We start from the raw sequence: 268,923 nt of genomic DNA on the forward strand, positions 1-268,923 counted from the left end.
GGGGCACCGGGGTTGCTCAGTGATTGAGCATCTGCCTTTGGTCAGGTGGTGATCCCGGAGCCCTAGGATGGAGTCCCGCATTGGGATCCCTGCAGGGAGTCCGCTTCTCCCTCTGCCCGTGTCTCTGCCTCTCTCTCTCTGTGTCTCTCATGAATAAATAAATAAAATCTTAAAAAAAATATATCAAGTTTTGACCAAAATCCTATCCCAGGAGATTCAGTGACATCTTTAACCCTTCCCCCATTACTAAGTGTGTCACCCGAAGAAGTAGTGGAATCCTCACTTTGGGGCTCCCTGAGAAGTGAAAAGAAGGCTACTAAGGCCAGAGAATCTGATGGAAGTCCCTGAAGCATACTGACGGCCCCCAATAGATAGTAAATCAAAACCTATACTTTATCTCTGGGACAAATGCAGAGATAAGTTTTTTCATCAAAGATGTAAGGGGTTGTATAGTATATAAATCAGCCAGGGTCCATATTTGTTGCTTCTGACTAAAGATGCTCATCGATGAAGGAATTAAAACCAGAACTGAGGGATCCCTGGGTGGCTCAGTGGTTTGGCGCCTGCCTTTGGCCCAGGGCGCGATCCTGGAGTCCCCGGATCGAGTCCCGCGTCGGGCTCCCTGCATGGACCCTGCTTCTCCCTCTGCCTGTGTCTCTGCCTCTGTGTGTGTGTGTGTGTGTGTGTGTGTTTATCATAAATAAATAAATCTTAAAAAAAGAAAATGAAACCAGAACTGGTTAGAGGCAACAGACTTTATGCAGAGGATAGATGGGTTTTGGAGAATGAATGACAGTGGATTATCATGCGGTTAATAAGATGGTTGTTTTAATTGGCACTGCTCTTCCAGATGAGGTCTCTCTACTGAAATAAATCAATACAGTCCCTGGTACTTTCGATGCTGGCACTGCCTTTAAAAAGTGCATATTTTTGGGACACCTGGGTGACTCAGTGGTTGAACGTTTGCCTTTGGCCCAGGTCATGATCCTGGGGTCCTGGGATCAAGTCCCACATCTGGCTCCCCACAGGGAGCCTGCTTCTCCCTCTGCATGTGTCTCTGCCTCTCTCTGTGTTTCTCATAAATAAATAAATGAAATATTTTTAAAAAATAAATGAAAATAAAAAACGTGTACTTTTTTCCTCCGCCGCAACAAGTAGAGAACATTCAGAAGTTTGCTTGTGCCTGATTGGGCAGCAGTATCTCGTACTTCCTCATCACCTTGCTTCAGGGCTGTGCCAACGGATCCCTGGTCATCTCTCTTTCCCAAAAGACATCACCCTGATCTACTGCATCGATCACATCATAATAACAAAACTTGGAGAGCAGAAAACAGCAGGTGCCAAGGATGTCTTGGTAAGATACATGTAAGCCAAAGTAGCCAATATACCCCACGAAAATAAAGGCCACATCAGTAAAGTCTCTGGGAGGTCCATGGGGGCATGAAGGGATACCTTCTCAAAACTGAAGAACTAATCATCGCACTTTACAGCCCCTAAGAAAGAAGCACAGTGCTTTGTGAGCTTCTTTGGCATTTGGAGGCAACATATGTGACATTTGGTAGTGTTGCTTCCCTGCAGACAGGTAACTTGAAAGGCTACTCGTTGTAAGTAGGGGCCAGCTTGTCTCCATCTAGCTGGTCTGCCACAGTGACAGCCCTTCCACTTGAGCCTCATGACAGCAGATCCAGTGGTTCCAAAGTGTCCACCACAGATGACGATGCTACATGAAACCTCTGCTGGACTCCTTGTAAAATCACAGCAGGGAATTCCAGGTTTTAGAAGCAAAACCACAACTCCTTGGCAAGCATTATTTCTCTTTTGAGAAACAGGCCTTGCTACTGGACTGTGATGGATGTTGAAACTCTAAGCGTAGAACACCAGCTAAACCAGAACTGCACATCATAAAGTGGGTTTAATCTCATCCTCCTGGCCATAATTCAGCCATTCCCAGAAGCACCCATCATTCAGGCTGAACAGATCCTGAAGGCACAAGAAAATTGTACGAGCAGATGGCTCACACGCCCAGGCTGCATCGTCCTATTATGTTATGACCCTTCCCTAACCCACACCTGGGCCTGGTGGAGAGTTCTGATCAGTTGGCTGGAAGTGGAAAAAATCGATGTGTGCATGTATGGTTTTGCACTATATGCTGGTGCCAGCCGGAAATAGGCTGCTGAAGAGTTACCTCCAACACAGGGGTGGCCTTGAAAGCCAGTTAAGAAAAGAAATCTTCCCAATCAATATAACCTTGGCTGTTTTTCATTCTCTGTCTTACCTCAAAGGAGAGAGGCGCTGAGGTCTGTCTGTATAGGTAGTGGTTAATTGTTTGGCTATATGGTAAGGAAATAGTAAAGCGTAAGATTTATGGGTTGATGACCAGATTAGGGAAAGACTATGGATCGGTCTCCAAGAATAAGCATGGAGTGTACCAAGCAAATATGCACCAAAAGCCCCTCGTGGTGGAGGAGGCTTTTGTTAATAAGGGTGACATGATTTATTTTCTGAATATCAGCCAACCACTATCCCCAGCAACCTAGTGTTCACTCAATAGGTTCATGAAGTGAGTGGCCACAGAGGGTGGAAGGGAAGCTGGACATGAGCTCACAAACATGGGCATGTCTTCAGCTGGCCGAGTATCCAAGTTTCCTGCAGGAGTGATGTACCCTAAGTGTCAATATGGTGCCATGCCCAGGAGGAATGGGTGGCCTCCTTGTAGCTGGTTCATCACCCTGGATTCTTTCTGTAATTGAAGAGGTGGTAATCCATCCTCCCTGGAATTAACACTTATTCTGGATTCGGATTACATTTGCTTTCTTTCCTACTGTGCTTCTTCCTTCATGACCCACACAGTGTTATTATTAATCATCATGGAGTCTCCCATTCACATTAAGTTACTTTTCCGCAAAGCACACACTTGTAATGGAAAGAAGACAAGCAATGGTCCACAAGATTCACCAATCTAACCATGCAGCCCATTTCTGAGAAGCAGATGCCCTTACAGGACAGCAGAATAGCCTGCCGAAGGCCCCATTCTAGCAACGGTAAAGGTAGAAAGAATAAACCTCACTCTTAAATGGAAAAAAATGACACTGCAAATATGTAACAATTTTTGACCTGTGGAAATGATGGGTTCATGCCATTCAACCTCATGGTTTGGGGTACACAGAATGTGCTGAACTAGCAATAGTATGTGGTTGGTGTTCTTTCACGTGTGAATAGGGCAGACATGAGAATCGTATGACCTCATGATCACTTGCAACCATTTTGTTTTCTGCTCCCTGGCCTTTGTGTGGACGTCTTAATAAGCAAGGAAAGAATGCTTCCTCCAGGTGAGGTAGTAATGGTCCCATTGTATTTGAAGCTGAGACTCACATCTGCACTTTTCATGACTCTCCTGCCATTGGGTAAATAGGTAAAAAACCCAAGTGTGTGTGCGTGTGTATGTTGATGGGGGTGTGATGGATTCTGAAGTAACTGATCAGCTTATAAAGAAGCAATGGAGTTGCTGCCCTACAATGGGATGGAGAGGAGTCTGGTGGGGACCAAGAAGTCCCCTGTGGTGCATCATAGGACTGCAATGTTCTCGGAACCTGGAGTCCTGAGTCTCAATATGTTTTCTTTTATGAGCCAAAATCAATTGCTCTAAACTGCAACTAAGAACTCTGCCACATTGGGCTGCACCTCAGGTCCATAGCTATAGAATGGAAGTAAAAAAAATTGGCCCTCTGTAGGGTAATGATTAAGGATACAGACCTACATGTGAGAAAGTTATTTTTTTTTTTAAGATTTTATTTACTTATTAGAGAAAGCATGAGCAGGGGAGGAGAGAGGCAGGGGAAGAGGGAGAAGCAGACTCCCCACCAAACAGGGAGCCCACACAGGGCTCAATCCCAAGACCCTGGGATCATGCCCAGAGCCAAAGGCACATGCTTAACTGACTGAACCACTATTGCATTCCAAGAGAGAGTTCTTTTTTAAAAAATTTTATTTATTTATTCATGAGAGACACAGAGAGAGAGGCAGAGACATAGGCAGAGGGAGCCTGATGCAGGACTCCATCCCAGGACCTGGGGATCATGACCTGAGCCGAAGGCAGACACTTAACCACTAAACCACCCAGGTGCCCCCAGGGTAGAGTTCTTTTTTTTTTTTTTTAAGATTTTATTTATTTATTCATGATCGTCACACAGAGAGAGAGAGAGAGGGGCAGAGACATAGGCAGAGGGAGAAGCAGGCTCCATGCAGGGAGCCCGACGTGGGATTCGATCCCAAGTCTCCAGGATCGTGCCCTGGGCCAAAGGCAGGCGCTAAACCACTGCACCACCCAGGGATCCCCTCAAGGTAGAGTTCTTAATTTAAGTCCTGGCTCTGCCACTGTTTACATGTGGCACCTTGGGGAGGTTACTTGACATTTCTGATCTCTTTCCTCATCTATGAAATAGAAATGACAATAATAACACCCATATCAGGGCTTTTATGGTAATTAAATGAGATAGTCCACATAACATGCATATAGCGAGGATCAATGATGTCAGCTATCATTACCTATGCTTTTCTGAATTGATGTGAGTCGTAAGGAAGATATCTAGAATTATACAGTGTTAGTTATCATTTAGGATTTGTCTTCCCCTTCCTTTATTTGATGATTACTTCCACTGGATTTCACCCGTGTAAAAGTGGGAAGAGAGACCTTTGTGTGCTGGTCGAAGGAGTATGGGTAAGAGTTAGTGCACCGGGGTGTCAGTACCTGCTTCTCGCTGTGTGGCCCAGGGATGGTCAGTTTCCTCATCTGTGATTTCAGTGGGTTAGACTTGGCTTCCCCCACTTTTTTCCAGGTCCAACATGTTCAGGGTGCAGAAAGATGAACTACAGGCTGCACTCCTCCTAGACCCTCATATCTCTGGGGTTCATCCTGTAATGGAGTAGCTGATAGGCATTGGATAAGATAGAAATTTATTCAGATCTCGATTTTTCCCAGTGTGAGACTTAATGACGGTTCCCCTCAAATATTTCAGTGAAAAGAATCAGAACTTTCAAATGAGCTAAGACATAGCCAATGCTTAGAACAACTTTGGGACAATAGGCAAGTATAAACCATGACACCATACTCTTCCTAGGTATGTGGAGCCCACAGGATGTTCCAAGGTATTTGTTCTCTTTAAAAAATAGGATGTGAAACTGACTTGGAAAAAAATGAGCCAGTCTTTATAGAATAGGCTAGATTTGAATAGCTTACTGACTATATTACACAAATAACTTGAGGAGAAAAGAAAAGATTGAGTAATCCCCAGAATGTTGAAAGAGGAATAATTGCTGGGGACATGATACCATTACTGTAAATGTTTTGTCCTTAGTTCTGAAAGTTCTCTGAATTTTTTTCCATCTCATTATGTTTCTTAACTAAATTTCAAAGTGTTGACTAAATAAAAGATTCTAAAGAGAAAGGCCTAGTAAGGAGTGTATTTTTAATAATTTTAAGTAATTGCATCTTTGCAGATTAAAACTATTCTTGTCTTTCTCTCAGGCATTCTGACATAACAGTAAGAGAGTATCAAGTGTATTGCAAATGTTAAAAAAAAAAAGCAGAGATGTCTTGAATGAGGGACTCCCTAATTTAGACAATGAAACTTTTGTAGGACTATGGGGGAAAATGTTTTCTAGAGCAATAAACTGGCATTGTTTACAGGTGATATGATCACCTATGGGGCAGGGGTATAGAACAAGAAAGCATTAGGATTAATTGAGAGTTTAGTAAGGTCATTTGTGTGATCAACCTACTAAAGTAGCAGTTTTTGCCAAATAACCAACTAGAAATTTTAATGAAAAATTGAATAAAATCTTTTGTTCATAATAGCAACAAAACCTAGGAATTGTTTACAGATTAACTAAAAATCCTGAAGTCTTTTGTGAAGAAATCTGAAATTGATGAAGAGCATAGGCGATGATCTAAAAAGTGGGAAGGCAGGGATGCCTGAGTGGCTCAGTGGTTGAGTGCCTGCCTTTGGTTCAGGGCCTGATCCTGGGGTCTTGGGATCGAGTCCCGCATCGGGCTCCCTGCATGGAGCTTGCTTCTCCTCCCTCTGCCTAGGTCTCTGCCTCTCTGTGTCTCTCATAAATAAATGAAATATTTTAAAAAATAAAAATAAAAAATAAATAAGAAGTGAGAAGACAGTCCCTGCTCTTAGATGGACAACTTAAGAGGTGAAATGTGTCAGTGTTTTTAAATTAACCCATGAATGGATGCAGTCATAATCATGATTAGACATTGAATTTTTGAGGGACTTAGACTTACATCAACATGCATATGGAAGAATAAAACATCTAAATCCATCTTGAAAATACTAGAGAAAGGATTTTCCACACTAGACAATAAAATATACCATAAAGCCACAGGGGGGAAAAAGTGTGATATTGGTATAAGAAGAAGCTAATGGAGCTTAGTATTTGTTGGCAATGGAACTACAAACCAATGGGAAAAGGAGAGATATTTAGCAGCTAGTATTGGGGACACTGGTTCACCTTGAAGAAAAATAACATTGCATTTTTGCACAATAGCACTTACAAAGGTGACATCCAGATGGATAAATACCAAATGTGAAAGCTAAAAACTACGAAGTCAAGAAAACCTAGGATAACACCTTTCTGATACAGGCTTGAAGGCAGACTTTCTAAATAAAATAAAATTAACCAGAAAAATAGAGAAAGAAGAAAAGGAGCTGAACCAGTTTCATTTGCAAAATGAAACCAAAAAGGCTAATAAAAACATGAAGACAAGCTCAAACTCATTGGTAGAAATGCAAATAAAATCAAGGGCAGAAATTTACACCTGGTGACAATTAGAAAGACAATGGCAAATGTTGGTGATGACTGGAGACAGAGGGACATTCATTCATGGTTGGTGGAGGCTGGACTGGTACAGGCTTTCTCAGGAGCAACCAGTCGCTGCTCAGCCATAGTAAGTGTATACATGCACCAGTGCCCCTGAAGTCTCATTCCTGGGACAAATCTTACGGAAATGTGTATACGAGTCCATAAGAAGACATAAATAAGGATGTTCTTTGCAACAGTCCTTGTAGTGGGGGGAGGGGGGAACCCATCTGGTGTCCATCACTGGGAAAGTGTGTACCTAAAATGTGGTGGATTCAAGTGTCATGTGGACAACGCAAATATGTCCTTGTCCTAATCCCTGCAACCTGTGACTGTTACTTTATATGTCATACAGGACTTTGCAGATGTGATAAAGTTAAGGATCTTGAAATGGGGAGATTATCCTGAATTATCTGGGTGGGCTCGGTGTGATCACAACAGTCTTTATAAAAGGGAAGCAAGGGAGTCAGAGTGAGAGGGACATGGGATGACAAAACCAAAGCTGGAGTGATAGGCTTTGAAAATGAGGAAGGGCCACAGCCAAAGAATACAAGCAGCCACCAGAAACTGAAAAAGGAAGAAAATAGATTCTTCCCTCAGAGCTTCCAGAAGGAACCAGTCTGCCTGACACTCTGACTTTAGCCCAGTGGTCAAATTCTGACCTCCGGGGCACTAAGAGAGCACATTTGTGTTGTTGTAAGCGTGTAGAATTGTTCCAGTGCTAATAGGAAACCAATACACACTGACATTATGCCAGAGTTAGAAGCAATGCAGTAAATACACAACAACATAAATTCATCCTAAACTTAACATTAAAACTTAAAAATATTAAGAGAAAAAAATTTTTACACAAATATCATGTTCAAGGGATTAGAAAACTCAATATCATGAAGATGTCATTCTGCTCAAACTGGTGTATAGATTCAATGCGATCCCAATCAAATTCCTAGTAGGGATTTTTGTAGAAATTGGCAAGTTGATTCTAAAATTTATATGGAAATACAAAGGAACTAGAAGATCTAAAACAAGTTGGAAAAGGAAGGATAAATTTGGAGAACTATATTACTTGGCTTCAAGATTTATTTTAGAGCCCCAGGAATCAGGACAGTCTGGTTCTGGCATCAAGACAGACTTATAGATCAATGGACGAGAACGTAAAGTCCACAAGCAATGCCAAAAGTATGACCCGTAAGAAGCAAATTGATAAATCGAACTTCATCAAAACTAAAAACTTCTGCTATTCAAAAGACTCTAGTAAGAGAGTGGAAAAAGGGCCATAGTCTAGGAAAGAATATTTATGAATTATATATCTGACAAAGCACTTGTATCCAGATTATAAAAGTAACTCAAACTCAATGCAAGAAAACAAACACCCTCCTCCACAAGTGGGCAGAAGATTTGAACAGGCACCTCACCAAAGAAGATATACAGATGGTGAATAAGCATATAAAAAGGAGGCTCAACTTCATTAGTTATTGGGGAAATGCACATTAAAGCCGTAATGAGATACCACTGTTAGAACGTCTACAATGGAAAGGACCATCTACACCAAGTGGTGGTGAGTGTGTGAAGGAACTGCAGACACTTCTGGAAAGTAAAATAATGCAACTATTTTGGAAGTACATTTGGCAGCTTCGTAAAAAGTAAAACATATACATTCCATATAATGTAGAGGTTCCATTCCTATGCATTTACCCAAAAGAAATAAAAACATGGGGCGCCTGGGTGGCTCAGTGGTTGAGCATCTGCCTTCGGCTCAGGTCCTGATCCCGGGGTCCTGGGGTCGAGTCCTGCATTGGGCTTCCCTGAGGGAGCCTGCTTCTCCCTCTGCCTGTGTCTCTGCCTCTCTCTCTCTTTGTGTCTCTCATTAATAAATAAATAAAATTTTTAAGAAAAAGAAAAAGAAACAAAAACATATGTCTATTTATTTATTTATTTATTTATTTATTTTTTTAAATTTTTATTTATTTATTATAGTCACACACACAGAGAGAGAGAGGCAGAGACATAGGCAGAGGGAGAAGCAGGCTCCATGCACCGGGAGCCCGATGTGGGATTCGATCCCGGGTCTCCAGGATCGCGCCCTGGGCCAAAGGCAGGTGCTAAACCGCTGCGCCACCCAGGGATCCCCATATGTCTATTTAAAAAGTAGTACCTGGCTATTTGTAGCAGTTTTATTTCTACACTTGATCTTAGCCAAAAGGCCGAGAAGTGATGTTTTATTTCTAAGAGCCAGAAACTGAAAAGAACCCAAATGTCCACCAGCAGGTGACTAGGCAAATAGTTTGGTATATCAAAAAAAAAAAAAAAAAGACCCCCCAAAAAAACAAAAAAACAAAAACTATCGATACACACAATGTAAATGAATCTGAAAAAGTTTGCTGTGTGAAAAAAGTCAGACCAAAAAAAGAATACATGCTCTCTAATTCCACTTATATAAAATTCTGGAAAATGCAAACTAATCTATAGCAATAGAAAGCAGATCACCTGTCGCCTGGAGGTGAGGCAATGGCAAAGGGTGAGAGGAGAGGTTACAAAGAAGCCAGAGGAGGGCTGCCCCGGTGGCTCAGCGGTTTAGCACCGCCTTCAGCCCAGGCCCTGATCCTGGAGATGGGGGATCGGGTCCCACATCGGGCTCCCTGCATGGAGCCTGCTGCTCCATCTGCCTGTGTCTCTGCCTCTCTCTCTCTCTCTCTCAATCTCTAATAAATAAATAAAATCTTAAAAAAGAAGAAGCCAGAGAAAACCTTCAGGGGGTGGATGGATATGTTCACTGAGTGCGGTAGAGTACGGTTCACAGGTGTCCACACTGACTCAACATATTCAGTATAATGCAGGTCAATGAGACTTCAGTAAAACTCTTAAAAATAAGATAAACTCACAAAAGGAAAAAAAAAAGCAGAACAGGATACATAACAAAATGCCACGTACCTCATGAAAGATGCACACAAGACAACACTCACTTCGAAAGAATGGTAAGCAACAATAAATACATCTATTTATACCATACCCACGTTAGACAGCTGACCTCTAGGTGGGAGGGAGCCCAGGGATCAGAAGGGGGTAAAAGAGAAAGAAGAAAGAAGAGAGAGACTTATACAGACCAACGAAGACAAGCGAGGAACACAATGAACTCAATCCTCTGCATAAAGGATAGTTATTTTCTCTTCATTGAATATTTTTTAAAAAGTTCCTTGGGACAAGGGAAATTTTTATCTCAGTTCAGAAAAGGAGTATTTCTGAGACCTAGGACATGGATACAGTAATTCGTAGCCTTTTTTAAAAAAGATTTTACTTATTTATTTGAGAGAGAGAGAGCACGAACAGGGTAGGGGTAGGGAGAGGGAGAAGCAGACCCCCCGCTGAGCAGGGAGCCTAACTCGGGGCTCAATCCCAGGACCCTGGGATCCTGACCTGAGCTGCTTAACCCACTGAGTCACCCAGGGTCCTCTCCTTTGTATCCTTTGCCTTCAAAGGGTTACATCTTAGCATTTTGGGAGGTAGAACTGAGGCTTGTATATGCCACAGCTCCGAGAAGCCTGCTAGAAATCCTGCTAGCAGGGAAATGCTGCCATTCTCGAGAAGGGCATAATTACCTCGATGTTCATAAAACTCCATCATACCCTACATGCAGGCCCATTGCACAGATGTTTAAGTACCTTCAAACTGTGTTTTCATATGTACAGCTAATAACTCCTAGCTGTGGTTCCCTTTAAATAAAGCCAACAGTAACCAGGAGATATGCTTGGCAGAGGAGTTCCCCTGCGTAAAACATCATTTATTTTTAGTTTATTGCAGAGAAATGGGGGGGGGGCACTTGGAAAATAATTAAAAGTGTGTGCCTCCTTATAACAGCTATCTCTACTAACTGAACTTCTAACCTGACATAAATACATTGCATACTGTAACCTGTTTCTCCTGATTATTAACCTTGAGTGTGGCAACCTATAAATCATCCCCGAAACAGCTGGCGCTCAGCATTGCCCCAAAGGTATATGATTACGATCGTTTTATATATATCTTGGTATGCAGACATGAAAAATTCATTGAAGAGGTTGGTATTGTAAGACTCATTGTAATGAATTTTCTCAAAAACATAGATCATGCTTAAAATAGGTGTCTGCTTATTATAATGCAGCCATTTATATCTTCTTGAATTACCTTGCCCATAGCTCAGCCATTTTCTTAAAGTCAAACACGATGATACCTAAACAGATTTACGGCAGTCACTTTGCACTGCTTAAAAGTAGAAGTTTGCTTTCTCCCCCTTTTGGTGTTAATGCCTACAGAATCCAAGGGTACAGTATGTGTGTGTGTGCGTGTGCGTGTGTGTGCGCGCGTGTGTATGTAAGAGAATCACTTGGAAGGTCATTCCTTAAGGGCATCCCCATTTACTTGGGTCTGTCAACCATGGACACATAGAGCACAGGAACCCCAGACAGTGTTATGCTTCTCACAACTTATCAAGATGTTCCACTACTCTCTACAGAATGGTTCATATCAACATTTATTAGAATAATAAAATCTTAGAGCTGAAAAAGTCCTCAAATGTCACTGAGGTCTTCACTGTGCAAACGAAGCAAACCCAGGGAGGTAGTGAAGTCCTCAAGGTCACATACCTGGAAAGGAGGAGGTTCCAGATTTGAGCTCACGTCTCGGGTTCATAATAACAACACAATAATCACTTGCATGGTGTTTTCCAGGTGCAGGGACAGTGCTAAGTGCTTGACACATGTTATCCCATTGAATTCTCACTGCAGGCTTCTGAAGTGGGCCCTGTCACCACCACCACCACCACCACCACCAGCATGATCCCTCCTTTACATCTAGGAAAACAGGTCCAGAGAGGTGGCACAACTTGTCCTGGGGCACACAGCTTATAATCAGCTCGGTAGGATTTAGTCAGTTTGACTCTGGTCTGAATCCCTATTTCTAACTATGACATTTTACTCTGTTTTACTTCTGTGAGATCGTCGCTTACTTTTTCCTTTGGGATGTGGTTGGCCAGACTTGTAAACTGTTACTTTCTGAATTCATAAAAAACAAAAATAAAACAAAACCCCCAAACACAGGGTGTTAGTTGGCTAACACTGCTGTAACAAAGTACCACAGATGGAGTGGCTTAAACTAATGTATTCTCTCACCGTTCTAAAGGCTAGAGGTCCAAGACCAAGGTGGCGTCAGGGTGGGCTCCTTCTGAGGCCTCCCCTTGGCTTGTAGAAGGTCATCTTCTCCTTGTGTCTTCACATGGTCTTCCCTCTGTACCTGCCTGTGCCCTAATCTCCCCTCCTTTTTAAAAAAGATTGTATTTATTTATGAGAGACAGTGAGAGGCAGAGACACGGGCAGAGGGAGAAACAGGCTCTGCGTGGGGATCCTTGGACTCCAGGATCACGACCTGAGCCAAAGGCAGATGCTCAACCACTGAGACACCCAGGTGACCTCTAATCTCCCCTTCTTTTTAAAAAAGATTTTATTTATTCATCACACACACACAGAGAGAGAGAGAGAGAGAGAGAGAGAGAGAGAGAGAGAGAGAGAGAGAGAGAAAGGCAGAGACACAGGCAGAGGGAGAAGCAGGCCCCATGCAGGGAGCCTGATGTGGGACTCGATCTTTGGACTCCAGGATCACGCCCTGGGCTGAAGTCAGGCGCTCAACTGCTGAGCCACCCACGTGTCCCTAATCTCCCCTTCTTATAAGGACAGCAGTCATACCAGATTAGGATCGCCCACATGACCTTGCCCTAACCCACCTTTCTAAAGACCCTATTTTAACTATAGCCATATTCTGAGCTGCTGAAGGTTAGGGCTTCAATATATGAAGGGGATCAGGACACAGTTCAGCCTCTACCACACAGTGTTATAAAAAACACCCAATTAAAAATGAACGGGTTCAATACTTACAGGTGTATAAATCTTCATTCTTTACCAGGTATGAGCTGTTAAAATCAGCAAAACCTTTGTCTCTGTGTCCTTTTAAACTAATCTTTGTGGGGCTCCTGGGTGGCTCAGCCTGTTAAGCGTCTGCTCTCAGGTCATGATCCTGGGGTCCTGGGATCAAGCACTGCATGGGGCTCCCTGCTCAGTGGGGAGCCTGCTTCTCCATTCCCCTCTGCCTCCACCTTCCACCCCACTTGTTCTGTCTCTATCATGCTCTCTCTCCTTCTCAAATAAATAGAATCTAAATAAACTAATCTTCAGAAAATAAGAGCTGGTTTTGGCAGAGGATCTGTCCGCTTGCTCTTCTCTCCTTCCTTGGAGTCCAGGACCTGGTGCCATAGTTGAAGGGAATCCAGCACAGCCTAAATCTGCTACATCCACTCATGGTGCCACTGTCGGAGGGTCCTCACACGCGAGACTGAGCAGCGTGGTGGATGTTAATAAGGTGGCCAAAATTTGGACTCCCCAAAAGGCAAGCAACTTAATGCAAAGAGGCCTTTTTCCTTTGACCTTAGCTTCTTCCTCATAAGGATGGAAAACTGAGGGCAACCCTCCTGGGCCTTTAGGTTTTGTTGGGTTTGATTTGTTTTTTAAATTTTATTTTATTTATTCATGACAGACACACAGAGAGAGAGAGAGAGGCAGAGACACAGGCAGAGGGAGAAGCAGGCTCCACGCAGGGACCCTGACGTGGGACTCGATCCCGGGTCTCCAGGATCATATCCCAGGCTGAAGGTGGCACCAAACCGCTGAGCCATCAGGGCTGCCCTGTTGGGTTTGATTTTTATCCCCAAGGGCAGATGGGACAGGGGTGGGTGTCCTGAGCTTACCTGGGCCAAGGCGGCCCAGGAAGCTGGCGTAGCTTGGCAAGGAGGACCTAGGACCGGCCTCCAGAAGCCAGACAGCAATACAAGGACTCATTTCTGTCTTCTGGCTTTGTGCGAGGACGGAGGGGAGAGGCCTAAAGGTATCTTAGATTGCCCTGAATTTCTTCTTCTTCTTTTTTTTAAAGTAAGCTCTCAAAAAAAAAAATAAAAAAAATAAATAAATAAAGTAAGCTCTCTGCCCAGAGTGCGGCTTACACTCGTGACCCCAAGATCAGGAGTCGTATGCTCTACTGACTGAGCCAGCCTGGCGCCCCCGATCGTCCTGAATTTCTATCGGCCCCCATGCTTATGGAAGAGGGAAAGAATTCATTCCACTCAAACAAACACACAACTCACACAAGAACCGGGCGGCTACAATGGACAACTCCTCTTACCACGCAGGGACAGCACAATAGTTGACATTGTGAAGTGTTTACTTAGTGCCAGCTCTGCCCAGCACTCCGCGCATGATCTCATCCGGTCTCCAAAGCAGGCCTACACGGTGCTGTTACCATCCCCGCGGCCACGGGAGGCGGCCACAGCTGCGGGCCTTACTCGACGGAGACAGGAGGGCCCGTCCAGGCCGTGTGTGGAGGGGCACTCTGCTTAAAAGCAAGCCCCAATCGACTCGAATGGAATTTTCAGCCTCTTTCTCTCAAAGAGGGAGTCACAGGGGCGCTTGGGTGGCTCAGTTGGTTAAGCATCTGACTCGATTTTGGCTCGGGTCGTGGTCTCAGGGTCAGGAGCTCGAGCCCCAGGTTGGGCTCTGCGCTCACCTAGGAGTCTGCTGGAGATTCTCTCTCTCCCTCTCCCTCTGTCTCTCCTTGCTCCTTTCTCTCTCTCTCTCTAAAAAAAAAAAAAAAAAAAAAAAAAAGGGAGTCACAGGTGCTTTGAGGACCACGAGACTGAGGGACAGTCTTTCCAGAAAAATATACACATACAATTGTGCATCAACGTCAGGAAATTAGAGGTCACTTTGGCCTCCCTGCCACAAAGCTCATCCAGGTGTCCAGATTCAGAATTCTTATTTTTTAAATTTTTATTACTTTTTCTTATTCATGAGAGACACGGAGAGAGAGAGGCAGAGACATAGGCAGAGGGAGAGGCAGGCTCCCTACAGGGAGCCCGATGCAGGACTTGATCCAGGGAGCCTGGGATCACACCCTGAGCCCAAGGCAGAGATGCTTAACCACTGAGCCACCTGGGTGCCCCACAAATTCTTGTTTAAAGCAGAATTTTTCAAGAAGCAGGCCCTCACCTTTTAATTGAATCATAAAATCAATTTAGACAGGCACAAGCATTTATTTTTGACTGAAATCAAATACAACAAATGATTTGAGTATATGAGAGGGAGTAAGCCTATGCTGTGACTTGTGGCCTTTGGGGAAAAAATCGGTATCCAAATGTAAATATGCACAAGGCCCCAGTGTGCATCCTATTTGTCTTCAGAGTTTGAGAGCCAGAGTCATACCCAGCCTGACCCCCTCTCCAGCCTCCTCACTGCTCTTGGGGAAGCCACCATCATCCTCATCTTTGCAGATGTTCCTTACTGGCCAGATCACCCCAGCCACTTTGTCAGTGCTTTTATTTTTTATTATTTTTTTAAAGATTTATTTACTTATTTTACGATAGACAGAGAGAGAGAGAGAGAGAGAGAGAGAGAGAGAGAGGCAGAGACAGAGGAGGAGGGAGAAACAGGCTCCATGCAGGGAGCCTGACGCGGTCTCGATCCCGGGACTCCAGGATCGTGCCCTGGGCCAAAGGCAGGTGCCAAACTGCTGAACCACCCAGGGATCCCCTTCGTCAGTGCTTTTGGATGGCACTCTCCGAAGCCACTTTCTTTTGGAACTCATTAGATGAGCATGGTTTTAGGGTCAACCTTTATGGAGGGTCACTTCAGCGCCACACACTGAGGACGTTGCATATGCACTATTTGTCATCCTCACAGCAGCCTACAAGGAAGGCATGATCATGGTTGATGTTACCAGTATTATTCCAAATATACAAATGAAGGTGGGGGCCCAGGGAGGGGTCCAAGCTCTCGCTGTGCGGGACTGCCAGTCTGCATTGGGCACGGGTGGCCTGTTTGGTGCGTAGTGTGGCAGAGAGACCTGAGTTTAGGTCCAAAGACCTGCGCATAAGATCCATCTAAGCCACCTGCTGACCTTGGATTGCTGAGATTTAGTATCTTTGGTCTCTGAAGTCACAACTCACGTGCGATTGATTTCAAAGTTGTATCAGTTGAGATAATGCATGCATGTTTTGCAATCTGTAAGTTGCAGCCAGGCCTGTGTTATTTTTATAAACTACGTCAGTCAGAGACCTGCGAAGGCCCTCGAGAGCGAGGACCCTGACTACATTCTTTGTCTCCTACCCCCCCTCCAGCTGCACATTAAATATTTGCCAATTGATTGCTGCATAAGGACAAGAATGATGCCTATTATTCCCTTTCTCTAGCAGGCTTTAAAAAAAAGAAAGTGTCCCTAATACACAAAAAGACTCCCTGACATTTGTCCTTGAGAGAGAGGAGGCTTCGAACAAGAAGCACAAAATGGCTGCCTTGAATCCATCAGGCAAGATGTCCGAGCCTCAGAGGAAGTCAGCTTGTGGACGCTGGCAGCAAGGATGCTCTCGACCACTGCTGAAGCCATTTTTGGATCGTCGTTGGGGGCACTTTCAGGAGACGCGGCGTCAGGACCAGCCATGTGCATGCAGGAGAGGCTGGGGTGCAAGTCGTTTAACCTAAGTTTCTAAATTCTGTGGCCTTTTGTCCTGGCAGCAATTCAGAAACCTAGATGGCCCGCCTCCAAGTAAAATAAGATTGGTTTAAGCTGTCCGTGCTCTGGGTGAGGTTGCCAGGTGCAGGCAGCTAACCTGGCCTGGAGCTGAGGACAGCCCATCGTGTCACCTGCTTCCCCCAGGCTGTATGGGCACGCGGTGTCCGTAACTATTCAACGCATTTAGCCACAACCGACGGTCAACTGGCTGGGATCATTGGTAGCTGTAGCAGCCATTAAAACTGGAATCTAGGGACGCCCGGTGGCTCAGCGGTTGAGCGTCTGCCTTCGGCCCAGGGCGTGATCCCGGGGTCCTGGGATCGAGTCCCGCATCGGTCCCCCCGCAGGGAGCCTGCTTCTCCCTCTGCCTGGGTCTCTGCTTCTCCCTCTCTGTATAAATAAATAAATAAATAAATAAATAAATAAATAAATAAATAAATAAATAAAATCTTAAAAAAAAAAAAGAAAAAGGAAACTTGAGTCTGCCTAAGCCCTTGAGTTAAGGTGGTCATGCCAGTGTCCCCTTGAGGGCAGGGACAGGCATCACGTTCCTAGCACCCAAGGGGATAAGTGTGCCACATCCATTGCGTGTGGGTCCTTTGGGCACGTGGCCCTTCGGGGGCTGCTTTGGCGAGGCTCTTGCATACACAGGAGCGGAGGGCTGTTTGGGACATGACAGGTGTCCGAAACTCAACTGGAGATGAGTTTTGGTCACTTGGGCTCCGCAGACGCAGAGAAACAACAAGTGAGGGCGGGGCTGCCTTTCTATGGCTCGCCAGTATCTCACACGCTGGTCCCCGGGATCCTTCCCACCCTTCACAGGCCAGCGGTGTTTCGTCCCTTTGGCCCGCTCCCAAACCACATTAAAAACTGACAGAAATACAAAAGGCTTTTATTTCCCTGCCATCAGAAACGGTATTGGGGTTATTGCCGGGACTGTCCCCAAGCAGAGGGGATTGGTGGTACAACTGATACTTGTCCCTCCCGCTCACTGGACCGCTCTCCGGTTGCAACGTAAAGGGCCATTCTGGGCTTGAATTGTGTGCTGATGGCCAGGGGAGTGCTTTGCTCAAGAGGGGCCTGCTGGGGGGAGGGGCGGCTAGGCCCACTCTTGGGTCCTGACTCTTGGGTCCTGGGATCGCTCTTGGGCCGTAGGTGGAGCCTCCAGTCGGCTCATGCTCAATGCAGAGGCTGCTTGAGTTTCTCTCTCTCTCCCCCTGCCCCCAGCATGTGTTTTTTTCTATCAAATAAATAGATCTAGGGGGATCCCTGGGTGGCTCAGTGGTTTAGTGCCTGTCTTTGGCCCGGGGTGTGATCCTGGAGACCTGGATCGAGTCCCATGCTGGGCTCCCTGCTTGGAGCCTGCTTCTCCCTCCTCCTGTGTCTCTGCCTCTCTCTCTCTCTCTCTCTCTCTCTCTCTCTCTCTCGTCTCTCATGAATAAATAAAATCTTAAAAAAACAAAACAAAACAAATAAATAGATCTAAAAAAACTTACCTGTCTCTAAATATTAAAAACAAAAGGGGGGGTGCCGGGGGTGGAGGGCCCGGCGGAGCAGGTCGTCGTCCAGTTGCTGTTTTTGTTTTCCCTCTCAGAACACGCGGTTCTGTACAAAAATGGGGCTCTTGGGGGTGTGTGTGTGTGTGTGTGGCTTGTCTGTAACTTCATTTTGGAGGGCGAAGGCGGAAGGGAGATTTTTAGATGGTTTTCACCTAACCCTGCAGGCTATGCCCAGGCCGCCCAGCTGCTCCCCAGAAGCTGGCGGGGGCTGCAGAGGCAGCCGGCGAGGAGCTGAGAAACAGGCCAGCTTCGTCTCCGAGGAACAATGCCTCCCCAGCCAGACACAAGGGCGGCCTCTCATTTTCCAGGGACTCTTACAATGAGATGGAAAGGATCCTGGCTGTCGCCTCGCAGGGCCCCAGCTCCGGAGAGAACATTAGCTCGGCAGCTACAGATATGCAAATCTGCGGAGCGCTCCAGCGGAGGCCTGGGGGCCTGCGAGGCTGGGGAAGCAGCACTCCCTTCTGCCGGGCCACCTCCCAGCCTTGCGGGGGGCCGGAGGGCCGGTCTGCCTTCTAGGGCCAGGTCCCAGAGCCCCTATCCAAAGACCTAGAAGACAAGCTTCAGAAATGCGGCAAAAGCATGTGGACTATCAAATCGGTTCCATAGGTTATATCCTAAAATCAACATGGATGTAAAGTCTGCTCTTGATTAAACATTTTGAAGATTTTATTTATTCATGAGACACACACACACACACAGAGACACAGACACACAGGCAGAGGGAGAAGCAGGCTCCATGTAGGAAGCCCGATGTGGGACTCGATCCTGGGACTGCCCTGAGCCAAAGCTCCACCACTGAGCCACCCAGGTGTCCCAAACAGGTTTTTTTAACTTAAGTATCTTTCAGTCATCCTTTTCTAGGACTTTGGTCTTGTAGCATGAGACACCGGAACTTCTAGTCATAAGATTAGTTGTTATTGAGGGAGTGTATAGCTTAATTAATTATATTTTATTTAAATTCCTTTTGCTGGTAGCTTATTTTATTTTAGGTATGGGTTTTTTTTTTTTAATATTGTAGACCTAAGTTTACACAAATGGCAGGTTTTTACTTAAGACAGTCCACCACTACATACAGCGTATACTGGAGAAGCCTTCATTCTAGTTCCCTCCACTGCAGTTGTCTATCCACTTGGCCTTGGGCAGCGACCCCACCTAACCAGCTAAATAGGGGAGGCGGCAAGAACATTGGCCTACCTCTCCTGGGTGTGCGGTGGGTTAGCTCACAAGTGCCCTTTGACAACCACAAATGCTGAATTCTAAAGCGCTAAGAGCTCCTTGGCTCCTAAGGAAACATGGTGGAACATGTCATACAGGACAAATTTTCTCTCCTCAAATGGTGTACTCTCCCGACTATGAAATTCACAGCCTGCTTATGGTTTCAGTCATCCAGCCAACGTCCAGGTTGAAGTCTCTTGAACTGGGGCTGACAAGGATGAGGTGGTTTGGGGCTGCAAAGGGTGTGAAGCCAGGGCAGTACCTGGATCTTGTCACAAGAGCATGAGGTTTCTCTCTTTTGTAATTTTGAAATTGAGCTTTAAGATCAAAACACAAGCGTGGGCAATGGACAATGGAAGGAGCCACCCAAAGTAGGGTACTAAGTGATTGCTAAACAATATTTTGACCTGGTGTTTCTCTTTATCATACATTAGAAATCTATTATGCTGTCCTTTAGCTATCACTCAAAAAATTCCCAATGACACTCAACTTGGAGCCCGGAAAGACCTCGTGAACATGAAAGGTTCATGGGAAAGAACCTGGTGGGGAGACATTGATACACTTAAATGACCATCTGTCAGCATCTGCAGGTGGGTTCTTCTGTGTTTGTTCAGTTGATGAAAATTTCAGTCAGCTTAGGAGCTAAACAAATTATACAAGTAAATGCTTCTGAAGATAAAGATGTCCGATGAAAGAAGACTGTATTTGAAGTTTTTGTTGTCATTACCCTCGTCTTTGACTTCATTTAAGTTACATGGTAAACATCCATTCACTAAGGAAACGGAAATTAAAATTCAATTCTACATTCGTAGATCCAAAGTAAGATCTACAGATCAACAGACCATCGATTAGAGCTACATTGCCAACACATATACACAAGGAGTTGTTCTAGTTTGGGTTTAGAGACTCAAGAATAAGAATGGGAGCAAGAGAAAGTTAAGGAGAAACCTTAAAACATACACATGACTTAAATAGTCCAAAAATACTCTGTAAATCATCATCATAACCCCCACCAGAAAAATTGCCAAGTTGGGCGACTCTCCCCACAAAAAATTCAATGATGAAATGCTTTTCACTGAAGGAGTCTTACACTAAATATTTCAGAAGGTAATTTACTCATCTATTTTGCCAAATGTAGTTTACTTTCCTATAAATTGTCTATAAAACTGTGGTAGATCTTATCTGTGCTAAAAAATACATAAAATTGCTCATTAGAGAGCCCAGTTGAATATGATATATTCTAACTCTTAAGTGCTTGTTAGAAGTCATTTACATTGTTTTGCTTCCTAATTTAAATTTATTGATGGCTCCAGAGGCACAGCAATGTTTGCTGCACACACACGTCACTTCAACAATGCACATATGTTCTTACTGCCCCTACCTGTTAGAAATAGTCTTAGAACTCTTCCCAAAGATAATTAACAGTTTTCAATGAACTGAAGAATTTTGTAACAGAACATGGAAGGAAACTTTTCTGTTCCCAGTATCTTTTCTTGTAACATTTATCATTCAATTCCTTAAAAGAAAGAAAGAAAGAAAGAAAGAAAGAAAGAAAGAAAGAAAGAAAGAAAGAAAGAAAAGCAAATATTGGATGTATTTCAGGAGTAATCCTGAAGTTAATTCAAATTATTCACATAATTCCAAGGCTGCTATAGCAGTCTCCTGACTAGAATTCCCAGCTCCTCTTTACAAGCCTTTTTTTTTTTTTCCCACATTGTGGCCACCGCGATTATTTATTTTAAAAATACAAATTTGGTCATACTGCCTTCCTGCATAAAACCTCCCAAGCATTTTCTACAGCACCTAAAAGGAAATCCGAAGCCTCCAACAGGGCATCCCTGCCTCCCTCTTCTTCTGGGTAGATGGGCTGCCCTAGAAGCCCTTTCTTCCAAGCTCACTCTCAAACTCAGGGTCTTTGCTCTGCACTCTTCCCTTTGCCCAGAACATCCTTCAACCAGATCTTCATCTGGCTCCTGCTTCTCATCACTCAGGCAAGTAAGCAGAGCTGCCCCTTCACAGTGCTCCTCCCTGTCTGCCCCATTACATTATTTAATGGTCTTCCTTGATCTATAAAAGTTTTATGTATGATCTGCTTATCACCTGTCTCCTTGCTCCTCAAATGTAAAATCTGACAGCAGGGGACTAGTCTGTTTTCGTTGTAAGGCTCCTGCCTCCGAAACCCCCTCTAGCACATGGAACCCCACAAATGTTTGCTGATGAACATTAATTACACTGGCTCATCAGTTAAGTGTCTGGGCTTTGGAGTTGATCGATCTGGGTTCAAATACCAGGTTTGCGATTTATTAACTCGGAAGCCTGAGTAAGCTTATCTTTTCCAAAGACTTGATTTCTTTATAAAATGGAAGTATTCACGGGGCAGGATAAACCCAAATTTAAAGGAGGTAACTGGGACTCAAGTTTCCATAGTTAAGAGCTCACACTGTTCCACTTGACACAGGCTTTCTCTTAATCCAAGTATGAAACTTAAGATGCTTATGGATGGGTCGGTGGAGAGGTAAAAACATAGAAGCCCCAAACACTCCAAATCATCATTTTATAATAATTTTCTTTCAGAGACCTAAGAGAGCCGTATTTTGGGATAATGTAAGTAGGCTCTGATGTCAGACTGCCTGGGTTCCAATCCAGCTCCTATATTTACCACTGGCCAACTCCTAAGTCTCTGAAAGGCTCAGTTTCCCGCTGGAAGGAAAGTACTTCCCTCTCAGAGAAGGGAGATGAGCAGCAATGCCATGGAAAGCAGGTAGCAAGGACTTAATTGACATTGAAGCACACAAGGAACCCTAGTTATTAAGGATCAGATTGAATTTAAAGTATTTCTTACTTAGGTAAATTCAAGGACTAACATCAAGAATTAATTCCATTAGAAGAAAAAAAAACTCCATATTTTCCAACATGGAAATCTAAATGACTTTAACAAAATAAATCCCAGCTAACACAGAGCCAGCTGGTGACCCATCTCTCAACTCAGGGTTCCTTCTGGCCACAGCAACCAATGCCTTTGCTCTTGGCATTTCCTTCCCTAACAGTCCCACTGCATGTTCTATTTACACAAGGTCATAGGAAAACATCCAGTACTATAAAGTATTTTAGAAAAAGACCCTTTTAGGACGCACTTTATTAAACACACTCTTCTTACCTAATGTCTTACTTTGAGGCTTAAAAAAATCTTTGTTTTAAATATTTAAACTCCCTGTACTTTGTGCAGATCTAGTCTTTTTTTTTTTTTTTTCCATGTTCAAAGAATTCCATTTCGGAAGATATTCTCAGATTAAAGGCACTTTTTACTCCAGTGCACACTACCCGTTTGTTAATTTCCAAGACACAATAGTAACTATGGTGGATAAAAAGCAACCAGAGGGTCTCTAGCATGGGGGCTTCAAGTTGTCCTTTTTCCAGAATCACACGGGCAGATTTTCACTTTGGGATAAAAATGAACCGAGTCTTAGTGTCTACAAGGACTTTAGACAATCTGTCTTGTGACACATCCAGTGGGGGATGGACTACTTGAGTGTAGACAGGGTGTGGAAGGAGGCAACGTACACAGAACTCCAACCACATCCCTTCTTCTCCGTTTCTAGCTGCATGGAAATACAGCTTTGTGTTCAGTCAGGTGACATGAAAGGTGAAAAGAGTAGCTCTCAAATTATATTTAACCTCGAATATCAAAGGTCATGAAGGGGTGCACAGATGGGCAGCTCCCGAGCCCGCGCATGCGCATGCGGTTGCTTAAGTGGGCCCCTTTTAATTCCACATGGGTTTTCCACACAGTTTCTGGCATCAAGCACCGGTCCGCAGGACACCAGAGCGCCTTTGTGTCCCTTGCTGACACTCTGGCATTGTGTTTTTCTACCCATTAACCAAGGATAAATGACCTAGATATTCTGCCTATTAAAGCCTCATTTTTCTTTTGCCCTTTTGTTCTTTAGTGTACCACATTATCAGACGCTGCACACATTTTAAAGTATTCTCAGTCTCAGATGCCCTTTTGAGGGAGTAATAGGAGGTTTTTGTGTGTGGTTCTGTGGAGATATCTGGAGTGGAATTATGTGAAGGTAATTTAAGGTTTTTCTTCCTGTCTAGTCTGAAGACAATCAGTTTAGTGAATTACTAACAGCTAATCTAGCATAAGAGGATATATCAAGAAACCGTACAAAGGCCAGAATGCTGTATTTGCATCTATTGCGAATACAAAAAATAGAGTGAACACCAGTTCCCCTACATACTACATTCTATAATTACATCTCTGCATATCATGGGTCACTTTTATTAAAAGCATCATTACTACAGTTGGCAGCAATTTACATTTTATCTTACATGATAGCAGTTTTCAAAGAAAAAATAAAAGGACATCACAACAAAGAAAAACAATACATTTACAAAGTCATGTCTGTAAACTTCAAGGCTAGTTTAGAGCTGAGGTAATGCTGTTTTAGCTTTGTGGCTAAAGTAACAAAGTCCTTTAATTTAAAAAAGGTACCTGATTCTCTCTTCTCTCACTCTTTATTTATTCATTTATTTATTTTGTTTATACCAGTGCATTACAAGACCACGAGACAATGGAACTGTAGTTCTGTCTGGCAAGAACCCTCCCAGTAGGTTAATTTCCAAAGGGACCCTTCACATTCAACAGCTGCCTTATTATTGCTGCGCCTCGGGACAGAGACGTTCACACTAACGTGGAGATTGTCAGAGTGTATGGATGTGTGTGGATGCGCAAGTGTGGGAACCCCCATACAGTCAAAAGGGAAACAAATGAGCAAGTATGATATGTATGGTAAATTTCATCTTGACCTTCACAGCAAAAAAATTAAAATTAAAAAATTAAATATATAACTTCATACTTCCTTTGAGTAGCACTTCCTTCCATTAGTGCCACTCAGTTACAAATTGCTCTTTATTATAATACCAATGGTACCAAAAGAAAAAAAAAGAAAAAAAAAGCAGAGCATTATGTAAGTTTCCTTAAAAAAGACATGATCACCTCTCAAATTTCATCTCTCCTAGGGATAATAAATAATGCACTGCACAATACTTAATGACCAAGATACCTTTTGACACACCTGTATAACATGACTTGGACTTTTTTTTTTCCTTTTTTTTTTTTTTGCTACACTATGTTACAGAACAGCTTATAAAACTAGGTATGAACATTAACTGTGAGTGTAAACAGTAGGACTACCACTTGTCAAAAGTTTTAAACACTTTAACTGGAACTGGTACTGGTTATTCATCATTTTCATTGTTTTCTAGTTCGTCCCCCCCATCAAGGGAGTCCAGCTCTTCACCCTGTGCTATTTCATCTTCGAAGATGGAGGACTCCGCAGTCTTGTCCAGGTTCTCCTCGGCATCGCTGCCTTCCAGGTTCTCCTCTTCCTGGAAGGCGCCCCCCTCGGCCTTGTCGGGGGCCTTTTCCTCGCCGGAGCCCACGGCGTTCTGGAGTCCTGCTAAGGCGGGGAACCCGGGCAGTGTCAATCCCCCCAGTCCTGGAGGTAGAAACATGGATGGGTAGAAGAGGCCCGGCGCCATGGTGGACAGGAGGAAGGGGTTGAAGGCGAGCGGGTTGGAGGGCAGTCCGGCCGGGGCAGTAGCAGCACCAACAGATCCATTCGCAGAGTCAGTAGCCGAAACAGCATCTGTGCTTTTCTCGGAGTCTTTGTTCTCTTCCTCGTTCTCGTTGCCCTTCTCTTCCCCTTTCGAAGTGCCGTCGTCCGGGTCTCCTTGGCCCGAAGCAGTAGTGGCGTTGCCAGCAGCAGCGGAGAGCGGGCTGTTCAGCAGCCCGCCCAGGCCGAACACGTTGGGCAGGCCCGCCATGCCCGGCAGCATGAGGGGCAGCACGGCCGCGGGGTTCTTTGTGTCACCGCCGGCGGCCGCGGCCGTCGCCAGTCCCGGGGGGAAGCCCATGAGCCCCGCCAGCTGGAGCGACTGCAGGTTCTGGAGGTTCTGAAGGCTCGTCAGGTCCATTCCCGCGAACAGACTGTTCACCAGCAGAGGGTTGATCCCCGACGTGGAGGCCGCCGCGGCCGCCGCAGCCGCCCGGGCGATCTCGCTCTTAGGCCTTCGACCTCTTCTGCTCGCTCCTTCCCCCCGCACCACGGGGCCGGTGAGAAGGCGGTCAAACATCGACTCGGGAACAAAACCCTGAGGCAAAGGGACAGGCAGACAGCAGCTGTAAACGGCTGGCGAAAGCCTAAGTTCACTGGGGGCCCTTGGGCGGTGCTGAAAATGCTCATTCTGAATGGAGACACGGAAGCCATGATTCCATCCAAACAGCCCGCTGGTAAAACCTCGAAAGCAGACACTCTACCTTTTGGCCCTTACGTTAAACTCACTGAATTGTGTGTGGAGTTGCAGAAAAATTGCTAAAGGCCACTCTACTGGCGAGGTCAACAGCCAGTTATCAGCATATCCGTAACTACCTCGAGAAATTACGTATTGCGAGGAAGTTGAAAAGTATGGACACTGACCAAAATCACATTTTAGTATCTACCCTGGAGAACCAAAAACTATGTTCACCCCCAAACAAATATTTACAGCAGCTGTCCTCATATTTGCCCAAGTCTAGAAACCACCCACATGTCCTTCTACAGGTGATGGGTAAGCGCACACACGGGCATATGCATGCGTTGGAGGGATGCTTAGCGATGAGAAGGATGCTCAGCGATGAGTTGCACAAACTTCTGACATGAGCAACCATGTGGATAAATCTCAATTATGATGTCATCTTAAAAAGGTTAGACAATTTATGCTTCTGCTAATAGGACATCCCAAAAAGACAAAACTTGGGACAGGGAACAGATCAGCAGATGCCTGAGCTGGGAAGGGTAGGGAGGGGCAAGTAATACAAGGGAACTTGGGGTCGCACGGTCTATATTTTGGTTGCAGTGGTGGTTCAAGAAATTACACGTTATGACTGACAGAACCATACACCAAAAGAAAAATGAGAAATTTTACTGTATAAACAACCAGAGAAATCAAGACAGCAACAAATTCATCTTGAAGAGTAAAGTGGAAAAAAATTTTAGACAAAACTGTTGTATTCTTTATTTGAAAATTAAAAATATATATATATTGATGAATCTTAATGATCTCAACCACCACGAATTCCACTCCACAGGTAGACTGTTAACCAGGTTTACCTGGGACATTCCACCCTGTAGTAAGTCTACCTCCAAGACTGTGAACATGTATTTCTATACAATCCTTTAAAATCAGAGCTGTCAAATGAATCCGCTTTGAGCTAATGATGTATGGCTATAAGAAATGAGGATGTATTATGTCAATTCTTTTCAGAATCAGTTATCACTGAATCATTCATGGTCAACAGAAAAGAAAGAAAAGCTCAGGAGACCACACTTTTGTATCAATACCTCTCCAGACAGAAGCACAGTGTACTTACAGACTGCTTCACTATCTCAGTCCAGTCTGGAGCAACTGCAAACTCAGGGTTCTCTTCCAGCCACCTGGGCAGGTCCTTCATTGGAGGCGCCATAGCTCCACCCATCTGGGGAGAGGCATTTGGAAAATGATCTAAAAGCACCTGCATTCCCCCCTTCCTCTGTCTCTCTCACACACACACACTCACTCACACACACACACACACACACACGTATCATATACAGATATTCTGGAAGAAACATGATTTTTCTTCCTTAAAAAGATGTCAGGATAAAAAGCATCCTTCTGTGAGCTCAATTTCCTTTCCCAAATGTTCACCTTCTTTCCATTTCGTTTATTGACAACAGGCACCCTTTCTTCTCCTGTCAAAGTGTTTATATCCAATTTATTAGGGTTTCGACATCTATGTCGTTTCTGTTTCGGTTTCTGAAATGAGGAAAACAGCACATCCGCATTCTTCTGCAAAAAAATCCCAAATACATATTTAGCAAGATTGTATTTAGTAATTACCTTTTCCTATAAAAATGACAGAATATAATCCAGCCATTTGTTTTCTGCTCCAAGTAATCTCTAAACCCAATGTGGGGCTCAAACTTACAACCCGGAGATCAAGAGTACACACTCTACCAACTCAGCCAGCCAGGCACCCTCAGTCAAGCCATTTTTAATTATTAGGGAAGTTACAAGAATCATTTTAAGTTATTAGAAACCATACTTTTCTTTAAAAGGAAAAAAACTCCTATTTTTTTCTCTGTACATTAAGGAACTAAATAATCATGTAAGCTGAGAATTTGCTTTTCCTTTTATCAATAACTGCACTTCAAGTCTTTTCTTCAAATGTTTAACCAAATCACAGTATTTTTTAAAATCTTTTTTTTAACTAAGACATGGTATTTAAAAAATATATATTTTATCTATTTGAGAGAGGGGGGCGGAGGGGAAGAGGGAGAGGGAGAAGCAGACTGCCAGTTGAGCAGGGAGCCTAATGCAGGGCTTGATCCTAGAACCCCAGGACCACGACCTGAGCCAAAGGCAGACGATCAACAGACTGAGCCACCCAGGCACCTCCAAGTCATGGTATCTTTAAAGGAAACTTCTTCAAGTACTTTTGCTAATTTCTATTTAGTGATTTGGATGAATACAGAGATGACATCAGGTCTACAACACAGACTATATATGAGAAGCAACCCAAGGGATGAAAGGACCCATGCAGGAGGGGGCGTTCTGAGTGGCAAGGACTCAACTTAAGATGAACTCAACAAGATAAAATGTGAAATTCTCTACTTAAGTTTTTTATTTTTAAAGATTTTTAAAAATTTTATTTGACAGAGAGAGTGCCAGCAAGAGGGGGATGGCCAGAGGGAGATGGAAAAGCAGACTCCCCCCTGAGCAGGGAACCTGACCCGGGGCTCTATCACAGGACTCTGGGATGGTGACCTGAGCCTAAGGCAGCCACTTAACCAAATGAGCCACCCAGGCACTCCCTACACTTAAGTTTTAAAAAATCCAGTTACTAAGTACATAGGGAGTAAAAGATATGCATTGCCAGCTAGCAAGCAGTTTATGAGATAAATCATCTGGAGATATTGTTTAATGTTTAATGTAACACGTAGTGTTAGTTGTTAAAAAAAAAAAATCTTGGGCTGTATTAGCTAGTCAAATTTCTGCAAGTAACAGTAACAGCTTCATACTATTCTGTGCTGGTCAGACTTGGTCTGGAGACCAATTAAGGTACATTCATGAATGTCATCCCCATAATGAGACCACCTGAAAACCAGGCCATGTGAAGTGAAGAAATCATGTCTATTTGGTGAGAGGCGAAAGTAAGGAAGTGCGTAACAAGTGTCTTCAAATACCTACGAGGTTGTCCTTCAGACCCAAAGCTACCTTTTAATGACAGAAACTGGGAAATGTCTGAGATGAGGAGACATTCAAGCAAAAGGCAGAGAGATGGAGGATCTCTACACTGTACAGGAGAATTGCGAGGGCTATCCTCACAGGCCTCCTCCGGACTAAACTCTGTAGTACTTACTGGTACATAACTTGGCATATCAACAGTATAAGTAGGATGCAGCTTCAGCCATTCAACTAAATCCTTGTTTTTAGGAGCATCCTCCCCCACCAGCCTAGTCCCATCTTCAAGATTTATCACGGGGATCCGCGTGTCTGGGTCCAGCTGTCCAGGAGAAGGAATGTTTCTTGTAGGTGGGGTCTCTATATCTTCTTCAAAAGCTTTGGTCACCTCAGCATCCTCCTGCAGAAAGTTGACAGGGGTTGAATTCTCATAGGAAGAGAGATTCCAAAAATGTCTTATCTCAAGAAAATGCTATACTAGCATAATGGATCTCTGACCAAAAACGGAAAAAAGTTACTTGAAACAATGTCAGTTTGGGAATAGCCATTAAATTAGAAGATAAAACTTAAATCTCATTCTTCACACTGTAGAATTAGTAATTAGGAAATTCACAGTCCATCAATGTTCCATGTTTGAGATCTTAAGCAAGCAGCTAGGGCATGGGCAGTGTAGTCTGAGCTTGACTTGCAGGAAAGGTAGCCTCTCAATCTCTCTTGGGGATCTCAGGATAACATCATTAAAGAAATTATAATTAAAAGAATGTTCCAACAGTCAACCTGTACACGGCACTCTCTGAGCCACACAATTTTATTGGCAGTACAACAACCTGGAGTAGGTATGTGTGGCAACACTGAAAATACCGTGTCTATCTCAAGTCTAGCCTCTACCATGGTCCAGCCGGTGGTCCTCAAACTTACACCAAACTCCAGATACCTTTTATGGCAGCCCATTTGTCTATTCCTACTGCTGTTCCTACTTTGGTTCAGGTCTTCATCGCTCCCCCACCCCACATTACAATATTCCTAAATGATCTCCCTGAGTCTAGTTCCACCCTTCATTATTCTGACATCCCTACTGCTATATCAGAGTCCATTTTTTTCAAGTGCACTCTTCCTAAGTCAAAACAACCTGAAGTATTTAAACTATTTTGATAATTGAATCCCCATCACCTTCAGGATAAAATCCAAGTTCTTTAGATGGCAATCGAGGCCCTCCCTGATCTGTATCCTACCTTGTATCCAAGCTCACATTTGCTGAACCTTGCCCTCCTTATCACATTCCCCTGCTACCAATGACTTTCAGTTCATCCAACATGGAAGGTTCTCTGGCCTCAGCCCCTTTTGCACACTGCTCTTCCTGCAACCTCTTTTCAAATGGTCAACTCCTATACAGTCTTCAGAACTTAACCAAAGTATGACCATGCCTAAGGAGACTTCATCTGTTTCTCCCCATATTCTCTTCCTGCCATTCCCCTTCTTCCTTTGTGGAATATTCACAAAGTATCCCAGGCATGCCTCACAGCTATGATACATTATTATTCATCTGTCACTCATTTTCAGTACTGAGTTCCTCAGTACAAGCACTTGTTAGGCCCTTATTCTTCACCTCCCAATACTTGGGGGTGGGGGAGCCAGCACACAAAGGGATGATTTCCACCATGTTGCTGAATGTATGATGACTGCATCCTTACTTTTCAGGGCAACACAAAACAGTCTCCGGTTTGAGTATCGACATAACAAAAGATTTCAAGATTTCAGCAAGTAACTTTGCTGACCTTTATACCTCTTCACTATTCCATTTATTTATAGATCACCATTCTCCTTGTATTTTATCTGTATGCACATAATACCACAATACCAAATAAGTAATCCCTAGATTAAAACATCTGACAACAAAACGAACAAAAATCTAAAAAATACATCCTTTAACATCTATTAGGAGTTTGGGGCTGGGTCACTTATGTGACTTTAGAAAAACACCACTAAGTTCTTCAGGATGACTTCAAATGTGTGAAATGAAGAAAGTCAGCCTGAAGTTTAATATAGGATATATAATTACAATAGGAAAATAGTACCTGGCTCACATCATTAATTCCTGATGCCTGAACTACAGACAAATATGTGCTGTGACTCAAATACTAAACACAAGAATAAACAAATAAAGGAGTGAGATGCAGAAACTCACTAACTTGTTGATGCTTATGGAGAAAAGGATTTCAGGGAACAAAAATCCATCAAAGTGTTAGGATGGTTTCAAGTGTGAAGGCTAATCACTAGTGATACAACCTTGAGGACCACACATCTAGAAATGACATTTTAACTTACAGAATAACCAGTCACAGCTGATCCATCATGAGGTATATTTTTATAAGAATCTAAGAGTAATCACATGCTCAACAAAAATGCCCATTATTATGATTCGTGCATGGTAATGAATTTTGAAAATTAACTTTTAATCACCCAGATGCTTCTGTTTCAATCAGACCCCACCAGAGGGCAAATTCCAGTGAATGCTATTTTGTCATTTCTAAACTTTTCACTCAACCACGACTTTTACTACCCTTTTACAGTTACTGAGCTTTCTGGAGGTTTCAAGAAATAGAAAATAAGCAATAAGAACAGGGATGATAAAAGTAAAAGATATTGAAACAAGCATCTCCCTCCTTTCAGTTTCAAATTTCACCATTTCCCAAACTGTGATCCACAGGGAAAGGGCACATCACGGTTCCTGGAGCACCAGCTCCTCGTGCACAAACCAATTCCAGCACCATTATGTTGATTCAGGTTCCAAATCGATAAGGATTAAGATACCTAGTACTAATTTGTCCTTTAAAAAGGGATCACATGTAATCAAGTTCTTTGGGGGTAAAACCCTCATCATTTCATAGCAGCACATTTTTAGGTGGCATGGTTGAAGATTAGGGAAGAGAGCTGTTTTGATTACACTGCACTCAAGTCCTCTGAATTGAAAAAGAAAATGTCAAAATACATTGGCACATACATTTCATACGAACCTAAACTAGCACAGACCTTTATTCAGTTGAGACTTTAAAAGCAGCTACAATTATAGAGGTAGAAGAATTAGCAATCACTAGCTTTGTATATGAACACAAATCTTAAGTCTGGAATAAAACATTTATACTAATCTAATAAACGCCAGGGCCCAAACAACATTATTTTTAAGAGCAGAAGCTTTTTCCGCCTCAGGAATTCAGAGATAACAATTATAGGCTCAGAAGAACATGTTTTTGTTTTGGGCTAGTCTTCCGAGAGTAATCAATATATCAGGATCTTGGGAGGAATAAATCCTCAAGCTACATTTGGTTCAGGCCGAGTGATCTGTATCAATGCTCAACACAATTTTTCAGCTCAGAACCGTGACTGTTCATTGTGATCCTATTTCTTTAGTGGAAGAAGCCAGCTTTAATACCACATCACTGAGAGGAGCACAGGCCAGCGTCGTCAGAATGGCAGGACTCTGGCTGCCACTGTGGGCACACACAATGGAAGTGAGCTCCTGAACTTACTGCACTCAATGACGTCCGTTTGTGGCTCATGAAAAGCAGATCAAGACCCTCCACGTTTTTCCTCCTTCCCCGCCTCCTCTTCATGGGAGGCTCTCCATCCACTAGGGAGCCATTAAGCAGATGCCTCGTGGGTGTGCGTGACAGGCCTGCCTGGAGCAGCTCCATTTGAGTCTTAAAGGCATCGGACACCGGTGTCGAGACATTAGGCAAGATAAACTTTGAAGTAAGAGATGAAAAATTTGAGGTAGAGCTTGCTGCCTCTCTTGAGGCCTTTGATAAATCTACAACTTTTTCTTGTCCATTTTCTGAGACCACCTGAGACTCCCGCAGCTGGGCAACCATTTCCATGAGGTTCCGCCGCTTGGCAGCTCTTTCGGCCTCGATTTCAATTTTTCTCCTCCTCCTCCTCCGCTGGCGAGGGACAGAGAGGTTTAGGGCGTCTTCCTATTGAAAAATTCCAACAGAATAATGAGCCTAAACTGTATCTGCTACACGGGCTGGATTTCAGAAAGAAAGAACATGAAGCTTCAGGAATTACACATTCATAACCGCTGAAAATGGCTGAGGAAATGGCAGCCATCTTTAACTCTTGGGAGGACCAGGGAGCTGCGAGCTCCCAAACCGAGTGATGATTTAGGGCACTTGCCTGTAAACAGCAAAACAAACTTACCTTCGACAACTGAGGAGAAGTTGTGAGGTCCTCGCTCCCACTGATGCTAGCCTGGCCGACCATGGAGAGCTCGGCAAAGCTCCTCTTCTGCAGGGGGCTGTCCATGGTGGGTGGTGTGTAACCAGGGATGAGGCCCTGGAAATCAAACATCTGGCGCCTGTTTACCGGCCATTTGCCTTTCAGCACTGCTTCACAGATGTTGTCTAATCGGTTTATCATTACTCGGTCCTGGAGGGAGAAGAAAAGTCACACAAAATTGTAATAAAGACATGGTGAAAATTACCAGATAAATATTTCCACCAAGATGCTAAAGAGCCTAAGAGGTTTAAAAGTCAATCCATGGGCAAAAAGTAAAACAAAGAACAAGCAAATAAATAAACAAAACCTGCCAAAACTGCTCTGCTCTGCTGGAAGGTGCTAAAGGTTGCTCCAACAGAGAAAACTTAATATTTTTTTAATTTGAACACTGGATCACATAAATTAGAAAACATTACATAGCCACTTCTATTTCAAAAGTAACTTTTCTTCAAGTTAAAGAACTGTTGGTGAACACCAGCAGAAAACAATGGAACCCTGCATTTAGCTTCTGGACGCTCTGGAGCTTCAGATCCACTGGCCGGATCGCAGTCTGTCCCAGGAAGTGGGACATCATTAGCGTCACTATTAATAAAGTTCAGCATTACGAAATGGGCACCAACCTAGGAACACCTAATGAATGTCAATTTGCATTCCCCACCTATTATCACTTCGAATTTCATTGAAGCGTGTACATTAAAAATTTCTAATTACAGCTCTTAGGCCCAGTTTCCATAGATTAAAAGTGTCTGCTACGATAGACCTCTAACTGATCTGGGAACCTCCCTTCTCGCCTCAATAAGGGGGATCAGCATAACAGGGTATAGGGAGGAAAAAATGTCTTTGAGAGGACACTCCTTCAGCTAAAAATTTCACATTGTCTCTTGTACAACTAATACTATGGAAGTTCAGCCTGGGGATGAGTTAACTGAAGCTGTTTTTGTGGTTGTTTGTTTTAAACCAGATAGCCCTGTAATGGTGATTAGGGTGATTATGTCCCCACCCTGAAAAGCAGATCCAGATTACATACGGATTTATTATAAAATTATGCTAGTTAGCCAAAAAAGTAATTTCCATTTTGCTTTTGGTTATAGATAACTACATTTGGAATTATCTCATGATGTATTGGAGCAAATGGGTCAACAGCCCACCCTCTCTGGAGTTAAGATGACTATGGGTTTCCAAACCTACAAAGATGTCTTAAATCTGGAAGTTCTGTTTTAGATTTAAAAAAATTAAAGCACACATATAAAAAAGTCCACGAATTTTCTCTTGTGCACTGTTGGTAGGACTGTAAATGGTGTGTAACTGCTACAGAAAACAGTCTGGAGGGTCCTCAAAAAATTAAAAATAGAATGACATGTGACACATCCATCCCACTTCTGGGTGTATATCCAAAAGAACTGAAAGCAGGATCTCAAAGAGATACTAGTACCCTCCTGTCCACAGTAGCACTATTATAAACCAGGGCATGGAAGAAACACAAATGTCCCAAGGACAGATGAATGGATAAAGAAAATGTGATATATATACACACATGGAATATTATTCAGCCTTAAAAAAGGAAGGAGATCCTGTCACATGCTACCATATGGATAAATGTTGAGGATAAGGTGAAAATAAGTGAAATAAATGTGCCCCCAAAGGGCAAGTATTGCAAGATTCCACTTATATGATGAAGCATCTATAGTAGTCAAATTCACAGAAACAGAAAGTAGAGTAGTGGCTGCCAGAGGCTGAGGGGAGAGGAGAGGGGGTTGTCCAATGTGTATAAAGTTTCAATCCCACAAGACAAAGAGAGTTCTGGAGATCTGTTTTATAGCAATATGAATGTACTTAGAACTACTGAACCATACGCTTAAAACTGGTTAAGATCATAAATTTCATGTTACATGGTTTTTACCACCATACAAAAAAATTTAAAAAGAAAAAGAAAAAAGAGCAACATTTTATGCTGCTAAGGGCAAGTCTGTGGAAATAACAACCCATAGACTTTACTGCACAATGTGACTACTAACCTAAAACACCTCAAGGAACCAAAAATCCAGTCAAGATTCTTATCTTTCCTTCATGTCACCTTTCCTGTCCTATTACAAAAGGACTGCACAGACTTTAAAACATGAGAAAAATCTACAGTCTTCATACACTGTCAGAGTCTACCTTAAAATTCTCTGAAAAATCAAACCAGAATGATTTCCTATATTCCACTCTTTTTTGGCCCACAAAACAAAATAATAATAGTAATAGTAATGATAATAATAATAATAATAATAAAACAACCCACCCACCTTAGGCCAAAATGAGAAAGCAAAAGTTCTTTCGTGAAGGAGCTGAGCTACTGAGGGATCGCCATCCTCCATGTAGAACCCATCTCGGGTTTCATCCCTAGCAGTGCTCATGGAGGCATTGCTCTCTTCATCAAAATTCTTCCCTCTAGAGACAGCTCCTGCTGAGAAATGAATTCATGTGCATTACTCACAAAACCAAAGTGTCAGTGGAAAAGAAGTTTAGAGAGGACATGGTAAAAAAAAAATTGAATACCAATCAGCTCCATTTTATTGAGTACCTACTATATGGCTAGGATGGCATTAGGTATCTTACAGTCTTGTTGTTTCAAGCTGGTGATGGCCCCTTCATGCAGATGGTGCTACTCTCATTTTACAGATGAAGACGCAGGCATGGTTAGGTAGGTGACATCACTAGTTATCTGATGCTCAGAGGAGGTGAAATGACAACCAAGTCTGACTCAGAGCCTCTCCACACAATGTCCCTCCACACAGGAGAGAGGACTAACAACCAGCGGGAGTACCAAGCCCCAGCTCCCCAGAACAGTACAATAGAAGGCTTAATTTTTACTCTGTGTTGGGAATAGCAACCTGACTGCAACTTACAAAGAAAACTGGTTATTTTCAGATTCTGCATCTACCCTTTACTTCTGACTTAAATCTAAAATTAAGCATCATTTGTTTCAAAATAATTACCAGTATTTATTCAGTGAATTCTCCTTCACATTTAATTGTCCAAATTAAAATCATGTGGAATTCTTAATACACTGCTACTACAAAGTTAACTCATTTTTTTTTTTTAGATTTTATTTGCTTATTCATGAGAGAGAGGCAAAGACATAGATAGAGGGAGAAGCAGGCTCCCTGTGGGGAGCCCGATGCGGAACTCAGTCCTAGGACCCCGGGATCATAATCTGAGCCAAAGGCAGATGCTCAACCACTGAGCCACCCAGGTGACCCATTAACCCCAATTCTTAATCCGGAAATTGTTACAGGTCTTCTGAGCGATTAAGTAGTTCAAAATTCATACACATAAGCATACATGTAAGCATAACTCGAAAGCACCTATTCACAGAAGTAACTGTACACTAATTACCCTTGAAATAAATAAGAGCCCTTGCCATGTGCTGGGGAAGGATGGTCCTAGCATAGCTGCCATAGTGGAGAGAGAGGGGAGAGAGGCCCAAGCAGCCCAGCATTACCTTCAAGCTGGGAAGACTCCTCTGACTTATCGTCATCCTCCAGCTTTTCTTCTTCATCCTCTTCAGAGCCTTTTTCTGAAATGGACTTGGGTCCTGTGTCTGCAGTGACCTCCATTCCTTTCAGCTCGCTTCTCACGGAGCCGGCCTCAGCCTCACACCCCTGCTTACTGTCCTTCTCCCCGCCATCCACCTCTTCATCGTCCTCCTTCCCCTCAGTTTTTTCTTGGGTGGCCACACTGCCTGACTCCTCCCCTTTGCCTTCACTTTGTCCTGTAGCCTTCTCCTCCTGGACATGAGCAGATGAGAGGACGGCAGGAGTCTGGCCAAACCCGACGGCCAGTGGGCCCAGGGAGGACATGTTACCGGCCCCTCTGTTCTGAGCAAAGTTTTTGTGTGCGTCCAAGAACGACAACTCGGGGTCGTTGAGGATGTGATAATCCGTCCGACTGACCCCATGTTTAGCAGCACCGACCAGCAAGTCTCGGTCATGCCTCCCACATTCCCACCACTCTGGCAAATCCAAACTCGGCTGGCAGAGCTTCAGCCTCTCCCCCAGCTGAGGGTGATGGAGCACCTGCTCGCGGATTTTCCGTAGCAGCTCAATGCGGTAGAGTGTTCTGGAGGCACGCTCTTCTGTGATTGGCTCAATCATGGAGGAGAGGTCAGGTGGTTCTGTTAACATGAAAACAACTGTATTCACTTGAAAGAACCCTAAGTATTGCTTTAAACTGCTCACCCTCTATTTCTCACTTTATTTGGCCTTTTACTTTAGAACTTGTGTTACGAAAAGCACTTACCATCATCTGGCTTAGTGGGCATTCGACACACTCGCCTACACATGGCTACAAAACAACTGAAGTACTTCTCCAAACTCTCATCGGACTTCTTGTCGAGTCTGGCAAAGGCTCGAAATTGGTTCCAGTCAAACTGCTGTTTCATGGGGTCGAAAATAACTCCAAAAGTAGAAACCACACGGTAAAAGTCAGCCTCTTCTCTTCTTGTCCACCTAGGAGCAAGGAGACATTAGCTTCAACTGCACTTGAGCAAACAGGCTTAATGCTCATTCATTCTTCTTCTCTTTTCCCCTAAACTTAACACATGGGATGTATTCTGGGGGCGAGAGACAGGCTGCTTTGATGTCCTGAGACTTCCCCTGATCAGCGTCTGGGACGTGATTCCTGTCTCTGGCTGGTCGAGAAGGGCAGAGAAGAGAGGCCCATCCCAGGAGCGGAGTAAAACCCCGAGGACACTCACTTTTGCCGTTTCTCAGATATTATAGCTTCCCTTTCTGCTTCTAGTGCTCTCACTTCCTCCCGGGGCCGTCGCCTCCGCCGGTCAGTCTTCATTAGGGCCTCTTGCCTCATTTGTTGCCTTTTATAGCTGCGCTGATAGGCAGTAATGAGCCGGCGCAGACGGGTAGTCAGGGTCGAGGTGTTGGGCCAGTAGAGTTGGCCTAACTCAGCAGTACTCTCACTGGGCTTGCCTGGGGAAGTGGAAAAAAAGATTTCTGAAATGTGTAGCTGCAATCTTGCAATACACAGGATTTTCCATCAAAACAAGATGACTCATTAACATTCAGATGACAGTGTGGGAAAGGTTATCTCAGTGTTCATTTGAAAAATATAAATAAAGGATAATATTAGTATGAAACTTACACCCTTTTTATTTTATTTTTTTTACTCCTTAGGGGGTTCTCGAGAAGCAAGTTTACATCGCCGTTTTATGTAAGGAAACATACTTTATGCCATGAACTATACTATAACTATGCTCTCCCGTAACATACTTAGAATAATAATCTTGAACATAAAACATAATCACATAATTGATAGCTATTCATCTGACATTAGGGAAGAGGTCAGCATTCCAAAAACTTGCAGTGTTTTAGATACCTAGCAAATGTCCTACTCCCAAGAGATATATTTCTAAAGATGCTTAAACTTTTCCACAAACTGGTATATAAATATATACAAAGTATCTCAGTCCAAAAAAGTAGTAATTTCATCAGAGAAATTCAGGGTAATGCATAACCCACAATAAACAAGAATTAAAACTGTTCACAAAAGGGACAAGTCAGTATAGAAGGAATAACATTTTAAGATACCATCGTCATAAAGAAGCAGAAGAGCAGGTATGTGAATTATGCCTGCACGGCACACATTTGCTCCGCTCTGTGGGCTTTTACAGAGCCTTACCTGTCGTGCGTATTTCCATGGCTTCCTCTTTATCTTCTGGAGGAGAATTTGCAAATTCCTTGAAGGGAAAGCAAGAAACAGAATTTTTATAATTTGGGGTTTGATTTTGCTTTATCTTATTAAGAAATGGCCATTATCTATAAAGTTTAACAAGTCTTATATGGGCAGATGATATTTTAATGGTGCTGTAAAAGTCAATATACTCTAGTTCTTACATCTATTTCATCCTTGAATGGTGTCCTGGTTGGTTTATATTCTGGGTCTTCATCTTCTCTATCAAATTCTCCCCTATATTGAAATTGTTAAAAAAAAAAAAAGTGTAAATTGTACAGATAAACAAGAGATTGGGTGGGGGGAGGGCAGCTTGGGAAAGACTATCCTCCACCTGATGCTACTTTTAATTCTGAGTTAGACATCAAAGGCAACCTGATCAGTATTTAAATCATACAGCCATGGACGGGGGAAGGGTCTGGGTTAGGGGCGGGGTAACGGGGGGGAGGGGGAGAGAATGTGTCATTACTTGGAAAAAACAATTTTCAGACTATCTAGATAATATATCGTGTTTAAATAATCATTATCGTATAGAAACCGACTGGACTGGTAAACACTGAAGTTCCAATCGGATACAATGCAGTGTGTGGTGCAGTGTAAGAACTGAACCCTGCTGATAGAGATGACACTGACATAAAGTTTATTACAATTTTTACATGTCCTTCTTACCCGTCACCACCATCTGCTAACATGTCTGTTCCTCTTTGCTCGGCAGCTATGGCCTTGGCATCGGGCATGCCAACTCGTTCCAGGAAGCACAGTGCAGGGTCAGCTCGCATGGAATTGTACTTCTCGTAGCCTGTGCCATCCCCACCAGCCCACACAGGACATGTACAGAAACAGCAAAAAGGGCCATCACTGACAAAATCATAGCACTGCCATGATACACCAAGTTTGGCTCTCAAATGAGATGATCATTTATGAACCTTGTTTTAGTCAAGTATTCCACAGAATGCTCACTACAGGGCACGTTTTTTTTTGGGGGGAACCACGTGACATTTCAGAGAGGTTTTATCCAAATGACCGCAAACATTAATGGAAACACAGGTTCAAAATAACTGCAAGATGCCTAGGAAGATTTTTGACCCTATTTTCCCCAAGATCTAATTCTGCTTGACATTTAAAAGGCTTCCTCACGCTCCTTTACGACCTCTGTAGGGTACTCTGTGTCTACTCCATCCTCCTGTGGATGGCTTCCGTCCTGAGGAACTCACACCACTGGCTGAAAATCCCTGTCTACGTAAGGCCAGCGAACCTGTCTTATTAGGTTTAGGATGATGCATGTCAGTAAGATGACACTGTTCTCTCTATGGTTTTCAAACTGCAATTTGCTTTTTGACTGCCCAAGCTGACTAGATGTAAAATGGCAGATCCCAACAGTGCACTGCGGGAAAATGATTTTTAGGCTGAGCTCACAAAACGCGGCTGCAGTACGTAGGCAGAACAGCACAATTCAATTAGGATGTGTACTACAACACACCGCTCCTAACTGCTGTAGCGCCGCAAGCCAAACTGTAATCATGAAAGGTTTTATAAGCCATCATTCTCCCCTTTAGTCAGGCTGGGCTGCTGAGAATACCTCCGCGACCTCCAGAGAATTGGGATTATAATCAGGAATCGCTCACTGTATATATCATGCCAGTTCTGCATCCCCAGCCTTTCAAAGTTAACAAGGCTGCATCCCACTCAGGGGAGCCGTGAGTTCTCAGCACTGACATTTGTGAAATATTGCTTGGAACAAAGCCCAGGAGGCACTTGTACAGATTAATAGCAGAGGTTAAGCCCACCGTCCACTTTGACACGGGTTGGCAGAGCTAGCAAGGGGAGCCGTGCTGGAAGCAAAGTTTAGGGAGAGCTATAGGACAACTTGGCTATTATTAAAACAAATATGGTTTTGGTTTTATTTACAGCCAAGAAAGAAATGTTTTCTTCTCAAATACTCAACAAACATTCAAAAACAGCATCTGATATTTACAGTTCATATTAGATTTTTAGTACAGGAAAATGGTAGAAGCCAAGAGTCCTTTGGAACTATCCTCATTAATATTATGACTTTGGAAAAGGGTATGCAAAGAGCTCTAACAACAAAGCCACATAGTCAAGATGTGGTCACATGAAACATCACTTACCGTGTTTGAACACTCCAATTAGGAGGGACTTATCTGCTTCCTTATCCCACCAATCTGTGGGGACTTCAGCATGGAAGGGTTCAGGTATCCACACATCAGCTTCACTATAAAGACACCGTTCATGTCATATTTAAAATACACGATATTAGAAAAGAATTCTAAGTAGCAACAAACATGATACACCAGCCCACATGTCCCCTTCCTGCAACATGCATCTGAGTATCATGAAGAGCAATGAGCAAAGGCTACAAGAAAAGGTGTAAGCCAGTTGCTTCCTACCATGGCCTGAGATGGACTTCATAGCAGTGTCCCCTTTTAAAGGTCACCTCAGAACACCAGTAATGTGGTTTACACCTTTTTATCTGTACCACGTACATGGGAACGAGCTTTTCCTGATTCCCACTGCATCCCCACGCTCACAGGGTAGAAATTGCATTCCAGGTGCAAAAAAGGAGATGCGCTACTCATGGTTTATGGTCGTTCCGAAACACAATCGGCCGTGTTTTCCGACCACTCGGATTATTACCCGGAGGTATGGGACGGTATGCGCTTGCACTAACCTTGAGTCAGCACCCTCTAAAATCTTATCTGCCTGGTCTCCTATAACTTCTTGTCTTAGGTAGTACAGCATGCGGACACGCAGCAGGACCCTGGAGAGGAAGACAGAGGGGGGAAAAAGTTCTTAACTTCAGGACTGTTTGCCAACAGTGGCTTTTGGCAGCTGCTGCTGTTCATCCATCATCCTGCCAAGGCTGATTAGCCATGCTGTATGGTAGGCTTGAAGCGTGACAGATGGTGGCACATAATCACCTCTGTGTGGTGCTTTCTGCTGGCTTCCAACAGGCCTGCCTGGCAACCACTCACGCTGCACAGAGAGGGACCGAGCTCAGCCCAGCCTGGGCGCACTTCATTTAGTTTTACCTAGTGCAGCTTGTGAAGTTTAGACACGTACCCTACCATTGCCTCTGAAGTATTGAAGCAAGTTTGTAAACAACTGAGCAGATGGCTTTCAGTAACTGTTCTGCTTCATTATCTCATAAAATTTCCTCAGCTGCTGCCTTAATACCATTTTTGGAAGCACATCAGAAGTTGTAGGAATAAACGAGATATAAAATCTGGTTTTACTACCTTACAATAAACCCTCAATATGGAATGTCAGGTTTTTTAGATTATACAACTTTGCTTCCGAGAAAGGAAGATGGTGATGGGGGTGGGGTAGGGGAGGTGGATCCTCACTCTTCTCTCTTAAGGAATATTAAATATTATTTATTCCTTCTAGTTCATATTACCTGGAAGCCTAGGTTGTAGCTTTAAAAATAATAAAAGGATACAAAGGAGGTTAAAATGTGTCCAATTCATTGATGTTCTTAGTCATTTTCAAGGAATCAGCTTCTAAAAACCCATGGAATTCTAGGAACCAGATTTCCATTCTCACTTGGATTCCCTCAATGGCTTAAACTTAATTCTTTCAGTAAAGCCCACCTGGTAAATCCCAAAGGCCCTTGTCTACTCTGAGTCTAGCTAGCATCTCCTGCTGGACAGCTCCTGATGTGCATTCGGGACTGATATTTGAAGACTTACCTCCTTGACTGTGAGTAAATGGTAATACTGAATGCTATTTTCCCTATCTGGGTATGATCCTATCATACACTTACAGGATGTTTTATAGCTGACGCATCACATTTGTGTATACTAGCTCATCTGATCTTCACAATAATCCTACAATGAAGTGGGGCATGCTACTACTTTACAAACATGAAAATTGAGGATAACAGAAAAGCAGTGACGTATCCAAGGTCACAGAGTCACCTTCAAGCATGGGCCACCTGGGATTAGGCCTTCTGACTCCACCTCACAGTGTCTCAGGACATGGCAAGTGCCCTTGAAAATGTCAAAATGATAACTAGGGGCAGCTTCATCAAAATAGACTACTTTTGCATACATAAATAGGTACTCCATGATATGCCTTCCTCTCTGACCGGTATCTGCTTTTGAGCAACACTTGTTCAAGATGGACAAAGTGTGAGGCTATAAACATCTGAATAAGCTCCAATGTATATAGTCATTTTGGGTATTTCATTTTAATTTAAAAAAAATTTCTTTTGATAAGATTAAAAATTGGCTGTGCCACACTGAACTGGCAAAAGAAAACAGTATGGGGCTTCCACGGCTGGTACGTTTTTTCTTCTCTGGCTAGAGAAGGATTTATAGGCCAGATCTCCTGACAGAGGATGCCCAGAAAGGGTAGTTCCAAAGGAAGTACCCTCCACCTTTGGCTGGATTATCTCTATTTTTTTTTTTTTTAAACTAAAACTCAGCACAGTGGCAATGATCTGAATGGTTTCTCTCCCTTTTGATAGAAGACAAAGTTTTCTTCTTTGGGAGGAATTTAGTTACACGGAGACCTTTAGGAGTTAAGTCTGAATATTACCTTACTTCTAGAGGAAAAAATTCAAACCAGTGCAACTGGCAACTCAGTGGTACCAGCAGGATAACAAAGTAGACAGGAGGTGGGCTCTGACCCTAAGGAGTTCACACTTGGTAAGCCCGACAGACCAGACTACTAACGAGTCCCCAAACCTCATTCACATTTGATGGGCAATCCCACTAGTGACTATTTCTGGACCTGCATCTGGTTCAAGACCACACATAGTGGTTTCTCTGTCTCTTGAAGCTTTTGAAGAGAACTAGCCAGTTATTTTCTAGGAGGTCCCTCGATTTGGGTTTCATTTTCTCTTACCAGTCATCTACATTTCCCCACTTTAGATCCTAGGAAGTCGTAGGGCATGACCTTCTAGGAAAACTGGACCACTTGCTTGTCCCAGAGAGGAAACAGCCAGCCTTGCTAGGCTTTCCCTAAGACTGGGCAAAGAGCACACTAGCTACATCTCACACACTAATGAGGGAGGGTACTCTATGAAAGTGTGCTACTGATGTTAGAATGGGAAATTTAAAACTACCACCTCCATCACTCTGGGATCCAGGCACAGGAGCCATTTTTCCCATACCAAACCACTTCACTTCCGGTTTGTATGAATCCAGAACTCAGAAGGTTATTGACCCAAAGTTCACATAAACCACAGGAAACAGAAGTTTTCTAAGAGCTGTAAGTGGGGCAGGATTTTAGGGAGAACTATTATTCCACCGCAGTAACAACAGTTTCTAAGGTACCAAAATGGTTTCAGATAATGGTTTTAAAGACTCAAAAAGGGAAAAATTTGTCAGTCAAAATATAGCAATAGCGATCAAAAGTAGGCCCTGAAAGCACTCTCATATTTAAAAAAGGATTAGAACCATTAATCACTGCAAGCCAGGAGTTATATTCCATGAAAGGCTTGGGATGACCCTGTGGAGAAGGCAGGCTTCTGAGGTGGGCGGCACTGCCCTCATCTATTCTGGAAGTCCAATCTGGCTCTGCCCCTTAACAAGCTGAGACTAGTTACCAGAGTCTCCAATTGCTTGTCAGGCAAATGGGGAGAAAGAGCACTACTTACCTTAGACAAGTCACACAGATAATGCATGTGAAGTATTTGGCACACTGCCAGTTATTATGTGCTCTGACTTTTGTCGCTACTTTTTAGAGAAATACACATGTATTTATACTCTGGCTGTATCTAGTTGAGATCTTGTTGTAGAGCTCTGTGTGGTTAACAAGGAAAATGAGTCTTAAAGAGGCTATGGAATTTGCCAAAGGCCTCACAAAGCTACAAGTGGTGGAGCTGTTCAGTGCTGGCTAGTGTACTGATTCTCAAAAATACATGTTCACAGCAAGGGAAGAAGAGTCGCCACATGCAGATGTTAGTTTAATACAAAGATAGTTAACAAAGCTCCAAGCAACAAAATAAATACAGATCTAATATAACACCTCTTGGTTACAACTTAGTTATCTGCAACATTTACAGCAGCATTGCTCACAATAGCCAAAAGGTGTCCATCAACTACAGTACCCATCGACGGACGAATGGATAAACAAAATGTGGTCTACATGTACAATGGAGTATTATTCGGCCACAAAAAAGGAAAAAAGTACTGGTACAGCTACAACATGGATGAATCTCAGAAACATTATGCTAGGTGAAGTCAGCCAGACCTATATAGACATATATATAGTCTGTGATTCCACTTACAAGGTGCCTAGAATAGGCAAATTTGTAGAGGCAGAAAGAATGGTATTTGCCAGGGTCTTGGGCAGGGAGGGCGGCGAAGGAGGTGGGGGCAAGCTGCTGTCTAATAGGTGCAAAATTTACACTGGGGTCAGTGAAATGGTTTGGGGTAACAAGAGTGCTGATGGGTACACTGCATTTTGAATATAATTAATACCAATGAGTCACATACTTACAAATGGTTAAAATGGGCAGACTGCACTATGTATCTACTATTATTTTAAAAAAAAAAAGAATCTGTCATCTAAAGGTATGCCATCACGTGAGCTGGCATCATGTTTCAAGGAAAACACTAAAGCTGTACAAAACCAGGAACTACAGTTTAATGGTCAACTGTATACATCCTTTCAAGACGTACTTATTACAGTGGTGCTTTAGGTGTTTCTTGTAGCTGTCCTCCTGGAACAAGGCGTCCGGGTTGCAGCCAGCCAGCCAGTCGGCATCCTGCACCACTGGATGTGTGCTCTGGGCTTTTACCTTCTTTCCTTTCCTTCCCCGTGGCACTGGGGCTGATAAACCTAGAATCAGAGTTATAATAACAATAACAATAATAATAGAAGTTTTTTATAACCCCAATTACAGACAGCAGGAAGCAGACCTACCAGAGTGATTGACCAAGGCTCGCGTCTGGCCATCAGCCGTGGGAGTGATCAAATCCCAGATGAAGCTTTTGATATTCTCATCCCCCTTGTAGTGATTGAGACAGTACACAAGGATGGTCCTGCAGATGGTTTCCACGTCTTGCTCAGTGAGCTGACGCTTGTAGCGCCCATGGGAAAGGATATCTGTCCACCGTCCCCAACTGCAAAGCAAATATTCAGCATGTAAGAGGGTGCCTTTCAGTTCAGATTTGGGGCTTCATTCTGAGTCAGGTAGCAGAGTTAGGGAATCTTGGGTCAAACTGGTAGCACTTAAAACAAAACTGCCCATAATTGATAGCTGGTGATGGGAAAGTACTTCAGGACACTCGAGTCAAACACACTGGTGGCAGAGCAGGGCCCTAGCTGGTTGCCTGGAGCAGAGCATCACCGAAGTCCCGCCCATGGGGCTACCACAGGCTCTCCCGGGAGATTTGGGTGGCAGCCACAACCCTGGGTGAGGAGAACGAGCCAGGCCCCGGACACTGTCCACTCGGCCTCATGCTGCCACTAGGCTGGTGTGCTCCAATGTGAACCAGCTATTTGCCATGTGTGGCGACCCAAGTCTAGGACATGATGCTGAGGGGGAATGGTTAGTTTCACTCTACCTCACAGGGATACCGTGATAACCAGCGAAAGACTGAACTGGCTTGAGTTTCCTTTCTGAAACAGGGAGCGCTGGTTCCCAAGTACAAGAGCATTCATGGACAGCACGTTTAGCCAACTCTCAGGCCCTTGTGTTAAATGGACAGGAGGAAGGACTGCACACAGAATGAAATAGAGAGCACAGCACTGAACCCTAATAGTCTACTTGGGGTTATAATACCGGGCAGAAACAGCGCTGTGCTCTTTGATCCAGGTGCCGTGGCGTGAGAGCACACAACAGATGGGCAGATGCTGTCTGCACTGTGTCTCCTCCAGGCCACATCTCAGGATGGAAGCCAGCCTCTCTCCTACTTCCTCAGGGGCCCAGGGCTGTGCACGGCGAGGGCCACCTCGGCTGTGGTCCCAGCCCTGGCCGGGTCCTCTCTGGCCTCTATGAATTCTCAGTTCCTCACCTTGCAGGGCCAGTCCTCAACTTCAGGCCTTTCGACACAATGTTCTCTCTCCCTGGAACTCTCTCCTCCCTGCCCAGCACCCAACTCTCTCTCCTACATGGACTAACCCACAATGTCCACCTATCAAGTCACATCGCTGTCTGTGGAATTCCTTCTTGTATTCCCCGAAGGTCAAAAGTGGGGGGATGATACCAGAGCTGTGTCTTAAAGGAGCGGCATGCTTTTCCCCTCCATCTGCACAGTCTTCCTGGCCATGGCACCATCACGGTTTCCCGCCAATTTTGTTTGTTCACCTGCCTTGAGGCAGGGGCCGTGACTGTCCTACTCCCAGGTTTCTTGAGTATCCTAGCACAGTGCCCCGCCTCCAATAGGAGTTTCCTACAGAGTAATGCCCAGGGGAGGAGGGAAAGACATATGTGCTTTATGTATACTTCTTAGCTTTAGGAATTATTGATGTGTTCCATTCCTAAAGTAACCAGCAAAATTCTCAACTGTGATCGTTGGCTTGAAACATCCAAGCTGGTGCAAATTAGCAAAAGGCTCAGGTGTCTGTCCACCACATAAGAACAGACAGGAAAGAATTGTCTAGATTCTTATAGATAATCAGCTGAGATACAGAATGGGCTTCAGTTGAACTTCATTTATTCCATAAAAAAAATCACTGATCTGGCACTCAATGTATCTGCTGGCATTGCACTCTTCCCTAAGGACATAGAGAAAAGAGTCCTGGGCTTCCTGGAGCTCTAACTGGGGCTCCAGCAGGAGAGCCTGCTACTCTTAGTCATAAGACAATGTGATGAAAAAAAAAAAAACAACAACAACAACGTGATGAGTGTGATGGAACGTGCAAGCCAGACTCTCTGGTAGAGTGCCGAGAAGATGCCTGTGCTGGATGTCAACGACAGGAGCTGTTGGGCAGATCAAGTCTGTGCGATGGGGGGGGGGGGGGGGTGGGGGGGGGAGTGGGGTGCTGCTCTAGGCAGTGGAAGAACTTGTAGAATGACAGAGATAAGACCTGAGGCAGAGCATGGCACACTGAAGGAAATGAAGTGGGCTGTCCCAACAGAGGCCTGGGCCACCCACAGAAAGGACCAACAGGACAGATGAGAGCCAGATCAGAGCTCTGTGTCCCATGTTAACGGAACGTATGTATTTACTCTGAAACTACTGATAATCAATCCACTGCAAGAAATAATCAAAAGCAGGATATCATCAGATCTACAGAAATGGCATTTTGGTGGAAGTTTTTTTATTTGAATAGAGCTTGCCTGCAGTCCCATAAAATGCCAGAGAATTCTTATTTGCAGATTCAGATATTTTAGTGAGCACCTTGCCATCATTCAAAGCATCATTCAAAGCAAAGACTCAGAGATGAATTAGATATGTATCCTGCCTTTCAGAAACATGTTGTCCAGCAGAAGTACAACTCAGAGTTGAAATAACCATCCATTTATGTTTCAGATGAGTTAGAAGAGCCTTATAACTGAGATGATTGCCTTTAACAACTCTTTATAGCAGAGAAATACTAAAAGACCACCACAGTTGAAAATTTTATGCGAAGAAGCTAAAGTAGGAAAAGGTTTTGTAATTTTGAGACTTTGTTCTGAGTTATTAGTCACCAACAAGTGAATTTGGATCTGACATAATTCTTTAAGGGACAAATTCGTGCTCCCTCAAATCCACGAGGATATGAATGACTTGTGACCACTTTGACCGATCAGCCCTGGGCCCTATCAAAGTTGCTGCAAAGTCATTTGCTTGACTGCACTATAGGGAATCACAGAAATCCAAACACAAACACGATTTTTTCTATGCTGATTAGAGTTCTAGTATTTAAAATAAAATTCTGTTTTTCATGTGAGCCTGACTTACCCATAGACGAGCAGATTCTTCTCAACTCTAAAGCACTCACTCCTCGCGTAGCCCTGGGATCTGTCCTGGGGCCGCCTCGGCTTTGTGCAAGGCTTCTCTTCAGAATCACTTTCCAAGTCTGAAAATTCCATCAGCTCGTCTTCCTTCACTGCACTGTATAGCCTGGTTTGCTTCCTCACTCTTGGAGTGTCAATAACCAGGTTGTTCTAAAAAAGATAGCAGATAAATCTGAAACTTCTAAAAAAGCATCCCTTGGGTTAGATTAGATAGGGCTTTGAATGGGAACCTCTCACTCACCCTCCCATTTAAGGCATCAATATCCAATTCAGCCTTCTTAGCCCACTTTTGCCAGAAATTTGGATCATCCAAGGAAATATCTGTTCTATTTCCAGATGCAACAAAACTGGCCTAAAGGAGAAAAAATATGCATTACTTTGAGCTGCTTTTCTCGGAGGCAAAATGCAAAGTAGCTTTCATTTACTCATTCAGCCAAACACGTATGCATTCCTGCACTGTGTGCCAGATGCTGCAGTTGGTGGGCTAGGATGAGAGAGCTACCGTCCCTCAGGTAGCTCTCTGTCCAGGGGTTTAAATAGATCAGGAAGTGAAAGATGACAGTACAGCATATTCGGTGACGGGTGACAATGATACATATAGGTATGACAGTTATCCATGGGAGGGGCCAGGTTCATGAGGGGATGCAGCAACGGCATTGCTGGGAAGAAAGAAGAGGCTCCCCAGAATATAATTCCTGGGCCAGGCTAGAACAGGAAAGTATGTGGAAATGTTTGTGACAGAGCATGTGCAAAGGCTCAGAAGAAAAGAAATGCAATTGTGTCATGTGGCTGGTGATAAGAGTAGTCAGGGGAGAGCAGCTAAAGGTCAAGCTGGCGAGGCAGACGGAAACCAGGTCATGCAGGGCCTTGCATGTCCTGTTAATGAGGCCGGAACTCTATCCTGAGATAGCAGTGGACTCTTTCAAAATGGAAATCATCTCAAGATGGACACAATCACATCCAAAGCCACCTGTTTAAGAGCTCATACTGATGTCCTGGGACATGGGAGGCTACTGCAGTGGTTTACAGAGGAAGCAGCTCTATAGACTGAAAATGGCTCCACAGAAGTGGAGAAAAGGAGACAGTCCAGAAATGTTTACTCTTTAAAAAGTAAAATGAAAGCAGTTAGAATCTGGGTGGATGTGAAGCATATAAAATAGGTGGAGGAGGTGGGGGGATTGGGGTGGTGGTGGGAGGCGGTAGTGGCCAAGAAAAACCTCTGTAGCCAACTTGGCATATGAACAGCATTAGTCAGGCGAAGTAACCAGGGGTGTGAGTTGAAAATGCACACACACAGAGGGTGGAAAGACAGGCGTGAGGAATCTGCTTTTGCACAAACTGAATCTGAAGTACCTGTGAGGACAGAGAACAGAACCGGGAAAGAGGCTGAAAGACATGAGAGAGAAGGTCTGGCACAGAGCCCAGAAGAGGGAACCTTCCAAGACTGGAGTAGCTGGGACAACTGGATGTCCATAAGCAAAGGGAAGGAGACGGGCCCCTATCTCACACCACAGGCAAAAGTTCACTCAAAAGAGATCACAGACCTAAATGTAAGGGCGAAAACTATAAAACTCGCAGATGGAAAGAGCAAATCATTGTGAAGTTAGGTTAGACGACATATCAAAAGTGTGAACAATAAAAGAAAAAATGGGTAAAACTGGACTTCATTGAAACTAAAAACCATTAAGAAAAGACTGGGAGAAAATACCTGGGAGAAAATATACTTGCAAATCGTATGGCCTAATGAGAAACTTCTATCCAGAATTTTTAAGAATTCTTAATATTCAATAATAAAAGCCAAGTAACTCAAAAGGTGAATAAAAGACCTGTACAGACATTTTACCAAAAATGATATACAAATTGGTCAACAAGCACATGAAAAGATGCTCAATAGCATCAGAGAAGGCAGATCAAACTAGAGTGGGTGATCACTTCACACTAATATGGCTATAATCAGAAAATAAAAAGTGTTGGTGAGGATATGGAGAAACTGGAACCCTAAATCACTGTTGGTGTAAAGAGAAAATGGTACAGTCACCAGAAAACAGTCTGTCAGTTCCTCAAAGTGTTAAACCTGGAGTTAACATATGACCCAGCAATTCTATTTATAGTAAATACATGAGAGAAATGAAAAGACACTTCCACATAAAAACCTGTTCATAAATTTTTGAAACAATGTTATTCACAGTAACTCCAAAATAGAGACAACCCAAATTTCATTACCAGCTAGAGAATGGATAAACAACCCCAATGCCCATTATCAACTGCTAACAGAGGTACATCTATATAACAGAACGATGTTCAGCAGAACAAGGGAACTGACACATGCTACAACACAGATGAATCTCAAAAACACTATGCTGAGTGAAGGAAGCCAGACACAAAAGACCACATGTTATATGATTCTGTTTTGTAAAATGTCCAGAGTAGGCAAATCTAGAGAAAGGAGATTAGTGGTTGCCAAGGACTTGGCAGGGGAGGGGCAAGGGGAGAGGGGAGGGGAGGAGGGAGAGGCTGGTTGCTAATGGGCAAGAGGTTCTGGGGCGATTGAAACACTCTAGATTTAGATGTGGTAATGGCTGCACAAGTCTGCAAATTTGGTAAAGGCACTGAATCATACATTTAAAATCGGTGAATTTTATGCCAAGTGAATTACATTTCAATAAAGCTGTTAAAAATAAAGGTGTAAAGGGGGCCTGGGTGTGGATAGGTGGAACTATGCACAGGGGAAGCCTCAGAAGGTGCTCTCAGTCAAGCAGTGGGAAGGAAGGCTGGGTGATGACCTTCACCAGAGCTGGTCTAATGACAGGGTGGGGGAGGGGTGCAAGCTGGAAGTTGAAAAATTAGCAGAAAGGCAGGTGGTGGGGATAGCTAGTACAAATAACATTCATGTGGATTTTAGCTATGAAAGAAGGGTTATAGAGCTGTAGCTGGAGGGCAACATGAGATGAGAGACTTTTTTGATAGGAGTGACTCAACTGTTCTTATAGGATATGTCAGGATCTCAGGAAACAAAATTATGTCAGAGCAGGAGCTTCAGAAGTGGAGAGGGTGGGATCAAGGACAGAGGAAGCAGATATGAGGTCAAGGTGAGGGTGACTACCAGGGCCATATACAGAGAAGGGAACCCAAAATGCACACAAAGAATCTTCTATGCATCAGCAGCTCCACAGAGATGTCAAAATTACCCTCTTAATTCTTAATTAAAGAGCAAATGTTACATATGCACCTTAGGGGCACTTTATAAGATCCTGCTTTAGGTGAACTCTATTATGATTCTACAGAAAGCCTGTCTCTTCAGATCAATTCGCACCTTAGCAAATGTGGAGCCTTTCCCTTCAGACTCAATGGTGATAGTGTGGGTTCGCCGCAGGAGAATCTGATCAATATCTTCTTCACAGAATTTAGACCCTTCATCCTCCTCATCCATGAGTGCACCATAGGCCCCTTTCCGTAGCAGATCTTCTATTTCTTTCTTAGAAAGTTGTTGTACCTGTTTTAGAGAGATATTTTAAATAATTCAGAACTGAAATGTTTGTAGATGACACAAATGCTTCATTGGACTCAAGGAGGATAAACCTGACTCATAAAAAAAAAATGTGACAAAATAGGCTGAAAATATTGAGGTTGAAAAGTAATTCAATGCTGGACAATTTCTTACTATTAGCTAAATAAAGTTAAGGCGCCAGAATAAACAAATGGTCTAGGCAAGTGTGGATTACCCCATTGGTAGCGTTTTCTCTCCCACTCATGGACTGCAGCACAGCTTTATCCAGGCCAAGCTTCAAACTAGCCTTGTCGAACATTTCCCTTTCATAAGAATTTCTTGTAATCAGCCTGTAGATTTTCACAGATTTGCTCTGTCCTATTCTATGACATCTAGCCTGAGCCTGGAAGAAAAAGGAAATGAATGGTTACCAAAGAAAGAAAAGACTCAAGTGTCAGTTATAAGAGCACCCGTTCCAATAAGCAGAGGTGCAGTACAGAAGGTTAACACACTAAGAAATTACTTTTACGTTACTAGTAAATTGATTACCACTTGGTTCATTTGCCCAATCATGGGATGCTATCCGAGTGACTACACAACTTTAATTTATTGGTTTTGACTGGGGATTCTTCATCATAGTAGAATAACTTTAAAAAAAAAAAAAAGGCATCAGGACGATTTTTGTGTATCTTTACCTGGAGATCATTTTGGGGATTCCAGTCGGAATCAAAGATGATGCAGGTATCAGCAGCAGTAAGATTAATGCCTAAACCTCCTGCCCTTGTACACAGGAGGAAAACAAACCGATCAGAATCAGGTTTGGAGAATCTGTCGATAGCTGCCTGGCGGAGATTTCCTCTCACTCTGCCGTCGATCCTTTCGTATGGGTACCTAGAAAATGTCAGGATTAACAAGAAGGCCTGCCGCATGGCTACAGCACGCTTGTTTCTTTTTGTAAAGAATATTACAACATGGGATATATACCATCTGAATATTATTTATCAGAAATAATTTCAGAGCAAACAGGTTTCATTGTAGTTTGGGATATAATTGGTTGAATGCTCAAAAATCAAATTTTACTTTATGTCCTCCCTAGTTAAATAACTTAAGTCTAAAAATTACTGACCCCTCTTACAGTCAAATAACAAACAATTTTAATTTTAGGTAAGAACCATTTCCCCCTAGTCAAATCAAAGAAAGGGAAACAAAACTGCCATTAAAAGTATGCAGAGTCCTACTGTAGTCACCACATAGAATAACAGCTATGTACATCGACAGTTTTGAAAAAGAGATGTGACACATTTTTCCCCACCCCATCCCCTCTATTATGAATGTCACTCTGAGGTGAGCCACTTGGAGCCCCATGAAAGGTCATTTTTTATTTCCTTTTTATTCTTATGGTGCGGTGGCCTCACCGTCTTTGAATGAGGTAGTCTTCCAGTATGTCCAAGCAGCGCACCATCTGGGAAAAGATAAGCACCCTGTGGCCACCAGCCTTCAGTTTTGGCAGCAGCTTGTCAATCAGCACTAGCTTGCCAGCAGCCTGGATCATCGCCTGGAGCTGAAAATCTGGAGAGTCTGCATTGTGTGTTTCTTTAAACTCTTCCAAAATTTTCTCTTCAGCACCTGCAGAGATTGGACAGCATAACGTGAATACTGTAAAAGGTTTTTATTACTAAAAACAATGAACTTGCTTTCAAAACCCACTGCTAACTATAGGAACCAGGATGCCATACTCATGTTAATGAATATGAATCCATCCGCTCACTAAAAGTCAGGTCTAACACAAAACCATGAAAGTATAAAAGGGATCAAAGTTTTAAGCACAACACATTTAAACATTTGGGGGGGAAAAAAACCACATTTTCCAACAAACAAATGTTTGCTGTCTGTAGAAACTGAATTTCAACAACAGACTGTCAAGCCAGAAGTGGCAGAAACAAGCCAAGGGCCAGATACCTACAGAAAATTTGGAACCTAAATTGCTAAAGAAATGAAGAACTGTTTACTAGCTGAATATAAACACAAACAACAAAATCTGTTCTGAAGCTAAGAAACAAGGGAATAGAGTTCTAATAATTACAGTGTCAGGGCAGTAGTTTTTGTATATAACTATATGTAAATATAGCCAAAAGGAGGGCAACAAAAAGCAATTCCTTTTCGAGGATAATTTTTAGGGATTTTTTTTAGGGGTTCTGAAGATACTTCTTCTATTGCAATTTCTAAACCACCTTCCATGTCCATTCTCATCTGAGAGTTTCATGAAGTACCAAAATTCTATCCTGAAGTGGCAAAAGCTTTAAGTGTTTAAAAAACAACAGCAGCAAATGACCTTGTTTCACGTAAGGCTTCTATGCCTATGTACATCACCCTCTTTTTCTCATTAGCCTCATGCAGATGATTTCTGCTTGTTCAAAGACTTGGGTGCATCAGAGAAGCCTCAAGAGAATGACATTGTCAGAAGAGCAGTGCTTACATAACTGCCCCCAACCCCAAACACACACAGGCTAAGCTTCCTTCAACTACTTAGGTGGCTTAGCTAGAATTAGACGGCACCAGTCTGGCCACCTCCCATCCCTGGAGTTAATCGGCCAGGGCTGCTGTGCTCAGCGCCTCTCCCTAAGGATGGGGGGTAGGGTCACCTATTCTTTGGAAAATACAAACAAATCCACCTAATGGGATTGGTTCCCAGCCTTCGACTCTCCCAGAAAGTGTAAACTACTCTTCTTAGCACGGGGTTTAAACGTGTGAACTAACAATACATGTGATGAGTATGATAAATCTCAAAGGGGGCTTAAAAGTTAGGTGAGTTAGACCCTCATGGCCTCTAGGACAGAACTTCCACAAGCAGCAGTGTAAGTAAGAAAAGTGCCATCCTATTTCCACTCTAACAGCACTTGCGCAAATTAAGTTATGGCATGGTCATATGCAGAAATACAGCTTGTTAATTATTACAACAGAGAATCTTACTGAGATCAGATTAAAGTTGCTTTATGCCCTTACCCAGGCACTAAGGCCTCAGCAAAGCACACTGTCACTTGTGAAGAAGGGGGCTTGGCTGAAAATGCCACCTGGGTCAGAATGGTTAGTCCCTCACTACCTTTTCCACATGAATCAGAAGCTCTTCTCTAAGTGGGGGAAAAAGGGGGAAAGGTTTTATAAAAACCTTTTTTGGGATCCCTGGGTGGCGCAGCGGTTTGGCGCCTGCCTTTGGCCCAGGGCGCGATCCTGGAGACCCGGGATCGGGTCCCACGTCGGGCTCCCGGTGCATGGAGCCTGCTTCTCCCTCTGCCTGTGTCTCTGCCTCTCTGTCTCCGTGACTATCATAAATTAAAATAAAAATAAAAATTAAAAAAAAAATCTTTTTACATTTTGTAAAAACAAAATGTTGTTGAAGCGCATCAGCAGGAATGTCCCTGATGACAGAATGTTCTTGAATAAAGTTGAATAATATTTTTCAAAACATAAAATTTAGAAATCTAGGTCCTGGATGCAGGACAAGACAGCCATCAGGAAACAAGAGAAATAGATTTAATCTGTGTCTTACATTAGGTCTTTTTTAAAAGTTTGTTCTTGTGCAATATAGTATAAGCTCTTTACAATTCAGAAATAGATTTAGCTCCTGGTATTCGGCTATTTTTTTTTGTCTATATGAAAATTATAACTCAGAATCAAAATATAGTATATTGGTTTAAAACAAGCTAAGAAAAAAAATAAATAAAACAAGCTAAGGACCAATGAATATTTTTCACAAATGAAATAATCATTTTGACAAGATAAGTAAAAGACAATTGAATAATTATTAAAAAACTGAAAATACAAATAATTTCTCAAATTAGCAGAGAATTTTTTTCACTTTAACTTTATTCAGAGATGAGAAAATAACTTTCTTGCTTTTTGATTGCTACTAATGATTTCTCATCTTATAAAGAATAGTCAAAATTAAAATACATTTGTTACTACCTGACAAAAGCTACAGCTGAATTTATCAATCCAGCTCTTTGTTATGAATTCAAGGTGTTTTGTTTTTTTTTTAAAGATTTTATTTATTTATTCATGAGAGATACAGAGAGAGAGAGAGAGGCAGAGACACAGGCAGAGGGAGAAGCAGGCTCCATGCAGGGAGCCCAATGTGGGACTCGATCCCGAGTCTCCAGGATCACGCCCTGGGCCGAAGGCAGGCGCTAAACCACTGAGCCACCCAGGCTGCCCTGAATTCAAGGTTCTTAAAGTGCAGGCAGTTTTAAAAATATTAGCAAACATATTTCCTATATGATTCCTGTAGCACTATATTTATTATAGCCAGAATGTAGGAAAGAAGGGTGGTGAACGTATTGAGAAGAAAGCAATTTCTACCTTCCAACATCACAGCCGAACTGCCCAATTTACCATTTATCTTGATGCTAGATTTGCAAATATCAATCTGAAAATTAGCTGGAAATAGGTTATGATAAGCCAAAATACTTTGTTGACACTGCCCTAAATTAAAGTACTATTCATGCTACATTTCAAAATGTGTGTGTGTCTCAAAGACAAATTGAAACGAGTGTGTACTCACTTGAAGCGAGTGTGGAAATCTGACTTAAACAGATGGCCACTATGAAAACAGTACCTGCGATGGTAGCTAGCTATAACAAGAAATTATTATCTGGCCAACGTCATCCAGCCACAAACAAGAAATAATTTTCTTTCAAAGATTACCAAAATAAAAGTTAGGATTATTTATCTGAAATTCATCCCATCATGCAAGCTTCAGCTTATTTTCTTTCTGCCTATTCTTTTTTTTTTTTTAAAGATTTTATTTATGTATTCATGAGAGACACAGAGAGAGAGGCAGAGACATAGGCAGAGGGAGAAGCAGGCTCCATGCAGGGAGCCTGATGTGGGACTCGATCCTGGGACTCCAGGATCACGTCCTAGGCCAAAGGCAAGCGTTCAACTGCTGCCACCCAGGGATCCCTTTCTGCCTATTCTTCTCTGTGCTGCTCAGATCCCCAACAACGACAACAAATGACCCTGATGTCACTCCTAACCATTAGGGGACCTTGACCAAGTTTTCAACATTATTTGTACTCTCATATAGGGAACCTAAAACTGGACGTTCCACTGTCTTGAGGCTGGGGCCAGTAACTGTAACTGCATTTATGTTTCCCAGTTACCTGCTACTCTGATCTAATAAAGCAACAAGTAGTAGCAATTAGCCAGTACTCACAGTGCACCCCCAAACACTGCGCTAAGCACTTAAGATATCAACCCACATTTAAAATATTACTCAGTTTGTGTTCTACCATCCTTTCTAATTTTCTTCCTTCTGCTTTACTTATATTACACCATATGTCACCAACTTATGCATATAGTTGCTTCTACTTTCCACAATTACCAAAATGTTATGCTTTCCTGAATTGAACTTTAGCTTGATGGGGGCTGCTTGACTCTGCCACCACCAATAGGAATTTCGATTTAAACTTCAACACTGAAAACTTCCTTGAATCAGCTCAGTTACATGTGTAGAGGTGGCAGCCCATCAGTATACCTTCTACTCCAGATTGTGGATGAAAATGGGAGGTACTGGCCATAGAGCAACCTCAGTGAAACCCAACATCCACATGAGTTACCCAGGCAGTTGTAACGCCTACTGTGTGTGTATATACTTTCAGCTTTTCAGCATAGAGGTATATAAAGACGCACTGCTTAACAGATTCTTCATAACCTGTAGGCACAGAACACTGACCCCAAGGTGTGACCAACTAGGACAACTGCCACAGACCCAAATTTTAGAAATCCTAAAAAACTCATGGTCAACAATGAATTATATAAGATGACCCTGAAGAGCAATCAGCCAAGGAAGAGACGACTCCTCCCCTGAATGTTCAATGCATGTAATGAGCACGTAAGCAGACCAGGTAAACTTGAGAGAGCTGCAAGCGGGTATCTAACAACTATCACTGAGGTCAACCCTTTCACACACATCCTGCTGGCAGCATTTAAGCTCTTTTGTGAGTGTCCTCCTGTGCCCCTTGGAGGCTACTATTCCTCATTTTCTTTTCACCAGATATTAAATGCAAAAGTGTGCATCTGTCACACACGTACTGTGCTTTACTCACACCATCAGTCACCCTAAGCCCCAACTCCACCTCCTCACCTCAGGAATAGACAGGTCAACACTCACAATAATGGCCTTATAGGCTCTTAAACACCCAGTGATTAGTAGGCTGGCAGCATTAAACATATAATTATCACACACGATACTCTCTTTAGAAGACAAAGCTAAAAGCACAAAGTCTGAAAAGGAAATTCATCGATGTCACACCACAACAATGAGCTCAGGTGCTACGCTGAGACAGTCTTGCAGGTGTGGACCATTCTGTCATTTAATAACAGGAACATGGGGGTCTGAGATGCCTGACAGGTGTGTATGTCACGAATGGGGGCGGGGAGTGGAGGTCAGGAATTCTTTAAATTAGTTGCCTCTGAACTTCATGGATTGTGATAAAGACAAAACTAAGCTTTGTTCCTACTCACCTAGAAAGGAACCTAATGGCGTTGCCGGCCATTTGCAATCACACACAAACACCCCAACTCAGCTGGCCATCACCTTTCTTTAACCCATATTAACTCCGGCCAGCAGGGCAGGCAGCAAGAGCCTTCTAGCAGGTCTTTCCCCGCTCCCTCCCATCTGTTTTATATGATGTTGCCAGATCAATCATCCTGAATCATTTCTCAGCTCAAACACTAGCCATGGTTCTCCACTGTCTGCAGACAAAAGCCAAATTCCATGACCTAGCCTCGAAGCCTTTCCATAGCTGGGGCCACTGTGTGCCTCAGGTTCCCTGTCCCACTGCTTCTTACATGGGCTTTATACTTTGGGCAAGTTCCCCCTTTGTTTTCCTGCTTCTTTGTCTTTGCTCATGTTATTACATCAGCCTAAATGCCCTTCTCTTTTCTGCCCTTGACTGGCAAACCCCTTCCCACCCCCACAGGCTTGTCTCAATTGCTTTCTCTGTGGCTTCTCTAATTCCCATCCCTGACAAACCTGAAGGCTCTCATATCCTCCAATGTCCCACATATCACATGTATGCCATATTTATCCCTTTAATGATTTTCGGAAGTACATAATACAGGTTTTTACTCAAATCAGTTACAGGACACTATCAATTTAGTTAAGAAAACAGGAAGACTGTAAAGTATTCATCAGTAACAGAAACAAACTGTTAGCAAAGTTTTTGAATGATCTCTCATTCTTAGGGAATAGGTCCTAAAGGTCTCTAGACTGAAATTTCCTGCAGACAGCTGCCAGCTGCCTTCTCGCACCAGTTCCTCTTTAACTTCTCTGATTTACACACACACACACACACACACACACACACACACACACACAGCACGAAAGTCTCTGCTGAGGCTAATCTCTCTTTAACTATGAGCACTGTTGGTGATTTTTAGGTATGAGCACCCACACCTCCTTCCAAGGGGTAAGACACAGAGTCAGGGAAGTAGGAGAACAGCGAGCTGAGGTCCTGCTGCTGCAGGGATCAGCAGGTGCAATGGTCCCTTGCCTGTAGCCACCACAGAAGCAGGCATCACGAAGAACAGGAAGCTGGTGAAACCCACGTTGAGATGACAGGATCCAGTAATGACCACAAACCATCAAGTCCCCTGTCTGGAGGACAAACAGGACTTCTGGAGCTCTGTCATTTAAACACATTCGCTGGTGCATAGGCTTACCGTTAATAAGGTATGGATGATTGCAGCACTTCCGTAACTCCATCATAGTGTTTAAAAGGTTAGGTACATTAGCTTGACCACCACCTTTGGAAAGAAATGTGAAATTCTTCTCAAGGATGGCTCGGTAATATTTCTTCTGAATGTTTGTTAGCTCAACTTCAATAATAGTTTCTTCTTTGGGGGCCAAGTTCTTTTCTACATCCTCCTTGAGACGTCGCAACATCATTGGCTTTAGAATAGCCTGGAGTTTTTGCACCTAAAAAAGGACCTTAAGTAAATACTGGAATCATGATTCGCTTGCATGCTGAAACATATTCTAATGTAAAAAATCATGATTATGCTATTCATTTACCATTGGTTTTCACTTGTCAAAGCCCAGTAAGGGTATGAAGGCACTAATCTCTCAGCTTTCATGACAGAAGAGTATGAAGGTTGAATGAGTCCAGGTTAAATGGCCTATTTCAGCTACCTGAGAGCCTGAAAAGCCAAAGGCCTGACAAGCACACAGCAGAAAAGAACCCAATTTATTCACTGAGCTTCCCTTCTGTTTGTCTTAAGCCACAGGGATGATGAGGGAGAAGGAAGAGGTGATGTCATGGAGTGTTATGCCTCAGTTCCCTTCCCTTCTAGAAAAAGCTAAGAGAACGAGTAGGCCAGGTGTTACCTACTCCCTCCACCAATAGGAAGGCAGAGAGGTCTCTCTGGTTCTCGTTTCTGTTGATTGGCATTTGGATATACAGCACACAAGACAGTTTTTATTTTAGGAAAAGCAAAACCAAAACAAAACAGAGTTCACTCAACTAAACTAAGAGGCTTTAGACAATAAATTATGGAGGGGTGAAGGGGAGGACATAAAGACTAAGATTGCAAGTGTATCTCCATCTCTGTTTCAAATACAGTATAACAATAAATACCACAGAACTCTTAGGATGTATAAAATAATTAACTGCTTTTCATATACAATACCTCACTTCTCACAGAAATCCTGTAGGGGTAGTTTATTTTTTTATTTTTTATTTTTTTAAAGATTTATTTATTCTATGATAGACATAGAGAGAGAGAGAGAGAGGCAGAGACACAGGAGGAGGGAGAAGCAGGCTCCATGCCAGGAGCCCGACGTGGGATTCAATCCCAGGACTCCAGGATCGCGCCCTGGGCCAAAGGCAGGCGCTGAACTGCTGAGCCACCCAGGGATCCCTGTGGGGGTAGTTTAAATGAAAACATGTAGACTCAGAAAAGTAAGCAATATGACCAAGTATACATAGCCAAGAAATAAGACTAGAATTTCAAAACTCTATGAGGCAAATAACTATAATTTCCATGGCTTCTAACACTGTGGTCAAAAGTATACACAGCAAAATCATTTACCCGAATAGCATGGCAGTCTATGAGAATTACATGAACAGGTAAGTAACCTCTCCCAACAGATCTCAACAGCCCCTCATGAGGGTAAACAGACAACAAAACAAGAAAACCTTCCATAACAAAGACCCAGAATGTCCAAGGAGAGGAGATATAAAGCTCACTTAACTAAGTAGGTGAGAAAAAGCTCTTATAATTTATATTCTTAAAAAGCTAAATAGCAATGCTTTGTCATTTATCTCATGGGTTAATCTTAAAATTATATGACTAAAGTACAAAGTAGATGTGATAAGTACCTGTTCTTCTGTTTTCAGATCACCAAATTCTTGCATAAAGGTGGTTTCTGAAGGGAAGCGACTTGGTTCCAAGAAATGAAGCAAGCTGAAGAGCTCTTCCACAGTGTTCTGTAGTGGGGTCCCTGTCAGCAGCACTTTGTGTTCCTATAGGAACACAAGGAAAGCAACTGATCAAATCCTAACAAAAACAGTTTATTAAAATGAAAGCCTCGCTCTCCTGGGGCATCTGGGTGGCTCAGTGGGTTGAGTGTCCAACTCTTGGTTTTGGCTCAGGTCATAATCTCAGGGTTGTGGGATTGGGCCCCCAGATGGGCTCTGTGCTTAGCTCAGAGTCTGATTGAGATTCTTACCCTCTGTCCCACATGCCCTCCCCTCCCCATCTGCCTTGCACATGCTCTCTCAAGTAAATAAAATCTTAAAAAACAAAAAACAAAAAAGCCTCTCTCTAGATATCCATTTTCCTACTTCTCGTTCATGCCAACTCAGCATCCACCATACGTAAACTGCGGGTAGCGGAAACAAAGGCAGAACAAAACAAAAACACGGACCCTGCTTCAGACAGATCTGTGGTGTGGGTCCTCTAGAATGCTGCAGACCTTGCAAACATGTCTTGCCATTTCATTTCTTTCCAGGGTTATTAGGTCAACATTTTAGTGCCATGGCTTTGCAAGTCTCCCAAGTCCCAATGCTTTTTTTCTCCACGAAAGTTTTTTTCCCAAAATCCCTAGACTCAGAGAAAGCTCACATGCTTCTTTCTGTTCTCTACATCATCGGGGCTCTTCTCCCCATCTGCTTCCTGCATGACTCACTTCAGACACAAAAGAAGTTCTTCTACATGCAAAAGCATATGAAAAACTATTTTGTTCTGCAAAAATTTCAAACTAGCAAAGAGGTCAGCTTGGTTTTAAATACCACAATCACTTTTTTTTTCTTAAAGCAGGAGCTATTTCTAACTTTGTTTCTTTGAACCAATTAGGTATTTCTTTAAAATAATTCTTCCTGTTTACGAGCTGTTTCTCCAGTTTTCCTTATGCATCTATCTGTACCCTTGTCTTTGTATTTTATATATCCAACATAGTGGGGCTATTTCTCAGTGACCAATTTTAATGATATGAGTTTTTTAATCTTAAGGGTCTTATTATTTAATTTTTTGTTTGGTACATAGTCCAGCAAATAAAACTATTTCAGAAAGTGATCCTACCTTCTAGTAGGTTCAAAAGCAATTATTCTGACCTAACGTGAAATCTGACACAAACTTGGCTGCCAAGCAGAGTATATGCTCAGTAAATACTAGATAAATGATGTAACTAGGGACGTGCTAATTTTCATCATATCTACCATGTCTTATATGTCAATGAACTTCTTTTTTTTTAAAGATTTATTTATTTATTTATGATAGACATAGAGAGAGAGAGAGAGAGAGAGAGAGAGAGAGAGAGAGAGAGAGAGACAGGCAGAGACATAGGCAGAGGGAGAAGCAGGCTCCATGCCAGGAGCCCGACGCGGGACTCGATCCCGGGACTCCAGGATCGCGCCCTGGGCCAAAGGCAGGCGCTAAACCACTGAGCCACCCAGGGATCCCCTCAATGAAGTTCTTTGAAAGTGAAGTAAAGCAGTTCAGTTTGTTTTTATTCTCCTTTTCTCCCTTTTGAATAAAGATGTCTCTCAGGAAGATACACAGACCACCATCATCTTGGGATTTATTTATTAAATTCATAATGTGAAAGGAGTTGGGAAATCAGTTCAAGATTTTCTAATATAGGGGCAGCACCTGGTTGGCTCAGTTAAGGGTCCGACTCTTGATTTCAGCTCAGGTCATGATCTCAGGGTAGTGAGATTGAGGCCCATGTTGGGTTCCACGCTGGGGCATGGTGTCTGTTTGATATTCCTCTCTCTCTCCTGATCCTTCAACCCCTCTCCTCTCCCTTCTTCCTCTCTTAAAAAAAAAAAAAAAAAAAAAAAAAAGGTTTGCTAATATCTAACCATATGGGTGGGTAACATGGGCTACAGTCCCTGATATGCTTAAGTTCTGAATTACTTTATCCAAGAATTTTTTAAGCTGTCACAGACTCATGAAAGAGCTATACTGATACTAAAGATTGTCTCCTAGTTTTCTCATATCCCTAATGATTGAGCTAAATCCTAACCTTTAAACAAATACCATAGAAAAAGCCTTTTAACTTATTCATTTCAAAGTAAATGTATCCTTTTTTTTTTTTTTAAGTTCAACATGGGGCTTGAACTCACAATTCTGAGATCAAGAGTCAAACACTTAGCCAACTGAGCTACTCAGGAGCCCTGGAAGGGACTCCTTTTTTATTCTACATTCCCTCAAGGACTGTTTAAAGCCAGTTATGCCAAATGGTTACACACGTGACACTTTTATAAGGTTACATACGAGTAGTCTAGCCGGATAAAACCAGGTTTCCACTTGAAAGTAACTGTGAAAGACCAACTGATTAATACACACAGTATCACAAAACATCATATAAGAGACTTGGGCCAGTAAGCTTATCATCTCCAAGCTCATATTTGCTATGCCAGCAAATATGCTTTTGGCTTGAAAACATTACCATTCTTTTTAGCTCTGATGGAGTGATGAGCATTTAATTTCATTTCAGCAGACTCTTTAATTTGTGTGAGGCTTGACAATGAAAGACAAGATGACAGAATCAATGAAGAACTTTTACCCCCTCCAGAGAATCCCCTCCTTGTCAATGAGGGGCAAGGAGATGGCTTGGTTTTCCAGAGTTCTGTGGAGGATGGTGAAGACCATAAATGACCCTCTACAAATCATTTTCGTGAGCATTTCCTTTTGTGATGGGAGAGCTAAAGACACTCAGTGGTCTTCGCTTTCTGAGAATGCACTTGGAACACAATCCTCATCAAGTATACCTTTGTACTGAGTCTAGTGCAGGAAACAGCAGTTCCCTCTGACCTGCTACATAGCTGGATAAACTTACTGCTCGTTATTTTCACTGTGATTTATTCTAAGAAACAAGAATAAAAAGTGGCCACTGTGTAAGTCATCATCATAAGGTTTACTGTAAATAAGAATTTAAAGGCCAACCTTTAGTTGTTCAGAACTAGACAAATACAAATGCATTCTAATTCTGAACAATGGTGCTGTATTCCATCTAGAAAACCTCTTTCAAGAAAGATTCTTGATCATCAGAAAAACAATTATTGTGTTTCATTTGCTTATCAGAGATTCCTAGTGAGTGAACCAAGAATGAGTAACAGGTATGTGAGTCCTTGAGATGACCAGGAGGGCTGAGAGTCAGGATCCCAGGGCTGGTCCATTATAGCAGTGGGCAGCATTCTCAGCTTTGTCCCACTATGACATGGCGTAATGGTGTATCTAGAATATTATGACTTTCTATATGGGCTGTTACGTGAAAAATAATTAGGGAACATTGCAATATGTAACAGAAAAATTATCTGGCTAAGAGATTCTAATCCATTAATGAAGTGTTACTATAAACAACAGAAAATCCTTTCAAGTCTCCCGATTACAATTACATTGTAGGATGTTGACAGCATTTAACTAATCTGTATGCACCAGTGGAGGACAGTTTTGCAGTTAGAATCAACTGCTTGGTAGCACATAAACTAATAATAGGAAACAACTCAGATAAACTCAGGTGACTATTTAAGCCTTCAGAAAGTGGTACTCTAGCTGTCTTTTACGTGGACCACTGTGAAGATGGGTCCCTACTTGGAAAATGTAGGTAGGTAGGTACTTCATGAACACTCGCATTTGCCTGCAAATACCAGTTTACTTCAATGTAATGCTAAAGTATTGCATGGAGAGAGCAAATACAGTCTCAGTTTCTCTTTTCCATGTGCTTACCTAGGTCTTCAAGACTATTCATTATTTCTAAGTATTTTAATTTCTTTTTTGGATTGGTCACCAAATAATATAAACTGGTTATGAGAAACGTCTTAGGATGGAAATTCCATACTTAATATAAAGATTGTACTTATTTATTTGAGAGAGAGTGCACAAGTGAACACCAAGTAAGGGGGAGGGGCAGAGAGGGAGAAGCAGGTTCCCCACTGAGCAGGGAGCCTGACTTGGGGCTCGATCTCAGGACCCTGGGATCATGACCTGAGCTGAAGGCAATCGCTTAACCAACTGAGCCACCCAGGTTCCCCGGAAATCCCATACTTAATAGAATAATTCAGTCAAACTTATTCCATTAAACAAAACTGGATTTTGTTTGCTTTTAATTAAAAGAACTGCTGGCTAATGAATAAAAGAAATTGCTTCAAAGAAGCAGCTGCAACAGAAAGCTTTTAAGTGTTCTTTTTGGTAGTACCACTCTTCAGTAAATAAATTTATAGTCATGAACGTATAGAATGTTCTTCCCAAGTCAAACTCTCAATTAACAAGAGATCATATTAATCTACAAAAGGCAACATCAAAGAGATTTTTTAAATCTTTTGCACTTTTTAAAAACTCAGCAAAACATCCAAGACATACTGAATGACAATAACATAGGTTTTAAAATGTACATTAAAAATGAAAACAAGTGATCAAAACCCACTTTGCAAACTACAGAGAACAAAGAAGTCTGAGGATGACTGAAGTCATGTAATAATTTCTGCTAGGAAACCATATACACAGAAGCATGGAACAGAAAATCAATAAAATCCTACCACCTCTATAATACATTATCCCATAACACCCCCACTGAAAAAAATGTAGAAAAATCTATTCAGAAAAACCTGACCAAAAAAAAAAAAAAAAAAAGAAAAAAGAAAAAAGAAAAACCTGACCACCTCTTAGGAAGCAGAGAGAGTATGAGAGTATGGAGGAGGTATGGTCTACAACTCCAGATCAAATCCAAGGTCTTGTAAATGCCCCCCAAACTTCTAAGTGTCTGTGTGAACTTGACCAATTCCAGGTATTAATCCATATGAAGAACTTGACTCTACAAGTCCTACTGGATTCAATGTGCCAAAACTGTTGAGCCCTGGAATATAACTTCATTATCATCACTGGGCCAAAGCCTGGCCCACAGTTTATGAAATGGCAGTATTTATAAACAAAAGGGAAAATCAAATACTCATAATCCATCTCAGCGAAAATATCCTGACTATACCTTACTGTAATACAATTGTGCAAAGACACCAGCCAACAATGTCAGAATCAAGAACAGCCATAACTTCGGAGAAACTGAAAGCTCAGGAGGACATATCATGGTATTTGACAGACTTTGGAAACACCCTACACAGGTATCAGTCAAATTCAGAGCAGTGAGAATACTGAGTCGGTAACGATTCTGTGCGGGTTCAATGGAATCATCAATATGATCACTGACCAAGTCCATCATCTTGAGCCCCTCCAGCAGCTTGCAGTTCCTATTCTTCAGCCTATGGGCTTCATCAATGACGACACAGCGCCATGGAATATTCCGCAGCTCAGGACAATCCGTCAAAATCATCTCAAATGTAGTGATGATGGCATGAAACTTATAGGACCCCTTTATCACTCGACCCTACAAGAATGGTTCTAAATTATTATTTAGCATTAGAGATTACATGAACTTTGATTAAAAAGTAGCATAAAATGGATATATTTATCTTTTGGGGACATCTTTTATTTTAGTAACAAGTTGCATTTTTGTTTTCAAGGTTATTTTGCAGGGGAGCTTTAAAAACCTTTCTTTTTTCAAGGAAGTTTGAAAATCATTAGTAAAGTTTCCGATCCAATTTCTCCACAGATCATATGTAGTAAAGTGCCACTAAGTGTGGCCATTCTAATTATATCCTAGAGACCCCAAAAAGGTGAAAAGCTGAAAGATTATATACTATAGTATATAAAAATTTGTTTACTGTTTAAAATCTTTTACTTTTTTTTTTTAACTTTTGTAACATTTCTTTTGAAGTGCTAAAATGAAAAAACATTCACCTAGGATAGAACTTTTAACAATCTCTCAAATCTAGAGTTAAACACCAAAATAGATTTCGATATTTTTCTCCTTGAAGTATTTAATCATAGGTCAGATTTTATATTCAAAGCAAACATATAACAAAACTCTGTCCTATTTCCAGTTATAGGATTTTTACTTACCACCTGTAGCTTACAATTATTTTAGCACATACTCTTCTTCCTTCTCATTTATGATGTTTCACTGTCAGTATCATAGAATAACTGTATACAGCTAACAAAAGTCAAAAATCATCCCAAGTGCTACAAAGAGTCAAAGGAGAAGTTCTTCCCTTTGGGTGTGTTTCACACAAACACTGCATGTCCAATAAATTTTTACTTCTAGTAATATAATAGTTTAACAAAATAATTTTTCCACTTACATTTAAGAACACCATTTTTTATTTAGCTTTTCCTTAGGTTTGCAAAATAAAACCAATTAGTGTATCAGCACATTAAATGATTTTCCATAGTCACCCAAGGTAAAAATATTTCATTCATTCTTATCAAATAATCAGAATGACCAAAGGTTGTAAAAAAAATTAGCTGTATTTATAAGATAGGAAAATATAACACAATTGGGTAAGAAATCTGAAGCAATTTCTCAATTTTGTAAAATCTAGACCTTCTCCCCAAACATGTGAGTCCATTTTAATACCTAATAACTTGAAATGTACATGATAGGTACAGAGCATACCACTCAAGATGCTTTACCTGGGGATCTTTGAAGTACATTTCATACGACTGAATGGTCCGACGACTAGCTTGACTCCCATGATACACAACCACGTTCAACTCTGTCCAGGTACGGAATTCCCTTTCCCAGTTGGGGATTGTGGACAATGGGGCAATTACTAAGAAAGGGCCATGGATTCCTTTCAAATATATCTCATAGAGAAATGTAATGGACTGGATAGTCTTTCCCAAACCCATTTCATCTGCTAAAATGCAGTTTCGCCTTTGGGAAGGAAGTGAAACAAAAGTTTAGTAAGTACAGATGTTAGATATTTTGCTCTCTTTTCACAAAATATATACATGATAGTCACAAATGCATATCTCAAATGTTCTTTTTCTTTTTTAAGATTTTATTTATTTATTCATGAGAGACACAGAGAGAGAGAGGCAGAGACACAGGCAGAGGGAGAAGCAGACTCCATGCGGGGAACCTGACATGGGACTCAATCCTGGGTCACCAGGATCACACCCTGGGCTGAAGGCGGTGCTAAACCGCTGAGCCACCCGGGCTGCCCTCAAATGTTCTTTTAGAGTCAACAAAATACATTTCTTTTTCAACAAAATACATATTCAAACAAAGTGCTCTAGGACATAAAAATTATTTAAGCATACTTCCATTATTATCTATCCATTAATGTTTGTGGGATGAAAATTAATCATATTTCCATTCCTGGCTGTTTCTCATAATTCTGGTTAGAGATTAAAGTGTGACATTATTTGATTAGTATTTTCAATGACTACACAGGAAGCTATAGGTCTTCTTAAAAGTGAAGAAAAACATGCTTTACGTACATGTTGTACCAATTGAAAAGTAGCCAGTTTACTCCCTCCAACTGGTATTCCCTGAGTTTGTTATTGTTTTTGTACTCCCTGGAACTCTCCGATTTCTTCCAATCATCAGCAGGAGGTCGCTCCTGTTTCAAATATAGTAAATCCCATTAGTGGTTTCTCCAAGACCACACCACTATGCTATTTTCAAATTAAATCCTTCACCATTAGCCAAGTCTTACCACACGCTCTGTTTCTGGCTCCCTGGACATTAGTTTCTCAAATTCTTCAATCTTCGCTTGATCTATGTCCTGCCTTAGCTCCCACGTGCTGTCTTCATAAGGCAGGGAGCACCACTTCACCAGGTAGTGAGTCACAGGCTGGGCCAGGTTTAAATAAATTAGAATTGGATTCATTTGATCGAAATGTATCTATATACACATATACATTACTTATTGATAGACACTACACCTCAGCAACAGTAAGAACTGAGTTGGTAGAAGTTTATTTAAAACTATAATTGTTACACAGTCATCCCAGTTAATAGTATCAAGTGTAAACTAGAAATAATATTACTGGGTATCATCATAATAAGCTAACTTTTACTTAAATTCATTGCTATGCTCAAAAGCCAAAAATATAAAGAAATCGTTAGTAACACAGCCGAATTTAAGCCTTATTCCTATCTGTGCAAATCATTTAATAGATGACTGATTCAGACTTATATGGTAAATCATTATAATACATTTATATAATTAGTTTCTTAAAGAATAAGAAACAAGTCTGTATTAGTATCTCTGCCTTTTTCTTAAAGAGAGGTATTATTTGTATCTAATCGCTTTAAAATAAAGTGTGTGAGGGGCACCTGGCTGGCTCAGTCGGAAGAGCATGCGACTCTTGATCTCAACGTTGTAAGTCTGAGCCCCACGCCGGGTGTACAGATTACATACATACATACATACATAAAGTGTTTGAGCTCTAGTATATCAGAGAAAAAATATTTTGGGTAATGCAGATCAACAGGATTTCCCTTATCTTTCCTCTAAAAAATACTTGAGTCTGTCAATCTTCACTTCAAGACTAAAGCACACTGACCTTGCTGTGATATTAAAAACATTCACTGTACTGTGTAAGTATGCAATAAAACAATCTTCTTTTAAGTACAGCTAAGTAAAACTAGAAAAGTAAATATCACATTATAGATACAGAAGCATCATAGACTTCATGATAACAGTCTGGAAAACATGGGAGTTCACTGCAGATCTCACTAGATAAGTAAGTTCCAAACATTTTTATATAAAACTTCATTTACACAAGGAAGCCAGGAATGACAGAACTCATAGTGGGTGCATATATATCATTAGCAAGACAATATGGTCAGGAAGGCACTAGACTGGTCTTGACTCTTCCTGCCCCAATCAACCATCCTTTACAACCTCACAGGGCTTTGCAAAGCAACATGAAAATGCCAAGAACTCACAAAGAGAATTATTTTACATTATCCTCTGTGCACCACACTCAATGAGGTTCATCAACTTCACTATGGATGTACAATGTTAAATAACATTTAATTCCATTCTTCTACAAGAGCACTCTTAATTACGTATGGGAAATTTGTGCTTCATAATATGTTTATATCAAACTGTACTGAATTCTTAATTGATCATATTCTGAAATTGTGTAAAGTGCCAATGTATTTGTTTCGTATTGAAAATTGATTTCTTTTAAAAAGCTCTCAAACTAAGCATTAGGTCATAAAACTAATAGTAAGTTTCAGTTAAATTTAGACCAAGTGTGTCACAATCCAACACTCTGAACCAGGACCAGATCTAGGATTCCATAATCATTCTCTGTAAACACACATAAGCTGTCTGAGTCACTGCCCCCTAATACAAATGATCTTCTGTTACCTCTCCCCGTTCATCTGTGCTACGTGCAAAGTCCATTATCCGGTCAACCTCCACATAATCTGGATTAAAAAGCTCATCTTCAATCTGCACCAAAGGAAAAAAAAGTTAAAATGTGCATTTAATTCCTAAGAGTAAACGTTATTCCACTTTTTACCAGGCAATAATATTTTGGGGGCCACAGAAAAATAAAAATTTATATTTGGCAAATTCTATTATATTAATTGAAATGCTACAATTTAACAAAATCATTCCCCATGAGGAAATCAGACTTCTCAGACTTTGTTAACCGGGTCTTTTAATTACTGTGTGAAACCTTTTTACTGTGAGAGAATGTTTAAGAATATTTTAAATGAAGTGTGAAATTACAATTCACTAATGAGCAATCCAAAAGGCTTATGGCATGCAATGCATTTCGCATTCTCGAAACTACAGCTTGCAATAAAGTCTCAGAGCCATGCAAAGTTAAGTGCTACTGGAGTCTCATAACTACTGGAGTTGTCTGAGGCCTTATAGCATCATTTACAGAATGCTATTCAAAGCTAAAAAATACTGAAACCAGTGAGCTTCCTATTTTTAGTGTGAACGGTTTAGGGTGTCTGGTTGTCTTTGCCAATCAATCTGGACCCTCATCTGAATATAGTCTTATCGTTAATCTAAGTGTTCTAATGATTTATTTGTACTGAATATAGAGCATCTGGCTAAAAGTATAAAGAATAAAGAAATGAGGCTTAAATAATTGGGTTATTAACAATCTTTACAGAAGTAAAGTAATACTAACTTGCTTGCAAGGTCATCTCTTTATAAAAGAACAGAATATGGCTCCAAGAGAAATTACAGACTATGCCATACTTTAAAGAAGTCAGAGTTAGGCAAATTAGAAAACAGAAGATAACATTATTATGTGTGCCTAGAGGTGAATTTATCAGTAACATAACTGCATTAAAAAGCTTCTGCAAGGGCAGCCCGGGTGCCATCAGCTCCGGGTGTGATCCTGGAGACCCGGGATCGAGTCCCACATCAGGCTCCCTGCATGGAGCCCGCTTCTCCCTCTTCTCATGAATAAATAAATAAAATCTTAAAAAAAAAAAAAAGCCTCTGCAAGACATAGTAGAAGTCACTTCAACACTGTTCATATCTTCTAAAATGCAGGTTAAAAAGATAAGCTGTTTGGCCACAAGGATAGCAAACATTCTCTGGGCTACTGTGTCCATTTAAAACATCTGGTGTGGGGGCATCTGAGTGCCTCAGTGGTTGAGTGTCTGCCTTTGGCTCAGGTTGTGATCCTGGGGTCCTGGGATCGAGTTCTACATCAGGCTCCCACTAGGGAGCCTGCTTCTCCCTCTGCCTATGTCTCTGCCTTTCTCTGTGTCTCTCATGAATAAATAAAATCTTAAAAAAAAACAAAAACAAAACAAAAAAAAGTGTCGTTTAGGTCCTTGGAACACAAAATTATGAAGAAGAAATGAGAAATGCCTTTGAACAGTGCAAAAAATCCATCAAAATGTTCATCTAAAATGTTAGTGTATTAATGCACTGGCTTCGTCAAAAGCATCTAGGTTTAGGTACACAATATGTATGCATTGTTCATATACAGTATGAACACTAAAACTTTCCACTAAAACTTTGATGATAAAAGTTCCTTTTAAGACACCTTGTTTCTTAAATGGCAGCTTTCACTGATGAATTAAAATCCTTAACCTTACTCCTGAACATGTCCATTCTCCCAGAGAGTAATCTGGGCCATCATGCATGGGATGCAATTTCCACTTTGAACAGAGATTTAAGTACAGCGGACTTAAAAGGATGCCTAAGGTGAAACAAAGAATGCAAAAGCAGTCATAATTAAAAATCCCAAAGCAGCAGCACCATGGAACACCTGAAACCAAGGCGTGTGTGTCCGTGTGTGTGTCTGAGTGTGCATGTGTCTGTGTGTAAAAGAGAAAGAGAGGAAGGGAGTTGCTATCTTTTTTGTGCTTGCCCTCAGATCATCTTTTCAGACTGGAGTTTAGCTACTTCCACTCAGGACAAAACTTAAGATTACTAGTTGCCAAGTTACCACTCAAGATAATATATTTCAACCGTAGCAATAGGTTATTCACACAGGTAGACCCAAATAGATAAGGCTACATAGGTAGGACCAGGCACAAATCCCTGACCTGCAGCTGACACCAGCAAACAAAGTCCAAATAAATTTCATAAACAGAACCAGGACTTAAAGATGGCGGGGGTGGGGGAAGCTACCACTGCCCTCTTTCCTTCTCCCTACATTGATCCATAAAGAAAAGGTCAGAAGAACATATGGTGTCTTTTTAAAAGAAAGCTAATGATTTCAACTTGCCTAATTGTCACCAACACTTAACTTCAGTTTCATTAAGAAGGTCACAAAAAAAAAAATAGAATCTTAAGTATTTTCTTAAAATCTGCCCTTTAAAAAAAATCATTTAAATATTCTCTAAGAGGTGAAAGAGTCACATGTGAATAGCTCCAATCCACCTCAGTGTTAATTACTGCACTGCAAGGAAGCTGAATACTCGGATCAGAAAAGGTGGTGATGCAGACATATGTCCAATAAAACCACTGCCACCCAATCACCCATCTAATACAAACTTTACAATCTGCCTGTTGGGAGCATGGAAATCAGACTTCAGGAGAACACAGACTTGTCATCTGAGATTATAAGGATTTTATGACAGAAAAGTACTGAACACTCTTCCATCCCCACCCCTCATGTCCAAAAAGGGGTGGGGGTGCGAAGTAGGTTGTTAAACAGGCATTATTTTGCATCAAATTTCACACTTCTTTGCAGTTTACATTCTGTTAACTCCTTTATGGAGAGGGAAACTAATAAATCAGCAAGTTTAATCTTTCAATGTGAAGGTTTCTCTTTTATCTTTTTGAGGCTGTAAGTGAAACCAAATTGGTGAGCAAAAGTCCAGAGACCCCAGTAAGCAGTCTGCAAAAGCATTTTTAATGCAATCAAGTTATGTTGGAGGGGAAATCTGGCACTTCTTTTAAAAAATGCAGATTTCCTTCCCTGCCCTAGGTATGGTTACCTTTTTCATCATCGATAGTTTAGGATAAAGGGAGACAGGCAAAGACATTATACCAACTTCTAATACCACATGGCACACATCATTAGTAAAGATGAGTTTAGTGATCGGGTATTAACTTGAGCAAAAGAAATCTGCCACATACTTTCCTTAGTAGAAGTAACTGACATTCTAGAAACTGTATTTAATACTTACTATAGAGTCTTCAACTCACTAAATCTTAATAGAACTTTTATCCACTGACTTTTTACACCATCTGCTAACTATACTTTCATTACAAGATTTTAATGATACCATCATATTTCCACATAATATAAGGACCAGTATCTTCTAGACTAAGCAACAGGAAGAATGAGAAATTTCCTGTTTACAAATTTTTTTTTAGCAATAACCAGTTACCAGTATGTAAGTAACAGCACCAAATGAGGCAAACTATTTTTTTTCTTAGCCATTTGCTAAACTAAAATTCAAAAGTCAAACACTTTAAGAAAGTTACTACTTAAAAAAATTAACTGGGTATTTCATACCTCTGAAAGGAATTTGTTCTGGCCCTGCTTTGCCTTAAATCGTTTGATCTTTTGCTGAATTCTCTTATCTTTTTCCAGATCTTCTACAGATGCCCATTGACAATGAAGATAAGAGCTAAAAGAATAAAATAATATACTTGAAACATGTAGAAAATAATTTTATTATTCCCCCCCAAAATCAACTAAATAATTAACAAAATAAGCTGTTTACCTACTTATTGAGACTGCTGATCAACATTCAATACAATAATTCATGTTTGAGAATAAGAAAAAAAAATCAGTAAAAAAAAATCAGTAATAGTGCCTGAATTTCCATCCTAAGCCTCCAGTTCTCTTATTTATCTCCCATTAAAAAGAGAAAAGGACCTACTAACAAGCTGTTTCCATAAGTGAATGGATTACACTTCAATACAAAACAATTAGCACTACAGGGTGGCCCTAATTATGAATTTACATTTTGAGCCTTTTATCATTAATTGAGAAATAAAAGGTTTCCATCAAGTTAAGAGAATTCAAATTTAAAACAGCACTGGTAAACCTAACCTAGTCCTTCTAGAGCAATCAGAGAGAAAAGAACCATCACTTGCTCTCTGAACACCCACACCCCAACCAGCCCCTGCTCAATTTCTGCCCTCCCAGCTTCATTCTTCCAGGAGCTTTGAAATGATGTTTCTTGGACCCCTGTGAATTTTTCCCTCTCTACTGTCTACCTAGTCCTCGCACTGGGCAAGTCCTCTCCTCTTCACACTCACCACGGCCTGCTCCAAGCACAGGTGTTCTCTCTAACCTCAACTTGAACACTCTCACCCTCCCTTTGACATAGGTATATAGTTAACATTTTATGATACCTTTGACATTCTTTGGTTTGTTATTTCAATATTCTTTTGTATCATCATTCTCTCCCTGCCCCAGATAGCCTGTCTCCTATTCCTCTTTCTGGTGATGACATTAAAAATAAATAAGGTGCTGAATATGTGCCTATTTCAAAATCAAGGTACTACTACTCTTAGAAATTATGCAGCCATTCTAAAATCTGTCAAAAATGATCAATGACATGGAAAAGGCTTATGATATTAAGCATTATATCGTTTATATTTATGTAAAGTATAATATGCAAAAGTAAGGACTAATTTAGTCCTTCTACAATTGACTGAGGGAGATAAGTACTTTAAATACATATACCTTGTAGGATATGAATTGATATAAACCCTGTACACACATGCACACAGAGAAAAGAGCCTAGATGAAAATGCATCAAAATGTTAATAATGATCATTTCTGGGTGGTAAGATTCCAAGTATTTTATTTTCTACTTTCAAGTACTTTCTCAATTTCCAATAAATAATGTGCAACCTGCTACTGCATATTATCAGAAACAAATACTATAAAAATAACCTAGTCTAGTCTAATTATTGGATAGAAAAAGACATTTGTGTAAGTCAACACCCTTGTCTTTCCTGAGGTGCAGCACATGCCTTTAAAAGCACCACTGGTGTGGCTGTGAGGTGGACATAGGCACTCTCTCATTTGTAAACTGGGCTGTAATTTTTTGGATAGTGATTCTGCTTTACTAAATGGAAAAAAACCACAGCTCTCACTAAGAACAGAAAGAAGGCAAGGATACTCACCACCCCCACTATTATTCAATATTGTACTTGAGGCACTAGCCAATGCTCTTAGACAAGAGAAAACAAGGGGGGCAATAATTGGAAAGAAGTAAAACTCCCCCTATTTACAGACTGTATGACTGCATAGCTGGGAAACCCTAGATAATCCATTAGAATACTAATTCAAATAATAAAATGAAATAATTTAGCAATGTAGCAGGATATAAAATTAACATACAGAAGTCAATAGCTTCCATTTACACAAACAATAATCAAAAGATACAACAGTAGAGAAAACCACTTATGTTATCAACAAACATTAAATGCTTAGCAATGTATTTAATTTACAAATGTATGAAATGTATAAGGAAATATTCAAAACCCTTCTAAAAGACACAAAAATAGAGTTGAATGGACTAGAAAGACAACCTTATTTTTAGAGAGCATGACTCACCATCATAAATCATAAATTCGTAAATGTAATACAATATAAATATAAATAAAATATAAAGAAGCATTTTTATGGTGTTAGGTGAGTTAATACTGACATATATACAAATAAACATGCAAGAACATCCAGAAAAAAACTAAAAAGGGAACATTTTTAGGGGAAATTAGATATACTAGACATTAAAATATACCATAAGCCTTTATAAGTAAAACAGCATGCTACTGGCTCATGAATAGAAAGGCAGACCAAGGGATTAAAATATGGTGCAGGGGCACCTGGGCTGAGTGCCTGACTCTTAATTTCAGCTCAGGTCAAGAGCTTAAGGTCATGAGATCGAGCCCAGTGCAGAGCCTGCTTGAGATTCTCTCTCTCCCCCTCTGCCCTTCCCCTGCTCTCTCTCTTTAAAAAAAAAAAAAAGAAAAGAAAAAAAAAAGGTACATATATAGTTCCAAATAAACATATAAATTTAGGACATGATAAGGAACATATCTCAAATTGCCAGGATGAAGATGGACTTTTTAATAATGGTGCTAAAACAACAATATTTGGAAAAGTATAAAATTGGAACCAAATATTACTATACTTTATGCCATACCCCAAAATAAAGACCAAGTAGATCAAGCACCTACACACAGAAAATGAAACCATGCAGGTACTAGAGGAAAACATGACAAGTTCCTCTTTAATCTGGGGGTAGGGAAAAGCTTTCTAGCTATGGCTCAAATGCCATATCCAATAAGAGAAAATATTAATAAATCTAAATACATAAAAAATTTCTTTAATTTACAATGCAATAAAAATATAAAGTCAAAGGACAATAGAAACTAAGAAAACATAGTTGCAACAGATCACACAGAAAAATGGGCAGAGGACATGATGACACAACTCAGAAAAGAAGATATAAAAATGGCCATTAAACTAATGAAAAGATGTTCTTGTTCACAAATTAAGAAAAAAAAAAAACTAAAGCAAAATACAATTTCTCACAAAAAATGAAACTACCATACTACACTGAAAGGTTGTAGGGAAATAGATGGTCTCTTATATTGTTGGTAGGAAGGCAAAGGGCCACACCCTTATGGAAGGGAATGTGGCAATACCTAATAGAACTACATATATATTTGCCTTTGAATACAGCAATCCCATTCCTAGGATTTCACCCTCAAACTGTGCCCAAAACAATCTCAAAATATATAGGCATGAGAATATATACTGTAGCATTATCTATAACTATAAAATATCAAAAGCAATTTACATGCACAGGATGTGTTTGGATGAGTGATGACACAGCCATGAAATGGAGTACTACACAGCAGTAACAAAGAGTGAAGAAGACCTTATGGCTTGGTATTGAATAATTGCCAAAATACAGTATTATTAAAAAGCAAAGTGAAAATGTGTACTGATAGTTGCTATTTTTTGTAAGAAAATAGGGGAAAATAATACTTTTATTATATGTAAAATATTTTATGTATATATATTTACACACACACACACATATATGTTATCTGTGTGTTCATACCAAAAATTACAGAAAGGATAAATCTGGGATTGATGAGAAGGTAAGTAGGAATGAGGTGGAAGGAAAGGGAAAAGGATGTGTCTTTGAGTATCCTTATGTGGAAGTTCTGACTTTTGAACCATGTGATTATTTCATGAACTTGAAAAAAAGAAAATAAATAAGATCAACAAGAATGATGGGGAGCTGGGGCACCTGGGTGGCTCAGTTGGTTAAGGGTCTGACTCTGGCTTAGGTCATGATCCCAGGGTCCTGGAATGGAGCCCATGTTGTGCTCCTTGCTCAGCAAGGAGTCTGCTTCTCCCTCTCCCTCTGGCCTTCCCCCTGCTCATGCTTTCTCTCTCTCTCAAATAAACATACAAATACTGAATGAACTTTATAGTTGGTAGGCTTCTTTTTCACAAAAATATGGTCTAGTAATTTGGAAAACACTTCCTGTATATTCTAAGACTGACAAATAAGCAAATATATTAGAGATAATGAGAGCCAGGTTTCTCATGGTTGAAGAAGGGAGTCATTACATTAGAAGGGGAAAGGACAGAATGAACCCTGCAGTGCTGTTGAAATAAAGCCAGAACAATTGTTATAAAGGTCCTCCCCCTTTATAGGCATTGTTTTTCATCATTGTTAGGTAAGTAGATAGGTAGGTACACAGAGATGTGTATATATAATAAACACATGCATGTACATGTAACATGTATGTGCATGTCACACATACTTACACACATGTGTGTACATGCATGTACACGAGGTGGCCCACCTAGCTCTATCTACTGACAGGCCCCTGAAGTGCTGACTTCCCTGCAGCAATGCGCACACCTAGTACTAAAACGGTGGTTTCTAAATGCCATTCTTCAAGAGAAACAACCAAGTCTCTTTGGATAAATAACCTATTCCAGGACTTAAACAGGACAATTTACAAGATGAGATTAGAATATCTTCTGCTGTCAGAAAGTAAGGAAGTGCTCAAAGAAGGATGGGGACAAGGCAAAAGGAAACAGGATCCAGCCTGAAGGGGCTCCCAGTGGCCAAATCTGGGATGTGAGCAAAGTAAATAATGATAGGATAATAAAGAATTATGGGCCACTGAATAAAAATAAGACATTGCAAGTCTACACAGCTACAAAGAAGCAGATTTAGGCCAAATTCTCCCTTACAGTGGAAACCCAACTAATACATATAGAATGGGTGATAGAATTAGTAAATCACCACTTGGTAACCATTATCACATTTAAGAATCTCAAAAATCTTTCCAGAAGATACTTTTACAATTACAAAAAGGAAAACAAGAATTCTTTATACCAGTTCTGTAATTTTTCTGTAAATTTAAAATTATGTCAAATAAAAGGTTGACAGGAACTGTTAATTTTATGGAAATTTTAATTTCTCTTAGAACTCAATAATATCAGACAGAAAAGCTCTTCTTCTTTATAACTACATTTGCCTCATCTCGCATGACCGATGAAGGATGACTGGTCTCTCCTGGACTGGCAGTGGGACCTAGTCACAAATGAATCAAGTACCTCAAGCCCTCACTTCCACATCCTGATTTGAATGGATGCTGATCTAGTGGTGCCACTTTGTGGGAATCAATACTTAAATTTCTTGCTTCGTGTGTGATTTGATAAATCTACCAGAGAACTCTCTCTGGCTTACTTATATCTCCTCCTTACCTATGCTGACGCTTCCCTTATATGGCTATATATGAAATCATGTCATATGTATAATTTCCACATGTATACAGTCATAATCCTCTAAGTACAAAATGATGACAACATCCATCTAATACAAACCGAGCATTTTTTTATTGCTGTATTCTGTATATCACTGAACTCCCACAATAATACTGACAAGAGACTTCTTCACCTTTTCACTCAATAAAGGTCTTATGAGCAAAACTTTAAACTACATTAGTTTATTAACACTGTGGCAGTTGCAACAAGGGAGAATGATGGAGACCATGGGCCCAGTGCTTTCATTTTCTAAGAGTACGGTAAATGTTCTTAGGCTTTTCTGACAGCAACTCCCAAAAGCCTCTCTTTAAACTCTAGAACTTATTAATATGGGGTTTGAGTTCCTTGCTTTGACATTTTTAAACTTAATTTTTATGTTATCCATGAAGATTTTTGTCCTTGTTCTGTGACTACTGCTTAAACTAGAAAAAGGCCGCCGATGGGATGACTTTAGCGGGATGACTACTGATCCTCACAACTACTTGGCCTCATCAAGATGTGTCTGGTCCTATATCTACAATAAAGAATAACAACTCACTGAGTTCTTCAGTTTTTAAAACTTTTGCAATTCAAATCTACTAAACAGAAACAAACAAAATCACAGCTCACTGCATTTCAAAATGTGAATGATGTCATAATTTTCTAGAGCCTTCGCCTGATAGGAGATCTCATCTCAAGTGCCTGGCATCCTATGCACAGCCAGAGGAGGGAGAGTGGCCTCACAGAGTAAAATTCATTCTCAAAGGACAGGCAAAAATGATTTTACTCACTTTTCTATTATTGTATGAGGCTGTATTCCTTCTAAAAAGAATTTCTTGGTTATACAGAAAGCTAGTCAACTTTTCTACCAATTACACATTTTTCAGAAAAATGAAATTTATGAAATTCCAAGGATACAAAAGTTAGTTGGCAATGGCCTCCAAAGCATGAAATAAACCATACCCAAATCTCCCAATTCCCAATTATTTTTTCATTTTTCCAATTATTTCTTACATCCTTATTTAGGACTTTGACAATATATCCCCCAATTAAAAGAGAAAAAAAAATCACAGTTTACTTACAAGTTTTTGTATTTCACATAGAATTCCTCAACTTCTACCTCTTCTCCAGAGTCCTTCTGCAGCAAAAGAAAATTTCAGACACATACTTAACACCAACTACTAGAATATTCCAAAAGTAGTGATTTACTCCCACAGGAATACGAAACAGGAACGAGAAAGGCAGTGCTTGATGTTCTTGTAAGGATGAGCACATTGCGAGCAGTAGGAGGCCAGTGAGATGAAGACTAACACGCTTAGGCCCATGCAAGCTACTCAATGTGCTATAGCTTCTAAGACATGAATCATTTTAACTCCTCCCTAACCACATGCAGCTTCATTCACAACAACCTGACCCCAAATTTGGCTCTCTGCCAAACCCACAGTGTTAAGTAGACGCCAAGTGTACCATTTTCTCAGGCAGCAGCCAATTAGCAACTGCTCTCCTGAATGCCATATGTATTATTTTTGGCTGCCTCATGGCAACTTTACATTGTGGGTTTTGTAATGTTTTAAAATATTTAAAAGACATTTATTCCTCCATATAGTTAATAACTCTAAACAAGAAACCATATAAAACTAAACCTTGTTCTTACACTGTAATATCAGTGCATCACAATTCACAGTTTTAGTTTTACTCAGTGGTACAATTAAAATCTCTCAGACAAGATGTCTCACACACATAGCAGCCAAATAAAATTAACACTCCAACTACTACATTTAGGTTAAGGTTAAAATCGTGATATGCATCAGCCAAATCAAGAGTTCGGTGGTGAGATTATCTACACCATCTCCCCTGATCCCACCTACTGCAGTGTGTGCAGCAGAAGATACCACTCATATGATATTTTAGGTATCTCTTTCAATATTTTTTCCCCTTCTGGTTTTAGGCTATTAAACAAGTCATAGTATGTAATTTTCTTCTGGAACATTTGATCAGATAAATCAGGGACGTAGAACATAAACACCACTTACAGATGTTTAGGGATTGCTTTTACACTCTTACAAGAGCACCCAAGCCTGCCTCGAGGGTCACACTTGGCTAAGCCGCCTCAGAGATGCTGCGGAGAAAATTAAGGCAAGTAGGAACATGGTAAAGGACGAAACAAAAGAGCAAAGACTTCTATACTGGATGACAGGCTAGCACAGGCTCTGCTCTGAGAGGCTACAATTTCCTCAATCCCTAATCTTCAAACTACTATCAAAGACTGTGTGAATGTAAACTTTTCTCTGAAACTCTCACATGTATCTCCTCAATCAAATTTTAAACTGCTTTTCCACCTGCGTAGCCCTCAGCAATTAGAAGGCAGGATATTTTTGAGCATAGTCAAAGCCCATTAATATCTGGTTCTGATCTAATGATATATAAATGGTCATAACCATAAATAGCTTTTTAAACAATATATACAGGACACCATCACTATCCCAAACATTTAGTTGTCAAAAATAGAAAAAAAGAATTTTTGCTGGGTACCATCAAGAGCCAGCAACATAAGCCTGGAATTAATTGATTTAATTTAGAGAGAAATTCTTGTCAATTCAAGTGACAACCTAACTAGCCCCCACCTTACTTTTTTCGAACCCAATGTTACCTCTTCCACTCACACGTTTCAGCAGTCATTTTGAAATACATTAGCTCTGCATAGAACTGGAGATTCTGGTAGAAAGGCCATGACAAGACAGAAGACAACCAGGGTAAAGGGAAAGCCAGGATGAGCCTAGACCTTTTGACACTTGTCATAGCATTACCGTGAAATCCAATCCTAGGATGGAATTCAAGTGTCTCGTCTACCGTTTCTACTCTTTTAATGCTAGTTATATTTCTTTAGAAAGTGTTTCAAAATTACGTATCTTTGAGGTAGTAAAAAAACAAAAAACAAAAAAAAACCAAGCTTTATCATTTCTATTCTCTTTTATTTCCTGATTTCCTTCTTCCCAATCTTTCCTCCTATACTGGCTTTTCCATCATATTCTAAATAAATAGTCTTACCAGCCCCTAATTTCTAAGCAGACACCAAAGCACATAGGATCTACTCTGGAACACCATGGATAGTTTGCATCCTATCTCAGTCCTGTGGTCAGAAAGTTCTGACTCACAGCCATCAACTGTCTGTCTCTTGACTGTCATCAATACCCACTTTCTTGTCATGATCAGCTATTCTTCTAGGAACCCGCCATGGAAATGTCTACCAAGAGGGTCGAGAGCTGTCTGAGAGGAAGCAACTGGGTTCCAAGGCTTCATGTAGTACCACCTGGAGCTGGTATAGAATTCTACCAAGGCCTGTTTCTTCTGGATGTCCCAAATTATAAGCCCGTTCTTTGATGAAATGACCACACATACTGGATCACCTTCTTGCCCCTAGAACTGTGAGTAGAGCTGCTTTATACCTTTTGTTTCATATACATATGATCTTGCTGACCTCTACCTTACTAATAGCAAAACAATTAACAAAAGTATGTGCATTCATTAGCCCTCGGGAACACCATTTTAATTATTCATTAAATGGCACTTTGGGGACACCTGGGTGGCTCAGCGGATGAGTGTCTGCCTTCGGCTCAGGGAGTGATCGTGGCATCCGGGATCGAGTCCCACATTGGGCTCCTTGCATGGAGCCTGCTTCTCCCTCTGCCTGTGTCTCTGTCTCTCTCTCATTGTCTCTCATGAATAAATAAATAAAATCTTAAATAAATAAATAAATGAATGAATGAATGAATGAATGAATGAATGGCAGTTTGACCAGCCTCTGGTAATATCTGGAAACAGACCCAACAATTATCCATCCTCATGTCCCAACTTTCAGACACTATTCTATAATGAGCATAATCAATGAATAACTGACTCCAAGCACTAGAGTTCTGGACATGAATGCAAGTGTGCTTGCACATACACAAAAAACCAGCAAATTTATTTTCTGGACAACTACTATTAAATTTGAAAGCCCTCTACAGTAATTTTATGTGTTCAATAGAATATTTTTGAGAAATGTGTATATCTTTTCATTAGACTCCAAGGCTAGTCTATGAAAATCCTTATTATTCATATGAAATTTAAAGTTCCAAATATATTAAGCCATACTTGTTCCCATCGTTCACAGGAACCAGACAATAAATCGACTCCTTTGGCCACCAGGATTCTACCTGTAAATGGCAATCCTGAAGCCAAAAATAATGGATGACCTTCCCTAAGCATTCTATTACTAAATTAAGCAGCCACACTGGAGAAACAAAGCTAAACTATAGTTTCCCCAAAAGGGAAAGTGTTAGAAAATTTAAACAGAAAGAGAAAGCGCCTTGATAAAGACATCAATAAAGCAAAGGTATGAATCACTTCCTACTTCTGACCCAACCCTACTTTATTCTCTACCAGAGATACCAAATCACAGTTCACTTATGGAGAAAGTAGGACATAATAAATGTGATGAAGACTTCTGCCCACTTTACATACTATTTGTTGTTGTTATTAGTGGGTTCGGCTAAAGAAGATTAAAACAAATACCCTGGAATTTAAATAAGCTCTTAAGAAAATATATCATGGGATAACCTAAAAAAAAAAAAAAAAAAGAAAGAAAGAAAAAGAAAAAGAATTCCAGGGAATATAGCCAGAATTTACCTTTTTTTTAAATTTTTTTTTATTTATTTATGATAGTCACACACACAGAGAGAGAGAGAGAGAGACAGAGAGAGAGAGAGAGAGAGAGAGAGAGAGAGAGAGGCAGAGACAGAAGCAGGCTCCATGCACTGGGAGCCCGATGTGGGATTCGATCCTGGGTCTCCAGGATCGCGCCCTGGGCCAAAGGCAGGCGCCAAACCACTGCGCCACCCAGGGATCCCCCAGAATTTACTTTTAAAACTACTTTTGACCTTCCAATACAAAAAGGATTTGAATTATTATTCTCCAAGGACAGATGGCTCCAAGCGGAAAGGGCTACATGATGGACTAAATGCAGAAAACAAAAGAATGAACAATTGTACAATCCAAAAGTCCATTCTTAAATTTACCTAAAAATTCAAATACGAGTATCATCTACATCCCTTTCCCTGGAACTCACACACTTGAACGTGAGTTTAGAACAACATACAGGCCTGAGCCAGCCCTATTTAACAGGAGGTGCTGCATTACGGAGGCCCTGCCAGATGAGCTCTGTGTCCGCATGACTCCATAACAATGAGAAAGGCTTCTCAGGCTACAGTGATGAGGTCAACTGACTCGAAACCATTATCTGAGTCCCTACTATGTGTCAGCACCGTGTAGGGTAGGCTCTGAGAGCCCACAGCAGTTACTGTAGTGCTGCCAGGGGGAGATAAAGGCACCTTCTCACAGCTACTTCTTCAATTATTCATGGTAATAGGACACAGACCAGCAGGCATAGCTAGAATCCACAGGAAAATCTCAAATTTCCTTTTGTTTCTATTTGCCACACTCTCCTTCAATGTTAATAGAGCTGATAACTAAAGTAACTATTTCAAGAACGTTACCAATTGGAAAAGTGAGTACCTGCTAATGTTTACAATGTTCTGATGACTTTTTATTGCGCTTTATGAAAACCAGAAATGTAAAAGCCCTTCAATGAGCTATACATCTCATCCTTACTTTAAATCACACCTCAAGGCATACCTCCCTGCCCAGACCAATTCTTCCGTTCATCTTCATCCTAAAATTCACCAACTCCACAAATACTCCACTGTCATATAATTAAAGTGATTTTTAATCTCCTAGGATTAAATAACCTCGGTTGTCTGTAAATAACAACAATACCTATTCCTAACCGTGGGTACCTATCATCTTTTAAAGCTAATGAGAAAAGAAAAAAGAGCTGTAAAGTGGGCAAAGCAGAAAGGAAAAGCAACGTCCCATGTAATGCATAGTCTAAGTAGCTCTGAATAATAGAGCTAATTATAATTTGCAACCCCAAACCTGCTGAGTATGCCTGCTGAAGCACTATCAACTGAATGAAAATTAATACATCCTATCCAAACCACATGCTATTTACTCCAACAAGTCACTTCAATTCTGTGAAGGGGATTATTCTTTAAAGCATGTCAAGTATTTAAATTTTACCATATATTGACAATTCACAAATTAACAGTTCTAAAGTCATTAGCAGGACAAAAATGCAACCTTTCTAATGAGTTAAATAGTGCTCATTTCTGCTTAAACAGGTGGGAAATTTGGTGGAAATTTTATCATTGAATTCATCAGAGAGGAAATTGTCATGTTCAAAGGGTCAACAGATAGCCACTCCATATAACTCCCATCCCCTACGCTCAATTTCAAAATATCTTGACATGCCATTCTTGATTATTTTCCTGTGAACTAGAGTTGTAGAGTCTGATAAAAAAAAATCCACACTCCGAATAACACAATAGAAAAGCAAACAGTACTGCAACAAAGGTAAAGAGAAATGCCCTGCTGGTGTAATACCATTTTCAAGGGTCTCTCGACAATTGCATCTGAAGAGCAAAGGTTCCCTATTTGATAAATCTGGGGTCTCACTGATTCCTCCATGCCTCATCTCTTTCAATGGGAAGTCACATTTTGCATACATCTCACTTTAAAACAAACAAAAAAAAGAAGCAGCTTATTTTACATAACAGAACAATGAGGTTGTACTTCCACCTACCTGGAAAGCAAATAAGAATTGCATTTGACAATGATTCAAGCTGAAAGACAGGCATCCTATATCCATAGGACACCACTTCTAGGGACACTGGAAACTGTATGCTAGAATATAGAGGTGCAGCTCAAGGTCTATGTAATTCTTCGAACAAAATAAAACATTTTCTCCAACTGGCAAAAGAGAGATGGTTGGGATGAAACAGGGACTCTCCATCAGTACTAGACTGCTTTTTATGTGTTCTTCAGTGACAAAGCTATCAGACTAGTAGTAACAGGTACTTAGAGTTCACCTCAGATCAACTTAAATTTTGACTAATTTTGAAGAATAAGTCATATTATCTTCAAAAAATACACTGAAGGGGCACCTGGCTGGCTCAGTCAGTGAAGCATGTGACTCTTGATCTCAGGGTTGTGAGTTCAAGCCCCATGTTGGGTATAGAGATTACTTTAAAAAAACTGAATCTTAAAAAAAGAAAAGAAATTACACTGAAAATAGTTCTGTAGTTCACCTTTGCATTGACAAAAAAAGATATTAATAAATATTTTAATTGGATATGAAGAAATGTTATGGAAAGTATGAGAAAACACCTACTCACTAAAATGATAAACCTCCATCCTGGGGTGGGGGCAGGGACAGGGGCAGGCAGGGAACTTTCCTAAGGGAGAGGAGAGGTAAATTCACATTTATGATTTTTTATGAATAGTATTTATGAAAGAGGCAGCGTATAACTCTAAAAGGCTTATATATTTCTTTGGCGATTTTTGAGTTCCTTGTCTACTCTAAATGGTGTCATAAAGCACTGATTGTTTGATATATTTCAATTTCATTTGGGGCTAAATAGCTCATAGTTTTATATTTGGCTAATAAATCAGACAGGATGAGAAATATCACCAGGAGTTTTGTTTTACAATAGTGAATTTTTAATGGAAATTATAAGGCAAAAAATAACTTAAGAGTCATACATATACCATAGGTTCATGATCACTCCAAGTGGTGCTTACCTGTTTTTTTACTGAACGACTGCTCATGATTTTTTCTACCACTGGACCTTCTGCATCAACAGATTCCTAAAAAAACCAAAACCAAAGTAGAATCAATCAACCCAAATGGAAACCATCCCATTCCATGGTATAAAAATAAGAAATCATTCCCTTTACGTCTACCTTCCTCCCCTTTAAATTCATACCCTTTAAATCACTGGGTAGAAAGTCACCAGTGGGAAATTATGACTGAAAAGAACAAGACTCTCACTCTCTAGAAAGGCAAAGGAAGATCTGTGTTTATTACTTCATGATTATGTGGTTTAATTATGTGGACTAGCATGGGTCCCTAAAGCCAGAGAACATTCAGAAACTCCAGCTGCCAAGAGAAAATAATCTCTGCATGATAGCAGTCAAAAATATAACTTTTGCTCATCTATACCCATGGGGTAAATATACTCATCATTCTGTTATTGTAGGCAGCTTTTATCTATGTTGGTCACATAAAATGTTATATAACAACTTAACATAGCACAAATTACCAAATAAAGTAAAAAATGGCATTTAATATACTTTTCAATGGGTTACCAGTTTGTTAACTAAAGTACAGTAATGGTAACAAAAGAGCATTAAAAAAAAGATCTTTACAATAATCAATCCAACATTACTAGCCATATTTTATACAAACTATTTTATCCATCATTTACATTGCACAGAGAATAAAGTATGCCCTGCTGGGTACTACAAGGCAGTAATTTCATAAAGGGGTTCTGACGGTGCCTAACAGCAGGAGACAAGCTTGAGTGGTTTATTAAAGTCCCAGAAGCTACAGTCCTGAATTCTTCAGAGGTAAATTCAGCCTCCTTGCATCCTAGCTCTGACTATTCCTCAACATAGGCCATTAATTCTCCAAAACTGTGTCAAATTATGTATCAGAGGCTCATATAAAAATAAATTTCAGCAAACAGGGCTTTCTAAAAGCTACTGCTAAACATTTAACATCCCACAGTACATTAGCCAATAGTAGATGAATGTTCTCCGACTCAGAGTCCAAGGCTTCCAGCTATTCGAGCTCTAGTCCACCTTGTGCAAGACACGTGAGAACCACACAGAAGGGCTGCTGACCTGCTGCTCTGACTGAGAGGTGTTGGAGGGGGAGTCTCTCCCAGCAGTGTCTGCATCATCTGCCTCCTCATCAGAAATCTTGAACTCCAAGTCTTCTGTGTATCGCTTTCTCTTCACCTGCCTGCTGGAACGTCTCTTCTAAAACAAAAACAAACAAATCCAACAAAGCAAGTTTAAGAAGCCATCACTGATGCTCTTTATAACTTTTCAGGATGGCAATATGTATGTATATATATATTTTTTTTACATTAACCTCAGCGAAAAGCTGATAATTTTAACCCTGTAAATCACATAAGAAACCACAGTGGCAGTGAACATAATGGAAATGGGGTGGAATCTGGAGTCAGGTGTCTGGAACTTCCAAGGCTCCGTCACTCCCGGTTACCAGATCTTCAGCTGGGGAATGGAAGTAATGACACAACTGATTCTTTAGTCAGGCGGTGCACCGCTCAGAAGTGAAAGCTATATAGAAGCTGGATGACAGGTAAACAGCAGTGTATACTATTCTACTTTTGTATGTTTTAAGTTTTTCCTATAATAATAAAATATCCAAAAAAGTGAAGGCGTTAGAAGATAATCTGTAAATTACAAAGTTCTATATAAATACTGATATAGTACTTCAGAGGGCCATTTAAATAAAAGGTTTGCATTTTAATCTTGGCAATAGTCTTAAAATTTTTGAGGAGATGAAAGACTGAATGGCAGAATTTATAGTGAATGACTGTGAAAACTAATTTTAATTTTTTTAGTTAAATTTTTTACCACACTGATTAAAATGTAAAGTTCTGGTAATAGCTGGTATTAGTAAGATTATTAGCAAAATGGTCTCCTCCCACCCCAACGTCAAAAGACTGGGTTAATCCACCTTGCAGGACAGTATGGTCATTGTCTATCAAAAGTTTAAAAATGCCCACCCTTTGACCTAGCGATTGCACTTCTAGTAAGGTACATATCTTGAGAATATCTGCAAGATATCTCAATTGTTTTTTAGACCCAAACTTTTATATCTTCAGAATGATCTGCAAGATAAATTGTAAAATAAAAAGCAAGTCACATAATAATAAGCAGCTTATAATTCTATTTAGGATAACAGAAATGCTTGTGCATCTCTTTGTATGTATGACTCATCAATACATAAACTCAAAACAAGGACATTGAATGTCTCGTTTACTTCTCTAAGACTACAGGAATATTTGCTAAGAAATGGTATATGTATACACTTTCAATAACAACAACAACAGAAACCTGAAAAGACACACAACAAATTGTTAATAACTATTAATTCTAGGGAGTGAAGTGAATGGAGCAGGAGGAGATTTACACACTTTTTGCTCAAAACAGTTCTGTATTGTTAGACCTTTTTGATGAAGATTAGTTCTGTCAATTAAAAACAAGAGGAAATCACCTTTCGTTAATATGTGTATTTGATAAAATCTAACACAACTCTAAAATGACATGGGTAAATTTTAAATCACTGATAAATATAAGATTACAACTTATAGAGGAGTTCACGAAGCACTCAAAATGAATCAAAATACTGAGAAAGTAACACTTATGAACTTTTTTCTAAGAATTATGAAATAAAACATTTTAAAGAGACTCTGAATTTTAAAGTTCGTTAGTAAAAACAAAGAGGCAAGTCACCCCACCATGCAGAACAGAGGGGGAGCAAGCAAGGATATTCGCAGCTTAAGCCAGGACCACGGAAACCCAGCACGGAAGCCCAGCCCACCTTGCCTCGGAGGATAAGATGGATTGAGTTTTGTTTTATCGCACTTCTGCTCTCTCTGCTCTCAGGAGGGGCTGGGAGGCAGCTTACAACACAAACTTGCTACAGTATGACCATCAAATGAGTTGTTTTAGACTATGAGCTCTGATCTTACACAGTCGGGACTGTAGAGGTGCAAAGCACCTTTCTGGCTCAAGGTATGTGGGGTAACCTCTTATTAATAAACTTGTAGTGGCTTAGACCCACAGGGTAGCACATGGACCAGAGTAGAGGCTCCTCCTCTGATCCTCCTAGTCAGCCCTGCCCCAGAACCAATTCTAGGTCAGCAGGGGTTCTGCTATCTGTGACCTCCCCCCACACCACTGGAGGCAATTTGACCTTGGGGGCCCTGGAGGTGAGTGCTGAGTCTCTGAATTGGCCCAGGTTCTCACTATGTGACTTTGGACATACTGTTTTGTGGACCTCAGTCTCCTAATCTGCAGGATGGGGTTCATGATAGTTAACTACCTCATAAGTATATTGTGAAGATCCCATTAGGGAATTAGATCACATAACACAATTCATTTAAAGCATTTAGAACAGTGCATGGTCCATACTAATGCCAAGTGAAATTAGTAGGTTTAAAGTCATCATTAATTAGCTCCACCTTTCCAAAATAATAATAATAATAATAATAAAAATAATAAAAATAATAATAATAATAAATAATCACAAAGTACTGATGCTACAAGGCCAGGATACCCTGCACAGCTTCCCTTCTCTCTTCCCAAAGCTGATCTAGAATAACTCCTGCTCCTGTGCCCATTTAACCATTCCTCATTTCTCAATTGTCAATTTCCTTAAGATATAAATGGTTATCAGTAACGGTATTTTAATTGGTAAGATTTAGCAAATCTGTATTTCATTTAATCTATCAATTTAACTAAATTGAAATGGGCTAATCTATATTTTCATCTTGTTGTCATTACTATAAGGAGGAAGTGCTATCAGTGATGCATCTGGATGTTTTATCAGGTTTCCCTGGTTGGGGCCATGTCACAGTATGCTTCCAGCCTAAGTAACTAGACACCCTCAGATACAGTCTAACACAAATCCACTATACACTAAATCTCCCTACTGAAGAAATGTTCCAGTACAATAAAACAGTAAGCTTTTCTTTTTTTAAACAGAAACTTTATGATTGGTGGATAGAACTTTTTTAATTCTGGAAGTTTGTTCTCACATCAACTGTGGGTTATCAATCTATGCAACAGTGATGGGGTTTGTTAGTAGTGGATACACGGTCATACTGTCATATGACCGTGTATCCACTTCATAAGAGCAAAAACACCAAAAATACAATTAGAACTAAATTTTTCCTGAAAATTGTACATGTTGTTATGGCTTTCTGCCTTTTAAACAATAGTGATCTTAAGTTCATTTATTTTAGGTAATGAGATTCCTTTTACCATTTCCCAACATAAAATCAATTCATTACATAATACACTTCTATTATGGTCTGTTAAACTATTATTATTTGAAAGATTTTTTAAAATCAAAACAAAGTGTAAGCATTCCATTTAAACCATAACTCAAGAGGTGCCTGGCTGGCTCAGTAGGTTGGGCATCTGCCTTTGGCATATACAAATACTTTTGTGTAAACCTAAAACTACTTTTTTAAAAAAAAGCTTATTGGGGCCCCTGGGTGGCTCAGTCGGTTAAGCATCTGCCTTTGGCTCAGGTCATGACCCCAGGGTCCTGGAATGGAGCCCAGCATCAGGTTCCCCGCTCAGTGGGGAGCCTGTTTCTCAGTCTCCCACTGCCCTTCCCCTTGCTCATTTTCTCTCTCTCAAATAAATAAATAAAAACTTTTTTTAGGACAGCCTGGGTGGCTCAGCAGTTTAGCACCACCTTCAGCCAAGGGCACGATCCTGGAGGCCCTGGAGACCCTGGAGGCCCAGGATCAAGTCCCACATCAGGCTCCCTACATGGAACCTGCTTCTCCCTCTGCCTGTATCTCTGCCTCTCTCTCTGCATCTCTCTGTGTCTCTCATGAATAAATAAATAAAATCTTAAAAAAAAATTAAATTAAATTAAAAAATAAAAACTTTTTTAAAAAAGAAAATAAACCATAAATCAAAACTTCTGGGGATCCCTGGGTGGCGCAGCGGTTTGGCGCCTGCCTTTGGCCCAGGGCGCGATCCTGGAGACCCGGGATCAAATCCCACGTTGGGCTCCCGGTGCATGGAGCCTGCTTCTCCCTCTGCCTGTGTCTCTGCCTCTCTCTCTCTCTCTCTCTCTCTCTGTGTGACTATTATAAATAAATAAAAATTAAAAAAAAAACAACTTCTGAACTGAGACTAAAATAATAGGTCAATTTGATAAACTTACATTATTTTAGAAAAGTTACACATAGTTAGCACAGTTATACCAAAGGGAAGATTTAAATGTGTTTCCATGGTCTCTCTGTTGTAGTACTTTGAGATACAATTTTGAGTTTACATTATACGGAATTTAATAGTTTAAACAAATCAATCACAGAACATAAGAACTGTAAGCCCTTCATGCATATGCTACAGGAAGAAACAACAAACAACAGTCAGCATCACTTCCTGTGTCAGGAACACAGAAAGACTTGCCTTCAAAGTCAGATCTTCTTGTGTGGTTGCTTATATTAGCTACTGAACCCATAACAGTTATGCACTAGCTAATTAGAAAGGATGCACTGATGTTTATTTGAATAGACTAGCCTTTTTCTATAAGTGAAATGCAGGAGGGGGAAAAAATCAGTATTTCATAAAGTCCAACTGAGCCTCCATTAATACAAATACTTTTAAGAAACAGCAGCATTATTTGAGAGGGAAAAATGGAATTTTCTTGACCAGTGTGGATAAATCTATTTAATGTCCAAATACTATTGTCATAAAGGCCCTGGTTTAAGCAAACACGATTCAGAAGAAAACACCCCTGTGCATAAAAATAAACTTTAAGATCATTCAAATATTTTAGTCTAAAATTCCCAAAGCCATTAAAAAAAAAAAAAAAAGAGAGAGGTTTACTTACCTTTCCTATCTTTACAGTGATGTGTAAAAGGAAATTACAAAATTCACCCAAACGGCCAGCGGCATCACAAGTTAGTTACAGAACCTAACCAAACCACATTCATTCACGCATACTTTCTTTTTCCTCTCCCTTTCGGGCCCTCTTAGCTTAAGCCATTCCGTGACATTATAGACATCAAGGAGTTCTACTAAAAAACAAACAAACAGGGGCACCTGGCTGGCTCAGCTGGAAGAGCCAGTGACTCTTGATCTCAGGATTGTGGGGTTGGGCCCCACGCTGGGTGTAGAGATTACTTAAAACTAAAACCTTTAAAACAAACAAAACAAAAAAACCCAAACCTATCTGAAATTCTTTAAAATAGAGCTGCAACTGTACTTTTTTTTCTGACTTTTAAGCGACTTGGTAGAGGTATGGGTAGCAAAGTACTCAGTGTGGACTGAACAGTCCGAAAAAGACAAGCAGGTTGTTAGGGGCTGACTTGCGATTCTAACAGGACTCCTCGGTAACTGCTCCTTGATAACTTAGATGTCATTCACTGAAGTGACATTCCTAGCCATCCCAGTGGAACATACTGGCACACTTCCAGAGACTGTAACAAGGAAGTAATTTTTAACGGTCACGTGTAAGGGCCTCTTACCTTATAGTCTAATCAGTGAAGGCAGGATGCTTTACACACAAGAATCTACATTCCTAATGTTTATTTCAGTTTTTCAACTTCTTCCTACAAAATTCTCCAAAAGTCAGGAGAATCTAACACTGAAAAGTTCTGCACTGTTACCATCCAGAAAGTCACTAACTTGTTCACAAAAACTTTATTTATTAAATGACTATACATCCCAACTCTGGCCATCAGATGTCAGAAACCTTAAGATTAGCTACAGATTACATGTTGGTTTTTTTATTCTGTAAAATAAAAGAACTGACAAGCAACCAAACTTCAGAGAAAATCAGAAATATGAAAGCAGCTTTAAATGAACCAATACATCAACAACATGTTAACACAAATATATACATATATATATATCAACATCGAAGGATACATTTACAGAAATAAATGAAGATTCTCAGTTTTATTTATTGTGAGGTCAAAGATGACAAAACCAAGAAGTCAGGGGTTTAACTTCGTGTCAGCCCCCAGCTCTCACCATTGTGGATATAATGTTCCAGACAACAATAAAGCCACCTTTAAAGCAACTCTATAACAAAGACAGAGGAGGTCTAGTGTACTTGATATGCGGCTAAAGTTACCCATGCTAAATAACCAAGGCTCGGGATCAGAATAATGGTATTACCTGAACACCTGGGTCCTCATCTTCTTCAGGAGGAGGAGATGGTGGGGGCGTTTTGTCTAAGTCTGAATTTTCAGAACCTTCTGTTTTTCCCTTGTTGACCTTTTTCTTCAAAGCACTTGCTTCTGAATCAGGTTTCTTATTACTAGAATTCAAAGTGGATCACTTAGTGTTCACTTTTTAATGAGGTTTTCCACATGCCCCATGCCTTATATTTCCCACATTAATATCCCAAAAGTATCAATGACAACTGATAAATCGATGCATGTTGGCCGTTTATAGTCAAATGGCACTCTCAATTAAGTTTTTATAGCCAAACCCCATACTGATGACCTTTGGCAAATATCTGACCTAATTAAAAAGAAATCTCATGCAAAAACTCCTAACACCACACGGAGTACATTTCCTCATCTAGACAATGCAAAATCCCTGCCAACACACCAAGCCATAATGAAAAATCAGATTAAGAAGCAGTTTTTTATCAAGTTTTTAAGGTGCAGAATGTTATGGGTTTTTTTTTTTTAATTTTAATGTCAAGGGAAACTAGACTATAATGATCATTTCTTTGTGTCTCTTGCAGCTTTAAATACTCCTATTTAAGTCCTTTTTATAACTAACACTACTAGGTGTCCTCTATTATGTCATCCAGCTACATCATTATCCAATGAAGCCTTTTAAAATATAACAAAATATATGGCAATTTCCTGTTCTATATAATTTTACTCAATGCTGTCTTCTTAATTTAACATAAGCTTTATTTTGGTGCTAGGCTTTTTTTTTTTTTTTTGACATAGTCACAATAGCCTCTCTTTCAAAAGCTAGGTCTCTGAAATACAAAAATATAGCAAAGCAACCCCAATAATTAAAGTGCATGTTCCATAGAATGTTTCTGTCAAACGTTAATAGGATTTGAATGTTACGTAAGTCAAAAGACATGAATGAACTCTATGAAAAAAAATTTTTTAATTTAAGTTTACCATCACCTTTAGGACATTTATTTGATATTCTTTTAAAATGTACATTTAGTGCTAACTTCCATTCCAATTTCCAAACCAGCCCCAACATTTCCTAATATTATCATGTTATCCAACAATTAATCTAACCTCGTTAATGATTTACATTTACTATTTCTAGAAAGCCTAAAATTCCAATATATTTGAAAACAAGATGTATTTCAAAAACCTTTAAAAAGTTTATTTACTGAAGTTTATAAATTCCAGAAAAGTATGCTGACAGAAAACAGCATTTTCTTCAGCCTCAGCTACTACAAAAGACGCCAAGACATCTCTATGCTTTTATTTAAATAAAGCACATCATGTAAAACATTTCAAAATTATGTTAGTATAATAAAGTATCCACACACGCCTAAAATGTATTTTTGTCATGAGTAAATAAAATATTTGGTAATCCTAAACTAGTTATTTCTAAATACTCAGAGCTTGTTTTTATTTTGTGAACACTTTAGCATAGTAAATAGCCACATAAGGAAGTAACTTACAAAGAATTCAAGATTATAGTCAACGGCAGTTAGGTTTAAAGAGTTCTTTTTATTTAAATTTTTTTTAAAAGGTGCTGTCCTAAAAACTTTAAGTCCCCAAAAGATCCACTGAAAGAATAATATTTTTTAAATTAAAAAAAAAATCCATACAACAGTTCCTCATCCAACTGTCCTAGTGTTTACGCTACACATGGACAGAAGTCTCCCCTACTATGAGGCTCCATTTCCAGCATTTATTTCCGCTCTAACTGCCACAAATTATACAATACTACAGCTGAACGCTGGGCCCCTTTCCTTTCATCTGCACGCCAAGAGCAATCAGATTACCCTGGTAACCAGCGGTCACATGACCAGCACCTGCTCTTTTGGCTGGATGCCACTGACTAAAGCCATCTGCTTCCCTCAATCAGCTTTCAAACATTCTCAACACCTGCGCTGCAGTGTTTTGTGGTTTCTTTTATCAAATCAGTGCAAAACTGCTTCCAAAACTTTACATATTTCTCAAATTTGTTTAAATCAGAGGTAGGCCTGTCACAGAGTTGAACCACTGCCAGGTAAAGTAAGTCGGCAGCCACTGCTTTTCACGGTGACCTCTCTGCACCAGAGCGAAGTACACAATTTAATTTAGTGGGGTTACTGCACCCTGTGTGAACTATCCTATAGGAGTAAAAAGGCTTACTGTCTTAAAGCCACCAGAGCCCAGGTTTGATGAAATATCAATTTGCTGAAGGAGAGAAGTGCTAATGATTTTCCATCTGCCCTTCCCATGAATGAACTATGTGGAACCTCCAAGGCTGCTAAAAGTCAGACAAGACCTCTCCAAATGCTTGGGGGGGGGGGAGGGGGGGGAAAATCTGTAGCCAAGGGAAGCACTCATCCCAGATCTGATTACTGAAAGATTTCTAAACTCATTAGACCTTGCACTATTAACGTTGCTCAGAGACAGCTAAGCATTTCCATGCTGACATCTTCTCAGGACATCAATATACAAATCAAAAACATGCCAAGAAGTCAGAAAAGCTACAAAATCCTCAGTGTCCACCCAAAGACATAACAATCAAGGACAAGATAAAGTTACTTTAATCACTAAATTGCCTTCATTACTGTTTTGCAGTAATCTCATTTGGATGTTCAACTATGTGTTATATTAAAACCACTCTGTCCCAAAAAAGCCAAAGTCATGATTTTTCTTTTAACAAATGAGGTATAATATAGGATGGTGGGTTAGAGCACTGATATGGGTCAGACACACCTTAGTTCAAGTTCTGACGCTGTCACTCAGAACCTTATCTGTGTGGGACCCTGGACAAGCCACACCATTTCCCTGAGCCTCCACTCCTCATCTGTAAAATGAGGTAATTCTATCTTCCTCCAAGATTCGTTAGGAGGTTTAAATTAGATAGTGGATGAAGACTTTGGCAACGTCTGACACAAATGGCCAGGATGCATACACATCTAGAAGGCATTCTGGAACGTCTGGGAGCCAAACCTCTGGCTTGGTTCAGACCCACTCAGGCCAAATCAACTGCAGACTCAGAGACAGAATCCCCAAGCAACACAAGGAGAAGGAAAGCCTTTTATCCACAGTCCTCAACACAAGTTGGAAGAACAAAGCAGCAGACGGTCTCCAATGCCGCTCCTCTCCATGCCCATGACCAGTGTTCTAGTTCAGGCAGGTATCATCTGACACCTTGCCTGTCACAACTGCCTCCCCACCGCCTCGTCACCCGCAGGACCCACGGGTAGGGAGACCTACCACCAGACTGCCGGGGAAAAGGCACACAGTCTACCTCCACAGTTATGATTGAAACCTCTAAGGTTCAAAGCTCACCTTTTATAATGTCAGAGCCAAAACACAGCCATACATTCCTCTCCCAAACTGTAATTTGGAAAGCTGGAAGGCACAAACAGTGCAGCTCTTCCCATTGGGGGTAAGAAAACATTACGAATAAGAAACGTCCCTTAAGCTGACACTACAATGTTGAGAATGAGGCCACTGAGTGGCTTAGCAGAGAGACAGACCCTCAAACAGCTAACAGGACAGCCACTCACTCACGGGTGTAGCCGACACTGGCCTACCAGTGGGGATCACAAGAAAGACCAGGGGTGGGCAGGGAATGCTTTCACCTTCTGGCCCTAAATGGTCTCCATCCTGGAGAAATCATATCTGCTCCCACTCTTCTCCCAAACCTGCTCTGCCTCCCACACTTCTTAGTTCAGGGACATGGCACGCCACCAAAACAAAAACAAAACCAAACCCACCCTCCGCACATCACCACAGTGACCAGCAAAAATGTAAACCTGATTGCATCATTCTGCTTCAAGTCCAATTCCATATGTAATAACATCGGAGTCTGCATTGGCAATATAAGGCCTTCTGCAATTTTTGCAACTGGCAACCATATTATTTTTCTACTTACCTCACACCCACCCTTTATGCTGCAGACACACAGAACTACTCCCTAAGGGGTACACCTATCTCTTCCACATCCACTCCCCTCCCAACTCCATCTACTGCTGTGCAAGACTCAACCAGGCCATCACTCATTCAGGGAAGCCTTTTCTGGCCAAAACAGACTAGATGACTCCACCTACATGTCATAAGGTGTACCCCATACAAGGGATATTTAAAATACACAGAATATGCTGGTAGTAATGGTGGTTCACTGCAATGAACCAAGACCAAAACCGTGTGTGTGTGTACACATGAGTGCATGTGTGACCGTCTTTCTCCAAATCTCCCTTACGCTCAGAAAGAGGAAGAGTGTGTCCTATTTATCTTTGCTTTCCTAGTGCCTGGTCAGGTATGTTCCTTACCAACTTTAGCAGATCAATTTAACTAAAGAGCGCAAGTAGCAACAACAACAACAACAACATACACACACACACACACACACACACACACACACACAGCCCTTATGATATGCCAGGCGCTATTCTAAAGTGCTTTTCTCATTAACTCATTTCAGAAAACCCCACAGAGATTCTATCTTTATGATGAAAGAACTATGAAGCTCAGTAAAATGGGACTAACATGCTACCAAAATAGAGTGAGACTTCACGAGTTTTCAAAACCAGTACATCTATATACTTCCCCTCCCTCTTCACCAAGTTCTTTCATTTCCTCAGACTTATCTCCCATCGCTGCTGGTAAGACCGAGATACAGAGCCACCCACTCCTGAAGCCCTTCCAACCCTGGAAGCAGCACATTATTCTGGGGAGGGTGCTAGCAGTTTGAAGGGCACTGTCCCTCCACCAGCTCTATTTTCATTTCACATTTTATCATGAGAGCAGTCACACTGGTGGACAGCTGGATGAGCTCAGCGTCCATAGCTTAGTGACATTTAAGTCACCACTGCTAGACCAGGCTCTAATGTGCTTTAATTGTCTCCTGTGTGATCAAAGCACAGACCATCTTCATGAGAACCCAGGAACACAAACTCTGTATTTGGAGAATACATGTTATATGGAGGGAAGTGCTAAGGACATTCCGTACCCTGAAGGGTTCGTATTCAGCCTTCTGACCGTAAGAGTCTGCAATGAAGGCCTAAGTGGAAGTACCTAAAATGGGGTGGCATGAACTCATTCCACTGAAGACATGGCACAGAGATAACAATTTTTTTTTTTTTTTTTTTTGGTGAGAATGAGTACAAGCTTTTAAACAGGCCAAGGGCCAGAACTTACTAGATATCTAGCTAGCTGCCCTGATTTATTGCAAAACAGAATGCAGTTAAACATTGATCAGCATCAGCCTACGGATCTAAGTCCTCAAAAGAAACCACATGTGATGAGAAAATGGTTAGTAAAGGTCTGGACACTGGGAGGGAGTTCTCAGACAGACACTTCAGATGGGGTAAGTTAGTGAAGATTCTCATCACACTGGGAAAAATCAACCTTGAGGCGTGGGTCATGAAGATTAATCAGATTTGCCTTCAGGGACTCAAGCCAAAATGTCATACTATAATCTTTTAGAAGAAGAGTAAAAGGTATGGAAAGATATCCTTATATTTTATATACTCAAAAGGTTTTTTAATGAAGAATCAAAACTAATGGATGGGAAGTGAGAGAGATGTTCCTGGCATGGGATGTTTGCGGTGCGCTGTAATTCTAAAAGATCCAGGCTGCCAGAATAAAAACTGTAATAAGCTGTTAGAGTCAAGGGCCCAATGGTGGTAGAAAGAAAAGCATCAAGTCTTTCAACTTGAGAATTTTTTTTTTTTACAGATTTTATTTATTTATTCATGAGAGACACAGAAAGAGAGAGAGAGGCAGAGACACAGACAGGGAGAAGCAGGCTCCATGCAGGGAGCTCAACGCGGGACTTGATTGATCCTGGGTCTCCAGGATCACGTCCTGGGCTGAAGGCGGCGCTAAACCGCTGAGCCACCCAGGCTGCGCCATGAGTAGAGGATTTTCCTCTAAGTTTTTAAACCTCAAAAAAGAAACGCAAAAGAAAAAGAGACAAAGTACTAAAAGCTTAAAAGTGTCAATTAAACTAAAAATAAAATATGAAATCATCATGTAAACTTAACCCAACAAAACAAAAATAAAATGTTTAAAGAAAGTCCTTAGACTTAAATTTATTTAATGGCTAAATTCGAATATAATAAAATGCAGGTGACAGAATAAACTAATGATGAAAGAGACAAACTGCGCAACACACAATAAACACACAGGCCAACTCCTTCCCACGAAGGCAATCAGAGCTTGCCAGGTGAAGGCCTGGGTGTGCTCGGGAGACTGCCCACCCCCTGGGATGCTCCACAGGGCAACCCTGGGCAGATAGCAGCCGGGTGGGAATGGCGGGGTGTGACCAAGACCCTTGACCTGCACACTTATGCCCTCTGGCTCCCAGCAACTCTGCCAGCCTGGTGCCACATGGTTCCCTCCAAGTGGGTACCTTGCCCCCTCAGCTCCTAAACTCTATCCATAAATTCCTCACCCCACTTCTGAAGATGGTTGAGAAAGAGAAAGAGGAAGAGCAGAGAAGAGAAAAGGAGAGAGAAGGGGAGGGAATTCTATTTTATTTCTGAACAACAAACATAAGATTTCACTGACAAATTAATAGGCTTTTTTTTTTTTTTAAGTTCTCTGAATGTCACTGGCTGGAACACCTCTAAGACATTTAATGTAATCTAAATTGTTACCTTAAAATAGCTCTTCGAGCACCAAGTACTCCTTAAGAACATTAACTATGCTAAATTTTTAGAAAAGATACAGAAACCTAACTTGCCTTCATTTAAAATGAAAGTATATTTCAACTCAACATGCCTTACCTTTACATTTTACAATCGAACTTTCCAAGGATGAAGAAACTGATGGTCAGACAGGCTACATGCTCAGCCCAAGAAGTGGCATTGCTAGGACTAGAGCTAAACCTGTCTGGTTTCAGGGTCCACGTCTGAGTCCTGGAACTGGTCTGAAGGCATCTAACCTCCTCATAGAGATCTCCATAGAGTCCAGTGTGTGCCTGGCCTTTTAGGGTATCCCTCAGGCCTTTGGAACCTTTGCTGGTGAATGTCTTCTGTTACTTGGGACCATGGGACCATCTCTGGGTAGCCTTCCAGTACCACCAGAACCCTATCTTGATGATAGCTACAGAGTTGCCCCTTATTTAAAAATGAATGAGAAAGAAGGAAGGAAAGAAGGAAAGAAGGAAAGAAGGAAGGAAGGAAAAAAAAGAAAAGAAAAGAAAAGAAAAGAAAGGGAGGGAGGAAGGAAGGGAAGGAGAGGAAAGAAAAAGAGAAAGAAAAGAAGAAAAGAAAGAAAAGAAAAGAAAAGAAAAGAAAAGAAAAGAAAGAAGAAAGAAGGAGGGAGGGAGGAAGGGAAGGAGAGGAAAGAAAGAAAAAAGAAAAGAAAAAAAAAGAAAAGAAAAGAGAAAGAAAAGAAAAGGAAAGAGTGATAGAAAGCCTCCTGAAGGACCCAAATCCATTTTTAATACAATGAATATGCTCCAGATGGGAGGAAAAAAGACTCATCATGCAGTCAAGAATTTTCATGGAAAAACTAAAGGTTGCTGAGTTATGGATTGAATTAAGATCTTCCAGTAGCATGGAAAAGAACACTAGTTAGTTAATACATTATCTCATCACAGAAGCTCAACATAAACATTAGCCACTGTGGCTATATGACACTGCCTGGCACTGTTCTGCAACATAAGAACTGAATAAATCAGACATTACAAAACTGATGCAAAAAGCACTCGTTTACTATAGCATATTCTTCCAAGTGCCAAACAGTAGGGCACAGATGTGGTTCCTTGTGCATGTACTAAAAATGCCACTCTTATTTAGCCACAGCGTTCCCGTGATCCTGGAAGGGGATACTGGTCTAAGTCTGGCAGTTAGAACCCCATTCCCTAGATTCATAATGAGCTTCTCTGATCTGCCAGCATGGCCAATACAACAAATGAGACATTCTGCTCATCCACATTTTAATCAGGTGCTACATATAACTTTCTCTAGTTAACATTTTTATTTTTTTTAATGTTTTTAAAATGTGAGACAGAGAAAGCATGGGGTGGGGGGCAGAGGGAAAGGGAGAAGCATGCTCCCCACTGAGCAGGAAGCCCAACTCAGGACTAAATCCCAGGACCCTGAGATTGTGACCTGAGCCAAAGGCAGATGCTTAACCGACTGAGCCACCCAGGCATTGAGCCACCCAGACAGAGTGGGAACCCACCCAGAGTTCCCCTCTCCTAGATAACATTTTAAAGCTAGGCCACGCAGACTTCTCTGAGAAGCTAAAGGGAAGGCTGGCGTTTTAGATGGCTAATGATGCTCTCAGGGTGGCTTTGCACAGCACCCAGACTCAAAGGGGCCCTTACCTGGGCAGAAGACACCTAGCAGAAAGATCTTTGTATATCAAATGACAAATTTTGCCTTTGTATAGGTCTTCATACTTTTCAAAAGCATTTTCGTATATAGTTTTTAATAATTATTTAAAAATTAAGCCCATGATTTCTTCTGCTCTTTATCTTCCAATTCTAACATCACAACCACATGTTCAATGACAACATATATTTCACCCTAAAATTCCACTTAAGAAAGTCTTCAAGGGGGATCCCTGGGTGGCTCAGCAGTTAAGCGCCTGCCTTCGGCCCAGGGCGTGATCCTGGAGTCGCAGGATCGAGTCCCACATCGGGCTCTCTGCACAGAGCCTGCTTCTCCCTCTGCCTGTGTCTCTGCCTCTCTCTCTGTGTCTCATGAATAAATAAATAAAATCATTAAATAATAATAATTTTTAAAAAAAGAAAGTCTTCAAGGGAATGTATCTCCAGAAAAATCCCCCTTTAACATTCCACTACCACCCTGAGCTCCTTGCCTCTCAACTTTCATCTGATGGGTGCAATGAGAGCTGGAGGTGGAGTCTATGCCACCCTTTTCCACATCCAACCACAGTGGCAGCCAGCCACCACTTTCAAGTCCACTCCAGCTCCCTGGACAGGCAGAAACAAACTTTTGCAGACCAGTGTGGTCCAGTCCTGCATCTAGCACAGGGCAGGAGTTAGCAAGACCTGCTTTTTAAGGGTCCATGTTGTTGGGCATTCTCTTCCCCCAAGGACTATGAACCAAACCACACGTGGCTAATGGTAGTACGGTCTGTACTAAAGAGTGGCTGACAACTACTCCCTCCCTGCTCATTCAGCTGATTTAAAACAAATCAGATAGAGGAAGGATGATAATGTGGTCTATCACTGGCAAGAGAAAGACTGAGACGGTCATCCTAAAGGAAAAAAGGATTTCTAATTAAAAAGACCCAATGGCGAGGTGCCTGAGTCACTCAGTCGGTTAAGGCATCCGACTCTTAACTTCGGCTCAGGTCATGATCTCATGAGCCCCGAGACCAGCTCCATGGTCAACAGGAGTCTGCTTCAGATTCTCTGGCCCCTGCCCCTCCCTCTGCTCACATGCTTTCTTGCTCTCTCAAATAAATGAATCCTAAAAAAAAAAAAAAAAAAGTCCAATCGGCCTCTTTCAAAAAGAAGATAACCTTTGAGACCAGCAGAGAAGAGGGCACCTATCTGGTCCCATCCCTGACCTGCAGCTTGGATTTAATGAACCACAGACCTGGCAGGGCAGGCCAGAGAGCAGAGATGCACAATGCCCACAGGCACCTTCTCTCCCTCGCTCCTCTCCAATACTGAAAGGGCTCAACACTCCACTTTGTGGTCATACATTAAAAAAAATCTGTACCCTCTTCTGCAGGCAGAGTGTCCAAAATACTTAATTCAGTATTTCCAATTATCCAATGCTGTGGGTCAAAATTGAATCATGGAACATAAAAGAAAAAAACAGAAGGAAAGCTGTGGGTTTAATTTATTTTATTACCAAATACCTGAGGGAGAGGTATCTGACTCTCCAGGTTTTGTGTACTTATTAAATAAAACTAGTTTAATGGCTTGCTTTTGTGTCTAATCTCTACAGAGAAATTTTACATGTAGAAGAGCACACTGTAAAATATATATTAGATTACCAAACTACACCGCTGTTGGGCTTGTTGGCAGAATAAAAATATTCTGTGGGTTAAAATGCTTTCTTAGATCATAATTGAGAAAACAACATCTGAAAAGCAAAATTCCTCAGAATAAAGTTACCACATAAATATTAATGATAATGATAGTGTGGTTTGCAAAACAAACAAACAAAAAACCCACTTTACATGGTTTTGGTATTTCGTGTTTTTGAAAAATAAGAGCAGTATGTTGACTGTCCATTTTAAAATAAAATAATTCATCACTCTTAATTGAGAAGGTGCATTTTAGTTTCCTGCTAACTTTAAATGTTGGGGGGGGGGTGGAAAATAGCAAGGAAGCTGCACCAGAAGCAAATCTCCACGGCTTCATTTAACTGGCTTCATTTAACTGGCGCTTCACTAGTCAAGTCACAATCTTTGGCCAAGTTCCCTTCTTTATGTCCATTCAAAGAATCTTTATATAGCTAAATGGACCACTAAATCCTTCAAGAGTCATTCAAAGGAAGCGCTTCCTCCAAATTCTCTCATTTCACAAGGCCCGTGCATACACAACAGAAAACACATTGAAGAGAAGAATGCAAATCCTATTTCAGCTACTTGAATCCTTCCATATGCAAAATGGCACCCCCTCCAGCCCACAAATGTCTTAGCTTTTATTTTCAATATTTACTGCCAATATTTGAAAGCTATAAGGACACCTGGGGAGAGCACTAGGAAAAAAAAATGGGTAGAAAAATATATATTTAACATACAAGGTAAAGAGGAAAGAAAGATACATCTCTAATAGAAAAGTGGAATGAGGCCCATTTTTCTCATTTTTAAGATTTTAAATGTCTTTTCCTGAAATGCTAATTTTTTTTTTCTGTTTCCCTACCATTCTATGTAACAGCTTGTGGATGGATTCTTTTAGTTATCCTGGATAGAAAAGACAAATATAATCATATTTTGGTTGCCAAAAGGGTCAGTTTGCTGGGCATGGCCACAAATTCAATCCACTTTACAGAATGAAGCAGAATGGCAGGTAGTGAGGACATCCTAAAGGCACACAAAATCAGCCCACTGATAACAGCCACCCTTTCTAAATGTCCTTTATTACCAAGAATGTATGAATGATGCAAAACAAGCTCTCTCCCTGCCACAGACATAATGCAGAGCAAGCCAGACCACCAGTGGGTCACTTCCATCACCACTGGCACAGAGGGCAGCACATTTCTTTGTAGAACGTCACCAATTAATGATACAGCATACAGGGATGAACAGGAAAGATGTGTGAGTAGTTCTACACTAAATTTTTCATTTTACTTCTGTTTATTCCCTTCTATTTCAACCCTCTGTAGGAAAATTATTTTCTGTATAAACAAATTCATCAAGTTAACTTATTCAAGGATGGAAATAACTGGTATCACATAACATTTTGCAAAACAAAATTGCCACTGCTGTATTCCAGTGCTTAAAAGCAAACTGCTATGGCAATTCAACCCCAGTGCTAACATAACCCAAACCCCCTATTACCTTCATCACTGCATATTCAATTTACATAATTATTCTGCTATGCTATTCAGAATTTACATGTAGTTGTATGCATTCCACTTATCTGTGCTTCAGGGATGCTATTTCCTTCCTAGACTTAGCAGAACACAAGACCACAACTTGATGTACTCCATTCATCTGGCCAATAGAAACTGGCTCAACAAAACAGTGGGTTGGTTGGTTTGTTAATCTACTGAAAATCTCTGTTCAATTACCATATTCTTGGACAGCCGGCCCCATCTGACCATCGATGACAGGAAAGCCACCCAGGAATGTTCTCACACACTGTTATAAACCAGCAATGGCCTGACGAGTGGTCAAGGCACCAGGGCCAAATATCCCCAGGCCCCCTCAGCATGGCCTGAGTCGTGGCCACGTTATACCATCCCCCATTCTGCATGCACATCTCCACACTCAACAGAAATGTTCTACTCAATTATTTTTATACCACTTGGGGAAAAACAGCTATCACTTATAGGAGGCATTCACTGAGACTGTTCGTCTAAAGCAACACAGAGGGGGAGAGATGTACCAAACACTCTTCTTGGGAGAAAATAATCACATGCCCTTTCTCCTACCAAAGACATGTGACTAATGCAGAGCCATTACTCAGATTCAGCAATGCCAAAAATTTACTCTGCAGAGACCATTCAAACCTCAGGGTGAGCAGCTGGGAGCATGCAGATGAGACCTACACTGGAGCTTTCTCTGGTGGGTAAAGATAGGGCCTCTCTCTGTACCAAGGCAGCACAGGTGCCCAGAACAAGTTCCTAACACTTGCTTACAGTTGTTGGGAAAATTTTAACAACTTTCACTGTTAAATACAGCATTCATTTTAAATATCTGCCCTAACATATCCCACAAGAGACAAGGATAGGCTAAAGTATGTTTTTTATTTTTATTTATTTATTTATTTATTTATTTATTTATTTATTTATTTATTTTTTAAAGTATGTTTTTTAAAGACAAGACTAGGTCAATGTAGACTCAGGACTTGAACATAATATACTTGGAAATTTATGACAAGACCCAAGACACAGTGCAGGTTTTTTCTTCTTTTTTTTTTTTTATCAACGTTTATCATTAGGTGCCAGATTAAAAAAATTAAAGATAACAAACCTAAAGGCAGATAGACTGTGAGGCTAAAGCTAGTCTTGGTGATATATTTTCTGAGTTCTAGGAAGGTTCTTTACAACACAGACTCTTAGGGATGCCTGGGTGGCTCCGCAGTTGAGTGCCAGCCTTCAGCACAAGGCGTGATCCTGGAGTCCCGGGATTGAGTCCCACATCAGGCTCCCTGCATGCAGCCTGCTTTACTTCACTCTCTGCCTATGTCTTTGCTTCTCCCATTAATAAATAAATAAAATCTTTAAAAAAAAAACACACACACACAGACTCTTATATTTCAAGTTTTAAAATAATAATAATAATAATAATTCTTTTACAATTTTGCTGCAATTTCTCCTTGAAAAAAATAAGCACATTTCTACCTAATCAAAACCACAATACTTAGCTTTTAGGGAATTATAGTTCTAAAAAACCCTTGATAAGTCAGACTAAAATTCTAACATCTTTCTTGCTCACAACCTAACACTTAATGCTGTACCTACAAAGAATAAGTACTTAATGAAATATTTAAGCAAATGAAAACAAAATTCATAATGGGTTGTGGGTTTAGAACGGTGTTCATAGGGGAAAAAATAAAGGTTTTCAATTAAGAAACCACATACTGAGGCATCAAAGAATGTTCCTAAGTAAATGCAAGTATTAAGTTATCTATAAGATTGAGTCATTGAATAGAATTCAGTTATTTCGGCACCATAAAAAGTACCGATGACAAAAATTTTTAAATGACTATCATATAAACTTTCAAAACTCAATAAGATAGCCTATTTGGGGTTATATAGATATTTTTAGCAGAAGTTGAAAATCCGACTTCACTCTTCCTTTGCAGGGACATCTCTGTATTCACAGAAATCATCTCTTCTCTGTATCTGCACATAAACACACAGGAAAGACTACAAGACAAAGGTTTACAGGCCAGCGAGCTCAAAAAGTTCAGGTCAAGCATGTCTGTCACAGAACTGAGGATGCATGTGTACACACACGTGTGTGTGTATATGTATGCACATGGGGGTAGGAGGTGGAGTGTGTTTTCTAATGAAGTTTGCAAACAGGTTCAGATTAACCAAGTCTGACCATACTTCCATCTGGAAACTATATTTTCTAACATGAGCCATATTCTGAAAAATAGATTCAGATGTTTGGAATTGGTTCAGAACAGTTGTAAGAAATGTTCAGTACAAATGAAAAAAATTAGTCTTCAATGTCTTCTCCTCTCAGCTTTTCTTACTGAGTAAATATGCCTTCTGGGGGGTCAGAGTTGGTGGGGGAAGTACAGAGGGAAGTATGGAGTGGAGGAGGGTATTTCCTAGAAGCTAAAGCGCATGCTATTCTTGCATGCATATCTAATGGATAACTGCTATTTGATTTCTCCCACGTTGCCCACTAGCATTTCAACCCTGCCCCTGGAAGGCTTACTCCGCCAAGTGGAGAGAATTAATTCTCCTCTTTCAACTTCTGGGAAACAGGGCTGAAACGCTTAGTGAAATATAGTGACCTATCTTGCTTCTGTAATCCTTCTTTCCCTGTTTTGCATTGTCCTTGAAAATGAGGTTGCTGGTCTAGGCTTACAAATAATTAAGCTGGTAATTTGGTTCTGTTTGCTCAGTGACGAATTTTCACAAAAATACACGCAAATGATTTTAAACAAAGACTTTTTACCCAATGAAGTCGAAAATGTACCATCCAAACAAACAGTTTATAGTAATTGATTCCTAAACTTCAGAATGTACAAACAAAACTCTTAACTTTTTAGTTTGGGTATCAGAGAAAGGAACCCCAATGGCAAAAATCAAAGTGCAGCCCCTCTGCCCCACCCCCACCCCCAGCCCCTTTCAAGGGCTGTGACTGAGGTGCTCATTTCTACACTGTTTGGAGGGGGGTGATTTCTACCCACAGCCTACCTTGACTTTTTGCTGGATTTGGGTTTTGGCGTGGCAGTTTTTGCTTTCTTTTCCTTTGGCTCTTTGGGAATCTTAGGGGCTTTCGGGGTCTTGGGTTCCTTGGGCTCTTTTTTCTCCTTGGGTTCTTTCGGCTCCTTCGGATCTTTTTTTACCTTCGGCCTTTTCTTTTTCTTTTTCTCTTCTTGGGACCCATCTAGTGAGTTCCTATTTAGTTCTTGGTTATCAACCCCACCAGGGAAGTCATCTTTACCAAAACTTTTACTGGGATCCTCTGCAACAATGTGGTTGTTTTTCTTTTTCTTCTTCTTCTGCTGTGGCTGCTGTTCTACAGACGGCAGGTAATCATCACTCTTCACTAGCTGAGCGTTCGGTCCACTAACCTGAGTCATATCCGGCACTGGTTTCTCCAGAAAGGGCTCCGATGGAGAATGCTAAGAGACACAAATAGGAATTGAAATTAGTTTATCATTCTTCAGATCGATGAAAGGAACTGAAAGTTAGTAGTTGATGCTTCTGAAACTTTATACTCAAAGTAGCAAATATTTTACCAACTATGTACTTTTAAATCTACCTTTTTCTCTCATCTAAAAAACAAGAAAGCTTTTACATAAATAGTTAAACAACAGCAACAACAACAAAAAAGGAGGGTAACTTAGCAATACAGTAAAAATTTTAGTTCAGGAAGAAAAATAATTCTCATTTAGCTGTCCATTTCTTAGCAGCCCCCTCCGTGTGTAGGTCTTGGTGAATGACAAACAGTGGAAGAAGCTTAACCCAAAGAACGAATTTAAATGGAATTCTTTTATTAAAGATATATAATTAAGCCGCTTTTAACAAGAACAGGTATACAGAGCACTGTACGATTCAGGTACTGTGAAAGTTTGAAATCCAAGTATCACACACAAATCTTCCATGGTACAGGCCATTTCTGATTTAAATGACATGAAAATACCAAATTAAAAATACATATCCAAATTTAGTGACTTCAGATTAATTAAATTTCTTGTACTAATATGAAATGCAGAGGGTGTTTTTCTTAAGTTACTAAAGCTTTACATTTTCACATTTCACTGAAGAACAGAAAATCCAAGTAGTTGAGCTGGTAAGCCTTGCAGGATATTTTTGATATTCACAAGGAATGTATCCAGAGACGGGCTTAAATACAGTAGAGAATACCAACAATCAGGATGGGGTGCTGAGTGGTCAGCTGAGATCAGAGACAGCTCAAACCAGCACAGGGGTAGAGTATCATCTCTACTGTAAATTCGGATATCTAATGAACCTTTGTATTTCAACGAAATACTTTAAAATGTTGTATCTGCAAATGTTACTCAGGTTTTTTTTTTTTCCTTTTTCATCTGTTTCTCCAGATACTTAAGAGTAAATATAACAGAAACAGCAACAATAATGGCAGCTAGTGTTTGCTGAACAATCTTACTATGTGCCAGGCATGTGCTAAGCACTTTACACTCCTGACACCAGCCCCAATTAGGAACTGAGTATGGACGCTGATGCTCTAGTGCTGAGCCCAAGAAGTTACAGGCCCACCCTTCTGACCACATCACCTCCAAAAAGGAGGCAAGAGAGTCCAGGTCCAGGTCTGCAGAAGACTCGAGAGTAACCCAGAAGCTACAGCTTACCATAAACAGGGTACTTTAAATTAGATTCCAGTATAGTACTGAGCATCTATTTCATGCCATGTACTGAGCTGAGTGCTTTCAGGAGTCAGTTCACCTGACTCTCACAACAAAAATGTGGCAATCTGCCCCCATCTTACAGAAAGGAAGTAAAGTTTGAGGAGGCAATGTGATCACTCAAGGTCACACAACAGGAGACAGAGCTGTGATTTGAATTTAGGTTTTCTAAACCAGTGTTCTTTGGACTCTCTGCTTCTCTTGAAATCTTGCATATGGGCATCCTTCTGGGAAAGGCTCCATGGGTTTCATTTGATTTCCAAAGTATTCAGTGACAGACCCCCAAATTTTAAGACATCACTTCCTGAAAAAGCTTACCAGGGTCACTAAAGAAACCCACATAGATGCCTGGGTGGCTCAGTCAGTTAAACTGTCTGCTTTCAGCTCAGGTCATGGTCCCAGGGTCCTGGGATCAAGTCCAGCATCAGGCTCCCTGCTCATCAGGGAGTCTGCCTCTCCCTCTGCCCCTCACCCAGCTCATGTTCAAACCTGCTTTGTCTCAAAAATAAATACATAAAATCTTAACAAAAACATAATAAAGAACCCCACATTCTCCATCTGCACTAGTATATGAGACAGAGCCCAAAATTATGAGATAAGAGACACAAATTCTAGTCTGGGCCCTGCCATCAGCTTTATTACCAGTGGAAAATCATTTCACTCATCCAGCGTTCATTTTCTTCATCTGCAAAGTGAAAGGTTTGGGTTAGATGATTTCCAAAGTCTCTTTCCAAATCCAATGGTATTGGAAAATCTTAAAATACATATTGCTCTTTCCTAGTCACAGCTGAAAGAAGATGAACCTGAAAAAGAGTAAAGCTATACAGAAAGAGAAAGAAGCAAGGGCAGAAGTCTGAGGAAGAGCACAGGGGTGGGAGTCCACATGAGCAGGTTTCCACACAGGAAGAGCACAGCTAGCCAAACACTGAAAAAGTTACCGTGTGCCCCACACTTCTCCCTTACACACACTCTCAATAAACGTCAACCAAGGTGCTGTCCATGTTACCATCACCTGAGAATTCAGAGTGTCTGGTTTAATTGTGTGATTAAACTTCAGTTGCTTAAGTTGTTACATATTATTTCCAAATGTTAAATAAAAAGGAAAAAGCTATATTTTTTAAAAAAGAGATTTAGAGATCAAACTTTTTTGGGACAAACTATTTTTTCAGGAAAGGGAAGAAAAAGTATTTCCTGGAAAGGGAAGGAAAGAGAAAAATCTACCAGTAAACAAAGCTTAAAGCTTAGAATGGTGAATTAATCCCAGGTATATGTACCTTGCTTTAATCTGCATGGCATTAACCCCAGTAACAGAGTGCTAGCTTCTAATGAGAAATACCTGGAACACATTTATGGACTAGAAAAAGCACAGAACATCTATACAAAAAGAGTGAAAATTTATCTACACATTTTAGCGTACAAATGATTTTAGATGCTCCTTTCAGTAATAAATGAAGCCATAAATTAGTATCCCTTAAAATTTTTAATCTTCCGTAAGAAGGAAAAAAACATAAAGATTAAATACAAAAAAAGGGATTAATCCTGTTTGATATGCAGCAGAATTATGTTTTGGTACTATATGAGATAGGGTGAAAAAGGTGCTCAGAAATATTATAGTGTTTACCAGACCCACATCTCCTTAAATCTTTTAGAGAAAAGCTGTTTTTGTAAACATTTAACAAAGAACAGATGGCTTGCCTTAATCATGTGGGGGAAAAAGCCTGGAGCTCACAGTAATACCCTGACAAAGTCTCCCAGGCCCAGCCATGCACCCCCCGCCCCATGCATGGTACAGTCTTCCCTAATGCTATTTAATTTTACAGCGGACATTTTCCCATCAATTCCCACTGCCTGACAGGTAATCAATGCCATTAACATCTGATATTACCATATAGGGCATTGCTAAAACCTCTCATTTATTAGAGCAAACGTGGAGAATGTTAGATACCAAAGATATTTTTAAATACAGACTTTCCACATGTTTTCTATCATAATTGGAATAGTAAGGACTATGCCGTGGACTTTTGGAACTAAAATAGAATGACTGATACTTAAAGTGTAAATAAAGATGATTCAAAGCGTGTTTGTGTCTTGTCCAAAAAATTACCATAAATTAATCACTTTTATCCTTAACTCCATTGTTCAAAATGTATAAACTACACAAACACACAAACAAGTCACCATATGTAAAACAGCAGAACAGATAGGACGCAAAGTTAACCAAAGGAGAGCTGAGATGAAGGAAGGGAGGGCAATCCTTCTCTTACCTTTAAAGCAAATGAAACCTAAAATTCTCAGGAGCTTTCCCAAGGAAAGGAAAAAGTACATAAGAAGAAACTTTTCATTTACCTCAGGTATGCTTTTCATCTAACATTCACCAGCTTTATCTGGCTTAAAAGCTACCTTATTTACTCATGTTTTGCCTTAATTATATTCCTAAAGCCTCAACCTGTTAGCACTGTCAAGTAACAGGAGTGAGCTGCGTGATATTAACACTGTGCAGCATTTCCAACACAATATCGTATCTGCAAACTAACAACATTCTGTAATGTAGGGCACCTACAGACGGATGAAGGTTTTATTCACTGAGTGATACAAACAAGCCTAAAATCAAAATGCTACTTTAGAATAAAGAAAAGATACTTCCAACTGGGCAAGAGCAAGAGGACACTTTTGGGAGACACATCCTTTACCTGCAAGTTAAAGCTAAAGGGAGGTTCTTGTGCTTTTAGAGAAATGGAGATTCTGGTGGAGAAGCTGCAGGCCACGTAAGGCTGAAGGAACAACAAATTCAAGCCTAAAACACACTAAACTAGGATTCCAATGATTTGTAAAAATAGAAATAGTAAGTCCTTAAGATTGCAAAGTACTGGGCAGCCCTGGTGGCCCAGCGGTTTAGCGCTGCTTTTGGCCCAGGGTGTGATCCTGGAAACGCAGGATCAAGTCTCACGTCGGGCTCCCTGCATGGAGCCTGCTTCTCCCTCTGCCTGTGTCTCTGCCTCTCTCTCTCTCTCTCTCTCTGTGTCTCTCATGAATAAATAAAAAATCTCAAAAAAAAAATTGCAAAGTACTACTTGTTTCCTTTTTTTTTTTAATGGCTTTTGAAACACCTCTTATATCGATGCTCTTCACTTTCATTTTTCCAGTATTCCCTGGGTTCTTGATCCCTTGGCATTCTTTTAAAAAGTAATTCCAATATGAAAACTGAAGCTCAATCTTCAGCCAAAACAGCGTTACAGGGTTCAAAAGTATGTTTAGCAAAGGCTCCATAAGTCCTGTCCAGTTGAGACTCTAATATCCTTTTCTTGCCAGTGACACTAGTAAAAAGAAGATGCACTCAATATATGGTGCCCAATTAATTTATCCATTCAATAAATATTTGGAGATGTAACAGTAAACAAGCCAGCCACAGTACTGGCAGGGGGAAAGCAGAGCACTTGAGCTAGGCTGACACTAGGGAGGCTTCCTGAAGAAAGTCACCCAGGTGCTGGGCAGAGGTTACTTCCTCCATAGACCCAGCCTGAACAATGAGTTATACCTGAGACCAGGTAACTGAAAACATAAAAATGTATGACAAGCAAGCTTGTGAAGCCCTGTTAATGGAGGAGCAGACCCAAGAGGAGCAGATACTAGTTCTAATGGTCAAGCAATATACTTTTCAACTATGACTATTTGATACAAAATAAAGTATGGAGCACCTGGGTGGCTCAGTTGGTTAAGCATCTGCCTTTGGCTCAGGTCATGATCTTGGGGTCCTAGGATCGAGACCCACATCAGGCTCTCTGCTCGGCAGGGAGTCTGCTTCTCCCTCTATGTGCCCTCTCTCTCCTGCTCTCACTCTCTCTCAATAAATAAAATCTTTTAAAAAATAGAAAAAAAGTATAAAAATATTCTTAAGAAGACAAAGGTTGGACTCTTGTTTTGTTTGACTAAATTTGTTACTACAATCAGGGCTCCAAATTCAAGCCATAATTTTATATGCCAGTTAGTTTTACTCAGCTCATTCTTAATTTCCAGGAATGATGACTTATTGAATGAGTACATTTATGAACAAAATCACCCAAATGAATAATTATCAAGCTTGTTAGTCACAGGAATTGAGAAGGCAAAATGTATAAAACAATAATTCTTAAGTTTTGGGTATTAAAAAGTGTTACATGTAAAGATGACGCAGGTCACATGAGTTTAGAGAATTCTGGGCTAACCAAATAAATCGTTTTCTTTAACTACAAAACTCCAAGGCCTTACTACATTCTGAGTAGGGGATAATGTACAGTGTGTCCTAAAAGTATTTAATCCCTGCATCCCTTTTTTCTGGGAATATCTTGGATGAAAACGTTCTTTAAGATATGCTTTGGATTATACTGATCTAGCTGAAGCAGGGCAAATTCATCTGCTCCTCTGGGTGGGGAAAGTATGTGTGTGCATGTGGCTGTCTGTGTTTCAAAGAGCGGTTATCAAATGTTTCATAATACAGCATGTGACTCTCTGAACAAACTTAATTTTATATAAAATGTGCTCAAATGGCTCACTGAATTGGCAGTTTCTTTTATGTTCAATTTAAGTCACTGGAAGGAATAAAATAGGAATATTGGTATAATCATATAAGGATGACTTGTATAATTTTTGTTATATACAGTCAAGATAATTACCAAGTTAAATATAATGAATGTTGAAATATTATAATGCAATAAGTTATCTTTATGAGTGCCTCCGAACCATTAAATTTTAGAACTAAAAATTTTAATTACTGCTAAAATATCTCATTTAAAATCATCTGAAGCCATTTCCAAAACTTTGGTCTTCTGCTTGTGTTTTTAATCTGTCCTTAGAATAAATGTGCCATACAAACAAAATCTTAAATAGCTACAAATTAACATGAAACACTTTAATGGCATCTAAATTATAAACACATTTTGAATTTAAGTAGAGCCCAAAATAATGAAAATAATGAGCCAAGCAATCATGTTGCATTTAATATTAAATAGTTTACATTAGATATTGAATACTGCCCATCTTCCATGTATTTAGGAGTAAACAATACCACAGGAACTGTCAAACCGCAATTTTAATGTGTAAAGCACTATGTTGTGGTATTTCCACAGTCACTTTAATGAGGGTAACACAGCAGTGAAATTCCACAGATGCTAAACCCTTTCCAAGTATCTGAGAGACCCTCAGTGCAGCAGACTCCCTCCCAGTGGAGAATAGGGCATCTGTCCACCATACCTCACTCTTTGCCACCCCATCACTGCCCTTCTGGCCATCTCCCCTTCCTTGTCTCTGTTCTGAGCAGGCTGTCACACTGGGCTGGGAGCTACTGCAGACGCACGAGGCGGCTGCAGGAAGGTTACAGGTGTGCAGGCTGGAACAGTGCTGGGTACCTGCAAGGCTGCCTCCACCTGCCCTACTCAAGGTGGTGGGCATCAGGGAAGAGCCCCGCAGTTCAGGGAGAGACAGCAAAACTGACAGGAAGTCCTGAAGCTGTCCCAGGACACCATACTGAATGATGATTTTAAACCAGGTATTATACAGTTACATGTACATTTTACAACCCTCTTCTCCTTCACTGCCTATAAAAACCACAGGAAGTTGCCAAGGTGGGTGATATTCTTCCTCTTTTATAACTGAGGAAACTGAGGCTTTTAGATGAACTTACCCAAAGTGACAGAGCTAGAAAGGGCCAACCCTGAATCATCACCCCGATGTGACAGCTACAAGCCAGAGAGTGAATGTGATCGGGCTCGCCCGCAGGGTGGTGAGGGCTTCTCCAAGCCCAGGAAGCTGCTTGCTGTCTTCCTCCAAAACCTTTATAAAGGCCTTAGTCTTAAGATCCTAACCCTAATCAACAGGTTAAAAATGGACTTAATTTAATATAAATTTAGGATTTTTGCCTTCAAGGGATCAGAGGAGAACTCTAGTTTAATTCTAAACTAAAACTACGAAAACCACTAGCTCTTCTCCCAAAGATAAAAATGTGGATAAGAACTGGCATTTACATTCCTGCTTACGAACATGATCCTGTTTGAATATCAGAATCACCCCGTTTGATAGAAGTTGAATTCAATTCAACCAATCTGCTTTGTCCCAGGGAGTCAACAGTCTTCCAGAACCAGAAGAAAATAAGCCCACTTTCTGCCCTGCCCTGAAAACTCTCCCAAAACCAATTATTTTTTTTTAATTTTTATTTATTTATGATAGTCACACAGAGAGAGAGAGAGAGAGAGGCAGAGACATAGGCAGAGGGAGAGGCAGGCTCCATGCACTGGGAGCCCGACGTGGGATTCGATCCCGGGTCTCCAGGATTGTGCCCTGGGCCAAAGGCAGGCGCTAAACCGCTGCGCCACCCAGGGATCCCCCAAAACCAATTAAAAAGAAGAGCTTCTATGCATTTTTTAAATTCCATCTACTATATTTCAAGAAACCTAAGAGTTCTTTTACCCAGTTTGGTAACACATCATTCTACTTCTTAGGAAAAGCACCAGATGAAATAGTAGGCTTGCATGCAAAGACCATATATTTGAAATAACGTGTTTATACACAGGCGCATACACGCACGCACACACACACCCCTAGGGCATAGAGTTGAACTGATGTAAACTGAACATACTTTTGATGTACCTCCACTGCTTCATAAATGCTTGGAAAAATTAGCCTTAATTGTTTATACAAGACTTGAATTATGTTTTTACATGTGTTAGCCTTCCAAAAAGTATATACAGGTAATCAGACTGCATTCCTGATCATGAGAATCTCCTCTCAAGTATTTCTGATAGAAGAGAAATGGAGAGGGGCCAACAGAACCTATCGCTCCTGTGGAGAGGGGAGAAACAGAAACCACCACAAATTTAACACAATTCAAACCCTAGCACAGTACTGATGAATAACTCTGTAGGTCTCTTGGGCCACAGGCACAAGGGCAGCTCCCTCTGGGAAGCAGGCCTGTCCACCCTTGAAGACTACATCCGTTCTCCTCCCGTAGAAAACCCCCAAGAAAAAAACAAGGTCTGCAATGTGGGCATGATGGTACACCTGAGTTGCAACAAGCAAATGAAATATGAACCCATTAGCAGAGTCTGAAATACAGTCATAGTTCCAGCCTCTTGTTCTGAATTTCTTAGTTCCTTCCAGCGGTAAATCCTTGAGTGTTATCTTCTACCAGACATTGCTTTCTAGAAGTAAAAGTAGAAAAGATAACGAATGTGCTCAGGGGCCTTAACAAAGTCCATTTTGTTGTTTCTCCTTTTCCTTTTTTTTCTCTTACTTTTTCACATTGTTTTTCCTTAGTAGGCTCAACTCAATAAGTATCAATGAATGAGAATCTATGGAACAAATTCCCAGTACACGGGCATTTGCCTTCCGTATTTCAAGTTAGCTCTTAGGTCCAAACTGTTCTCAAAGAGGCATCTGGAGGCTTGAATTTGGCAGCAGACCTCTAGACCTGAAGTGACCCAATTTACCAGGGATCAAAAAGCAAAACACCAAACAGTGCTTCCAGGGTGGTCAACTGTTCTGCAGAAATAAATCCTTTCAAAGACACTTAAGGATGAAGATCAAACTTACATCCTAAAAATAGTCCACTTCAAATTTTTTTTTTTACCGTACACTTACACTGTATTTTGCTATCACTGGTATTCCCAACAGCAAGTTTGATCCTTAAACTGGAAAGGTGAAACGTATGCAGTTTGGCTCTGGAAAAGCAACTGACACCAAGTTTGCATTTAGGTTTCAACTACTCTATAAATATTAATATTAAATGTAACTTACTATGCTATTCTTATGAATTTAAAGAGTCAAACTTCAGTAGACTGATAGGAAAGTGTCTTTACCTAACACTGGCCAATCCCAAGGGTTTGTGTAGAAATGCAAATAGAACAAAATTTATAAGGAACTCAGTGATAAAGCTAATTTACACAGTCTAGGCAGGCAAGTTCTCCATAACTCAGAGACTATGAGTCTAGCAAATTTAGTTGGCAATAAATGCTTAATGATAAACTACTTTGGTCCTATAAAAATTCCTTTGCTTCTTATAGGAGACAGAACCCTAAGATGGCCATAGGATCTCCACCTCCTGACTGTAGAGGGGACCTGTGTCTTCCAGGCAAGAGAAGGAGGCAAAAGTCATAGGACTTGGTAGGTTTGATTAAGGTCCCAAATCAGTTGGTTTTAAGTTACTTAAAGGGCAGATTTTCCTGGATAAGCCTGACTTAATTAAGGAGGTTTGTAAGGAGGATGCGGACTTTCTCTGAGGGTCAGGTATACTCTGACACTGGCACCAAGGAAGCAAGTGACCAGAGTGAGGGTACCACAGTGGGGAGCCCACAACTGCAAGGAGCCTCTAGGAGTGGAGGGCAGCCCCAGATGATGGCCAGCAAGAAATGAAGCCCCTCATCATATAGCCACTGGAAATGAAATCTGTCAACAACCAGAACGGACTTGGAAATAGATTCTTCCCCAGTCAAGACTCCAGATGAGAATGCAGTCCTTGCATCTGACTGTAGCCTTGCTGTAACCCTGAGCAGGAGAACCAGTGAGGCCATGCTCAAACCCTGACTCACAGAAACTAGGAGACAAGAAAGAGGTATTGTCTTACCCATGAAATTTGTGGTAATTCATTACACAGCAGTAAACAACAAATGATTCCTCTTCTCATGCTAGACATTGACCCTTCCACACAAAGACAGAGAGCACCCCAGTATTTCTTTTTACCGTTGTGATGCTGATGCTAAGACTGAGAACATCTGTGCTGAACACTTTTCTGTGCTCACAACCTCCTTAGAAAATTACTCCCATTTTATACATAGGAAAAACCAAGGCACACAGAGAGATAAATAAATTTGCCAAAGGTCACAAAAAGCTGGTTCAAAGAGGAATCAGGGTCGAACCCAGGCCACCTTTCAGCAGAGCCTACATCTCAGCCATCACAGCTGCTGCCTAATCCCTGCGGCTCCCACACTTCTGCTGAAGTCTTTCCAAGAAGCAGTTAGATGTAACAGCAGGGAGAGCTGGGAATAAGGTGACAAGGAATTTGGGGGGGGGACCCCATTCAGAAGGGATGATCCCAGAGGACACAGACAATGTGGCTGCTATAAGCCGACTGGAGCCCAACACTCTTCCACAGTCAACTGCCACAGAGAGCATCACAGGGAAAGGATTTTTATAAGAAAATCACTCCATTTTCAAGTAAAAAAAATGTAAGAAACTGCACTATACACAATATTAAAGGTTCCTGATATCTTAAAAGAAACTTTATTGTACATTAGAAACAGTCTGTTTAACACTTACAGGGGATGGTGTCCCTATGACTCCTTCCAGCTGGAATTACACATGAAACAGAAGATACCAAAGCAATTAAGTATTTTATAAACACTGCTGAGGGGTCAAAAAGAGGGAGGTTCATTCACTGACTAATAACGCAGTAATAAACAAACAGCAATGTTATGCAACTGAGAAAATTATTATAATTGAATCTACACAGCTGGGCAAGAATAGAAGCCTGCTTATGTATATTAGCTCACAAATCCTTTGTGTGGGTAGGTTTTAGTTTTAGAACTGTTTCAGACTTGAGTCCCTTTTATGAAGTCAGATTTTTTTTCCTTATCTGAATACAATTCCTCAACTACGACTGCAGAATAGAAAATAACTTAATGAACTGCCCCACCAATTTTTGCTATTCTATTTATACTACAAGAGAAATAAGTGTGTACACAGTGATTGGGAACTTAGACTTTTTTGAGATGTACTACCTTTAGAGGAGTACATTTTACCTTGTTTGTGCACAGCAATATGAATAATGAATGACTGTGACTCCCTAGCATATGGGAGGGAAAAGCCCAGAACAAAGTAGCTTTTCACATTTTAACATTTAGCTCCTGCTGTGTTCTTGGAGTTTCCTTTACACCTTGCTATCTTCCCCTTTGCAGAAGATGGGCATAGAAATACTGCCAATTACCGTAGTTAAGTTTACACAGATGTGTCACAGAAAGTGATTCCTATATTTCCCTTGAATTGCTGAAGTCACAAGCATTTGAATGAGAGAAACACTATTATTCTCTTGGGTTCAGGACTAAGCTTGCTAAAAGTCCACCATCCTTCCATCAATTAAGTGTAGTTAAAATGCAAACCAAAACAAAGTTTCTTTTGGGAAAATATTCTAGCTAGATATTATCCTTATTACTACATGGAATTTTTTCTTAATTAAATGACTAAATCTGAACAAATCAGTGATCTATGTCAAGTTCCCGTCTGCATAAAAACCTAACTAACTTCAAACACAAATGGATGATTAGCTAACCATCAGGGCAGAGGTACAAATGTATCTTCAACAGGCACACATTTTACATCAATGATATCTATTTTTATGAGATAAAAGTACTAAAGCTTTAATGGTGGCAATTAAAACAGCCAAGAGTTTGAGTAGCTCGATGGCTGAGTCACAGACCTTTTACCTATAATGGGATCCATTATATCCCTGAACTCAGTTTGAGGGAGTAAAAGAGGAACAAATTTTTAAATATGGTTATAAAACAGCAGTACCCTCTGAACTAAGCTGTTTTAGTTTAAACCACTGTGTGATTTACTCTGTGTCTTAATGTCAACAACCATTCAGCAGCCTTCTTTACAGTTTTTAGATACTTGTATCTATTTGAAAGTATTTGAGCAATTTGAAAATGCTACAATGAGGCTATTATATAATAATTTATACTTCGGTAATTTGCTTCCATTTTAACTTATTTATATGAAAAAGTCCATCTGCTTTGAAAATGCATAACTTGAGATGACTTCTGACAAAATCCTCATCTGTGCCTAAGATATAAGTTTTTACATTTTGATATTCTCTTTTAAAGTACAATTTTGGGGGAACAGATAATTATTCCCAATAAAGATGGTATATGTTTCAGTGATAAAGAACATCAGCAAACAAAGGGGTGGGGATTTTTCATGAGAGTTTAACATTACTATTCAAAAGTATTAGGATAATAAGCTCCATAGTTGCAAAACAGAATAATCATCTAACGTCTAGTCAGTCCAACACTAACCACTTCTCCAATTCAAGAACGTAAAGATGTTCTCATTCGCTTCTATTATAGCAAATTCAGAAATGTAAACAGAAATTATCTTGGGAACAATCTCACAAGTTTTTGTATCTGTTGCCATCATCATCTCCAGGGACAGCTGACAAACAGGAAACGGATGCAGAATGATTTGCCTCGACCAGGAAAGACCAAACTAACAGGAATGGCGGGGCAGGCAGAGGCCAAGGTCCTCAGGGTTACATGGGTCTGCAGCCCCCACTGAGTACACCAGCATTACATAAAGAGTGCCAGACGCGGCCTTGGGTATATTCCTTTCTGTTCTGGCAGCTCTTTTTAGACAAGTTGTCAGAAGGAAGAACAGCAGGATGGACCTGAGGACTCACTATTAGGGTTGGGTTTTGGCAATTTACTCTGTGGGGCTTTAACAGTCAAGTGGGAAGACCATCATGATTCTCAAGATCTATAAGAAGCAGCAGCTGGATGAGCTGATCTATAAAATCCCTTCTAACTCCACAACTCAGGTCTCTGCTGTTAAAATCTGACTTTGTCCTGCTCAAATGATAACCATCTAAAAAGAAATGAGTATTTGTAAATATGGAGTGGGAAAATGAAGGTAATTTCAGAAGGAAACACTAAGGAAGTTTCTCAGATTAACACAAAAGAAATAAAGCTGATCTGAAAACCTGCACTAGAAAGCACAAACTTAAATAAGACATACCAGAATTACTATAACAAAATGTTAAAGTATACAATTAACTTTTCCCATAAAAAAGGGAAACTTTCAGAATGGTATTCCAGGACTACATAATCTCATTTCATAGAGATGTAACATCTACTAGGCTTTCCCACAGTTAAGGTTAACCTCTGCTCAATATAACGTGTCACAAAATAATGTTTATTAAACATCTCAGTATGTACAGAATAGTAATGCTTAGGAAGGCTACACCTCTGGAGCTGTAGATCCACACCAAATAAACCATGGAGAGGTGACAGTGAAGGGAAGAACAAGGGAAGGCAGAAAGGATAAAAGCCAGAAGTCGTTCAGCATGAGCCCCAAGCCCATGAGAAAGCACGTAGGAAAGCAACGCTCTCTCACCTGGAAATCGTGTACTGACACTTTTAGTGGGGACCATGCTGAATTCGGGGAAGCAAGGAAGGGACCCGAGCTCCTACTGGCACAGCTGAGGGCACAACCAGAGCACTGTGAGCTTTGGAGGCCAGGACTCCCCAGGTAAAGCAAACTCCAGGCTGGCATCAAGCTGCCCCACACCCTTGCGGCAATACTCTTCAGCAATTTCAAAGTCTGTCACACAGAACAATTTAGCCATATCCTTCAAATTTATCTCCCAACCTACTTTTGGATTTGCCTCTTTTCTTTACACAGTTCTCTCTACCTTGTAGCATCCTTTGACTCCTCACTTGGTTTTTCAAATATTTATTGAGTCTTGCTTCACCCCACATCTTCCTCCCGCTCTTGTCATCTCTTCTGCTCCCCCTTAGAGCAGAATTCTCAATCCTCATGAGAGTGACAATATTTGCTATCCTCTTCCTCCTTCCATCCACTCTTGACTTTGTTCTAACCACATCTCATCAAGGTGACCTCCAGTGGCCTCCTCTCCCTCTCACTGTCCATGAACTGACACAGCTTCCCACCCAGACCTCAACCTCCAGGACAGTCCTCTCCCTTCTACCTCCCAAGCTCTTTCTTTGCTGGTTTCTCATCAACATATGACTTCTGAGATGCTCCAAGACTCTGTGTTTGGATCTCAGTTCTATCCAGGCTTCCTCCTTCTTCAGGTACCATTGCTCTAACTACTACCTACCTACAGACTGACAAAATCCACAGTTCTTTCTTGAGCCCAGACCACTCCTTTGAACTCTGTATTTCTCTGTCCAACAAACTACTTGATATACTCACTTTGATGTCCCAATAGGCCTCTCAAACTTAACACATTCTAAAACAAATTCTTTTTTTTTAATTTTTATTTGTTTATGATAGTCACAGAGAGAGAGAGAGAGAGAGAGAGAGAGGGAGGCGCAGAGACATAGGCAGAGGGAGAAACAGGCTCCATGCCCCGGGAGCCCGATGTGGGATTCGATCCTGGGTCTCCAGGATCGCGCCCTGGGCCAAAGGCAGGCGCCAAACCGCTGCGCCACCCAGGGATCCCTCTAAAACAAATTCTTAACTCTCTTCACCAAACTCCAATGCCATGCATTGTTACTCTGTGAGCAGAAGAAGCCAAAAACATGGAGTCATCCCTGATTCTTCACTTAGTGTCCTTTCCAATTAGTTAAGTCCTGTTGGCGGCATCTTCCACAGAGACGGGAAATAACCTTCAATGACCGCACCCACTACTCTCTTCATCTAGGGACTTCAAGACCTTGCCTGGATTACTGTGACAGCCTCTATACCTAATTCCTGATTTCTAGCTTTGCCCTTTACCCCCCAATCTATTTCCTGCATAGTCTGAGTGATCCTTTAGAAATGTAAATCAGACTATATCACATCTCTCTACTCAAAACCTCCAAGATTTGCTCATTTCAGAGTAAAATCTAGAGTCCTTGCCATGGCCTACACAACCTTAAATGATGTGGACTCCTTCCACTTCCCTAATCTCATCTCCTAAAATCCTCCTTTGTGCTTTTCCACTCCAACCACATAGATTCCTTATTTACAAACAACAAAAGACGAAGGCCATTCTACCCCAGGGCCTTTGCACAGGCTGCCTCTGTCCTCAGGTCTCTTTACTCAGATGCCTTCATGGCTATCTTCCTTGGCTTCCTTCAGATGGCTTAGGCAGTAAGAGAGTAAAGCAAATGTGACACAATGCCAGTACTTGAGGATTTTAGGGGAAGGACAAATAGGTGCTCACTTTATCATTCCTTCAACTTTCCTGTAGATTTAAGATATTTCAAAAATCAAAGTTGAGGGGGGAACCTCTGTGCTACAATAAAATTATTCTCTCTTATACCCCATCTCTGACCATTCCTCCCTAATTCACAGCATAATCAGATACATGTTTCTACCTGAGACTAGGTATTTCCTTCAGCACCTTAAAATAGCAGGTCAAAAATCAAAATCACTTTCCTCCACCAATTTGCTTTCCTATTTTAGTCACTCACTGGCACTGAGGTTCCCAGTCACCCAACCTTGTTTCTTCCTCACCCTCACTGGCCCCCATCCACATTTCTGCAGTCCAGGCCTGCTCCAAAAGTCTTCCTTCCAAGTCTTCCTCCCGCTGGGCTCACCTTCTTCCGTGTTCTCTGTGTAATGTAGTGGAGAGATCATTCTTTTATTTTTTTAAAGATTCTTATTTATTTGAGAAAGAGAGAGAATGTGAGAGAGAGCACAAGCAGGGAGGAGGGGGAGAGAGAGAGAAGCAGGCTCTCCGCTAAGCAGGGAGCCTTGATGCGGTACTCGAACCCAGGACCCTGGGATCATGACCTGAGCTGAAGTCAGACACTTAACTGACTGAGCCATCTAAGTACCCCGGAGATATTGTTCTAGAACACAAACCACTTGGGCTGCTTTCCTTTGTACAATTTGTCAGCAATCCCTACCAACTACATTTAAAACTGAGACCCCCAGCATGGCTGGTGGGGGTATTCCTGGGCCCATCTTTCCCGTGCCTGCCCCTCTCCACTACACATGCCGGCCACCGCAGGCTAGCAGCTGCAGTCACATAACGCACTTTGCTCTTTCCCAACTTAGTGCCTGTGGACATGTCACTCCTCCTGCCTGGAATGCTGTTCCTACTGTTTCCCCGACCACCCCCCTCACCCCATTTAATCGTACTCAATCTTTGAAATATAACTAAACATACCCTCTTCCTGAGGCCTTTCCTGATCCCTCCAGGTGGAGTCAAATACTAGATCAAGTACCATTTACCATGTTGCTTGGCTAGTTATGATCAGATCCTTCTAGCCTTCTGCAGTTCAGCCCCTGAAGGAAAGGAGTATGTTATACTGCTGTTTTTATGTATACATTGTGTGTATGCACCTGTGCAAGCAGGTGTGTACATGTGCCAGTATCCCTAACACCTAAAGTGGGCACTGAAACATACCAAAGGCTGAGTATTTACAGAGTGAATGTCAAAGTCTCCCTGAGTCTCACTTGGATGTTGCACAGATGTCCTACCCCACTCTGTCCTGACCACACATGTGCCTCCCCCTTGACACCTCAGAGCAGCTGTACCTCCCCAGGCGCCGGGAAGAACGCCTTCAGCCACTGTGAACCTAACAAATGCAGGCATAAATGAATGCACACTGGATGGACTGGCCCAACGCAACGCTGAACCATCTGTTGTCCAGGACCTGGGTGGTATCAGCACAAACCTCCATCACTCTTTCCCCTGACTCAACCGTTACTTTTCTTCCTGGCCCTGAAATAATTAATTACCTGCTCCCATACAACTCTGCATTTCTCTCTCTTCATTGCAGTTACATTAGTATAAAACCGTTTTTTTTTTTGTTTTGTTTTGTTTTGTTTTGTTTTTAAAAAGGGGAGAACAGAGTATTATACCCTCACAACCACACATGGTGACTGGCACATGGTGAACACACAAGAATGTTCACTGATGAATGAATGAATGGATGAGTGAGGTTATCACCTCATCTTTCAGTATCCTAAATAAGACTCAACAAAAAAACAACAAATCCTTCCTCTTTACTGAGAACTAACCGCGATCATTCCATCTCAGTCCCAGAGACAGTGCCCAACAAAAGTACCCTCTGGAAAGAGACCCAGAAAAAGTTCTCAGAATTTGAGGTCTAAAAGTGAAAAAGGTACCTTTTCTAGTAATTGCTGTACTATATTTTTATCAAAAACGGCTTATGACTTTAGTGTATGTGGATTTCAAAATAAACTTTAAAATTCTGATGGCTTACCAACTGTGAAATACTTCAGTCATTTTAGATGGAAGGTTAAAACACACTTGCAAACTGTGACACTTGTATGCTTCTCCTTTTTGCTCTGACCACAACCATCTACTGGTGGGGGTGGGGAGGATGATTATCTACCTTCCCCCAAAGCCAAAGAGGAGAGTCCTGGAGCCAGAAAGAAGAGGAGAGCCAGAGAGGATGCCTTGAATGGGTGGTTGGCCGAGGGGAAAACCGACAGCCCCGGGGGTCAGTGCTGGGTTTGCAGAGCTTCAGCCTCCACCTGGCAGGCCCCAAGTTTACACAGCCCCAGGTGAAGCTCCCTCTCCAAGACACCCAAGGTCCTACCCTAAACCACCAACTCCAAAACTTAACTCACCATCTTAACCCCGTGCGCCTCTCTTCCTGAAAAATGGTAAAGTTTATGTGTTTTTTCCTGATTTTTCCTACCAGCCTGTGTGGCCACCACTCACCCAGGACCCAAGTGGGAAAAGTGGTGGCCCTATTCTACCTCCTTCACCTCTCCATACATGCTGCTGCTGCCTCAATTCCAGACCCTCACTTCCCGACTCTCTCGGCCCAAGGCTCGTGCTGTCCAACGCGCCAGCTACCTGGCACATGGCCACCAAGGACCGGGAATGTGGCACATATGAACTGAGAAGTGCTGGAAGCATAAAATACACCAGATCTCAAAGACTTCAAAAACCAGTGGCAGCAAAAGGAAACTATCTATCTCACTAATATTTCTATATTATATAGTATTTGTTGAAAGGATATGCAAATATTCCATGCTGAAAAAGTATTTTGGAAACATTACAGTAAATCAAATATATTAAAATCAATTTCACTGTTTGTTGTTTGCTTTTGTAACATGACCAGACGTCTTTATACAACACGTGTGGCTCATATCCTGCCCCCTGAACAGCACTGCCCAGAGGCATCTCTCAGTTTCTCTGCTGGCCCCTCTGGGCGGTCCCATCTTCTCTGCCCACCCTCCTCGGAGTCCTCCAAGTTGTTGTCCGCTTCAGTCCCAGCTGGCTTCCACCCATCAGGCGCATCTCAGCCTAGAAGGTGTCTCCTCCACGGGAGGTCCCTGAATGTCACTCTCCTCACATCCCCCAAACGCCTCTTCTCTCCACCCCTGCCATAGTGTCCTGCATGCCGGACAAGCACCTACAGAATCTATGTGCCGTGCCCTGAGGGTACAAAAGAAAATGGCAGACAGGAACCCTGACCTCACCCAGCCTAGAATACGGAGGAGGTGAAAGAGTATTTTAGTAAAAATATAGTCACGGTAGTAGTAATAATATAATAATGTGGCATGGAGAGCTGTCGTAGTACCAGATACAAGTGCAAGCACTATATTACCTCACTTAATCTTCCTAACAACATTATTAAATTGGGATTAGTATGAGTCTCACTTTATTTTACTGTTTTAAAGAAGATTTTATTTCAGAGAGAGAGAAAGCACAAGGGGGGTGGGAGGGGAGGGGGAGAGACAGGTTCCCTGCTGAGCAGGAAGTCCCGAGGTGGGGCTCCATTCCAGGACCCTGAGATCATGACCTAAGCTGAAGGCAAACACTTAACTGAGCCACCCAGGTGCCCCTGCGTCTTGTTTGAGAGGTGAAAAATTGAGGCCCAGAGAAGTTATGCAGTTCACCCAAGATCACACAGCTCAAAAGTGACAGAACCAGGATTCCAAGGCCACACTGTTCAATACTGTGCTGTGCTGCCTTCCAAGAGAAGGATCACGGCATGGGGAGGACATGATCCATTGTGGGAGCACAGAGGAGCAGTCCAGAGCCCACACTGTTGAGGTCAGAAAAGGCTTTGCACAAGAAGCCATCTCTAAACCGCAAGTGAATATATTCTGGGCCAAGCCCAGGAGAGAGAAGGTCTGGAAGACCCGAAATCAGTTCACTGTGCATGGTAAGAAGGAAAAAGGCTGTATCTAGAGGAAGACAGGGCTCTGTTTATTCAAGCTTTAAGAAAGAACTTTTTGAGAGAACCTGTACAAAGAGTCCATGAGGATACAAGATGGGTGAAGACCCAGAGTTCTGGGGAAGAACTAACTAAAAAGGGGGAACAGGTCCCTCCCACAGCATCTAGAAGGTAAGAGAAGGGGAATACAGCAGTCCTCATTCCTTATCCTGATAAGCCTGGGCCAGAACCTCACATCTCTTACTAAAGGGAAACTGGGGCATCCCCAGTTCTCAAGAAGGAATTCCCAGCAGATGCCCTCCACCACCACTGGCCAAGGTCTTCTGAAGGTTTTACTAACTCCACACAACTGAGACATGCATCTAAATTTAAAAATATATATATCTGATTACAAGGCTGTGAAGTAAAAATGTTATGAAACCACGGGCATAAGCACTTCCCCATGATAACATGGCGAGTCTAACAACAGGGATTCAAAGCAACCAAAAAAGCACACATTTCCTTGGGATGGGGGGTGTTAAATAATTAAACAGCTAAGCACAAATGATATGCTTAAGTGGACTGCAAAATTTGCATCCATTTTAAAGATGAAAGAAATGCTTTTAAAAGAATTTAAAAGATTTAAAAGAAATGCTTATCTTGCCAATTCAAGCAGTGCCACAGCCCCCCCCCCCCATCCCTGTTTGTTCTCCTTCGCTTTTAGTGGTAGCAGACAACAGGAAAGAGGGACAAGCAATGCACAAAAACGGATATGATCCCTTATCCAAGACCATCATGAGAATGTGATTTCTCATCTTGCCTGAAGGCTTTTTACTAACATGTAGTACCTTGGAAGGGCAGTAATTTTGTTTTTCAAGTAGACATCCTCCCATAAGGATCTTCATAATCTTTAATATGGCTATTTTTCACCTGATTAAAGATGGGGTCCACTGGGGTGCCAGGGTGGCTCAGTCAGTTAAGGGTCCGAGTCTTGGTTTCAGCTCAGGTCACGATTTCAGGGTCCTGGGATCAAGCCCTGTGTCAGGCTCTATGCTCACTGGGGAGTCTGTTTGAGATTCTCTCTCTCCTTCTCCCTCTCAAAGAAATAAATAAATCTTAAAAAAAAAAAAAAAAAAAGATGCCATCCACTGGAAGAAGGATGATAGAAACTGAAAATCAATCTAATACTAGTACTGCCATCAACAAACTGCAACCATTTTATCATTAGCTTCTATACTCTATTCATTTAACATTCCCATTTATCGTGCCACGAACACTGCACTAAAAAAAATGTACATACATTCTCTCTTCAGATTACAAGTCTGGGAAGTTTAGAAGGATTTTTTCTTATTTGTCTTTGTATCTCAGGAGCTGATACCTAGTACATGGTAGATGCTAAGTGCTCTTATAGTGACCTCTTGATGAACTGCTACTCAAATGCAGATTCTATTGAAACTCAACAACAAAAGAGTTAATTTATTATGTTGTAGGGAAGCCTATGAGAATATGAAAAAGGCTGGCCTTTAGGACTGAGACAGCTAAGGGGCATCTGGCTGGCTCAGTTGGTAGAGTACGTGGCTCTTGACCTCGGGGGTGTAGATTCGAGCCCCACATTGGGTGTAGAGGTCACTTAAAAATAAAACCTTTAAAAAAAGACTGAGAAAGGTAAGATTCCTTCCTTATCTTACTCAACCTTACAGTAGTAGCACTTGACAACTGATTACTCCCATCTTGCAACCCTTTCTCCACTTGGTTCCAGGACACACCCTGGTGGTTTTCTACCTTCCTGACTACTCTTCTAATACTTTCCTTGATCTGCTGGTCTAGAATATTAGACAAAGGGACTGTACACAGGCCCAATCGTTGCATTTCTCTTCTACCCATTCACTCTAAACAACATTGTCCAGGCTTATGGCAGAAAAAGCCACCTATGCAATGATAACCTGTAACTCCTCTACTAAATTATAAATTCCCATATGCAACTGCCTACTTGAAACCTCTGCTTGAGCCTAGTTAGTAAGCACCTCCCAAATTAATATTTCTGAATCAAAAGTGAGTTTTCTGCCCTAACCTGCTTCTCCCAGTGTTCCTGATCTTCCAACTTCTCAAGCTAAAACTCACATGTCTGTCATTCTCTCAAACCCAATTTCCAATCCATCAGCAAATCCTGTCAGCACTACCCTGAAATCTGTTCTCACTTCCTACTACAACCCTAATTTAAGCCACCATTATGTCTTGCCTGACCAATTGTCCTCGTCTTCTACCACATTTGCCCTATCTAGTCCTCATAGAGAAAACCAGAGTGAGCCTGCTAAAATACACAATATATTATGTCACATCATGCTAAAAAGTCAGGTAACTTCCCATCTTATTCACAGTAAAATTCAAACTCCTTAGTATATTGCTTACAATGCCCTACTTGATCCCTCCTCTAACCAAAGCTCCCACCATTCTTTCACTCACTATACTCCAAACACACTGATCTCTTTTCTGCCCTTCAAACATACAAAGCATACTCCTGCCTCAGGGCCTTTGCACAGGCTATACTCATCTTCCCCAGATGTTTGCATAACTTGCTAGTTCCCTTTACTTTATTCAGGTTTTCTGCTCAGTGTTACCTCCCAAGGAGGCATTCCTTAACAACTTACCCACATTATCACTCTCTATAGTTTACTCTCCCCTCATTCAGTTCTATTTTTCTTCATCACTCACATCATTTAATATTACACACACACACTTTGGTTAGTTGGCTGGTTGCCTCTCTCACTAGAATGTTAGCTTCATGATCACTGCTATGCTCACTGTTGCCTAGAAGAATACTTGGTACAGAATAAGCAGTAAATTTGTTCAAAGTTCTTCAACTGATAAAAATAGATGACAGAAATATCTACCAAAGCAACATGTCCTAAAGAATAGTGAAAAGGTACCAAATGAGTTCTGGAAACACAAACAGCCAAGTGCACTCAAGAAAAATAAAGTAAATGAAAAGTTATGTAATAATCAATTTTATCAAATCTAATAAGGAAGAAGGTATTAACAGGAAAGGTATAGCCTGCTAGGGACCCAAAGGACATTTGTTTAGCCATTTAGCCAGCAAGGTCCAAAGAATGTAAAGGATCAAGGAAAACTCGACCAAGAAGAGGTGCTTTGCTACATGGCAGAGATACAGTGAGCCTGGTTGAAAGTCCTAAATAAAGTAAACCTCAAGGAAATCAACACTCTTTGTTCCTATTGTATTCTCACCAAAGAAGATCTGATTATGAATATGGACTCCTGGGTACATTGACAGCAAAAAGAAGTGACAGTGGAAACTGTAAAAACTATAAGTAACAAAGTTCTTTAAAAAAAAAAAAGATTTTATTTTTTTATTCATGAGAGACATGGGGGGGGGCAGAGACACAGGCAGATGGAAAAGCAGGCTCCCCACAAAGAGCCCGATGTGGGACTCGATCCCAGATCCCAGGATCACGCCAAGCCAAAGGCAGATGCTCAACCACTGAGCCACCCAGGCATCCCAGTAACATAAAGCTGGGAATGACCTCCACAGTCTTCAGACATCCAAGTACATCTTATCAAACTGGGTCAATCCCAAAGAATCTAATCTACTCTGAATGTCAACATGTTGCAGATTTCCAAAGCTAGAAGCCTCTGTGAAGCCCTGTCTGACCCAAACAAAATGCTTTATCTTTGTGCCATAATTCTACCCAGTGCTCTTTACCAGCATTCACTACATGGTGATATGGGCACACGCTTGCCACTTGCTACTAACTACAAGCGAGCTCAGAGGCAAGGAGAAGCTATTGTTCATTTTTACATTCTCAGCATTTATTGTGCATGCATCGGTCACTAAACATGTGATGGATGGATGAAGGGAAGAAGGAAAGAACCAATGACCCCACTAAGACCCAGCCATCCTCCAAGGCCCTCCTGGGCAGCCATGTGCCTTCCTCAACCTAACAGTCTACTGCATAAATAAACTTATTCAGTTACTGAATTCATCACAGTGGACATACCAGCAGGCTATGTGACTCAACAATCTATGGAAGAGTTACTCAGAATTTTCTAGAGGGACAACAGGTGGCAAAACCTGCTCTCCAGTTTTTTTCAGGCCACAACTGTCTCCGCTGTCCTTAAAGCAGCCCTACTCAGCTTCTGACGCACATCAGGGTCTCTAATGAGCTTCTTTGTAGCCGGGACCACGAGGCCCAGTCCAGCAACTTGAGCATCTCTGATTAGATAATATCCGGATGACACTGCTGTGCCGAAGACACTAAGATGCAACACTGGAGTCATACTGACATTCTAGTGCTCTCCAAATCAGGATGAGGACAGGACAAGCCCAGAGAATTCTGAAGAGTTTCTAAGGCCCACGAAGAACTTGAGGGGTCATTTTCCAGTTTCCCAAGGAATGCACCCACTCCAGGAAAATTGACCAGCCTTCTGCTCCTTCTCCTTTTCTCTCTTCCTTTTTACAATTGCTTCTTTTTATCAAAATGCCTTTTATTCATCCCAAAACTTATTACAATACATGGCCCGCTCTTGGGTATAAAAACCTCTGGGGCACCAATCAAATGGTGATTTGAGAACGCCTTTCTCTGGAGGAGGTGTAAAGAAAGGGCACAAATGCCCACTTAGTGAAATGATGGTGACACAGGCATTTAAAAATATATATACATATAATATTATGTATTATATGTACATATATAAAATATGCCACACAAAATTTCTTTTAGGATCTGATGCCAGGGAAAAAACCATCCTTCTGAGAAGAAAAAAATTTAATACATTTATTTAATGCATTTATTCTCACTGAAAAACAAAAACAGAATTTTTAAAAAATTTTAAAAATTCTTTTAGGGGACAAAAAAGTTTAAGTACTACTGCTCTACCAAATATGACTAGAACTGCACTGTCGAATATGGTAGTAGCCAGCCAAATGTGGCTATTTGAGTTTAAAGTTGGTTCAGATTAAATAAAATTTAAAATTTGGTTGCTTGGTCACACTAACCACATTTAAGTCTTCACGACCACAAGTGCTTACACATCTCGTCACAATGGCACTACAGAGAACATTTCCATCATACCAGAAAACTCCACTGGCTAGAGCTACTCTGGGATTCTGATCAACTGTTTAATAAAGGGCTGAAATCCTTTCTAGGGAAAATGCTGGATCTGCCTACAATCATTTTTATGATCCCAAGCACCATGAGAAGGTGAGAGGGCTTCAACCAGGTAACAACACATTAGGACTTCAACTTTCAAAACAGAATGTTCACCCTACAACTCTCACTCATCCGGTTTCCAAAGAAGGTTCTACTCTCCACTAATAGGATAGAAAGCTAGTACTTTGGCCTCTTTTTAAAATTATCATTGAGTTAAGTTTTACATAACATAAAAGACATAAACCATAAAGTAAACAGTGCAGTGGCATTTAATATAGTCACAATAATTTAGACTCTTGATGACCTGAAGAATCTGTCAAATTATCTTCTATCAAGGTTCTATGCATGACGTAATTAAAAGCAAACAAAAATCTAGGGGAGATTGCCCAAGATATGCAACCCATACACGTCAGGCATCTCAGGTCCACTTAAGTTACCAAGCAGGATCTCTGAGGTACACTGTGTGGGTCAGATCAACGTAACCCTCACAAGACAGCTGTCACCATGTAGCCCTGATTGTCACTCTCAGATGGGATTGTCAAGGGGGCATGGAAGAAACTATCATGAGGGGAAAAAATAACTACTTCTACATTTGTTATAAAACTACCCCTAAAAAAGTATCTGTGACACCAGTCAATACCTCCTACATATATAAAATATGCCACACAAAATTTCTTTTAGGATCTGATGCCAGGAAAAAACCATCTTTCTGAGAAGAAAAAAAATATTTCCTTCCTTTTTATGAGAATTATACATCTTTGTATGCTCACTAGGAAGTTCAGAATAAAACATGATGCTCAGTTCAGGCAACCAAGGCTATCATTAGCATATTTCCTTGTCCTTATATTTCCAGGACCCAACTTCCTATCTCTACTTCATTCACACACACACTCACACACTCTCGTTCTCTCTCAATCTCCACTCCTCCCCCACCAATCCTTTTTGGAAAACCATCAACTAAGGAGTAATATGCAGCTTTCTATTATTCCACTTACCCTCTGCCACTAATACATTATAAAATTCGAAGACAACAAGATCATACTTAGCATAGGACTAACTAATTTACCCTAAAGTAACATCTTGTAACAGCTAATGGTTTTCTGCTTGTCTTCAATGCTAAACAGGCACTAGCACCTTCTGATCAAAACAGATTCACACAGGGGTACCTGGCTGCCTCAGTCAGTAGAGCATGCAACTCTCGAACTCAGGGTCATGAGTTCGAGCCCCATAATGGGGGTAGAGATTATTTAAAAAAAAAAAAAAAGATATACACCCACCTCGAAATATGAAAAGTGCAGCTTAGGAGACCAATAAGCCAGATACTGCTGTCAGCCATGAGCACCTGAGAAAATACTTTGAAGTTTTTCTTCCAAGAATGAGGAGACTGAATTCAATATCAAATTGTGAGAAATCTTTTTCAAGGGCAAAAAAAAAAAAAAACAAAAAACAAAAAAAAACACTAATTTCATCAACTGTGATAGCTTTTAACTTATTTTAACTTATGAAACCAAATAACAAATTTTCATTTTTTAAAAAAGATTTTATTTATTTGAGAGATAGAGAGAGAGTGAGAGAGAGAGAGAGAGAGAGAATGCACAAGTGGGCAGGAGGTGGGGGGGAGAGGGAGAAGTAGGCTCCCCACTGAGCAGGGAGTCCGATGTGGGGCTCTATCCCAGGACCCTGAGATCATAACCTGAGCTGAAGGCAGACGCTTGACCAACTGAGCCACCCAGGGACCCCAACAAATGTTTCATATAAAACAGTAATGGCTAGGACTTCTTTGTGAAAAAGTTAATAACTTTCTGAAATATTACTTGTACTTTTAAACTAAGAGACTCTGTTCATGCTACTTAAAATAGCATGCAGTGTTTAGCAGCAACTGACTGATAAACAGAAAAGATTTATTCCAAAAATAACAATGTGAGTTGTGTCAGCATTACTGTGTATGAATCACTATATTCTATCACCATCTAGCAGGGCCAAAAGATACAGGGTGCCCATGGCTTTAAGGCCATCTGGTAAGAGGTGACAGATTAAAAGTGTAGGGACACAGATGATTAAAAAAAAAAAAAAAACTTCTCTAGTTCTAGTCGTGCTCTACATCTTACTTTCTGGTAATCTAACATGTCTTGTTTGTTATGGCTGAGATGCACAATATGTATGTCAGTAGCCACATATGGCTAAATTTACATTTACTGAAATAAAAAAAAAAAACTAAAAGCTCAGTCACACAGTCTCATAAGCCTCATTTCAGGTGCCTGACAGTTACCTGTGACAAGTGGCTTCTGTACTGGACAGAGCAAATACAGAACATTCTCGTCATCACAGAACGTTCACAGACAGTACTAGCTTATGCATTTCCTACAAACACATTATTAGTGTGATATCAAAGAACAAATGGCAAAGTTTCTTTTTTTTTTTTGCAAGGTTTCTTTAAAAATAATTAGGAAAGTACTAGATACTTTCTGACAAACTTCAGTATACAATTAAGTATATTTAAGAGGTGTTAAATCTTGAATTAAATGAAATTACTTGGACTGTAACCACTTTACGGTATTTCCTTGATATGAGGAGAGCATTTCATTTCATACATGATTGTGTGTAGATTACAATTCAATAAATTAATATATACAGACATTATACACGGTATTTGGTAAACACATATCTGATGGACATTTGATAATACCTAACAGGTTTCCCATGCTTTTTTTAATTCCACTCTTCAATATTTTTATAAAAAGGAAAAAACTATAGTGTATGAAGTTTGAAGATGAAAAGCAAAAAAGGGTCCTTTTCGTTATATTCAAATGGAAGAAAGATATGTGATCTTCCCTAAATACACCAGTCTTCTATCTAGCTCTAAAATTCTATAGCTCTCCTTTCACAAAGATGGCACAGAAGGCGAAGAAGGAAGCCCCTGCCCCTCCCAAAGCCGAAGCCAAAGCAAAGGCTTTGAAAGCTAAGAAAGTGGTGCTGAAAAAAAAAAAAAAAAAGTGGTACTGAAAGGCATGCACAGTCACAAAAAAAAAAAAAAGATCCGCATGTCACCTACATTCTGACAACCCAAGACCCTGCGTCTCTGAAGGCAGTCCAAATATCCTTGAAAGAGCGCCCCCAGGAGAAACAAGCTTGATCACTATGCCATCATCAAGTTCCCCTTAACTACTGAGTCAGCAATGAAGAAAATAGAAGACAACAACACACTTGTGTTCATCGTGGATGTCAAGGCCAATAAGCACCAGATCAAACAGGCTGTGAAGAAGCTCTATGACATTGATGCGGCCAAGGTCAACACCTTGATCAGGCCTGATAGAGAGAAGAAAGCATATGTTCGACTGGCTCCTAACTATGATGCTTTGGATGTTGCCAACAAAATTGGGATCATCTAAACTGAGTCCAGCTGGCTATAAATCTAAATATAAATTTTTTCACCATAAAAAAATAAAATAAAATAATAAAATAAAAAATAAAATTCTATAGCTCTGAATAGGCACTTTTGGGGTTCCTGGGTAGTTCAGTCAGCCAACTCTTGGTTAAGTGGCCAACTCTTGGCTTCAGCTCAGGTCATGATCACAGGGTCCTGGGATCGAGCCCTGAGTCAGGCTTCAAGTTCAGTAGGGAGTCTGCTAGTAGATTTTCTCTCTCTCTCTATCTCTCTCCCTCTGACCCTCCCCCTGCACAGACTCTCTCTCTTTAAAATAAGTAAATAAATCTTTTAAAAATCAAAATGGTAATAGTATTGAGTTACACAAAAAAATGTTTCCAAAATTGTAAAACCTCACATATGAAAAAATCTGAATCACCTTCTTTGGCCACTTTTAAAAATGTAGCTGCTGCATCAAATTGCAAGGATACTTCTTATTTTCCTTTTGTGACCATCTCACTTTGAAACATAAAGTTACATTTTATAGGAAAACAAACAGATTAGATAAAGAAACATTGAAAAGATCGTAAGTGGTATGGCCCTCACAAACCAACTGGGAAGAAACTAAACACTGAGAAAGAGGATATTTTATATATAGTACCCCACTTCCTAGAGAGTAAATAAAAAGAAATGCAGCAGTGTGATAGCAATTTTGCCCCCTCCCAACAAAAATATTATGAATTCTTGTTTGCTTTATAGGGATTCTGATAAACTGATTTTTTTTAAAGATTTTATTTATTTATTCATGACACACACACACACACACACACACACACACACAGAGGCAGAGACACAGGCAGAGGGAGAAGCAGGCTCCATGCAGGGAGCCCGACGTGAGACTCGATCCCGGAATTCCAGGATCACATCCCTGGCTGAAGGCAGGCACCAAACCGCTGAGCCACCCGGGCTGCCCTGATAAACTGATTTTTAAGACACTGGTATATAATGCTCAGTTTCACAAAATAAGGGAAAGTTTTTCTACTTTCAGGTGAAAAGTGGAAGTGGGGAAGAAATTCCAAGAGCTCATTTCAATAAACCACATTAGCAGTAATTGTAATAAAATACTTAACTTTTATCAGAGACTTATCACATGCCACACACTGTGCTAAAAAATTGACAGCCACTGTCTCATTTAACGCCCATAGTGATCTGGAGCAAGTGATACTTGTCATCCTCGGGAAACAAGTTTAGGGAGGACACTAAGTACCCAATTTCCTGACTAGGCAAAAAACTGGAAGAGGGAGATTCAGATGCAGTTCCCGTGCAGGTGGAGCCCATGAGCCCACGGTCTCCACCAGTCTGCACTCCTGACTTGCCAGCATCCTCTCCAGCAGCACTGACAGGCAGTGCCCTGGCCAACCCCCCAGCATATGGCCCACTAGACAGAAGTAGTGTTTTTTAAAAAATGACACGGGAAACCCTAAATGAAGTAAACTGACAACTTTTCCCATTACCTCAGTCTTGGAATCAAATTTATATTTAATATGAAATATTACTCTAGCATCCATTTAAAGGATTCTCAGGGGATCCCTGGGTGGCGCAGTTGGTTGAGCTTCTGACTCTCAGTTTCAGCTGGGGTTGTGGGATCAGGCCCTGTGTCAGGTTCCACACTTGGCTGGGAGTCTGCTTGGGATTCCTCCCCGCTGCCCTTCATCCCCACACTTCCCCACTTTCTCGCTCTCTCTCTCTCTCAAATAAAGTCTTTTCAAAAAAAAGGATTCTCACTTAAGTCTTCAGTGAGGGAAACTTACTAAAACTGATCTTGTGATCTGGCTTATTTTTTGCTCTATGACTGCCTGGTCTCTTAGTTTTTTGTTCTGTTTTGCCTGTTCCCTTCACTAATGATACCCTAGCTTAGAGACTTATTTATACATAAATACTGATTTTTAACTTTCTTGCAAACACTAAAGCTGTGAGCTTTAAGCTCAGCTCTAAGGACATACCTTTTCCAAAATCAGGCTCTGGAGTATTTCTTTCCTTCAGTTGTCTTCTACCATTGTTTCAAAGTAAGAGGAACACCTGACTGAATCAGAAGGCAAGATATAGGGCAGCCCTGGTGGCCCAGAAGTTTTAGCTCTGCCTTCAGCCCAAGGCATGATTCTGGAGACCTGGGATCAAGTCCCGTGTCGGGCTCCCTGCATGGAGCCTGCTTCTCCCTCTGCCTGTGTCTCTGCCTCTGTTTGTGTGTGTGTGTGTGTGTGTGTCTCATGAATAAATAAACACAATCTTTAAAAAAAAATAAAAGAAAGAAAGAAGGTGAGATATATTAGACATTGAACACCAGTGCTGCTTTCGCATCTGACCCCAGAATGGGGGGAGATCGTATGCTTCATTAACAGTCCCCATTATTTAGGGGAATACAGCTAAGGTGAAAAGGGGAAGCATCCAGAGGAATAGCTGATAAAAATGAAATACTACTTAACTCCTTCTAAATCATCAAACTTTTTCCCTAAAGAACTCTCACTTGTCTCCTTTAATCCACGGTATGCCTCCATACATTTCAACAGCTCTCCTTTGTGAAAATGTCTTTGCAATATTTGAGCAGCCAGAAATGGAGTTAGCTTAGTAATGGACCAATTTAAAGCAACGTCAGCACATCCTACTTGGTGATTGCCCCAGTTCCACTTCTGCCTGTGGTTACTGACAGATTATCTGTAGATTTACAGCTATGAATACAGAGAACGGAGAGTAACATTAAAATGTCAAGACTGAGGTAAATTCTCCATTAGTCGCCACTGTCCATTTCTGTCAACCTCCACAGTGGTATTAAAGTTTAGCCATCTCTTCACACTGACATTTTGAGGTGGTTGTAACACTAACAGTGAAAACAAACACATCATAACTGAATAATCCCACTATTTCATGACTGCTTTTTTTAAGTTAAAGAGAACATTTGTGCTATAAGAATCAAAGAAGCAAAAAAAAAGAATCAAAGAAGCATGACCTAAAAATTGAACTTTAATTCCAGATATTCCTATAGCCAGTAAGAACTTTAAATCTATGCACGGCCCCTTCATTAAAAAGTTCAGAAATATGACTTTAAAGTTTCAGAGAAAGGATGATCTAAAAGTCCTTGCCTATTCACTAACTGAGAAATCCACCCTGCAGTGTTCTCAGCCCTCTCTGATAAGCAAGAAGCAGGGACTTTACAGCCCACCAAATGGCTAAGGGAGGAATTCCCACCCCAAAGCTCCAAACCTGCTCTGGCCTGCCATTAACAAACAGGGTGGGTAACAGGCTGAGTTAGACCACCACTCAAGAAAATCTCAGCAAGGCTTCCAACATCGCTGTTTGCCCCTCCTCCTCTGCCCATGCCCAAAACAAACAAAATGACTCTCAGATTAATCCCTTTTATTTCAAATTAAAGCAATTTTTTTTTTTTGGCCTTCACAGTTAGTGTTAAGGTCTAAGAATTCTCCTAAAATTGGTGGTAATAATTACTTAGAATTAAATTAAACATAGAAGACAGTGGAGGAGAACAGGCCAAACACACAATAAAGCAGAACAGACACATGCTCTTCATTAAGAGGAATCAAAATAGCATGTTTCTTTTAAATAACTGGTTCGGTGATGATTTTAATGCAATCACTAAAATAAGACAGAGGGAGGAGCACCTGGGAGGCTCAGTCAATGTTAAGTGTCTGACTCTTGGTTTCAGCTCAGGTCATGATCTCAAAGTTGTGAGATCAAGATCAAGCCCCACAAAGGGCTCCATGTTCAGCAGGGACCCTGCTTGTCCCTCTCCCTCAGGGCCCCCTGTCCCTCCTTGCTCCTTTTGCATGTGCATGTGCATGCTCATGCTTCCTCTCCCTCTCCCCCTCCCTCCCTCAAAACAATCCATCCATCCACCCATCCTTTAAAATAAGACATAAGGCCTTCTGGCCTTACTTGGTCCTCTCTCACTATCCAATCCAAAGCGGGAAAATGAGTGTCTATGTATCTATGTTGACTTTTGACTTTTTAAAATGGTGCCAGCTCCTTGGCATTTGGCCAGCTTCCTCTAACTTCTCCACTGGCACCACTCCTAGTGTCATGCCCCAGTCCCTAGAAGGCTCTCCTATGTTTCTCACACTAAGCAAAAGAAAAAAAAAAAGTGAAACCTCATTCATGGTGATGCACCATCACCTACTAAAGTTTTGCAAGGCAAAAGCACACGTTTGCTGCTGACTTCCTTCACCGATAAAGGAACTATATTCGGTGACAAAGGAAGAGTGAGGGCCCTCTCTCCATGGTTATTTAGAGATTACCTATAGATTGACAGCTATAACTACAGCAAATGGAGAATAATATTAAGGTGCCAAGTTGAAGGTAAATTCTCCAAGTTAGGTCTAGCAATGCTTTTCCCCTAATTGTCTCCCTGACCCACTCCCCAATTTTCCTTCCCCAGCCAACTATTGCTCTACAGTGCCAGAGATGGTGTCCTGAGTGATTATAAAAATGAAGAAGAAAAAAGCAGTAGAGAAGAAAAAGGTGAAAGGAAAAGGAAGGAGGGGGAAAGCATAAGAGTAAAGACGAGGGCTTTCTCCTTTAACCCTGGAGTACCAATTTCATAATAAGCATTAGTGATGGAGAGGCAAGGAGAGATCCGGAGTTGGGGGGAGAGGAAATAACTACTAAGAGTATCCAAAAACCACTTGAAACTAAAATCTTGGAAATGGTTATAATCCACCTTTCAGACAAACTCACTATTTTTTACTACAAGAAAGTAGAAAGACATTCAAGACAGCCTTCTTTGAAATCAAAACAAATGGAATTTCACTTAGATTATCTATCTTTTCATGAGCTGACGAGGATACCACACACACGCACATGCATGCACACACTACGTGTAGTGTTATTACCTAAAAAAAAAAACGCTACTACTTTCCCAACCTTACAACCTTAGACCTGTGTTGAAGTTTACTGTCATAATTAAAGAGTTTAAAATTTACTTACATGTGCACAGATTTATTTATACTTGGAGTTGTTTTCAAAAAGAATTTGAGGGACGCCTGGTTGGCTCAGTGGTTAAGTGTCTGCCTTTGGCCCAGGGCGTGATCTTGGAGTCCCAGGATCGAGTCCCACATCGGGCTCCCTGCATAGGGCCTGCTTCTCCCTCTGCCTATCTCTGCCTCTCTCTGTGTCTCTCATGAATAAATAAATAAATAAAATCTTTAAAAAAAATAATAATAATTTGAAGCAACTACTATTCAGAGTCCGGCCCTGTGCTCTTCAACATGGCAGCTGCCAGCCACATTGGGCTCCTGGTCCGCCTTCTATGGAGATGCAAGTGCTGACTGAATGCAATGAGAAGTGTGTGTAAAATGCCAATCAGATTTTAAGTAATTGTGTAAAATATCTAATTAGTAATTTTTTACTGATCATGTGTTGGAATAATATCTTATATATACTGACTTAATTAAATATATTATTAACTTTTTAAAAAGATTTTATTTATTTATTCATGAGAGAGAGACACAGGCAGAGGGAGAAGCAGGCTCCCTGCAGGGAGCCTGATGTGGGACTCGATCCCAGACACCAGGACCATGCCCTGAGCCAAAGGCAGACGCTCAACTGCTAAGCCACCCAGGCTTCCCAATATGTTACTAAAATTAATTTTACCAGGTTTTTTTTTTAAAGTAACTATTAAAAAATTTAAAATAACACATGTGGCTTACACCTGCAACTCCCACTACATTTCAATTGGACAGGACTGGTCTAGAACAGAGTTGGTACCCGAAGAAATGACAGCAAGGAGATTATACACCTAAATAGCAAAATCCCCTGTCCATCTCAGTGAAGGCCTTTATTTCCTCCCTGCCTTGTCCCACATCGCCAATCTCTTCCTTCATGTAGCGCTTAGCACATAACAACATAAATATTTCTTTAATGGAGTTGAATGAAAACAACAAGATCCAAGATTAAAATGCAATACCCAAAAGTGGCTTCTTAAACGTTAAGAAATTTCACTGGCTGCTTAGGACACTGAGCCGATGGTTAATATCCAGGTTTCAAAAGTAAATCAAAAAACTAACACCTTGTTACCTGCAATATTTTTGATACAGAAAACAATACTCTTTTACAAAATGAAGCCACTAGGAGACAAGGCTACCATTTAGTATGCGGCTCACTTCACGCCTTCAGACGGTGGGGTGAAAGGACAGATAGGGCAGAATTTTTTCCTTTGCTTGACTCTACACTCGGTATTTTCCATTTCAACCCACTGAATCTCTGACCTCTGAGATAAACCACCTGTGCTGAGGGAAGACGCAGGGAGGCTCTCATTAAGCTGTAGCATATAGAAATTGTGACAGAAGAAACACCTAACAGTCTTCACTGAACAACAAGAAGCCGCTGAGAGCACCAGATCACCCAGCAAAGTCAAGGGCAGTCAAGGACAGATGGCTTGCTGTAACCAAAGGGTATCATGAAGAAATAACCAGCAGGCCACCAGCACATGGGGAAAGAGGCGACTCCCCTGACTTCCCTTCCCTCTGTGAGAATGGTGGGGCAGCCTGTTCCATCAAGGTCTTAGCTATGGGTGTCTGTTCTCTGAACGTGGTACACTTAGAAGAGCCCCTGAATGACACTTAGGTTGAAGCTGGGTTCTCCCCATCTCTATCAGATATCTGTGGGGGTATGAAAGTGTAAGTATGTCATGTCAAAAGTAATATTCATAGAGATACATGTATTCGCTATTAAAAAGGCCCCTTTCTCTACTTCTGATCACAATTTGCATAAGTGAGGCTTGAGATGCATGGCCACATTTTCCATAAAGTTTATTTAGTAGTTGCCAATTACCCTGCTCATGTCTGGAATTCTGTATTTACTGGGTGAACTGAAAGAATTTCAGTAGAATATTCACTCTACTTGAAACTTAACAGGAAAAGGTTTTCCCAGAAAAGCTGTTTTTTAAAGATATTTATAAGATGTCATGGAAAGACAGAGAACTGGAAAAGTTACAACCACTGATTCTTCTAGGTGTTTTTCTTTTCTTTTTTTTTTTTTTAATCTCCTGGGGAAAAAAATAGGACACCAAAATTATTACGCATCACCTCAATCTTAGAGTCCCTTAATTTTTTCTGCTTCTGTTTCCTTCATCATGATGGTCTTTCAGGCCCAAGTTAATGAAAAGGGTACAAATATATTCAAAATATACTTATTCTAAGGATACAAGACTGCAGATTCTAAATTCCACCAAAAGTTACCCCCATCCCAGAGCAAAATCTGTAAACGGAGATACCTGTGTCTTGTGTAGTAGAACTTATTCAGAAACTCAGGGATTTGCCTATGACTTGACAATCTATTTAACCAGTCTTTTTTAGATAAGCTCTTCAAATGAACAAAACGATGTTCTAGCTGGTTCTCACCCACAGCCACTGTGCACTGATCAACATTCCATTCTATGCTGTCTTCCCACTCCTTGGGTGCTGCAGAGCAACCCAATGGTGCTGTGTCCCTGCCAAAAACCTCCCAGTGCACCCCATGGACACAGAACCTGCCCACAAGAAGACCACACAGCTTCCTCTCTCATACCCCAACCTCTACACCTCTCAACAACACTGAAGTTCATTCGGGGGCCATGGGGCTCTGGTCTTTGGACTCAATTCCTCAGCCTTAAACTCCTCTCTCTCCCCCTTTCACCCAACTTCCTCTCAACCTGGGCAGATCCTTCACACCTCAGTGAAGCCATCTCTTCCCCCAGCTCAAACTCAGAGACACCAACTTCACCCCCACAAGAGTGTATCGGAAACTATTTCCAAACCACACAGTGCTTATTCCTGGGCTGTGCTTTCCTTGGCAGATGCATGCCTGCACCATACACCCCCGACTCCCCTCCCACCGCCGCCCCAAACAAGCTGTCTCTATCTCTCCCAAAGAGTAGCATTATTGGGAGCCTCGGTATCTGGTAACTGTTCCCTAAAACCATGAAAACAAAGGCAAACAATTCCAACAATAGTTAACATTGAAGTGCTTTATTTTTTAAACCTTTCAACAAGCAATTCTGAGCATTGGCCCAATGATAACATAATGTTTTGGAGTCCTCACCATGTATCTGACACCATGTTAAATGTTAAAAGATATTATTGGTAATTTCGCTATGCCTCTAACCAGTGAGGTAAACTCTCATTTTATTTATTTTTTAGATTTTATTTATTTATTTTACACAGAGAGAGAGCAAGAGAGCGAGCAGAGGGATGAGGAGAGAAAGAGAATCTGAAGCAAACTCTGCACTGCACACAGAGTCCAACACAGGGCTCGATCTCAGGACCCTGAGATCATGTTCTGAACCAAAGTTAAGAGTTGGATGCTCAACCAAGTCACCCAGGCACCCCAGTCTACCTTCATTTTAGAGAGAAAAAAAAATTGAGGCCCTGAGCTTAAGTCACCTGGCCAAGGTCACAGGGCCAGCAGTTGGTGGTGTTTCCACTCAAAAGCTGCAAACTCCAAAGCCTGCACACTTCCCCTTCATGCCGGTGGCTCTGACAGTGGGACTGGGGCCCTGGGTTCTATGAGATGTAATCTGTCTCTCTCGCTCTCATTCTCTCTAAACATATGTGGACTTTTCCAAAGACTCATAACTTCCCTGCAGGCTGTATGAGTGGCAAATGTTAGAATCCAACATTTCAAAAAATGTAAAACGATGTCTTTTTTTTTTTTTTTTTGGTTCTGGAATATAGTTATTTTTCATTTTAAAATGCTACTGATGTTAACACACAATAGTTTATTATTTTTAAAATTTATTTATTCATTTGTTTTTAACTAATCTCTACAGTGACGTGGGACTTGAACTCACGTCCCCATGATCAAGAGTTTGCAGACTCTTGCTACTTATCTACCTCGGTTTATTATTTTTAAATGATCAACAAATAAATATTTCAAACTGTCCTCAGTTTAAATTTCTAAGACAATAAATATCAACATATAAACCCATGTAAACGAAAGATCTTTGGAGTCCTCAATAATTTTTAAGCATGTAAATGGGTCTGAAATGAAAAGGATCAGGAATCAATGTCCTTCCTTATCAGCTATTTAAAAGAAATACAGGATCTTTTTCTTCCCCTGTAAACTTCATCAAATAATCAGGATAGTCTGGACCTAACGCTAAAGAATGTGCCCACACTCCACAATGAACACTGTGGTCCAATGAACTCTGGCCTTTCTAACATTTTCCTTTGTTGACTCTTCAATAAAAAGTTAAAACCTCTTTAAAAAAAAAAAAAAAGAACCTCTTTAAAGATAACTATGTGTGTTATATAATTTGGAAAATATCTGTTTAGAGCCCACGAGACATTTAAAAAGCGTAACATACTTTTAAAAAGTGACTCAAGGGATCCCTGGGTGGCGCAGGGGTTTGGCGCCTGCCTTTGGCCCAGGGCGTGATCCTGGAGACCTGGGATCGAATCCCATGTCAAGCTCCCGGTGCATGGAGCCTGCTTCTCCCTCTGCCTATGTCTCTGCCTCTCTTTCTCTCTCTGTGTGACTATCATAAATAAATAAAAATTAAAAAAAAAAGTGACTCAGGATAAAACCAACAAGCCTATATGATTGTGATTAACTCAGCAAATCACATCAATATTTCAACCCGATCGGGCAGTTTCCCTGCTACACAGCACGGTTTTGAACCACCATTCTATCATATACAAAATGCAAAATAATTTTAGTAGTTCTAAAGCAAAATATAATTAGATAGATATATTTCCTAGAGTGAGTCATTCACAGGGAGAGGTTTTTTAGGATTACGTGATAGCATTTTGAATTACTCACATCATTATCCTCATCACACCTGTCAACATGGGCTAAAGAAGGGGAAATATTTGCACAAATCAAATTTAATGTTTCATAACTAAGGCTATAATCATATTTCACCTGTTCCTTAAAAATAAAAAAGTAATTTTACATTGTATTTACATGTGAAATGATGTAATGATAAAGCAAGGTCTGTATCGCAGGAGATGAGAACTACAGCCTGAAGAACTAACAGGAGTACACACCACGGACTGCCACTATACTAGGCACTAGATATATGTTAAGTTCAACGCCTTTTGCAATAGGGTACTTACTATCTTTCCTATTTTACTGACGAACAATCTGAGGGTCAGAGAAGTTAACCTGTCTGAGGTCGCCAAGCTAGTTAAGAGTAGCAGAGCTGAAATTTGGACTTTTTTTTTTTTGACTGTAGTCTATGCTTTTCCCAAGATTTTACACCTCCCTAGTATAATTTTCAGAAGTGAGTGCTTCAAAATCTGAAGAGGATGCAAAGTTATGCAGAAGGAAAAAGGCAAATGCCATGAACAAAAAATGTTAAGGGCAACGAAACTTAAATAAAAACACTTCAAATGTACGTGTTTACAGTTCTAAGTCTGTCTATAAAGGCGGACTCAAGAAGGTGACCTAGAGGCAAGGGAACTGCACCTCAGGTCCCCTAGAGTCTAGCACATATACAACCCTCCAGTGTACAGTGACTCCAATGCCACACACTTGTAGTCATCCTCTGAAATGGCTATTGAGATGTTTTATGCTCTTGAAACTAGGGAAAGGGTGATGAGAGCAACGATTCTCACCCAGAGAGTACATTACAACCACAGGGTAGCTCCTTCAAATGGGTGCTTGCATTTAGCAAAGTGAGAAGATGCCGGAACAAGGAGAAGTCAGAATTGCTGCTCTGGAAAGGTCCCTGGGCCAATAAGATCCTTTCCAAGAAGCAAGTAAAGAGTAATTCTTGGAAACCAAGTCACACTCATTTCTGCCCTCAAGGTCCCCCAGCCTGAATGGCTCAGGGACAGCACTTTCCGGGGCACCTGGCCTGGAGATTGATATAAGAGAAAACAAATACACAGGGCTTGATGCCATTCATTCCTCTGCACTCCTCTTCCCCCAGGGCCTCTGTTCCCAGCCTCCTGTCAGGCTAAGCTCTCTCACCTCCCCCTTCCCTTGGTCTGGGAACCACTGGGCTCCAAAGCCCTTTCCCATGGGCTGCAGGTCGAGCTTCAGCTCCTAGAGGCGACAGGGAACAGCTCTCTCCCGGACAGCTCCCACTGACCTTGGGACTCCTGCTGAGAATATCCAAGTGTGCCAGACCTCGGAGGACAGCTTCCCCAAAACCCCCACATGTCCTCGTGTCCTAGGTCCCCGAGAGACTTTCTTGATCCCCACTTTCCCGTTCCCACCATGGCTGAGGCTTCTGAGTCTCTGTTCTAGATGCCTCTCCACGTGGGCTACCCCAACACAGATTTGTTTCCTGACCAAACCTTTCTACTTTCACATTGCTTTAATCCCTCCTTGTTTCCACTCCCCAATCCCTGGTCCAAACTGTCCTTACAGGCCTGGACCACAGGCTCACAGTTCAACTTCTGGTCTCCCAGCCATGCTGTGGACTGTCTAATCAACATCCCAAGCTCCCCACAGAAGCCTGTCTACATTCCTTAAAAGAAAATACAAGACCTCCACCAACTGGCCTGCCCTGCAGCAAGCTCAAGGTCCCATACCCCATTTACTAAGTCATCCCCAAACCAGAAATGCTGTCCCCAGTTCACTTTTCCTGGCTAACTCCTAGGCAAGAGCCAAGCACCCACATTCCCAGGTATTTCCTGTCTTTGGACACCTGTTGCATAAGCACGTGTGGTCTTCCACTGTGCTTTTCTTTCCACACGTTGGTCATGTTTTCCCATACTGATTATAAGTTCATTAAGAATAGCTCTAAAATCACCTCCTGTGCCATCCGAACTCAAGTTGCAATCATGGTGGAAGATCAATACCTATTTTTGAACAGCACTCAGAATTATCTGTACATATATTCATTTATTTTTCCTGGATCTACAGCACAAACACCAATGTTTATAATGGAAAGACATCTTTGTGAATACAAGAGCTTTGAAACTTACATGTCCACTTACAGACTCGTTAGGATAACAAAAATCCCAGATTATAGAAAGGTAGACTCCTGTAGCGGTGCCGGGTACCCGAATCTCTTAGAGACCAAACACTTTCTGCAGGTTAACATTGACTCTGATTTTCTACACTGCAATTTAAGTTCACACTAGCATTCAACAGCTGGTAAAATAAGTATTACAGAAGAACACATTGTGAAGCTTCCCAAGGAAAAAAAATCATAATTTTCTAAAAGAGGTAAGAGGAACTGCCACAAACAGAAAATGTTGCTGAAAACCAAGTTTCACTGTATTTTTAAGCCAGAGAGAGAAGAGAGATAGAGAAAGAAGAGGAGCCCAATGTCCATGTCCCTGTTGGCAGTGACAGCTCTTGCAGGCAGGCAGGGACCCAGGTTTAGTTACCCATGACACATCCGCAACACTGAGCATGAAGCCTGGGGTAGAAGAATTCAAGGCTTTTTGAATATGTGAATAAATGCAGAAGCCAATAAGTGAAAGAGAAATAGAGGGGGAAAAATGAGATTCCAGGGCAGCGTACAATATAAAAATTAAGGAACTCATAACGAAAAAGCTCTGCATGAAACTCAAAGGAAAAACCTCTTTAAGTTTACCGTGTTGCACTTTGCACTGCAAGGCAGGCCGGATTCGGGTTCCCTTACCTGAGGCACAGGCACTTTCTGCGGGGTGTTCTGGGGTGATGGGTGGAGCTGTGCCCAAGGCTGGTGATGCGGGTGTGGGGGCGAAGACTGGTGGTGCAAGCCTGGGTGGGGCTGCATCGGAGGGCAGGTCGGCAACTGCTGGAAAGACGGCTGCTGGCCAGGATGCTGTTGGCCAGGAAGCAGTCGCTCCTGGATTGCTTGGGGATCTGCAAGGCCAACACCGGGACAACCATTTGGTCTCATGTGCCCGGCCAACTCCCTCGGTGCTGAGGACATGCCCATGAACGGACGAGACTGCTGCATGTTTCTGGGGCCCATATTCCTCTGTCCGATTCCCATGGCACCTGGGGGCTGGTGAGACGGCTGAGGGTGGGGCATATTTGGATAACTGCCAACTTCCATGGGTATCCCAGCACTTCCAGGCCTGACCTGCGGAGGAGGAGTACCTGCCGGGTTACTCATTGCTTTCATGGGTGACATGGGAGGTGGAGAGGCGTAAGTTCCCTGAGGCTGTGAAGGATGCATAGTTTGTGTGTTCATTTGGTTAAGTGAGCCGCTGGGGTGGATGGGCTGCTGGTGCATTAGTCCTTGACCACTGTTTGACGGGAATCCTACAGCATTGGGATATCTTGGTACGGACTGACTCATTGGAGGATTATTTGTAAGGCCTAAATTTTGATTCATCCCTGTATTGTTAACTAATCCCTGATTTAGGTTACTGTAAGGATATCGAGAATACTGCCCTGAGTTGTTCATAGTAGGTGAGGGGACTGTCTGGCTCCGAGAGCTAAAGTTAAGGGTCTGTGGCCGAACAGCCCCTTGCTGAGGAGGATTAGGGGAGAATCTGGGACTGTGAGCCACGGATTCTCCATGGAGAGCAGTAGGGGGGTGGTGGTGGAACTGTGGCACCGAGTGACGCAGGGAAGGTGCCATGCTGGGACTCTGTTGGGGCACGTGGGACAAGTGGCCAGGGCCTGAGGTGGCGATGAAAGGACTTCCCTGATTGAGGCCCTCCTGGCCCGGGGAAAACTGGCTCATCCTCTGCTGTGGCTGACCATGCTGCTGCATGGAAAAATCCCCACGTGCCATGTAGCTGCCCATCTGCTGCATGTGCTGAGGGTGGCCCTGTGCAGGAGGCCCCGACGGAGTGGGCTGGGGCGGCTGTGGCTGTGGCTGCTGCTGGTAGGGGGCCCGTATCTGGTCTGGCACCTGCACAGCCCGGGGGCCCCACATGGAGCCACTGTCCACGAAAGACTGCCCGTGCCTTTCGTTCTGCATGCCAGGGTAGACTCCCATCTGACTGCCGCCACTGCCACCATGGGGGACCTGAGGGACGGGGGGGCCATGATACTGCGAGTGGGGAGACGCAAGCCCGTTCCCAGGGGCGCTGCTCATCATTCTATTCGGCTGATCCATCAGATGCATCTTTTGCTGTTCGTACTGATTATAGTGATCAAAATGGGTCAACTTTGTTTGATTTTGATTAGTGGAGGGATGATGAAGGGATGGCTGCAAGGAGGCGAAGCCCTGGTCTATCGGCATCTGCTGACCCATGGGGTTCACTGGATTTTCTGGGTAACCACATTCTCCGAGGCCTTCAAGGCCTTCGCTGAAAATATTCCCATCCTCGCCAAAAAGACTCATCATTCCTGGATCCGCCATCTTCTTCCAACGCGCGGCTCCTCCAAACCACAGCTCAGGAGCTTGTCTGTGCTTCACCTCACTGAGGTGTTTGTCCTCAAAGCCTATAATCCTTGACTAATCTTCTTCACGTCATTCCATATTTCTTTAATTCTCTTGGACCCTGCAGTGTCAGGCAAAGTCTGGATATAGGTCCTAGAAGAGAGCGGGAGGTGGGGGGAGGGGAAGGGAGGGAGGAAAAAAACAAAGAATTAGGAACGAATGATAGGAAACTGCCAGTATTTTACGCATTCAAATTTGGTTTCCATCAACAATACTAATCTAGCCCGCTCGCTGAGCTGTATTTTATAAATCTAGTTCACTTTAAGAGAAACTCATTAGCTTCTACCAGAAGCATTATTATGATCGGTTACTTAGAAAGCAAGCAAAACACTAACCTTAACCTTAAATTAATCCATTCACTACACTTCCTAGCGCTCCATTCTTGGATGGAACAGAACAAAAGAACACAACATGAAGCAGCAGCAGCTGCCACAGCAGGCAAGCAGATGTATGAATATAGCCAAGCAGCCCATCTGCTGAACTAAAGCCCTGGAAATGCTCTGGTTACCAACAGCCCGCCCTTAACCTTATTCCCCTGAGCAGTGTAATCAGATGAGCAGCCGCGGCACCGGGGGCTGTGAAAAGCTCAACTTAGTTAAATTGACTAGAGGATTATACAAATACCAAAATCAGGCATTTCGTACAAATTAGATATTTACGGCCTGCATACAACTATGTAACGGCCACAGAGGCGTCCAACGAGAAAGTGCCCACAACGGTGTTCGAACAAGGGAGAGTCCGTAAGGATGGTGGAAAGCAAAGTCATGAACAGTATAATAGGTTCATAATTCCATTATGTTTCATGGCAGGAGTATATAGGACTTAGAAAGAGACCAGAATAAAAGCTTTCATTCTCCAAGAGGGCGGATTTCACCCATGGCTTTGGGCCCACCACGCCCCCAGACCATGCTGCCGGCCGACAGATCACAGATCATGATTCGCCGGCACATACCAGGCCCTGGTGATGCACCCAGAGTGTGACCACTCAGAGAAACTCTGGACGGGTGCATAGACGCTGGACGATGACCATTCTCGTCAGAAGAAACCAAAAACTTTCCCCAAAACTGGTCAAAACTGAAAACTACTTTTTTTTTTTTTAAGATTTTATTCATTTATTCATAGACACAGAGAGAGAGGCAGAGACACAGGCAGAGGGAAAGGGAGGCTCCATGCAGGGAGCCCGACGTGGGACTCGATCCCGGTCTCCAGGATCACATCCCAGGCTGCAGGCGGCACCAAACTGCTGTGCCACTGGGGCTGCCCTGAAAATTACTTTAATGGAATAAAGCTCCAAATATCCATGCAGGCCTCTGCCCTTGCCTTTGCCTCTTCTGGGACAAGACAGGATGAGAGCCGGTGGGGAGAAAAGCACATCTGTCAGCATCCTGTGTTTATAGCACAAGGTATATACTACTTACTGCTGGGCATTTTGTTCAAACAGTTTCTAACAGATTCTGCACGTCTGATTAAAATCACCAGTTTAAAGAATGCTTCACCAATCAAAACCGGAAAGTGTTTTTGTCGAATGCTAATTAAATCAACAACCTAATAAAGAACTAATTCACATAGGAAAAATGTCCAAAATCTTAAACATCTTTGGAATTTAACTCATTTTTTTCCTCTTTCATGAGCACATGAAGTATTGTGTGATACCACCCAACTGGAAAAGAGCAGTATCTTGAAGAATTTCAAAAGTGATGTTATAAACAGGCTCAGTCATAAATACTGACGCACTTCTCCACCAGCATGGGAACGAACAATGGGCAACCAGCACTGCTGAGAACTTACCAGAAAGAGAGAGAAAACCCAGTCCCTAAGAGAGAGAGAGAAAACCCAGTCCCTGCCTGTCCTACTCTAACATATTCCTAACAAGGGGAGAATTTTGCTTACAGAAAATGTAAACAACATTCCTGTTCACTGTCAGAGCTACAGACATAACACCTGAGAAGGTCTTCAGGTCTGTAGTTTTCAGGTGACAGCTGTCAGCTAAAGTCAAAGGTCTCCTCACTCCGCCGGTAACTGCCATGAATTTTCTGATCGACTTTTCTCCAAAACAGAGGTCAGAAGAGTGAGAATAAGGTGAGCATGAAAGCTATTTTATTTACCGACATGCTGCTTTACTACACAACCACTTTCAAATCCAAAATAAAGACAGGCAGAAATCTTCAGTGCCAAGTGCAACAAATATTTATAAACTGAATTTACTCCTAAACAGCCCAAGCAGTCAGTCTTCATTTATTCCAGACTCATTCTAGCTTTCAAGGAAATAAACACTAGAACGGACTTGGTAATAGCTTAAACTAGCCGTGCAGACTAACCCCTTACCAAAATAACCTTTCAAATTAGCTTAAGGACAGTAATGTCTACTCATATGTACGGACGGCCTTGTTTTTATAGGATAACAGCTTCATCCTCCAGGGTGCCCCGCGTGTCATGGGAGGCAATGCTACTGACTGCATGGGGTTCCCAGCCAGCTCTGGAGGGAAAGCAGTCCAAGGGGAGGGGATGGCCTGGTCCGCTGAGCCCAGAGGCACAGCAGCCTGGGAGCAGCAGCTTCTGAGATGCCCCTTACCTTGTATCAGCTTAAAGGTGGGGCAGAAAGGGGAAAAAGAACTTGCCTACAGGCAGGAGAAGGGACAAAACAGAACACTTACTCAAAGTAATCCTACCTGATGCATAGGCTTCCAGTTAGACAGTCTAAGACTTCATTTCCCAGAAGCAAGAAAAATGACAGCATTACCTGATATCCAGTAAGCGCACCACCCTCCACAACAGAGACCACCATCAGGTGAGCTCCAGGCAGAGGAGTTCAAAAACTATGGTTTTAATGACGCTCCCGCTTGCCTGGGCAGCCACCACGATGCTCCTGCCCCTTTTCTGACCTCAAGACTTGGCTGGCGACTATGCTAGGAATCCATCTGGTAGCTGGATTTCATATTTCTGATCTGAGCTAATCTAATTAATTTATTTTGGTCCTTTTTAATTTGATCAAGTCCATTTGAATACCCACTTTCCCAAGTCACAGCTGCAACCTATAATTTTGTTTCTATCAAAGATATTCATTTAAAACTCCTTTTTGGAGGTTGGCCTCTTCTCTACATTCAGCATCTATATTTTCTATGTCTACATAGATCAGCTGTTCAATGAGCCATCAAATCAGAGCCGTAGATATCATTTTAAATTTTGCAGTAGTCACATTTTAAAAATAACCAAAAAGTGTGAAATTAATTTTAATAATAAATCTAACTTAATCCAATATATGGAAAAAAATTATCACTTCAACATGTAATCAACATTAAAAAATGAATGAGATCATTCACATTTTTTGGTACTGAGTCTTGGAACCCCAGTGTGTGTTTCACACTTAGAACATATCTCAATTTCTACTGACCAGATTTACTTAAGATTTTTAAATTTATTTATTTGAGAGAGAGTGAGCAAGAGACAGAGCACAAGCTGGGAGTGTCAGTGAAAGAAGCAGCCTCCCCCACTGAGCAGGGACCTTGATGTGAGTTTCTCGATCCCAGGGCCCTGGGATAATGACCGGAGCTAAAGGCAGATACTTAACCAACTGAACCACCCAGGCGCCCCTACTGGCCACATTTCAAGGAAAAAATGTGCACATGGCGGTAGGGGCTATCACGCTGGACAGTATAATTACATATTATTAAAAAGATGACTAGATATACAAGTTGTCAGTTATCAATATAATTATCAAATAATTCTCACGATTATTATCTGGGTAATAAATATTCAAGTTGTATTTATGTTTGATTTGGCTTTAAATAAAAACCAAACTAAATCTCAAATCACACTTATTCAAAACACAGGTACTGAGTACCTATAATGATCCAGGCACTGGTCTAAGTACTAGAGATATTACCAGCGAATAAAATCAAAATTCCCTTTGTCCTCATGGAGCTCATCTGTAAATGATAAATCTTAAAAAGTAAGATTCGGAGGTTACATTAATAAAAACTTAGGATACCATTTTACAAACTATTTCTTGGGAATTTCTGATGGACAAGTGTTTTAACTATGTGTGACATTATATAGTAAATAGTACGGAAACAGTGAAGTCACAATAATGTAAGTTTCTGTTGAGTGCCCTACTGGGCACTGGGTATTTTCTGAGATAGCAATGGCAGTGCAGAAGGTACATATGTCTGGGGGTGAGGAGGGGTCCAATGAGACAGCTCAACTAACAGAATCACCTATGCTGCAGTAGAAACTTCACTGTGAAACCAATTATGAAAATCTGAGAATTAGCAAGGACTTTGGAGACCTTCTAATCCAAACCCCTCTTCCTCCAACAGATTAAAAAAAAAAACCTTTTATAGACTGAGAAGTAAACATCTTGTAGGAGGTATTTTCATGATGTACAATTCCCAAAGACGGAAGAGAAATGTACGGAAGAAATGGCAGCTTACTAGTAAAAGCAAATTATTAAAGGCCTAATTTGCATCTGTTTTGTTCGGAGATAAGTTACTAAACTGCTGAGACCAACCAGCAGAAGAGTTTCCTTTCAAACAAATATTTTTAATTATACTATCTATCTGTAACTTTAAGGAAGTAAGCACATTATTAGCACCACATTGAGGCTATTGATTGATTTTGGGGAGGAATAAGCAGGAAGAAAACTGGCAGATCCAAAAACCAAATAAACAGCACATAGAGAATCAGGGAGGAAAGCAACAGTCATACAACGAACCGAGGTGAAAGAAGTTGTGCAAAAACATATATTAATATCTTGAAATGATTTCTGACTTCCCAAAACTTCTATAAACAATCCTTATCTACGCTGTTCTTGCCAAAGTAATATGGCATTCCTGCTGGCAAGTTTCAATGTGGTATCATAGTAAATGACCTGAGAAATTAGCAAGGAGGTTAAGTGAATACAAAACACTTTCATGTGTAAAATATTTTCCATAGGCCAATCACTTTTTATCCAATTGGGTAAGTAGAATGCCATCTAAAGGAAACTTTTTTCATAAATATCCAACATGTGTGGACAAGTGTAGACTCAAAGGATAACTGCATTTTAGATGATGAAGACTATTTTGTGATCTATAGCTTGATTTTTAATTGTGCTCTTCAAGTTTCTATCCTCCATCTCCAAAACGCCTGGGGCACGTAACATGACTGTGACAGTGATTCTTGGGCGTGGGTAAAGCATATATCAGCATTTCCACGGCAGTGTCTAGCAGCTGTCACCAACCACAGTACAGCCTATGAAGGTGCCTCTCCATCATCAAGGTTACAAATTATATCAAAAGGGAGGAGGATCCATGAACCCATAGGTGATCACACGAAAGATAAAGGGCTCAGTACCACTGCATGTTCCTATTCATAGATCTGCTAGATCATAAGGCCTATGGGCATCGATGCCCACTCATAGCCCCCAAGAGCCACTTGGGAAAGAGGAAAAAGTCTACCCAGGCCAATGCCCACTGTGGAAGAAGGTATTACCTAATAGACAATGACCCAGATAAACAATCAGGAAATGCCTCCAAGTCACCAGCATCAGTTGACTACAAGTCAGTTCTAGATTTGCCTCATGGCCCTTCCTGAACTCCCCAACCCACCACCCACTCCCTGCCCTGGGAAAGACCATTTTTTTCCTCATTAGTATGTCGGGTCATGCTAATATACTATGAATGCCCTGTCCCACACAACAGCCATGAGCCACATACATGTTGCTATTCAAATTAATTAAAACTAAATAAATTTAAAATTCAGTAGGTCAGTCACACAAGCTACATCCCAGGGCATACATAAAACATTTCCATCATTGCAGAAAATTCTACGTACTGCACTACTATGTATTTCCTGTTAGAGGTAACATGTTTAGACAAAGACCATATTAGTAGCAATTTTCTTTGATGAAAAATACTTTCTCCTGTTTAGTGCATTTTTTTTAAGATTTTATTTATTCATGAGAGACAGAGGGAGGCAAAGACATAGGCAGAGAGAAAAGGAGGCTCCCTGTGGGAAGCCCAATGCAGGACTCAATCCCAGGACTGAAGGATCAGACCTGAGTCAAAGGCAGATGCTCAACCGCTGAGTCACCCAGGTGCCTGTAAGCTTAATTTTTAAACCAGAATCTACATAATGATATAGTAAGGACACTATTTTTCTTAGTGGCTTTGTGTATTATTTTCACTATTTTATTGGAAGAAAAAAATACAGAAAAAACAAAAAAGGATTTGAAGTCCTTTAGAAGTCCAAGCACCGTATGTAAAATAAAACCAAAAAAAAAAAAAAAGAGTAAGAATTGCATTTACAGCTAGCTTCCATGTTTAACACCAGGAAACCCCCAAATCTGCTGATATTAAAGAGATCCATATTTTTTTTTTAATTTTTATTTATTTTATGATAGTCACACAGAGAGAGAGAAAGAGGCAGAGACATAGGCAGAAGCAGGCTCCATGCACCGGGAGCCCGACGTGGGATTCGATCCGGGTCTCCAGAATCACGCCCTGGGCCAAAGGCAGGCGCCAAACCGCTGCGCCACCCAGGGATCCCAGAGATCCATATTTTTTATAGGAAAAACTATGCTCAGAATTGATGTTGTATAGAGTAATGGTATGCTTTACATCAGCATTCCTTACGGCAGCTAATACTAGTTCCATCCGCCCCTCTGACCCAGCCAAACAATGGAAAATAACCCTCTATTCTTCCCATCATTCATTCATTTAAAAAATATTTAATGAGTACCTACTTTGCATAACGCATTTACCAGACACTGGGTACACAGAGCTGAACAAAACAGACAGGACCCCTGTCTTGTGCAGCTTGCTATTCTAATAAATGCCCCTCAGATACCCTTCATATCCCAACCACCAACCAACCTTCTAACTCTGCCTCCCAATACCCCACAGGTCTACCTCTTCCTCTCAGTTCACCCCACCTCTGATGGAGTCAGGCCTTCATATTTTAAGCAAGGATAAAACATTAAAGACTGGCTGTTTCTCTCCAAGTCGGGTCTCAACAGGTTCACACAACCAACTGAGCGATCTTCCAAAACACAAAACACATCATGTTTCTCCCCTGATTAAAATCCTTACAGGAGTTTCCACAGAGTTCCATCAAGTCCAGTGCTCCAGCGTGGGTGGAAGGCACTTCATAATCAGATGCCTGTCAACCTCCATTCTAAACCTCAAACTTCCCCCTCCCCACCCCTGAAACATGCACAAACACCCAGGCTAGGTCTGATGAGAAGTTTACCAACAATCATCCACTCACTCCCTCACACCTTCCTCGAACTACACACCTGCCTCCTTATGTCCTCACCTTGCACTCTGGCATCTTTTTCATCTCAGTCCTTTTGTTACCACTCCTCTGGGGAAACTTCCTGACCCTCAGCCCTTTTTCTCCTCAGGCTGATTTAAGTCAAGCACTGTTGTTCTCATTTATTTGCCTTGCCATCTGAAGCAGGTGCTGGGACTACTGATACTTCCTAGGAACTGGTGAGAGACACAGAATCTTGGGTGTCCTAATCCAGACCTCCTGACTCAGAATTGGCATTTTATTAACAAGCCTGTCGATTCCTGTGCAGATGAAAATTTAGGAAGTCCTGCCCTCAGACTCTGAGATCCCCCAGCCACCATGGCTCTGACTGCTCCTCAGTTAACACAAGAGTGAAAAACCAACAACAAATAACTCATCCCAAAGGATTACAAAGCAAATAATACAAAGATGTGCTATCTTACACTTAAGGAAAGGTAGTTGTGGCATTCCTGACCAACAAAGAAACAACACTACTATCGACCTCACCCCAAAATTACGAATATTCCTTAGTGATAAATCTTAATTCATAATGGTTTACAAGGAGTGGACATCTAAAAGGGGTTTAATTTTATAGATACACCCATCTGCTTGCCAACCATTTTACATGACCCCCACACCAAAAAAAATGCAGTTAACATTGATATCTAATGCTATGTTACATAACACACTATTTCACAGGTTTCTTGCAGAAATCTTTCAGTTATTTCTACATAACTTTGAGAGTGTGCATATTCTGAGCTGCCTTTCAGATAAAGATGATTTTCTTTTTCATATATAAGAGTGCTGGAGCCAATGTTTTCCTTTAAGGCAACTAATGAAACAGCACTCAACTAACAGTTCATACCAAGTGCGTGGCCACAATACTATTTTTTTTTTCTAAATTGGACAAAAGGTAGCATTGTCCTATACATAAGTTATCTACCAAACCACAAGAATCATGGAAATCAATGTCTTTTAGAGAACAACCTTTACACCCTACAAGTCCACATTGAAATACCACTCTCTGAAATTAGCTCCTTCAAAGACTAAGCCCACTGAGAAGGCAGCCAGCAGACAGCTAACCTGCTTGTCCTACCACAGACAGAACACATCCAGGGTGACCTCCTTTCCATACACAACTTTGCATGGCCCAGCAATAAACCAGTATACATTCTAAAAGCACTTAGAGGGCAGCCCAGGTGGCTTGGCGGTTTAGCGCCGCCTTCAGCCCAGGGCCTAATTTTAAAAAATAAATAAATAAAATTTTTTAAAAAAGCACTTAAGAGATTCAACATGATATGGCAAAAGAAATGAGAACAAACACCTATATACTTATCTATACGCACCATATCCATGTATGTACAAAAGATATGTATCTATGTAAAATATGTGAATCCACTCCAACTTTGTAATGCTATCTTTTTTTTTTAAGATTTTATTTATTTATTCATGAGAGACACAGAAAGAGAGAGGCAGAGACATAGGCAGAGGGAGAAGCAGGCTTCATAAAGGGAGCCCGATGCAGGACTTGATCTCGGGACTCCAGGATCATGCCCTGAGCTGAAGGCAGACACTCAACTGCTGGGCCACCCAGGCGTAATGCTATCTTAATTAATTTTATTACAGATGAGAAGGAAAGCAGAGACAAGTCCACAAATAGGTAAATGGAAATTTTTTTAGTGTAATTTATTTGGGGCAGGAAAAAAAATGAAACTTCAGAAATGTATTTCAATCCACCTAGCAAAGATGTTTATTGGGCAGACTAATGGAAAAGTAATGTAAATTTTACAAAATTTGATGAATCCTGGCACATCTTGCTTAATATTGCAAAATATCCACGCATAGTTAAACAAAACATGGTTGATGTATGAAGGCAAATGATGTCACATGTTTATGAGCCTATTAAAAAATTATCATTTGAAAATATTTCCCTATTCACTCTATCTAGTCCTATTTCAAGCAATTGACTACACACACACCCCCATCTGGTGATGTCAAGCCTACCAAAAGTGAGAAGAGAACAGGAGGAGGGAAGGAAGGATTGCCTAGGGCCATCCTCTGTCCAGGGGTGCTCTGCTGATCACAAACCCCTGTAAAGCTAAACCAATGAAAGTTGCCAAGGTGGGACACAGGTAACAATGGCGAGAGGTTACCAAAAAAAAAAAAAAAAAAAAAAAAGTAAGCAGCCAACTCTTCTGTAAGTATACAGAAAACACCATTTTTACCACATTTTCTGTACACTTACTACGGTTGTCACTGATTAACTGATCGGGCAATTTCCTACAATCTTTTGCATTTTCAAAGGTCCCAAAAAAGTTGAAAAGGGGATCTTGTCTCATATTCCAGGGGGAGTTTAAAACTCGCAATTCTGTACCCAACTCTGCCTGGTTTGAAATGCAGGGAGAGAAAGGCTGTAGTAAACAGTGTCCTCTGATACATACTACCAACATTCTTTTCCTGAGAGGAGGCAGGGAAAAGAACCTTCGGCAATACCACAGCTGAAAATAATTTATCATCTTCTCTCCTAGAGCAGAGCACATGTGATGAGAAGCCTTATCCATCATGAATAAACCTGAGCACAGACACAGGCAAAGAGTCACGGGACGAGGGTAGAGGTCACATGGTAACCTGGAAGGTTCTTTAAGATGCCGTATTTCATGTGAAAGAGGAATACACAGGACTAAGAAAAATCCAAATTTCTACCAGGGAAGCAAGCAATATATATAAAAGTTACAGAGAATGGTAAAGAAAGGCTGTGGAGGTCCTTGGAAGAATATTAGAGAAAGCTATTTGGAAAAGTGCACATACTCTCAAAAGGTAAATCTATAGGGGGAAAAGGAAGAAAACAAATGTCACTTACTCAATGACTACATTAAATCTCTACTTCAATGTAAATTATATTTGACAAAGGAAATGGAATGATGCCTGGAATATATAATAAACAGCCTCACATCCATTATGTCATAATCATTCTGACTTAAAATAAGGTTGGAAATATTTTTTCTATACCTATGACACTTAACGAAAATGTGAATGGGATTCTACAATGCCACCATCATCAAAACTATGATAATCAAATCAAAACTATAATCAAAAAACTATTCTAGGGCACCTGGGTGGCTTGGTCGGTTAAGTGTCTGCCTTTGGCTCGGGTCATGATCCCAGAGTCCTGGGATCGAGCCCTGCGTTGTGCTCCCTGTTCAGCGGGGAGCCTGCTTCTCCCTCTGCCCCTCCCCACTGCTCATGCTCTCTCTACCACTCTCTCTCAAATAAATAAAATCTTTGATTAAAAAACTATTCTAAAATATAACTACTGACAATCAAAACTATCAATTTCATGAAGCTAAATAAGCCTGATAATCTTTTAGCCAAGTTCAATGTCTTCATATTCGCATATAACAAAAGACAACAGTTTTCTCCATAAACTCTAGATATTTAACTTTATGTTTTCCTGCATCCACTGCAAAGGCTCAACCCTAAACTAGCCCTTCTCCTTATTACCCAGAAATTTCCTGAGCTTCCTTCCCCAGTTATCTGAGCATTGTGGGCAAAACGAAGTATCTTTTACACTATTCTAAGCAAATTAATTCATAACCTACATCTGTTCTCCCTCAAATTACAATACATTCTGTAAAAAATTCCTTTATTATTTTGCTACAGTGCCATACTATTCTATGTCGCTGAAAGCTGTTATGACCCACTTCTGTTTCACATATTTCCCCTAAAAATCATTCAATTAACCAATTCTAACATTAAGTACTTTTTACAGGAGTGTACAAGATTCCTATTAGGATATCATTCTAACTTGCACGTAAACTTTATATTTCAGTTTGAAAAGGGATCCCACTTATGTAGTTATAAATTTCTACCTTGTGTTCATTTTGATCATAGATCGATCTTAAGTGCACCTCGAGTGAGCAAGTAAAACAGACTATAATGTAAAAAAAGGCAAAGTGAGAAGAGGTGTTACTCTACTACTAGGTGAGGCATTTGTTTCGCATAAAGAGGATGATCAAAATAATTTAAGGCTACATGAAACCTTATTGAATTTTGTACTTGGTTTAATAAAAAAAAAAATACAAAAAAGAACACACACTTGCCTATTCAGCTTTAAAATACAGAGCTCCCTAAGACCTGGGACTGCTGCACCCACTGGTTAGTATGGTTTTAGGGAGTTTAACTAGTATACATCATTTGCCAATAAAATTATGATGCAGGTAAGGAAATGTAAATAGTTAAGTTTCATCAGTGATACTATACATTGTATTACTCCTACCCACATTTTTCATTTTCTCACCCCCACATTCATTCTATCTCTAAACGTACCAAAGTTCCTACTTCATTCCCATTTATCAGAGATAATATAAAAATATTCACAATTTTTCCTATGAAACAACTATGCAGAATATAAAGGTTTCTAACCATGCTACTGATAGTTCAGTGCGTTTTTAAAAACAGAGGTTGGGCAGCCTGGGTGGTTCAGCAGTTTAAAGGCCTGCCTTCTGCCCAGGGCATGATCCTGGAGTCCCAGGATTGAGTCCCACATCAGGCTCCCTGCATGGAGCCTGCTCCTCCCTCTGCCTGTGTCTCTGCCTCTTTCTCTATCATGAATAAATAAATAAAATCATTTTTTAAAAAAAGAAACATATAGGGTCCACTTAACCGTGGATTCTTTAAAATAATAAATAAATAAAAATAAAAAAACAGGGGTTATGGCAAACATTTCTCAATTTCTTGAAAATAGCTTTAAAGGTTCTGTATATAAATCAGTGTCCCATTAAATAGAATACTTCCCCTACACTACATCTTCCAGACTGCAATGTATACCTGGAAAGAGCACAAAGTGTTCTGGAAGACCACGTTATCTTAAGTTTCTACTTCAAAAATATACACACAAGCCCTCTGTACTCTAAGTTTGACACCTGTCAAGATTCAATGGCCAAAGCTCCTCAGCACTAAAACTAAAACAGGGAGATTAAAGGTTTTTTTCTCATCATGGTAAAGGGAATAGTTTTAAAATACCATTTGGTATTTAAAATTGTTTAGATCATCAGTATCCAAATAATTTTTACTGGTTGCATATAAACTTGGTAGTTAATAGCTTTTAACCTATCAGAATCATTCATAACTATTTTGTAGAATAAATTTAAGTTTTCTAACTGTACTTTTAACTTTTCCATTTTTCATATTTTTAATTTGAATAACTGATGTCCTATTGAAAGGTTAACCTGCAAATACATACATATCAATATTTCTTTCATCATGAACCATTTAGGGTTCCCCTATTGTATCTTAAGTGCATTAAGGCCCTATATTTTATGTCTATCACTTTGTACCCCCAATGCCAGACCCAATGCCTCAGTTTAAGGAATTAGCCATTATACAACAGATATCTCAGCATATCACTAATGCCCCCTCCTCCAGCCACAAAAATGTAGGAGAATCAATAAGCTGCACTGTCTCCCTAAGATTTTACTCATACAAGGGAGGGGTTTGCATTGGGGCAGCATCTTCCATTTCTCCACTGATACTGTGCCATTTAAAAGGGGAAGCACATGCTGATGACAATTTTCTAGTTCTACAACTCCTTGTTTGTGTAATGACCCGCTCCAGCCTTCAGAGTGAACCTCTTAGAACAGTGTGGTCTGGCATGTTTCCCATCAACAGCGTCCAAAGAATCCAGCAATCTCTTCTCTCCACTTCACATTTTTTTGTTTCAAATGATGAGACTTTTTTTTTTTAAGATTTATGAATTTATGTGAGAGAGAGAGAGCACACACGAGTGCGTGCAAGCAGGGAGTGGAGCAGAGAGAGAGAGAGAGGGAAAGACTCTCAAGCCAACTCCCTGCTGGGCACAGAGCCCAAGGCAGGGCTCTATCTCAGGACCCTAAGATCATGACCTGAGCTGAAATCAAGAGTTGGATGTTTAATGGACTAAAGCACCCATGTGCCCCTCCCCACTTTCCATTCTACCTACATTCTCACGTGCCCAAGAAGGAAATGCATTAAATGCTATTTATTGCTTATTACATTCGAACACCTTTTCTCCAAAACGTCCAAAGTTCTCTACACACTGCCTTTTCACACATTTTAAGTTCCATCAATATTTGCTAACCATCCAACAACAAATATTATTGAAAACTATATTATCAGGCATCCACAATGTTTGAAATAAATTTTTATTATTAATTTCACCTGGCTCCCTGGTTCACAGCTTATATTTAAGCAATTTGGATGTAATTCCAGTATAAAACAAGTAACCATGTGAATATGTTGAAAATAATAATTGGTTCTTGATCAATCAAAATCATATCTTAATAAACTTATTTTTCTGCATTATAATACTCTTATGTCTTCATATAAATGTACTTTGAGTTCTTGAGCTTCTTTTCTGAGTTTTTTCTGACCCCTCTACTACTATCAGCTAGTATTTTGTTGTTCTTGGGGAAAGTGTTTTGGTGGAGATAAGAACAGAAATGCCGAGAAGCACAGGCACCCTCCCATTAGACCCGTGTAGGTATTCCAATTTAGTGAAATTACATAAAATTTAAAATCCTCTTCTTCTGTCACACTAGCCATATGCAAGTGCTCAACAGCCACACGTGGCTAGTGGCTACTGAACTGAATGCAGCAAATAAGAGCTCCGCTGAATTTTCACTACAGTAGAAAATACAGGCAGTACTGGTCTAGAGGGCAAGCAGGAGAACAGCAGGTAGAGGGAAGCAGGGACGACTGAAAAAGTCCATTCCTGAGGCCTAGAGAAGCAGGATATACTCAGATGTTGCAAATACTTCAATATGTCTTAAGTGGAGGCCAGATCTTGAAGGGCCTTTTAATTCACTGAATTCATGGAGAAGTCACTCTCAAGTTGTTAAGCCATACTATTTATAAAGATATACACTGTAAAAAGATTTACTGACTTGTGGAACACAGACTGGATGAGGTGGAAATGGTACAAGACTAGAACCAAGAAGCCCAATTTGAAGGCTCTAGCAGGAATTCAGGTAAACAATGATGGTGCAGCCAAAAAGGGAGAGAACTACCCAACCATCTGACTCAAGTTTCTGATCGGATGTTGGAAAATGAAGAGTCTAGGATGACAGACCCTGGCTTGGGTAACTCCGCAGATGGTCATACCATTCACCAAAATATGGGGAATGGAAGAGGAGTTTACATGGGGTGGGGGAGAGGTGTAGAAATAACCATACAGAGCTCTCCAGGAAGCCATACAAAAGAAGTGAAGAGCCCAAGAGAGAAAGCTGAGCTAAAGATATGGCTGTCTGGGCCACTGACAAACAGAAGGAAGGCAAAGTCTGAGAGTAGATAAGATCACCCAGAAAAATATGTTTAGTGATAAGAGAAAAGAACAAGGACAGTATCCTGAGGAATACCAACACTTATAGGGCAAGCAGAAGCGTCCACCAGCATGACAAAAGCAAACACCAAAAAAAAAGAAAAAACAAAACAAAACAGCTTTAAGAAGGAGGTGATCAACAGGTTCAAAGGCTACCGGGAAAAAAGAACAGTGTCCACCAGACTCCACAGGCAGAACACCAGTAACTCCACGAAGGTAGTTTCTATAAAGCAGTAGGGCCAGAAGCTCCAGTGCTTGAGTTAAGATGCTGACGGGTGGAGAAAAGAGTAAAGATGGCTGCCAAGCTCCAACAGAGGAGGGGAAGGGACAGCAAGCAGCAGTGAAGGTGACTAGTCGATCAAGGGCTGGAATACGTCTACTCCACATGAGGGAAATGGGATTTGTGTTCCAACACAACTCAAGCAACCCTGGGAACATTCCTCAGTCTCTCTGTGCCTTGATATAAAGTGGGGATGACCACAGTCTACTCCACAGGGTTATTAGGATGAGGTGCATTAGTATTTGTAAAGCACTTAGAACAGTGCCTGCCATTTTGGCAAGCACTATACAGGCATGTGTTAGATAAAATACATTAACACTGAGAGGAGGAGACATAGGGAGTGAGAGGTCCAAGGAGGAGCACAGAAAAAGGGGAATGATTAAAGGTATGAGTCTCTGAGGAGGTGGCGGTGGGGTGGGAGGCAGGAGGGGAGACCCATGCACAGGGCATAGGATCTGCCTCTTTCATCGGGACAAGCAGAAGGATGGGTACAGATGCAGAGTTAACAAGTGAATATGGTTCATTCCCATGGCTTTGACTGGCTAGTTCAATTCCAAGGGAGGCAGTGGTCTTGAGGTATAAGTTTTAAAGAAACAAATTGGAGACAAAACAAGTGGAAAGCAGAAGATACACTGTGCTCACAGATTGAAGAATTAACGTTATTAAAATAGGTTATAAAAAAGGTTATTAAGATGTCCACACTACCCAAAGCAATCTATAGATTCAATACAATCCCTATCAAAATTCCAATGGCATTTTTCACAGAAATAGAACAATCCTAAAATTTGTATGGAAACACAAAAGACCCTGCACATCAACAGAACAAAGTGGCATGGTCACAGGGCGCCATGAACACACTAAGGTCTGATATCAACTCTGAAATGACATCTGGTTCTAGAAATGATAATTCCACCCTAGCTCTAATATTTGAGGACTGAATTAGAGTGTATATACAAAGCACTTAACACAGTCCCTGCAGATGATCAAACAACTTTCTTCTTTAATGTGAGAAATTTAAATATGCAAAGTATGTCACCCAGGCTGTGTGGCCTTGATCCAGTTAGTTAGCCTCTCTGGTTCTTGATTCTTCACCTCAGGAGAGGGGAAGTGGAAAGGTGGCTGAACGAAAGGACAAATATCTTAGTATTCTGAGGCACTAAGTACTTCACAATTGGAAACAGGTGAAATTCTCTTCTGAAATTCACACTTCTAGTGACAGAAAAGTAATGAAAATTTCAAAAGCACAGATAATTGATAAAAACTGAATATACGGTAAATTGAACACACATATATTATGTAAATAATTCAGTAACTTTTAAAAAAAGTTTATTTACTTGAGAGAGAGAGAGAGAGAGAGAGAGAAAACAAGTAGGGGAGGGGCAGAGGGAGAAAGAGATTCCCCCCTGAGCAGGGAGCCCAAAACGAAGCTTGAACCCAGGATCCTGATATCATGACCTTAGCTGAAGCAAGATGCTTAACCAACTGAGTCACCTAGGCACCCCAATAATTCAGTAACTTTAAAGTTTAAAGAATTCATTCTGAATTCATGGAGAAATAAATCACTTTAAAGTTTTCAGCTATGCCATTTGGAAAGATACATATTTTATAGAAGGATTCCCCCCCTTACTAAAATGTGGGGACCACTAGCAACTCAAGTAACTGTTCCCCCCCCTTAGGTAAATTAGCACCTGGTTCATTGGTGAATTAGGAAACCACCATTTCTCAGAACACATTCACTTGCAACGCTATAAATGGGCATCCTAGGGAATCCCTCTGCTTCGGGCCCACCTTCAGAAAGGGCAGTCAGGGCAGTACACCTGCAGGCCCTCCTCTATGACAAAGACCTCAGAAGCCTGCCAGGTCCTTTCCCAAATGTCTGGAAGTGTTGGTCCAAAGACCAAGCAGTCACCTACAGCAAATTTCTCAGAAGAATGAACTGCATGCCATCTTTATTCGAGGCAGCACACAATCTCTCTCCCTAATCACCAATAATATAAACTGTTGGTCACAGAACTGTAATCCTTCCATTAAATTAATGATTTAAGGGTTTAGAATAGAACTACAAAGCGTCCTATAAATCTTCCCATTTCCCATTTATTTGATGAACAAACTTGAGTGAGAAGTAATCTCTTTAATTTCCTTTTCCAAAAGTAAAATAGGTTAATGTCAATTGTCATCTTCAGGGATGTTGAAGGATAACTTCTTCAAATTCCTACCACAAATATACTTACTATAAAAATATATTAAAATGTTTATTATCCACTATGACTAGTCTTTTTTTTTTTTTAAGATTTTATTTCTTTATTCATGAGTGACACAGTGAGAGAGGCAGAGACATAGGCAGAGGGAGAAGCAAGCCCCATGCAGGGAGCCCGATGTGGGACTCGGTCCCTGGACTCTAGGATCATGCCCTAAGCCAAAGGCAGACACGCAACCGCTGAGCCACTCAGGTGTCCCCTATGATTAGTCTTGTAGGTCTAGCCTAGAACAGTCCTTTCCTCAGATTCCCAACTATACACAGATGGAAGAGCTCTTCCATCAAAACAAAACAATAACAACAAAAAAACACACAAAAAACCCCCAAAACACACGTACACAAACACAAAATTTTAGCTTCCACAATTTAAAAAACTTTCAGAAAAAAATCACAGACCATTTCTTTAAAATATCTCATTCCCTGATCAAGCCCCATGTCGGGCTCTGCATTCAGCACAGAGTCTGCTTGAGATTCTCTCTCTCTCCCTTTCTCTCTGCCCCTCTCCCTGCGTGCACATGCACTCTCTCACTCAAATAAATAAATCTTTAAAAAAAAAAATCTCCTTCCCTTACGACCCACCCGCGGTAGGTTTCCCTATATCTGGAATCTAGAAAAGCACTTCTGCAGTCTGCAGGGTTTCATCAAACAAGCCCAAAAGGTCCCCCTCCCTAGAGCTCCCAGGGAGTAAGGGAGACTTTGGTCATTGCCAACAGAGCCCTGTGCCAACTACCCACGGGCTGAGGGCTCATGGAGTGCTGCTCATGTCTAATTTTATCCCCAGTACTCATCACCATAGCTAGGATAAAGCAGCTGAATGTACATGCCTATAGAAGAAATAGAGTAAAGAGTTCTTTTCAATAAGTAATCCACAAAAATTTGAGTGTCTACTTCATGATATGGAAAGTCAAACTGGAAACACCTGAGTGCTGTATTTGCAAATCCCATCATCCATTTCTGAATTTGTCCAAAAACTTATCTCCCCTTGATTTTACGTAACTAATAGTTCCGAGCAGACCCCCTTTCAACACAAGTTTATGATTTCATATTAGCATCTTCTCATCTTCATCTTTTATTGACCGTTGTCAAAAATTAGGCCTATAAATGTCAAGTTTACTTATAAAATCACCACCTCTCGTTAAAGATTAGTGTTGCACAATTATGGCACCTCTTTAACACTTTAGAAAAGCTTAAAACAATAGTAAAGAAAAATGAGAAAAAAGGAGTATCATGGCTGGGGGGATGGATAGAAGAGAGCAGCATCTGGAAATTTGGGGAAAACCAGTTGTGAAGCCAGCTAGATCCGGCTTACACACTTTTGCCACCTCAAGCAAATTAAAGCAGCTCTCTGACTTCAGCTTCCTCATCTAAGAAAATATGAAAATAAGTATTCTACAACCTCCCTCAGAGGACGGCTTAGAAGTGCTCTCTCAAAAGTAGCCATTATCAGAATGCCTTACACACGACAGATGGTAAACAATAGTTGTCCTCCCACATTCTGCACCAACCTTACCTGGTCATCTAGATTTTCCTGCTCACAGCTTCACTGACAAATATACTGGGTACCTCCACGGGAGCTGACAGTACGAAACTCAAATGGTATTACACCAAGTCCTGAACTCTTCTGCCCCATAAAGAATTAAAAAATCCTTAAAAAAAAAAAAATTCAGAACCACAGAAGCCTGTTACCTTACTAGGATAGAGACAGGGCAGGCAGAAAGAGTCCAGAAGGCTGCAGGGCAAGTCCCTGGATGAACATCTTCACAGACAATGAAGGAAATTCTGCTTTCAGGCATCTAGAATCTGGGAATCACAGAAGGCAAATGCTAAAGAACTCAAGACCTAATCCAATCACTTGACCTTACAGAGAAACAGTGAGAAGGTAAATGCTTCATTCAAGGTCATTCAGCTAGTCAGAGGGAGAGAGAGAGAGCAAAGACTCCAAGACAAGTGCTGGTTCCTACTGTAATATATACCCTAAACTGTTAAGGAATGTATGCCTTTATTCTCAGGCAAGTGTCCTCTCAGACTAGACAACTGTATATATAATTAGAAAAATGTTAACAGACATTTGAGGCAATACAATTTTAAAACAGTACACCCAAACACCATCTATGGAGTAAGCTAAAGTCATAACTTGAAGCGATTCCAAATAAGGTGGCATTCTAAAAACGTTCTGTTCTAACCGTTGGCGTTATCACTGAATGTGGTGTTGTGTCTCCAAGGTCACTATGCTGAAGGAAACAACATTCATTTGCATAATTTCTGGTGTATTAAGTCAACTATGTCATGAAAATTTTTTTCTCTTAAACAGCAGAGGAGTTGCTTCCCCAAAATGTCTCTGAGTGCTAAGTCCTTCTTTCTACACGCAAAGATATTTGCCCTCTATGCATTGTTCCCATATGCCTGTATCTTTCTAGATGGTAGTTAATGCCATAAGCCATTCAATTCAAGGTAAATAGTTTGTGTGATCAAATTGCAAGCTTTTTTCAAAAACGCTTTTTCATGGGGAAAAAAACCCAACTTACAAACTATGATTATTCAGACTTAAGTGTGTGACAGGCATTTTCTCAAAAATGAACAAAATAAGTCTGTCACTTAAGAAAAACAATTGACAGTTTGTTGCCAATGATAAAATTTGAACTTTCAAGCAAAAATCAGAATTTTGGAAAATCTGTATCCACACTATGAACTTGACAGCTTCCCAATACTTAAAGAATTTTTTATTAGATAGATAGTAAGAGGAATAAGACTTTAAAAAATACTGTATAATGAAATGTGTCAAGTGAAAGATTTATGTAACTCGCTGAACCAATATTTTCCAAATTACCAATGCATGATGTTACAAAACTGTACACATGGATAGAAGATCCATTCAAAGCACAAGATACACCAATGCATTTTAATGAAACCAAATACAAAAATTTCACTGATACGGATTTCAGATTCCACATTGCAACTAACCTGTAAGAAATTACTCCTTATAGGGACACCTGGGTGGCTCAGTGGTTGAGCACCTGCCTTCGGCTCAGGGCGTGATCCTGGGGTCCTGGGATCGAGTCCCACATTAGGCTCCCCACAGGGAGCGTGCTTCTCCCTCAGCCTGTGTCTCTGCCTCTCTTTGTCGTCTCTCATTAATAAATAAATAAAATCTAAGAAAGAAAGAAAGAAAGAAAGAAAGAAAGAAAGAAAGAAAGAAAGAAAGAAAGAAAGAAAGAAAGAAGGAAAGAAAGACTACTCCTTATAGTTTTAGTATAAAATTATCTAAAAAGGCTATTCAAATATTCCTCCCTTTTTTTTTCATTCCTCCCTTTTCAATTACAAATCTGCATGCTAGATTTTCTTCATGTTCTTCAACCAAAACAACATATTATAACAGATGGAATGCAGAAGCAGCTATCAAAATCTGTCTTCTCTTGAGCCAGGCACTAAAGAGATTTACAAAGACATAAAGTAATACCCTTCATTCTCGCTAAACTTTTGCTTTGGAAAACACTTATTTTTCATAAAAATTAAGTTGATTAACATGTAAAACTATTCTTGGTTAACAGCACTGCTGAGAAATGCAATGTACATACACTTAAAACTTACATATCATGAAACATCTAAACATGGTAAAACAAAAAATTAAACAAAAAAGGCCTTTCAAATATGATACCCTGGACATGGACAGTATGGCCACAAGTCGTAGCTGTGGAGATCTAGAAACTCAGTAATTTCCACTGCCACAATCACCAAAAAAAGGTCACAGATATCCTTGACAAGGGAGAGGCCGAATAAGGAGCCACAGACTCTATTATGAAGGTTACTTGGTTAAAATGCCTGGCTTTCAAGAGAAGTTGGGGTGTGGAAGGCAGAGAAGAGAAAGTTTAAGAACCAGCAAATCAAATGACTTGGCTGTGATTAGCCTAGTGGCTACACAGCGGAGAAAAGGAAGAGAATACCTTACTTTGGCTTTTAGCTTACTATATAAATATTTCAGCACTTACCCATTTGTTGTTCTTTTTATAAGAATGAGACATCCACACTCCTACTCTTACTGCTATGTATGAACATCAGAGAAAGACCCAAAAGCTTTCTACGTGTATCTTAAGTCTACGACCATACTACCCTGAACGCGCCCAATCTCATCTATGTGTATCTTAGCTTCAATAATCCTATGAAATAAGCAGTACAAATATTATCCCCATTTACAGAGGGTGAAACTAAGTCTCAAAAGTTTAAAAGACTGCCACAGTTGAGTAGAAGAACCCATATCCCTACCCCCAAGTCTTCTGGGCTTTTATTTGAATCCTCTTCCACACACTACTCAGACACTGGTTCTCCCTGGGTGGTCCTGCACCAGCATCATTGACACCTTGGGGAACTTGTTAGAAATATGACATCTCAGGCCAACTCATGCCTACTAGATTTGAAACTCTTGGGGTGAGCCCCAGCAATCGGTGTTCACAAAGCCTTCCAGTCATTCTGATGTATGAACCGAGGACCTAGGAACAATGACACTCCAGAGAGACAGCTGTCCACTAAGACAATTATGTAAATAATATAAACAACTTGATACCAATACAATACAGCCAGAGCTGCCATAACAAAAAAAAACACAGACTGAATGCTTTGAACAACAGAAACATCCTTCTCACAGCTCTGAAGGCTCAAAGTTCAAGATCAAGGAACCAGCAGGACAGGCTTCATTCTGAGCCCTCTTCTCCAGGCTTGAACGTGGCCACCATCTCCTCTGTGCTCACATGACCTCTTTGTGCACAAAAAGAAAAAAAATCTTTCTCTTCCTCTTTTTTACAAGGCCATCAATCCTATTGGATTCAGGCCCCATCCATATGACCTCATTTAACCAGAACTATTTTCATGAGGGCTCTATTTCCAAATACAATTACACTGAGATTGGGGCTTCCACGTGTAAGTTTGGGAGAACAAAATTCTGTCCCTAACTGAATTCAGAAGGAATATGTTCAGGTCCCGTGCAAAGGCTGATACTGCTGGTCTAGGACCTCACCTGCAGAACCTGCAACACAGAGGGACAAAGAGAACGAAGTTTACTTGGAAAAGCAGCAAGTATCATGGGAATCCCAGCACTCATCCAAAGCAGCTGAGGACTCACGGGGATTTCCACAGGAAGTAAGGAAGGAGGGAAAAGTCATTTCCCACACTGGTGCCTCATGCTAACTGGTAGTGGTAAACACTTACTGAGCATATGCTCCTGTGCCTGGCCCTGTGGTAAGGCTTCAGATGTACTGGCTCATTTAATCCGCGTTACACTCATTATGGAAATGGAAACAGAGGATTTAAAGGTTAAGTAGCCTGTCAAGGATCCACCACTGGCAAGGGGCAGCAATGGGAATAATCCCCAAGACAGTTTTAACCTCTACACTCTACTAGAAGGGAGAAAAGAGTGCAGGCTTGTATCTGATCTTCAATCATTGAGAGCAATCCCAGGCACTATAGGCCATCCAGCACAATGGTGTCGAGAACAGCTGTTAAGGAAACACAAAAGTCCAAAACACACAGGGAATGATACTCGACTTCACTGATAATGAAAGTGCACCTACCAAACTGGCAAAGGACAATAATGTCCTGAGTTGGCAAGTGCAGAAAAATGAGCAACTCCCACACCACTGAAAAGATTATGAAATGATGTGTCCTTTCAGGGCAGGGCAATCCAGGAAAACACACCATATAGAAAATGAACACAGCCTGTGACCCCATGACAATCCTTTCTAGGAATGCATCCTAAAGGTGCATGGAGATATATGTGAAAGGCTAATCTGTATGGCAGCACTGTTTTCAAGAGTAAAACACTAGAAATGACCTAAATGTCCATTAAAAGAGGACAGGTATGTGAAGTTACATGGTAGAGGATATCATTGTTTGAGCTATCTGAAAAGATAAGGTATAGCTCTATGCACTGACATGAAACATCAGCCACAGTTGTAATTCCTGAAAAAAGGAATTACAGGTGTATTAATACATTAGTAGTGTGAAAACCTATCTCCCACTGAAAGGCCTAGAGGGATAATTAATGTACCAATGTTTATTGGGCATGGGGGCTTTCATTTTCTACTTCATACACACTTTGTGGTGTGAAATATTTTGGAATAAGCATCCTTACAATCAGCCAGATGTTAGAGATAAATTTTATTACAATTTTCCCCTCATGTCAAATGGATCTAGCTTCCATCCAAGTTCTGCTAGCTGGTAACGGCTGGGTTACTAATTCTCACAAAACCTCAATTTTCTCCTAGGAACCACTGTTGGGATAAGAATGCCTATTATCGGGACACCTGGGTGGCTCCACAGTTGAACATCTGCCTTCGACCCGGGGCGTGATCCTAAAGTCCCAGGATCGAGTCCCATGTCAGGCTCCCTTCATGGAGCCTGCTTCTCTCTGCCTCTCTCTTTTTCTGTGTCTCTCATGAATAAATAAATAAATAAATAATAATAATATTAAAAAAAAGAGAGAGGGAGAGAATGCCTATTGTCTGCTCTCAGGCTACATCCTTGGCTTTCCTTCCTGGTGCTCACCAGGGCAGTACACACAACCCTGCATGTTGGGACAAGGGTCTGCTGGGTTAAGAGCCCCTTAAGGGTAGGTCTGTGTGCTCATGCATCTCTGGTGTCTCAGGGCCCCCCAGAACACCTAGTACAAAGAGACGATGAAGTAGTAATTAATAAGCAAGAAAATCTACAGCTAGCATATTTAACCAATACTAGTAATGTAAGATATTTCACTTTCAAGAGAATTTTGGAAAAAATATTTATGAATCCTTGAAACCCTATACACACTCCAAATATTTTAAAAGTATAAAACTGATCTACCAGGGGGCCTGAAATGGCTCAGTCGGTCAAGCACCTACCTTCGACTCAGGTCATGATCCTGGGGTTCTGGGACCGAACCCTAAGTCAGACACCCTGCTCAGTGGGGAGTCTGCTACACTATCTCCCCCTGACCATCCCCCCACTCATGAGCACCCTCTATTTCAAATAAATAAATAAAAACTTTAAAAATAAATAAATAAATAAAAATGATCTGTCTATTTAAATTTCTTCATTGCAGAGTTGATGAAAGATGTCCAAATTTTCCATATTCCTGCTTTGAAAGTTTAAAAAATATTTCAGTCCACTCATCTGAAATTACAATTTAGACTTACCTAACTCAAAAACAAAATCTGTCATCTCCAAAGTTCCCTACCCTATGGGTGATAAATTCTTTCCCATAACCAAACAGTGCCATGCATTTACTCGAGTGCAGAGTGCAGAATGCTATACACGAACATATGATCAGAATTAAGTCTGTCAGCTTTTACTGCCAGTTCCTCTCTACTTACTCATCCCCTGCATGGTTAAATTTTAACACAGAACCACCTGAGTGGCAGTGTGACCAAGAGGAAAGTACTAGTGTGGAAGATGGGACTTACTGTGCTATCTCAAAGGGCCCATCTATATCTAGACCATAATAACCCCTTCTCTCCGGGTGAACAAAATGTACAATGAAATAACAAATGTGACATACTTTTGAGTTCTCAGAAAAGTCCTACACATGAGGTACTTGGGCAGCTCCGTGGGTTAAACAGCTGCCTTAGGTTCGAATCATGGTCCCAGGGTCCCAGGATCCAGTCCCACATCAGGCTCCCTGCTTAGTGGGGAGCCTACTTCTCCCTCTGCCTGTCACTTCTGCTTGTGCACTCTCTCTCTGTCAGATAAATAAATAAAATCTTAAAAAAAAAAAAAGTCCTACACAAAGGTATTGTCAAATCCAATAACTAACCAAAGTGTTTACATCATAACCAAAAGTAACTAAATGAAAACACTACAGTGACACAGTTTCCTTCATTTTCAAGCAGGCTAATCACCATACTCCTAATTTGACAATAAACTAAGGTTTTAAATGGAATTCTAGTAATTTCCTTTTCAAGACAGAATGTAGCGCCTTCACCAGATGACCAAACTTACTTAACATGACCAGTAAACAGGACGAAGAGATGTCACGTGCCCCTGTGTGACACCCTGAGGAAAGACACACCACCGCCCATGCATTACTCTGGCCAAAAAAGGCTTAACCTAAATCTAAACAGGAGGAAAAAAAAATCTACTTTGCTAATTAGGTTGCTATTTTGGCCACCTCAAAGAGATGTCTAATTTCTGAAAGCCACTACAGTATAATATTTGCTGTCTTTCATAAAGTTTCCTCTGCTGTACCCATGCCAAAAACTACTACAAAGAAGCAAATCGATGACATTTTCCCTCCAATGATTAACTTCCATATACTTGCATGCAACAAATATCTATTGAGCACCTGCCATTATGTCAAACACTGTTCTAGGCACTGGGGATGCATCAGTAAACACCATATTCAACAGGGAAGGGAAACAACAATTCTCCCCTTCAGAGCTGAACTGCATTCTAGTGAGGATCAAGTCAGAGTAAGTAGGTAAAATATAAATAAATAATTAAAAGGCAAAACAAGAAAAACCACAGCATGGAAGGAAGGGGGACAGGTAGTTTTGAGGAAAGGGTGTGATTTTAGAGTGGGTGGTACAGGAAATTCTCCCAGGGAAAAGGACTCTGAGGATGTGGAAGGAGCTGACAAGGAAGCTGGACAACCAAGAGGACTGCTGGGGGTTGGGGGGTGGGGGGAGGGCAGAGACCATGAAGTAGGCCTCCCTGCTCCCCCCCCCCCCGCCCCCAGAACCGCCAACTGCCCCCCAGTGTCCCAGGGAAGCCACTGCGCAGGATGCAGCAAGGAGGAAGGTGAGCCACGGAAGCACTTTGGAGGAGGGGCTGCTGTGACTTGGGCTCTGGCACTGGCTCTGTGGATGGAAAGAGCCTGCATAGTGAGGGCAGGGAGCAGACCAGTGAGGGCGCCGGCCGCGGCCAGGCTGCAGGAAGAAATGGCCGCTGAAGCAGGGGGGTGAAGTGGAGATGCAAGTTGTCTGATTCTGCACATACTTGGTAGAGCCAACAGGATCTGAGGATGAATCTGATGCAGTGAGAGAGAGGATTAAAGAGCATTCCAAGGTTCCCATCAACACCTCCGTGTGATAAAGGTTCTGAAAGCAATTCTGGTGGAAAGCACCTCAACTCGCTGTGCCCTCTTGCTGTGCACCACAGTCCTATGAGGTAGGCTGTGCAGGGTCAGTGTTTCCACCTTTTCTAAATGCAAGAACGAGGCCTGAATGGGTGTTTTGTCCATACATAGCAATACTGGAAACAAAACAGGAGTCTAGATTTCCTTCCCAAGTTCAGGGTTTTTTCCATTATATAATGTAGTTGGGTTTTTGTTTCCCATTTTTTTTTTTAAGGTAAAATGTTACCATATACAGAATATACAGAAAATGGAGAAGCCTTGTTCTGGGACATTTTAATGGCTTGCTTGTACCCAAGAACTTGCTAACGTGAACTCTTCTGCACCAAGAGATCAGCAAGTGCTTTTTACCAAACTGTCAGGTATATGCAGGGCCATCTGTATGCTGAGAAGCTCCCTGATGTTTGGCCCTGGCTGGTTCTAGAAGGAATATATACAACTAGAAGAACAGCAGTGGCCCATCCATCCTTATTTATAGAAAAAGCACCTCAAATTTTAGCCCCATGTTGTCACCTATCTACCCTCATCTGTTTTAGGAGGCAAATCACGTCAACATTACTGTGTTTCTTTAACATCACCTCTAAACCCTAATATCTCTCTCCAATCACATTCCTTGCGGATCGTAGGAGACCTTCCTTTAGCTATCCTATACACCCAAACAAGTCCGACAGACTATTTCTCTCTTGTCACTGCCAGAATTCCTTTTCCCTGCCCACTGTACCACGTGCACCCTCAATGCCCACCACCACCCTTACCAGCCTAAGTCCATTCATTCATTCATTCATTCATTCATTCACTGAGCACATCTCTGATGGGAGCTAAGCCCGCTGTAAGCACTCAGATTTCCAGTTCCCCACCGCAGACATGGAATACTAATTATAAATGGGATAAAGGTTATGAAAGCAGAACAGGCAGCCGAGGCCAGGGGACGGCGGGGGCGGGGGGGAGGGGGTGCTAACCAGTGCTACAGTCAGGGCAGGTCTCTCTGGGTAATGACCAGAGGGGAAGGCGGGGCAGAAACCAGGCAAATGAGGGAAGGCAGGTGGGTCAAGCTCCAAGCGGACTGAGGAGGGCAGTACACCTAACCAGAAAGGCCAGGGAGCAAGTCTGGGAGGACCAAGGGGCAAGAGCACTTTAGAAATCACATCAAAACTCCTGGCCTGGGGCAGCCCCAGTGGCCCAGCGGTTTAGCGCCACCTTCGGCCCGGGGTGTGATCCTGGAGACCCGGGATCAAGTCCCACATCAGGCTCCCTGCATGGAGCCTGCTTCTCCCTCTGCCTGTGTCTCTGCCTCTCTCTTTCTCTGTGTCTGTCATGAATAAATAAAATCTTTAAAAAAAAAACAAAAACAAAAACAAAAACTCCTAGCCTGTATGAAGACAATGAGAAGTTGATGCAGAGTGTTAAGCAGAGAAGTGAAAAGATCAGGCTTTTGGGGGGAAAGGTCATTTTAATTACATGATACTTCTTCCTTGATTTCATGTAGAATCTCTGTTGGGTTACCCCACACAGCAACAGCTCTAGAAGAGCTCTTCATCAGCTCTGGCCACCTCCTCCAAAGCTTCTGGCCTCTAGACAGTCAACACCCTGTAGAGAACATTGCCTCTGCAAAAAAAACAATGTTTTGATCCTGTCGTTCTCATTTCAGAATTGTGATTGCTTCTGAAATCACATTAAGCCTACTGATCCTAACTGTACAGTAACGGCCCGTCACCCACTGCATTCTAGAAAAAAAAAGCACACTAACAAGTTGCTCCTCCAATATAGCACTGCTTTTAAATTAAAACAAACAAAAACTACCTTAAAACGTTCACACAAGCTTCTACAGCAATTTAATTTGGAAGGAGTTCTTTCCTTTTCACCGATATATGTTAAAATATTTTATATTTTTTAAGATTTTATTTTATATATAGTAGGAGAGACCGTGAGCAAGGGGAGGAGCAGAGAGAAACAAAGAGCATCTCAAGGGCTCAATCTCAGGACCCTGAGATCATGACCAGAGCCAAAATCAAGAGTTGAATGCTTAACCTAACCCACTGAGTCACACAGCGCCCCTGTACTGAAATATTTTAAAATAAAAATAATACGCTGCCTAGGACTTCCTTCAAGTAATACAGAACCTGGGGGAAGCTGACAAGTATGTGAATGAAGTACATCTGGCTATGACAGCTGATTCTACTATTCTGTCTCCTTTTGTGTGTTAGAAGGGGTTCTACTATCTGGGCATCTGAAGCACCTCAAAGTACTCAAACTCTACATAGAATCCCCTTCTTTTGTCCTGTTATTTTCCCTGAAAGTTGATGTTGCTTAGAATGATAGCAAACGTAACCATCAAAGATTAAGCTATTGCGATCTAACTTATGTTTCAAAAGAGAAAATTCCAATTTTAGGGCAAATACCTCAATGAAGCATTTGGATTTTTTTTAAAAGATTTTATTTATTTATTCATGAGAGACACAGAGAGAGAGGCAGAGACGAAGGCAGAGGGAGAAGCAGGCTCCACTGGGAGCCTGATGTGGAACTTGATCCTGTGTCTTCATGATCACACTCTGGGCCAAAGGCAGACACCAAACTACTGAGCCACCCAGGCATCCCCTGGATTTATTTTTTAAAAACAGTCCTGCCTAAACATCTTCCTTCCACCAAATTTATTTTAGTCTCTCAATTCTTAGCATTATGGATTTATTTTTTTAATTAATTTATTTATTATGATAGTCACACAGAGAGAGAGAGAGAAAGAGGCAGAGACATAGACAAAGGGAGAAGCAGGCTCCATGCACCGGGAGCCCGACGTGGGATTCGATCCCGGGTCTCCAGGATCGCGCCCCGGGCCAAAGGCAGGCACTAAACCACTGCGCCACCCAGGGATCCCCAGCATTATGAATTTATAAAGCTGCGAATAATTTGTGTTAATAGATACGTTTCCAATCACCTTCTACCATCAACTTAAATATCTTCTACTTCATTTGTAACTCTATATATGAAAAATGGTCACTACATGTGGTAAACTGGCTTATAGAATCACTGACTTCCAAGGCTGAAAAGAACATTCAAGGCTCCCCAACCAGTCATTTGATGTTTTTGTCTTTAGATTAACATGCATATGCAACCTGGTAAGTTTTAGTGGGTAATTTAATGCTACACACTACATAAACTACATACAGTAGAAAACGTGGAGGATCAGGAAAACTTGCTTTGTCCACAATGGTGGATCAATTACTCATGCCTTCCTAGTATCTCACACTAAATAATTATCGCTCAAGGAAATAACACTAATATCTCTATGTCGTGTTAGAGTTTCCACTGTAGACAATTACAGGCTACAAAAAAAATTTTGTGCTCACCTTCTGAATAGCAAACTTTACCATACTGTGTTCAGTCGTTGGAGCTTCCCCACAATTAGTGTGAGAAATAACACCATTTCCACTCTCGCTCAACATTTAAAGTCAAAGTCATCAAACAGCGGAAGATTTCATTACCACCCTGTACTGACAGAGACCAATATTAATTATTATTTGAATTAACCTCTGAGCCATGGTTTTCATCAGTACTCAGAAAAGACAGGGACAATTTCTAATTACATGCCACCCTCATTATAAGTCACTAGGCCACAAAGCTGTATCTGATGGGGCTGCCACCCTGTGCCTTGAAACTGCTTTGGACTTCTATTACTGAACATTCTCATCTCATTTACACAGAAATGGAACTCGGCACTCAGATATACTTTCCCCAGGAGCTACCACATTTTTCCTTTGAAATTGTGATGGGGGTGGCACCTGGGTGGCTCAGTGGTTAAGCACCTCTTCAGGTCAGGTCAGAATCCTAGGATCCTGGGATCGAGTCAACATCAGGCTTCTGGCAAGAAACAGGCCACCTGTGTCTCTGCCTCTTTCTGTGTGTCTCTCATGAATAAATAAATAAAATTTTTTTAAACTGACTGGCCGGGGGGGGGGGGGGGGGCAGGGGAGACGCCTGGGTGGCTGAGTGGTTGAGCACATGCCTTCAGCCCAGGCATGATCCTGGAGTTCTAGGATCGAGTCCCACGTCGGGCTCCCTGCATGGAGCCTGCTTCTCCCTCTGCCTGTGTCTCTGCCTGTGTGTGTGTGTGTGTGTGTGTGTGTGTGTGTGTGTGTGTGTGTCTCATGAATAAATAAATAAAATCTTTTAAAAAAATTTTTAATAAAAATGAAAATTGTGATGGGGAACTGTACATAAGTCTATTAGCAAAAGTCCTTTAATGCAAGGTAAACAGTACTCAGTGTTGACACTTAACTGAAACACTGAGTTTTATTTCTCTCTTCCACCACCAACCCTAGTCTCATTCTCCAAAGATAATCAACTTAACTGTCTCTTAGATGTCCTTCCCTGCCCATGCGTGCACATACAGATGTGTCTGCACACATCAGGTATTTTAATCAGGAATTTGGGAGATAAACATGCAAGCTGTCCATCAACATCTCAGCCACAGTCATTCCTTGGTGAAGTTTCACTGCTGTCCTCTGCCAAATACACTGCCCTTTGAGGTACACATTCCATTCTATTGTTAGAAAAATGCACCATTTTCAAATCCTAAAAGTTTTAGGTTAATCATCTGTGACACAAATATTCACATTTAAAATATCTCAAGATTAAGGTATGGCACTATACGATTCCTTAAATGTCAAGAGGAATGGAGACCAGATAAAAATGAATCTATGTGTTCTCAACAAAAAAAAGACAGAGTTTCTGAATTTTGATTAGAACACAATTTTAAACTTGACAAAACCACTGGTACAGCCACTGTGAAAAACAGTATGAGGTTTCTCAAAAAGTTAAAAATAGAAATACCACGATCCATGATCCAGAAATCCCACGCCTGGGTATTTACCCAAAGAAAATGAAAACACTAATTCAAAAAGATATGCACCCCTATGTTTACTGCAGCATTATTTACAATAGCTGAGACACAGAAACAACCCAAGTGTCTATCAAAAGACAAATGGATAAAGACAGGGTACGAGTGTGTATGTATGTATACGTACACACAGGTGCACACACACTGGAATATTATTCCACCATAAACATGATGAGATCTTAGGGTGCTTGAGTGGCTCAGTCAGTTAAGCATCCAATTCTTGATTTTGGCTCCAGTCATGATCTCAGAGTCCTAAGATGGAGCCCCACATCACCCCTACACTCAATGGGGAGTCTGCTTGGGTTTCTCTCTCACACTCCCCACCCTCCACACTTAAATCTTAAAAAAAAAAGATGAGATTTTACCATCTATAACAACACGCATGGATCTAGACATGCAGACGGTAACAACACAAATTTACTTACGCTTAGTAGAATTAGAGAAAAACAAATACTACGATTTCACTTACAAGTGAAATCTAAAAAACAAGACAAAAACCAGAAACAGGCCCATAAATAAATACAGAGAATAAACTGATGGTTGCCAGAAGGCAGGGTGGTTGGGGATGGGCAGAGTGGGAGATAACAGGCTTCCAGTTACAGAATGAGTAAGTCACAGTGCATCTGGGTGGCTCAGTAGGTTAAGTATCTGCCTTCAGCTCAGGTCATGATCTCAGGGTCCTATGATTAAGCCCCAAGTCAGGCTCCCTCCTCAGCGGGGAGTCTGCTTCTCCATCTACCGCTGCCCCTCCCCCCACATATTCTCTCTCGCTCTCTCTCTCTCTCTCTCTCTAATAAATAAAATCTTAAAAAAAAAAAAGAAGTCACAGAGATGAAAGACACAGCACAGGGAATACACAGTCAATGGTATTGTCAGAGTGTTGTATGGTGCAGATGGTAGCTACACTGTAGTGAGCCTAGTATAATGTATAAACTTGTCAAATCACTATATTGTACACCTGAAACTAACATAACATTGCATGTCAACTATACTTCAATTAAAAAAATAAAATTAAGATCAGGAAAAAAATAAACTCGGCAAAATCAACTGTGTGTTAGAATAACTTACCAATTTTACTACAGTTGGTACAATGAAGGAAGACAGGATGTCATTATCCACAAGATAGAGAGAAAGGTCTAACCTGATGTATTCTAAATACAACTGACCCATTTCTTGGCCATACACATGGCAATCATGGCATCCATCCTCCACGGGGTTAGTGCTTCAAGGGTGAGTGAATATTGTTTGTTACTGAAAAGAGCACTATGGGGACCAACATCATCAGTAAGACAAAGATGAATTTTAAAAATCAAAAGTCTACACAAGAGTTATAATGAATTAAAAACAGGTATCTTGCTATCTAAAATTTCCTTCAAAGATCCTACCTTCCACTCCCCATTTTATCAATATAAAAGAACCTTTCATCTCAACAAGATGTAAAGAAGAAACTGGTATTTGAAGAATTCGTTCCTAAAAACTAAGAGTGAATTTTTGTAAACACTTCAAAAACAACTATCATAAACTAAGGAGATTAAACCCTGAGATTTAAAACAATCTCCAGGGATACCTGAGTGGCTCAGTGGTTGAGCATCTGCCTTTGGCTCAGGGAGTGATCCCGGAGTCTGGGATCGGGTCCCGCATCAGGCTCCTTGTGGAGAGCCTGCTTCTCCCTCTGCCTGTCTGCCTCTCTCTCTCTCTCTCTGTCTTGAATGAATGAATGAATGAAATCTTTTTAAAAAAATAGGAATAAAACAATCTTCAAAACTATTCCTACCAACTCATATCTGTGAATCTCCAGTTTTAAATGTCACTAATAACAAATTACAAATACTTGAATTTATACAAATTACAACTATAAGATACCTTTAAACTCCTCTGTAAGAAATCACTATCTTTAAATGTCCATATCTATTATAATCTCAAGAGATAAAAATTTTAACTAAAGTTTCCTTTCACTCTTAGAGTTTCAATTTCTATTTAAAAACCAAAACGTATATAGGATGTGAGTGATACTGCACTAGGTCCTCGGAATAAAAAGTAAACAAGAAATGCTTGATGAACTCAGTCTAGTGAGAAGAGCAAAGAGAAAAGTAACAATGATACAATGTGATTTAGCACTATAATAATTTAGTTTACAAGATAATCTCTCACTTAAGAGTTTTTACTTAGTCTTCAATTAAACCAAACTCCTTTAGGCTGTTTACTGGCTTCTATGGGGATGCAAAAATAGTAACAATTAGCCTCAGTGATTTTTATACTATATTTACCTTCCCTACTTCCTCTAACTTTACACTAAATTCACAGGATTCCCTCCTTTAAGGGACTCTATCATTTATCATTTTTTCAAGTTAATTGATATTAACTTGATAGGTAATATTACCACCTATACAAAAGCACCTTGGTTACTTATTAGAGAATGTACAACTACCTATTTTAGAAATCAGAACCTAATGGGAATAATCAGGAAAGTACTAATTAAAAAAAAAGATTACAGTAGCCCTAGACATCTCCAAAGAGCAGGTAACATAAAAGAAAACAGCAATGTAAAGTAGTACAATTTTAGAAATTCAGCAAAAAGAAGCCTGCTGCAGGCAGAGATGGAGCAGAAGCACCAAGGACAAGAGCAAGATGTTGCCATGTTTACCTTTGTACCTCACTTGTGTGTTTACTCATTTACTAATGCAATAATCTACACGGAGACATGTGCCCTCAAATAACTAGAAAGAGAAGACAATATAAGACAGGGAAGTTGCATTCTATTGAAAATAATTAGAAATGTCATTCCAGAAGAGGTAGCATTTGAGACAGAACGGGCAGGCAAGCAGGATTCTGACAGGCAAAGATAGGTCTGAGTAGACAAAAAGGTACTTGCAATAGAGCGAGCAAGAGTAAATCTACTGAAGAGGGGAACTATCGTGTGTTTAGGGACCATGAGTGCTCCAGGTGAGCCTGAATATGGGATACATTTTAACAAGAGGAGGGACTATGGTTAGAAAGTTAGATTGGCATTAAGAATGGAAGACCTGGGAGGCCTGGGTGGCTCTGCGGTTAAGTGTCTGCCTTCGGCTCAGGGCATGATCCTGGAAATCGAGTCCCACATCGGGCTCCCGGCATGGAGCCTGCTTCTCCCTCTGCCTAGGTCTCTGCCTCTCTCTTTCTCTGTGTCTGTCATGAATAAATAAAATCTTTGGAAAAAAAAAAAAAGAATGGAAGACCTGAGAGCAGGCAGGCAATCTTGTATTCAAGGGGGAAACACAAAAAAAAGGGTGTGCAGAATGTGAAACGGGGAGATGTGGGCACTGGGGCAGCTTCTCTAACACACAGGTGGAGGACTCCTGTGGTGAGAAGTCTTTGCAGGAGTCCAGCAGAGATGGCCAAGAGACACTGAAACGTGGGCAAGATCTGAGAGGCCACATCAGGGGAGAAAGAATCTACAAATCTACAAACTTCAACAACATTCTATATATGGGGTAAGAGAGTCAAAGTAGAAGTGAAATGGAGACAGTATTTGTGGGTGACTGGGGAAGCACAATGTGGTTTCAAAGGCGTGATACCCAAAGCACAGGTCTGGTGTCCTCCATCCTTCCAAGGCTCCCTCTGACTACGAAATAAAACCAGCCTCATTTGAAAAGCCTTCCTTTCTTCATACCCTCTATCTCACAGGTCAAATTCTTCCCAGGTCCTAGTATGAAGCTTTACTGTCTTTTGCACATGTCTTTCCTCCTCCACTTCCCACCACCCTTCCTTTAAACCCTGCACAGAGGCCAATTCCTCCCGGTATTCTCCCCAACACTTTCACTGGCCGAATATTACCAACATTTAAGGTCTTAAAACCCTTAGTATTTGACTCAACTGTGAATTTGCATGCACCTAGCCTTGCCGTAGAAGAGTGTGAGTTTTCAACAGCTACCCAATGCTGACACTCCATTCTTCGGAATTACTATTAAGATCCCTGAAAGATAACTCTTAGAGAGGGGTAACTTGTAAACTTTTTCCATTAATCCAATCCATTAATCAGTAATTGAGACATGTGTTACATTATAAGATGTATAATAAGTTATACCATTTCATGGGGAACAAGTGCATGACATTTAAGAGTAAGATAGTAAATTATAATCTTCTAATTTAACTGGGCTAGAGCAGAGTCACTCAAGAGGAAGAAAGCAGTCAAATTCCTTTTCACAGAGAGAGATGCCAGTCAAGGAAGACTCCTAGATGCACTGACTCACAATATTTTAATTGAAATCACTATCAATAAATCCAGTTTTGTCAATATTTGCATATTTCAGCCACTGTAGATACAGAAATAGAGGTTCCAAGATATTAACATCAAAAGGTGTTTTTTATTAATAATCCAATTTTACACCACAGATTAAGAACTATGCAAAATCCTGATATTAACATGCATTTTTAAAGATCTTTGTAGATTAGAAAAGTGGTAAAAGAACTTCCCTCTTAATAAAAATTAACAGCACAATGATATTTTTAAATGGCAAAATATTTTAACCTATAAGTTTAAACTTAAGGCATCAAATCACAGCTAAATTACTATACTTTTGTTCTCATAATTTGAAGATAAATGTGTTACTCGCTGATTTACCTTTTTATGTCTTACAGCTCTAATTCTCACTTTTCATTATGACTATTCAACAACTGGTGCAATATCCTCTATTAACAAGAAGTTCCATAACATGCAATTATGTAGCAAGTGGTCTAGTGTCGCCCTTTGTTTTATCATCACCTACAATGACCAGACACTGTTTTAACACAATCTATTTAGCATATTTTTCTATTTAATTATAGTAAAATTCCATCCAAGCACTAAAATATTGCCTGCTATCATTAAATTCACTATTTTATCAAGGGTTTAAAAATATTAAACACTATAAGTACGGGCCCTGCTAAATTATTCCTAACTACTTCCTGAATGTTACTGACAAGCAATTCAGAACAGCTCAACCACATGATACAAATTCAAATTTCCATCATTTTATTTATTTATTTTCTTTTGGTTTTTATTTTAGAGATAGAGGGGAAGAGAGCATGCATACAAGTGGGGGGGGGGCGGAGAGAGAGATCTCAAGCAGAACTCCCCAATGAGCATGGAGACAGCCCCCAAAACCCAGATCACAACTTCAGCTGAAATCACCATTTAAGTAACTGACTGAGCCATCCGTGAGCCTCAAATTTCCACCATTTTAAATAATTTTGCATAAGCACAATTAGAAAACAAAGTATTAATCAGAAAACTTGCCAAGCCACCCAACAGCAATCAGATTAAATCTATTAAATCTACATAATCACTATTGCATAAAAAAGTCTTTGTGTATGTGTATTAGATACTTCATGAGGGACGTCCCGGATGGCTCAGCAGTTGAGCATCTGCCTTTGGCTCAGGACATGATCCTGGGGTCCCGGGATCGAGTCCCACATCGGGCTCCCTGCATGGGGCCTGCTTCTCCCTCTGCCTGTGTTGTGTCTCTGCCTTTCTCTCTCTGTGTCTCTCATGAATAAATAAATTCTTTAAAAAAGTAAAAATTAAAAAAAAAACTTCATGATATGTGGAACTACATGGGGTCCCCAAAAAGAAAAATGTAACCCACCCTCTTAGGATGCCCATGGTAGATGTGGAAAGGCACTTGACTCTGTTTTGGAGTCGTGAGGACTGAAATCAAGTATGTCTCATCCATCTACTATACACATGGCTTTGGGTAAATCCTATTCCTTTTTCTATAGAATGCCATATGGATTATAGCACCAGTGTGTGTTAGAGTAAGCAACAAAATACAGTACAGATGTGATTCACTGTATAACATAATGTTGACCAACATTGGCTGAAGCAATGAACCATTACTCCATGTTGCCTTTCTCCCCTGTTTTCTCTTCTGCATGTGTCACCATTATCTTTGTACTGTATATCTAAATCTCAAAAAGTGGATGGTATGCATTTCTCTAAAGTCCAGGCATCAGACAATTAGCAAGAATCCTGCCATTTTTACTCTATGAGGTTACTTACAGATACTTTATCATAAGTTAAATTAGCAATATTCAGAATATAGTTAGGAATTATGGAGCTGGGCACATCTGAGTGCAGAGCACAATCACAGGACATGCTCACCACTGTTCCTGTGGGACAGACCGAGCTCTCCCCAGTCCAGCCACTGAGCCCACAGGCAGGAGGACCACAGCTCAAGCTTACCTTCGTCAGGTCAGTCAGTCCTTGCATGTCTACATTCAATGCCTGTTACCCACTCCATAGCTCCTTTTTATTTTTTTTAAACAACTGGTTAACAGTTGTACTTTGACCAGTCTGTGCAATTACCTGATTAGTTACCATCTTTCCCACTAGCCTTGGGCACCTGGTATAGTTTTGCTCACCTCTATACCCAACACTCTGCATGATGCCCACACTCATAATTACTTTTATGGATCAGCAAATAAACAGGAGACAACAAATCCTATAGCCAATACCTTAGGGAGGATGAGATAAAATTCAGGATCAAGTGCACGTGCACTGAGGAAAGTCAAAAGAGAAATTTGTCTACAAGTGGGTTTAAAAGTTTAAAAAAAGGGGTGAGGGGACATGAAGTTAAAAAGGCCCTAGGGCTGACGGGTCACAGTTCAGAGAAGGGCAGAAGGGGAGGGTCACGCTAGAGGGAAGAGGGAGAGCTGGGACACAAGGGACAAACTGCGTCCCAACTGACATGTAGATCCAGGAACTGAGACATGCTTAACCAAGATTAATTTGGCAGAAGGACGTCTGATACAGAAGGGAGTTGCAAGCTGTTTCAGAGATGAGGTGGAACCACAGCTTGGATTCAGTAAATGGTTGGATGCAGGGGGTGCCTGGGTGGCTCAGGGTTGAGCATCTGCCTGCAGCCCAGGGCGAGATCCCGAGGTCCTAGGATCGAGTCCCACATCAGACGACCCTCAGGGAGCCTCCTTCTCCCTCTGCCTGTGTCTCTGCCTCTCTCTGTGTCTCTCATGAATAAATATGAATAAATAAAATCTTAAAAAAAAACTGGCTGGACACAGGGAAGGAGAGTGGTCTGGGAGACTGAAATTGAAAGAAGTTGTCCAAGATGCCACCAGGATAGCAGGGCTGTTGGCCGGACAGCCCTTCCAGGACGGGTCAAACAACATGGCATTCAGTTTACACTCAAAGACAGAGATGTAATTTTAATGTTATGATGCAGCTAACCAAACAAGAGCTGAAGCACTGGCTCTAGTTACGGAAGCATTAGGAATCTATTTTTCCTTAGTGGCAAGGGTAGGGGTTGGCAGAGTAGAGACTATAATTTCTACTGATAGAGTTCAAACCAAATAGGATTTTAAGAATTTACCTAAAACAGCTTCTGATGCTTAAGTACTATAATGGGGAAAATGAAAGTACAAATGGCCTTCCTTTCTTGCTTTATTTTCTTGTTTCCCTACTTTGACCAATGAGAGGAAGAGAAAGCAATGAGATTCTAACATGTTCTCCTCTAGTCTCTCCATTTCAGCACCACCACCAGTTAACTGGCCAAAGGCATTTTATGCAAGAACTAAGATTATGCACATTCACCATGGAAAATGGTTGCAGTCTGTTCACACCTCCCTTGAGTGGTCCCTCCCACACCGCCTGGCCAAGTGAACAAACAGCTGAGATTCACTAGGAGACTCTAGGATCTCCGAGTATAAACTAATTCCTTGTCACTTTTGACATGCCTCTCACCAGCAACTGAAATGCTTGGATAGAGGACCCCTGGGTGGCTCAGTGGTTCACCATCTGCCTTCAGTTCAGGGAGTGATCCCAGGGTCCGGGATCAAGTCCCACATTGAGCTCCTTGCAGGGAGCCTGCTTCTCCCTCTGTCTATGTCTCGGCCTCTCTCTCTGTGTCTCTCATGAATAGAATAGAATAGAATAGAATAGAATAGAATAGAATAGAATAGAATAGAATAGAATAGAATAGGGATCCCTGGGTGGCGCAGTGGTTTGGCACCTGCCTTTGGCCCAGGGCGCGATCCTGGAGACCCGGGATCGAATCCCACATCGGGCTACCGGTGCATGGAGCCTGCTTCTCCCTCTCCCTCTGCCTGTGTCTCTGCCCCTCTCTCTCTCTCTCTCTGTGACTATCATAAATAAATAAATTTAAAAAAAAAAGAATAGAAAAGAAAAGAAAAAGGAAAAGGAAAGGAAAAGGGAAAGAAAGAAGGAAAGGAAAGGAAAGGAAAGGAAAGGAAAGGAAAGGAAAGGAAAGGAAAGGAAAGAAAAGGAAAGGAAAGGAAAGGGAAAAGAAAAGAATGCTTGGAGAGGAAAAGGATTAGAAGAGATTTTAAGTTTACAACTAAAACCACAGTCTCCACCTTCTCAGGAGCTTGTTGCTAGGATGTCTTAATATAAAAAGCTTTACTTAAGGGACTAAATAGATTCCAGTTGTTCTCTGAAGTTGGAATGGATGGTTAAATTGAGGAAGAAACCAAAATAAGAGCTGCAAGAGGCAAAGTGTGATACAGATGCAATAACTGTATCTACCAGTGTAGAAATCAGGAGGGATATCTTGTCTAAAACAAGTGTAATATTTGTAACAAGAAAATCCTGCATTTTCCCAATCATACACCACCACATGTGGAAAATTACTGTTAAAGCAAGGGGGGGAAAATAACTAACATCTAGTAAGTGCTCACTATAGACCAAGCACCGTGCCAGGTGCTTTACACACCACACACACACCCACACATCCCCATATAATCCTCACAAATAGCCCTCAAGTATTATCTCCATTTTCTATTTTATAGATGAAGAAAATGAAATCGAAACAATTGAGTAATTCTCTAGAATACAAAATTAGTCAGTAGAGGAGCTGGTTTTTCTTCATCTTGTCCTGCCTCCAAAAGCAGCACTGCAAGAGAGAAAGCACGGGTCCTCCCTCACTCCCCATCAACCAGTGCACCAGAGGCTTCAGGATTTGCACAAGAGGCAGAAAACAACCCTACAGCAGGGTAAACATCCTTTACAGAGAAATCAAACAAGCCACAGTGGTGATGGCTGCCTCCCCCCCACCCCCGGCAAAGAGCGGGGGAGAACTTGCCTTTAAACATCCCCAGGAAGGTTAAAAATATCTCCTAAGTTCATTTGGAGCTGTCACTAAACCAAAAACCTTTCAAAGAACAGAGTTTCCTTCTCATCCAAACCCAGTTTTCCAAATAAAATTCATTCTTTAAAGATTTTATTATTTGATTAAAAGTTTTTCCAAGACAGCACTATGTCAACACTCCCGTTACCCTGCATAGCCGGCTACACGGAAGCAGCAACCAGGATACGGTTACACAGTCGGCGCTTCACCACGGCAGGCGCGGCCCCCTCCCCCTTATAACTAGGAAGTCCACCCATCCCCAAACAAACGCCCAAAGGTAATCACACGCACAACGGAAGGAGGAAAAATAACCCACTTCACCTTAAGGGCTGTGCTTACTGGGAACTATATAAAAGGGCCCGTCCTCACACAGACACAGACCGGACACCACACGGATGCATGTGACTGAGGAGACTGGCTCTCTGGGCTGTGATGCCTTCGGCCACGACGAGCACTCCCTGAGGACCTCCCGGAGAACTCAGGACCGTGTGCCTTCACGGGGACTTCACACCGGCGGGGCCACTGACATGGTGACCGAGACAGAGCTGCTGCTCATAGAGATGTGTTAATGGCGACTCTCGCTTCAGTTAACCGAGTCCGCTGATCTGCTCAAGCTGCAGCCATGTATCTGTTCCTACTGCAGAAGAGATTCCGAATTACTTCAAGTGTACGTCTGTGTACGTATGTGTGCTCACTTTCCACCAGTTTATTTTCTAGCCCAGATACACATTACTCACAAACCTCACTCAACTCAAAACTCAAATGAACATATTGTTCCAATCTGCGAAGCCAGCCCACCATTTCTGGAAAGTATCACCTTCTGAGGCAATGACAGACTTGCCGGAGCTGCAGCTCCGCTGCCCGTCGTCATCGTGCCCGTGGTTCTGCTTAGAGGGCGTGCGCCAGGCACTGGTCTCGCTACAGAAACTGAGCCTGGAGGATTTAAGTAGCTTTCCCAAGGTCACGTGGCACAGTGCGGAGTCTAAATTAGAACCAGGCTCCAGCTCCAGAACCCATGCTCTTAACTGTTAGGTTATACTGCCTCCGATGGCTCACGACAGCAGCTAAAGCATTTGAAAACTCCCGCACGTTCATAGACCTTTCGATTGGCTTCAGTGGCTACCCAGGCAGCACGGAAGCTGGCAGTATTTTTAAGTTTCTACAACTAACCACTTAGTGACTTGATGTGCCATCAACTCATCATGTTAGCCCAAACACGGTCCACTCCTAATTCTGTGATCTTGATTCCTTTGGTACTGTCTTCATCTAGTACAGTCTTCATCTAGTTTGGGCTAAAGATACATATGGAACCCGTGGCTTTCATCAGGTCAATATCCAATCTCAGCCCAGCAACTAATAAAAAAAAAAACATGTTAGATAGTGTGTACCTACACCAGAACAACCATTGCCGGTTATACTTATTCTAAAATAGTAATAAGCTTTTAGAAACGTCCTAGACCTAATCCGTGAAGGTGAAAAGCTGCCAGTATGGCTGGAAAGAGCCTAAGGCAAGCAATCACCAAGTATCAATTCAGTATTTAGTTTTATCCATGATGATCTTTTGAAATTTGACTGTTTAGAATCTAAAATATTTCCATAGAAACAATCTCTAGCTATGAAACAACAACAAACAAAAAGGGGGGAAGAAAAAAACACTTGACCTAACCCATGATGCAGCTGAGAGGGTGGAATGTGACGGGTGATGCTAGAAGTCAGTGGAGCATGAGGCTGAAGAGGAGATGAAAGTTAATTCAACTGTAAGCTCCTTAAAGTCTTGCCCTATTTCTTACTCTAGTTTTCTATGCCCTCCCCACCCCAGTAGAGAAGGCTCTCGGGAAGGAAACAGAGGAGTTGGGACATGTTCCATAGGAATGAGGGGAGACAAAGGGCTGGTTACACAGAACAGGCCATCTGAGGCTTTAAAAGAAAAAGAGAGAGAAGATAACATGTAATAAAACCACACCCATCACATAGCCCTGGCTTGTTCTAGATGACTAGAAACAATGTTTGCTAAAGTATCAGCATTTGGCAATTTTGAGATCATCTCAGTTCTTAATGGTCACATGAATTTTTTGGTGACGTTAAAATACTTGGTTACATCATTTAAGATATAGGAATCTATGGGCTCAAACAGAGAAGCCCCTGTCACATTGTACAAAGCACAGTTGTAGCACACTTGGCTACAACCTAAATCCTCATTGCCATATAAAAACCACTCCTTAACCATCTAATACAGAGAGAAATCCAGAAAACCCTGACCAAGAAAGAAGTCACCAACAAAATGTTCTACAGGTAACTGCCAAAGTCATACTTTTAGTCTTTTCTTTTAAATATACTAATAACTAACTGTTCTCTGGGTGTGTTATGCTGTGATGCCAAGAATGCCAGTTAGCTACCATCTTTATGTGAAACCTTCAGTCATGCAAATAGATACTAGGGCTTGCAAATCTTTACATCCCTCACTTTCATCTTCTCTTTACAAAGAAACACAGCATACCATAACAACATTAGTAACTGCTCATTTTAATGAATGCTGGTATGTGCCAGGCATTGAAGAAGGTATGAACTCCATTTTACAAGTGAGGAAACTGAAACACGGAGGTTAATTAACTTGTTCAAGGTCCTAAAGGTAGTTAAGTGTTGGAACTGGGTTTTAAACCCAGGTCATCTGATTCCAGAGCTCTTGGCTTTAACCTTTATACCGTGCTACCTTTCTGATCTCTAACTGTGCCTTTAAGAAATCTTTAAATTGTCATCATTTTATCTGCAGTTTTTCTTTTTTATGGCTGGTGGAGGAGGAAGCTCTGATGTCACTATGACAGGTCCACATTTGGGTTTGAAGAAGTCTACCTAACCTGAATTCTTTATATACTGGCCTCACACTATCTGATGCAAGATCCTCTCAAATTATCCTAGATACAAAAATATTAAAAGGGGTCCTTCCTTGCATTTTTATTACTGAGAAATTAGATTTTAAACTTCTTATAAACAAGAACCACTCATTTTACTACTTTTCCATGCGTAAAATGTGGGCACTAGCCTCGTACAAAGCTCAGAATCTATACTCAAATACCTGATTGTTTGTCAAGTTAGATTTTTAGTGGTTAACAGTACATTGCTTGTTTTCCTGTGACTTTTAATAGATTTTGGCATCAGTCTTGTGGAATAGTCTCGGTGACACTGTTTTATGGTACCCAATGTGTTGACAGCAGTCTGGCAGATTAACACCACAAAAAGTTGCCCACTGTCTGCTTACATTAGGTCCAGTAGCCAAGCAGGGTCATGATGAAATACCTGATTCATGAGTCTATCTCTGCTGTACTCTATGTGCTGTTCGCAACGTATGGAGCAAGGTGGGTTAGAGGTGGCACCAGGTGTGACTGAAGTGACATATAACTGTGAAATCTTTCTGCTCAAGATTAGAGGCTTAGGTTCCAATTTCAGATGCATTCAGTTGATTTTCCTTTCTGTTCAGCAAGCAAAACTGAAAAATACAAATAACTGTGAACTGAAGGTTTCCTGATTTTTTTACTCACTTATCTAATCACTTCCAACACGTAATTTTCTTCCACATTTCAATACACCAGAAATAGGTCTGTCTTACAACTGATAACATCTTAGATTTGGTGAAATAAAATAATAAAATAATTGCATATATATCCTGGATTCTATGATTTTGAAGTTTTATATTACCATCAACTCATAATTAACTTAGATGACAATGTTAACAACTTGTCTCTGTTCTTCCTTTTCCAATTCTCCTCTGTTTGCCGTAGAAGATATAAGAATGTGAGATCAATGCAAGGTAACATAACTTGAAGGAGACAAAAGCTTTGAAGCTACTTTATTCTAAGTGCAAAGCTGTTACCCTCCTGTGAAGAAAATAGAGCCTGAAAGTTTCTCTAGGCTGCATGCAGCCCAAATGTTTCTTCTACGAGAAAGACACAATTCCAAGGTGAAAGAGTTCCAGATGCTAAAGTCTTCCTACTAACTTACATCAACTTGCTCCAAGACACAATAAGCCTTTTAACTCAAGCTCGAAAACCTCAAGGGCTTTCTCCTCCACCTCCCAAATATCAAAATCATGCTCACATATTTAAACAATTAGGTGAGACGTACAGAAGCTAGCACTAAATATGTCTGAAATTTGAGTGCTAAATGTGCAGTTAATATTAACCAAATTCAGATCCCATCTATAGAAATGTTTTTAAAGATGAATCTTGTTTTCAAGGGGAAAAGAAAAAGATTCTTGTTTTCTTTTACTTCAGAAAACTTAAAAAGGGGAGTAGAAAGGGTTGTTTAAATTCAACTTATGACAGAACAAAATTTCTTTGGGATAGAAAAAAAATAAGCCAATTATTGCTAAGTGATCTAGAAAAAAGAAAAACCCGAGAGGAAGAAGTTGGGAGTGCTTGTTTCAAAAATATAACCAGCTAACATTATTTTTTCCAGAAGATTTCCCTGGCTATACCACAAAACACTGAAATATTGTTAGTCCTTCTTTCCGTATAAGGTACCAGATAGCTTCTTGGTGGTTACTGCTTTTCCTGATTAAAAAATTATCTTTCAGTTCAAAAAAATAAAAAGATTAAAATAAAAACCACTTGCAATCTAAGTAACTAACATTTACTAAGTGCTAACAATACACAAAACACTGTGTGAATTATTTTAAATGCACTGTTACATTAATCTAAATAAGCCCAGGAGATAAGTACTATTATCATCCCCTTGTTACAACAAAAACCTGAATCTTAGATAGGTTTTAAAAACTTGCCTATGGTCGTCATAGAGCTAATAAGTCACTTGTCCAAAAGTCACATAGCCAATAAGCTGTTAGAGAGTCAAACCAGATCTATTTAACTCTGGAATTGGAGCTTTTAACTAAGTGAAAGTGCCAATTTCTGAAACCACTCATTTTTTTTAATTGATGTATTTTCCCTGTAGTCTTTTCCTATGCTTATAATTTAATTTGTATAAAATTGGGACCGCAGTTAATATTATTTCATACCCTATTCTTACACGCTTTATGTTTTTTTAAAAATATGATCTATAATGCTTGTACAATATTCTAATATATAACACAAATTTAACCACTAGCAATTTTTCCACTCAGAAAAAATGCTGCAACTTCTTACTCATCATGGCTGACTGCACTTCAGATTTTTCCTTAGGATACACAGCTGATAACTTCAATGGCCATTTATAAACGTCTTGAGACATAGAATCTCCAATTTTGTTTTAAAATATTTGTGTTGGGACACCTGGGTGGCTCAGCGGTTGAGCGTCTGCCTTCCACTCAGGGCTTGATCCTGGATTCCCGGGATCGGGTCCCACATCGGGCTGCCTGCATGGAGCCTGCTTCTCCCTCTGCCTGTGTCTCTGCCTCTCTCTGTGTTTCTCATGAATAAAATAAAATCTTAAAAATAAATAAATAAATAATAAATACAATATTTGTGTTTACTGCACTTCAGACAGCACTGAGACTGCAAGTTTCACCATTATTCTACCAGCATCAAGAGTATTTTTTTAATTTTTACTTATTTGACAAGGAGGAAAAAAGTATCTCATTTTAATCTGCATTTCTTTTATTACTCCACAATCTGAAAATGTTCATGTTTAGTGGCAATTGAATTTTCTTCTACGTGTTACCTACTGATACCGTTTACTGCTTTTCCATTGTGCTCCAATTGGTTCTCTGTTGTATTCTCTCATAGAAAATGCCCAGGTGTCTTTTTAATGATGCACAGACATACACAGAGTAGATGAAGTATAAAACACGAGATTGTTTTTCCTAATGTTGGAACACATACATTTAAAAGAAAGTTGAGGGGCACCTGGGTGGCTCAGTTGGCTAAGTGTCTGCCTTGGGCTCAGGTTGTGATCCAAGGGTCCTGGGATGGAGCCCCACATCAGGCTCCCTGCTCAGCAGGGAATCTGCTTCTCCCTCTCCCCATTGCCTGCCCTTGTCCCTACTTGTGCTGTGTGTGTGTGTGTGTGTGTGTGCCAAATAAATATATAAAATCTTTAAAATAATAAAAATCTTAAAAAAAAGTAAAGCTGAACTAGAATAAACCAGTGAACTTCAGTCTGTAGTACTGTATTTGTATTGGCCTTCTTAGAGACGCCTACATTACCATCATGCTGTTTTGACTCTAAATTAGTAATATTAATATTCTATAGGATGCTGTCATGTTATTCTGACCCATGCAGTAAAGGACATTTACAAAAATAAAGTCAAGCTACATATGAAAATAATTCCAAAAAGGGACGCCTGGGTGGCTCAGTGGTTGACTACCCTGCCTTTGGCTAAGGTCATGATCCTGGGATCCTCAGGTCCCGGGATCGAGTCCCACATCAGGCTCCCCATGGGAAGCCTGCTTTTCCCTCTGCCTATGTGTCTCTGCCTCTCTATCTCTCACAAATAAATAAAATCTTAAAAAAAAAAACATAGTTCCAAAATCATCTTGATAAGATCCTTTTATTTAAAACAATGAACAAACAAAAAAGGCTTAATATTTTGCCATTTCTTGACCTGCAAGTTGTATGACTTCATCAGTTCAGTAGTTTTACTTTGGAAACTTTCTAACATGATCATTTTTTTTTTCGTTTTATACATCTTACACTACTCAAGTGTTTTCTATTTCTCAATCTAATCTAAGTTCAGAATCTCAAACCTAAGTTCTCATGGAAGCCATTCCTAGCTCCACACCAAGCCCCCTGCAGTGACTGGTTCCCCTCCCCCTCTGCACCCCCAGTCTCCACCTCTCCACTCCAACGTCCCCTTATTGTCCCCTTAGTCAGGGCTCACCTCGGCTGGCTGCCCAACTCCAACTGCTCTGACTTTTTGCCTCTAGTCCCTCTTCAACTGCAATCCATCACATGTTGCCAAACTAACCTTTCAACTCCATTCCATCACGTAATGGGAGTCAGGATCTAACACTCTGAACTTCCAATTTCGCCATAGCCCACACCCTCCTTGTCTATCCAAACCCTGCTCCTTTCTTCCTGACCAACTCTGATCCTCCCAGAGCCAGACGGCCATACTTGGCCACGCTCAGCCACACCGGACTGACCCAGGGGCAGCGAGGAGCAGAGGACAGGTCCACAGCAGTGGCTATGTCCTCCTCCAGCTCCTACTTTCCTGGGAAGGGCCCTGGGCATCAAAGTGCCCTGTGCTGGCCCCTGCAGGCTGCTCTCGGCTGGCCCACCTGTTCCTTGCCAGGACCCTTTGCTGACAGTGTCTCCCGTGATTTTGTTTGTGTTATTTGTCAGCTATCTCAAGCTACCAAAAGGCAGTGCAAGCCAGATCTCCTGGTTTCCTTCTCCATCCCCAAGCCCTGTACTGGCTGCTTCCAGGTGTTACTAGGCCGACAGCATCACACCTTTTTAGCACTTAATTGCACACTGTGCTGTCCTGTTCCACATTGTCATATGTGGGTTAATCTCACTTCCTAGCTATGGATAACAATTTCAGTACCTCCCACAGAACTAATCATTCTACATGGGCACACCTTCACAAACATCTAAGTCATATGAAAAAGACAACAAAAATATTCTGAAGGTCTGCATCCTCATAATTCTATTACCTTTGAAACGAGTTCATGAGAATAACAGCTTTCACCAGACACATTCCAGATTTCCAAAAACCAAAGAGATTTTATTATAAACCTCACACAGAAATTGCCATTTTCTCTTTAGAGATGTAAATCTGAAAACATTATTGAATTTTTCCCTGCCGTTACTGGCCATGTCTTTGCATTCATTAAAGTCTTTCCTAGAATTGACTTGGGTACAGCCCTTTATGTAAAAGCTCACAGTGACATGAATTCAGATAGGTCCAGCTTTCTGTAACCCATTCCTAAAAGCCTGATGAACTCACAGCGAGCTCATAAGTCAGGCATCCACCTGGGTTCAGGTGTTACTGAATGGTTCCTCACGCCACCATCACCCACTCCAGTAGCTACTTAGGTCACGCCCACTTCAGCAATTTTCTCCCAAAAGGATTTCAGGAACCACTTTAACAGTTTCCCTCCAACACAATATTAGAATATGGACATTACCGCGCTAACCTTCGAACGCACTGGATTAACCCACAGTGAATCGTAAGTACCAAATCAAAACAATGCCACCATGGAGAAACACATTTGGATCAAACGCCAAGACCATGGCAATGAGGTCTGAGGAGGTCAGAATAACTCTCACCTCCTCTTCCCCACCCACGTTCTGAACTAACTGGGAGACAGCCAAGCAAGAGGAGCCGCCTGCCACCCTGCCACGGAGAAGGCCGGCAAGGCCTCAGGCACAGGCACAAGGCCTGGCGCCGCCTGCGCTTGTCAGGCCCAGCTGCACACGGAGGCCTCTCTCTGGAGGCCACCCCGCAAGGAGCAGCAGGGCCCACGCTCTGCGGGAAGCCGCGCCCCAGAGCAGGCTCCCTCTGAACTCCCAGGGCGGTGTGTGGGATGCTGGATGCCAGCGGGGGGCCGGCCAGGCACAGAAGGTAGACGCAGACGCGGGTTACTGCTCTGCTCTCCTCCAGGGCAAGCAACAAGGGCAGGCTGGGCCTGTGCTCTAATGGCCGAGCAGGCATCCTGGAGAGTGTGCTATAGTGGAAAGAAGCAGGGATGCCGGGGCACAAGGATGGGGCACCTCCAAAGAGAAGGAGGCAGCCAGGATGTGGGGAGCCAGGAACTGCTGACGTTCAGTGCAGGCATCAGGTGGAGAGTCGGGATCCAAGAGAAAGAGCTGCTTTTGGGTTTTCGGGACTTTGCTATGCTTCGGCAGAAAGGAGGAGACGTGAGGAAGACTTAGGTTTTAGACCAGATGGGGACATTAAATTAAGGACAGAAGTATGAGAGACATGCCAGAAACAAAAACATAGACTCAAGAGTTCCTCGTGTAGAAACGAGAGCTGAGGCCGTGGGCCGGACCTAGACCCAAGAGCAGACCAAGGCGGAAACCCTAAGAGCAGGTTGTCCGCAGGGAGACGAGGACAGAGAGGACGGATGGTTAGTGGGCGCTGAGCCAGAGAGGGAGGGAGGAGAGGTGAGAGACGGCCTCCACGCAGAGGCTTTCTTTCACCCTCTCAACGTGAGCACCGTGTCTCTTCTGCAGAATTACACTAACAAGTCCTCACAGACAGCACTAGCCCACTCGCCAAATTACATTTTGAGATGACTCTCATTTTAAAGTTATTACATGCCCTTGGAAACGATACTGGCTCGCACTGGGTTGCCCAAAAATAGTACTGCAGCGTGTTAACCTATTCGTCTCTCATACCTCCACCCCAGAAACTGGAACTACACATAAAACAAATGTTTAATTATTCTGTGGCAGGAAAGAAAATGAAATGTGACAACTAAATACTAAACAACCTACTCCCTCTCCTATTTAACGCCACCTTTAAAGTGTACTATGCTTTTAAACTCAACCCATTTGTCCATCTTCACCTTTTCTATGAACTGGCTTGCCAAATAGCAACTATACTTTACTCATTTGCATGTGAGAGAATAAACAGCAGTTGCAACATTGTAAAAAAAACATTGTAAGAATATATCAGTTGGATTTCCTTTTTTCTAAATTGTTTTGTATTTCCCAGGTATACCCATTGTGTAACTAATACATCTGTCTAAATGTGTAGCTTTTTTAGAGTGTATCAGAAACACCTAGAAAAAAAGAGCAGATTTTAGATGGCCCACAGAGATTCCGATTCAGTAGGATGCGAGTGGGGGAACCTGCATTTTTAAAGGCACCCCCAAATGACTGTGTTAATGGTAAAGCATGACAAGTATCTCTTTTATTAGTTATTCTAATCTTACCACATGAACTTTTAAAATAACCACATAAAATTTTAAAAAGCACTGAAATAGACTCATTTTATGGGTCTCTGGAAGAAAACATGAAAAAGCTACCTCAGCCCAGCTCACCACTCTACTCTTCCTTAAAGACCAATGGATGCATTAGTTCTGCAAAGCAACCTTATATACCTTCTGAATCCTGGCAAGGTAGGGGGGTGGAAGGCTGAAGGCAGAAAGGAGGAGTAAAAACATTGTTAAAAAGCTGCATTTCTGCCCCTAGAAATGATGGACGAGTGTTCTTACCTGCAACCTTCTCAAAGCAGTGAGAAAAGAGAAAGGTGGAGTTCCCTTCACAAAGGAGAACATTGGGAGAGTAAGAAATACACAAGTCAGTTTCACAGGGAAACGAATTAATGCTGTCGTGCTTTGAATCATTTGAATCATTGACCCATTTTCTCACCTCTAGCCTAGCAGGTGAAACAAGTCAAATCTCTTACTAGATCCAATAGCTGGCCCAAGCAGTCATTTTTAGAGAAGGCAAAGGTAATAAACAGTCATTTTTCAGGTCTGCCAAGGGAAGACATTATTATTATTATCACAGCAGTGACCCATAAAGGAAAATACCAATGATGTGGGCATTTCCCGAGGTTCTGAAAAACCTGAGCCACAGAGGATGGCAAGCAACCATTCTCCTCGCAAAAGCCTGGGTTTCCATGCAGCATCTTGGACAGCACACTGCCTTTCACTCACCACACAGAGACAGTCAAACAACACTACGACACACACTTGCCAGCTGCAGCACAGTGGCACCGCCTGCCAGCCAGCAAGTCCGCGCCAGCAGTGTCACCACCGGTGGGCTCAACCGTGTGGGGAAATTACCCGACTATGCTACTGTACTGTGTCCTTACAAATGTACTTGACAGCACATAAGACAGAGTCCTCCTTATCCTGCTGGACTCTAGCAGCTAAACGGAAGGGCTCTCAGCAGCCCGTACTAGCCACAGAGTTCCTTCTAAACAGCCCAGGTGTTTATTTTTGTTTTTTAATGAGAAGGAAAATGGAAAATTTAAAAATGTTAATTCTAATGATAAACCCAGCTCCGAAACTTAACACAACCAAGACAAAAATTTAAATTTTAATCGTACAAAAAATGGTAAAACTTGGGATCCCTGGGTGGCGCAGCGGTTTAGCGCCTGCCTTTGGCCCAGGGCACGATCGATCCTGGAGACCCGGGATCGAATCCCACATCAGGCTCCCAGTGCATGGAGCCTGCTTCTCCCTCTGCCTGTGTCTCTGCCTCTCTCTCTCTCTCTCTGTGACTATCATACATAAATAAATACAAATTTTAAAAAAAAATGGTAAAACTTGTTTCAACTAGAGGCTCACTGTTTTTAAGCTAGTCAACAGTTTCTTCAGTTGTGAAGGGGGAAAAAAACTGCAAACATGAAGACGATCTAGAAACCTATCACCACAGAATAATTCTATGAGGCAAAGTAGTATTAGCATTTTGGACTTTTTCTTTTCCTTTTAAAACTCCTCTAAAAAAAGAAACACACATCTACCCCATAACACACAAGTCTACTGATGTATACATTTGAATTCTATACCTATTTAAACCATACAGTGTATGCTTGGAGAAGATGGCCTGCTGCCTTGCATGTTAGAAGAAGAAGATTACAAGGAGGACGCATATTCACCCAAAATAATACATCTATGAAGAACAAGGGACTGTGAGCCTAAGTCTTGTCCTGGTTCCTGCCTAGGCAATGCAAGTCCTATGAAATGAGGAAAAGATGTTAAGTGAATTACATCCTGGATAAACACTGGGAAGGAACGTTCAAGGAAGCCAATCCTGTAGCAAGCTGAATACTCTGATGTTGGCTCTATCTTGGACTGGTAAACAAAAACAGGGCTGAGACACCAGTAAGTCTCGCAATGAGCATATGTCTTATTAGGTTGAAAGCATTCACAATTAATACATCTGAGGAAAAGAAACTTCACTGACTACAATCCATTAATAGACAACTTTCTGCCTCTCGATTTCTCTCCAGGAGAAACCTTCCAAAGCAAAGGTATGTAAGATCTTTTTTTTTTATACTTTTTTTTATTTTTATTTTTTTTATTTATGATAGAGAGAGAGAGAGAGGCAGAGACACAGGCAGAGGGAGAAGCAGGCTCCATGCACCGGGAGCCCGACGTGGGATTCGATCCCGGGTCTCCAGGATCGCGCCCTGGGCCAAAGACAGGCGCTAAACCACTGCGCCACCCAGGGATCCCGGTATGTAAGATCTTGATAAACTCATTCTATCCTTCTGAGGACTACTACATCTGTCTGATGGAACCATCCAAAGCAACTTCTGCAGAGAGGTTAATGCCACAGGCTACTCAATGAGCCTATCCTGATTTGCACCCCAACTCCACCTCTAACAGTTGTGATTTGGGGAAAATTCATTAAACAATCTCTAGAACTCCATTCCCTCACCTATAAATGGCAAGTATTGTTCCTACCTCAGCATTTTCTGTTGTTTTAAGATTTTATTTATTTGAGAGGGAGAGGGACAAAGAGAGAGGGAGAAGCAGACTCCCTGCCCAACAGGGAGTGCAGGGACCCTAGCCCAGGACCTCAGGATCACAACCCAAGCCAAAGACAGACGTTTAACAGACTAAGCCACCCAGGCACCCCTCTATCTCAGCGTTTTGATTAATCCTACTTCAGGATTCAGTGAAACCAGTTCATGTAAATAAGGAGTTTAGCAAAATGTGAACTCACAAAAAGTCCATGCTCTGTAAACGTTAGCTACTGACATCAAGCCCTTAGAGTCAGTCACTGTTACTTAAGAAACCTTTTTTTTTTTTTAAAGAAACTTTGATTTTGATACAATTTCCCAAACTTGCAGTAAAGATGTAAGAACAGTACAAGGAACTCCCATGCATCCATATTTATCAACTGTTTACAGTTTGCCTGACCATCCCAGAGCCTTACCCTTCCAGAGCAAGGGAACCCTCCTCATTCTCTTGCAGCTTCTTCAAGCCCTGGCCCCAAATCTACTTTCACTTTAGACGCCATCTTATTTCTTCCTTAAGTAAGAAGGAGAACTTGGAGATGACAGGACTGAATTCAACGTTCAGCAACTTGAAGACCAAAAGCTACAGATTGTGAGAACACCCTATAGCTCTCCAGTCTGAACTGGGAATTTCTAATACTCCAGAACTGACTAAGTATGCCCACACAAGTGACTGTCCAAGAGAACACCATCCAGCATTTTTGGAGAAGCACAGGTTTGGGGGAGAGAAGGAACTAACTGGTTTGCTGGCAGGACAGCCACCATTTAGGCTGCAGACAGGTATCTCACAGCTCAAAAGAACTAGTCCTATGATAACTCCGCTGTCTCTCAGTAACCAATATGAAGTTAGCCAAATAACATCTAGTTATACACCAGGACAAGGGCACATGTAATTTTACGTCTACACCTGAGGAAAAGTGAAAATGCTATGGTCAATCACTACTATAGGCCACTCATTCTTTTCTAGTCATAATTTAGGATTATGGGGATTTTTTAAAGTACAAATAAAATCAAGATACACGGTTTGATAAGCTCAATGATTAAGAGTGAGCTAATAATTAATAACTATCAAAACAATACTAACTATTCAATACATAGACCACATGCTATACCAAGTGCTTTAGGTAAAGTATCTCACTTAACCCTGGGTAGGTAGATTCACCCTCTGATCCATCTGATATCAGAACTCAAGTTCTCAGCCACCATAAAATAAAACCTCCATAAGAACAAATGTTCTGGGCAGTCCAGTGGCTCAGCGGTTTAGCGCTGCCTTCAGTCCAGGGCATGATCCTGGAGACCGGGGATCAAGTCCCATGTTGGGCTTCCTGCATGTAGCCTACTTCTCCCTGTGCCTGTGTCTCTGCCTCTCTATCTCTCATGAATAAAGAAAAATCTTAAAAAAAAAAAAAAAAAAAAAAAGAACAAATGTTCTGGGGCACCTGGGTGGCTCAATGGTTGAGCATCTGCCTTTGGCTCAGGTCCTGATCCCGGGGTCCTGGGATCGAGTCCCACATCGGGCTCCCCGCAGGAAGCCTGCTTCTCCCTCAGCCTGTGCCTCTGCCTCTCTCTGTGTTTCTCATAAATAAATAGATAAAATCTTAAAAAAAAAATAAGAACAAGGGATCCCTGGGTGGCGCAGCGGTTTGGCGCCTGCCTTTGGCCCAGGGCGCGATCCTGGAGACCCGGGATCGAATCCCACGTCAGGCTCCCGGTGCATGGAGCCTGCTTCTCCCTCTGCCTGTATCTCTGCCTCTCTCTCTCTCTCTCTCTCTCTCTCTGTGACTATCATAAATAAATAAAAATTTAAAAAAAATTAAAAAATAAAGTGTTTAAAAAAAAATAAGAACAAATGTTCTCACCTCCAAGGGAGAGGAAAGGCATGAGGAGTTAAAGGAACGGGACCCAGTCATTTTAGGGGCCAAGACATATGGCTTCACAAATACAGCAGCACAGACGGAGGAAGTGTAGATAGAAATAACCTGGACTGATTGGATACAGCAAAAGGGGATCATATAGGATTACAGGGTGTTGCCGGTATTTTTAACAGACCTTTGCCTATTTAGACACAAATGATGGTCTCAGAGCTGGTTGAGGACACAACCGAGCAAGATGCTTACACATGCAGTTTCTGGACACTGGCCAATCTAGATTCAAATTCCTCCTCCATCACTTGCTAGAATTGTAAGGCCCTGGGCAATTTAACCTCTCAACCCAGGTCTCCTCATCTATAAAACGGAGATGACAATTCTACTTATTTCCTAGGTTCTGATAGGTAAATGAAACAATCCATTAAAACACTTGGCATAATGTCTCCTTGACTGGAAATGCTCAATAACTAACCATTGGTTAGTACCTATGGGTTATTACTGTTATATGTAATGCTGTTTTGTTATTTCTACACCATTTCAGCTGATTGCTCCAATACACATGTAATAGAAAAATTAAAGTTTATTAATTTAATCAAGATTTTTAAAATCTCAAGATGAGTCTGCATGATTTTTCTGACAAGATCAATACACCTGCAATTGGCCAAAGCAAAATTCCCAGCGCAAACAAGGTCAAGTATACAAGAATATAAAAAACTGCAATAGAGAGGTTTCAAAAAAGTTCACCTTGAGGATACGGGCTTAACAGTTTCAATATGTTAGTCCCATCCATAAATAAAGTAATTTCTAGACCCATACACTTTAAAACACATCACCATCCAAGGCATATTTTTGATTGTACACCTGTGCTCAAATTGATTTTATTATTCACTTAGTGCAATGGCAGGAACTACCTTGGAAACTAAAGCATGCTTAGAATTCTATAAAGGACTTTCACTATTTGCCTCTTAGTGTCACGTTAAAGATAACAGTTGTTGGGTGTGTTTAAATAATAGTACACTCGCTAATTATGTTTTAAATATCAACAGAACAGATTCTGCTATGGATATCTTACAGAATAGAAGAACAAAAGTGGACTCTTTAAAAGATTAAAGCAGCCCTCCGGCTTGCCATGTAACTAAGGGGAAAAAATTAATTACTGAAGTATCATGTATCCTTTACCAGACCTACTGCAACTAGAGTGTGAAAATCTCTATTTTAAGCGATGGATACCAGGGAGAGTATATGACATGTCAGAACTAACACAGGTGTCTAATTCCCTGCCTTTCCCTACACAAAGTCTCAATGTGGCAATCCAGATCCCAGTTGTCCACATGCTGACGATGGCTCTCTGCCTGACCTGCCCCCCATCCCACCCCATACATGAGATACATGGTGGAAAACTCAAACCCGCTATCTCATTGGCCTTGTGGGGTGGAGGTGGGAGGGGGCAGGACAAATAAACATCCTCTATTCTTCCACTAAAACCCACATCACAGGAACCTGCGTGCAGCTTTCCATTTAGTGTCTACACCTCTGAAAAGACAATGATTTCTTAAACTGTAAGAATACACTATTGATGAGACCAGACAAGGAAATATATTTTTTAAAGTTTTTCAAAAACTTGGAACTACCAAGTTGAAGAAATAGCGTAATAAGTAAATTGCCGCAGAGTAGCTGACAACAGTCTATCAGAAGGTTGAGTAAGCATGTCAAGCTTTTCTACTATTCCACCGCAGGTAACATACCACTCCTGAGTTTTAAACTTATCCAAATAATCGCTCATAACAACTAGAAGTAAAACTTTCAGATGAAGCATGTCCCTACGATCAAAGTCCCTAAATTTGCCTGTAAAGCCACACAATCTTGCCTACCCTGAATGAGACAGGAAGAACTCTAGTAGACTTGAACATGTCACAGTGTCCACCAGAGAAGCCTATAAGGATCAAAGTCCACGTAAGCATCTTTGACATCAACCCCCTACCCAAAGGCAGTGAGTCCCAGGAAGGATGCCTGTATGCACACCAAGATCAAAGTCTGATTTATAACCAAAATAAATGGGTAATACCGTTACTTACATAAACTAACACAAAAATACAGACATTTCCCTCAAGAACTGTTTCAAGATAAATGTTCAGGATTTTCATAATACACCTTATTAGAAGCTTTTCTCGATTTATCAGTTAGCATCTCTTACTTGCTACCAACCATGCAGTATATAGTCCACTTTCTATAATAATTGAACAAAATGGCTTTTAAGATAATTTACACCACAAAGTTATACATCCTCCACTGAAAAATAAGTAAATATTCTGACCCAGGATGGTATTTTCTCCACAATTATTTAAGCATTGCATTCATTTCTACCATACCCATGTAGAACTGCAACCAGCTCCTAAAACACAACTAACACCCTTCACTGAGCACAGTGGGACCCACCGGCTATCTGCTGGAAACCCAAGCACCTTGTGTCAATACCTAACTAGCAACAGAAAGCCACCACCCACAATGTGGAAACACAGAAGAACAAAATGTGGCAAAGTCCAACCACCATAGGATTCTATTCTCAGCTTATGAGGAGCAAACTCCTACAAAGTGCTACATCATCTCAGGTAAGTCACAAAGTGCCATATATTTGGTAAATAGCAAAGGTCCCCCCCCCCATTTGATCGACGCTCACCAGCACTCCTCGGTGGACTCACTATTCACCATCTTTTTGGGGAAGCTAGCAAGTCATTTTGGAAAATTTTGGAACACCACTAGCAATGGAAAGAAAGCTGAGCTACTCCCTCAGTCATACGCTGTAAGAACTGATAGGTACCCTCCTCGAACCAGGTCCTCAACAGGTGCTCCCTGCCTCAGTGAACAGCATCACCAGCCAGTCAGCTAGGCACGCAGCGTGTATGCCAGAAACCTACATTCCCGGATACCTTCTCCCTGAGCAAATCTATCGAGTCCTATTCATTGAGCCTCCTAAATATTTCTCAGCCGGGTCCACATTACTCCATCCCCACAGCCACTACTTGGTCCAGACCATTACTGTTTCCCGTTCACATGGACCACAACAACAGCACATGGACCACAACAGCAGCTGGATGCCGTCCCTAACCCTTTCCACCTCTTCTGCCCCACCCACCAACTCAATCTTCCTCAGAAAATAAGTCTGTTCATGTCAAATGCTGTGAAACACTCATCAGTGGCCCTGCAACTTCTTTGTAAATCCCCAATTCCAATATTCCATGGGCCCCACCCAAGCTGGCCTCTGCCTGTCTCCTGAGTCTCATCTAGCTCCTCTCTGTAGACCTCAAACACACGACCTCCCTCTAGCTTGGCTAATGCTACCCTCCTCTTGTAACACCATTTAGATGGCAGTGCTAAAGACACTTCCTAAGGGGTGATAGCCCAGACCGCTAGATGAACCCCCAAAAATCACTCTCACTCCTCCGAATACGCACCACATAGCACCTAGGACAGTGCAGTTGCTTCATTTACGTTTTCTCTGGCTCTACTACGTCTTAGACCCACCCAGGTGTCTCGTGGCACCACAGCATTCCCAACACAGCACCTTTCAGGTGGCAGGTACCCAATGAATAGGTGAATTGATGAACAAGAAAGGAGATAAACCAGGAGAGCTGATTGTAGTCGAGTCATTTGCCCCCAGAGCCAAGCCTGACCCGTACAGCACTGTGGCGGTTAAAAGGGCCACTAAAGAAAGTGTCACCAATACCACACTGGCAGAAACAAACAAGCCCAAGTACCAATCAGCCTTTGAGTGCCAAGCTATGCTTGTGTATTCCCATTCTACGTTGTTGTTTTTTTTTTTTTTAACAGAACCCTCTAAAAATACCCCGCTGACAAAACAATCATGTTTTCAGTCACCTAACGTTAGTTAAAAGGTACAGAAATCTAGTTACGGTAATGAATACAAGCTTCTAAAATGAAAACAGTAATCAAATCTTGGAATAATTATCTCTGCATTTTTCTAGATGGATAATCATAGTTTTACAAAAAACAAAAAAACCTCCAAACCATCACACAGTAGAGACAAATAAATTATTATTGGCATAAAAACCCCTTTAAGAGCGATGTTAAATTCTTAAACCAAAGGTACTTTTGATCAGAACCTAAGGGGGAAAGCTAGACTCTTCCAGAGGCAGCTCAGTCATCCAACAGCAGCAGCAACAACAAAAAACCCAGTACCTCCCCTACACAGGCACCAAGCTAGGCACCTTGAAAACAGCCACGACCAAGACAGCTCAGCGCTAACTGGGTGACCAGCCAGAGGCAGCTCATCTAATTAATCTCTCTGGGCTTTAGTTTCTTAATCTGTAAAATGAGAAAGTTAGACCAGCTCTCTAAGGTTCTCTCACTTTAAATATCCATAAAGATTCACTACTGATTATAAGACAAATTTCTATTTGACAGTATCATGATGATTTCCTACTTCTGTTTATCATTTTCATCACAAAGGTGTGGTCTCATTTAAGAATTTTATTGATGAAAGGAAAATATAAAAGAGCACTAATAGAGTTTTTAATTACCTTCCCAGCTCCCGACTACCGCCATAATCATCTATGGACTTCTGCCATAATTGCAAACCAATCTGAAATGCAACATGACATCTATTTTTTGTAGGAAAATTAAGCGATCATTTACTCCCAATTTCTCTTATACTTTAACATCATCTGTCATCGTTGAGTATCAAAGGATTTTTTTTTAAGAAGTGATACAAAACAATAAAGTTTTCTAGGGGGGAAAAAAGGAAAATTGTATCACCCAAGTAAAGCTATAATGGCTTTAGAAACCTGATAAGATACGACACTGAACTCTGAATTTCTAATGACATAAAAAGAAAATAGCTTTTTTAAAAGATACACAAACACGTCCACACGAATGGACAAGACAATGAAAGAGTCACACGGGGCCAATGTGTTCCTGACATCGTCTCAACATCATCCATCTAGTTTACATCTAGAAACCATCTGAATACTGAAAGTAAATCACTTTCTTACAAAGTGGAAATTAAGGGTCTTTTTTTTTTTTGTACTCACTTTACTCAGCACTGACTAAGCATTTTTATTCTTGCAATGCCATATTTATAGATGTTTATAAGACGGTCAGTCATGTTGTGTGCTATCAAATCTGAAAGGCCATATATGGATAATAAAGGATGAAAGATAACTACTGCCTCCAAAGTTAATCTCAAAAGTTAAATGTGGGTATTTGGTTACTTAAAGAACTCTCCTACTCGACAGGAAACTCTCTGAGGGAAAGCACTGCCTCTTATTTGTCATTTATACACTGAAAGGCTTACCAATGATTGACTCCTGAAACAAAGAGTAAATAAATGGATGGTAACTTAGAGCAAGCCAACTTTCGTAAGCACGGGTAATAAAATGTAAGCCTAGGTATGAAATGACTACTCTAAACTTGGCACTTAGGTTGCTCTTAAGGGTCACACAGCTCATACATTGAACCACTCAGACTGTATTCTTTCACAGATTAAAAAAAAAAAAACACTCCTCTTCTTCCTTTGACCTAATTGCTTAAAAACCATACTATAAATATTACATTCTCGGCTGTATTTGTATGAGAAAAAAAAGTTGTAACATTTCTCTGATACGTTACTATAAAGGTACTCCTCATGGTATTCGTTTTAACTCAATAGAAGACTCTCATGAAAAAAAAAAAAAAGTTTGGGAAATAGTCCTGTAAGTCCCCCTGATTAAAAACTAAACCAAGTACAGGTGAATCTATGAAAGTTCTATTTTAAAACTAAGTTACTAGATGCATTTTAAACTTGACTTCTAAATTTTAAGCTTGGGGGAAAAGGCATCATTTTTTCCTCAAAAGAGGAAAACAGTGTTTGAGCTGTTAAACCATCGCTATCACGTATGCACAACCTGTATCACTTCTCTATCCTGACTTCCATGTCAAGAAACAGAAAAGGAAGTAATTTTTTAAATTAGCTTAAAAATACACCTATTGATTAAACCAAGATAACCAGAGTTTGGAATTCCCATACTAGTCTATATCTGTTACCTAAAAATGCATTTGAATCTTTAGAAACCTAGAGTAGAATTCCTCAGGCTTCAATTTACTGGCTTGCACAGAAGGCAGAAAAAAAGAAAAAGAAAAGAACGTATCAAGAGGATATAAATCATAAAATACAAAGTGCTGGGAAATAATTCTTAAGTGTCAAGTCATGGTGAGGAAATTCACCTGTTACAAGCCTCACAAAAATCCATAATCTTCCTTTTATCAGGTCATCAAAAAGGGGAGAATGCCATACTCCCACTGTGTGGCAAAATAAGAAAATTTGGTTCCTAAAACCGACTGCAAGTCCCTATCCGTTTCCATTTCCAAATTCTGTTTACTTTGTAACTTTTTTCTACAGTACAGATTTTTTTCCAGCGAAAATAAACTTTTCGTGAGCAAATCTGGAAGACATAAAATGTCTCCTACTTATTATCACCTAGAAAGGCAAACCGAGTACTGCTCCGTGCCCCAAGCATTTAGCTTTCAGCCTCTTTATTATCATTGTCAATGAATGGGCCCCAGTCAAATGAAAGCTGCCATTTTAGGGTAAAGACTGGAGGGCTTCTGTTGTGCAACAGCAAGACAAAAACACTCCGCGACAGATGTACTCTGGGGGCTGGGAGACGGGTTCAACTTCATAAAATCACTGCCCAAGTTATTTCTGAAATAAGAATCACCTAGTACTCACACAGTACTACAATCTAAATAGAATTACAACTAGGATAAATTAGGTTCCCAGGCTGTTAAGGTCGTAGTCACTAAGATTTGTTTGTCATCGTTAGAATGGATCTGTGAGGAAATAAAGAGAACTATTTTTTTGCCCCTATTTGATTATTACGTATAGCGAGTACTCCCCCTTCTCGTTATTGGGAGAGAATGGGGGGGGGGACATACACTCAACCTCTTTGAAAAGGTACTGCCCACCGCAAAGGCGGCTTCAGTTAATATTTCTAGAAAATAAAAATCAGGGCCTTCGCGTAAATCCTTTAAATTAAAATAGTCAACATGCCCCAGAAATGGAGCCCAGAGGATGGACATATTTCAAGATAAGTTATTTAAATCGATTGCTAGATAATATACAATGGGAAACTAAAAAGTACACTTAGCGAGTGGAGAGCTGCATAGTGTATCTAATTCTAGCAATTCAAAAGGAAACTCTCCATGTGGGTTGCTACTTTTCTTTTGTCCATTGTCTGTTCAGAAGAGGGGGGAAAAACTAGTTTAAAATCGAGGCGTGAACAGTCTCTGAAAGTGACCTCCGGGAAACCCGTCCGACCCACCGCGGGACGCTCCCCGCGCCGCCCGCTCCCCGGGGGCGCTCACAAAGCGGGCGGCCGGCCGGGACTTTGGGGTGCGCTCCCACGGCGCGGGGCTCCTCGAGGCAGGGCCATCCGGAGAAAGGCGGCTCGGTAATGATGGCTGCTCGGGGCCGGCGGCTCCTTCCCCGGAGCCTCCGGAGCCTCCCGACCCCCCCCCACCCCCACCCCCACCCCCGCCCGGGATCCGCCGCCCTCCCGCCCCACCCCCCCACCCCCGGCTGCGCTCGCCCCGCGCGGACGCGGCCGCCCCGCACCGCAGCCCCTCGGGCGCCCGCGCCCCGCGCCCCCGGCGAGCCCAGTCCCCGGTGCGAACCAAACAAACAACGCGTCCCCCGCCGCCCTCCTTCCTCTCCCCGCTGACCGCTTGGCCTCCAGCCACCTCGGCCGTTCACGCTGCGAGCCGCGGATCTCTGCGGGGGCAGAGCGCACCCGGGCCACCTCGGGGCCCACCTCGGGGGCCGCCGGGCCCCCCCCCCCGGCGCTGACCCCCCGGCGGGGCGGGGGGCGGGGAGCCGAGTGGCCTCGGGGGGTTAAAGTCGCTATTATGCAGCAGCCGCCGCCGCCGCCGCCGCCGCCGGCCCGGCCAGCTCGGCAAGGTGGGGTCCCCTCCTCGCCGCGCCTCCCCGCGCTCGCCCCGGCCCCGCTCCCTTTCTTCTCCTCCTCGCGCACTTGGGAGCCGCCGGGGAGCCCCGAGAGCCCCCGGCTCCGGGCTCGCAACTCCCCGGGCGGCCGGAGCGGGTCGGGGTCCGGCCGCCCCCCGCGCCGCGTGCTCGCGCCGCCCCCGCCCCCGCCCCCGCCCCCGCCCCACGCGGCGGCCCCCGCGCACTTTCCCCGCCGCCGACCCACCTCGCCCGGCGGCCGCCCGCGCCGCCCGCGCCGCGCCGCGCCGGGAGGGACGCACTTTGTTCGCGCCGGTGCGGCCGCCGCTCCCGGCGAGCGCGGCGTGGTCGGTCCGGAGCGGGGGGCGGGGGCGGGGGCGGGAGGCGGGGGTCGCCGCCGTCCCCGAGCCGCCGCCGCCGCCGCCGCCGCCGCTCAGCCGCCCCGCGCCCGCGCGCCCATCGCCCACTCGCACTGGAGTTGGAGCCCAACTTTTCCTCCTTCCTTTTTCTTCCGAATGGAGCCGGCAACTCGTGCTCGGCGCCGGCGGGAGGAAACGCGCTCGCGCTCCCCCGCGCGCAGACACGCTCCCTCCTGTCCCCCGTCCCCCCCCACGCCGGCAGCACAACAAAAAGCCATTTACATGCGAGGAAGTGACCCTCGGCCGGACCGCGCGCCCCCGCCGCCGCCGGCCCCGCGGGCGCAGGCAAAAGTTGGGGCGCCGGGCGGCGCTCGGGGCGCGGGTTCGGGGCCCGCGGGCGGCGGCGCCGGCGACACGGCCCGGGCGGCGCTGCGCTCCTGCGCCCACCGGCCCCGGCCCCGGCCCCGGCCCCGGCCCCCGCCCGCCCGCGCCCCGCGCCCCGCACACGCCCAACTCCTCGCTCCCAACTCCTCGCGCGGCCCCGGCCCCGGCCCCGGCCCCGGCCCCGGCCCCGGCCCCGGCCCGCAGCGATTTCCTGCCGCCGCCCCTCCCGGAGGCGCCCGGCGAACTCTCGCGCTCACCGGGTCGGTCGGGAGGGCTCCTCCGCTGCCCCGCGCCGAGGGGAAAGCAAAACGCAGGACGGGCTCCGGAGTTGGCTCGGCGGCCGCGGCCGGGGGCTCATCCACGGCGCGGAGTTGGCCGGGCGGACGGGCTCTGGCGAGTTTCAGGGTCTCCGGGTCCCGGGCCGCCTCCTCAGCGGCGCTCCTTTGTGTAATTTCACTCGATTCAAGTTTAATCCGATAGTTCCCGAGCACGAGCGCGTCCGCACTACCACGGCTCAACCCCCGCGCCGCCGCCGCCGCCGCCGCCGCCGCCGCCGCCGCCGCCGCTGCCGCCGCCGCCGCCGCCGCCGCCGCCGCGGCCCCAGCACGCCAGCGCCTGCGCGCGCCCGGCACGCCGCGCGTGCCCGAGGCCGCGGGGCCGCGCGCGCCCGCCGCCGGCTCCCTCTGCGCCGCGCCCGCGCCCGCGCCCGCGCCCGCGCCCGCGCCCGCGCCCGCGCGCCGCCACCTGACGTCAGGCGCGCCTGGCATAATTTATGCAAGAATTCGGCCGGGGTGGCGGAGGCCGAGGGAGAGGCCGAGAGAAAAGGGGCGGCGCGGGGCTGCGGGGCCGCGGGGCCGCGGGCCGCGGAGGGCGGGCCGGGCGCCACTTCCCGTCCCCGGGCGGGCGCCGGCGCTGCGGGCGGTGCTCCCCGCGGGCCGGTGCGCGGCCGCCGCGCAGCCTCCCCGGCGGGGCCCCTCCGAGCGCCCGGCCGCCGCGCAGCAACCAGCGCCCGGCCGCCGCGCAGCAACCAGCGCCCGGGCGCGGGCCGCCGAGGTGCCACGTTTCCCCGCGCGGCACCTTCCCGGAGCCGGGGTGCGCCGCCCCGGGGCAGGAAGCGGCGCGGGGAGCCGGCAGCGGGTCTCCGGGACGGCGGCGGCCCGACGGCTGTGGGCGCCTCTTCCGCGACCGTGCTGCGACTTGGAATTATTTTCCCACATGAAATTATTTAGGATGGACACCTACCGTTTGGACTGGGTTCGTCCCGCCTCCCCAACATTGCTTTTCCTACCTCCTCGTTGACGGGACAGCCGGGTGCACTGCTAGATCAGAAAGTTTGACCTAGATGGCGTGGATTTTGCTGAACGTGCTGCCGTGCCAAAAAAAGGGGGGGGGGGGAGAGCGCAGTCGTTGTGAAACAAAGAAATAGGTTGTGTGCCCATTATTAAACGTGTCGGGACTAGAATGCTTTAATCATTCTTTGGCAAAAATGGCACTTTCAGATGATCTCCTGACCTTTCGTGTCCACACCTCCTCTTCTGGTTCTCCTCCCGGTGCAAAAGGAATAGGAAATCTGAAGAAATTTTTCCTTTTAGGAGAGAAACCTACAAACATTCACCAAGCACTTTCTGTGTGCAACTTACTGAGCAGTTATGGTTCTTTTAAACTGTCAACAACTGTGCGCTTTAAGATGATGTTATTAGGTTAAATATTGCATTTATTGTTAAGTCAAGGAAGGAACTTGTACCAACCCAAGATAGGCACGGAGTAAAGCGACTTGCTAGACTTCAAAATAAACTTGAGAAAATTGCAAAACTATGCAAAATATACTTTCTCCTCACCACCTGTAGTGCTAAGAGTAATCACAATATTCCTATTTGAACAAAAGATTCATCAGAACCATTTTGCCACATAACAACTAGAACTGTTCGATAATGTTGATTAGACTTAACCACTAAGTCTAACATTTATTTTTCTGATATTAGTAATACTTTTCTAAAGATTTGTGGCATTATACTGTCATTTATCAGAATGCATTGCTTTTGGCTTTCTTTTGTCATTTGAGTGGTGTATGAAAAGGGATAAATGTTTCACCCAAGGGACTTACAGATACACAGCATAAAGAAGATGCACCCCACAGAAAATTCTGACATTAAAAAATTGGCAAACACTAAAATCAACTTCTCCCTGTTTTATAGCCCCATGTCATAAACCAAGAATCAGAATTCTGAGGTTAGATTTACATTTCCATTAAGTTTATATCTCTTAACGAAAGCATGTGGGGGGTGCTTTAGTGTATGTGTGTGGGAGAGAGAGAGGTTAAAGACAGGATACAATGTCTACAAAGAAACCACTAGGACCTTGCTATATCAGAGGACATAAAAGTAACATAAAAGGAACTACTTCTTATCTTTTACAGTATACCCAGCTCTCTGTCAGATGTAAATATGTTTCAAAGCTAATTATAAGCCAAAAAGTAAAAAATAAAAAGACATCTGCATATAAGGAAAGTATATTAGGTAACCTTTAAGGAACAAATAGTATTAAGTGGCTATGAGGAGATCTCCCTGTGCCCTTGTCATTTAACTAGAAAGGTAGGACACTTCTTGAAATAGGAGAAATGGTGAAGTAGTGCAGCCAAAGCTCAAAGTGGAAACAAAACAGTTATACTGCCCCTCCCTGATTTATTCTCCCTCCTTATCCCAACCACTGTCCTGACAGTCGTGATGGAGAAGACTCTAAGCTTTTAGAAGTTGCACTAGTGCAAAGTTTGAGGAGGCTTGAAAAGCAGGGAGCCTCAGGGGGAAACTCTAGGCAGCTCTGGCCTACTAAAGTCTTTACTCCCACCCCCATCCCCACTACCTTTTACCTTCAACTGTTTTCTCTCCCTTTGCTGCACTATTGCACTTCTCCCAATGAGAAGTATTTGAATTCACAAGCTTTCCCTTTAAGTATGCAAATACCTTAAGGAGAGATAAGGGACTCCTGCTCATTCACAGATGATTGTAAATTAGGTCAATGGGTCATTTTCCTCCCAACACCTTGCTGAATCTAGCAAATTTAGAGATTTATTTATTCATTCAACAACAGAGTGCCTAAGAGTTTCCAGGCATTGTTCTAGGCACTGGAGATGAAGTCGTGAACAAAACAAACCAAAATCCCTGCCTTCTTGGGGTTTACAATCTAAAGGATTGGTAGTTTTGATTCAGTGGTTAGAGAAAACAGTAGTTTGGGAGCCTGAGCCCCTTGGGCAGGCCTGTGTTCCTTACAGCCAGAAGGCATTGGAAAGGTACTAAGGACCTGGAAGATGGGCATAAGAGTATGGAGTGGGTGCCAGCAGAGAGCAGTTGAGAAAAATACCAAAGACAACTTAACCTGCGGCCAAAAGGTTTTCTCAGCCCCCTGAAATGAATGAAAAGTCTTCCAAGAACTCAAACTATTACTAAGTGACCTATAATTCAGCTACATCAATGTTGAGGCAAATAGTTGTCTCTGGGAACACAGCTATAATGTATCAATGTATAGTACTGCATGAGGGCAGGGGGAGGAGGAAAGAGGAAGATAATTTGCCCATCCCAAGTAACTGAGAGGTACCTGGCTGGCTCAGTCCATAAAGCATACTACTCTTTTCTTTTTCTTTCTTTCTTTCTTTTTTTTTTTTTCTGAAAGAATTTTGTTTTTTTGTTTGTTTTGAAAGATTTTGCTTTTGTTTCTGTTTTTAAGTAATCTCTATACCCAGTGTGGGACTCCAACTCAAAATCCAGAGATCAAGAGTTGTATGCTCTACTGACTGAGCTAACCAGGCACCCTGAGCATACTTGCTATTGCTCTCTGGATCATGAGTTCAAGCCCCACGTTTGAATGGAGAGCCTACTTACAAACAAACAAAAAACTAAAAATTACCCAAACTTTAGGAACACCTCCTATTTAAAATGAGAGCCCTATCTGTTCTTCCAAATATTGTGAACTTTAAAAAATTACAGATATTACACTAATTCCTGTTGAAAGTACTTCTATGTGATTTTGGAACTCATCTTTTGTAAATGTGTTTGGAACCAATTTGCAAGTTATAGGGAACGACTCTCTTTAGAACCACATCTCTTTTTCTCCACTAAAACTGCATTATTCTACTTCATCATTTATCAAATTTGCATCCAAATGATTTTGGCAAGCTCCAACAATGTATTTTGGCTTTAGGGGCACTTGGGTGGCTCAGTGGTTGAAGGTCTGCTTTCAGCTCAGGTCGTGACCCCGGAGTCTTAGGATCAAGTCCAATATCAGGCTCCTTGGAAGGAGCCTGCTTCTCCCTCTGCCTATGTCTCTGCCTCTCTCATGTTCTCTCATGAATAAATAAAAAAAAATAATTTAAAAAAATATATATATATTGCCTTTAAATGATGAAGATTTACTACCACTGAAATTATAGAGGAAAAAATAAAGGTACAGATATCTAAAGGGTTACAAATGCTGAAGGAAACACCAAAAAGAAAAGTCTAAAAAGCATTTCTTTCATCACTGGAATAACAGTATTAATGCTCCTCTGTAATTTTTTTCATAAGGGAAAGAATCCAGTTGAGAATGTAACCTCACCCTCTATGCTCTGCTCATAATGGAACTACTTGCAACGAGCTTAACTAGGTACTGCCAAGATTGTTAAGGTCAAGATATGAGGTGAAAAGAAAGCCACTAGGGCTACAGTTAGACCACTGTTGGCTCCCAAAGACACCATGTTTAGCAAACATTGTATTGAATCCCTACTTTCTTTCAGGAAACATTTACTGAGTACCTAGCATATGCCAGACTATTAGCCGAGGAGGACGTGGCTAGCTCCCCGTCCTCAAGGAGTCCATGGTTTACAGCAACTTAAAGGAGTGACTTTTGCTACCTGAGACAGCAGAGCAGGTTTCCTAGATGATAGGAGGCTCAAGCTGGGGCTAGAGTAAGCACAGGTGTTTATCAGAACAAGGAGGGTGGGAGCCATTACTGACAGACAACAAAGTGGTCCAGTGGTTTTGAAGCCTTGTGAGCACTTGTCGCTGCCAGTAATTCCATACTGAGTGGAACATGGAGGGTGAGCCATTCTCCATCTTCAGTCTTCTCAGATACCCTTGGGATGGGTTGGCTGTCTTTTTGTTCTCCCAAAAGTGCCTGCCTGCATCAATACTGGTTTTCATTGGATTATAATTTATTGCTTTCCTACTTTGTCATTAGGTCATGGGCTGGTTGGGGACAAGAACCATGCTTTGTCTTTTAGCATCCCTAGTTGGCATAGAGCCCTCCATATAGAAGGTGCTCAGAAAATGCTGACATACTTATATAAATGGTGGGGGTAAGGAGGTAGCAGAGAAGTAGATAGGGCCAAGGAGAGGTCTAGGCATCACCCTCAAAGGTTTTGGCATCACTGATGAGTTCAGCAAGAGAGTAACAAGTCAGACCTGTACTTAGAAAGATCTCTGTGATAGGTGCTGAATGTAGGAAACTAGACCTGAAGCAGGAGAAAAGCGAGGTGGCCCCCATAAGACAAGAACAGGGAAGATCTAGAAACAATTACCAACTTCTTTGTACCCTTCAGATTCAGAGAAGTTACTAAATGCTTGTCACATGGGCTGTCATCCCATAGGAAAGACATAGCAGAACTGAAGAACCACTCCTCCCTGTGGTGGAGGAAGGCAGTGCTCTTTCTGGAAGGAGCACTAGATGGAGAGTGTGAAGGCAGTGGCCCTGCGGCCAATCTGGAAAGAGTCACTTCTCCTCCTTACCTCTCAGTTACCGGCTCCAGTCAGTATTGGGTGACTTGTTGCCACTGAACTTACCCTAAGTAATACAGGGCCATACCTAGGTTGTTCATTGTCTCCATTTCTAGACTACCAAATGGAAATCCATATTGCCTAACTTAGCCAATTATAATTAGATTCTTTTGCTTTACATTTAAAGTGGGAAAATATAAATATAGTGTTTTATTCAAAAGTGATTAAGCACTTGCCATGCAAGTGTTTTCTGCAAAAACAGAAAAAAAAAAAAAAAGTAAACCCCTGCCCTAGAGGAGTTAGTTCTCTGAATCTATCAGGCATGACACACATTTAAGCATGTCATTACAATTCGAATGCATCCAATAGTGGTATTACTGAGTATAGTGGTAGCCCAGAAGAAAAGACGACTAATTTCGCTTCTGTGCAGATAGGCAGGGAAAGCTTTACAGAGGATGTGACATTTAAACTGAGTCTTCAAGGACTCTGCAGATGGCAGGGCTTGGTAGGTACACCAGGCAGGAAAACTGTCCGGGGCATCTACTGGGCAGATGGCTAGTGTCAGCACTGCAAGTAATTTGGCTCAAGCACAGCATAAACAGGGAGAGGACAGGAAATGAGGTTGGAAATATAGGTAGAGCCAGGTTGGGAGGGTTTTTGTAGCCTATTCAGAAATCTTTATTCCAAAAGTGGTGAGGAGCCACTAAAGGATTGTGAGTAGGAAAATGATCAGGACAAACATGGATGTGTTGGCTGGGTGAGCCACTCCTCAGAGCAAGGAGACAATGAAGAGACATCATTGATGGTCAAAGTACAATATGACAAAGCCCTTGACCAAGGCAGCATGCAAGGTGATGGAGATAAAGGAATAAATGTAAGAGCTACTTAGGCGACATCTTTTTTTTTTAAGATTTATTTATTTATTTATGATAGACAGAGAGAGAGAGAGAGAGAGAGAGAGAGAGAGAGAGGCAGAGACACAGGAGGAGGGAGAACCAGGCTCCATGCCGAGCCCGACGCGGGACTCGATCCTGGTTCCAGGATCATGCCTTGGGCCAAAGGCAGGCACTAAACCGCTGAGCCACCCAGGGATCCCCTTAGGTGACATCTTTGATAAGATTTGGTGAGCGCCTGATTATTGATAAGTTCATGAAAAGTAAGGGTGAAGATCCACTTCATTCTAAGTTTCCTCCTTGAGTGACTGGTAACGAGTTGCATCATTAACTAAGATAAAGAATAATGAGCAGGAGCAGTTTGTAGAACATAGTGCTCCGGTGTGGGGATTCAAGGTAATCTGTAGACTATTCAAGGGGAGATGCCTGCTAAGTAAGAGATGAGAACATGGAAGAATGATCTGGTCTGGAAATGCAGGCGTAAGAATCATGAGGTATGAACCATAATTAAATCCACTAGCATGGATAGCATTGTTTGGGAAGACCTGCAACATGAGACAAAAGCAGGCTAACAGGAATCTTTAAAACACCATGTTTTCTCCGTTATTTATTACTGTGTATCAAACCACCCCAAAAAGTAGTGGCTTAAAACAAAAATTTATTATTCATCTGGTGAATTGACTGGAAGTTGGGCTCAGTTGGAAAACCTGAAGTAGATTGTTCTGTCTCTCTCTCCCCCTCTCTCTCCACTTGGTCTTTATCTTAGTCATCCAGATGACATGGCAGTCTCTGAGGAGTGTTCTAAGAAGGCAAGCCCCCAAATACAAGCACCTATAGAGACTTTGCTGGCTTCATGTTTCCTGATGTTCACTGGCCAAAGCTAGTCACATGCACATGGTCAAGCCCAGAATCAATGTGGCAGAAGTAGGAAAGTGGGAAATTGCATGACCGCACGAGGAATAATTCACTGGGGAATGTTACTTATCCATGTAAAGCACATGTTAGGAGACACATAGAAAAAAATAATAAAGGGAGACATCAAAAAAGAAGCCACTGAAGAAAAATCATGAAGATCAATCTGAGAGGAAAAATAAGACCTCAAGAGAGGAGAGTTTCTAGAAGGAAAGGAGCAGTAAGTCATATGTCACAGAGAGAGCACGTAGGAAAGGAATGAAAAGCGTCCATTGGATTTGGTCTTTGTTAACCTTTTCAGCTTCAAGTGTTGAGGGCAAAAGCTAGATTGCAGAGGGGTGAGAAAGTTAATGGGAGCTGAGAAATTGTAGGCAGTTGGTATAGACTTCAGACTGTTAGTAGTGGTGTGGTCACAAAGTGAAGTGAGATGGGATAGTAGCTAGAGGAGACCTCACGTTAAAGAGAGGGTAGTAGGTTTTTGAAGAAACAAACAAGTGAACAAAACAAAACAATACCAACCATGGGGGTGATAAGCATTCCTACGGAGTAGGAGGCAGGAGCAGGAGGGGAAATGGGCAACCACGTCAGGGAGTGAGGCTCGTGAGAAAGAGGATGCCATCAAGCCCCAGGTGGATGACAGGAAAGACGCCTATCTTTCTGGAACCCAAGAAAGGTGGGTAAAAACGGCAATAAAGTTATAGGTTGGGGTAGGGAGAGATGACAGAAAATTAAGCAAATTCATTTATGGTAACTTCTTTCTTATTAATTCAGTTGCTAATCATTTACTGAGATTGAATTGTTCATGGATGGTCAAGAGATATGAGGAGAGAGTTCAAGCTTTGGAATAGTACCTACAGGGAAGAAAGAAGCTGCAAAAAGAAAGTAAAGGGACTTTTCATTGAGTCCTGAACTGAGATATTAGCAGTGCTAAGTTGTTATGCAACTTTCTTAAGTGATGTTCACCTCTAGAGATAAGGAGTACAAATGGTGAATTGCCAGGTTCGCCCTGGGGAGTCGTTGTCTTCTATAGAGACCCCAAGGGCCACTGGCCGCATAGCCAAAGTAGGGCCCCTGGGGCCATACCACATCAGCTTGCATTGTTACCTGGAGTAATGAAGTAGCCACATTAAAGGCCCTTTGTTTAAATGTAGGGCAGGAGTTTGTTTGTTTTTTTTTTTTTAAGATTTTATTTATTCATGAGAGACACAGAGAGAGACAGAGAAAGGTACAGACATAGGCAGAGGGAGAAGCAGGCTCCACGCAGGGAGCCCAACATGGGACTCGATCCCTCTCAGGCAGTCTCCAGGATCACACCCTGGGCCAAAGGCGGCACTAAACCGCGTAGGGCATGAGTTGTACATGAAATAATAAAATAGATAGAGATTTCTGGCTATCTCAAATCCTTTTTTTTTTGGGAAATAGATATATTCTCAACAACAACAAAAATAACTAAGTGTGTCTCTTCCTCCTTCTGTTTCATTAAGACCCTGGGTGGCTCTTTGGCCCATTTGGTTGGATTCCCATGTTAACCAGGCCAAATTCTTGGGTGTTGTTTTTGTTCTGGTGATCTCAGTAGTGTCAATGTCAGACAGTGGAACATAACATCGCCGCAAGTTCTTAGACAGTTCTAGGCTAGACTATGTCAAATTCAAAGATGTACTTTGATATGTATAATGAGAAAAGGTCATAATTTAAGGTCACCTAATTCCATATCTCATGTGTCATATCTCATGATACTCCTACGTTCAACTCTGGTTTAGGTATTTGCCAATAACTATTGCTAGCACACGATGCTCCAGGCCCCTTCCTCCTCGGTCAAAATATTCACAGTAGGAAGAATATAAGATTTGGGTTTTGTGGATCAAGTACCCTCAACCTTCTTTTACAGATGAAGAATCTGAGGCTTGAGAGATTGCCCTGCTGTGAAAGATAAAGGTGGGATCCAAACCCAGGTGTCCTAAACCCCTGCTCAGTGTTTTTTCCCAAACAAATCTAAGAACCGTCAAAAGGCTACTTGCCTTTCCCATGATCCACTGGGAGCTAAACTCCCTTACATCCAACTATTTTCACTTTCCTCTTTTTTAAAGAAAGGAAAGTCACATTTGACAGACAAGTCTGTGCCCTGTCACAACATCTTGCCTTACACTACAGCTCTGGGTTAGACTGACTTGATAATTGAAACCAATGATGGCTAATCCCTTCTGCTGGGTGGAAGCACTAACTACTCTCTGCCTAGATGCTCCACTTTGAAATGTGGTGGTCACAGGGATGCACATATCTAGTTCAGCACTTGGAGCAGTTGGCTTGGTACCAGCACCTAGGACAGTGTCTGGCACATAGAGGCTAGTGACTAATGCCCATGGAATGTGTTGTATTTAAGGTGCTGGGATAACTGGATACAGAAAGGCAAAACTAATTTTTAAAAGAGATTCAGTGTACTTAAATCTGAGAGGAGAAATACTCCTAATTTTATCTTAATTTGTATTTTAACATAGTTAACTTCCTCCAAGGTAATTACTTTTTAATATGTTCCTAATGTGTTTATAATATGATTGAGCTGCCATACTGGGGCTTTTCATTTAGGTAGCTAGCAAGAATTTGCATTAACCCATCTCCTAAGCTCCTCTCAGGAGTTTCTCTGTGGTGTACGCTGCCATAACTCCAGTTCAGGGATAGAGCTTCTTGGACACCACAAGACAGAAGTCAACTAGGCACAGTGGTGTGCACCATCCCATTCCTCTTCCCGTCCTCACGGTTCTGTTGAGGGGCCCTCACGAGCCATGGCCCTTGGGTCACTCCTAAGTCACCTGGGTCTAAAGTCGATTAAGTACAATTTCACAGGTTTCACCAAGAGCCTGTTCATTTATTACCTCTCTCAGGGCGGGGAGGGGAAATATATATATATATAATTATATATAATTACCAGACTTGACTCATGAAGATTCAGATACTCCATGAGGACTCAGAGATGGCATGGATTGAGGCAGTGGCACAAGAATGACTGCATTTGGGGAAACAAGACTACGTTCCACATTGCATGTTTCCCTTGCTTCATGGGGTTTTTAAAATTGTGAGTAAACATATCCTATATAAAAATGCTTTTTATTTTTTTAAAGATCTATTTATTTTCTAAAGAAAGTGTGCATACAAGCAGAGGGGAGGACAGAAGGAGAGGAAGAAAAATAGACACCCCACTGAACTCGGAGCCCCACGCTGGGCTGGATCTCACAACCATGAGATCATGACCTGCGCTGAAACCAAGAGTCAGATGCTTAACCAACTGAGCCACCGAGGCGCCCCGAGACTGGTTTAAAAAGTATTTCTATAGGCGCTTTCTCCACATGCAGTGTGCAGCCTGCTGAAGATTCTCTCCCCCCCCGCCCTCCCCCTTCTTCTCATAAATGAATAAATAAATAAATAACCAAGTTTTTTTTAAAGATTTTATTTTTGTATTCATGAGAGACACACAGAGAGACAGAGACACAGGCAGAAGGAGAAGCAGGCTCCACACAGGGAGCCCGATGTGGGACTCGATCCCAGGACTCTAGGATCATGCCCTGAGCCGAAGGCAGACACTTAACCGCTAAGCCACCCAATTTTGAGTCTCCAAGTCAGTGGCATTAAGTTCATTCACGATGTTGTGCAACTATTACTACTATCCATCTCTAGGATTTTTGTCATCTCAAGTGGAAACTCTGTACCCAGTAAACATTAACTCTCTCCTTCTGCCCATCCTCCAGACCTTGGCACTCTCTACTCTACTTTCTGTCAATTTACCAAATCTAGGTACCCCACATAATGGAATCATATAATATTTGTTCTTTTGTATTTGGCTTATTTTACTTAGCACGATGTTTTCAAAGTTTACCCATGTTGTAGCCTGTGGCCTAATTTCCTTACTTTTTAAGACTGAATTATATTCCATTGTAGTATTGCCACATTTTCTTTATCCATTCATCTGTTAATAGAAATGGGAACTGTTTCCACCTTGTAGCTATTGTGAATAACACTACTAAACACTACTATCAACATGGGTGCACCTTCGTCTTCTATAAGACCAGGACCCATTCAACCTAAGTCCTGGCATCTTGTAACTCCTCCTTCCCTGAAATTGGTTCATGCCAACACTCTTGTCCCTTTGCCTACTCCACAGTGAAGGCGTCACCTCCTGAGCAGAACTGAGACTGGCTTCCTCATGTGCTGCTGTGCTCTCTCCTTGGAGTGATTATCTTGGTCCTATAGATTCCTTGCTCCTGTCTCCAGATGCAGGAACTTGGCTGAACCCACTGTCTTCCCTGGAAGCCACGCCACAGGACCAGGCACACACAGCCCTTCTCTTCATGAGCTAAAATTTACTATGCCTCAAGGTCAGACCTTTCCAAAACATGCTGTAAATAATAGCAAAAGCATACCGCAGCACAGAAAATCTCACTGAAAGACAGATGTGGTTGATTGGATAATGCTATAAGACTTTTTAAAAAGTTAAATATTTTTATAAAATAGAATTGCTTGCTTTGTGAATATTTACTGATAAAAATTGATAATCAGTTATTTGTTAAGGTTTTTTTTATAGGATTTGTGAAAGAATATATTAAATGTAGACATATCCCCTCCTTTGCCTTCAGAAAGAGCATATGTAATCAGAGATATGGGCCATGATGGTATAACTAATCAAACAAATTATGGTTTATCTTTTTTTATGGTTTATCTTTCCAATAAAACCTACATAGGTATTAGAATAGGTATATAGGGGATCCCTGGGTGGCTCAGCGATTTAGCGCCTGCCTTTGGCCCAGGGCGCGATCCTGGAGACCCGGGATCGGGTCCCACGTCGGGCTCCCGGTGCATGGAGCCTGCTTCTCCCTCTGCCTGTGTCTCTGCCTCTCTCTCTCTGTGTCTCTATGAATAAATAAATTAAATATTAAAAAAAAAGAATAGGTATATATTTTTATGCTGACATGCTGTCATCTCTGAGCCATGGTATTATATGGAGGGAAAAGTCTAGACACAGAAGAATATATGCTATGTTCATAGTTGGGGGAAAGGATCAAAGAATTTGTAAGTGCACACACACACATATACATGTATGTATGTTTATGTATATGTAAATATATATGTATTTGTGTGTGTTTCAAAGATTTTCTCTTTCTTTCTTTCTTTCTTTCTTTCTTTCTTTGAGAAAGAGATAGCAAGCAAGAGCACATGGGGCTCAATCCCAGGACCCCGAGATCCTGACCTGAGCTGAAGGCAGCTGCTTAACCGACAGAGCCATCCAGGTGCCCCCTCATATGTGTGTTTGTAAATGCATAGATGTGTCTGTAATGATAACACAAAGAACAAACAGTCGTGGTTGCCTCTCAGGCAGTCGTGGATGACAGAGTACCTTTTTCCTGCATGGCCTGCCTGGTACAGTTTAAATTTTTGACTGTGTGCACATATTACTTTAAACTTAGAAAAATGTTTATAAGATTAAAAGACAGAGTAAAGGAAGCAGTAAATGAATAGTGTATAAACAACAGAAAGTCTCTCAGAGGAAAGTAGGTTGGCTCTAGGCTGTGGCAGTCAGTTCGGGTCATGGAAGAGGAGTGGGCCTTCCAACGAGATGTGTAGGATGGGCAGTTTGGGGCAGAAGGAGGGGTAGTGGGAGAGTAGGTTGGGACAGCATTCCAGAGAGAAGGCACACAATAAGCAAACTTAGAGTCTATGGGGTAAATCAATTGATCTTTGCTTAGGTGGAGGAATGTAGCAATAATTTATTTACTTAATGTATACACCGGCTTTTTCCAAAATGCATTTGAAGACATTTATAAGATGAAAAACAACACAAAATTGTTTGAGTATAAGTAGAAACTGAGATCAGGATGCAGGGGGAAAATATAAAATTTTTTATGAAAAGAAGTAACCAGTTATTAAGCTTTGCAATTGTATCTGAGCCTCCTGATGGCCAGAGTAAAAAAGGAAAACCATAAATACATGGTTTTTGCTACGTAAAGAAAGATGGCATAACAGCTTTCTGAGTACCAGTACTCTCTGTCAAATTTTGTAAGAAAGTGAGGTGCCTGGGTGGCTTAGTCTATTAAGCATCTGACTTAGGCTCAAGTCATGATCTCAGGGTCCTGGGATCGAGCCCCATGTTGGGCTCTGTGCTCAGCGGGGAGTCTACTTCTCCCTCTGCCCTCCCTCTACTCACGTAAGCTCTCTCTTTCTCTTACATAAATAAATAAAATATTTTTTAAAAATTGTAAGAGGGACGTCTGGGTGGCTCAGCGGTTGAGTGTGTCTTTGGCTCACTTCGTGACCCCAGGGTTTTGGGATCGAGTCCCACATCAGGCTCCCAGTGGGGAGCCTGCTTCTCTCTCTGCCTATGTCTCTGCCTCTCTCTCTTTCTTTCATGAATAAATAAAATAAAGTATTGCATGAGAATTCATCTAGGAGACAGTGAGTCATGGCCCTGAGCAGATCAGTGTAAGGCAGGGTAATGATTAGGAGCACTTTGGTTGAAGGTCATCCAGGATGCAGATGTTCAGTGGTCTACCTTAAAACACTCCTTAGAATACTGGATGAATATCATGTCTCCTAGAAAATTTTGCCTGGCTGGCATTCTGCATTACTGGTCTATGGCCAGTCACATGTTTTAAGATCAGACAACAGGTAGAAGTGTGAACATCTTATTAGGAAAGCTGAGAAAGCTAGCAAGCAGTGTTTTGCCAGAGTGACAGGCAATTTCCTCGTCCCCTAGCATGGGGCCACAGGGTATCCCTTGAGACACATCCAGAATTATCCTCAGAGAGAAGATTTGCCTGATTACAGTGCTTGGATAATTGTTCATTTGACTCTCTGATATTCAGCAATGAAAAAGGATGTCAGATATGACAGTGGTCTACATGTTTTCAAGTCACTTGGTTTTCATGGCTATCGAAAAACATTGAATGCTAAGCAAGATGAACTGTGAGGGGACGCTGGGAATATAGGTTGAGATCAGACTGTGCTGGAATACTCTCAGTAGCGTAGACTTTATTCCAAAAGTTATGGGTAACCATTGAAGGTTTGTATCTGGGAAGTACTTGGTAAGGAGTACATGATGTGTAGGTGGTTAATCCAGTGGCAGTTTAGAGTGGGACTGAGGAAAAAGAGACCAGAAGGGGAAAGGTATTGTAATATTTTTGAAGCCTGTAGGAGGGCAATAGGTGTGAGAATCAAAAGGAAAAACTGTTCACATTCTATTGAGAGAGAACTGACAGGTCTTCATAACTGAATATGGGAGCTGATGAAAAGTGGAGGATGGCTCTAAGACCTGGAGCCTGAGTGATGTAAAAGGACCATAGAAACTGCAGAAACAGACATGGTGTTAAGAGAGATCATTTGTGTGGGGGAAGATCCATTTGTTTTTAGACATGCTGATTTTTGAGATGATGGCAGATTATTCCAGTGAAATGATCCACAGCTAGCTGACAATAAAGGAATGAAGCAATGTAAATGAATGAGATTCCTGATGGAAGAGCATCATTTTACCTATGAAATATTCTTGCCAAAAAAATCAACTTGAATTGGATCACACATCTACAGTTTACTGGAAACTTGGGTGGGTGGAGGGCTGAATGTGTTGAACAACATCCTGGAGATGTGATCAGCAAACTCCAGAATGTGGGACATGGCACAGGACAAATGAGCGGACATTCTCTACAAATGTATTGAAAGAAAAGAAAAGAAAAAAGAAAAAGAAGGACGAGAATCTAAAGATTGAAAGAGATTTAAAAAAGCCACATCAACCAAGTGCAAATGTGGACTTTATTTGCATCCTGATCTGAACAAACTGACTCTTCAAAAAATTTATGAGACAACTGAGGAAATTTGATCTGATTAAATATTTGGATATTTTTAGACATATTAATATTTTTGTGGTTAAACCTTTTTTAAAAAAAAGAGTCCTTAAAATTTAAAAATACATGCTGGAATATTTACAAGTGATCTAATACAGTTTCTGAGTCTTGCTTCCAAAGAATCCAGTGGGAATAGGACATAGGGAATGGTGGGGTACAGACGAAATGAGAGTAGCCATAAATGGATGATTGATGGGCATGGTTGGTAATTCCTGGGGGCAGGGGAAGCATCATCACACAATTCTCTCTACCTTTGCATACTTTTAAAATGTTCCATAATAGGGGTGCCTTGGTGGCTCAGTTGGTTAAGCATCTAACTCTTGATTGGGCTCAGGTTGTGATCTCAGGGTCATGAGATTGAGCCCCTCATCAGGCTCTGCACTGAGTGTGGAACCTGTTTAAGATTCTCTCTCTCTCTCTCTCTCTCTCTCTCTCTCTCTCTCTCTCTCTCGGATCCCTGGGTGGCTCAGCGGTTTAGCGCCTGCCTTCAGCTCAGGGCGTGATCCTGGAGTCCTGGGATGGAGTCACACATTGGGCTCCCTGCATGGAGCCTGCTTCTCCCTCTGCCTGTGTCTCTCATGAATAAATAAATAAAATCTTAAAAAAAAATTCTCTCTCTCCCTCTCCCTCCGGCCCTCCTCCCTCAAGCATGTGTCTCTCTCTTTCTCAAATAAACCATCTTTAAAAAATGTTTAAATAAAGTGTTCTATAATAAGTAGGTAAAAATGAATGAACAAATGAATGAATGAATGAAACAGTTCACCCTTGTGAAAATCAAACATATCCTTGTGAAAGTAAACATCTAAAGACAGGTGAGCAGCTAGTCCAAAGCAGAACCCTGGGGAAGTCTCATATTTAGGGTGGAATCAGGAAAAGAAGAACAACAGATAGATTAGAAGCAATGTGCTCTACTGGCAGAAAGCATGGCTTTGGAAGTCCACAAATCTGGGTTTGTTCCAGTTCTCTTACTAGCTTTGTCATCCTGAGCACATCATTTTCCTCTGTCAGCTTACAAGCCTGGTTCGTTGTCCATAAAGTGGGAATAATAACTGCATCTGCCTCATGGAGATAATACAGAGGTGGAATGAATCAGTGTGTGTACAGCATCTTATAGTCTGTCTGAAACAAAATAAACACTCATGGAGCATTCGCTGTTACCTTGTGGTTTTGTTGCTGATCAGAGTGGTGGGAAGAGGTAAGGAAAAGAACCAGAGTGTAATGTATCAGAAGGCACGAGGAAACTTTGATGACAAGGCAATGACATTGGTGCCAGGTTACAATCAAGGAATCTGGTGCGTTCATCTGATTAGGTGGTTTGGAGGTCACTGATGATGTCAACACCTTGGCTTCATCCAGACGTGGCCAGTACAACCTGATGACTAGACTCGGGCTGGCACGCTGGGGAAGTGTGGGGGAGGTGGCGATGGATTCTGTACATCTCTCCCTATTTGGCCAAGAAAAAAGGAAAGGGATAGAGCAACAAAGACAAAGGAGCCCTTTCTCGAAGTGAGGGGGCTCTGGCAAGTGTGGGGGAGAGAGGAAGAAGCCCGCAGAGGGGGAGTGACAGAGGCGCTGAGGCAGGAGCAGCGTCCTCACTAAGGAAGAGAGATGGAGGGCTGGCCTTTGGGTGAGGTTATTCAGGGAAGTTGATTCACAGCGAGTGAGGCGTGGAGAATAAAAACAGGATGAAGCCTCAAGAGGAATCAGGGTTTCCAAGAGCACCGGAAGGGACTGTGAGGGAGGGAAAAAGCTGAGACATGCAAGGGAGAAGCATGGAAAGGAGAATGAAAGAGGCACTAGCTGAGTACAGGGCTTGGTGTCTGGGACAGAGGCAGAGGATGACAAGGGAGACCAGCCTGGTGGCCTCCCTTCTCACCAGCCAGGCAGTGGGAGAAGGGAGGCCACCGGCCCTGGTACTGAAGCAGCAATCACGGTGGCCTCCAGCTTCCTGGGGTGGAACTGCACGGGCTCGATGAAGGAAAGGAGAGGAGCACTCCCCAGAGAGCCAAGGGAAAAACAGCACAAAACAAATCTAGCCCATGAGACTGAGGGTCATATTAAAATGCACAATCCTTTCTCTACTGTTTCTGAGCCCTCCACTCTACTGACACCCTTCACTTCCCACCCCCATCACCTCGCCTCTGAGACTCATCCTAAGGATGAATTGGTAGCTCTTCTTTCTTATGTTACCCAATAATAGGAAATAACTTGGAAATGCAATATCTTGCTTGATGTAAAAATTCCAGAGTCTAGAGATGCCTGGGTGGCTCAGTGGTTGAGCATCTGCCTTCAGCTCAGGTCTGATCCCAGGGGTCCTGGGATCATCGGGTCCTGCATTGGGCTCCCCACAAGGGGCCTGCTTCTCCCTCTGCCTTTGTCTCTGCCTCTCGCTCTGTGTCTCTCATGAACAAATAACTAAGATCTTAAATAAGAAAAAACAAAAACAAAAACAAAAAACCCTTCTGAGTCTAAATGTCATGATCTTTCGACAGAGGAGATTAAGATCTGGGAAGAATACATTTCAAATCTAGATGCATCCAGATTATGATGTTGACATATCTGTATCTCTTTTCAAACTCAGGGAAGGGATGGCCTGCCCTTCTTTTAGCCTCCAATATTCATTGGTCCTCCTCTTCCAATACCAACAGGATTTTTAGCTGCGCACATGGCTGCTCAAAACAAAGCCTGTGTAGCTCAGCCTCCCTTGCAGCTAGGGGTGATTAAATCAGGCCAATGATACATAGGCAAAAATGTTGGATGTGAGCTTCAGAAGAACTTCCAGAAAGACACATGGTACATGCACTTCTCCCTTTCTTTATTCCTTCATCCACTCTGCTGCCCAGAATTTGAGTCCAACCTCCATCCCAGACCACAGAGATAGTGGCACAGCCTCTGGATGGTGAAGTCAAAGAAAATCGATGCCTGCAGATTTGAAGTGAGACACATATCAACCCATCACCATCTGCACTTGCACTTGTACAGACGTGGAATAAAATTTCTATTTTGTTTATACTAGTGCTATTGGAGGATTTTCTGTAATGTGCATCCAAACCTAATACTAATTAATATATAAAGTATTAAAATTAACTAGTTGTTGGGGAAAAAAAGCTAAAATAAAAGGTAATGATTTGATATTTATAAGAATCACAGAATTTATAAAATCACAGAAGTAGATAAAAACTTTAAAAAGAGGGGGGGGCAGCCCGTGTGGCTCAGTGGTTTAGCGCCGCCTTCAGCCCAGGGCGTGATCCTGGAGACCTGGGATCGAGTCCCATGTCAGGTTCCCTGCATGGAGCCTGCTTCTCCCTCTGCCTGTGTCTCTGCCTCTGTGTGTGTGTGTGTCTTTCATGAATAAATGAATAAAGTCTTCAAAAAAAAAATCTCAGAAGTAAAACTGTAAGCCAAATGATCATCTATTAGATCAAATCTATAACCACATATTCTCCCCCCACCATGTGTTCTTAAAAGCATATTCAGTGACCAATTTCCAGCCAATTTGCCTGTGTTGGGTCCTGTATTAGACTCGGAGGATGCCATAACAAATATGCCAGTTTCTGCCCCGTGAACCCTATGTCTGGGGAAGTGATTACAAGGGAGAGAATAAGCTGCTATGGGCATACACACACTCTGCCTGCAGACTGAGGTAGGGCCCCGGGGATGCTTTCTCGGAGATGAGGTCCCAGCTGAGCCCTGAAGAACAGATAGGGCCTGGGCAGACAAAGAAGAGGAAAGAAGCGGCTTCCCAGGCAGTGGGGTCTGCCGGTGCAGCCTTGGAACAGGGAGCGCAGCACCTTTGGAGGGAGCACCATGGAGCACGGAGCCGTGCCAAATGAGCTATGTTCATGCAGAGCTAGGCGGGAACAGGACGAGGCCATGCTCTGTTCCATGGCATTAGGAGAAGCCGAAAGTGACACGGGATAGGCTTAGTGCAGTTTTAAAGATTTTTTTTTAAAATGTATTCATGAGAGACGGAGAGAGAGACAGAGACATCGGCAAAGGGAGAAGCCAACTTCCAATGGGGAGCCTGATGCGGGACCCGACCCCAGGACCCCGGGATCATGTCCTGAGCCAAAAGCAGATGCTCAACCACTGATCCACACAGGTGCCCCAACAGGGCAGTTTTAGAGGGTAAGAGGGAGTCATTAATGGCCTTGTAGAAAAGCATGAGAGACTCCACTTTGGGCTCAGTTGGGGTTGCAGACAGTAAGCCAGTGTGTCAAGGGACCAGTGCCCACAACTGTGTTACACCCTGAGCCGCCCTGGGGGAGAGGCTGAGGGAATGGGGTCTCCAAGAGGTTGAAGAGCAGGTGTAGTAAAATCAAAGAAGGATGAAGGCTGTGGGTGTAGGCTACACGTGGATGTGCTTCGGAAGTGGGGTGGTCGTAGGCAGTGTCCCACGTGACCGTGGGAGCACAGGGCTCGGGGCTTGGATGACAGCTCCGAGTGGTGGTGGAGCACTGGAAGCAGAGTGTTGCTTGAGAAGAGCTGGGGCGGTCCAGGAGTGCGTATGAAGGAGGGGGAGGAGCATCCCCTTGCACAGGGCCATGGAGGGGGTCCTGTCATGCAGGGAGAGATTGAGGATGGGTCAAAATTCAGACTGCCACACGGAAAAGTCGGGGGCAAGGCTTTAGGCCGATGGCACAAAGCAGGTCTTCAATCAGGGATCCCACTGTGGGCTTCCAAGTCTGTTTTTTTTTTTAAGATTTTATTTATTTATTCATAGACACAGAGAGAGAGAGAGGCAGAGACACAGGCAGAGGGAGAAGCAGGCTCCATGCCATGCAGGGAGCCCGACGTGGGACTTGATCCCGGGTCTCCAGGATCACGCCCTGGGCTGCAGGCGGCACCAAACCGCTGTGCCACCGGGGCTGCCCCCAAGTCTGTTTGTTTAAAATATTTTTTTGCGGTGGGGCACCAGGGTGGCTCAGTGGGTTAAGCGTCTCCCTTCGGCTCAGGTCATGATCCCGGGTCCTGGGATGGAGCCCTATATTGGACTCCCTGCTCAGTGGGGAGTCTGCTTCTCCCTCTCCCTCTGCCCCTCCTCCCGACTTGTGTTCTTTCTCTCTCTCAAATAGATAAATAGAATCTTAAAAATAAAATAATTTTTGTGGTAAAATATACATTATGTGAAATGTACCATTTTCACCATTTTTAAGTGTACAGTTCAGCGACATTAATTATATCCACATTGCTGTGCAACTATCACCACTATTCCTCTCCAGAAGTCTTTCATCTTCCCAAACTATAAATCTGTCCCCACTAAGCAATAGCTCCCCATTCCCTCTCCGCTTCAGTGCCTGGGAACTTCTATTCTACTTACTGTTCTATTTTGTCTGAATTTGACTCCTCAAAGTACCTCCTATGAGGGGAATCATATAATGTTTCCCTTTGTGTACAGCTTATTTCACTAAGCATAATGCCTTCAAGGCTCATCTATGTTACAGCCTGTGTCAGGATTCTCTCCTTTTTTTGGCTGAGAAATATTTCCTTGGATGTATATATCACATTTTGTTCATGGATATTTGGGGTTTTCACCTTTTTTTTTAAGATTTTATTTATTTATTCGTGAGACACACACACACACACACACACACAGAGGCAGATACACAGGCAGAGGGAGAAGCAGGCTCCATGCAGGGAGCCCGACGTGGGACTCCAGGGATCATGCCCTGGGCTGAAGGTGGTGCTAAACTGCTGAGCCACCCGGGCTGCCTGGGTATTTTACCTTTTGAGTAAAAAGAGTTGGAGAAGTTAGCAGGCAGGGAAAGGGAGAAACCCAGAGCTGAATAGGAATGTCATCCACTCTCTCCTTTTACATAAAATGGGGAAATTGTCATCCATGGAAGGACTGAATGACTCAAAGTCAAGAAGAACTCAAGCCTTCTGACCTTCAGACTGCTTTTTCTTCTAGTACCGTGTGCTAGTCTGAATTCAGCTGAATTCCCTGACAGAGGAGGAGTATGTGTGGGGCAGATGAGCAGAATCTGGAAGCCTGAGAGCAGAGGCTGGAATCCCATGGCATGATGCCGCACCAGCACAGAAATGGAGCCAGAGAGATGGTTCCCAGGCAAAACTGTCAAAGCTCTTTTGGGTCTCACCTTACTGGGTCATTGATCTTTTCTTCCTTTCTACCTTTGCTCCCTTTCTTTATCTCAGCAGGATAAAAATGATCTCTGTTGACCAGGTAAAAGATGATTTAGGTGTGAGCTTCAAGTGCCACCTGTGCCCCTCACAGGAGATTTATATTTTAAGGGGCAGCTTTAGAAAACTGAAAATTTTAGGAGTCAAGAGGATGGGACTGTAACAGTAGAATGGCAGCCGCGGTGAGTACTGTATTCAGGCAGGAGTCCCCTCCTCTGCTTGCTGGTGTGGTTAGAAGGTTGCAGAGAGAAGTGAGTGGGAAAGTGTCTGCCCAGCTTCCCCTCCCTCTCAAGAAGGGAGGCTCAGTCACAGATGCATTAGGGCTTTGCTTTTTTTCTTCTTCTTCTTTCTTTTTCAGAATTTGATATTAGCTTCTTTGAGATAAAATGTATCTTGTGGTTATTTTACCAACCATCGTGTGTGCGTCACTTTCTGCACATAGTCAGTTCTCAGTCAAAACCGGGAAGACAGTTAACCACTGGCCAAATATTTTAGACTTGTGTGAAGGAGCCAGGGATAATAGAAGGGCTTTTGGTGCTACTTTATCCTTCAGATTGATCATGGGTCAATAATGAGTATTATCATTGAAGAACACCTTCCTCTTTTAAAGTTTGACGGCGAACACTGAATATGGTATACTTCATTAAGTATTTACCTTATTTTTCTTTACCCGTTTTTACTAGTATCTCTCACACACATGCGCGCGCACACACAAACACACACATATTACCTGGCTCTTGTATAATATGCAGAGCATAACAAAATCCAGATTGTACCAGAATCCTCTTAAACTTCCTCCAATGATTCTTTTTTATATAGAGTGCCCCAGTTGCCTCTGATATCAGCTATTACCCATGAATAAACGCAAGTACATATCAATCCCTATAAGGGAATTGGAGTTTATGAAAAAGTAATTTTACTTCCTTCTTAGATTTTTTTTTCATACTGGGTGTGTGTTTGTGTGTGTTTGTGTGTGTGTGTGTGTGTGTGTGTGTGTGTGTATGATTTCTGTGAAAACCAAATCCCTTCAAGTCCGAAGTGGAATGTATGGAACAATAAGGGCAACTACTGTTTGGTTAGTGTTTTAAGGTTGGTGGTACACATTATCCTCATTTGATCCTCATATCAGCAGTGGGAGCTTGTCAAAATGGGAAATAGTTGCTAATTTATAATGTGGAAACTAACTCTCAGGCATAACTTGCAAAAGGCATAAACTAGCTGATTTGGACCAGAGACTTTTAATTCCAAATCCCAAGCTTTCCGCACTATATTATGTGCTAGTCATCACTAGCTGCATATCTCTACTAGACTGGTAGTTTATTTTCAATACCCAATTAACTTGAAATCTCTGTTAAAACCAACAAATGTAGCAAATGGCAATCTTACATCTCATCTTAAATGTGTGTTTCTTTCAAATGGTCGCCTAATCAGGTTTGCTATGCTTAAATAAGGCTGAAATGTACTTCATTGTAGATATACTCTTAAAATGAACTATACTTTTTAAAAATGTTTCACTATAAACATTTTAAAAAATCACTTAACACTCCACAAGGTTTGGAAATAAGATTTTTAAAAAGGTGAAAATTGAAAAACACAGCTAAACTGTCAGTAAAGTGTACTTAAAGGACTTTTACCAAATCAGTGCCTAAAATGTTTTCTTTTTCCTTTTTTTTTTTTTAGATTTTATTTATTTATTCATGAGAGAGAGAGAGAGAGAGGTAGAGCCATAGGCAGAGGGAGAAGCAGGCTGCCTGCAGGGAGCACAATGTGGGACTCGATCCTGGGATTCCAGGATCATGCCCTGAGCTGAAGGCAGGCGCTCAACCACTGAGCCACCCCAGGCGTCCCTAAAATGTTTTCTCAACTCAAAATTATGCAAGCCTACACACCTAAGAGAAGCCCTTTGGGATTTACTTTTCCCTTATTATTTGTTTATGATAAGTATTCAGTTTGTCCTTTATATATAGATATGATACATACTGAGAGAATACCTATCTACAGAACAGTAAATAATTATGATGCCTTTTTTTCCTGCCTCAAGTACTTTAAATACATTACTTGGTTTTACTTTTATATGATCTCATTAATTTTTTGCCTATTTTAAAAAGAGAAACTTTCTCTTTTTTAAAAAGTTTTTTATTTCTTACTAAATTATACTCCCCTCCACCAAAGTGTAACAAAGTCAACAGGCTAGTTGTACAGTAATGAGAAAACCAACAAGGATCTCCTTCAGAGTAAGGCTGAAGGGAAACAATTTGTAGTAGTTAAGATTTATTCCCTTATACCCCCCCCTCCAAATATTACATCTCTCAACAAAGAATTCTTGTTTAACTTTATTGAAAGTGTGTAGCAGGGTGGTGTTTAGAAATACTACACATCTAAATGTACATATGTAACACTGCTAGCTCAGAAGGAGCACAAGGAAAATGATAATCTCAATTTGTTACCATGACATCTCTGAAACAAAAGAAAAATATTAAGAGTACAGGATATTTTTTTAAGTCAGTATCAGGACAATTTCCTAACATATTGATAATTGCTGTCCTAAAAAGTTAATAATAACAATCAAGGATCAGAACGTCCACCATAATGTTCTTTCCTTCCACTATCATTTTTTGGCGATAGTTTCAGCTCAGTTTTAAAGTTTCAGAGCCTGGGCTTAAAGTGAACATTTCTGCCCCTTAACGTTAAACAGGGAGCTACTGTTCCAGAATTTCGCTTCACAAACCACACACACGGTGGCTGCTAAAAAAGATTTATGGCTAATTGTGACAAAAACATCAGAATGGTTCAAGCAACATTTATATCATTTTTTTTAAAAAAAGTTATTCTTATAGAGAAACTTCTGATTACATGAGGAGCATTCAAAACTGAAAAACGCAGCGACATAAGATAAATCTATCAGTAGATACCTAAGGCTACTCTAATTTTTGTTTTCCTACGCCGGTCGCTGAATTCTTAGAGGGTCCGACCAGCACTGCCAAGGGCCGTCCTGGGGAGCTGGGAACATTGGTGAGCAGGATGCAGCAGCCCCGGTTCTGAGGAGCTGGAGCAGGCGAGCGCAGCGCAGGGCGACGGGTGCACCCTGCTGGGAGGGACGCAATCGGCCCTTCACTCCGGGGTTAGGAGGTGAGGGAAAGGAAGGAAGCCACCTCTTACGAGGGGAGGAGGAGGCCGGGGCGTGTTGCCCAAGCTGGGGAGCACCGTCGCCCTGGAGAACCGAGAGCCATTCAGGTGGGCTGGAACTCGGGGAAGGTGGGGGTGGGGTGGGGAGCGGCCGCCGGTGGACCATCTGCTGGGGCCCCGGAGGAGACAGGGTTCGGAGGGCCTTGCAAAGCGGATCTAGGGAGACGGGACTTATCCTGAAGGCAACGGAGATTTCCTACAAGATGTGAAACGGGGACAGCGTGATCGGATTCACTTTACGGGAAAGCAGCGCTTTCGGGCCGCAGGGTCGAGGTGGGGGAGGGGCAAGGCCGGAGGCCGAAAACCGCGGTCCTCCAGGTGGAAGGCGCTGGTGGCCTGTACGAGCAAGCCGGAGCGTGGCAGGAGCGACAACCAGACGACCGGAGGGACGGAGGTAAAACGGGTCGTGGGCCTCGACGACTGCGGGACGGGGCTGGGGGCTGATGAGCAGGCTGCAGGGAAGCAGTTAGGAAGCAGGGAAGTTTGGAGGAACGGTGCGGGGCTCCGCTTAGGGCACGCGGACTGTAAGATTTCTGGGGCACCCAAATCAAACCTATCCGGACCCCAGAAGAGGGCGGTCTGGAAGCAGGACGACCGGCTGCGAGTGGACCAGACACCGTCTAAAGTGTGCACAGAAGGGAAGACGGCCCGGGACAGCTGGGCGCCCCCCGCCCCCCCGCTGGGCAATGCTTATATTCCACTTTCCTTCAAATACACGCTGAATCACAGAACACGCTGCGAGATAAGCAGGGGGAGTTCATTGCTCTAATTTTTTCAGGTGAGAAAAATGAGACTTTGGGTCGGGCTGGTTCACCGTCACCTGACGGTGAGTCTGGAGCCCCCGCTCTACCCTAAAAACCAACGTATCCGGCTGCTGAAGCATATTCTTTCTCAAAATTTCGGTAGGGCGGATCACGGAAATAGGACGTTTCTTTTTAAACGCATTTTGTTCTTTTTCTCCCGATCCTCATGAAATACTGTGATCGATGTTCAGTTCTAACAAACTACCGCCAGGCACTGAAAATACGTAAAAACAAAAACAAAATTCGGATAGAGGAAAATTTTAGAACCTAGCGCCACCAGTAAGCGCACAACTTGTTCAAGTTCTCTGAGCTGCGTAAATAAACCTTGACAGATTCTGGCTTCACGCTCCTTAGCTCGGCTCGTCCATCCCCGGCCCTCCCAGCTCGAGGACGTGCCCAAGCGCTCCCCCCCCCCCCGCCCCGGGCCCCCTCCCGTCGCTCCCGTCCCTCCCCGCCCCCCTCCGGCCGCACCACCTGCTCCCGTCGGCCCGCCCGCGCCGGTTCTCACGCGCGGCCCGCGGCCCTCCCCGCCGCTCCGGCCTCGGAGCCCGGCCGCCGCCCGCCCAGCCTCCCGGCCCCTCCCGCACCCCGGCTCGGCCCCGCCCGCCCTCGGCGCCGCGCCCCCCACGAAGCTCTCCCTCCCGCACCGCCCCCCGCGAGGACCTCGGAGGCGGGCCCTGGCCGGCCGCCGCTGATTGGCTGCCTCCCCGGCCCCGCCCCCGTGCACGCGCAGGAGGTGGGGCGGGCCTCGGCGCGTGCGCGCGCGCGCGGCGCGGTCCCGCGGGCGGAGCGTCCGTGACCCGCGTGCCGGCCTCTGCGTCCGGGCCCGGGCGTCCGGGAGGCGGCCGCGGCGGCGGGGTGTGCTCGGCTGGGGACTCACGTGGCCCCCCCCCTCGGCCCGGCCCGGCCCCCGCCTTCGCCCCGGCGGCGCTCCCCAGCCGCGGCCGGTCGGGCGCCCCGCGGGGACCGGGGGCTGCCCGAGGGGCCGTCGTCGGCGCCCGCCCGGTAGCCCGGATGTCGCTGCCCCCCGCGGCGGGGCCGCCGACGCGCTCTCGGCCCCGGGAGGAGGCTCGTCTTAAAGGGACAGCGCCGAGTTCGTGCCGGAGTGGGCGGCGCCTCCTGCCCTCCGTGCGCGACCCGCGTCCCGCGGGGACGCCGCGACGCCCGCGCCCCGGGCCCCTCCGCCGGGCGGGGCGCAGTCGGAGCGCGGCGCGCCGGGCCCCGGGATGGCCGCCGATGGCCGCCCGCAGGCCGGGGTGCTCGGCCCGAGCTCGCCGCCGGGGCCGGTGGCGCCGCGCGGGGCGGCGAGGCGCCGGCCTGTGATTGGCCGAGGCCGCGGTGAATGCAGGACATTGTCTGGCGGCGGCCGTCTCCGAGCAGCCCCCCGCCCGGCCTCGCTCCGAGCACGACGGGTGCGGGCGGCGCGGGGGCTGCGGCCGCCGGGGCGCGGGGCCGGGGCTTCCGAGCGGGCGGGGGGGGGGCGGGGGCCGCCTCGGAGCACAGGGTCATTCCCAACGAGGAAATGAGGTCATCGGGTTGCAGATACGGGCTTCCTTTAAGGCGAAAAACATGCAGGTGATTGAGCAGGGCCAACCGTTGTACAGGCGGGTTATTGGGCCCTCAAGGGCCCTTTGTGGGACGTACGAAGGTCCCCCCGGATCTCCCGCGCGCGGCCTTACGCCGCCCGTTCCCACGTGCGTGCTCACACCGGGACGGGGACGCTGCGGGGCGGCCTCTCCGGGGCTTGGTCCTGGGCTCGAGAAAAAGGCACGCGGGGCTGGTAGCTTTGCGAGTTCGTTCCTATTGTTCAGCGGTCTCTGATGCTGGCTCTAGACTTAAAATCCTGTTGTGCCCTGTGTGTTGGGTCACATCTCAAGGTCTCGGAATAAATGAGCCCTCGAGGACGTTTGAGTGCTCAGGTCCTCCCTGAACGCGTGGAGGAGCCCTTGACGTGGAGTTGGAGTCCGTCAGCGTGTGATTTTGCAGCAAAGGGAAATGAGAGCAGGAGAGAGGTGTGTGGAGATCAATCAGTTATTAGTCTGTGAAGAGCAGCAGGGTTTTCTTTCATCCTAAACAAGTTTTCTAGGTAATGGAATATCATAATAAAGAATAGCCCCTCTTTCCCGTTTTGTTCCCAGTATCAAAGGACTGGAAAGATGGCAAAGGGAAGGAAGACACGTACGAAGACAGAGACGCAAATGGAAAATATTTGGAGAGTTTTGAACGAAGCTAAGTTGTATTTGCTTTTTAAAAAGCTGTATAGGAGGGATCCCTGGGTGGCGCAGCGGTTTGGCGCCTGCCTTTGGCCCAGGGCGCGATCCTGGAGACCCGGGATCGAATCCCACGTCGGCTCCTCCCGGTGCATGGAGCCTGCTTCTCCCTCTGCCTGTGTCTCTGCCTCTCTCTCTCTCTCTCTCTGTGACTGTCATAAATAAATAAAAAAAATAAAAAGCTGTATAGGAGAAATCATTGTAGAGTTGGAACTAAGCAGACTCGTGTTAACACAGATTATGTGTGTCTATATACAGGCATACAAACGCACATAAAATATATGAATATATACATACATACGTATATATTTAAGTGTTTTATTTTTAAGATCTTTTTTAATCGCAGTACAGTTGACACACAGTATTGCATTAGTTCCATGCGTACAAAATAGTGATTCAACGATTCCATGCGTCAATACAGATTTATTGTAATATGTTGTAGCTTCAGTTGAATGCCCTCTTCAAAATAAAAAAAAAAAAGTCAGTGATTTCATTTAATTGAACAATCAACAAGAATTAGAGACTTGGAAATGACAAACAAATGAAGGAAGGAAAACGTCCAGAAAACAAGATAAATTTAATGGACATGATTCATTGCGAGAGACATGACCTCATTCCTTATTAGAGGGATTTCCACTAAACCAGGTTTGATGTTAAATAAATTTATTTTACAGACTTTCCTCAAAATGACGCTAATCTAATATGTTTTTTCCTTGTTGTTGTCGTTTTTTTTTTTTTTTTTGTGGTATGGAAAAGGGAAAAACGGAAGAGATACAATGAAAAATTTAAAACGTTGTTGCAGCTTCCCCAAATGACAATTGTTCCAGGCTCCTCTACCTCACCCATCGTAATATAGGAATAAAAAAGCAGAAATCATCAGCGTAAAGATGCTAGCTGTTCCCGGAAGTGAAACATGAATAGTTGTGTTGGTCTCTGTGAGCGAAGCAAATTTAGTTTTGATTACTTCTAGCATTTAAAGTGTTGATTTCTATAATTAAACTGATTTTACTTAGAAGTTATTGAATAAATGATTAAAAGTTAGGGATTAAGCTGAATGAAATAAGCTGTTTATCATAAACACAAGCAGCAGGTTATAGGATAAAGTCTATGAGGTAGGAAATGACTAGCCAAGAAAGTTGGAGACAGTTCCAGCAAGTTCTTTTCCTCAGGACTTTCGCTTTGGTAGTCCGAATATAACTGTAGGCTAATCTTACAGGATCATAATATTTACCGAACATTTGGTGTATACCAAACACTGTCTTAAGTATACTTCTTAGATACTCCCACAAAAATCTGAGGGAGCAGGTATACGATTATCCCCATTCTAAAGGTGCAGAAAGGTTAGATCGCTCGCCTGAAGTCAGACAGCCGGCGGCGCAGAGCCGGACCCGGGCCTAGAATCCTGTCTGACTCAGGGCCGGGTGGCTGCGTGATCTCACTCGCTCACTGAGCGGACTTAGTGATTTCTATGGATGTGGTCACTAATACACCTTTGATCAGGTTTTTTGTTTTTTTTTTTTTTTTCCAACAGTTGCACATTTCAATGTTTTGCCCTTTCATTCATTTGTATTTCAGGTGACCCTGGGGCCACAGGGCTGCCATCTGTGCTTAGTTAGCTACAGAGAGTCAAGCATGCCTATCACCTCTGAAGAGAAACACCCCCTGAAATTTGCATCTCTGTTCTCTTTTAAGCAGACATGGACATGGGCAGTAGCACATGGGAAAGTCCGCTCACCTCCTGCTTTTCTGCGTTTTCTTTCTTTCTTTTTCTTCTTTCAGGCCTGTGGCTTCACAGGACCCCTGTAATACTGGCTGGCCATGTTTGGTGCATCTGGGTGGTGTCAGTCCCAGAAGTCCTCAGTCGTTCAGTTATTGGCTGAAGGCTGACATGTCACCCCTTTCTTCAGAAGACAGAGAAGGGAGGAGGAACCAGTAATGCAAGACAGGAATTTGGGGATTCAGTAGCATAAAGCTGAGAGAAAGGGCTGCCCCTTCAAGTTATTTCATTTTTTATTTTATTATTTTATTTTATTATTTTTATTTTATTTTGCCTTTCTTCTGCAGTCTGTACCTTTAGCTGAGAAGTGGTACACCCTTAGTGACAATCAGGGGTAAAGGGTTGCTGGCCCTCCCATTTCCCTTGGAGTCTTTAGGCCTGGTCCTGCAGGGAGTGGCCAGTGTAGTATTCATCTGTAGCTCTGCCAGCAGACAGAGGGAAAGGGGCCCTCAGTCTCCAATCAATCCCTATTGTTGCTTATTCCTGGTGTCTGTATCAGGAGGGTTAAGAAAAATAGAAATAAAATTATTCTGAAGGGGATCACTTGTGACTGACTCATTAATCCATGTGATTTCTGATGCTCATTATCACTGAAAATTGAGTTGCCTAAGTCTGTTTAACTTTTGTGATTAAGGATCAGCGTTAGGATATGAGGTTCCAGGGACAGAGAGGGATGAAAGGATTGTGTTCGGTGGCCCTGCGCCCCTTCCTGCCCCATGGCCAGCACCCAGTACTCTTTGTCCTTGGCCAACAAGTGCTTCTCCGTCTCCAGTAGAACACCCGACAGGGAGGCTGACAGAGCGGTGTGGAGGACGACGGGCCAGCACTGGGCTAGCCCAATCCAAGTCCCACTGCCATCAGTGGATGACAGGCACAGCCACAATCAGTGTCTTAATCCCTAGGAGTACCTAGATGAGGCGGGGGAGACGCTTCTGCAGGCCTAACTGAAGATAGGCCTCCTTAGTCATAAGTTGTCTTTTTATTTTATTGTAGTTTTACAGTGTTCCATAACTATGCTCTTACCCTCTGATACTTTTTTTTTAAGATTTTATTTTTATTTATTCATGAGAGACACAGAGAGAGGCGGAGACACAGACGGAGAGAGAAGCAGGCTCCCCATTGAGCAGGGAGCCCAGTGAGGGAATCGATCCCAGGACCCTGGGATCATGCCCTGAGCCCAAGGCAGACTCTCAACCACTGAGCCACCCAGTGCCCTGCCCTCTGATGTTTTTCAAATCCAAATATTTAAACATCTTATGAATGTGTAAAAATATTTTAAATCTAATAGCAAGCACCTACTCATTTATCTTAGTACTAGTACTTCACACTCAGCAGGTGGCCACCCCCTCTTCCTGGGCTCCAGCACACAACCAGATTCTGGCCTGTCATTTCCTTTCTTTAACCCCTCAGCCCAGGGTGGAGAGGGCTTCCCACTGGGGCTGTCCCCAGATGCCTTATCTTGCTGATTCCTTTCACTCCACCCACAGTTCTTAGAAGTCTTTTCTGAAAGTCCTCCTTTGATGGTTCCTGCCTCATCAGACATCCAGCACCATCTGGCCCCCACCTACACCCCCAGGTTCATCTGTGGCCTTTCCCTTCTGCATTTTTTCCCTCTCACACACCAAACTACTCCTCTCCCCCACACACTTTGACCCTGGAGGATGCCGTTCTCTCTCTCGGGAAAGCTGTATGAAGACTTCCTTGGGCTCCTTCCACCTGGGCTGCCTCTGTTACTACATTTACCACATTGAATTGGAATTGCTACTTGGCCCTTCCCAAACTGGAAGTCCCTTGAGGTCAGAGCTCATCACATTCATCTGCACATCTTGGTGCTTAGCACCATGCTGAACACATGCAAGAACATGATGAAGAAAGAGCTAGATACAAATTGAAAATGTTTCACTTCCTCTATTGATTCTCTTTCCAGATTCACTGTCTAGTTTTTCAAAATTTAATCAATTCAAAATTGAAGTTTCATTTCTTTCAACCTTGTCAATATCGATGTAGATAAAATTATACCCTTTAATTAACATTTACATGATTGCATGCTTTTACTACACTGTATACACCAGATATGCTCTCAAAATGTGAGTAAATATTTCTAATTCAGGTGTTTACATTTTAAGGTAATTTGATTTCTTTTTTTTTTTTTAAGAGATTTTATTTATTCATGAGAAACACAGGGAGAGGCAGAGACATAGGCAGAGGGAGAAGCAGGTTCACCGCAGGGAGCCTGATGTGGAACTTGATCCCAGGATCCCGGGACACGATCTGAGCCAAAGGCAGACGCTCAACCACTGAGCCACCCAGGTGCCCTGGTAATTTGATTTCTTAGTGGTGAAGCTTTCTGTTTTTGTATAACAGTCATTTTCTAGATTATTTGTTTGGGAAGCGCTACTTTCCTTGTATCAGATTTGCCTTAAGAAAGAAATTCTGCAATATGTCCTACTACATAAGTAGATTTAACTGAGAAGTATCATTTTGCCATTTTTTTGCCCCTAAATACAAAAATAAGGAGAGAATGATGTAACAGTCATATTCTTTTCAAGGCAACTGCACCGTCTGTGTGTTTTCGGCAGTTAGAGCAGGGGAAGGCCCAGCTTCTCCCCTGCCCCTTCCCTGTGTTTCTCTAGCTCTAGCAGAGACGTTTTCCGTAATTGGTTTTCCATATTTGCCAAGAGTCTGTTTCCTCTTAACATTCAACATGTTTAACAGAAGTCTTGTAATAGTTCCAAAAATAATAAAGCTGGTCCCAAGCATAAAAATGATCCATACACAACACAGTTTTTTTGTCGTGGTTTTGGTTTGTTAAGTTCTTTTTAATAATTTTTAGTGTCAAATCACGTGGTAGAAATTAAAAGGTTTTCTTCACAGTAATAAAACCCACTAAAGAAATACAATCAATGGCTTGTGCGTAGGGCGAGTGCTACCTGCCGAGGCCACCCCAGGACAGTACGGCCACCTCAATGTCCAGCACTGCTTGCTGTGATAGAAGTGGGAGCTTCTGGTTAAGTTTAACACTGTGTATCCTCAGAAGGAGCAAAAGCTTGTTCGAGGTACATGCTTCCTGCATGTTGGGAAGGCTCTTCTTAATCTGATGTAATTTATTTCTCCCATTGTCAGATGCTAATATAAAAAAGGAACACTAGCTTATATTTATCCTCCCCTTCCATCACTCCTAGGAGGTGGTTGAAATGTCCCAAAATAATGTTCTCTGTCTTAATAATTAGATCAGACAACTGAACAAATGTAGATTTCCTTTAAAATTGTTCCTTGATATAAATAATAGTGAAAGGGAATAGAAGGGAAGGGAGAAGAAATGTGTGGGAAATATCAGAAAGGGAGACAGAACGTAAAGACTCCTAACTCTGGGAAACGAACTAGGGGTGGTGGAAGGGGAGGAGGGCGGGGGGTGGGGGTGAATGGGTGACGGGCACTGAGGGGGACACTTGACGGGATGAGCACTGGGTGTTATTCTGTATGTTGGTAAATTGAACACCAATAAAAAATTATTAAAAAAATTAAAATAAAATAAAATTGTTCCTTGTTTTACTGTGGTGGTAATTATTATTATTATTAGCGCTACTATTTTTAAATTTTTATTTATTTTTTATTTTTTAAGGATTTTATTTATTTATTCATTCATGGGAGACAGAGAGAGAGAGAGAGGGACAGAGACACAGGCAGAGGGAGAAGCAGGCTTTCTGTGGGGAGCCGGATGCGGGACTCGATCTCCAGGACCCCAGGATCACACCTTGAGCTGAAGGCAGACCCTGAACCCTGAATCTCCCAGGTGCCCCTATTACGTCTACTATTATTATTAATGAAACATCTTTAAGTGTTTAGGGATCTAAGTCCAGATGAAGAGCTTTAAAATCCCAGGGAGAAATCAGAGGCATCACAGTCAGGAGGTAGCTGAGGAGCCGGCAACAAAACCCCTTTGATTTTGTGCAATGCATTTCAACCTTTTCTTCGTCAGTGAATTGGAATCCAAAGATAAGCCCGAGGCAATACAAATAAATAACCCTGGCGAAGTGGTGCCCCCCCCCCCCATTGCTGTTGGAGTGAGCATCCCAGAGCCCGGGATTCTAGGCCCTGACTCACACCCGTGTTGGGGGAACGGGTCTTCTCGTCCCCAGATCCACTTCTCTCTGCTGAAGGACCCTATTGTCCCCAGGACCCGGAGGGGCTGGGACCGAAAGATCTTGCTGCTCCCCACCTGTCTGAGCTCCAGCAGCAGCCGGGCGACCCGAGACCCTGAGGAAACCGCAAGCTCAGGCTGTACCTGCACCTTGGGAGTCCCAGCCGGCCTCTTGGCCAGGGCTTGGGGGGACCACGGCACCCCGAGGTGAGCATCCTGGCTTAGAGCACCCTCAAAGGGAGATAAACTGAGAGTGCCACCCCCGGGGGCAGTGGGAACCCCCTTACATGTTGTATATTTGACCAGTCCTCGTCTATTTTAGCATATGTTTCTAGGGAATGGAAAGATCTGATCTGGGGGGAGGGTGGATAAAAAAAAGAGTACTCACCTCACCGAGCCTGATCAATACATGGAGTTGAAATGGTATGTCTCTCGTGAATAAATAAAATATTAAAAAAAAAAAGAATCGCTTGGGATTTGATTTGAATCCAGGTTCCAGGGCACAGAATCAGAATGGGAGTTGGGGGTGGCCTGGGGTCCAGCTGGAGAGACACCCCGGAGCCCCTCCTGCTGCCCGCCGTCTGCCCGCTGGCCTGCACCTCCTCCAGAGGCCACACCTTCCTCAGGTCGGGTCCCCGGGGATCGGGTCCCCAGGCCCAGCAGAATGTGGCCTTATTTGGAAATCATGTGGCAGGCGAGGTCATACTGCAGTTGGAAGGAGAGGGGACTTAATCCCTGACGACCTGTTTTACCCACGGGGAGGAAGGACCGCGGCAGGTGAGGAGGCAGGCGCCTGGGAGAGCGGCCTGTGCGCAGTCCAGCACCCACTGCCCCGGGGCACCCACTGCCTGGGGCTGCCCCGCGGGCTCAGGGAGCGCCGCCCTGCCCAGCCCCGAGCGCAGCCTGCAGCCTCCAGAGCCCAGGCCGCTCTGTCGCCAAGTCCCCCAGCCTGTGTGGTACTCTGTCACAGCAGTCCTAGGAGACCAGTACAGATTCGAGATGTAATACTTCTCTTTTATTTATTTTTTATTATTTTTTAAAGATTTTATTTATTTATTCGTGAGACACCACACAGAGAGAGGCAGAGACACAGGCAGAGGGAGAAGCAAGCTCCCTGCAGGAAGCCTGATGCAGGACTCCATCCCGGGACCCCAGGATCATGACCTGAGCCAAAGGGAGATGCTCAACCACTGAGCCACCCAGGCGTCCCAATCCCAAGCCACTCTGACCACAGACAGCCTCACTTGCAACCTACGGTGGGAGGCATCAGGATCCCAGCAGAGGTCCCCATCTTTCCCAGCTGGCCCACACCCCAGTGTGCTGGTAGACAAACGATGGCATGTGTGTGTATGTGTGTGTGTGTAAAAATGAATCTGGGCAGGAGGCCCTAGTTGTGGAAAAAGCAATCAGGAATTTGTTGTTAGAGTACAGTGACAGGTGACAAGAGCCCTTCACGGTGTCATGGCAGACACTTTTATTGTTGTGAAGTCTATACACTAACCTCAAGCATTTCAAACCAGAGGTGGTTCATTCATTCATTCATCAAATACTTCAGTGCCAAGTTGTACTCAGTGCTTTGGGACTTGGCGGGGGCGGGGGGGGTTGCTCTTAATTAAAAAAAATCAAATTAAATAAATTTAGGAAATTAAAATAGATTGCAATGAAAACATTTTTCTTTTGCCAGTTACGAACATAGAAAAAAATCGCCATCATCACAGCAAGGACTTCAATTATTTTTTTTTTAAGATTTTATTTATTTGTTCATGAGAGACAGAGAGAGAGGCAGAGACACAGTCTGAGGGAGAAGCAGGCTCCATGCAGGGAGCCCCACGTGGGACTCCATCCCGGGTCCCCAGGATCACGCCCTGGGCTGAAGGCAGTGTTAAGCCTGTAAGCCACTGGGGCTGCCCAGGGCTTCAATTATTTTATCTTAAATTTGTATTTTTTAATTTCTGAATAGGTAAAACCAAAAGATACAAAGGCTGATGATGTAAAGTAAACGTCTCTCCCTCAGAGGTGATTGCTGTTACTTGAGAAAAGCCATTTTAACACCAGAGAAGTAGGAAGGACATAATCTTAGAGAAAAAGAGAGCTTTCCCCAAAAGGGCATAGTTAGGGGAAAAAATGTGTATGTATTTTTCCTTTAAAAAAAAATCATCCATTACTTTTTTCCAAGGTTGGTCCTCACTCCTTTTATGAATGAGGCATTGTTCTACGTGCGAGCAATATATCAGAGAACAAAAACAGTGAAAACACCATTCCCTGCCCTCTTGGACTTCTATTCCTCTGGGAACTGAATCTGAAACTAGGACACAGAAATCCAAGTAAATGAACAAGGAGAAGCCAAGAAGCTAAAGGAAGCTAAAGCTAAAGCTGTCCCAGCCAGCCAGGCGTCGCCCGGTGTCCTCCAGGCATACGGGTACAAAAGTGGGCATGTGTTTAGGAATAGCCACCTGCCTTGGCCAGGACTGCTCAGAGGCGAGGCCAGTCAGACCAGCTGAAGGACTTCATGTCTGGCTCTCATCGGGACTCAAGAGGCCAGAGTCTGACAATAGAATTTGGTCCAGATGTGAGTACAAGTGCGAGAGATGTTGGTGGGGCGGAGGGAGTCTGAAGAAGCAGAGAGGAGGGTGATTATAATTTTTTGGTAGGGTTTCTGTTCATGCAAAGGAACCAGCTAAATCTGTTTGCCATTTGCATGCTTCCTTCTTCATTCTTCCAGTATCTGGGCGTGCCTCTCAACCAAGGTAGCGACTGAGCTGTGATAAATGACCCGGTCTCTGCCTAAGGCTCTTCAGTCAGGACAGCAGGTGGGAAGAAGTATCGACCTCAATCACTACACTTTTCTAAAATTAATAAGCTTTTTAAATTAAAAAAAAATTTTAGAACATTTTATTTGAGATAAAAGAAGAGATGGAGAGACAGAGAGAACAGCGGGGAGGAGGGGCAGAGGGAGAGGGAGAAGCAGACTCCCCACTGAGCAGGGCTCCATCCCAGGACCCTGGGATCATGACCTGAGCTGAAGGCAGATGCTTAACCGACTGAGCCACCCAGGAGCCCCAATAGGCTTTTTTTAAAAAAGTAGTTTTAGGTTTACACAAAAGTATTTGTATATGCCCTCATCCATCCCAATTTCCCCTACTATTAACATCTCGCTTTGGTCTGATAATTTGTTACAATCAATGAATGCACATCGATACATGATTATTAGCTAAAGTCAATAGTTTACATTAGGATTCCCTCTTTGTGGTGTACATTCTGTAAGGTTTTTTTTTTTTAAGGTTTTATTTTTAAATAATCTCTACACCCAGCATGAGGCTCGAACTCACAACCAAGATCAAGAGTCACATGCTCATCTGATGGAGCCAGCCAAGCACCCCACATTCTGTGGGTTTTGACAAATGTATAATGACACGTATCCACCATGGTAGTATCATACAGAATAATTTCACTGCCCTAAAAAATCCCCTGTGCTCTCTGCCCATTCATCCCTCCCTCCCCCTGAACCTCTGGCAACCACTGATCTTTTTACAGTGGTTTTTTTTTTTTTTTTTTTTGCCTTTTCCAGGGCGTCCTATAACTGGAACCATACAACATGTGGGTTTTTCAGATTGTCATCTTTCACTTGTTGATGTACATTTAAGGCTAGTACTTGTCTTTTTGTGCTTAAAAGCTCATTTGTTTTTAGCACTATATATTATTCCATTGTCTGGATGGACCACATTCGTGTTTCCATTCATCTATTAAAGGACATTTAGGTTGCTTCTACGTTTCAGCAATCATGAACAAAGCTGCTATAGGGCACCTGGGTGGCTCAGTCATTGAGCGTCTGCCTTCAGCTCAGGGCATGATCCTGGGGTCCTGGGATCAAGTCCCACATCAGGCTCCCTGCAGGGAGCCTGCTTCTCCCTCTGCCTGTGTCTCTGCCTCTCTCTGTGTGTCTCTCTTGAATAAATAAATAAATTCTTAAAATAAAAAGCTGCTATAAACTTTTGTGTGCAGGTTTGTATGTGAACATGGATTTTCAACTCATATGGGTAAATGCTAAGGAGAGTTATTATAGGAGCATATGATAAGAAAATGTTTAACCTTCATACTTTTCCTCCAAGAACTGTTCCCTTTATGTAAAATTTTGCAGAAAAAATGCAGTATAACGTTTTGTCTTAAAATACTATGTTGCACAAAATTTATTTCTCGATATGGGCTAGTCAGTTTAGGTAACTGTATTTCGCATCACAAGACAAAGCTAAAACTTTTTTTTAGTACAACTACATGGACATTTGGCTTTAAAAAATAGACTTTAATTTTTAGGGCATTTTTAGGTTCACAACAAAATTGAGGTTCCCATGTACCCATTCTCACATTTGTTTTGTTTTTTCAATGCTGTTATTCATAGAAATATGGTTACATGTAGATTTATTAACAAGAATGTTAATCAAAAAAACCTAAAACTTTTAAAATTCAAGAGCAATAGTGGCTCACAGAAACAAGTATAAGCAACGCACACTTGTGTAATGTAAATATCATTTCTCCTGCTCCTGACTCCTGCCTTGATCATCATTCAATTCGTGTGTAAGCTTGACATCATTTTCCATGCTTTGCAAGCATATTTACGCAGAAGTACGTTTTCTTCTTTTGTCATTATTCTCATAAAAATGGGATCCTGCCATAAATATTGTCCTGCTAGCATAATCTGTTTTATTTATAACTTTTCAGCTTAGTGCATAAAAACTTTATTTTAAAATATTTTATTTTTAAGCTAGCTCCACACCCAACATGAGGCTTGAGCTCCCAACCCCAAGATCAAGAGTCACATGCTCCACTGACTGAACCAGCTAAGTGTCCCTACACCTTATTTTTGTTATGGCTGGAATGTATTCCTTAATCTATCCCTTCTCCTAATGTGGAAATTTAAGCAATTTTGCATTAAAAATTATGTTTAAGTAAACATTCTACATATTCATCTTTATGCATTTTTTAATAGATTTTATTTATTTATTTATTTGACAGAGAGAGAGAGCACAAGCGGGAGAAGCAGCAGAAGGAGAGGGAGAAGTGGGCTCCCCTTGGAGCAAAGAGTCCAAAGTGGGGCTCAATCCCAGGATCATGACCTGAGCCAGAGGCACTTAACCGACTGAGCCAGAGGCACTTAACCGACTGAGCCACCCAGGGGCCAATCTTTATGCATTTGTGCTAAATCTTTTGAAAGAATCAGAAGAATAGAACTGTTATCAATGGTCATTTTACACACACACACACACACACACACACACACACACACTCATATATAGAATTTCCTTTCTTTAAATTCCATCAAAATTTCATGAACAAATAAATCCTTAATTATGTATGTTACTAAGCTTTTTTATTTTTTGCCGATTTGAAAAACAAAAAAATGAGTATCTCTGTTTCAACTTATAGTTTACTGATCTTGAACGCCTTTTCATATGCTTGGAAGCTATTTGTATTTCTTCTTTTGTTAATTGTTCATGCCATTTGCCTATATTTTCTCTTTATGTAATTTTCATTTGTACAAGTCATATATTAATGTAATATGATTATTTAAAAATTCAAACAGTATAAAAGTGTAAAGAATTAAAGATAAAAATTTTCCATCCAGAAATTAGTTATCATAGTCAAAAGTTGGGATGTATTTTTTTTAACATTATTTATTTATCTGAGGGGGGGCACCAGCAGGAAGCAGGAACAGAGGGTGATGAGAACAGACTCCCCACTGAGCAGGGAGCTCCATGACCTGAGCCCAAAGCAGACACTCAACTGACTGAGCCACTCAGGTGCCCCAGGATGTATTTCTCTATAAAATTTCCTCTGTGTTAAAAAAAAAAAATTTCCTCTGTGTGTGGGATCAAAAACATACATAATGTACAAATATGTGTATATGTGCATAAGTGATATTATTATCATATCTATTATTCCCCATCACATTTTTACCTAACAATATGTTTTGTACAGCTTTTTATATTATATAAATGGTTTTACTTATTAATATGCCATATATACCTATTTTAGAATCATGATTTTTTTAGCATTATTTATATTCCATATATTTTTCTTTTTTTCTTCCTATTTAATGAACAAGTATATACTGCTTCCTGTGCATAAGATATTCTTCTAGTGCTTCATAAAAATTAGCCCATTTCATCATCACCACTATCCGGTGGAGTAGGTATTACTGGAATCCTTTTTTTTTTTTTTTAAGATTTTATTTATTTATTCATGAGAGAGAGAGAGGCAGAGACACAGGCAGAGGGAGAAGCAGGCTCCATGCAGGGAGCCCGACGTGGGACTCGATCCTGGGTCTCCAGGATCAGACCCTGGGCTGAAGGCGGTGGTAAACCGCTGAACCCCCCCGGGGCTGCCCTGGAATCCTTATTTTTATCATGGAAACTAGGTTACAAAAAGGTTAAGGACTTGCTCAAGATCACACTGTTGATCAGTTGCAGAGTAGATGAAAATTTTTGCTTGAAAATTCCTGTATTGATAGGCTTAGGTTGTTTTGCTCTTTCCCATGGTGCGGCAATAAACACCCCAGGGACACAGCAAGAAGCTTGAGGAAGGGAGTGGCAGGAAGTCAGGTCCAGTGGGGGTTAGCAAGTTGGAAGGAGGTGCCAAAACAGGCCAGAGAAAGATGGGCTAAGGACACGTACATGGGCAGTCTACAAAAAGAACACATCTTTACAGCTTTTTTTTCTTTAAAGATTTTACTTATTTAGTCATGAGAGACACACAGAGAGAGGCAGAGACATAGGTAGAGGGAGAAGCAGGCTCCCTGTGGGGAGCCCGATGTGGGACTCGATTTCAGGATCCTGGGATTCCAGTATCCTGGGATCATGACCTGCGCCGAAGGCAATCGCCCAATACTGAGCCACCCAGGTGCCCCTTGTTACAACTTTTCTAAGGAAGGAATAGACCACAAGCCAATCAAGTGCAATTTGTCTTCAGGACAAGGTTAAAAGAAGTCAATAGAGCCAGTCTATTGGGCTGGATACCATGTGGAAGACTTCATTATTAAGCTACAGGCAAGGACTCTGATAGCCAATATGTTTCAATAATTTGGATGCTAAATATGAAGGAATCTCACATTATGTTATCAAGTAGCATATTAATATGATTTTACTATATTTACTTGGCAAATACTCAGTATTTGCTGAATGCTCACTCGTATTGAGTTGAATGAAATGCACACAGAGTGAATATTTGCTGTTTCTTTTTGGATGACATTTTATAGCTAAAAGAAGAGAAAGACTATTTTTTTAGGATAAGGGACTAAGAGATGGATGGAAGAGAAAACAAGCAGTTGAAAAATAAAAGTCTATGAGAAAGATAAAAATTAGTAGAAATTGTGAAATGCCTTAGATTAGTCAAACAGAAAGCAAAATGGGTAGAAACGTCCTCCCCAAAATTGCGCTGAATTTGAAAATGCAGACGTGAGATTAATTTTAGATTTTGAAAAAACTGAGCTCCTCAAAAATTCTATTTCTAGAATGAACATCATTATCTTAAAAGCCCTTGTTGCACAGATAGACATAACTTGTTAGTGGATGGAAACATTTAATATTACAGGAATATTAGCTTTTCCCCAAATTAAACTATCTGTTAAGCACAATTTTAAAATTTTTCAATAGAATTTGGAGTGTTTTGGGGTGCTTGGGTGGCCAGTCAGTTAAGTGACCTACCCCTTCATTTGGCTCCAGTCATGATCTCAGTGTGGGGAGTTTGAGCCTGCATGGACTCTGGCTTCTGCACAGAATCTGCTTAAGATTCTCTGTCACTCTGCCCCTCCCCTGTGCTCTGTCTCTCCTCATAAATAAAAAAATAAATAAATACACTTTTTTTTAAAGATTTTATTTATGTATTCATGAGACACACACACACACAGAGAGAGAGGCAGAGACACAGGTAGAGGGAGAAGCAGGCTCCATGCAGGAAGCCCCATGTTGGACTTGATCCCAGGTCTCCAGGATCACACCCTGGGCTGAAGGTGGCGCTAAACCGCTGAGTCACCCAGGGATCCCCTAAATAAATAACTCTTTTTTTTTTTTAAGATATTATTTATGTATTCATGAGAGAGACACACACTCACAGAGGCAGAGAGAGAAGCAGGCCTGGTGCAGGGAGCCCGATGCGGGACTCGATCTGGGGACTCCAGGATCATGCTCTGAACCAAAGGCAGACGCTTAACCACTGAGCCATCTGGGCATCCCAATAAATAACTCTTTAAAAAAGAATTGGAGGGGTTTGAGGGATAGTGGTAAAAGAAACATAGAAATCTGTGACACAATACAAACATAAATTTTATATGGATATAAAATTTTGTCATCTGAAATTAAAGCTTTTATTTTTTTTTAAGATTTTTTTTTAAAGATTTTATTTATTCATGAGAGACCCAGAGAGAGAAGCAGAGACACAGGCAAAGGGAGAAGCAGGCTCCTTGCAGGGAGTCTGACGTGGTACTCAATCCCCAGACCTGAGATCGTGTCCTGAGCCAAAGGCAGATGCTCAACTGTTAAGCCACCCAGGCGTCCCTGAAATTAAAGCATTTAGATGTAGTGAGGAAAAGAACTGCTTAATAAATGACACAAACCAAAGATTTGGGGGTGGCCTCTCAAGTTGCAAAAAACTTTTTTAAATAAAAATTTCCACTGCTAGTAATACAGTACAGAAAACAGAACAGTCTTGAGGTCTAGTTGGAATATAAATTGGTACCTTTCTTTTTTCAAAGGTTTTATTTGTTTATTCATGAGAGACACAGAGAGAGAGGCAGAGACACAGGCAGAGGGAGAAGCAGGCTCCTCGCAGGGAGCCCAGTGTGGGACTTGACCCAGGACTCCGGGATCATACCCCGAGCCAAAGGCAGAGGCCCAACCACTGAGCCACCCAGGAGTCCCATCTTTCTTTTTCTTTCTTCTTTCTTTCTTTCTTTCTTTCTTTCTTCTTTCTTTCTTTCTTTCTTTCTTTCTTTCTTCTTCTTTTTCTTTCTTTCTTTCTTTCTTTTTTCTTTCTTTCTTTCTTCTTTTCTCTTCTTTCTTTCTTTCTTTCTCTTTCTTTCTTTCTTTCTTTCTTTCTTTTTCTTTCTTTCTTCTTTCAGATTTTATTTTTAAGCAATGGCCACAACCAATGTGGGACTCAAACTCATAACCCTGAGATCAAGAGTCGCATGTTCTGTAGACTGAGCCAGCCAGGTGCCCCTAAATTGATACATTTCTGGGGAGAAATTACATATACAGAATCTTTAAAAATGTCTATACTCTTTGAAGATCTTCTACTTCTAAGAATGTATTTTATTTTATTTATTTTTTTTAAAGATTTGTTTATTTATTCATGAGAGAGAGAGAGAGAGGGAGAGAGAGAGAGGTAGAGACACAGGCAGAAGGAGAAGTAGGCTCCATGCCGGGAGCCCAATGCAGGACCCGATCCTGGGACTCGAGGACCGTGCCCTGGGCCAAAGGCAGGCACTAAACCGATGAGCCACCCAGGGATCCCCATAAGAATGTATTTTAAAGAAGTAATTGTTTAGGTGTCCAAAGATTTAGCTCTAAGAGTGTTAACTGAGTCTTGATTATTGTGTTCAATTATTTATAACCCTACTCAACAGAAGGAGAGAAGTAGATAAATTATAGCACAGCCACACAATGAAGTACTATACAGCCATCAAAATTATGTAGAAAATCAATGAGGTCACATTTATTGAGTACTCACCATGTGCCAAGTAAATTTCAAGGAACTTTAATGCAATAGTGCATTTCACCTCCCTGCTACCTTGTGAGGTAGGGCAACCATTACTTCCATTTTGCAGATGAAGAACCCGAATGAGGGGGTCCAATCCCTTGCTAGTATGTGGGGGAGCCAGCATCTGAACTAGACAGCGGGGCTCCTGTGCTTACATTCCTGATCATTACAATTAAGGGGCTTATGTAACAACAATGGAAAAATTTATAAAGTGGAAGAGGTGAAAAAGAGTGGTATGTGCCGTATGATTCTATTTTCATTAAAGAATTTATGAATGTATCATCATGGAAAAACTGGAAAGAAATAGAGCAAGATGCCAAGTCGTTTTCTCCAGGTGCTGAGGTTTTAGGTCATTTGAAGAGGCTGTGGGTGCCCTGGTCCCCACCCCCACCATCACCTGGAGTCCTTTATTACAGGCCATAAGTTTGCTAGTCTCTCTGCTTAAGGGCAGGCCTGGCGCAGTACAGGGCAGGCTAGAATGTGGCAGCTGATTCCCCAGAGCAACTCCCAGTAATGACAGAAGTCACCCTTGGCTGGGGTGTGTCCTTGTCAGTTTCTTAGAGGGTCCTCAATGGGAATGAGCCCTGGGAAAGCCATAGCCATAATGCACCCACCCAACAATGCACCTTCGTTAGCTCACTTTCTTCATCCTTCCTTCCTTCCTTCCTTCCTTCCTTCCTTCCTTCCTTCCTTCTTTTTTTTAAAAAAATTATTTATTTATTTGAGAGATTGAGAGAGAGCTGGAGCAGGGCAAGTGGCAGAGGGAGAGGGACAAGCAGACTCCCTGCTGAGCGTGGAGCCCGACCTGAGAGCATGATGGGAGCTGAAGTCAGATGCATCACCGACTGAGCCCCTCACCCCATCACCCCCGTTAGCTTTTTCTCCTCCTCTCCCTATCTCACTTCTGCACACCCTCACTATACTCGTGGGGGCACTAACCCTCCAAATTACTTGCATTCAGATCTTGTTCAGACTCAGCTTTGTGGGGAATCCAAACTTGGAGACTCATTTTAATTCTTCACGTTTTCCTTGTGTTTTCTGCAGCAAACACTGCATTTTAACAAGTTATAAAGGAAGATAGTGTTGTTGTTGTTTAAAGGAACTTCCTGGACATCTAGTTAAGCCAAGTGGATTGAGCACATGCCCTTATCTCCCTCCCAAGACCTCAATAAATGCGATTAAAGGAATCAAATATACAAATACACACGGGCAAAGAGGAGGGGAGGAGAGGCAGTGGACAGGAAATGCCAACAGTGTATGGACTCAGCAGAGTGAAAGCCATGAGCAGCGAGCCACAGCCACCGCGGCAGGTGAGCCGGAGGTGTGGGGCTGGCCTGCACATCACCTCAGTACCGCAGGGTCGGGGGCCAGCCTCCATGCCTCTGCGCACAGGAGCTGGAGGCTGACAGTGGATGCAGGCTGCAAGCAGGGGGTGAAAGCAGGGCTGAGAACTCTGAGGAGTTGCTTATGAGGTGGGGACAGGCAGGACACGGGAAGGTGGCTTTTATATAAGACTTCTAACACTATTCGACTTTTTGGAGACTATGTGCATATATAATTTTAATGATTTTTAATAAAGACTTTATTGATTTGAGGGAGACAAAGAGAACACAAAGGGGGTAGCAGCGGAGGGAGAAGGAGAAGCAGACTCACTCCTCACTGAGCATGGAGCCCGGTGTGAGGCTTGATCCCAGGACCCTGAGATCATGATCTGAGCCGAAGGCAGACACTCAACCAACTGAGCCACCTAGGCGCGCCTAATTTTAGTAATTTTTAAATAAAACACCAAAGGGATATTTTTATTATTTAAATATGGGAAAATCAGGACTAGGTTGGTGCCAAGTACCATTAGATAATCAGGTTTTTAAAAAATATTTTATTTATTTATTCATGAGACACACACACACACACACACACACACACACAGAGAGAGACAGAGAGACAGAGACACAGGCAGAGGGAGAAGCAGGCTCCATGCAGGGAGCCCGACGTGGGACTCGATCTCAGGACTCCAGGACCATGTCCTGGGCAGAAGGCAGGCCCTCAACAGCTGAGCCACTCAGGCATCCCTAATAATCAGTTTGATAAATGTACATACTTGCTCATAGCAACAGTATCCCGATCATCAAAAGGTAGAAACAGACCAAATGTCCATCAGTGACCTAAGGACTAAGCAAAGTGTGGTGGACACACACAGAATATTAAAGTATAAAAAGGAATCAAAGTACATATCCACTGCCATGTGTGTGGACCTCGAAAACACTGTGCTGAGTGAAAGAAGCCAGGCACAGGAAGCCCGTATCGTATGACTCCACTTACATGAGCTGTCCCAAACAGGTGGATCCACAGAGAAAGAAAACAGATTTGCAGTCACCAGGGGCTCGGTAGAGGGGTTAATGAGGAATAACTGCTGAATAGGTACGGGGCCTCCTTTGGGGTGATAAAACTGTTTTTAAACTAGATAGAGGGGATGGTTGCATAGAGTGTGAATGTACTAAATACTACTGCACTGTTTCCCTTAAGATGACTGATTTTATGTTGTGGGAATGTCACCTCGGTTTGTTTGTTTTTAAGATTTATTTATTTATTTCAGAGAGAGAGAGAGAGAGAGAGAGCAAGCAGGAGGGGCAGAAGGAGAGGGAGAGAGAGTCTCCAGCAGACTCCCCACTGAGTGCAGAGTCCAACGTGGGGCTTGATTCTCCTCCGAACCTTAGATCAGGACCTGAACCCAAACTGAGAGTCCTTTGCCTAACCGACTGAGCCACTCCGGCATCCCAATGTCACCTCAGTTTAAAAGAAAGAGAGAGGACGCCTGGGTGGCTTGGTGATTGAGCATCTTGCTTTTGGCTCCGGTTGTGTTCTAGGGTCTCAGGATCGAGTCCCACATCGGGCTCCCTGCACGGAGCCTGCTTCTCAGGCTGTATCTCTGCCTCTCTCTCTCTCTCTCTCTCTCTCTGTCTCTCATGAATAAATAAATAAAATCTTTAAAAAAAAGTATTAAGGCTAAGTAAAGAGTGGGAAGGCAAGAAGAATTAGAAAGCACAGCACCGCACATGTCACGTTCTGAGGAATTTTGTTAGGCAGATGGGCGATGCTGGCTGACAGGATGACACGGGCCCTGGGACCAGGCAACTCCTGGGAGACACACACGACAGCCCCATGAAATCATGGAGGCGCAAGGGGCAAAGGGCCTGGGTTCCAATGGGCCTTGATTACACAGTGAGATATTCAGAATCAGGAAGAGGATTATTCCATGTGCTGAGTTTCTCTCCAGGGTTAGGTGACACAGACAAACCATTAAAAGAGCATCTTTACACCTCTTTACACCCAGCGGGTTCCTGTCCTTTGTGCTGTTCCTCAAATCCCAGCTTCATGGTAAACACATATTGGGCTGAGTAAAGAGCTAAGTGCTTCTCTTTCCTACTCTCTAAATCCGTAACCCACAACCCCACTCCTTACCTCTGAATTGCGTTCCCCGTCTCCCAAAGTCATACGGTGAAACCCTAAACCCCAGTACAGCACAATGTGACCTTATCTAGAGATAGAATCTTTTTTAAATTTTCATTCATTTATGATAGTCACAGAGAGAGAGAGAGAGAGGCAGACTCCATGCACCGGGAGCCCGATGTGGGATTCGATCCCGGGTCTCCAGGATCGCTCCCTGAGCCAAAGGCAGGCGCCAAACCCCTGTGCCACCCAGGGATCCCTAGAGATAGAATCTTTACAGCAGGAATGGGTGATCGGATGCCATAGGGGTGGGCCTTACTCCAGTACCACTGGTGTCCTTCTAAGAAGGGGAAATTTGGATACAAAGACACACCTAAAGGGAAGATTATGTGAAGAGACACCGGGATAGGCGTCCAAGACAAGGAGAGGGGCTGAGCAGATCCTTACAGTCCTCAGAAGGCCTCAACCCTGCCGGCACCTTGATTTCCAATTTTAGCCACCAGAACTGTGAGGTGATACATTTGTTGTTTAAAGCAGAGCTGTCGGGCAGCCTGGTGGCTCAGCGGTTTAGCGCCGCCTGCAGCCCAGGGCCGGATCCTGCAGACCCGGGATCGAGTCCCACGTGGGGCTCCCTGCGTGGAGCCTGCTTCTCCCTCTGCCTGTGTGTGTCTCTCTCTCATGAATAAATGGATAAAATCTTAAAAAAAGAATAAAGCAGAGTTATTTTTCTTTTTTTTTTAAGCAGGCGCGACACCCGGTGTAGGACTTGAACTCAAGACCCCGAGATGGAGAGTCTCACGCTCCACCACCCGAGCCGGCCAGGCACGTACAGCGCAGCCGTTCGGGCTCTTAGGGCGGCCCTCGCTAACCCGCAATCCGTGACACAGCACCCCTTGCTCTTCACCCCATGTGCCCACTGTCCGCAGCGGCCGTCACGTGGGACTCCGCGTCCTCGCACACTAGGTTTCCACGGGCGGGTCCTGGGGATGCGCGACGCTGGGCCCGGCGCTGCCCTCTGCCTTCTCTGACCCTGGCTGCGGAGGGGACGTCGGATTCCCAGCGCTCAACGTGAATCTCCACCTGCGGAGGGCTGGGGGGGGGTGAGGGGGGGGTAGAGGGGCGGGCGAGGGGGGTCCAGGCCAACTCGTGCGGCGCGGGGAGGCTGGAGCGGAGGCCACTTACCAAGCTCCTGTAAATGGGGTTTCTGCGCGGCCTACAGCTCCTGGGGACCCGCCTGTGGCTATTTTATTTTTATTTTTTTAAATATTATTTTATTTATTTATTCAGAGAGAGAGAGAGAGAGAGAGAGAGGCAGAGACACAGGCAGAGGGAGAAGCAGGCTCCATGCCGGGAGCCCCACGTGGGACTTGATCCCGGGTCCCCAGGATCACGCCCTGGGCTGCAGGGGGCGCTAACGCGCTGCGCCACCAGGGCTGCCCCTGTGGCTATTTTATTTTTTTATTTTTTTATTTTTTTTATTTTTTATTTTTTTTTAATAAATTAATTTTTATTGGTGTTCAATTTACCAACATACAGAATAACACCCAGTGCTCATCCCGTCAAGTGTCCCCCTCCGTGCCCGTCACCCATTCACCCCCACCCCCCGCCCTCCTCCCCTTCCACCACCCCTAGTTCGTTTCCCAGAGTTAGGAGTCTTTATGTTCTGTGTCCCTTTCTGATATCTCCCACACATTTCTTCTCCCTTCCCTGTGGCTATTTTAATGCAAAATTAATGGTCAACTAGAAGCCGGCAGCGCCCAGGGTCTGTGCGGGCTCCCCCTCGGGCTGGGGCCTTCCTCTGGCCTCAGTGCCCCGCAGCTTGCTACCACTATTCAGATGATCAGGATTTCAGCATCTGAGACTCAAAACACAACCCTCTTGGTCAGCTCCCCCCCACTTTGTAATTTGTTCTTTCTCGCTCATCCCCACAAACAGGAAGGCCATCGTTTCTAGAATTTGTTTAATATTTCCACTTTCATCTCATCATCATATGCATCAGATCACATTTCCTTTGACACCTGGCTTCAAATTTTAAGCTAAATTCTGGGTGTAATGATAAAAATTCTTTTTTAAATCTTATTTAATTAATTAATTTATTTATTGAGAGAGAGAGAGAGAGAGAGCACAAGCAGGAATCCGGGGAGGGGCAGACTTCCTGCTGAGCAGGGAGCCTGATGTGGGGCTTGATCCTGGACCCGAGATCATGACCCAAGCTGAAGACAGCTGCTTAACTGAGTCAGTCACTCAGGTGCCCCCAAAGATCTCTCGTTCTGAATAGCACCTTGATGTGTAAATGAAGCTGAAGCCGGAGGATGTGTATCCCTAGAGAGTAACCCTACTTCTCTCAGGATGAGGTCTACATGTGCTGGGCAGTGAAGTGGCCGTTACCCTCTCATAAGCCCATGGCTTCAACACAACCTTTCATTGAAGGTACAGAGACAATCCAACAAAAAACCTCTTCACTCACAGGATATAAGGGATGTTTCAATCTGCTAGGGTGGCTGTAACAAAGGGCCACACACTTGGGTGGCTTAAAATAGAAACTTATTCTTTCAGTTCTGGAAGCTGGAACAAGCTCCAAGTCAAGATGGCAGCAGGGCTGTGCTCCCTCATACCTGGAGGGGAATCCTTCCTTGCCTCATCCTAGCTTCTGGTGGTTTGCTGGCAATCTTTGGCATTCCTTGGTTTGGGGCTGCACAACTCTAGTCTCTGCCCTGTCATCACGTGGTCTTCTCCCTGTGTGTCTCTGTGTCGTCACATGGCTATCTCCTCCTCCTCCTTCTTCTTCAGTATTTTATTTGTTCATGAAAGACACACACAGAGAGAGGCAGAGACACAGGCAGAGGGAGAAGCAGGCTTCATATGGGGAGCCTGACGTGGGATTCAATCCCAGTTAAAAAATTGTAAGGCAAGTATCTATGTAACCCCCATTCAGGTCAAGAGAGAATCTCGCTGGTACCAGAGAAGGCACCCCGCCCACCCTGTGTACCCCTCCATTGTCAGAACCCTTCCCCAGAGTCCATCCAGCATCCCACGTTGAATTTAGTTGTCATGTCTCCTTGAATCTGTGATACTTCCTCATTCTTTATCCTTCAAGATCTTGATATTTTTGTAGAGCACTAGTCATTTTTTTTTTAAAATAAGATTTTATTTATTTGAGACCAGGAGAGCACAAATAGGGAGCAGAGCAGAGTGAGAGGGAGAAGCTGATTCTGCCCTGAGCGCAGAGCCCAACTTGGGGCTGGATCCCATGACCTAAGCCAAAATCAAGAGTTGGAAGCTCAACTGACAGAACCACCCAGGTACCCCACTAGTTGCTTCTTTCGTAGGAAGTGTTCCTCAATTTAGGTTTGTCTGAGGTTTCCTAATGATTACATTAAGGTTCTATTTTGGGCAAGAATCCCACAGAACAGCGTTATCATCAGTTGATCCATGATGTCCTCACGTCTTACTGATCATTTGATGAAGGTGGTGTCAAGTTGGCCAACCAGCAAGTTAGTATTTTTCCTTTTGTAATAGTATCTTGTGGGGATGCACTGAGCCTATGTATATATTCTGTTTCTCGTCATTCTTTTGCCCACGTTTAGCCTTCATTAATGACTCCTATCTCTAACAATTCCTGTGGTTTTGAGGATTTTCTGTTTACATTATGCCTTCCAGCTCTACTAACTGGTATTCTACTATAAGGAAAAAGTGCTGCTTTCTCACATTTCTTTATGCAACTATTCATTTATATCATGGATGTTTATTTTATCCCATAGTTTACAATCCATTACTAGCATGAATTATTTTTTGCAAAGCATTCCAGATTTGGCCATCAGAAGCATTAAGTTGGCTCCTGAGTACATTTTATGAGCACTCTTTTTTTTTTTTTTTTGCATCACAGATGTTCCAGACTTGTTTTAAAATTTCCCTGCCCCAGCCTTAAATCAACCATTTCTCCAAGGAGCCTTGGTTCCTTTTATAGGGGAAGGTATTTAGAAACCAGTATCTGTACACTTGGTGTGCTCACTGCTGCTGGGGTGTCTTTACTTTTAGATCTTCCTTTCAGTAGACAAAACTAGGAAAGGTGTACACATATTCTCACTCATCTATCTGTATTTCTCTACACACCCGTACATATAAAAACCATGAGTTCCTAACACCTTGAATATCATTCCACTACCACACAGTTCATTGTAGTCTTTCCCAACTTTTATTTGTAACTCCTTTTTTTCCATAATGAAAACAGATTTTCATTATGGATTTTTCATTATCCACAATACATTTATTTGCTCAATCTAAATACGCAAAAGCTATTTTTATAATTGCTAACCCATATCTCTTTACTAACTACAGTGTAACTGTGTATAGTTCATTATGTTTTTAGCCTTATACAGTCATAACCTGTTTTCCAAAGTTGCTGGTTGTTCGCTAGTTTTCTTTCCTGTCCCCTTCATGGTGATAATGTCATTCGTTTATAATATAGGCAGGTTCATTCATTACTTTATATTCCATTTTGAGTTCCCTGAACATCATGGTTGATTTTAATTATTTTTGGAATACTAGAAATACTACTATGGTCCTGAGTCAGAGCTAAACAAAAATGTATACTGAAAGAGGGGGTCACTTGTCCCAAATACCCCATTCCCAATCCTTACTTTCCACACTGAAGCCACTCACCCTCTTTTGGGTAACCAGTCTCATTAGTTTCTAGTTTATTCTTGCTGTTTTTCTTTTTTAAAGATTTACTTATTTATTCATGAGAGACACACAGAGAAAGAGAGAGAGGCAGAGACACAGGCAGAGGGAGAAGCAGGCTCCATGCAGGGAGCCTGATGTGGGACTTGATCCCAGGTCTCCAGGATCACACGCTGGGCCAAAGGCGACGCTAGACCACTGAGCCACCCAGGGATCCCGATTCTTGCTGTTTCTTCTGCACAAATGAGCAGATACATGCCTATCTTTATATATTGCCTTCTTTATTACATGGTAGTAACCTGTAGACTCCCTTGCACTTTGCTTTTGTCACTTAATGTATTCTGGACATAGTGACATCCATTCAGAGCTCTTCCTCATACTTTGTACAGCTGTGTAGGGCTCCCTTGAGTAAACATATCAGTTTCTTCAATCACCCTTACGTATAGACATTTAGGTCATCTCCAATTATTTTGCAATTACAACCAATATTGCAGTAAGCAACTTTGTGCATATGTGCTTTTGTACTGTTGGAAGGGTATTTTTCTAGAAGTCAGATTGCTGGGTCAACTAGTAAGTGTATTTTGGTTTTATTAGGTATGGCCAAGTTCCTCTTCAGAAAGGTAGTACTAGTTTGCACTTCCACGAGCAACATCTAAGAGTGTTTCACCAATAGAATCTGTTGTCATACTTTATTAAACTTCCAATCTCACAGGTGAGAACTGATATCTGCTTTAATCTGAATTTCTGTATGTTTGAAATTTTAAATTATATTTTGGGAAATTTAAAAATCCATTTTGGGTGAACTATTTTTTTTCTATCAGGATTTTGGTCCTCTGTCCTTTAAGAGTTGGCCTCATGGTGTTGGAAAGCTTATGAATACTGAATACGAAAACTGGCCCTTTAAAGTTTTCCATCATGACTTCAACCAAGTACTATTATCTAGTAAATACCAATGCATGGGGTTAGGTTCCACTTTCATTTGACCATGAAAGCTCAGGTAAACTCTTCTAAGAAACACAGGTTGGTATTTCAGTTTGTCTCTGTATAGTCAATTCTTGTTTACTTTAAACAAGATTTTCTTTGTATTATTTTTTAGCTCATATAGTCAACAAACCCTATGCTGTTAACCTTAGTACTGAGTTTTGATAGGGTTCAACTACCTATGAGAGAATGAGTAGTGTATTCCAAAGCCAGACATAAATCACTGTTTGAGTGATTATTAGGCACATTTCATTATCATTTACATTCCCACCCTCTTTACTATGAGAAAATAAATGGGGGCTATTTTCCTGCTAACAAGCTATTTTAAAATTAAAAGCAAACTGTGTATGAAGATTCAATTCAGCTCCCATGTTGTTTGAATTACATATCAAATTACATGTTACTCTTTCAAAAATGTGCTCCTGATTCAGTTGTCTTAAATTCAGAAGACAAATAGTAACACTGTCTTTATGAAGATTAGAGCTTTGGAATGTTACATGTTAAGACATTGAAAGTTGTATTTAGGGCAGCCCGGGTGGCTCAGCGGTTTAGCGCCGCCTTCAGCCCAGGGTGTGATCCTGGAGACCCGGGATAGAGTCCCACGTCGGGCTCCCTGCATGGAGCCTGCTTCTCCCTCTGCCTGTGTCTCTGCCTCTCTCTCTCTCTCATGAATAAATAATAAAAAAAAAATCTTAAAAAAAAAAAGTTGTATTTAGCTTTTTAGTGACTGATTTCCTAGCTCTTAAATGTCCCACAGATGCTGCAAAAATTGATCAAAGATGAATTAAGGACTCACAGCATTAAAGATTAAATACAGGTGCCAATATTATAGTATTTATGATAGGGATGATAAAATAAGCAAAGAGTACAAACCAGACACTAATTCTGCTTTGTCAACTGACATAAAGGATTCATCACGTGTACTCTTTAATGGTAGATGAGATTTGTTGAGAAAGTGGTAATGAATTATTGAGACCCCTGCAACCAAGATGGAAGCAGATTAAGGTTGTTGTGGTAGGGGCTGTAGGAGGGCTCCATCTTTTCTTAGGGTATTAAAATACATGTGATAGACTGATTTTTTTTTTTTTTGTTTTTTACCATTAGCTTCTCCTCCTATACTTGATTTTTATTTTTTTAAAAGATTTATTTATTTATTTATTTATTTATTTATTTATTTATTTATTTATTTATGATAGACACACACACACACACACAGAGGAGAGAGAGAGAGAGAGAGAGAGAGAGAGAGAGAGAGAGAGAGAGGCAGAGGGAGAAGCAGGCTTCATGCCGGGAGCCCGACACGGGACTCGATCCCAGGACTCCAGGACCACGCCCTGGGCCAAAGGCAGGCGCCAAACCGCTGAGCCACCCAGGGATCCCCTATACTTGATTTTTAAAAGAATTAGGGGAGAGAGCATGGAAAAGAAACATTAAACTTCTGGAAAAGTTAACAGTGGCTTAAAAATAACAATTTCCAAAGAATCCTCCCCTTCCTGGTATAGAGCAGAACAAGTCATAGCTGTCCAAACCTTTTCTATTCATCATTAATGACAGTGGTAAGATGGTAAGATAGTGAATTTTATATAACCACTTTAAGGAAAGACAGGTTTATAATGACAACACTCTTGACTTCCTCTCACCTTTCCCTCTGGCCTCCAGGAGCTAGTTAAAACAAACCTAAGATAACATTAGGTGACTTCCCACAAGAGTAATGTCAAAGCGTTGACATAGTATTGCTGAATCTTTAGGGAAGATCCACAGAAGGTTGGAATTGGTGGGTGAATTGAAAGTAGTTTCACACTTAGAACTTCTTTATAAACGCTTCTTCTCCTTCTTCTTCTTTTTTGTTAAAGATTTTATTCATGAGAGACACACAGAGAGA

General features: G+C 42.1%; 1 protein-coding gene and 1 pseudogene across 4 annotated transcripts; both read right to left on the reverse strand.

Annotated features, from left to right (window-relative positions):
* Positions 1 to 8,917: 8,917 nt before the first annotated feature.
* On the reverse strand, positions 8,918 to 9,083 carry LOC129505450 (U2 spliceosomal RNA; annotated as a pseudogene).
* A 14,404-nt stretch (positions 9,084 to 23,487) lies between these two features.
* Positions 23,488 to 215,700, reverse strand: CHD7 (chromodomain helicase DNA binding protein 7). Of its 4 annotated transcripts, none has more exons than XM_055318220.1 (38): positions 215,679 to 215,700; positions 149,507 to 151,342; positions 108,867 to 109,297; positions 94,340 to 94,481; positions 88,277 to 88,414; positions 87,173 to 87,238; positions 80,578 to 80,633; positions 74,207 to 74,321; positions 70,630 to 70,713; positions 68,962 to 69,099; positions 68,744 to 68,865; positions 67,931 to 68,174; positions 66,609 to 66,785; positions 61,282 to 61,425; positions 59,624 to 59,879; positions 53,317 to 53,527; positions 52,597 to 52,792; positions 52,137 to 52,304; positions 51,728 to 51,907; positions 48,656 to 48,766; positions 48,359 to 48,564; positions 45,393 to 45,592; positions 45,149 to 45,308; positions 41,188 to 41,277; positions 40,628 to 40,731; positions 39,168 to 39,297; positions 38,663 to 38,735; positions 38,448 to 38,505; positions 37,510 to 37,738; positions 37,053 to 37,261; positions 36,256 to 36,927; positions 35,057 to 35,217; positions 32,694 to 32,921; positions 32,024 to 32,467; positions 28,675 to 28,896; positions 26,961 to 27,101; positions 26,644 to 26,748; positions 23,488 to 25,385 (listed from the first exon to the last, which is right to left on the reverse strand). In XM_055318220.1, the coding sequence occupies exons 2-38, from the start codon at positions 151,166 to 151,168 to the stop codon at positions 24,471 to 24,473; spliced, it is 8,988 nt and encodes a 2,995-aa protein (XP_055174195.1). In that variant the 5' UTR covers positions 151,169 to 151,342; positions 215,679 to 215,700; the 3' UTR covers positions 23,488 to 24,470. The 4 variants fall into 4 exon arrangements, with proteins under 4 accessions (XP_055174195.1, XP_055174196.1, XP_055174193.1 ...); XM_055318221.1 differs by lacking the exon at positions 215,679 to 215,700 and adding an exon at positions 214,694 to 214,981 and having other exon boundaries at positions 35,057 to 35,214; XM_055318218.1 differs by lacking the exon at positions 215,679 to 215,700 and adding an exon at positions 214,694 to 214,981.
* Positions 215,701 to 268,923: the final 53,223 nt, after the last annotated feature.

The sequence above is a fragment of the Nyctereutes procyonoides genome, unplaced genomic scaffold (assembly GCF_905146905.1).
Source record: "Nyctereutes procyonoides isolate TBG_1078 unplaced genomic scaffold, NYPRO_anot_genome, whole genome shotgun sequence".
NCBI classification, from domain to species: domain Eukaryota; kingdom Metazoa; phylum Chordata; class Mammalia; order Carnivora; family Canidae; genus Nyctereutes; species Nyctereutes procyonoides.

Coding starts and splice junctions, on each gene's coding strand:
- CHD7 (XM_055318220.1), bottom strand. CDS start 151,168: ATGGCGGATCCAGGAATGATGAGTCTTTTTGGCGAGGATGGGAATATT. Junction 74,322..80,577: donor TATGTGAAATACAAAAACTT/GTAAGTAAACTG, acceptor TTATTCTTTTAG/CTCTTATCTTCATTGTCAAT. Junction 51,908..52,136: donor GAGAAAACGCTACCAATGGG/GTAATCCACACT, acceptor TCTCTAAAACAG/GTACAACAACTTTCTAAGAA.